Genomic DNA, 288,358 nt, shown 5'->3' on the forward strand with positions numbered 1-288,358 from the left:
GAGGTCCAAAAAGTCAGTGAGGAGAAGAATGCTTTAAAAAGCAGAAAAAGCCAAATGGAAGAAAAAGGCCCAAAAGCTCTCTGAAGAAAATAATTCTTTAAAAATTAGAATGGAGCAAATGGAAACTAATGACTTTATGAGAAATCAAGAAATTATAAAACAAAACCAAAAGAATGAAAAAATAGAAGGCAATATGAAGTATCTCACTGGGAAAACAACTGACCTGGAAAATGGATCCAGGAGAGATAATTTAAAAATTATTGGACTACCTGAAAGCCATGATAAAAAAGAGCCTGGACATCATCTTTCAAGAAATAATCAAGGAAAATTGTCCTGATATTGTAGAATCCGAGGATGAAATAGAAATTGAAAGAATCCACCAATCACCTCCTAAAAGAGATCCTAAAAGGAAAACTCCCAGGAATATTGTAGCCAAATTCTAGAGTTTCCAGGTCAAGGAGAAAATATTGCAAGCAGCCAGAAAGAAACAATTCAACTATTGTGGAAACACAATCAGGATAACACAGAATTTAGTAGCTTCTACGCTAAGGGATCAGAGGGCTTGGAATATGATGTTCCAGAGGTCAACAGACATAGGATTAAAACCAAGAATCACCTACCCATCAAAACTGAGTATAATACTTCAGGGGAAAAAATGGAACTTTAATGAAATAGAAGACTTCCAAGCATTCTTGTTGAAAAGACCAGAGCTGAATAGAAAATTTGACTTTCAAACACAAGAAGCAGGAGAAGCATGAAAAGGTAAACAGGAAAGAGAAATTGTAAGGGACTTCTTAAAGTTGAACTGTTTACATTCCTACATGGAAAGGTGATATTTGTAATGCATGAGCCCTTTCTCAGTATAGAATAGTTGGAGGGAATATATACATATATACATATATGTATAGAGAGAGAGAGGATGGGAGGGGGCTCACAGGGTGAGCTGAATATGAAGGGATGATAGCTAAAAAAGAAAATTAAGGGTTGAGAGGAATGTACTAGGAGAAAGAGAAAGGGAGAGGTAGAATGTAGTAAATCATCTCACATAAAAGAGGTAAGACAAAGCTTTTACAATGAAGGGGAAGAAGGGGAAGATGAGAGAAAATAAGTGAGCCTTCCTTTCATTGGATTTGACCTCAGGAGGGAATAACATACACACTCAATTGGATATGGAAGTTTATCTTACCCTATAAGAAAGCAGGGGGGAAGGAGATAAGAAAGGAGGGATAATAGAAAGGACAGCATATTAGGTGAAGGGGTAATCAGAAGCAAACATTTTGGTAGAGGGACAGGTCAAAGGAGAGAATAGAATAAATGGAGGGCAGGTCAGGATAGAGGGAAATATAGTTAGTCTTTCACAACACGACAGTTATGGAAGTGCTTTGCATGACCATACATATATAACCTTTATCAAAAGGCTTGCCTTCTCAATGAGGGTAAGTGGGGAGAGGAGAAGGGAGAGAATGTGGAACTCAAAGCTTAAAACTGATTTTAAAGATTTTTACATGCAACTAGGAAATAAGATATATAAGCAATGGAGTATAGAAATCTATCTTACCCTATAGGAAAATAGAAGGGAAGGAGATAAAGGTGGGGAAGGGAGGGTGATAGAGGAGGGTACAGATTGGAGGAAAGGGCAATCTGAATACATGCTATCCCAGGGTGGGGGTAGAGTGGAGATGGGGAGAAAATTTGAAATTCAAAATTTTGTGCAAGTGAATGTTGAAAACTGAAAATAAATAAATTTATATAAATAAATTAAAAAGTTCTTTGTCTCTCAGATAAATACAAACATCTTTGTTGTTTTAAGCCCATCAAGATTTGCCTTTAGTGTTATTACGTATTACTCCCCTTCATGCACTCTATGGTACAGCCAAAGTAGCCTTCTAGCTGTTCCTCATTCAAAACATCCCATTTCTCATCTCTATGCCTTACACAGGCTGCCTTTGTGCCTCAGACATAGCTTGTTTTTTTAAACCTCTGGCTTTTGGGGTAGTATCTGATGGCATAAACACCCTAACACGTAAGGTCAGTCCTCCCAGAGAATGGCTACTCAAGGTCCTTTAACGTAAAAACTGTAGCTTATGAGCTCCCACCAAATGTTTTTACTTTTATCAATCAAACCCAGTTTGACTCAAAGAAAAGACATAGTAATAAAATGGCACAGTAAGAAAAATAATGACCAAACTTTCTCTTGTAAACCGTGGGTACACTTTTCCACAAAAGCACTTATAACATCAGTGGTAGGAGTGAACAAATTTAAGAAATATGTGTGGAGGGGCTCACATGTAAGGAACACGTGTCAAGACATATGTGTGGACACACATAGAGACAGAGTGAATTGAAGAGGATGGGATCATATCTTAAAAAAAAAATGAAATCAAGCAGTGAGAGAGAAATATATTGGGAGGAGAAAGGGAGAAATGGAATGGGGCAAATTATCTCTCATAAAAGAGGCAAGCAAAAGACTTATTAGTGGAGGGATAAAGAGGGGAGGTGAGAAAAAAACATGAAGTTTACTTTCATCACATTCCACTAAAGGAAGAAATAAAATGCACACTCATTTTGGTATGAAAACCTATCTTACAATACAGGAAAGTGGGGGATAAGGGGATAAGCAGGGTGGGGGGGATGATGGAAGGGAGGGCATGGGGAGGAGGGTGCAATCTGAGGTTGACACTCATGGGGAGGGACAGGATCAAAAGACAGAATAGAAGTAATGGGGGACAGGATAGGATGGAGGGAAATATAGTTAGTCTTATACAACACAACTATTATGGAAGTCATTTGCAAAACTACACAGATATGGCCTATATTGAATTGCTTGCCCTCCAAAGGGAGGGGTTGGGGAGGGAGGGAGGAAAAGAAGTTGGAACTCAAAGTTTTAGGAACAACTGTCGAGTACTGTTCTTGCCACTAGGAAATAAGAAATACAGGTAAAGGGGTACAGAAAGTTATCTGGCCCTACAGGACAAAAGAGAAGATGGAGACAAGGGCAGAGTGGGATGATAGAAGAGAGGGCAGATTGGTGATAGGGGCAATTAGAATGCTTGGTGTTTTGGGGTGGGGGAGGGGACAAAAGGGGAGAAAACGTGGAACCCAAAATTTTGTGAAAATGAATGTTAAAAGTTAAATAAATAAATAATTTTTAAAAAAAAGACATACATGTGGAAGAGCAACTTGTAGTTCTATATTAGAGGCCCACGGTGTCTTCTAGTGACATCATTGCATTAATACCACATTTCCTGCTTCCTTTTGGTCAGGTAATTTCTACTAGACACAGCTCAACTGACTGATACTCATTTGGATACTCTTCAGCCACATGAGAAGATATGAAGTTTTTCTTTCCCTCAGGTTTCTGGTTCAGCTGAATTCTTTGTTTATCTCTTTTCTCAACTGAAGATCAGGCACTACCATGCTCTTTTAGCCTATCAGGGGTTTTTTTTGTTGCCACTCTTTAAAAAAGCATAAACTCTTGCCTTGGATCAGCAAGAAGCTCTTGTTTAATTGTTTTTAAACAAGCTTTTGTTTAATCTTTCTCTTATTTAAATTTTTAGTTTTTATTGTTGTTTTATCATCAGAGTCCTGGTTAAATATCTCAAGCTCTAAAAGACACTCTCACTAAGGCACCAAGCTCTTTAGAACAAAAAGCAGGGTCTTTCCCTTCCCTCCCCAGCTCATGTCTTCAGACATTTTTTCTTTGCTCTTTTTCTCCTAGTCTATAGACTTGGTTCTTGTCAGAGATCTTATCTTAGGCTTATGCAGAACACTTCCTATTTCTCCTAATGTTAATTTCTGGAGTCCTGATTATAAAACAGGCTATGATTATTTGCCCAATAACCACAAAGTCTTTTAGATTTTAACGTTAAGTTTCTTTAGCACATGAGCTGGATGGAGAAAAACAGAGACCAGGCACAGTGGCACAAGATTCTTGTCTTTTTTACCTGCTTAGTGTTCCTGGTCTTTTCACATGCAGATACAATCAGCCAAAGCCCAACAAAGAATTTGAAGCACACTGTTGCATCAGAATCCCCCCTTTCCTTCAAAATGCATCCCAAAGGCTTTTTCTACATGTACATGGCCTGTCCTGTTTCCCCTATTTGTCAGTTAGGGTACCGAACTGGTGCAGTGGATAGAGCACCAGTGCAGGAGTCAAGAGGACCTGAGTTCAAATCTCACCTCAGACACTTGACACTCACTAGCTGTGTGACCTTGGGCAAGTCACTTAACCCCAATTGCCTCATCCTGGGTCATCTCCAGTGATTCTAATGAATATCTGGTCATTGGATTCAGATGGCTCTGGAGGAGAAATGAGGCTGATGACCTGCACAGCCCTCCCTCACTCAAAATAAAGTCAAGTGCAAGTCATGTCATTATTTCTCTGATGGCATGGTCTTCTTTGGCAATGAAGGATGAACACATACATTTGTCAGTTATCCCACACTCTATATCTTTGCATTGGCTTTGTATATGGTTTTTACTCACATTTCTATGCTGTTTTCCTCAAGACAACATAAGATCCTTAAGAACAGGGACTGTTGCTTCTGGAGGTAGAGGGGGGCTATCAAAGCAAGCCATGATGGTGGTGACCAGACCCTGAAGAAGTAACGGATTTACTTGCTGCCTCCCAGACCTGCCAGCAGATTCTGAGGACAGACTCCCTGCTGGCCAGCACCTTGGGCAGAAGACGATTGTTGCTGGGAGCAGTGGTGACCCAGGCCCTGCTCAGGGGGAATGTGACCAACCCCACCAGCCACACGTGTCCAGGAGTGGAGGTGACACCATGCAGATCACTCTGAAGCCCCTCCAGCAATAGACCTTCAAGATGGACATCAACTCTGAGGAAACAGTTAAGGCACTGAAAGAGAAGATAGAATCTGAAAAGGGAAAGGATGGTTTTCCAGTAGCAGTTCAAAAATTAATTTATATAAGAAGGCAAACTCCTCAACAATGATACTGCTCTCGAAGAATACAAAATTGATGAGAAGAACTTTATGGTGGTTATGATGACCAAACCCAAAGCAGCAGCTACTTCAACACCATCCCCAGCTACAACTCAACAAATCAAATCCTGCTACCCCCACTACAGTCTGTTCATCTACAGCAGCATCTATGGCTCAAACCCCAACTCTTTCCCCTGCCTTGGCTCCCAACCCTACACCTACATCTGTCACTCCAACACTAGTTGCAGCAGCTTATGCACCCATACCTACAAGTGCTACTAAGGAAGAAAAACCAGCAGAGAAGCCAGTAGAAGCTCTTACTGGTATTAGCCCAACATCGTCTGACAGACTTTATAGGCACACAGAATCTTAGTTTAATGAACACATTAGGATGTCCACTTTTATGTAATGAGGATATTTCTACATCCTGGCCAACTGTCCGTACTAACATCACTTTGCTGATGTGGATACAGTAATAACTCATTTGGAGACCACCTATGTGGCAACCTCAACTATCTAGAACACCACCAAGAACCTGGCAATAAGAAAGAAAACAAAAGGAAAAAAAAGAAGGGAGAGGAAAGGAAAACAAAAGAAAAGAAAAGAAAGGAAAAGATCATCCAAAATAGGTGTCATAAGGTCCATGAGGCTCATGTATTTAACTCATTGGAAAACCCCTCACAATCTTATTCAAAAGCCATTTGCTTATTTGGGACAGTTTTAATTACCCCAGTTAAAAAGGGCTCCTTTTTGGTAGGAACATTTGATAGCAGCAAGAAGTGACAACAAAGTATAACACAGACAACATAAAAAGCACACAGAATAACTAGGGGGAAAGTTACCATTTAATTAGGGATAAATAGTCCTGCAAACTTCAGCGATTGTGCTGATATTCTTCCTCTAATCCTAGTACAGTACAGTACAGTAATAATTGACATGCATCATTATTACCTTAGGTCAAAGAAAGAGTTAAGTACTCTCTGTTTAAGAGGTTGGGGAAATACAAGCTACAGTTAGAGAAAGACTTCTATCTAAAATGGTTAAATTTTTTAAATTGATACTTTGTATGGTGAGCTTCAGTTATCCAGAAAATTAACATGTGAGAAACTTCATTTCTCTGAGAATGAATACATGAAGTGGATAGCCTAATTTTTAAAACTTTTAAGTCCTGTGCTTCATTTGTCCACTTAATAAGGATAGTCCTTTTGATGAGTTATTTCAGCATTTGTTTTTAAATAGCTATTAAATTGAATACCAATAAAATTTATTTGTTTCAAAAAAAAGAACAGGAATTGTTTCATTTTTGTCTCTATACCCCCAGTGCCTAATACAAAGCAGGTATTAAATAAATGTTTGTTGGATGAATGAATAAATGAATGAACTTCAAAGACATAGCAGACCTGAGAAGTCTTGGTTTGCCCTGCCTGAAAAGTTCAACTAGGAAATAAATCATAAACCAGGCCCTCTAATGTCCTATCTATCAGAAAGAGGGAGGACATGATGATTTCTGACCAGGCCATTGTAACTAGAAGAAAAGAAGGTTCGTTTCTTCTACCCCTCAACTGTATGAACTCGAATTAGTCAATTACCTTGAGTCTTACTTTATTGATCCATAAAATGAGACTAGATGATTTCTAAACTCCCTTCTAGCTCTAATACGCTACAATTCTTCCAAAGGAACAGAGAATACTCCTAGAAAGAGAGCTCAATGTGTCAGATTTCCAAATAAGAAAGGCTCCAATTCCACAGGAAACCATTCATCTTCTCTCTAGGAAACAGAACAAAAGGCCCATGCAGAAGCTGGGAAATCTTCAGGTAACTGACCCACCAGCATCTAGCCTGACAGAAAAGCCTCAGAAAAGCATTAACAGCTTCCTTCATGGTTCTCTACTTCTAACAGTTATGCGCACACCTCTCTTGCCAGAAAGAGAGCAATTTGGACAGCTCCTTGCTTCACAGGACCAGCTCATCCACATGTGGAGCTGCATCTCTTTGTGGACTAGGGTGTAGGACATGGATTTTTTTCTCCATTTGGCAGAAAGAAAAAAATTAAGGTGTTCATGATCAGTATTCAGTCAGTGTTCATTAATTCTGAAAGCCTTGAACTTTGAAGAAATACCAGTTGTCCATAAAATGGCTTTATAGATGATCAAGTTTCGTTCTAATCATAGCACCCCAGGATTTAGAGCAGAAAAGTCCCTTAGAGCTAATCTAGTTCATGCCCTTCATTTCATAAATGAAACAGAGGTCCAGAGAGAAACCCAAGGCCAAACAGCACATAAGAGGGAAAGGTAGGATTCATACCAATGTCTTCTGACTCCAAATCCAGCGATTTTTCCACTATGTCAAATCACTCAGATTCCTATTGAATTTCAGTGTTTACTGTTGTCCCATCAACCCTGAAAGATAGATCATGTAAGTATTAATATTTCCATTTTGTAGATTATATAACTGAGGCTTGGAAAGATTAAACAACTTGCCCATGGTCATACTAGACAGCAAATGTTGGAACCTGGATTTGAACCCAAATCCCTTGACTACAATTCAAGTTCTCATAGCCTAAGGCCTGTCAGGCAGATGTTGGAAGCCAGGATAAGAAATGATTCCTACACTGAGTCAATCTTGCCTGGGGAGTTCTTGATCTATTTTATCTCTTTTTATTTTGTTTCATTTTGAAAGAATCAGACCTTGTTAAGTACCCCCTACAATACTTTCCCCCAGATTTTCACCATCACAAACCCAAATGCTGCTAAAAATATGACCAATTAGGAGAGATCCTGCCAAGTTTAATCACTTTTTCTATAATAATGAACAGAGCCATGAGTGGTTGCCAGAGTAACCATTAGAAATCCATTTCTTCTGGGGTAATCAAGAGCCCTGCTTATACCCATTAATCTATATTAATAAAAGGCCAGCTTACACACAGGGTCTGATGGGCCCCCTTCTCAAAATAATACTTAGATTTGCTTGCTTACAATGCAGTTTTAAGCAGGATGTAATGTCAAAACCTCCTCCCTGCCTGGATCTTGAAAGCAAAGTCCAGAGAACTGTGAGGCATCTGGCCTTCATTTGTTTGGAGGGTTGTAAGATCTAACTCAGTAGAAATGCACACAGAGCAGAGAAATCACAAAACCCACCAATGGACAGGGTGGGGATAAACTGCAGACCAGGAGTGTGACTTCAAAAGATCTAAGGGCTATAGTAGCCTGCTAGCTAAAATTGAGTCACGATAAAAGTATTATTCAGAAGATAGCCTGGTGCAGTGTTAAAGCTCTGAGCTGGGAGTCAGGGGCTGTCCACCTCAACAGAAAGGTGATGACAGAAAAGAAAGAAGAGACTGTTATCAAAGAGCTAAGCCCTTGGGCTTAATAGTTCCCTAGCTGAGTAGGACAGACATGCTAAAGACTGCTGAGCCAGCTCCAGAGTCGATTGTTGCATTTTCAGTGGGAGTATTTATGCCTTAGAAGTGGGCAAACTGCAAATTGAAGCCTGATTTATTCTTTTGTTGATTATCTAGACTTAAGAAAGTGATGGAGAAAATATTAATAATATGGATTAAGCTTAGAAGTATGTCTGGGTTCAGGGTTCATTTGTTTTTGTTTTTGAGAATTCATTGCTAAAATTTAACAATACAAAAGGGTAAAAGTTGGTGAAATGAATTTCATCAATTCAGTGGTCTCTCCCCCTCCAGAATATACAAGGCTACAAGGCTCTCTTTTGGCATAGATTTAGTCACAATTCCTGTACTCAAAACTTTTAATGATTCCCCATTGCCTACCAAGTAGACTTACCTTGTAGAACAGTTATTTGTCTATGTATTACATCACCTAATAGATTATAAGTTCCCTGAAAGTAAAGAGTATTAGAAATTTTTGCATAATTCTAAGGTTTATCATGGTGTTCTACACCAAATATGCACCCCCATCAAATGTTTTGTTCAGTTAAATTGTTTTTTAAAAATTGGCCATCATGCCATAAGAGGCCTGTGAAATTGTTTTTGCGTACATCTCCCCTGTGGAAGAAGACTGGATACAATCATTGAATTTCAGAGCTAGAAGGGAACATCTAATTAAGTTCCTCATTTTGTTGTTGGGTTATGTCTGACACTTTGTGATCACATTTGGGGTTTTCTTGGCAAAGACACTTGGAGTGGTTTGCCATTTCCTTTTCCAGCTCATTTTATAGAGGAGGAAATGGTGGTCCAGGGACCTTCAGTGATGTTAAGATTAAAGACAAATTAGAACTATAAGAAATTTGATTGATCATTTAATCCAATCCTCTCATTTTACAGATTAAGAAATTGAAGGCCAGAGAGCTTGCCCAGAGCCACACTGGTAACAGGTAACTGAGCTAGGATTCAAACGCAGGGCTTCAGATTCCAAATCCAGGGGTCTTCCTACCTTTGCATGCTGCCTCTTATTTAAAGTCACACAGCTAATTAGTGATGGAAACAAATCTAATGGCCCACTGCTTGGGAAGCATGGTGAGGCTGTTATATAACTTTGGATAAGTCCAAATAAATCCAGTTTCTCCCTGCAAAGGCAACCACACTGGCATATCTAGGATGGATGATAGCACAGGTTCTTAGACCTGCCTTACTAGGAAAGATAGCTTTTTAGGAGATCAACAATCCTTTCTAATTACATCAAGAAAATATAAGCAGAGAAATAAAGATCAACAGACAGGACTTCTAACTGTCTGACCGATAACCAATACATACATCACAGATCAACCAACAGACAGATCCAACTGTCTGACCATTACATACATACATAGTTACCAGAGAGAGAAGCACCAACATCTGGGTTTTCAAAGCCAGGGGGCTTCTTAAACAGCTACCCAGAGTCTCATCTGGCACACAAACCTTCTTCCAAAGAGTGAACCCCAAAGCAAAACTTCACCTCAGTGTATGTGTAAAAAAGACTCAGCTCCTGATAGGCTCAGTCAGTAGGCATGAAACCTAAGTGACTCAGAATAGTTGTGAACTATCAGGGTTTGAAGGAGACTGAGCCTCCAGATGCTCACCATTTAGCCAGAGCCTGGGAAACTGAACTCCAAAAACCAAAAATATCCCATTTTGTTTGCTGTTACACTCCCCATCCAAAGGATCAGTTCTCAAGTATGAAAGCTGAAAGGAAGAGAATTCTCTGACACTGGCATTGAGGCCACCCATCAGGGACATTATGAGTCAAAGTAGAAAGAACATTCAATTGGGAGTCAAGCTACTTGGATTGTGATTTTAGCTCTGACACATTCCAGGAATATGAAGAACATGTCTGTTAACATTTGGTAGACTTTTTTAACAAGAATGTTTTTCATCTTTCATTTTCAAAGAGGACCAATGATATCATGGGCGACATCTTGACTTGTACATGAATTAGACTTAAGTGAGGCAGAGTTGTGCAAAATTATCCATCTCACTTTCTCTTCTAGAGTCATCAAAAGTTCAGTGGCAAGACAAAAGTCAAGATAACTGGTGATGGCTCAAGAAACAGGGGTGATCTTGGGGTCTTCAATGCCTGACAAAACTCTAAACATTCCGAAGGACCTGCTTCAGCCACCTTCATGGCCATTGGAACAAATTGTTCCAATCTGCATTCCACCAGGGAAAGTCTTCACATACCCCAAACTCACCAACAGGTCTGAGGCCTGTCAGTTACCCTCAATGTGTTTTAGTCCATCTGCTGAGACAGCTTTCCAGGTATGGCCCCAATGCATGCTACAGTTTCTTGGAACCACAGGTGAGAGGTGAGTGAATCAGGTGGACACCAAAGGTGGATGAGCATCTCTGAGAAGGGCTCAGCAAGTCCTCACACTAGAGGTGCTAGTCCTCCTGAACAGCCCACACACTGCTTTCACTAGATTACTAAACTAGCAGATGAGGGGGATGGTAGAAACATAGTTTATATATATTTTTAGCAAAACTTCTGATAATTTATTTCATACTATTCTGGTAGAAAACATGGTGAGATGTGAGTCAAGCAATAATACAGTCAGATAGATTCATAACTGCTTGGATAATTGAATACAAGGATTATTTTTAAATGGTTTTATGCCACCATGACAGGACATGACCAGTGGAGTGTTGCAGGAATCTGTGCTTAGTCCTGTACTATTAAACATTTTAATCAATGATGAGATAAGGGCATAGATGACACTCATCAAATCTGAAAAACTTCCCAACAAGCAAAGATGTCCTAATTGGAAATGGATTGACCCAAATGGTGGTGAATTGCCCCTTCCCTGGAGTTCTTGAAGCAGAGGCTGGATAATCACATCAGGGATGAAGCAATCAGAGTTCCTTTTGTACATGAGTTGGCCTCAATGGCCATTGAGATCCTTTCTAACTCTTAAATTCTGAGCTTCTGGAGAGAGCAAAGTGATACATTTAGGGTTGATGGAAAGAGAAACTTCCTGGATATCAGAGCTGGAATGGCCTGCCTTGAGAGTTTCCCCTGCTTCTCTGGGCCTCTCCTATGCTATCCCCCTTAATGATCTCAGCAGCTATGGGTTTAATGGTCATGTCTATGCAACTGATTCCAAATTCAGTCAGAGTCCCTTTTGATAAATTCAGGCCCACATTTCTACCTACCTAACTTCTCTTTCTCTGCTAATGGTACTACCATCCTTTCAGTCACTCAGGTTTATAACCTTGAAGTCATCAAAACTCTTCCCTATTATTCATGCTCCTTAATCAGTTACTAAACTCTACTGATTCATCCACCACATTTTAAAAAAATTTTTCATTGTACTATATTTTAAATTAGTCTTATTGATGATTTTTCATTTCATATCACATTCATTTCTAGAACCACACTTCCATATAAGAAAGAAAAATAATAAAACCAAAGCAAACAACACAGTGACCAGACGTGACAGTAGAGACAACATCCTCTGCCTGTAGTCCCCCATCTCTCTACACAAAGATGGTAGGGCTGTGTGCATTTCTTCTTCTCTAGGATCTGGACTAGTTATTGCAATTACTCATCATTTGTCTTTATTTTAGAGTTTGTCTGCCTATATTATTGTTGTCATTTCAGTACTTATTGCAGTACATGGCACGTAGTAGGTGCTTCATAAATGTTTATTGAATTGAATTAGGTATATTATTTTCCTAGTACTACTTACTGCATTTTTCCTCATATCAGTCTTCCTGTGTTTGTTCTGCTGTTTGTAACTTGTCATGGAATATTATTTCATCATAAGAAACAGTATATGTGAGGAACTCCACTATATTTCTTACATGCATCCCTTTCTTTCCACTCACATGATCCTTGTGCCCATGTTTAGGTTTTCTAGCCTAACCCAAAGTTCAAACATACTATTTTTCATTTTCTTTGCTTTTTCATGTTGGGTGTTCTTTTTTTTGGTCTGTGTTTTCTTTTACAATGTAAGTAATATGGAAACTATGGAAATATGTTTTGTATGATTGCACATGTATAACCTTTTTCAAATTGATTGCTGTCTCAGGAAGAAATTTTTAAATGAATGTCAAACATTTTTTCCATGTAATTGGACAAAGTAAAATATTATTCGAAGGAAAGGGATGAAAATTCCAAACAATCAGAGTTATCCAAAAGTGAAATGGGATGCTTTGGAAAGTAATGGGTTCCCTGTCACTTGACATCTCTAAACAAATGCTCGACCACCACTTGTTGCTATGGAGAGTGGGTTGGGCAGAATAAGGTCCCTCTCCTCTCTGCAATTCTGGGATGCTATGACTTTAGCCCACATCTCTCTACGACTGCTGCCCCATTTCCTGACAGTCAAACACAGGTTTCAATTCTTCGTGAGAACTGAGCATTAACAGCTACCCTGTGTGAGTCTCTCCCACCCCAACTTCTTCTACAGCACCTATCAATTGGTGTGAAGTAAAATCATGCTGTTGGAAAGTTAGTTTTATTTTTTGGAAAGTTATTTTTATTTTGTGGAAAATAGTTTGCAACTAAAAGATCACAATGATATTCCTTTCCTCCTTGCCTGACATTCTCAGAATACCTTTGGTTAGTCTTATAAATCCCTTTATACTTGTCAAAGGGCTCTTATATCATTTAACCCCTTTAATCTTTATAATAGCTCTTTGAGGTAGAGAAGATAGGAATTATTATCCCCATTTTACAGAATAACAAAATGTGAGACTTGGAAAGGAGTTCAGCAGCTGTTTAGTCCCACCGAAATCTGAGAAAGAGCCCTTCTACACATTCTCAATAAATGATTGTCTGCTCTTTGAAAACAGCCCATAAGACACTAATGCTCTGTTGGTAGAATTGTGAACTGATCCAACCATTCTGGAGAGCAATTTGGAACTATGCCCAAAGGGCTAGAAAACTGTACATACCCTTTTATCCAGCAATACCACTACTAGGTCTGTATCCCAAAGAGATTTTTTTTAGAAGAGGGAAAAAACCTCATTTGCACAAAAATATTTGTAGCATCTCTTTTAGAGGTGGCAAAGAATTGGAAAATGAAGGGATGCCAATCAGTTGGGGAATGGCTAAACAAGTTGTGATGTATGATTACAATGGAATATTATTGTGCTATAAGAAATGACAAACAGGATGACTTCAGAGAAGCCTGAAAGATTTACATGAACTGATGCAGAGTGAAGTAAGCAGAACAAGGAGAACATTGTACAAAGTAACAGCAATATGACAACAAGCAATTATGAATGATTTAGCTATTCTCAGCAATACAATGATCCAAGACAATCCCAAAGGATTCATGATGAAAAATGCTGCCCACCTCCAGAGAAAGAACTAATAGTGTCTGGATATTGACTGAAGCTTACTCTTTTTCACTTCCTTCCTTTCTTTGTTTGTCATCTTAATTTTCTTCCACAAAATGGCTCACATGGAAATGTTTTACATGATGTATAGCCTATGTTACCACCTCAGGGAGGGAAGGAAGAACAGAATTTAGAAGTCAAAACCAAAAAAAAAAAATCCTGAAAGTACAAAATTGTTTTTACACGTATTCGGGGAGAAAAATAAAATATTCTTTTAAATAAAGAAGAAAACTGACAGTAAAATGGAATTCCCCACTCCTTAAGGCAGTCCGTTCAACTTTTAGATAACTCTTACTCTTAGGAAGCCTTTACCTTATATAAAACCTAAATTTGCCCCCTTGCCACTTCCATTGATTGTTCCTGATTCTGCCTTGTGGGGAGAATTTGACTTTTTAGTTATCTCATCGTGGTATGAGGATGACTCTGAGTTCCTGAAGGCTATGACAGTGGAATATGACTTCCAGAGCATTCCATCATGCTTGGGGCTCTTAGTAGAGGCCATATTCCAAAGGGTTCATCAATAGGCAGGGTAGCATCCGATTAATTTTTGTCAGTCACAGGAACTCCTGAAGATAATCTACCAAGGCACTAAGAGTTTACAGTCTATATCAGTGGAAAGAGTAGCCACACGGACAAAATCATAAAGTATTGACAGTTCAGAAAAACGAGGCAAAGTGAGGTGAAGTAATTTCTCCAAGGTCATGAAGCTATGCAGAAAGAGCTTGGATTATAAATCAGATCTATAGAAATGTATAGGAACAAAACTGATTGAAAAGTTGAAAAAATATGTGTAATACACTGTACCCTTGGACCTCTCACCTCTGCAAAGGGGTGCAGTGGGAATGACTCCTCATATCTATTCTTTGGCATCAGGCTTATTCTTTGTAATTTTGCAACATTCACTTTTGGTTGTTTTGTGGTTGTTGTTCATGGCCTTTTATTATTATGATCATTGTGTATATTGCATTCCTAGCTCTACTTACTTTACTTTGTATTAGTTCATATGTCTCCCTTGCTTCCCATATTCATCATAGTCCTCATTTCTCATAGCAGAGTGACAGTCTATTATATTCATATACTACAATTTGTTTGGTGAACACATCTACTTTGTTTCCAAATCTTTGCCATCACAAAAAGTGCTGCTAAAAACATTTTAGTCCATATAAGGGCTTTCTTTTTATAAATGGCCTCCTTGGGGGATAAGTCTGATGGTATAATATCTGGGTTAAAGGATATGGCCAGCTTGAGAGGAGTAGGGAATGTATGAGGGAAGGTCACATGAATAAGGCTGGAGAAGTAGGTGAGGTTCTTTCTTAATTTTCGGATCAGTCCTGCCAGGGCTCAAGTGTGCCTGAGTTTATCTTATCTGTTGCATTTCAATACACACACATGCAGGAGTGTAAAAACCGAAAATTTTAACAATTGGTTCTCAAAAGCCAATTTAAGCTGGCTCCAGCAGACCCCTGTACATATGTTACAAAGGGTTCAGGTGTAGTCAGACTGATTTCCCTAGAGTAGGGAATAAGATACAAAACCTAACTATAAATTCTGGGAATTTTATTCCCAGAGAGACAATGATCTCTTGCCACTCTAGGAGAAAATGAATCTCTCTCAAGGATGGACTTTCCTGCCAAACCAGGAAATCTTTAATGAGACTGTGGGGAGAAGACAGCAAAGAGGGAAGCAAACAGCCACCAAGAAGTAAGAGACTGCAATGGCCACCAAAGTGGGAGTGCGGGGGGAAGAGAGAGAGAGAGAGAGAGAGAGAGAGAGAGAGAGAGAGAGAGAGAGAGAGAGAGAGAGAGAGAGAGAACTATATGAAGAGGGGGAAAAATGAAACATTATATGAAAGAGAGGCAAGTCATTGATGCTTTAAGGAAATCTTCCAGGGGATTAGATAGGTGTGTAGGAGCAAAGGAAGTTCATTCATACTGGGAGGACAAAATATGATCTGGAAAGAATCTGTCCCTCCCATTTTGCCTATAGGAGGGGAGAGTCAAAAGAACAGCTATCCTCCTCCCAAACTTTGCCTCAAAGTGCCATCTACTGGTAGAGCAGGGTTTCTTAATCCTTTTTTTGTGTCATAGACCCCTTTTGCAATCTAATGAAACCTATCAACCACTTCTCAGAATAATGCTTTTAAATGAATAAGATTAAAAAAAACAATCACAAAAGAAACCAATTGTACTGAAATATAGTTATCAAAATATTTTTAAAACAAGTTCGCAGACTCTCAGTTAAGATTCCTTGACTGAGAGGCAATACAATTTAAGAGGAACTTGCATTTGGATTGTGAAAAAACCAAACAGGATAAGCATTTGCCCTTCATCACCTCACTGAATCAGGGACAATGTCTAGCTGTCCTTTAAGAGAGTGAAGTCCTCATCCCAAATCTCTTACTGTCATTGTTAATTATGACAGATTAGGATTTGGCAGCTGCCTACGTTTCTTTATAATGAGACATAGGACATACAAGATAATGCAAAGAGAGACATCATCTGGAAGTAAATAATGTAAATGCCAGAATGAGCTCTGTCTCTCTGTCTCTTCAGCAAAACAAATGGGAAGTAGGGCAGTTAATGTCCCACTGATTCCAATGATCAACTACCACCCTTTAACAAAAACAGTCCAACGAGAATAGCCCATCAAACTCTCCGAGTCAAAGGGCAGGGGTGTAGCATTCAGAGATCAAACATGACATCTGACTCTGCCCAATGCACTTCCTCCTTCTTTCCCTGGAGAACAATTAAGGAGGATGACAATCCTCTTGTGTGATTTTTCTCTCCCAAAAGTCATATGACCATAGACAGAGAGCTAAAAGAAACCTTAGACTCCATCAAGTCCAGTTCCCTGTCCCCCACCCCCAGTTTTCCAGATGAGGAAACTGAGATTCAAATTCAGAGAAATTATCTGAGGAAGCATTTGAACTAGAATCTATGAACTTGTTTTAAAAACATTTTGATAACTGTATTTCAGTACAACTGGTTTCCTTTGTAATCTTACATCTTTTATCTTATGCATTTAAAAGCATTATTCTGAGAAGGGGTCAATAGATTTCATCAGACTGCCAAAAGGGTTCCATGACACAAGAAAGGATTTACCAAGACCCAGAGTTCATCACCTAGGACCAGCCCATTTCATCTCTTTGGGCCTCAGCTTGCTCATATATTAACTGAAGGGGTTTGGACCTTCCAGTTCAAAAGGCAATGAAGCAATGTACAGTATGGAAATTTCTCCACCATCTCAGATAAGCTATATCTCATTATAATGAACTTCACAATAGAAATAAGTGAACTTGTGGGAATCTTGGCATAGTATGAAAAGAACACAGGCTGGAGGTGCTAGTTCCAGTTAAGTGGACATGGTGAAGTCACTTCCCATATAGATTTATTCTGCTTGGCTCCACAGGGGAGAGCTACAACTGAATATCCTAATTCTAGGTATTGTAGGAGATAGAGTGCTAATATATAGGCCTGAGTTTAAATCTTGCCTTAGACACTAGCTATATGACTCAGGGCAAGTCACAACTTCTGTCTGCCTCAGTTTCCTCAATTGTCAAATGGGAATAATAATAGCACCCACCTCCCAGAGGTTTTGTGAGGATCAAATAAAATAATAATTGTAAAAAAAAAAAACTACAGCACAGAGCCTGGCACATAGTAAATACCTTAATAAATGCCTTATCCCCTTGTTCCCTTCCCCCAAATGTATGGAAAGTTATATGGAGCCAGATTTCAGCGTACTATAAAGAACAACAGGGCAGCATGACATAGGGAATAAAAAAAAAGCCTGCTTCAGAGGCTGTAAGACCTGGGTTCAAGTTCTGATGCTCATCATCTGACACTGAACAAGTCACTTAATTTCTCAGTGATCTAAGGCACTCTCCAAACCTTCTAAATGGGGCAGAGCAGGTGCTGACCTTCACTGGTTGGAGTTGACTTATTGGAGTTCCCTATTTCAGTGAAGTCACAAGTCCTATCAAAAGAAATAAAAAAACGCCTCTTGCTTCCTCCTTCTATTCTAGGTCCTCGTCACCTCTCACTTGTATTTTTGTAAGAGGTCCAATTTGGTCTCTTTGCTTCTGGTCTCCTTACTCTCTAATTCATCCTTCATCCTTCATGCAGCTACCAAATTAAAAATCTTAAATACAGATTTGCGCATTTTTACCAGCTCTTCATCAAACCATCAATGGCTCCCTATTGCCTCTAGAATAAAAGACAAAATCCTCAGTCCAGAATTTAAAGGCCTCCACAATCTAATTCTCACCTACTTTTCCAGTCTTGTTTCATATCGCTATCCCTCACACCTCCTTTTCCAGAGGAAAAAAAAAACAGAGCTTCAAGCTGTTCTGTCTCCTGCGATCTCTGTACAAATAGCTCCTCCTCCCTCCCCCTGACCTCACCCACTTTCTCCTCCCCTCTGCCTCTCAGAATTACTGGCTTCCTCTTGTTATAACCACTCTTTTTCTCTTGCAATTACATTACATTGTTTAGTAAATACTTTGTATCTACTTAATTGTGAACATGTCATCCCCTCCTCCAGTAAAATATAAGACCCCTGAGGGCAGAAATTGTTTCATTTTTGTCTTTGTATCAAGATTACCAAACACATGGTAGGCCCTTCATAAATTTCAGATTGCTTTGCCTTGAACTGAACTTCCTAAATATTAGAGCTACCCAGTTATGGCTGAGCTCTTCTTATTTATTGTGTCCTCAATCCCTTTGACAGGCAAATGAAGCCTATGGATCCCTTCTCAGAACAGGAAAGACAAAAAAAAAATTTTTTTATTGACATACAATTATCAAAATATTAACAAGTGCACAGACCTCAGTCTAAAAACACCTCAACTATGAAGAGGACTGACTCGTGAGATCATCCATTTCCCACCAGTGCAGGCTTTCATGATGAGCCTGGATAACTTCTTCGGGAGGGCTGCTAAAGAGGGGATTCAAGTTTCAGGCAGTCTAGACTAGTTGATCTCTGAGGTCCTTTACAATTCCAAGATTCTGTGATGTTATAATTCCCTGGGACTCAGTTTCCCCAAGTATAGAGTGAGGGGGATAGATGAAGTGATGGCCTCTGCCCCTTCCAGCTCTGACCTTTCATGATTCCACTACAAGTGTTCACTCACCGAAAGGGGGAATAAATTCAATCCCATCTTGTAAAATATTTTAAAAACCTACCCCCCAGAGGACAGGACCTGTGTTAGTCAAGGATGGAAGAAACTATCATCAGCCTGATCTGAAAGCCCTTGTGTGTGCTGTTGATTCTGGGAGTTATGTGGTGCGGTGGAATCTAGAATTACATTGCTGGCTGCAAGTCAGCCTGAACCTGGGCTCCCAATTTTCATCAGTCACAAGGGCAGCCTCACCTGCTGTCTCTCTCGACCTCCAGCTCTCAAGTGAGTTTTTATGAACTGATGGTGGGAGGGGGTACGATTGAGATGGAGATAGAAGGAGGGAATGGCTGGGAAGTCATTGTACCACTTAATGAATCTCAGAACAGGGAATCAGGATTGCCACCCTCCAATAGCCCTGCAGAAGTAACACACCTGGTCCTTAAGTGAACAATTGGCCAGGGTTAGGCATCACCACCCTACCTACCAGACCAGAGGAAGAGTTTGTCATCGACACTGATCCTTACACCAGAAAGGCATTCTCCAAGTGTAGACATCGTACCTTTCCATCAGCGCCCCCTTCTCCATGCAGCATTTTTTGTTTCCACCAGCTGGAAGTATTCTTCCTCTCATCTGATCTCACAGCTCTTCACATTCTGATGAGCTTACCACATTTGGGGTTGTAGAGTCATTATGTTTCATTGTCAGATTCCATATCATAAACTGGATGCTTCTTGGATGTTTGCCCTTGTGTCTTTTATATTTAACTATTTTGTATTTTTTCCTTATATTTATTCTGAATGTACAAAAATACAAAATAGCTCATCTTTCCAGCTAGGTGGATAAGATCAAATCTGTCTGCCTCAGTTTCTTTAACTGTAAGCTATTCATAATAATAGCACCTACCACAGAGGGTTGATATGAGGATTAAATAAGATAACACTTGTAAAGCACTTAAGGGATAGTGCTTGGCACATAGTAGGCACCAAATAAATGTTTATTACCTTCCTTCCTTCCTTGTTTCCAATCCATAATCAATCAAAAATCAACAAGCATTTATTTGATCGTTTCTGGGTGCTAGTCACTGGGGGTACAAATATCAAAGTGAGCCAGTCCTTTCTCTCAAGCAGCTTACATTCTACGAATCACCTCTACTGTCCACCCCACTCCCCTTGGACCTTACAGAGCCCACTCCTCTTTTATGCATTTATGTATTTGTGCTGTGCTTATCAGTAGATGTGCCTGAAACAAGGCTCATGATAACCATCTTTTCTCTTCAATGGGCTGTTGTGAAGATCAAATGATATATATATAGTATATGAAAAAACTTTTGGAAACAAAATAAAAGTAGAAAAATGTAAGTTGTCATCATTAATATAGGGTGTCCCAAAAGTCTTAGTGCAATTAAAACTATTTTCGGCTATTAAAGCTTTAAAGTGTACTGACTTTTTTCTTTAAATTTAAAAAAACATTCTTATTTAAAGTTTTGAGTTCCAAATTCTATCCCTTCCTCCCCTCCCTGAGATGGTAAGTAATCAGATACAGGTTATACATGTGCAATTATGCAAAACATTTTCATGTTAGTCATTTTGTACAAGACTTGAATAAAAGAAAAAAAATGAAAGAAAGTGAAAAATAACATGCCGCAGTCTGTATTCAATCAATATCCATTCTTTTTCTGGAGGCAGATAGCATGCTTCATCATTAGTCCTTTGGGACTATCTTAGATCATTGTATCGCTGAGAAGAGCTAAGACATTCACGGTTCTTAATGGATCAATATTGCTTTTACTGTGTACAATGTTCTCCTAGCTCTGCTCACTTCACTTTGAATCAGGTCATGTAAATCTTTCCAGGTTTTTCTGAAAACATCTTGCTTGTCATTTCTTATAGCACAATAATCTTCCATTACAACCATATACCACAACTTGTTTAGTCATTCCCCAATTGATGGGCATCCCTTTGATTTCCAATTCTTAGGCACCACAAGAAGAGTTGCTATAAATACTTTTGTACAAATAGATGCTTTTGGATGTAGACCTAGAGATCGTATTGCTAGATCAAAGGGTATACAATTTTCTTGCCCTTTGGGCATAGTTCCAAATGACTCTCCAGAATGGTTGGATTAGTTCATAACTCCACCAACTGCTCTAAGACTTTTTAAAGCTTTAACAGCTTAAATCGCTTTAAGCTGCACTAAGACTTTCAGGACACCTATATTATTATCTTGATAGATCCAAGATTTCTTTAATATGGATACTCCCTCCACCAGTGAAGACTGGAACCCTTTCAAGATGTCCCAGGCAACATATTACAGATTTCAGACTTAAGAGAGGTTTCAGGAACAAAGTCTGGTGCTCCCCACCTCAAATTACTCTGCATTTACCTTGCCCACATTTTATATTCATGATCTAGGTTCATTATTCAGATATACATTATTTCTCATGAAGGCAGAGATCATTTCAGTCTCATCTTTGCATCCCCAATGGCTTGTACTATACCTGGCACATAGTAGGCACTTAAAAAATACCTGAAGAACGAATGAACCTACTTGGTCACTAAAAATATACTAGCAGAAACATAACACCCATTGATGGTCAGACTCTATTATAAAATTAGGCCTGGTCGTCTTGAGATCACCGTAACAGCTTCTCCTTAAAGGGAGGCTTGTAGCTGATAGAATCTATGGATGGAAACCATTGTTATAAGATTGGACTGATGATTTTGAAGCCATTGTGACAGTTTCCCCTTAAGGGAAGTTTTAAGCTTATAGAACATACTTCTGCAAAAATACCGGCAATAACATTGTGTCTCCCCAATAACATTTTGTCTGCCACTAGCTTGTTTTTATCCCTAATAACAAACCCCTCAAAATAACATTTGGCCCTGACTCTTGATAGGAAATCTGGCTGGCTCTAGGGAGGTCATCCCAAATTGTATCATAAAACTTCCCTCACAGTAGAGCACTCTGGAGCAGGAGTAGGGAACCTGCAGCCTCGAGGCCACATGTGGCCCTGTAGGTCCTCAAGCACGGACCTTTGACTGAATCCAGACTTGTGAAGCTTTGTTCCCCACCCCTGCTCTGGAGCATCCCCTCCTCTCCAGCAGGCCCACACCTCCCAGCTGAGTGGGCCAGAGTCTTTGTGCTCCCCAGGAGCACTGCCCTTACATGAGTTATCCTCGATGTCAGAGTGTATTCCTGAGTTGTAAGTCGGCTTCCCTCTTTCCTTTTCACCCCTCCCCCTTCTTTCTCAGTGCTTGTAATAAAGCTTTGCCTTGAACTGATTCCCACTATTGTATGTGTTATTCTCAGCAGCAGATCCCAATAAGGGGCTGTTTTCCCTGATGTCTCTGGCTAGTCCAAAGGCCTTTCCTTAGACATAAACTGGGTCCCAGGGCAAGGATTTAACCTATTGATAGCCACACCTACCCTCGGGGAGGATGACACTGCAATCCTAGATGTAGAAAGCCAGGGTCAATGGCGGAACCCTTGGGACTCCCAGAAGGGACTCCTTTATGCCAATGGACTGTGTCAAAATGATTGGTACAGTGAGTAGAATCTCAAAACAGACGCCCAACAACGTTAACCAGAGAAACCTGGAAATCTGTGGGGAAAGGGTTCTGAGCAGTACAGAAAATAACTGTTCGTGAAGTCCATTCAACTGAATTCAGCCAATGCCTGTGATGGGCAAGGAAAGGGGCTGGGGGCAAGGGATGGAGGACTGATCTTGGAGTATGGAAGAGAGTTCCAGGGGGATTGAAGCAGTGTGGAGTAGGAGGAGTACTGGATTTGGAGCGAGAAGGTCTGAGTTTGAATCCCACATCTGCTGCTTACTACCTGTGGGACCTTGGGCAAGTTTTTTAACTTCCTTGGGGCTCAGTTTTCACGTATGAAAATGACGGCATTGAATGAGATGATCTGTCTTCTGCTACTCCTGCACACCAAGGTGGTACCAGAGCCAGTGTCAGCAGAGCTGATAGATAAATTTTCCAGCATTTACACTTTGGAAATCAGCAAATGACAAATCAGCTCTTGAATTATTGTTTTGTTGATTATCCAGACTTCAGAAACTGGTGAAGAAAATCTTAATAAAGCAGAATACAATTAAAAATGCATTGTGGATTTTTTTTCAGAGAACTAGTTGTTAAACATTCATTAGGACACTATATGACCATGGACAAATCACTTAAATCCACAGGGTCCCCAGCATTTCTCTAAGGCTCTAAATGACAAAAAAGTTGATCTGCATCTATGGAGCAAGTTTCCCAGTTCCTTCTACTGATAAAATCATAGCTGCCAGCCCTCAACCCTTCCAAAAAAATAATGTCCAAAATGGCACATGTACTATGGCATAAAAATCTCACAATCCAGTGCAGAAAGGCAGAGATAGTCAATGCATCCTTCTCAGATCATAATGCAATAAAAATGATATGTAATAAAAGGCCACGGAAAGATAGACCAAAAATTAATTGGAAATTACATAATCTAATCCTAAAGAATGAGTGGGTTAAACAAAAAATAACGTACAAAGAATATTGTGGAACACAGGAGATTCAAAGACAGAAATGAAAGAATCTCTTCCCTCAAGGAGCTTATACTCTGCTGTGGTAGTAGTTCCTCTTAATGGTTCATGGATGATCCAAGGGGCTGTAGTTAAAAATTATTGAATGGTGCTTTTAAGCAGTAAGTAGATGCTAAATATTTTTATTATTATAATAAATTATCCTGGGGCTTAACAACTTTGCTGCTGTTGGAAAAGTTTCAAAGAACAAAAAATGTTGGGAGATTCTATATCCATTCCAGCTCTATGGTCTGATTCTTTGAACACAGAAATGTGAAAGGTAGGGGCATCCTGCAGGCAATGGAAAGATCAGAGTGCTTTAGCATCCACAGCTTGGAATCCTGAGAGAGTCAAGCGGCAAGGAGCTTTACAGCCTCAGAGGGAAGTGCCATCTTCACTCACTAGGAAAGCCAACTTACTTAGTTGTGAGAGAAATCTTTTACTTGATTTGGTTTCCCCAGGGTGCCATCAGTTCTTCCATTATATCAGATAGCAGATTAGAAACAGTGTAAGAGACTAGAAGCCAGCTGGAAATGAGAAGCAAACAGTGAGAAATGAAAAAGAAGAGTGCTGAAGGAAAAGAATCAACGATTATGGTGTCTGCAGCCTCCAAGGATTGATTCCTAGGAGCTCCTGGGGTCATCTCCAGAAATCAGCTAGCAGATGTTCTGAGTCATCAAGGAAAGGGTCAATTACACTGGGTATAGGTGACTTAAGAAGACAGGGAAATGCATAACACATTTTAGAAAGGTTTCCTCCAAAAAGGTAAAAATAATAATGATAATGTTTTAAAGTACTGGTGCTAAGGGAGATAAATTTTCATGAATCTAAAAAAGTTCCTGATGTGGAACAGTTGAGCCATCAAGGTGTGGTTATTCTTTGGTTTACTCATATCATCAAATAAATGGAGACATTTAAAGAGAAAAACAAATTAGATTTCTGCTTCAAACCCATCAATGGCTCCCAATTGTTCATCAAGCAGAATAAAAACTTCTTGGCGTCCTCTTCAGTATGATTTACATTCTTTCTGGCCATAATCAGGGGTATGTTAGAGTCAGCTCAGAGTGGTTCCTGCGAACGATCGCTGAATTTTCAGTGAGCATTTACACCTCAGAAATCTACAAATCAGGGCTTGATTTATTGTTTGAGTGTCTAGACTTAAGAAAGTGATGGAGAAAATGGGAATGATGCAGATTAAACATAAAAGTATGTCATACTTTTTTTTTCAAAGACAGTTGTTAAAAATTTACCAGCCCACCTGGAGTTAGGAGGACTTGAGTTTAACCTCAGATATTTACTAGGTGGGTGACCCTGGGCAAGTCACTTAACCCTGATTGCCTCCAAAAATTGTGTGCATGTATATGTGTATGTATGTATATATGTATGTGTATATATGTGTGTATATGTATGTGTATATGTATATATACACCTATATTTACTTACAGATTATATAATATGTCATGACATATAATATATAGTTATATAATTTGCTTATATAGAATTTAATTAAATAGATGTATAGAATTTATATATAAATTTATAAAATTTACCAGCCCATTCTTGACCCCAACTTATCTTTTCAGACATCTCAGGGCACCCTTTCATGGAATGTTACATCTGAAGTTTGATTACCTGCATTTAAATCCTGATTCAGATACCTACTGCCTCTGGATGGCCTTGGGCAAGTCTCTTCCTTGGCCTTGGATGTCACATTTATAAAAAGAGGTAATTACCTAGATGGCCTGGGTCACTTGTTCTTACAAACATGCCATGTTCATGCCCATATCTAAGTCTCTGGTCTCCTTACCATATCCTTTTTTTCATCTTCTGATGTACTTGCCTACCCATTTATGGATCATCTAGTCCCATCCCTTCATTTTATAGATGAGGAAACTGAGTCCCCAAGAAATTAAGTGGCTTACCTAAGGTTCCCTAACTATGCAGTAAACTGCAGACCTCCTCTTGTAACAATCCCATCCCTACTGTCCTTTAAGATAAAATTCAAGACAACTTGCAAAAAGAGGCTGAAGGAGGTGGGGAAGGGGAGGCAGGGAGAGGAATATCAGGGAGTGCCTGGCATGGGGGCATGATATTCCAAAGAATCAACACTAAACAGAGGTACTGGTGGAAAACGGAGAATTACCTATTTTTTTTCAACCTTTACCCACTGTTCCTAGCTCCATCCTCTAGAACCCAAAAGGATACATGGAATCTTTTTCACATGACAGCCCTTCAGATAATTATAGATAGCTATCATGCTTCTCCTAAGTCTTCCCTTCTTCAAACTGAAGATTCCCAGTTCTTTCAATGGAATGTAAGCTAGCAGGAATTCACAGCCTTCCACTATTCTGGTTGCCTCCCTCTGGCCACTTTTCCAAGTTACCAATGATTTTCTAACCTGTGATCTAGATACGGTTTTACCAATGTAGGGTATAGCTGAGACTATTGTGTCATTACTCTTGGAAGTTTGGCCTCCTTTTGCACAGACCCAGTTACTCTAACAGAGATGGGGAACCTTTGGACCTCAAGGCCACTTGTGGCCTTCTAGGTCCTTGGGTGCAGCCTTTTCATTGAGTCCAAGTTTTACAGTTTTACAAATCCTTTTATTAAGGGGATTTGTTCTGTAAAATTTGAATTCAAAGGGCTGAACTTGAGGAACTAGGGGGTCACATGTGATCTTGAGGCCACAGATTTCCCCACTCCTGTCTAGTTGCTTTGGGGAAGGGGGGTTTTGGAGAAAGGGGGTGCCTTATCATACTATTACCTCTATGGAGCTTGTAGTCCACTAAAACTTCCTGCCTTTTTAAGACAAATTGCTATCTCACCACGTTTCCTTCATTTGGTACCTGTAAAATTGATTTTTGAACCCAAGTAAGATTTTACATTTAACCCTCTGTCATTTCATCTTATTTAATTTGGCCTGAGAGAAACAATTAGTAATAACCAATGATTTAGAGAAATCCAGAGTTCCTCCTTTTTCTGTACTCCTCATTTCAAAGTTCAGTCTTCCGAAGAACTTTCCTGATAGTGAGAGTGACTTAACTCTCCTCAGGCTCAGTCAGACCCCACCCCACCTCCCAACCTTACAAGTAATTGACAGTGAAACTCCAAGCCTGTTGTCTTCTGCTTGGGTAGGGGACATAGATTCTAGGTCTAGATATCCCCTAGGCTGGGGGTAATTTAGAAGTAAATGACATAACCCAAGTTAATAAGTCCACCCCTCATTGTACACCCCTCTTGTCTCTCATTACTCGCTAACCAATCAGAGCTGATTTCTACCCACTGGAATATTCACTTTTCCAAGGCCATATCAGTCCTGCACCTATTGCCAAGAGGGTCTTTAGCATTAGAGAGTTCCACTGACCTCTCTTGTTAAAATGCTAGCATTATTAATAAAATGCCTAATCACCCAGAAATTATGCCTCTTGAACTTTTTAAACATCATAGGCCCAAAGGCCTAGCCTCCGAAGATACTTTTACATCCTCTCATTTGAAGCATTAACTACCTCATGTAGATTGGTGTATCATCTGTAAATTCCATAAAGTTGCCATATAGTTGACCTATAACTTGACCTCTTGGACAGATAGATGGTGTCTTACTATGTGGTCTTCCTTATCTTGGATACCAATTTCTGCTTAACCATTTTTGTCTTATCCTTTCCAGTCCAAAGTCACTGATAAAGCTGTAAATGCACAGGGCCAAACCCAGAGGCTTGGAGTATTCTGTGTACAACTTGAGCCAGTATCCATCTAACTATCATCCAGCCACATCTTTCCATCTTTTTCCTCAAGAATAGCATGAATTTTGCTAAAATCTGAGTAAACTATGCCTACAATATTCTTCTGACCTACCAGTATTTTAACTGTCAAAAAAAAAAGAGAATAAGAGAAAGAAAAAACATATGAAGAAACAAAGAAAGGTCAGTCTGGCATGATACTTTTTAAAAATAGATTTGTATTTTATATCCTTTTTATTTCAGTTGGTCATTCATTTCACTTGTGTTCAACTCTTCATGAGCCCATTGGAGTTTTCTTGGCAAAGATCCTAGAGTGGTTTGCCATCTCCTTCTCCAGCTCACTTTACAGAAGAGGAAACTGAAGCAAAATAGGTTAAATGACTTGCCCAGGGTCATAAGACCAGTGAGCATCTGAGGACAGTTTTGAACTCAGGAAGACAAGGCTTCCTAACTTCACACCCAGCACTCTACCCACTGATCCATCTAGCTGCCCCTTATATTTTTAAATTGTCTTTTCCCCATATCCTTCCTTCTTTATCTCCCAAAGAGTAATCTTCTTATGACAAAGAATTTTCATTTAAGAAAACAGGACAAGAGAACAAAAAAAAAACAGACACAAAAATAATTCAACAGAACCAATCAATACAATTGAAAAAAAATCTGACATTATATGCAATGTTTCACACCATTGACTTCATCCCTCTTCATTTCCCTTCTTTGGGGCTGTTTGGACTTTGTAATTTGGCAAGCTTCATTTTCAATTATTTTATGGTAATTGTTCTTTCCATTTAATTGTAGTCATTGTAGATATTCTTTTCACTTTGTAACAGTTCATAAAATTTTCCTATGCTTCTTGAGATTTATCATTATCTGTTGTTTCTTACAGCACAGTAATTAATATTCTATTACCTTCGTGGACCAGAATTTATTTAGCCATTCCCCAGTTAATGATGACCTACTTTTAATGAGGTCAAGAAATCTCCCTGTGATCACCATTTCATTTTCTAGATGTTAACTAAGAATCTCTTTAATAATCCACTCTAGAATTTTGCTAGGAATCTGAGCCAAGCTTGCCAGCCTGTAGTTTGCAGATCCTATTCTCTTCCCTCTCTTGAAAACCTCCACATTAGCCTTTGTGATGGGCCTCGCTTGCTCTCCACAGAAGCATGTGCAGGATCTCAGTAATCACATGTGGTAATTCTCTCAGATTTAAGAATGTTGTTCATCTTGGGACATGGGACTTGAGTTCTTAGGAAGGTAAGTGGTCCCTTAATACGTAGCCTTACTTATCTTGGATATCAATTTCTAATTAGCCCTTTTTGTTTTATTCTTTCCAGTCCAAAGAACATTTTCCTTGGCAAAGAAGGCAGAAGGCAAACAAGACTTAAATAGCTCTACTTTCTCTCTGGTACCAGTTATCATCTTCGTCCCACCCTTCCTGAATAGTGGTCCTTTTCCTTCTCCTTCAAAGAGATTCTTTGATATTTCTTTCTCACAAAATAGCTTTAGGGGAAAAAAGGATTCACTATCCTTTGCTTTCCCAGACATAACCTGCTCATGAAAAGCTTCTGCACTCCTTGAACAATTATCAGTACTAGGCCATAACATGTCTTGCACCCATCCCCTTCTTTCCATTAGAATGCCCACTGTTCAGTTGTTTCAGTTGTGTCTGACTCTTTGTGACCCCTGGACCTCTGTCCATGGGATTTTCTTGACAAAGATACTGGAATGGTTTGCCATTTCCTTCTCCAGTGTCAAAGAGAGGTTAAATGGAACTTGCCCAACGTCACATAGTTAAGGAGTTTCTGAGGCTGGATTTGATTCAGGTCTTCCTGAACTCAGGTTTTCCTGATTAAATGAGAAGCTGCCTCAAATTCAAATCTGGCCTCAGACACCAACTGTGTGACAAAGGGCTAGTTACTTCACCTGTTTGCCTCAGTTTCCTCATCTGTAAAATTAGCTGGAGAAGGAAACAGCAAATCATTCCAGTGTCTTTGCCAAGAAGACTATCCAAATGGGATCACAAAAAAAGTCAGACATGTCTGAAACGACTGAACAGCTTCCTGACTCCAAGCCCAGCATTCTAACCACTGTGCCACCCAGCTGCCTAGCTAGCATGTTCATTACCCCAATTCAACAATAATAATAGCTAACATCATATAGTACCTCTTATGTGCCAGGGGGCATGCTAAGCTCTTTCCAAATGTTATCTCATGAGCTTCACAGCAGCCCTGAGACAGAGGTGCTATTGTTATCCCCATTTTACAGCTGAGGAAACTGGGGTCACACACCTAGTCAGTGTCTAGGCCAAATTTGAACTCAGGTCTTCCTAACTGCCCTTGCAGCTAGGTGGTGCAGTGGATAGAGCACCAGTACAGGAGTCAGGCGGACCTGAGTTCAAATCTCACCTCAGACATTTGACACTCACTAGCTATGTGACCTTGGGCAATATACTTAACCCCAATTGCCTCATCCTGGGTTATCTCCAGTCATCCTGACGACTATTTGGTCACTGGATCCAGATGGCTCTGGAGGAGAAATGAGGCTGGTGACCTGCACAGCCCTCCCTCACTCAAAACAGAGTCAAGTGCAAGTCATGTCATTTTTTCTCTGATAGCATGGTCACATAATTTACTAGAAGAGTCTCAGAAATAGTCTCCCCTCTCTGAGAAATGATCATTAATAACTAATATCTTGGGGAGATTCAGAGTTTTCCCCTTATTTCAAAGTCCTGATTTAACTTCTCTTGAAGGACATTACTGATAACGAGATTACGTGAACTCCGTGATCTTGGTCAGATCCCACCCAACCTTGCAAGGAATTTAATCTAAGGTGGAACCCCATTGTGTCCTCTCAAACTTGGGTGGAGACAGATATTTTTGTCTAGGTAGCCCAAGGTTGCAGTGGTCTGAGTAGTGATAACTTCTCTGTCCAAGAGTGACATGATGTCATTAGAAACCCCTCATGGCTTCGAAGGGTATATAAACCTATGATCGTCTTTAATCTAAGAGAGATGGCCAAATGACCAGCCTTTTAAACAACCTACTGGCTTCATTAATAAAATGATTAAATTGCCCAGAAACTATGTCTCTTAAACCTTTTTAAAAGTCACTCCACTTCTAGTCTGTCCACACTCTAATTTCCCCATCACATAGCTGCCAAATAGACATTCCTAAAGCCAGGCTCTGGGCACATCTCTCTCCTGCTCACAAAGCTCCAAAAAGAGCTACAACTTTTGCCCTTAGGATCAAATAGAAATTCCCCTGGTTGGGCATTTAAATGCCTTCACAATCTGGCTTCAGCCTACCCTGTCAGACTTTGTTATCTTTTCTGTGTTTTGTCTTCTACAGATTTCTCTAGTGTTAAGGGAGAAATGCTTCCTCTCTGAGTTCACCTGGTAGGTAACTGCTGCCAAAAGAGTTACCACAACAGAGAAATTCTAGAGGCCAAAATCTATTTTATTATTATGCCCAAATGTTAAAAACACACTTGACACTGAAAAGTATCAAGGAAAATTTATTCCAGCAGAGTTCAGAGGACTGAACACTTTGGCCAAAGCTAACTCCACCCCTCTTCAGGAGGAGGCAGTGCCTTCTACATTCATTCCCCCTGAATGAATGAGTAGTTCCCAAGGAAGGATACAGGAAAACTACAATTTGTTCAGACTAATGGAAGCTTCTTATATTGTTCCAAATTTTGGACCTCCCGCCACACCATCTATTGATCACGTGACATCATGTTCTCCTCTCTGATATGCTTTCCCTCAAACAGGTCATCAAGCCTGCACAAGTTTCTGACCTTTCATCTGACCATGCTGGGTCACAACTTTGATCACTGAAAACTGGGAATTTTAACCTGTGGAAAAAGAATTTCTTCTTTGTTTCTCACATCGCATAGGTCTTAGAGAAGACCTGAACCCCCGCTAGGATTCCAACCAAACTCCTTATAGACTAAATTACTGCAGAGTGACAGAGAAATAATTCTTTTCATATTGTAATCTTGTACCTTCCTCCTAATGTACAAGACAAAAGACAGGTCCATAATCCCATACTTCTTTCAATGACATAAAAGCTGAACAAATTGAAACAGTCATAATCTCATACATTTCTTAAGGAAATAAACTACACCAAACACACTGTAGGTAAATTGAGTCAGATTACATTTAAAGGATTCACAAATATGCTAACTGAGGGGAAAGATTCACATATCACCAAGATAATCAAGAACACGGCATCACAATCCTTCAACAGTTTACTGGAGGGACCACAAAATAACTAAATCATTTTAGCTTCCATCAGAGAAATATCAGTCTTTCCCTATTTCATGAGTCAGATTCTGATCAGTTTAGGTTAATACTAAGAGAAGACAGACTTTTAGTTAAGCAAAATATACAGGAAGAAAGACCTTGAGTCTTTAATAATAAAAGAAAACAAAAAAATAAAAAATTCCCACTGTACTAGGCATCCCCAGCTCAACTCTAGTATTTCTTCTTCCCATTTCTTTGTCTCTGCTAAGATTGTCCCCCTTGACTACAATATAACCCCCTCCCCAACCCTGCCTCTTAAAGTTCCTTACTTTAAGGCTCAGCTCAAGGGCCACCTTCCACAGGAGGCCTTTCCTGACCCCTACAGTTGGTTGTGCCCTCTGTCTTTAAATACTTTATGTATGTTTATATTTTCTTCTCTGTGTAATATTCCTGGAAGGCAGAGACTATTTCATTTTTGTCTTTGCATGCCTTTATATACCTGCCTGAAACCTAGCAGAGGCTTAATAAATGTTTAATGGATCAATGAATGGTAACTGGTACTGCCACCTGTGGGGGCAATGGTACTGCTTTGATATTGCCCCTACCCTCTGCAATCAGGGGCACAGCACAGGTATCACTGATACTTTGCCCCTTAGTTGTCTGGGGCTGGTCCCTAGGAAGGATACAGGTATCTCTCTGTCTCTGTCTCTCTGTCTCTCTGCCTCTTTGTTTCTTTGTGTCTCTATCTGTCTCTCTCTTTCTGTCTTTTTCCCTCTCTCCCCTCTAAGCCCTTTAGATGTCCTGTTCTCTGGTGCTTTCCTGTTCTCTGATGACCAACATAATTGTGGTCTGCATCTCCCAAGTCCCCCAACAGACCTGGTAATTTTTGACTAGTCTGACATAATCACAAGGAATCAAACTAATTCAGCTTTGCAGGGAGGCTGAAAATTACTTGAGAAGTATGACTGCAGCAAAAGGGAAAAGATTAAAGGCACCAAACACAGAGGTTGATGTAGGAAAGGACATCAAAGAAGGAAACGCCAAGATGAAAGTGTTGTTTTCTTCTCCCCACCCCCTACCCCAATAGCTATCTGATTAGGGGCTGGGGAGGCCAATCATACAGCACCCCCTGGAATGTAAAATGTAGAAATTCAGAATGAAATTCAGATGTTCAATACAAGATTGATGGAAAATCCATTTCTAAGGAAGAAAGCTGAAAATTTACAGGGGTGGCTTGGTTACATGTCTCATAGGTCTTATGGGAAAGCTGGTCCGAGAAGTTGGGACAACCACTGCACCACAGAGAAGAGCAACGGAGTCCCCAGATCTGATTGGGGTGAGGGGAGATAGTGAGATGGAGTCTGGGATGGAAGAGTTAGGCTGTGCTACAGGTGGCGGAAATCAGGAAAACCACAGATGGAGCCCCTTGGTTTAACAGTTTGCAGGGTTATTCTAGAAAAGATTTCCTACAAGTTTCACAGGAAACTTTGGACTGCTGTGGATTGTGAACACTAATAAGAGACGTTTACTAAAGGAAATGAAATGAGTTTGTATCCTACAAGAGTACTGGACTTGGGCCACAGCTCAGAAAATAGAAAAGCTCTCAGGGATCAGCATCTTACTTACCTTTATATTGTCATCTAGAATTACTTACTTAAACTGAGGGCCCCTTCTTCGACCATTTCCTCCTGGCCTCAGAGTAAGAGGTAAAGTGCTAGAATTTCATAAGCATGTGTGAATTGCAAGAGAAAATGGAGCTTGGTTTTCAGAGCAGGAGTTCTCAGGAAGATGCAGTCTCACATGAGTAAAGGAATTATTATCCTATTTAAACAAGGTCCCCTCTAAGACTTTTAGTGGCCACATTTTCGGATATAAGTTCAGGAACCGGGCTGAGCTCTTGGCAGAAAACAATGGCTTTGCCCCCTCAGTATTGACTGCTTACCAGCTTTCCCCCCTTCCAATCAGTTCGAAAAACAGGAGAGTTTAAAAATACAGTTGGGAGAAAATTGACCCTTGCGAAATAATCTGTGAAAGAAGTGAGGGAGGGAGGCCTTGGGACCTGGAGCTGAGATCCCTACTGCTTAGGAGATAGTAAGCCTCAGACCTGAAGGACCAAGGGAGCAAAACTGGGGAGATTCTCTGCTGGTCCCAGAGGAAGGTTCTGGTTCTTCCTGAAAGAGTCTGGCAGTGCAAACATTCAACTGAGGCAGAAGCTAGGGTCCATGGAGAATAAAGCCTGCCTTCCAGCAGAGGAAAGCTGGTGCTGAGTTGACATGCCCAGCATAAAACAGGTCCTGAAAGTCCAGACTGGACAGAATTCAGAAGAGATTCTCACCCAGCTTAGGTGAGACATCAAGGCACAGGAAGACACCAAAGGACATATCACAGCTGTGTTTGGCCACATGTGTCCACTCTCCTTGCTAATGTGTACGGGAGGGTGAAAGTACCTCCAGTTTAGGGAAGAGATGTTATTGTAGTCAGATGAGATAGAAAAGAATGTTTGAGGCAGCTGGAACAAGCAGGATGTAAGATAGGAGATAAGACCAAGATGTAACTAGCCAGAAAAGTGATCAAAGAAGAATGTTGATGTGGCTACAGACAGTGCCCTAAGGTTTAAGAGTAGCTTTTCCAGTACTTTGTGGAGCCCCAAGTTTATTCAGACTTAGTTTATTATAACCTGAAGGCATCCTAAAGTTCTTTCCCCTTATCTTGAACCTGTATCAAAAGAATCGCTTTTGTCTCCCTTATCCTCTGTTCCCCTGGTTCTTTAATTTTTCAACTTTATCCTTCTGCCCTATCCTTAAATCCCTAAACCATAAAGAATTCCTTTTTTCTTTGTCTGATCTTTTCTTGTCCTGTCTTTAATCTTTAACCTCCATAAAAACCTCTAAAACTCCATTACTATACTGAAACCTCAAATATGGGGGTCTCACTTAGCTTTCTTCCTAAGGATGCTTTTTCACGTAAAATAAAAAGTTCCCATTGGCTTTAGAGAAGGTCTAAGTGAATTCTTTCACATCTAAAACTCCATCTCCCAAAACTCTGCCCTCAACATAGCCTAGCTTCTTACCATGCCATTTCAGGAAAATGCCTTTGCTTTGAACTGACTGCAATCTCTAGAACTCTTTCCCTCCTCATTTCCACCTTCTGGCTTCCTTCAAAGTCTGGGCTAAAATCCCACTTTCTGCAAGAAGTCCTTTCCTTAATCTTACTGCCTTCCTGTGGGGATTGTCTCCAGTTTATCCTGTATATGACTAGTTTGTTCATTATCATTTTATAAGCTTCCTAAGAGCAGGGATTGGTTTTTGTTTGTCTGGTTTTGGTTTAGATTGCTTTTCTTTGTATCCCCAGTGCTTAGTACAGTATCTGGCACATAGTAGGCATTTAACAAATGTTTGGGAGTTCACGAGTTCTCACTGTTGGAATGTAGCCCCCCATTAAATCCAGAGCCATCATCTAAGGGATCCAGCCTACTGCTGTGAGTTGGGAGGGTGGGCCAAAGGAACACTCCATCTATGTAACAGACTTAGAAACAGAAACTTAATCCATGGATTTGCTAATAAAGACCTTGTGGTGTCTCAAAACAGAAGAAGCCATAGACCTGAGTTTGAATCCTGGCTTTGCAAATACTAGCTTTACTATTTTTGGACAATAATTTCTCCAATTTCTGCCTCGGTTTTTTCATGCTGTAAAAGAAGGGAGTTGAAATACATGAGGTTCCTCCTAGCTCTGAAATCCTAGCATCTTCTGGTTAGTTCAAAGAAAACATGAAGCAAAACAATGTTACAAGGGCCAGAAAATTGGTTTCCCAGAAAAAATGTTATAAATAGCCAAACAACATTAATACAGTATCAATAAAGTTATTAGAAAATGACTTGAAAGAGCTACACTAATGGGAGACTCAAAGAGGGAGAAGGAAGGTCACAGGCTGGCTTTTTTCTTTTCTAGAATGTTTCTCCTTTTCTATAATGGATGCTACTCAAAATTCCAAAGGACCACTAAGGATGGTCCAGCAGGAAGGTAGAAGAGGGAACCAATGGCTTGGGCTGTTTAGTAGCTCTGGCATTAACTCGCTGAGGGACCCTGAGAAGGGACCCTCCGTCTCCTTGAGCCACACTATAAAATAAAGGTATTGGGCCAGACTAGCTCCAAGTTCCCTTCAGATCCTGTCTGGCAAACACACAATAACAGGTCTTTTCTTTAATTCCACCAATATTTAGAAGTACTACAAGAAGATATTTTGCAAGATTATAAGAATAGAAAAGCAAAACCAGGACCCCCATTTGAAGATGTGAACATGGGGTTAAACTGCAAACAGTTATCTCTAAATAGGGGTTCCCAAAGAGGATATGTCCTCAGGTCACCTCCAGGAATAAGGGAACAGCTAAGAACTGAGGTCAGATTGATCTGAAAAATCAATCTGTCTATCAGGAAAGAACAGAACCTTTTGAATACATTGGGTCTTTTGCTGGTTCTTTGGACCCTCTGCTTAAGTCTCTTCTGGTACAACTTTAGAAAGTCACCCAACTTCTTTCCTAAGGACTGACACTCCATTAGAGCCTACACTTGGCTCTAGACATTCGTAAATTGCTTTCTCACCAAAGTCTGGCAGGAAGAAAACGCATTTTCAAACTCAAGGTTAGGCTGGTTCTATTTTCAAAACTGTGGGAGATCTCGCTATGAAAGGCAGCTCGGTGACCTTCTAATCCCATCCCTTATATGTTATCCAGTCTGCCCTTAGAGGCTCCGTAAATGAGAGGGGAAAGGGAGAAGAGAAGAGTCAGGATCCTCCCAGACAGATGCCTAAAATGTGGAGGCCATGTAACTGCTTCAGGGAGGGTAACCCTGGTAGAAGCTGCCTGTGGGGCTCTTCCCAAGCTTCTCCTTCGTTAGCATAATCAAGGTTCCTTCTTTTAGAGCTGTGGAGGATTCTCAGGTGCTGTGAACAAGGCAGAGGTAGGAGGGAAGAGCTAGGAACTGAGGGACCCTGGGATCCTTTGCCTTAAAAAGAAAAAGTAGTCTTCAAGAGAGGGAGCCTGACATAGTAGGGAGAGAGGGCTGGCTTTGGAGTCAGGAAGACCTGGGCTCAAATTCTGCCTCTTGCATAAATACTTATGTGACAATGATGAAGATACTTAACCTCTTCTGCCAAGAACTTTTCCTGATTTATAAGCCAATATTTTTTTCCCCTTTCAGTCAGTAACAGCTGGAAGAATTGTCTGCACTTGGACAGATTAAGGATTAATGGGCTTTTCCCTCCAGATTTTACAAATCAATCTTTATTGAGAAAATATAAAAAGAGTGGAAGTACAAACATCCCCTCCCCTGACAATACCTAGGGACACACTCTCCCCTACACCATCTTCATCCTAGGGGGAAAGTGAGATCAAACTTAAGGCAGTTTCTACACAGCATTTGCCCCACCCAAATGTGGCAGAGCCAATGATTCCCTGTCACTGCTTCTTGGCTTTCTTTATCACTAATTCACTAGAGTCACATAGGTCACTTCTTGGAGCTAGTCTAAAGCCAACTATGGCATAGACCCTACATTCCAGCCCCCTGACATTTGACTCTCTCCTTAACTTTCAAAGTTCACAAAGTAACAGTCTCGTTAATACTCTGCCTAAGAGCAGGAAAAAACGGACACAAAGAGGCAAAGAAGAAGTGCCCATGTTCATGGATAACAAGGTAGCACACTGAGCACTGGAGGTGTAATTAGCAAGATGTGAGTTCATATCCAGCCTTGGATACTTCCTGTGTGATCCTGGGCAAGTCCCTTAACGTTTATCTGCCTCAGTTTCCTCAGTTGTAAAATGAGGATAATGATAGCACCTACCTCCCAGTGTTGTTGTGAGGATCAGAGATAATATTTGTAAATCAACTAGCACAGGACCTGGTATACAGTAGGTACTTAATAAGTGCTTATTCCCTTCCCCTTCTTGAACCACATGCTGCATGGAGCAGAGAGGCAGCTGGCAGAAGGAGGCTACTGCCTCCATTGCTGCTACACTGCTACCTCTCTCAGCAACAGTAGGTCCATGTACTGTGTTTTATAGCAGCTTCTCTCTCACCTGTAAATGACCCACAATAGTGTGTCCCCTTGCTCACCACCAGAGAAGGAAAAAGGCCTTAACTAACTTCAGGAGCAATGTGTTCCAGGCAATTCTATAAGAATTCAAGTTATCAACAAGGTGCCAATCTGCATTGGTAGAGGGGATTTCCATACCAGAAATTCCATACACTTCTGAAATAAGAGGGACACAGAGAGAGAAAAAGACCTCTTATTAGTGACCTTACAGTATGAGTTAGTGACCAAAGAATTAGTCTAGTCTCAAGAACTTTGACCTATATTCCAGGTTCTGCCACTAACTTGAAATGTAACATTAGGCAATGCTCATAACTTGTTTGGGACTCAGTTTACTCAGCTGTGAAATAGGGATTAAAATAATCTGCTCTCCCTATTACATGGTACTGTCTTGAGTCACTGAAAAATATGGAATCTTGTAAACATGCAAGACAGACATGTCAAACTTGCTACTAGCCAACCAGATTAAAAATGTAACCAGGAAATGTTTAATGAACTATGAATAAAAATACAAGATAGATCGTGCTAATTTGTGGCTATGTCAACACGCTTACTGGGATCCCTTTCTGAGATTCTATTTGAATCTGACACCACTGATGCTAGGTGTTGAGTAGAAGCTATAAGTCAAATTTATCATGAAGATCACTTTTTTCCTCCCTTTTAGGACCAAGGAAGAGCTAGAAAAGCTTCACTCCATGCTTATCCAAGTGTTTTAAGTGTTAATAAAAGACAGTATATTACTATAGCTCATAGAACATTATATTTAAAGGGGGCCCTAAATATTCAAGAGCATTTATGCAATAAGCAGTTAAGCGTCTACTATGTATAATGCTCTGTGCTAGTTACAGAGTATGGGGGGAGGGGACAAGCATTTAGTAAGCACCTACTATGTGCTGGGAACTGTGCTACCTGCTTTATACATATTTGGTTATTTGATCCTCCCAACAACAACTCTGTGAGGTAAGTGAGGTAATTATCCCTATCTTACCAGATGAAGGTTAAATGATTCGCCCAGGGTCACAAAACTATGATGAATCTGAAACTAGATTTGAATTTAGGCCTTCTTGATTCCAGGCCCTATGATCTAGCCACAGTGCCACCTATCTGCCCTAGATACAAAAACATATAAGAAAGAGTCCCTTCCCTAAAGTTTACCATCTATTGTAACCCCTCCCTCATTTTACAAGGGGCAAAAATGGGCCTCAAGAAGAGAAGGTGCTGCGTCCAGTGCCACACATCTAGTTAGCACCAGAGTTGGGACTGTAACATGGGCCTCATGATTCCCAGACCTTTGCTCCTTTTCCATTCCCAGGCAAGGATGGATCATTTCCCTTTCCTAAGGCTAGAGCTAGAAGGCAAAAGTTGATTAGTCAAGATGAAATCTCTTCTTGGGGAATGAAAATCCCTCAACTTTATTTTCAAGTGTCTTTGCCCTCTGCTTCCTGGAAGCTGCTCAAGGCATAATTCATTCTGAAATCTCCAAATGGGAATTAGGAATAAGTTAATTCCTTTCCCCGGCCCCCATTTTCCCTTACATCTGAAGTTGTGTAGCACAGTTGTCCAGCTGAGGCCTAAATAGAGGATCATACAATATGGAGTGATTAGACATCTTGGAGATGGGCTAGTCCAGTCCACGCACTTTACAGATCAAAAGACTGAGGTCCAGATTGGTTCGCCCAAAGACAGGAAATCCCAAAACTAAGGTTCCAGCTTAGCGCTTCTGAATCAATTATATCTGGTTAATGAAATTTCTAAAACCAGACCCAATGAATGATTCTCTTCCTATTGGCACTACTTATACAATATTATAAACCATTTCATTTTTTTTTTTTTGGTCTTTCCAAGAACAGATACTTTTTCCAACAATAAATGGCTTTTAAAAAGATTATTTGGTTAGCAAATCTGAGGAGCATTTGGCAGAAAAAAGAACTTGTATTTGTATGCAGATCTTTCTGGGAACTCACTGTATGTACTCTACAAGGGCAGAAAGGCAGGTAATTTTAGTGTGATAGTGAACAATACTACCTCACAATTCGATGATACTTACTATGTGCCAGGCTCTGTGCTAAACACTTTATAATTATCTCATTTCAATCAATAAACATTTATTAAACACTTACTATATGCCAGACCAAGTGCTTCACAAATATCTCATTTGAGTCTCATGACCAACCTAGGAAGTAGGTTCTATTACTATTCCCATTTTACTGATGAGGAAACAGAGGAAAAAAAGTTAAATGACTGGCACAAGGTCACACAGTAAGTGGCTGAGGCTGGATCTGAACTCAGGTCTTCCCAGCTCTAGGTTTAGTACTCCATTCACTGCACTACCTAGTTGCCCACTGTGACAATTCCATCACAAGGTTTTTGCCAACCCTTCCAAGGTAGATCTCAGGCTAATATTGTAGAAACCGCAAAACTACAATCCATTTGAAATGTGTGTCCATCAGTAAATAACTGTCTTCTTTTTTTAATAGATACTCAAGTTTGCAAAAGCAATTTACCCATGATCACACAGGTCATGGATCAGAAGTGGGATTTCAATCCAGCTCGACTTCACTCTGCAAGGATACCTCAGGGTTTGTGCCATACACACCGCACTCACTCTTCCTTTACTTCTTGTTCACGACCTTGGACTCACTACATAGAACAAAGTGTTAAAGCTAGAAGAGGGGTCACAGATGCTCAATTTACAGAGGTAAGTAGGCCGAGCAGAGTTAGACCTGGAGCCAGGAAGACCTGAGTTCCAGTTCTGCCTCAAACATTTCCCAGCTGCGTGACTGGGCAAGTCACTTAGCCTCTCTGAGACTGTTTCCTCATCTGCAAAATGGGGACAATAAAAGTATCTACCTCATAGGGTTGTTGTGAGAATCAAATGAGAAGGTATGTGTAAAGTGTTTCTGCAGACTTCAAAATGCTATAAAATGCTACCTATTATTATACCATAAAGAGCACTGGATTAGGGAGTTAGATGTGGCTTCGTATCCTGCATTTGTCACCTCCTTGTTCTTATTAAGAAGTCAGCTTCTTTGAACCTCAGTTTCATCTTTTAAGCAAGGATAAGACTGGCACCACTTTCTAGACACAAGGCAGTTGTAAGGATCAAATGAGATATTTTGTAATCACAAATATAAGTGAAAGCAATTGTTATTTTTGATGAAGGGCCCAGGGCAAAGAAAGCAAAGGACCTACGTGGGGTCACACATCTAGCTAGGGGAAGAAGTACTAGAATCCAGATCTCTGTATACCTACCTGTACTTAGTTGAACAAGATGCATCTTAAAGTTTGTACTTTGTGCCTGGTGATCTTAAACACTTTCTACGCACATGATTATTTGGCCTCCTCACGGAAAAGCCTTGAAAGGGAATGCCCACCAGGAAGTGTACTCATGGAGGAGATGATAAGCCAAAGAGCCAGCCAAAAACAAATCCTTGGGGTCCCTCCTCCACAGACCCCCTTTTCCCTTCTTTTTGCAAAGCCAAGTTAGGATTAATCATGAACAGACCTCATTTGCCTTAGTATATAGTTTGTTTATGGATCATACCTAGCAAGCTGTTCAGGAGATCTCACAGGAGAACCACAAAGTAGCAAGGCTACCAACAATGAGCCCACTGTGAAGGGTCAGGTGCAGAGAAAGGCATGGATGGCAGCCGAATTCACCGACTCCTGGAAGCCCCTGTAGGGGACATCTGTCATCCCTTTCTATTCTGAGCCATACAGGGTGAGACATCTTTTACCTCTAAGTGACCCAAGGAAATGACTGTTCTCAAGGGGTCCCAGAAACCCTTTGGGGCCTACAAGTAATTTACCTGTACCTTGTTTATCTGCCTCCTTCCCACAGGCAAGAACTTGGCTCCCAAAGAGCACTGAACTCCATAGATACTTGTTAATGAGTGCTTCTAGCACATTTGTAAAGGTGCTAATTAGTAATGCAATTTAGATGCTTAAAGAGTCCCAGGGATCATTCTATTAGCAATAGCTCAAACTACAGAAAATGGGGTAGGCTGAAACTGCATGTGCACAATCACCCTACTCTCTCCACTGAGCTTTTCTCCCAAGACGGGTCACATGCCACATCTATGTCTTATCCCTTCCAATTTTCAAATAGGTTCGGACAACTGTTCCTTCCATGGAGGTGGGGAGTGGGGTATGGGGGCAGAGCTTAGACTAGCCAGGAGAGATGACTTCTTCCTAATTAGTTCTCTCTAAATGTGAAACTGTAGCTATTCCATGCATCTTCCTAACTAACGGACTTACACCATTCTGCATATACAGATGGGGTAAATGGTTCATCTCCTTTGTTCAGTAATCATTCAATATTTATTATTCAGATCTCTCCAGCTATCCCTCATCAGGTACCATATGGCTTAGATCTTGGGTTACTCAAGCATGGGGGATTGTAACCATACCTAGCTCATATATCCTACGGATGAGAGTAAGGACAATCCCATCCCATCTCCATGAAATCCCTTACAAAAGAGTGAGCCATGAGAGAGGGTGTGGGTGAGAGCAGAAGAAAAAATAAGGATTGTCATCCCTACCTCTCTGACAGAATCAGGGAGCTGTTTTTTTTTTTTAATTCTCTAAGGCCAAGATTATAATTATGATTACACAGCATCTGGCTTTAGCATTTTATATTAGCATAGTGATTGTGTATATGATTTTTCTGGCTCTGCTTCAGTCTGCATTGGTTCATAAACTTCTCCTATGTCTCTGAATTCTTCATTTATAGTTTTGTGGCACAGTATTTCATTACACTTCATTATCACAATTTGTTCAGCTATTACCTAATTGAAGGGCAGTTTCCACTATAGCAAATAGTTTAGTGTTGGGGTTTTTTTCCTAGCATAAAAAGTATTGCTATGAAAACCCTGGTACGTTTTTTTTTTTGGTCTTTGATCTGCTGTAACAACAAGGATCCCAGCATACACAGAAGGGTTCTTTGATCTGCTTTTCTAAAAAGAAAGGCAACTTCTGAGGGGTCAACAATCTACTTTAATCAAGCACATCATCCACTTAGTTCAGACGGAAAAGTCAGCACTCTGAACTTCAGAAAAAATACAAACAAATAAAGACCAACAGACAGGGCTTCCAACTGTCTGACCATAAGCAATACATAGTTACCAGAGAGAGAAGCACCAACATCTGGGTTTTCAAAGTTGGGTGGCTCCTTAGTGGCTGCCCAGAGTCTCACCTGGCCAAACAAACACTTCCAATGAGTAAGCCCCAAAGTAAAACCTCATCTTAGAGTACTTATATATTTTTCAGAGCCAGAGGGCATCACAACCCTTGAGAACCAGTACCTCATTAGAAAATTAACAAAAGGTGAAGGCCTTCCTACAAAACAGATCTCCCCTAACCAAGCTTCCCTTAATGGGCAGGCCCATTATTGGATGGGGAAGATCTTTAACTCTCATTAACATTACATCTGCCTAGTATTTCTTTCTGTCTCCTTTGCTGGATTATGCCCTCTAATTAATCATGTCTCTCAGGGTTCTGTACTGGGCTCTCTTCTCTTCTCCTTCTATACTTTTATTTGTGATCTCATCAGCTCTCATGGATTTAACTACCAGCTCTATGCTGATGATTCTCAAACCTACCGCTCCTGCCCCAATCTCTCTGCTGCCTTCAGTCTCACACCTCCAACTGCCCTTTAGATATCTTAAACTGGATGTCTAGTAAATATCTTAAACTTCCATCCCAATTGGAACTAATTTTCTTTCTCCCTAACCCCACCCCCCCCATTTCTATAGAGAGAAATATAATCCTCAGGTTCACAACCTAGGAGTCATCCTGTACTTCTCACTATCTCTCACCACCCTGCAGCCCCCCATATCCAATCTGTTTCTAGGGCCAATTGATTTCACTTCTGCAACATCTCTCAAAAACATCCCCTTCTCTCCTCTGACACTGCTATCAGTCTAATGAAGGTCCTCATCACCTCACACCTGGATTATTGCAAGAACCTGCTGGGGTGGGGGTGGTGGGGAGCAGTCTGCCTGGCTAAAGTCTCTCTCCTCACTCCTAATCTAAGCTTCATTCAGCCACTAATCTTAACTAAAGTGCACACTGAATCATGTCAACACCTGCCCATTCCCCTAATCCCCCAATTAATAAACTCCAGCCTTCCCAGTCTTCAGAAGCAAAAACAACATACAAAAGGCATTCAAAGCTCTTTATATTCTAGCCCCCTCCTATCCATCCAAGATTCTTACACCTTATTCCCCCATAAACACTCTTCAATCCTGTGATGCTGGCCTCTCAGATGTCCACAAACAGCTTGCACCATCTTTCAACTCTGGGCATTCTCAATCAGTGGTGTGCTGTCCCTCATCTGCTCCAACTACTAACCCAGAAGGTTTCCTTTAAATGCCAATCGTCCCCAATCCCTCTTAATTCATATACTTTCCCTCTGTTAGTTATTTATCCTGTACATAGCTTGCTTTGTATTGGTTTGCATGTCGTCATTTCTATTAAATCGTGAGCTCCTTGAGGGCAAGGATTGTCTTTTGCCTTTCATTTATTCACTAATTCATTCGTTCATTTATTTTTGTGTTCCGCAGCATTTAGCACATGCTGGGCACGTAGTAGGTGATTAATTAACATTTACTGATTGACTATATTCTCTGGCTTAAACAGGATAAACAATTTGGAATTGTACAAGAAAATTACGAAATTTGTTTGCTAGTATGGTTGCACAATTCCAAGTTCCACTAAGAGTCTATTTGTTTTAGGGGGATATTTTTGGCCTTCTGAGCAAATTTTTGTCAGACTTGGATATAGGTATAGATGCTACGTTCACCAAATTTATGGATGACCCAAAGCTAGGAGGAACAATTAATATAGTGAAGAACAAAATCATATTATTCATTACAAAGATTCCTAAGAGGAAGGGGGTGGGGAGGGAGGTTGTACTAGGCAACTTGTAAGATCCCTTGTAATTTTTTCCCCATGATTTATAAACTGTGGTCTAAAAAGATCTCAGCAGAAGGAATCAGTAGATTTTATTTTTTATATTTGACCCAATAGGCATAAATGTGGTCCTATGCTAGGGTTTTTTAAAGGTGCACATGCAGAAGATGGAACATATGGCCGAAATTCTTGTTAAGACCTTGAGCAGTTAGCTGCAAGCCCAGCGTAACAGGGAAGCCTATCCCCAATTAAAAAATGACAGTCCTCTGACCATAATCTTTCATCTCCCCCTATGCTTCTTCCTCCAAAACTTATTATTCGCTTTCGTTGTGGTTTCTGGTAGCTCTACCCCTCGATACTTTCTCAGGTCATACTCTTAACTTCACTTTTGCTCCCTCTCTAAAATCAACTCAATCAGCTACTCCTATTTCAACTCTGCAACACCCTCTGCTCTTGAATCCCCTGTTCTATGATCACATTTCGCTTGCCAAGACCTAGCTCTGAATTACTCCCACCATCTGGCAGTTCAGTTTCTACTCATGAGGCACTGTATAAAGCTCACAATTGTGCTCTATACATTACAAATTCACAGTATCCAATCTCATCTGGGCCCTTTGCTGAAAGGCAGCTCTTTTATTCTTCCTTAATTCATTTCCTATCACCCTGCTGAATCTATTCCCAACCTTCCACCTTCAATATCCCTCCCTTGCTACCCTCTTAACTGAAACTTACCTATTTTACTGGGGGAAGAGGGGCCTTTGATGAGAACTCAGTCTTCTCCTATTCTCTTCATCTAAAAAGCTCTTGACATCATCTCCCACTTTCTCTTTCTTTATTTACCACAGTCTTTTGACAAAGAGGGAGGCCCTTCTCCTTGTCAAGGCCCATTCTACATGTACCCTTGTTCCCATCCTCCCTCTATCTTCTCCAGCAGACTGCATCCTCAATCATCCCCCTACTCTTGAACCTTCAATCTTTTCTGATCAACTGGCTCCTTCCCTACCTTCAGACATGCTCCAACTCTCCTAAAAAACCCACCATCCCCTCAAACTATCATCCTACATTTCTCTTCCCATTCTTCACCAAACCTGTTTTAAAAAGTCATCTACACTTCATTTCCTGTCCTCTTAACACTTTTCAATTTCATCATTCAACTGAAAACTGCTCTCTCCAGTTACCAATGATCCATTTGCCAAATTTGCCAAATTATTTGACAAATTAAATGCTTTTCCTAGTCCTAATCCTTCTGAATCTCTACTACATCTGACATTGTTGACCATCTATTCCTGCTGGATAATCTCTCCTGGTTGGCCTTCTATCTGACCAAAGTATCCTTTGCTGATTCATCATCCACATCGTGCTGTTTAACTACAGGTTTTTGTTCCCTAAGATTCTGTCCTAACTTCATCAGCTCCTATGGGTTTAACTATCATCTCTACGCAGATGATTTCTAGATCTATATATTCATCTTCAGTGTCTTCTGAGCTTCAGACTTACATTACCAAACACCTATGGGGTATTTCACAAGACATATCCCAGAGAGATCTTAAACTCAACATCTGAAACCGAACTGAATCCTCACCTGGTCTTCCTTCTTTCAAATTTCTTATTTTTGTCTGAGGCATCACTACCAATACAGTCTTTTGGATGTAAACATTATCCTAGACTCCTCACTCCTCCTCACCTCATACATATATCCAATCAGTAGCTAAATCTCATCTTATCTAACTTCACAATAGCTCTTGCCTCTGACTCCTCTTAACACAGCTACCTCTCTAAGACAAGCCCTAATCACCTCACCTAGATTACGATAGACTTCTGCTTCATTTCTCCCCCATCCAGCCCATCCTACACAGAAGAGTCAATAATTTTCCTTAAACACTCCTCTACACAACTAATTTGTGTTTTCTTATTACGTCTAGGATCAAATTCAGAGACTGATTAGTTTTAAAAGTCTTGTATAACCTCCTAATCTTTCGAGTACCACTGGACATTACTCTCTCCTGAACTTCACAATCCAGCCAAATTGGTCTCCTCTCCGATCTTCATATGACATGCGTCTCCCATTTCCATAGCTATGCGTTAGCCAAATCATAAGTCCCTCCCTTCAAGATGCAGCTCAAGCACCATCTTCTGCATGAAGCCTTTCCCAATTTCCACAACTGCTAGTGTCCTCCTATTCCCAAATTACTGTATTTAACTACTTTGTATGCATTTATACTAACTATACAGTCATGATATATATATATATATATAAATATATATATATATATATTTAAATGTATTGTCTCCTCCATTAAGATGCAGATTTCTGAGAAGCAGTGATTGTTTTAATCTTTGTAAGTATCTCCCCAGCACCTAGCACATTGCCTGGTGTATTACAGTTACTTGATCAAGAGCTGTCTTAAGAAATGGGGCAGTTTAGCCTAAAGAAGAGTTGGGGGTGGATGAAGGCATGCAAGACATCAGTCTTCACTGCTATGTAGAATCATGTCTGCCTTTCACTCCAGATAACTAGGACATAGGAGACATAGGTATTTGTTTTCTCACTTTACTGCTTCTCCTTGGGGGAGAAGTACGTTGACTGCAAATTGGTATCTCTTCTTCTCTCATCATCTCAGCATACTCCCAAGTATCCCTTCTCGGTATTCTTCTTTTATAACACAGTCTATGATTTAAAAAAACTCAGGTGCAAATTGCCAAAATTTGCCTATGGTCTTTTGTCAAATTCTAGCAAAGCCTGCTGCTTCTCATCTGAGTCATTTTTTTCCCCTCTTCCCTTTCCCAAATCATAGTCCTGGAGGGTTTTGTTTTTTTTTTCTTCTTTTTTTTTTTTGGTGGGGATGGGAGAAAAGGTACAGAAGAAAACAACATCAGCAATCATGTATCTCCTGTCGCACAAAGCTAAAGCAGGTTCCAGGAGTCCACTGAGGAGCCATCTATCACTCACCAACAGAGGGAGCCTCTATCATTTCCTACCCCCACCTCCAAAGACCATATTCCCACCACAAGGTCTGGAAGACAATCATTTAGAGCCTGGTAGAGTCCCTAAACCTAGAGGGTCAGGACAGGTTGGGGTGAATCCAAGTTGTCAAACACACATCCAGTCTCATGCACGCCATCAACACTCTGGAGTGCTGCTGAACCAAATTAAAATGCAATTGGAAAATATTAACAAAATAAAAATACAGTAAAAGATAGATAACATTACCTGCTGATTTCTAATGAGCAGGGATCTTTATATGTAACTTGACCACCATGCCCCTTCCCTGCCCTTGGCCAAAGTATGAGGAAAGGTGATGGTGTAAACGAAAGCATCTCACTGCCCATTTCAATCTGAAGAGAAACCATGTGGAAAGCCCAGGCCATGTTATTCTTCTTTGTAAGGCATGATGTCGATCTGACCTAATTGATACACTGACACTTCACATGCAGTCTCATCTCATTAGATCATGCTAACAGCTTTGAGATAAAGTATCATTCCTAATAAAAATCATAATGACTTCTTTTCAGCATCCCTAATGATGCTACAGAACCAGTTAAGCTAGAAGGAACTTTAAAAAGATGGAAGCTCAGACAGGTGAAATGACTTGCCTAAAAGTCACATGAATAACGGGTAAGAGTCAGAACTCTATAACCCAGATCTCCTCAGAAGGCTTATGCAAGTCCATAAAGAGGACTCTGAAACCCTTATGTTTCCTAAGCAGAAATTCTAGCACTATTTCCACTATAGATCCTTTTCTGGAAAATTCTTTGGAAGTTTGTCTTAAGTAGCATATCTTTAGTGTGGTACCTTAAGCATGACGTTACCTTTAATACAATAAAACTTCAAAAGTTATTGTTTACTCCTATGACTCATTTATTCACTTATTGATTCAAATACCATTTATTAAAAATGCTTGAGAAAGCTGGGATACAATCTTTACAACAGCCAGTGTTTCAGGTAAAAGCCTCATTTCTCAAATATAAAGAGAATTTACAAGACTACAAGTCATTCCAAAATGGGTAAATGGTCAAAGGATATGAACAGGCAGTTTTCAAAGAAATCAGTTACCTATCTATAATCCTATGAAAAAAATGCTCTAAGTCACTACTGATTAGAGAAATACAAATTAAAACAACTCTTGATGTACCACCTCATACCTATCAGAAGGATAATGACAAATGTTGGCAAGGATGTGAGAAAATCGGGACACTAATGTGCTGTTAGCGAAGTTGTGAATTGATCCCACCGTTCTGGAAAACAATTTTAGAATTATGCCCAGGGGGCAATCAAACAGTGCCTACCATTTGATCCAGCAACACCACCACTAGGTCTGTATCCCAAAGAGATTTTTTAAAAAGGTAGGGGAGGGTGGGTGGGAACCTATTTGGACAAAACTATTTATAGCTGCTCTTTTTATGGAAGCAAAGAATTGGTGATTGAGAGGATGCCCATTAATTGGGGAATGGCTGAACAACTTGTGATATATGATTGTAATGGAATACTACTGTGCTATAAGAAATAACAAGTAGACAGATTTCAAAAAAAACCTGGACTTCCATGAACTGATGCAAAGTGAGCAGAATCAAAACACAGAACACAGTTAATAGCAATACTGTACAATGATCCACTATAAATGACTTAGCTATTCACAGCAATAAACTCATCTAAGACAATTCCAGACTCATGATAAAAAATGCTATCCACATTGAGAAAAAGAACTCAAGGAGTCAATGCAAATCAAAATATTTTTCACTTTATGTTTGTCGTGTTTTCCCCCCTCTGGGTCTGTCTTCTTTCACAACATGACCAATAAAGAAATAATTCACATGACTGCATATATATCCTATATCAAATTATTTACTGTCTGAGGGAGGAGGGAAGTGAGGAGAAAATTTGGGATTCAACATTTTAGAAAACAATGTTAAAAATCATCTTTACATGTAATTGGGAAAAAACAAAATACCACATAAAAAAAGCAAAAGCAAAGCAGTAATGCCAACAGACTTCTGTGACTTTATAGCCACACTGCATTTCTTCATCCAGCCTTAATTTCCTTCTATAGACCCTAGTGTCAGCCACCCTTACTGCCTCTACTTCCTTTTTTGCGTTGTCTCTCACTCTTTGATTTGGCACAGAAAGAACTTTTTACTGTCATCTTCAGACAAGAGTGCTCCTTTCTTCTGGGCAGGGAATTGAGCAATTACAGCTCCCAAAAGAATCTTTGTTTGTGACAACTCTTCAGAACTCCCCTCCTTTAATTCAAAGGTCCCAGATACCCTGGGCAGTTGAATGCTAGGTCTCAGAATAGTGATAAGCTAGTGACAAAATACTTGCACTTCTCTGAATATTCTTGGATTCTAAAACACAAAACCAGTCAAGTACTGAGGACCACTATGCACACCGAGAGGATGACTGTAGTCTGGTACCAAAATAGAGGTTCATCTTTGTCTAGAATACACTTGTAGTTTTTAATTTTAAGCAGTTTCAAAATGCTCTAAACTCAAATTATAGGACCACTTCCTACCCCTGGTCAAATGGACAGCATTGTTGTCTGGTTTCAAAAAGCCTTTAATTCCTCACCTAAAGCAAAGAGTATAGATAAGGCATTTTAGCTGCTATTGGCCAATTCCATCATAAAGCTGCATACAGGTAAAGTGTGTGACACATGAGGTAACAGTCACATATACGGCACAACTAGGTCTCTCTCAAAGGACTGATATATTAGATCGGTATTTCCTCCCAAGCAGTACTTGAAGGACTTTAAAAGACCATCAGTGTGCAGAATGGTTTCCTAAGCTATTGATAGTTCCATTTCCCAGAGAGCATTGAAAGGGGGTTGTTAAAAAAGGATGATAATGCTGGCTGATGGAAGGCTACATTCCTAGCTAAGGTAATGAGGGAGAAAGGGGATAAAGTTGTCCTTTGTCGGTTATTAATGTTTCCTATACCTTTCAAATTAACCCCAGAAAAAAGTATGCATAAGTTTTGAAATAAAATTTTAATTGGAATTAACAAGCTAGAAGACCCTAGCAGACAATCCTGAAGGGGAAAAAAAGAGAGAGTATATGAGCTTTCTACATACGGCTGTTTTACATCCATCACCCAGAGGAAGTAAAAATGGATTAAAGTAAAATCAAACAACCTTTTTATTTAAGTGTAAAGGGCAAGATTGGCACAACTGTTTTAATTGTCTCAACTACCCTGCCTGGATGAAATAAATAACTACTTTAAGTTGGTGTCAGCTTATTAGGCCAATCGAAGATATGAAGAAATAAGTTCTTCTTGACCCTTTGACAATCAAAGTGAATGGAGGCCTATAAAGAAGAGTGCTTAGTAACTGCAAATGTGGTAAGGACATGAAGGCTGAAAAACATCAAAATTTGAGTGCAACTGAGAAAAAGGCCAAATGTGCTCAATAATACACAGTTCAGATGAAAAAAAAAATGCCGAAACTCATCGGTTTAGAAATGAATATAAATGGAATGAAGATTTGTACAAAATTCAAAAAGCCTTTGGTATATCAAGAAATAGGCCAGCAGAGAGTAAAGAACACTTTCTGACCCAAAAAGAAACGCAAAACTGGACCTAACAGAAACATGGTGTGTGCTTAATAGAAATGCTAAGTGAGGAGGGCAACTTCTTAAAAACTCACATAAAAATACAGGAGAAAAGCCTAAGATTTGAAGAGGTGGGGAAGGGAGGCTAAACAAAGTTAGACCCGATAAAAAATAATCACACCTATTATGTGTACTACATATACACACAATGCATATGCAGTAACACAAGACTGGATATAATGAAACTAAAGAGGCAACAACCCAGGTGATTAAGAGCTTCTGGGAACTATCATATTGAGAACGTACTCTAGAATTTCAAAAATTCTAAAAAAGACAGTTACCCACAATAAAGTAAATAGTCATAGCAAGGGTTTCAAAAATAATAGCGGACATGATTTAATTTCAAACTAAACTAAAGAATAAGGTAACCAAAGTAAAAACATTTACAAACTGAAAAGCAGGGAACATAGAGTAGTAAAAGAAAGAAAAAGATGAAGTAGAAAAAAAGCAGAACTTATCATTTTGGTATTGGGGACAAGATTAACAATATCTTATCATTATAGGCTAACCAGTTTGTGTCAGGTGTTTATCAGTAACAGCTGTACTTCAGAAAATATTATCAGACCTAAAACCATGATATAATAACCATATCATATTTGTCATATCAACACTGCAAGACTCAAAACAGCTTTATAAGCTTTATTTCATCAATAATAATGCTCATGGGAGAAAGATATTATTCCCTGATACAGAAAGGACAATTAATGATCTACTGTGAAGTAAAATGCCACAGCCAAGGTTTCGGTATAAGTTTGAGGGCAAACTTGAGGAAATATAACAAGGTCTCTTTTGAATCCCAGGCAAAATGAAGTGTCAGATAAACACTTTAAGATTTCTTTTCCCCTCAACTCCACTCCCCAAAAGAACTATATATACAAGATCCTCCAATGCCATCATTATGATTTAGCAGGTAAGTAATGGAAGTCTCTTGCCTTAATCTGGCTGGTACAGGGGGTTATCATGCAAGTGAACTTCCTGTTTCTCAATCACAGTTGTTTGCAACTACATTTCTAATAATTTTCTCAGAATATCATGGTTGTAACATTAATGGGCCAAACAGCAAATACCACTAAATCACCACCTGTTTTGAACTTAGTACAGACTTCTGGAAGAATGTCCAGAAGCTCACTGCATTCGCTACATATTCATCATATTAAAATAACCCCCCCCAAAAAACACCTCACTTCTCACTTATTAACCTAAGATCTATATTGTTTTTCAGAATTGTAAGCCACTATAATTGCTTTGCATTTGTGTGTTTTTTAAAAACAAGTCTGATTAAAATCATTTCAAATGAGCATGTGGGCAACAAATACAGAGAAAACAAAGTGCTGCACAAAAATATGTACTCTTGATGTGTCATTTTCTTTAATAATCCTCTTAAACCCATCCAATAAAAATAGAGAGATTTGTTAAATATATTTTGTCTTCCAAGAACAGATACGAAGACTAACTGTGGATTAGGGACCGACAATATCATCCAACAAATATTTTCTTGGGTTAGGAAGGGAGGGCTCTTAGTCCTATGCCTTTTAAGTGAGAATCACTGAAATAGTTAAATTATCTCCAGAAAACTCAGTACACACCAGACAGAAGTTGGTAAGTCATTTTTCTATCAACACAGTATGTAAAAAAGGATTCAGGTGTGTTTTAAAACTTTCATATGGAGGAAAGGAAACAGAGAGGGTAGTCCTTTTATATATGTAGCAGCTAGAAGGTGAGGCTAAAGCAATCAAGATTTAAAGAAAGCTGCTTCTCCAGGAGCTCTTGTAACCTCTGTAATTCTTCCTGCATCTTACTAAAAAATGCTAATTTAACACTATAAAGTCTTGTGTTTTCTTACAGGCATTAGTCATATATAGTATACTTATGTTCAAGCTTACTACTGAAAGGTTAGGTCTCATTATCCTTTTAAAAACCAAGCTAAGAAGCTCAAAGAGAGGGACTAAATGTTCCATGTGAATTTTGTGTTTTCCATTTTAATGGTAAGGCTTTTAATAGCTTGGATTAGTTTGTACTCATAACCCAACATTTAGAATTATTAATAATATTAATTAATATTAACTGCACTTAGACAAAATATTTTAATTTTAGCCCTGAGGGCAATACCTCTCCCACAATAATCACTAAAATAATTAATTCCTCTGCAATAGAGGAAACAGGAGGAGGAAATACTGCCAATATTAATAACAGTGTTTTGTTTTGGTTTTTTTGTGGAGCATATGATAATGGAGAGACAAAGTGAAACAGAAGAGTAAGAGATCGAGAGGCAAAGTTACTATTCAATTTACAGCATCAGAAGCAGAGTGGGTTTCTTAAGTCCTGGCTGCTCCCCTCAAAAGGAAGCCAGTGGATTTATGTGAAAAAGCAGGGAAAGGTTTGTTCCTCGTTCAATTAGTACAAGAGCCTGCTACTTCATGCAAGGGCAAAGTATTCTTGAGAACTAACAAATACATACTGAACTACAACAGAAGAGACTCATATATGGAACAAAATAGGAACATTTACGTATTTGTACCACTAAGGCCATATGTTTACAAAGTATTGTTAGAGAAGAACCTGTATCACATATGTATTTTTTTAAAATAAATCTCCTTAGATCTTAGCACCACGATTCAATCAAATTCTAGGACTAAATGGATAAACTCTCTACTGATTTTAACACACCTTCTCTAAACCTATTATGGCACAAAGAATAGCAATTGTGTAAAACATTGACAGAAAAATAAGTATGCACCAGATAAATATTTTAAAATATCTTTTGGTTGAAGCTGATGGTAAGGTCAGGTTTCCTGACAGAACTTTTATTTTTCACTCGTGCTACAAGAAAAAAGAAACATTTCCTTCTGGGTAAGGGTAAAGTGCTAAGATAGCAAGATAAACCAGTACTAAAAGTAAATTTTTAAACTTAAGGCAAATCTTTAAAACTAATAATCTTTATGAAAAAATCCATTAATTTGATAAACTTTTATGTCACTGTTTGAAGGTTTTTTAAGGCCTTCTGCCTTCAATTATTTTTCATCCAGGGCACCAAGTTTAATTAGAAAGGGTTATCAGACATGTGCAAGAACATGGCATTGAGATTTCAAGGTATTTCAAGATAACATTTTCATGGTAAATATCATCTATAAAGTCAGCATGCTGTAAGTAAGCTTGGAATCATGAAGACCTGAGTTGGAGTAACACCTCTGAAATAGATTAGCTATGGCAAATGTAAGGACCACTGTGCAGCCCAAACCAGATTAAAATGTAATTGGGAAATACTTAGCAAAATAAATAGAACATACTGTTAACATGAGGTTTTCGAAGTGAATATGAGGCCCACAAGGATCAGGAGACAGGATCTAGTGGCTCGTTTTCATTTGCGTCTGACACCACTGCTCTAGGCAACCAGGCAGAGGAGCCAATATGCGTTGGCAGAGGCATTTCCCCACTTAAGAGTTCTAGAGCATCAAAGAAATCCTAACTGTTTACCTCCCAAATCCCGGAACCTTCTCCCTCTCTCATCCCAATTATTTACCTAAGTCTCATGGCAAATTCTGCCATTACTTAGCAGATCTCACGTCAGTAAATTACAAATAAAAATTCAGCGCATGTGATCTTAAAATTTAAATATCACATTGTCCAACTCAACAAATTAAACAAAGACATTTCACATGAATACAGAATACGTTCCAAAGTATAGTTCGTATTTCCGTTACTGATGGGTTCACTTCAGGGGTGGAGTGGAGCTGGGAACAATAAACAAATCAAAGCCAGTTATATCGTTAGAAGTGACCAGTTCTGTCCTAACTTCTCCTCACGGCTTTACAGTACCAGCTCCCAGAAAGGAGCTAGCTTTAATCACAGTGTAAAATTTAGAAAACTAAATGTAGACTATCATATATTATGTTAAAACACACACAATAATAAAACCATAGAAGACAGTATAAAAATACCTCTGCATTAAGTTAATAATGCAAAAACATACAGAAATTTTAATGCCAATTCACAACATAATACAGTATTTTTTTTCTTACAAAGGAAGTTCATACATACTGTTGGACAAGCAAGAATGCTACATTGTGGAAAAGGGCTTTCACTACTGCTAGGATGCTTACGCATTCATCTACATTAAAGGAATGTTCAATTTTTCCTTCTTACAGGACAATGACGTTTACTTCCTAATGAAAATTTGTTATAACCACTTTCTCAGACATGAGACTTCAGTTCTGTGTACTATTTACAAGTTCAATATCAAACTTTTTATTAAACAAAGTAAAATTCTAACTGCATGATGAAAGAATTCTTCAACATTCTAAATCAGAATGTTACTGGTGTAGAAATCAATTTTTCAGGTCACATTTTGTTCCTGTACATGTACATATACATACATATTATATTTTACAATAATTCCATATCTATTACCACAACCTATAGATCCTTGGATGGTTAAATGGACCCTGCTCAAAGTGCTCCATAAGACTGAAAGGTTCTTCTTAACCACTGATCCTAACTGGAAAACTCAGTAACACCTTCAATTCTCGTTTTCCTAGTGAAACAAGTTTTCCCAAAGTGGAGGCTTCCTTTGAAGAATGAATTGCTCCCCTGGATCTTTCTTTTCAACCCTATGTCTTATTGCCTAACTCCCTTCCAAAAAGAAACAGTTGGAATTTATGGAGGCTACATGAGATAAGGCTTCAAAACAGGAGTGAGCGGACCAATCTAAAGGGTCCCTCTAAAGGCCTCTTTGCCACCTCTGCAGTTTTTGAGGAGGTAAAAGTTATTCTGACATAGCCACATAAAACTGAAGTCTGTAACACAAAGCAATATAGTCTGTTTGGACTTAAGGAAAGAGACGGTTTTCCCTGCCACATATTGCAATTTTCTCCCCCTTTCAAACTAGAATAACAAAAAGAATTTGGCCAGGAGAGAGTACTGTAGGTGTAGAAGAGAAAATGCTCCTTTGCCTCTGTTGGGAAAGGTCCTGGTGACAGCAGAGGTCTAACCCCACCTCCGCCATGTCAAGAAGCTGTCAGGATGATATGACTATCAAAAGCTAAAGTCAAACTGCTTTGTTTTATCAAGTACATCTCTCACTCATTTAAAAAGAAATGGATCAGGAACCCTACACCACTGATTTTTATTTGGATTCAAAAATCTATCTCAGAACTTCAAAAGGTGCTAGTTGTTATGATGACCCTAGAAACACAGGAGTGGTGTATGTTCTGAGGTTCAAAAATTAACTCACTGCCATCACTTGCAGCAGCTGACATATTCATGGTTAGGTGATAAAGGGAATGGAAATTTCTCCAAGAGTTGGTCCCCAACACTAATATGAACATACACATATTAAAGCAGATACAATATCTGACCAATCTGCTACAAATTAACAATATTCTCCCCTCAAATAACACCCTGCCAGCTAAGCAGCAGTTAGTGCCTTCCTGGGTTTGTACATGATACCAAGAGCATCGTCAGGAAGCATCTTTGAATTTGAAATCAATTGTTGCAAAGTGCACAAAGCTCAAGGCACAGAGTGGAAAAAAGTGAACCAATGAGAATTCGGAATATTTATGACAAAGCAGAGCTAATAATCTCTATTAACACACTTTCTAATGTTAAACAAAGGACCAACTCTTTAAAAGGGGCTTTTGTTTTGGTTATGGACAAAAAATACTGTATTGTAATGATTTTTTTTTAAGTAAAAGATATCTTGACATATGAAACTGATATATACCAACACACTTAACAGTCCACAAATGAACAAAAAATGAGTGCAAAAAAGGATTCTTCTGGTCTTCTGCAGGAAGCTGCTGATTTGGGCTGCCAATTTTCACTGAGTAAAGCTTCTCAAGATACCTGTTCCTCACAGAAGAGGTATGAATACAATTTGTTGAAAGATTGTCACCTCTCAAAATTATCCCCAGGTCGAGCAGCAACTGACTTCTGAAGAAAAAATTAGAAAACTAAGCATGAAGTCCAGCCTCCTCTTCCAAGTCTAGCTTGGCAACAGAGCTCCTGAGTCTTAGCAGGGCCCAAGCTGGTGCTCTGGACACAATCCCAGCTCTTCCAGGGTCTCCTTTTAGGAATGAAAGCACATCCAGGTCACATTCACTATCTGTACCCTCTGGAACTGGCACATGCTGATGAGCCATCTGAAAAAAGAAACTGGAAAGTAAGCAATTGTGTACACAAAACACCATTCAATAGTACTTAAGGGGGCTGCTGCTATTCCCCTAGCCCACATGACCTCTTCCCCACATGCCCTTGTAGGAAAGGAAGGGTTTTACAAAAATATTCTGAGTAGGATTAAATGGTACTGAATGGGTCATTAAAGGTGCTAGATCACTAGCATGTGAAACTGCGTCACCAGTTTCTGAACTGAACAGTGCCAGCTTCTTCACAACCACCCCACCAATGCCCACCACCACCACCATGATTTTCCTACTGAGACTACCTGCAGGACAGTCAGTTTGAACTTCATGAAAAGTTGGTCCTTATGTGGACACCTGTTTCATCAAGAAATACACCAATGTTAAAACACTTCATCATATAGTTATCAATACTATTTGCATTGGGTCAAAAACTTTTGACTTTTAGAAATAGTGACAAAAATGTTATTACTTACTATAAGCTAATTCTTCTCCAGCTCTCTTACGTGACTGATCACCTCTAGGAAAACAAAAGCAGGAAGGGTAAACAGGACTGACTTACTTACTGGCAGAGATATAAGGGAAAACCTATTCTTCATTAGGATACAGATATGCGCATGTGCATACACAAATGACAGGCACAGTCCGTCCCCCATGCCCAGGATGCACTGCCATCCATTAGAATGTCATTTTCTTTAAAACACAACTCAAGTGCCATCAACAACATGAGGCCACTGCTGATCCTCCCACCTTCTGGTGACTCTGCTCCCCAATAACCTTGCATATGTTAATATGTGTACATATTTCCCAGTAGAAGGAAAACTTCTTGAGGACAGGGACCACTTCTCTTTTGTCTCTGTATTTCCACTGCTTAGCACATAGTGGGCATTACGTGTTGACTGACTAGTTCTAATCCAAGCAACAGATTTAAATCATGACAATAATAAGGCAACATTGTTGCAAACCTGAAACTTGAATCATATACATTTTAGAATACACCCAACTCTCAATTATTTACCTTTAATGGAAGGACAGTGACTATGACAATTTATATTTTGTTTTGGAATGTGTTTTTGTAGGATATTTGAAAGATTTGCATGGGATAAAAAATTTATGAGTCTAAAAATGTAGTGTTTCCATGTTCCCAATTTGATTAAGCATCAGTTCTGAAAGACATGAAGTCTTTTTTTTTTTTACCATGAATTTATGGAATAGCCCAATTGATAAATGGTCAAAGGATAAGACATTAAAGATATCTATAATCATATGAAAAAATGCTCTAAATCACTTTTGACTAGAGAGATGCAAATCAAAACAAATCTGAGATACGATATCACACCTATCAGACTAGCAAACATGACAGAACAGGAAAATGATAAATGTTGGAGAGGATGTGGGAGAGTTGGAACACTAATTCATTGCTGGTGGAGCTGTGAGCTCATCCAAACATTCTGGAGAGCAATTTGGAACTAAGCCCAAAGGGTACAAAAAGGTGCATATCCTTTGACCCAGCAATATCACTTCTAGGACTGTATCCCCAAGAGATCATCAAAATGGGAAAGGGTCCCACATGTACAAAAATATTTATAGCAGCACTCTTTGTGGTGGCCAAAAACTGGAAATCAGGGGATGCCCATCAATTGGGGAATGGCTGAATAAATTATGGTATATGAATGTAATGGAATACTATTGCGTTACAAGGAATGATGAACAAGAAGACTTCAGAGAGGCCTGGAAAGACTTATATGAACTGATACTGAGCAAAAGGAGCAGAACCAGAACTTTGTGCACAGCAACAAGCACGGTGTGTGAGAGTTTTTTCTGGTAGACTTGGATCTTCATAGCAATGCAAGGACTTAAAAAAAAAAAAATTCCCAATGGTCTTCTAAGGCAAAATGCCCTCCACATCCAGAGAAAGAACTATGGAAGTCAATCGCAGAATGCAGCAGATCATTTTTTTGTATGTGTTTTATGTTTTGGTTTGTTATATGATTTCTCCCATTCATTTCGGTTCTTCTACAGCATGACTATAATGAAAATGTATTTAATGGGAATGTATGTGTAGATCCTATGGGGGGAGGTGTGGGGTAGGTATAAGGGAAAAAAAATCTAAGTTACATGGTAGTGATTGTAGAACACTAAAACTAAATAAAATTAATATAAAAAAAATTTATGAAACAGGTAAAGATAGATATGTCTTCTCCTCATGACCTCTGCTTATCCCCCACCAAAACGCTGTCATACCATGAAGATAATTAGAGGTGACTGGGTTGCAAGCACTGCTACTGATTTGTACAAATACATGTAGGCAAATCCTCAGACTCTCCAAACATCAAATGAACACCTGAAGGGCCTTAATACACAATGAAGCTAAATAGCTGAAGTATCCTGAAAAGTTCATAAACATCACCCTAATGTGCCATAATGTCTTTCTTCCAAGAAAAGGAAGGACATTTTAGATATTATCTAATTTACCTCAAAACATGTGCAGGAGAGATGGGGACACAGATTTCTCTACCCCTCACTTTATAGATGAGAAAATATGGAAGCTAAAGTTAGAAAATTCAGAACACGTTAGTGGCAAAACCTTGGACTAGTCCATGCATCACCTATAACCCACATTCTTCTCTGCTTTCATCCAGGCATTTTAGTAAATATTTGAGATCTCTTTTATACTCAAGATGACGTAAGTAATATTTTCATTTCATTTCATTCATTATTTATGAATTATTAAAGCACAGGTATAAATTTCGTAGTTTTGAATTATCCCCTCTAAATGTATATATTTTTCTGATCTGAAACATACTAAGTTAACTAAAGTAGACATCTAGTTCTCTGTTCTAGGCTTAAAATTTTAGGAAAAATACATTCTTTTTGAAACTCAACTCGATGGATAGTTTGGATCCAAGTGTTATCAATTCAGGAAAAAAGATTCCATTAGCAAATAAAATTTATAAATAAGCTTGTAAAACTCTTAAATTGTTTTCAGCAAGGCTTAATGCTCAAATGAAATTCGGTTTATCATGACATTCTTTACCAGGAATAATTGTGAACAAAGGAGGTTCAAGGATCCTCCATCCATGATATAAACTTTCACGGAAAATTTTTATTACTTTACCTCAATAGACTCAATTAAAAACATAAAACAGATACCATGGCAGACTACAAATGCACACAACGTAGAAAGACTATAAACACAGGAGAACTCTTAAAGCCATCATCCCTTGAACCTATCTACCCATCAAATCAATATACAGTCAATGATATGTCTCCTTACCCATACTAAAGACAAACTGTGAGGTGCTCTAGAGCTATAATCTCTATTACCACATGGATATAGTAAGAGTTTTCAGATTCAACAACAGAGGAAAATGGAGCAGCACATTTAAGGAACTCAATTTTCTTTTATAAATAAACTGTTCATTACACTATTAGGAAGTTTTCATTTACTATTAAAAGTAGTTGGTAGTCATCTCCAAGGACCCCAAATGCAGGTGTAAATTAGGGCTGGTTCAACACATTTTCAAAGCTGAGCACACACTTTAAAAGCTCAGTTAAGCATACTTTCCATTATTTGATTTCAAATTACAAACCAGTCAAAGTCAATTCAGTTTAAGAATAGGAAAAAGCTGACTCCAGGAAAGAATTAAAAAGTTAAAGAATAGGAAAAGTTGACTGCAGCTCACAATACTAATTGTTTTAAAACAAGGCCACTCTGTAGAGTTCTTTACACTCACAAATGTCTTTCCCAATTCACCAAAAAACCCAGCTCACATGTGAATGTGCTCACTAGCAACTAATATAGTATGAATGCATTAACATTTATATATCAGGACAAAACACTGCGAAGACTTCTGTGGCACACTCTATTAAATCTTCAGCATAGTACTAGACCCTAACGTAATATGATGGGAATATAATCTTAAATGAAAAAAGTGGTTTGCAAAGCTTGTGGTTGGCTGAGCATAAACCATAAAATGACTGCTCATATCAGAATAGCCAGTAACAGAATTATTATTAGATAACTGTACTATATTCTTGATTCTTCTCGCATCAGTGGATACAATTTCTTCAAAAACTGCTCTGGCCAAATAATGATCAAAGGAGGAACTGAGTTTTACAGAGCATAAATTATAAGACCCATCGACAAGCTCTTAGGAGCAAAAGGGTGGTTTTTGCATTAGCCTAAGTATGGTTTCTGCAAATCCTGCCTGAATGGTAGTGGGAGGATAAAAAGTTGGACTGGAATAGTTGTATATGATGACATGAGCTTATGTTGTCTGTTCTACCCAAAGCACTGTCAGTATAATTTAAGAGGAGAGTTTAATCCTCACAATAAACGTATAACCATAAATTTAATTATATAAAAAGCACAATTAACTTGACTATAATAAAATCTACTTCAATCTCATTACACCCTGGAATACTGCCTGGTACTTAAATTTCAGTCAGAGGCTGAGCAAAGAAAATGAAGTTTTTCCACGTAAAATAAAATTTTTAATCATTTTTATGGACATAAAGGATTTGGTCTTAATTGCACGATTCAGCTGCACGTTTAAGTTGGTATTGTATGTACTCAGAATTGATACACGAAAAACTTCAATGAGGCATTCTTACCATGCCAAAGGACTCCAAACTGTCTTGTCCTAAGGATTAGAGCAATGGTTCAGCATACTCACTCATCCTAATAAAATGTTCTGGCACACAGCATATTCATTCTTCAGAAAAGCAATAAAATGAAAGTGCCTTGAGGACCAAGACTGTCATTATGGCCTTCGTTTCCCCATCAGAGAGCACAGTACCCAAAGGTATTTAATGAGTATTTGCTGAATGGTATAGCTACAATTTTATCCTACCTTCCTCATGGTTCAAATAAAAAAAAAAAAACAAAACACGTTTAAAGTAATAAAAGTGATTCTCAGTCCTATGTCGGCCACCTTTTAGTGGCAGAAACAAAGGTTTAATGGGTTAGAAGAAATAGTTTTTAGCCTAAGGGTTAGGTTCTTATCCTTTCTGTGGGTATTGGACTTCTTTAGCAATAACCTACATATTTCCTTCTATGAAAAGTGTTTCTAAAAAGATGAATACCTAAGATTACAAAAGAAACCAATTATATTAAATTGTGGTTATCAAATGGTTTAAAAAATTGATGGTGCCTAGGTTAAAAAGCGAACAAAACTTGTTTTAGGTCATTTATAAATACTGACAGGCATGGTGGTATAAACCATACTCCCTGTTGCTAGGGAAGAGAGGCTGGTGGACCCCTCAAGCTTGGGAGTTCTGAACTGCAGAAGGGCTAAAGCTGATCTGGTATCTACACTGAACCTGGCACCAATACAGTAAGCCTCTAAGAGTGGAAAGCCATCAGTCTGCCAAAGGAGGAATGAACTACGACAGGTCAGAAAATGAACAGGTCAAAGTTTCTGTGTCAATTAAAAATGGAACAGGGTCTGTGAGTGGCTAATGCACTTCCAGAAGGAGAAGAAAGATGAGGGGAGAGGATCAGGGGGCCAGGGAAGAATAAAAAATATATATGCTTATGTAAACTGCCTTAACAGATGGTTTAGTTAGGTCTAGGGAATCAATAGTCTCTTCACCAAAGAATAATATTAAATTATTTGAATCAGAAAAAGTTCTGCTAAATTTAAACATATATGGTTTTAGAAAGCAATACAAACAGATCATATATTCTGACCCTGCTAAAATGTAATCCTAAATATATTGCAAAAAGGAAAAAAAAAGGACTCCTACACAAAAAGCTACTTAGTTGTTTTATGTGGAATAGCAAACAACTGGAAACAACCTATACATTCAATGGATGGAAAATGGCTGAATAAATTATAGTATATTCATGTAATGGGATATTACAGTGCTATAAAAACAATAATTATGAAGGATGTAAGGAATACGGCAAAAGTTATCTGAAATTATGTGAGATCAGCAGAATCAGAATGGTATCAATATTGACTACAACTATTTCTGTGTGTATACACACACGTGTGTACACACACACATACACACATGAAAAAGGAAAACCAAAGGTATCTATCTGGATCTTCGGATAGATGTGCAAAGAGATGGGGAACACATTTTAACTAGTCTCTGATTATTAATCTGTTTGGTTCCATTGCTAAAATCGTAAGGGCTTGTTAAAATTTTATACTTTATTTTATAAACCTATTTGATTATGTGTCTTTTTATACTAGTTACCAGTTTATGATAAAAATTTTTAAATGCATGTTTCTTTCCAAGAATCCATGAACCCTTAGTTTTGTAATTCCAGAGTTTTCTAAGGATTTTAAACACTAAATTATCAAACACATAAATTTGGGGGTTAGCAATGATAACTTTTACTACTCAGCTTACTTGTTTAACAATACATTGACAACCATGAAGCAACAAGCACTAACCATTCACTTAAGGAAAGAGTGGAGACATAGGCCAGTTAGAGCTCACTCACTGCATTCTATCGAATTCTTTCTTTTGGTGTACAAGGCCTAGGAAATTCCTTCATAAAAAATGCGAAGCTTCCAAACACTTTCTATTAGTCTTTACTGTTTACTTGTTGCAAATACTATGCTTATTTTCACGGGTGGCTCAGAATTTTTTTTTTTAAACCCATGATGAACTGGCAAAGATACCCACTAATTATGCCCACAAAAATGTTATCTATGTGTCAGTTATAAGCCAACTAAACTCAGTTCATCATGGGCATAAATAAAATCCAAATTTCAGATCTAGTTAATATACCAATGAGCAAAAAAAAAAAAAAAAAAAAGTTAAAAAAGGAGAGAGGGTTTGCTTAGTTCCTATATGCTGAAAGTACTAATTAGGGCGATTAATTTTACTAATATACAAATTCCATTTGTTCTTCTAATGCAAACCTAAGCCACACCTCTGGATAAAGGAGACAGCCATATTTTAGACACATTCACTAGTAAAAATATTATGCGTGTGACACAGATACCTGGGTACATGCAACCGATAGAAATGCCAAATGTATGTAGTTCAAGACTGGGATGATTCCGTGATATGATGGAACTTTAGACAAAGTGTCTACTTATTTGAGTGCTTCTATTTTATTTTTCTAGGGAATGCTGTCTTAATAGCTTTCCCTTATGTGTACATCCACTATTCAAAGGATACATATAAATATACATATATTTATGGACACAAAGAAATTCAGGTCTCTAAAAAACAAGAATTAGTCAATGCTAATGACCAGATATGTCTGTCACACAATGCTGACCAAGGGTATGTGTATTTCCTCATTCTGTTAAAGTAATCTAAAAAAACAAAGAAAAGGAAAATACGTGGCAATATTTATGTGGGTGACAACTACACTTTAAACCATTGATACGTAAGTCACTAATCCAATGACCAAAGTGTAGACATAAAAACATAAACTGAATCATATAAATCTTAACATTCCCATTATAAAACGAGACAAAAGCAAACTTCAGCTAAATGAATTAGGATTCATGGGCTCTCCCTTAAGAGGCAAACAAAGGAGTTGGTTTTACAGTTTAACTCATGTTTCCAAAAGCAACAAAGAAACGGTTCATGAGATACTAGGTAATCTTAGATGGGAAAGATGTACAAAAAAGAACTACCATGAAAATAACTGCTATGTATGTATGATCACCTGCTGCAGAGACCAAGGAGGTAAAAAAAGTTTCTATGAAAAAGCTTTTAAGCCTCTCCCTATTAAATCAACATATACTGTGTAATTTTATTTCATGACTGGATATTAGGGATGGGAACAAAAAAATCGAGAAAGCACAGTTTAAAATTAAAAAATGAGAAAGGCCAAAGGCATATAGAACATAATCAACAGCTGCCTCTACTAGCAGATACTATTTTTAACAAATGCTTATCACTAAAAACAATCGCGTTCTAACCTTATTTGCCCTAGTTCCTGCCCAGACGTACTAGCCTCTAGACCATCTAGTCAGTAGAAACATTTCTCCACATTTCCCCATAGGACTTTGTTTGGTACACCTCTCTAGTGGTTAATCTTACATAATAACATACAGGATAGTTATCGAAGTGTGTATCTCATCCCTCTAAAAAACTTTCTCTCTTCTCCGCTTTCTCCCCTAACACACACACACATACACACACACGACACACCTGTATGACAAGAGTACTTCTTTGGATAAGAAAGTCATAAGGTGCTAAACATGGCAATCATCCAAATAACATCAGAAAATAAAATGAAATTACATTTTAACTGAAAAGAGACTGTATAGAGAAACCACTGAAAACATCAAAATCAATATAAAATTAAGAGGAAAACATATTAGGCATGGCAAGTGAGATCATTCTGAAATGACCTAAATAAGCTGTTTATGTACAAAAATGAAAAAGGGGATAAAAGGTGATTTTAATTCCCTGAAGAAATTAAAACACTAAATCAGTAGTTACAATAAGGAAGCCAAAACAACCTAGAAACCATCTTCAACTGGTAAACACTTGATTTCCTTGTCAAAGTGATAGAGCAGGTAAAGGTCTGAGTTTTTATAAACTCAAAATATTCCATGCAGTAGGACAGCACAAAATTATCATCAGTGAGCTAATGAATGAGAAACAGTGAGAAATGGTAAAGAGATATTATGGATGGAAAATTATAAAGGCTCAGAATTAAATAGAAATAGAAGACTTGTACTGCATCTTTACAACCAGGTGGTGCAATAGATACGGTGATGAGCCTACAGTCAGAAAGTTCTGAGTTCAAATTCAGCTTCAGACACTTACCAGATATGTAATCCTGGGCAAGTTACTTCCTCAACTGTATAATGGGGGAAATAATAATACCCACCACCTTCCAGGGTTGTCGTGAGGATCAAATGAGGCAGTATTTGTAAAACTCTTAGCACAGTGCCTGGAACATAGTAGGTATTTAATCAATGTTTATTCCCTCCCTCCTCCCACCCACACTGCAAAGCTGCCTCACTTTTCAACCCCAAGTGTCTATCTGAAAAAAAGGGCTATATTTTTAATATCCACAGTGATACCATATAGGTAAGGGATATAAAATACCATGGTCTCCAAAGAATTCAAGTTAAGGGTCACCCAAAAGTCAGTGACATTGTACATGACTGGCATACCAGACTATAACAAACTATCCAGAGGGAACAATGCAGGAAGAAAAATGTAGTAAAACAAGCCAGAAAAAATGTAACAAAAGAAGTCAGACATAATTGACCAGAAAAGAAGTAAAGGTTGGTCACACAGCACAAGAGAAGGCTAACTGACAGACTGCTTCCTGCTCCACTGGTATCCATGCAATTCCAAGAGATCCAGGGGAAGGCCCCCTAAGCACAATGAATGGACTCCCCACTGTGGGGATTTAAGGTAGGAATCAGCAGACAGTGTTCTGTACAAGTAAAACGAACATCGACATTGATGAGAACCTAGAACCGTCTAAGTAATAGTTTTTAAGAGAATATTTAACTTAGAAGGCACACAATTTTAAAAAGATCTCTAAAAAAAAATCAAATGCTTCTGGGTCAAGCAAGATAGTGGTCTTCCTCCAGACCACTTTTTAATTCTTTGAAACCTCCAAAAAATGATTTCAGTTAAAAGATTTCAGGTAAAGCAATTACAGCAAAATCTATAGTCAAAGAGAGAATCCCTAAAGGGTAACATCTTTATGAATTAAACCTCTCTCTCACCTGCCACCATGCTGTTGGCAGGAAAGCACAAACTAACTGTGCACGAGGCCCACATACGTTGGGATTCAGACTGCTGCCAAGGCTCTGCTTTATACCTCATCTTTTATGCCTGCCACTCACAATAGCAAGCAAACACTGATTCTACCTAGGGACATGAGGGGGAATGCTAGTAACAGGGTTAAAGAAGTCTCCCCTCTGACTCCAGTCCCAACCCTGCAAGACTTCAAAGTAGTGGACAGAGATAACTTAGGAATCACAGGTATTCCAAAAGACCATGACAAATCAGAAAGCCTGAATGCCATAATGCAGGAAACGCAACACAGCTTAGGTGTGGTTTTGCTGAAATCCTTTATTCCCCTTCCTTTTCCTTTGATGGGAAGGGGAGAGACAAAAATGAATATGATGTTAAAACAATAACCATAAAAACATTTTTGAATGCTGAAATCCAGACTTCCTCCCCACCTCACCCCCAATCTTAAAAGACTCATTTCAGATTAAGGCATTTGTGATTTCATGTGGGCACTCTTTCTGCCGGTACAAATGGCAATGCTTTTCTTCTCATCCTATCATTCCCGCCCATGTCTTCCCAGAAATTCTCCATAAGACGATCTGTTCAATGCACGTCAGTCTCTGCTTCAGGGCTTCATATTTCATAGGTGCCTAAATCACTCAGCTGTTTTTCCTCAAATCGTTAGCTCAACTCCTCTCCAACCAAGTCCTTTAGTGTATCTTTTACGCTACCTAAGTGCATATTATAGGGAATATGTTTCACCCTATTTACACCATAGCTTGTTGCTTCTTTTCACTACCCTAGATCACTTCAATTTACATTCTTTGGAGATGAGTTATAATTTGTATCAATAAACACTAAATCTGTATCATCACCAGGAGAATACTGATATTAAAAACATTAGTTTGTGTTTCAGGAAGCAGCCTAGGACTTCCCCAAAGTAATCCAGCTCACTCTTCTTCTTTTCAGTTTTAGGTCCTGCTCACTGTCCACAGGTAGTATCACTCCAGATATGTCCTGACGAGCCAGACTAAAAATAAGTTGCCCATATAAGTGGCAGGTCATAATCTGGATAGTATGCATTCCCCCATCATCCACTTTATTCTTCCTGTTCATGTTAGCAAGCTGATTATCTTTTCAGGGACTGTGGACCCAGTGAGGTAGCCTTGGGGACCTGACTCAATCTTAACAATGTTATCCACAAACAAGAGTATCTGGAGAAACTCATCACTATATTTTGCAAGTACATGTTTGCTGAATTAAACAATCTTGTATTGAAAAGTATTAAAATTGAAAAACAATCACATCATTGGCTGCTCCACATCTACAACGACCAGGAGACTAAGAATTTACCAATTTAGGTGATCTGGGGGCTCTTCAGACTGCAGGTTGTAACAACTTATTTACTTAAGTTAAACTTCACTAAGAAATAGTAGGGATGGTAAAGCTATATAATAAAAGCTAATGATGCTCATTTAGTTGCCATTTTTTAGAATCAACAACTTGTTTAAACAGGATAACATGTAGTACTTTCTCCTTATCCTTTTTTTATAATTTGATGTTTATTTTGGCCTTTGCTTTTAATCAGTTAGTCTGAGGGAAGAGGCAGATGATTAAGAAATGTCTTCCACATCAGTAACCTATAATTTGTTATCTAATGAGACAGAGTCAGCTTTACCTCATAATGAACCAAAGTAAGAGTAACTCCTCTTTGAATCCTGGCCACTAGAAGGAACCAAAGACGGGGCAACATTGCTGTTCTGCTACTCACTTGCAGCTAAGCAGTAAGGCTTACCTGGCCAATTTACAAAGACTGATAATGTGAAGAAGCAGCAAGAAACATGGTGTACTAACAAACAATGTGGGGATGTAGTCTTTCCTCCTATCTCCTTCACACCACTGCCACCCTCCCCCCCTCCAGGCACCTACAAATGGAGGTAGTCATCAATAATATCTTCATTTACAAAGGAAAGCAGGAGTCTGAAGAGCTCCACATCAAATGTTGTAATAATAAAGAGAATATGATCATATTTACTATTCATCACTAAAGATAAAACATATGTAACTGTAGATTTGAAAAAGCAGTGATCTCAGCCAAGATTACCCCACCAGAATCCCTGAGAAGTCCTTGTCCATCTGCAGCTCTGAAGGAGGGAGCCTGAGGAGGGCCTGCTCCGTCCCAGAGTTTAATGCCCCATCAGCAGTTGGTATACAATAATTCTTTTAAAAAGAAGTCCTCAAGCATCTTCATTCCCACTAAAGGATTGCCAAGCCTGGTTCTGTAACATGCTAGGGAATCTCCAGTTTTTTCAATGGATGTCAAAATTCTGATAATTTTCATTTACTTCAACTGAATATAGCACAGTATGGCACTTTAGCAAAAGAGATGTATATACTCACTTATGTTTAAGAAATAATAAGATATAGTAAACTAGAAGTAAAAAAGTTTCTGAAAATTATAAAAGAAAATTTTCAGGGAAAAATAGAAACGTTATGTAAATACCATTTTTTTAAAGCACTCCTTATACAAGCCTTGCTAGCTTAGGACTAATAAAATTATATTCTATATAACTCAATTTGATTAAAATGTTGTCTACTTAGGAATGCGAAAGTCCAAAAGTAATCAACTCCCCCATCCAATTTTTACAATTTGGGAGTGGGGGCAGTGTGAACGCTGTATAGGTAGAAAGTATCTTCCCTGCTAGGAATTCCTGCTTTAGGAAACATCTAAAACAAGAGTTCTTGATCTCTTTTGTCACAAAAACCCCTTTACAAGTCTGGTTAAGCCTATGGATCCCTTCTCAGAATTTTTTATATGCAGGAAATAAAATACAAAGGATTACAAAGGAAACCAATTACACTGAAATATAGTCATCACACTATTTAAAAAGTATATTCATAGACTCCAGATAAAAGAACCTCTGCTACAGAACTTCACATAATGCAAAAGAATCTCAAAAACTCTGTCACAGGACCCATTCCCTATTTTAACACCATAAATGTTCTGCTATCTTGTGGCAACCCATGTTAACACCAATCAAACTACTAAAAAGTCTTTCTTATAGTATAAGGAAGTTGTATAAGTTGTAGCTGCAGCCCTCGCTTAGGGAGAGTTGGTACTGAAGCACAATCCAATATACCTTGCAAATCCATTCTGTAAAAGGTCTCTCTGGAGTTTCTGATCCTGAGCTGCATACTGCTGAAGCTCTGATTCCACTGCAGGTGGGAGTATGTTTGGGATGAACTTAGAAAATAAAGCTGGTGCCATCTGAACCCACTCTGTGAAAGGAGTAAAAAAAAATTTAAAGGAAATGGGGAGTTTGGGAGTTTGTTTAAAAAGCAAACTCTATACCAACATAAACATCAAAAGGAAAAAAAATTATCATTAAAAGATCTCTATTACTAAATTTAAAAACCAGACTATCTTACTTCATGTGTAAGCCATGTTGTAGGCTGCCAAAGTTGAATAATACTGTCATGTCACTACCCTGCAGGGGCAGGTAAATATACAACACACAAATAAGTACAATTTGTTGGAGGAGTGGTGTATGCACAATTGCTGCTGCTCAGTTGCATCCAACTCTTCATGGCCCCATTTGGGGTTTTCTTGGCAGTGATACTGATTTGCCATTTTCTTCTCTAAGCTCATTTTACAGATGAGGAAACTGAGGAAAAGAGAATTAAGAGACTTGCCCAGGGTCACACAGCCAGTAAGTGTCTGAGGCTGAATTTGAACTCCTATCTTCCTGACTCTAGGCCTGGTGCTCCATCCATTGTGCCCCCTACTGCCTATAAGCACAGCAGCAGGGAAAATAACAAGGCTCCTGATATCCTAGGAGATGGCTGGAAGAAACATGAATCTGGACTGGAGTTAAGGTGAGTTTTTGTTCATCTACCTAGTAGGAGAATTCATATCCCTTCTGTTCCTATCTCAATCATCATGAAAATTATTTTATACATATATATTAAAAAATACACACACACACACACACACAGCCCTATATTTACAATTCTACAACTTTTTCATAAAAGGTAAAAGATCTCCCTCATCTCAGAAAATAATAATGCTATTTTAAGCCATTGTTAGTTAAAATTTATCTCCGTTTCTATTAAAGAAGAACTTTTAGGTGCTCCAGGGAGTTTAAGATGAAAGAAAGAAGCAGTGTACTGCAGTGTCTAGAAAAAACAAGGCTTGAAGTCAGAAAACCTTGAATTCAAAGTCTACCCTCTGACTGGGTGACCCTTAACTTCTCCCCTGCCCCCAGGCAATTCTAAGGCAATATACATCTAAGAGGAGTTGCTAATCAGCTTAGGTAGAGGAACCTGGCTCGTCAGAAGTTCCTTTCACTAATTAAATCATAATTTCAGACCCTTCCCTCCCACCCCAAAGAGCTAAAAGAAAATAGGTACAACGTGGAACGTAATGGTAACAGTCAAGTACTGGGTAAGGAAGGATTTGGGGTCCTTAAAACCATAAAGTATGTCTTTTATTAGGAACTGAATCTTTGTGAGATGAGTATACAAAACTCCTCAATAAAACAGAAATACAGGGTTCCTAAAAGTCTTGGTGCAATTTTAAGTGATCAAAGTTTAAAACTGTATTAACCTTTAAACTTCTTAAACATTTTCAGGACACCCTCCGTAATGGCTATCGCTAGTAACATGAAGGAGCTATAAAAAAAAATTAAAATTAAAAAAAAAAAAAGTACCTCAGAAAATTATCAAGAATAGAACAGCAAAGGTTGTCTAAATGAAAAAAATTGTTTAACAGGTCAATTCTTGAATATCAAATTTTTCTCACACCACTATGAATTTTATTACAAGAGCTCCAGCTTAGATAAAATAGCTTTTAAAGAAACATATCAACATTTATTCTAAGATTCTCTTCATTACTTGTGATAAAAGTCATGCAAAAAAGCTGTCTATTCAGGATATAGAACTCTGAAATGCCATAAAGTACCTGATTGCCATTGAACAAGAAAATATTATTCATTGGTTAACCCTCAGAAATCACATGGGCTCCGTTCAGCACTACTGTTTAATTAAAACAAAAAAAGCTCCAATTCAGTTCAATAAGATGTGTAATAGATTACTCAGGAGCTTCTGGTCAAAAATCTTCAGGTATATAACCTAGTAAAAACCTGACACAAATTTGTAAAACTATCACATTTGTAAACAACTAGGGAGCCTGTTATTCATAATGTATATGGGTATTAGGAATTTTTAGGAAATTAGGAATGGGGAAGGGGCAATCATTATATTTTACATCAACCTGGACAGGCTTTGTTGGCCAACTAGAACAGAAACTTTCCTTCGAGTCCTCAACAGAAATACAGTAATTAAAACTAGATTAGATGGTTCTACATTTCACCAATTCAGGAACACTTCATTTATAGAGTTATTAAATGTTCTGCAGACTCACGCAAAGAGACATTATCTAAGTTCTGAAGGTTGGTTAAGATAACGTTCCATGTTGGGAATTTAAGAAACTGTTCCTAGACAGTATTTTTTAGTTTCTTTTTGTTATTTAAACCTGCTTTTTTAAAACTGCTTGAGATGTTTTCCATTCAGACGGAACAAAGATTCAAATCTTCTTAGTCTGATATTCAAGACTGTCCATAATCTGTCAGATTATCACCTTTTTTTCCCAATCTCATCCCATGCTAATATCTTGTTACTAATTTTAGAATTAATAATTTATAATTTAGTTTAACTACTCACTGACTCCAGGTATCTCCTATACTACTCTACATTTGTACTTTTGCTCCAAAATTATTGCTGATCAAGTACTACCAAATTTCCAGACCTTACTCAAATGCTACTGCTTCTACAAAGCCTTCCCTGCTCCTCTTCTCCCAAGGCAGAATTCACAGAATTGAAGCTGAACAACATATCTGTGAATATCTAGTTCATATCATAACAAAAAACAATCTCCTATGTTTTACCCAATAAGTAGTCATTTAGCCTTTGCCTGAAAATGTCTCAATGAAGGGAAACCCACAACCTCCAAAGAGTTCAAGGAAGCATTAATTGAAAGAAGCAAGGCTGTTGTGATACATGTACTAAGTTCTTGAAGTCTCTTCTATGAAAATTCTAGGCCTCTAAATAAACTCTTCAAAACAGACTGAACTTCAAGAAATACACTACACACAGTCTTTTTGGAGGGCATACTCACGTCAATATATCATATACTAAAATTCAATAAACACTGAATTAAGTGTGCATGAATAAGATAATAATGATGACTAACATTTAGGTAGCCCTCACTATGTGCCAGGCACTGTGCCAAGCACTTTGCAGTCATCTCATTTGATCTTCACAATAACCCTAAGTACTATTATTTTCCCTATTTTACAGGTGAGGAAACTGAGGCAAACACGGATTAAGTGACTTGGTCAGGATCACAAGGCTAATCAGTGTCTAAGACTGGATTTGACTCCAGGCCCAGCGATAGGTTTGCAAAGACAAAAACTAAATAGTCCCTGCCCTCAAGGAGTTTACATTCTATTGGGAGTTCACAAGACATAGTTAGAAAAGTACCCTACAAAGTAATTTGGAGAAGAAGCTAACCACTGGGCTGATTTGGAAAAGGTTGCCCCTGAAATGGGTCTTGAAGGAGCCAAGGATTGTGAGAGGCCAATCTCATAAAATAACACATTTTAGTCATGGTGATGGGTGAGATGAATGCAGTGACAAGAGACAATGCCAAGCTCAGAAAGAGCAAGGAGTCCAGTTTGGCTGGAATGCAGCACACATGAAAAGGAACAATATGAAATAACATAGAAAGGCATAATGGAAACATCATAATAGGACCTGAATGCCATGCTATGCAATTTGTGTTTTGTTGTAGAGATAATAAAGATTACCCTACGGGAGAGTGGAGAGAGAACTGAATTTTAAACTCCTTTGGTAACTCACTACCTTGTGTGACCCCAGGCAAGTCAAAACCACCTAGGTCTCAGTTCCTTTATGTATAAAAAAAGGGAATGAACGATTCTATACTTCACATCCTTACAACAGTCCTGTGAATAACCTCATTTTACAGAGATGAAACTGAGGTTAAGACTGATTCTGGGTTACTGGGTTGGATAACTAATAAATCTCAAACATTCAGATCTGCCTGAACAGTGACAGCACTCTACCTATTAATCTATCCTGCCACTAGGTTTTATGATGCCATGAGTCATGTTTTATCATTTCTGCATTTACCCTTACAACTGGTACAGTACTCTGGGCATGGTAAGCTTCTCTGAAATATCTGCTAAATTCTATCTGGACAAGAAGTCCCTTCACATTGTGCTGCTCTTATTTTAAAACAGGTATACCAGAAGAATATGCAAAACTACACCTATGAACATGTGGGTTTTAGTTGTATTAATGCATACAGCCTTTGGAAATATTTGTTCAAAACCATAAGTACTGTTGTGACACTTCCAAACCAACAGTTTACATTTGTGTCTGGTAAGATAAAGCTCTACGTGTAAATGTAAGGGAAGAAGTAAAGATTCTTTAAAACAAGTACACATCAACATACAAAAGTTAAAACCTGAAACATGAGATTTGGTTTCTGTAAAGCATTTTTTTTTTGTTACCATTTGACTCCTTTTTCTAAATCCTATTTTAGAATACACTTTTGCCTAGCTCACTTTTCTCATGTCACATGACCAATGCCTTCATGTTATACGGCAGCACAGTACACAACTGAGAGACGGCCAGTCTTGGGAGTCAACAAGACCTAGGTTCAACTGCTGCCTCTGATAACCACTAGTGAGGGGAACCTGGTCAAGTCACTGAACATATCTCAGTGCTCCAAGCAATTCTCTAATTCCATAGGAGACAAAAAAGTTGTATGCTGACATTGGTCAAGGAATTTCCTCACCCAGCATTCCATAACCCAATGAAATCAAAGGTATGGGGCTACTCCACTTCAACCCCAAAAGATGCAACGAAAACCTGAAATCTTTTCAAAACATTTACTTCAGAACTTTGGCACCTATTTGGCACTTAAAGTTTTATTCTTTTTTTGGCAGGGGAGGCAATTAGGGTTAAGTGACTTGCCCAGAGTCACACAACTAGTAAATGTCTGAGGTCACGTTTGAACTTGGGTCCTTCTGACTGCAGGGCCAGTGCTCTATCCACTGCGCAGCCCAGCTGCCTGCATTTAACTTTTTTAAAAGTTTTAATTTTCTCATCTGTAAAATGATGATAATAGCAGCAACTACCTCCCAACTTTGTTGTGAGGATCAAGAGACAGCATATGCAAACCTTAAAAGTGCCACAGAAACACTGGCTAATATCTACTAGATATTAGAACAAACTATAAAGTGGTCAACTCAATTGACACAATTAAATGTCATATTATTAACTTTCATAGAAGAGAAGATTTAAAATACACATTTAAATTTTTTAAAAATTAAACCATTTCACTCTTGGTTGAGGCTGACCCTCAATCTTTTCAATCCTTTTCAAAGGAAAAAGTTATTATTTACCTGGTCTAAGCGTATACAGGCCTTTCACAATATTTGCCATAGTTGAAGGTGTTATCTGAAATGGTGTTGACTGGGCTTCTAAAAGTAAAGCTGAAATTAAAAGGAAAAAATGGTTACAAAGGCTAAACCCTTACTGATCCCCAAGGGTGCTGTTTATGACCTTCCTGCTTATCAAAATCTCTACAAAAGATCTACATATAACTAGAGACAGTAATTTCTGGCTTACTAGTAAACACAAGAGTCTATGGGAATGTCTAATGGAAATGACCCAATACCCAAACATTCTAGCATATGTCACATTTGAATACTGATACTGTGTTCATGTTACTACAATGAATGAACTTGTAAGTTTGCATTAAGCTGCGAAATCAAAGAATTTTCACTGAGGTGGTAGGGTGTTCTCTAGATTTGAATTTTAGACAATAAACTCAATAAGGTCACTACTCCCTACCTTTCCATAAGAGATATACTTCCTGTTACATGAGGTTAATAAATTCTGTCAAGGAAACGCTCAGAAAAATAAAATTTCTGGACTGCAAATGTTGAGTATATCCTGAACATGGCAATAAGGCTGACAACTGAGCTGCTTTAATAATTCCAAATGAAAATGAATTTTCTTTTTGTTACTAAGGATTCACTGAAATTCATTAAGACTAATGTATTCATTATGAAAATTATTAGATTACTCTAAAGAACCAATCACTAACAGATACAAATTTTTACTATTTTTCCATTAAGGTTTAGGAAGCTCTAAATAATTTTTTTGTCAGATGAATGTGTGAACCAAATGTGTTAATTTTTTTTTTGTTTATGGCCACTGCTATGTATTTATAGCTGAAGTCTTTTAAATAAGGCAATAGCAGAGTTTTACTTCTGTCTGATAAAAAGTTACAGAAAGTACTTCTTCATTTATACACACTCAAATGGATCTGTGATCCCACTGATTAGAGAATTCATTCCAAGATAGATTACAATCCATCCATATCTGTCTATTTCATCTTACTCAAGTCCATGGCCTCAACAAAGACTTGCCAAAAAGAGTTCATCCAATCTTCTGGGGACCTTACTCTTTTCTTTACAGGGCAGCAGTGGAACATTGTAACTGCTTATCTGACCCCCACACCCATTTGTGACCAGACTTCACTTCTGGCCATGGAATTCTTTGAAGACATCTTTTACTCCTATTTGTCAGTTTCTACTTGGTTATGTGCTGCAGGCACCATGTGCCCCTATATTGACCTCTACATGATACTCATTTTTAGTTTTCCATGCCATGGGGCAACACCAGTAAAATATTAGTATTGAAAATATGAACCTTTGCCTTCATGAGAAGTTTTGTGAACAAAAAAAGAGCTTGGCAATTTCCCTAAAATAATCCAGTCTGCTCTCCTCTTCCTGCTGTTGAACAAACTCTGAAAGGCATCTATTCAAATACATGTTGATACGGAGACAATAGATCAGGTCCGCACAAGATGTTCCTATGTGAATGAACAAGCCAATCTTCTTTGAAAGGATATGGGTCTCTTCTAGGAAACCACATATTTGGTGAAACAAGCACAGTACTATCCAAAGACAGGAATATATGGAGGACTTCACCATTCAGAGATTGATTATCCCTCCTTAACCTGGACTGTGAAGGCTGGATTCTCTTCCATCACAATGGTAAATACCTTTGGTGAGAATAAATCTCCCTGTTTTATGCCTCAATTATCAGAAGGTCACCGAACAGGAGTATTTCTATTGTTACATCTTCTAAGAAATCTAAATTGTTTTGATGCATAGATGGAAGACATCTTGTAGAGGATCCTCTAAGGTTGTGTTTTGTTTTTTACCAAGCCAAATTTTTTCCAGTAAGCATGATGGGATCACTGTTTATATAATTTCTAAATGAGGAGTATTTCCATGTGAGATGCGAGACACTTCTTTTGACAAACTTAACCTTTCATTATTTAAAAAGTGCTCAGCGGGTTATACTTCAAGTTAACCCAATGAAGCATGTCATCATCAATATGCATTACTCATTTAATTCTAATTTCATCTGGAAAAAATCTTATCTACACTTAATGCTGTAACAACTTTTACATTTATATTCAAATTTATTAATAACAAATTGTCAAGAAGATGAATTCTATATATACTAGAGATGTATCATTGCACATTCTTTTTTAGTTTAGGATATTTAAATTAAACATCAGATTTTAAACCATATCTAAAGGCTTCTGAAAAGTTCCAAGATATCAGCTCTACCCTAATCCTAAAGCATCATCATGGGCATTCAAAGAAGCACTGCTGTCACTAAATTCTCACTATTCAACTAAAGTTTTCAGTAAAGGCAAAGGAAAATGCCTCAGTTGTGCTGCCAAGTAACATAAACATCTAGATACAAGACAAGGTGCCATTCAGTTGACATGATAATCCACTCTCTACTGGAGAAAAGAAGGCATCTGGATGGGTGTGAAGGGACTGAGAAGTGTTTTATATTTCCATTTCTAAAGGAAGATCTATAGATGAGTTGGTAGGAGGAAACTGATAATCTGGATTTTAGGTCTTATCATAAACCATGGGGCTAGGTTTTTGTTTTGAGAAAAGTTAACAAATATAACTGCATCACTTTTGTTTATATTCTTTATAAGGCTTCGATTTTTGTGGGTCTAGTCTCATTTTCCTTGCTGGGCACTTTGGCAAAGTCAAAAATGTAATGTAATTCTGCAGACCAAATGAATCATCACTCGTAAAGAACAGACCACTTCTATAAAGCTTGTATGTGCCCTATATTAGGTGACACGAATTTTCTCAGAAAACTCACATATTTATGAAGAAACTCATGTATTCACTGAAAACATCATAATAAGAAATCTGACCAACCCTCCTCCCCAACCTAAAAACGGCAATTACACAAAACTTCCTAAGTATTCAAGTAACAAAACTACACAAAATAGGTGGTCAATAGAAGAGTAACATTTTCCTTAACACTGGGAATAGAATATTTAAAATGTATAGGCAATAGTGGAAAATAAACCTTCTGGCATTTCCTACACTCACTAGATGAAGCCCAATAAGCAAATAGATGTTTTAGAGTAAAGTGGGCTGATACCACAAAACATCCCATCCCACAGCTGAACAGTAGTTGCTATAAATTCATGGGATTTAAAAACATTCATGGAGTTACTTGCTATATTCTCACTTGAATAAGTGGAAACATTCATTTATGCCCATCTTTTTTTTTTGGAAGACCAGAAGCCTTTTCTTCTTCATCTCTTTAGCATCATGTAAATGAAAATAAGCGAAGAAACCTTTTATTCATCTGACCTAAACTTCTAAAATCTCTGCAACTTCCTAGAGCTGTGATAAAGGAGCAATAGGAAACTGTTTTCCTAGTTATTGCCAAATACAAACAGGTAATTATAAAGTAAGTTTTACGTCAGATGGCATAATTTCTCCATAGGATTTTTGTAGTGTCGATTTTCAACATGCTATATACACATAATGGAAGAAACATGAAACGATCAATAGTCCAGAGAATACTTACTAATAGCTAGAATACTAAAACATGAAATGTTTTAAAGTATCTGCTCAGGCTGCTAAAAAATGCATTGGTATTCTTTTAAAATCCTAGGCATCTAAAATGATTCTACAATTGCTCAGGAATGAAACACAAGATACAGGTAACTTCCACCTTTTACCTTCACAGATTATTTTTTGGATGTTAGTTACATACAACCTTCAAAGACGTCAGTGCCTCCCAACACTCTCTCACCACTCAGCTTTACACAAAGGATTCATTCAAACATTTATTCATCTGAATACCTACTGTGTAAAAGGAGTTGGGGGGGCCAGGTTATTTACCAGATGTAAAATTCCTTCTCCTAACTTTTTTTTAGAATAATAACTAGCTGTGTGATTTTTACTAAGTCACTTAACCTCTGTGCTTAAGTTTTCCCATCTGCAAAAATGGAGATAATATCTGTACTACCTCACAGGGCTTGTGTAATTGATAAAAGATTTAAAGTGCTATATAAGTCAGCTATTGCCCAAATGCCACGAAAAACGAAAGCACTGCTTCCTAAAAATTATCCCCTTTCATCTCCATTCACAGCACATTTATATCATCATTTAATATTAAAGAATCTTTTTTAATGAGTGATGAGGCTTAGTGAGTAACGAAATAAAATGGAATACAAAATGAAAAGCATACTAGAACGATGTTTATGAGCTAATTAAAATCAAGTAATCTGGGTATTATATCATATAGGCAAAAAATGAAAAATATGTCCAGATATTTTAAAATAAAATCCATCATGCATTTTCATGTTGTGTGTTAACTTAGATGACCTAGTTTTATGCAGTTTTAAGACAATACTAGACTATTCTTTTTGCGCCTTTAATGCCAAATTATTTTCAGTTTTTATAAATAAAGCAAATGATATAATCATGAAAGCATGATTCTTCCAAATGACCTCATTTTAACCAGAAACTTTTGCCAGAATAATTTTAAATTAAGTCTCAACTTTCAAAAGTTAAACATTATTTACTTACGCATTAGGCTGTAAATGTGCTTTTCTGCAACATGTTCCGTAAACAGCTTTATAAGATCATCTTTTAAGTCTCTGTTAAGCTTGGTTTCTATGTAAAATTTATTCTGGAAAATAAGATTAAAAACTAACATTTAGAAACAAATTATCATTCCAACAATTCACTAAAATACTAATAACATTTTTACTTTTCAGTAAGTAGTAAGGGGTGCTAAATCTCTAAAAATAGTTTCCACCCCAAATAACAAACTCATCTTTAGTTTTATAGGTATAACTTTGTCCAGCATTATAAAATAATGCTAAAAACCCACAACATTTAAGTGAAATAATGATGGTGATTCTGTTCCACAGTCAATTTCACAGGACCAAGGAAAGCAGAAATGAAGACTTCTCAGTAGAGGAGAAAACAGGGGAAGAAGTTGAACTTTCCAACCATTCTCAGGTTAAAAACTGCATAACAAGAGGAAAGGGAGCCACGGATACAAGAGGTTAGAGCAATATCTGAGTTGGGCATGTCAGCTAACTCAACTTTATTGTTACAACAAAGTTTAGAAAAATAACTAAGGATACAGAGTGGGTTCTTAGCTCTCTCTTCCCATTCTGTTCTCTACCCCCCTCCCACCTCTTCAAGCTACTCATTACAAAATAATAATATTAGTCTAAAATCTTTGGTCCCAACCTGAACTAAGAAACCTCTACTTAAATCAAACTTCTAGGAAAAGCTGTGCTCATCTTTTTCAAAGGTGACTCCACAAAAGCAAGAAGTCCTTGACTGATCCATATTAAGAACAGCACCCTTTATCTTCATGCATTGACCAAATTAGAGTAATGATCAGATTAAGGAGGAAATCTTTGATTCTTCAGTTCATGCAAATATTTCTAAATCATCTTTGGTGAGATGTAAAGGAAAACTCTTAAAGGGAGTAATCAAAAAGAGGGACTGAATTGTTTTAGGAAATCAAAATTTTTTAAATTTAATATTGTTCTTGAGATCTATCTTACTTAATCTTGACTGTGAAATTTGTCTATTGTTTGAGAATATTTAAAACTGTAAAATCCAAAATGGTTAAACTGTCTGTCGCCTGTTGGTCAACAGAAAAAGGCTTTTGTGTACAGAATTTTCTTCCACAGAACAAAGAGTAACACATTCTTCTCTAAAGAATACTGGCAATATACTGCATTAGTGTATGCCATGGTTTGCTACTAAGTACTAACAAAAGGCATGGAACATTAAGCATTATCACAGCTTCAAAGGATTTATAGCTCAAAAGAATCTCAGAAAACATCTAGTCCAATATCTTCATTTCACAGATGAGGAAACTGAGGTCTAGGTGAAATCAAGTAACTGATCTAAACCACCAAGACACTAAATAAAAATGTTGGGCTTTACATACCTGTATCCAGTCCTTCTCTTATTCTATTCTCTCTATCTACTATTCTTACATAGGACCATTCCGATAACTCCTTGGTCCAACGCCACTACAATTTAATCATGTGGCACACGTTGCTCATTTCCTGTTCTCACCCACAGCTACACGAAGAGCAGGTCACGCTCTTGATTTCTGGCATCACACAAAATTGCAGTGTTTCTGAACTCTGAAATTCCCTTATCTGCTTCACTCTCTGTTGTCACTCCACGTCTTCTGCCTTGTCACCTCAAACCCTGTTCCTTGTCCTCACTAGGACTTCCAAATCCCTCCATTCTTCACTTCTTTCTTTACCAGGCCAACACCCCTGCACTGGCTACATTTTTTCCCTGCGTCCATTTTGACATCTTGGAGAACCAAATCCATTGTACATGGTCCTCTTCTCTCAAGTCCCTTGCCAGCTTACAATATCATCAATCTGGTCTCACCTACCCTTAGACTTGCATTATTCCCACCATCCACTGCCTCTGCTCCTACTCATATGCTATGGAACAAAAGTGGAGAAAATTATAAAATCATGCTATACTGGTCCACTACAGATGTTACATAATCTTTGACCCAACTTTGACCAAGTGGCCCTTTTGCACCATCCTGACTCACTGTCCCACACACCACAGCAGCTCTTTCAAAACTTTTCTTCTCTCCTCAAACCTCATGGCTCCTTCTCCCCTACCCTCTCAGCTGAGAGACTTCTCTCATATTTCACTAAAAAAATTTAGGCCATTTGCTCTCCCCTCCTCAAACAAGTGCCTTCACCCTCATCTCACATGAAGTTGTCTCTTCTCCTTGCCTCCAAGGTAAAACTGTCTTATTCACAAGTGACCCCATTCTATCCCATCTTCTCTTAAGATGGACCTATCATTACCATCTCATTTATCTTCAAACTTTCTGTTTTCTGACTCCCTTCCTACTACCTACCAACATGTCTATTTCTCTTCACTTGATCTACCCTTCTCAATGAGCTACTGTCCCTTCCATCTCCTCCTCTCTGTGGTCAAATTCACTGAGAAGGCTGTTTACAACAGGTGTTCCCACTTGTTCTGCTCTCACAGTCTGACTTCTGATCTCATCATTTAACTGAAACCACTTTCTCCAAACTTATTAATGACCTCTCTACTGCCAAATCTGAGGGCTTTTTCTGGACCTTTTGGCAGTCTTTAACACTGTCAAACACCCTCCTCTCCTGAATACTCTCGCTTCTCTGGGTTTGTGACACTGTTCTTACTGTGACTTCCTTGAGATCAGGGACAGCTTTTTGCCTTTCTTTTATTCCCAACAACTAGCACAGCGCCTGGAACATAGTAAGTGCTTAATAAATGTTTACTGATTGACTTCAAAAAGAATACTGAATTATACTTAACTAGGTGACATATACCAGAGAGCATGTCAGAATGCATACTTGTTAATGAGTTTCATTAATACAAGGATAAACCATTATGCAGTATCCATGTTTATTCTATGTTTTTATTCATAATTTAGGGATTCAGCTACCTTAAACTATACAAACATCACTAAAAAGTATCTTATTACTGAGTATATAAGAGGACTCTGGCTTTGAATTTAGAAGACATGGGTTCAAATTCTAGACTGCCACCAATTTGGTTAAGTGTTCCTTTCTCTAAGCCTCTACCGTCTCACATACAAAATGATGAAGCTGAAACAGATGAGTTATAATGTCCTTTCCACTCTAAACTGTATGATTCTCTAAAACAAGTCAAATCAACCTCACATACACACCTCTCTTGATTTAAATTGCAGTAATACGAATGAACAATGATAAAAGACTAAATGAGAATAAACTGCTTACATTCAAATATGGGGACATGATAACACATGTCCCCTCTGAACTCTATCAATCGGACAAGGCCTCAGAGTGGTTGTTTTTTCTTGATGACATAAAGAACAGAAAGAAAGGTGAAGAGGAATACACTGGGGAGAAGGAGAAAGGAAAGTTGGAAAAGTAGACAAGCAAGTAGACAACTATACAAATAAGGAGAAGGGAGTAGGGAAACAGTTAACACTTAAACCTCACTCTTATGTGAATTGGTCAAAAGAAGAATCCTATATCCTTACATATAAACGTACACTCACATACAGATGGCACAGAAATACATTTTATTCAACAGGTAAACAGGAGAGAAAAGAGAAAATGTGGGTGGGAGGTTTAGACGGAGGGCAGATGAAGGAAACAATTAGTACTAACCAAAACAAATTCTAAAGGATTTACAAAAATATTGACAGTTCTTTCTGAAGCAGCAAAGAATCTATGGGGATGCCCATAAATTGCAGAATGGTTGAACAAGTTATGGTATATATAAATGTGATGGAATAGTAGCACTGAACTTTTATCAGCATAATAATCAATCATGACTCCAGAGGTTTAATGATGAAACATATTACCCATTTCCAGATAACAGAGGTAAAGGATTCAAATACAGAATGAGACAATTTTGGGGGGGGTGATATGGCCAATGTGCAAATTTGTTTTGATTGACTGTGCTGGTAATGAGTTTTGGTTTTTGTGTGTTCTCAATTTAGGCACAGGGGTGAAGATGGTGTAGGCAAGTAAAGGATGCACATCTTGGTTAATTAAAACAAAAATAAAATTTTAAACAAAAAAACTTACAATGGCTTTGTTTCAGATGAAAATTTCATATCCAGAAATCTAAGGTTAGTGAAACATAGTTTAGGGATGACTTTTAAACTTAAATTAGTGCAAATCTTTTTTTCTAATTTTTAAATATATTTATTTAAACTTTTGAGTTCCATTTTCTATCCATCTCTCCCCTCCCTGCTCCCTGAGATAGGAAACAATCAGATACAGGTTATACATGTGCAATTATGTCAAAAATTTTCATATTAGTCAAATTAATAAACATCTTAAATAAAACTTTTCCATTGTTGCTCAAATAAAAATGTAAAGAAAGCATAACACTGTATGGGCATTTTCATCCTTCTAAAACAAAGTACCTGTGACACTGAGGTGTATAACACTAAGAAATCAAATCATTCTGCTCACAGATGTCCCAAAGAAAGTATTTTTCAATATACATGATTTATTTTCACTTCTGACGTTATTACACAATTAAAATTTAAGTTTCAAGGCACTGAATTCTGATGTTACTACTCATTAGCAGGAATACGTTGTATTGACTGTAACAGAAAACTTAAAAACTAGTGAGGATACGTGGCACTATTACCCTAAACAAAAATATTATATTCCATAGAATAACTTAAATGTTCACAGTATTTGCTCTTCTAAAACATTAAATAGATTCCCCCTGCACAAACCCTATGAAAAATATCAAAGAGCTATGAATGGAAAAGGGAACAGTTCAGTCATTATCAAGAGCAAGAGCAACAACCAGTAGTCAGACCACGAGTTGCACTGGAACATTCACAAAATGTTGGCCCCCAACACTGCAGATGGACACCCCCGTGCCACTGTATTAAAATGTACATGAAGATATGATAAGAACCATACAGTTCCAGAAGGATAGATGGGTTGAGATTTGCAACACTGGAAGGATTACCCACATCAATGAAATGATAGGGGCAAAGACGTATTATATAACATACCCTGTTATATACAAAGATACTAAGTCTTCCTTCATCAAAATGAAACAATAAGCTTAATACTTCAATTCGTAGTTTTAAAAAGCAAGATATTAATTTATGATCTTCAATCACAGATAGAGCTTAGGGATGTAAGTTACCATATTTTGTTCTTTAACAGCAAGCCATTTTCAATTTATGTAAACAACAGACTTTGAAATTAAACTTTAACATCTATTCACTCTATATTCACTCTAACGTCTATTCTCTCACTGGAAAATATCCTTGATGTACCCTCTTAAAGTCAAGACACAGAGAGTTTAATTTATGGAAATAAAAGTCTGTCCATATCAATAGTTATTACTTTAATTGCTAACATTACCACATCCCAAAATATCTAAATTCATCTAAATGAGGTGTCTACAAGGTCCTTATACAATAAAAAATAGGTGATAAGCCTTCCTTTTCCCGCCCCCCAAAGCTAACTTTTCACTAAGGAATAAATACTATCCAATCATTCACACAGAAACAGTTAATGTCATCTCATTAACAGGAATGAATAAATGCATCTTTATGGACTGCAAAAAGAAAACTTTTTTTTTAAGGTTATACCTGACTCATCTTCTTACAAAGGAAATACAACACTAGCTCGTCTAGCATTCTACTAAAAAACCCCTATTAGCCATCATTTTTGCTTACAGTACAATAATTCATGTTTGTGTATTTTATTTAGCCTGAACACAAATTCATAATGTAAACAACCAGCAACAACAGCTGTGATCTAAACTGGTGGAATGAGTACTTGTGCTAAAAAAAAGTCATATATCTTCCGAAGCAGTTTTTATAATTTATATTATACATATCATGTATATATTTTTTATTTGCCTGACTGAGCAGTTGGTTAATTAAAATGTCTCACTGCCTAAATCATGCTGCAATTGTTACTTAAATGAGCAAGGTCTGACATCCCAATAAACTATAAAATATGACCAAGAAAAAGATGCATTTATGGCCTATGAACCAATAGGGCAGGAACTATACATAAATTCTCCTTACCTCATAGCACTTGGACTATAACCCTTCATTTAATACTTGGCATGTGATGTCTGGTACTGTTAGTTATTCTACAAGTCTTACCTCTTTAAGTAGACTATAAGCTCCTTGAGAAATCAAAATTTTTAAATATATTCAAGTGTTGTTACCTGATTACTAAGTGGCTTGTTCTAAATTCTAGAATTGTTACCTTATGGCAATTTCAAAAAAGGGGGAAAAGGACAGAAAAATGCCATAAATATCGCAAAGGGTATTGTGTCTCATTGATCACATTATAGTTCTAGTTAACAAATTTTTCTCAGGGTCTTTTTTTTTTTTAAATGGCCTAAACTTACCATATATATGAAAAGAGGCACAATGCTCTGCAATGCTCCCATATATTGTCCAAGTGCTAAGTTAAATCTTTCAATATACAGTTCTGGAGGGCTGGCCTGTAGGAAGCAATAAAAAAAAAAAATGATCTTTTCTGAGCCAGATTGTAAGTAAAAACCTAAGGAAAAAAGCAATATGGTCAACAGCTACAAAATGACCCCTTACCATGATTTGAAAAGAAATCCAAACTGGCACCATAACTAATACCTGAATGAAGTGAAACTTAAGTTTTGAAGATTAAATAAAGATTAGAACTCTCTCTACTAATTAGCTGCAAGACCTGAAACACACACACACACACACACACACACACACACACACACACACACACACACACACACACACAACATTAAAAGGCCCATTAAAAAGCTTGATCTCTTCCTAGTTGAAAACATACATTAATATTTAGGTGAAATAATACTTAAAAGTTCAAAATTATTATTGAATTGTATAGTTATCTTCAACAGTTCATTTTGCCAACGCAGGGCAGAAAGTAAAAATGTGAACAAGTTTGGAAGACTTCACACAATGTGAAATCCCAAGTCATAAACTTACCCTGTGAAAAGCACCCACACCACCTCGCCTTTTACATTTTCCTTAAATATGCTCTAAGTGTTTTTATATATACTATTTCATGTAGTTCTCTAAGAAGCTAGGCCATTCTTGCCATCTTTGACACCAACAGTGTAGCTCTATTTCACCTGAATCTCAATGTCCCTATCTCTATATGAATGGGAATGATCTTCTGACCTCCCTGTCTACCTCAGTGAGTTACTCTGAAGAAATGACTTGCTTTTCAGATAAAGAAACAAACAGAAAGTTAAGTGACTTCTCCAACAACAACACCAAGCCCAGAAGCATCAGGCTGATATCACCTGACTTGGGGGCTCACTGAGGGTCCTTTCCTCATTACACCATTTAACCACAAAAAAGTCACACAAAGTAAGATCAATTGTAAAAAGTAGAAAATATAACATATTTCTTCCTTGGATTAAAGATTGGATTAAACAAGTCTTGTTTTTGTCATCATTATCTCATACAGAAAGAAGCCTTCCACTCTTTACAGTAATAAGAAAAATATACAAATCAGCTCATATTTATGCAACACCTTAGGATTATGCAAAGTACTTTTCAAAATTATCTCATTTAATTCTCCTAACAATGCTAAGAAATAGGTGCTTTTATGCCTCTTTTACAAAATGAGACTCAAAGAAACTAAGTGGCTTAGACACAGTCACACAGCTATATAAAATGGTATTCAAACTCAAGTCTCTCTTCCTCCAAATCAAACACTACCACACTTTCTAGGAATTAACTAGTTGGAATCCTATCTCCTTAACTTATTAACTGTATGATATGGGTTCAAGGCACATCTATGTACTACCTGACTCACAAAATAGCTGTAAAAATCAAGTGAAAATATATATAACAGCACTTTGAGAGGCGTAAAGTACTAAACAAATAAGACAAAGTTTACTTTTAAGTAAATTTTCCTTTTGCATTAACAAAAAAATTAAAGCAACCAGAATAAAAAAGTAAATTTTGAGGAAAAAATTTTTGCATAAAAATTCCATAAGCATCTGATGGAAAAACATGAACGTATAAAATAAAAAAGCCATTCCCCTGTGGATAAATGATCAAAACATATGAAGAAATCATTCTCAAAAGAAGAATATAAGATTGTAACATAAGACTGTAACAAAACACTAAAAGGAGGAATAAAAATCAAAATAACTCTAAGGTTTTACTTTATTCCCAGCAAATTAGCAAAAATGCTAAGAAACAGAGTCTAAGTTGGAAGGGTTACCAGAAAAACAGAAACATGGATACTCTGTTAGTGGAGCTATGAATTTATCCAACTATCCTAGAAAGCATTTGGTAATTACCCCAAGGAAGTGATTACAATGCCTCAAAAATCCTATGCTTAGTCATATATACTCTGAACAAACTTAAGTCTAATGGATCAAAAATACTCACAGAATCACTTCTTGTAGTAGCAAACAACTAAAAACAAGATGGATGCCATCAACTGAGACTGAACAAATTGTGGGGAATTGTAAATGTGAAGGAATATTCCTACGTCATGAGAAACAATGAATGTGACGACTTATATGAACTGAAATAAAGTGAAGTAAACAAAACCAGGAAAACTAAATATACTACTATAGTTTAAATGGAAAGAACAATTAAAACAGAAATCAAATACCCTAGTAATGTAAATAAGCTTGAACCCTCTACTTTTGCTTTGTTAGTTCTGCTGAACTGCTTTTTTGTTTCCTCTTTTTTATTCCTTATTATAATACACAATACTTTGGGTGGGGGAAAGATCTAGAAAACAAAAAAAATAAAGATGACATAAAAACAAAAGATAATCAAAGGAAATAAAATTGCTTGTCATACTTTAAAAAAATAAGTATTCAAACAGAACAGTATATATTGAGTTTATATACTAAAATTGTAAAAAAAAAAAAAAAAGTTAACAACTTCTGGTAAAACCAAATGGGAATCTCCAAAAAACTGTATGAATATAATAGTCTTCCAGCACTAAGTGATGGAGCTTAAGAAGGGATCATGATTAAAGGCAACAAAAATGCTTTTATTCAGCATCTATAAAATATATAAAGACTAGGTGAAATGACCTTTGAAATTCTTTCCCATGTTAACATTCTGTATTTCTGAAAAGGACCTAAAAACAGACCCAGCTCAATGATATATACATACATACATATCTACACACATATAGATGTATACACACACTCACATACAAACACTCCGTCATATTAAATAATGATCAAGATTCCCAGAGAGAAACAATAGTAAAGCTCTTCCATTCAACATAGGTCTGAACAAAATGAAAGCAACAATAGTAACTATTAATAATACAATTAATAAAATTATTAATACTACTACATTTATATAGCACTCACCATATGCCAAGCACCGTACTAAGCGCTTTACAAATATTTCATCTGATTCTTAGGTTTTTTTCCTTCATTTTACAGACGAGGAAACTTGAGTTAAAGAGAGGTGACTTTCCTAGGGTCACAGAACTGGTTAAGTGTCTGACATCACATCTGAACTCAGCCTTTCTGATTCCAAGCCCCAGGCTCTATCCACTGAGCCACTTCAGCTAGCTCAGGACACCTGAGAAGGGCCCAGTGAGAGGCATTAGCTTTAGTTATGGGGAGGGGAACAAACAAGGCCTGATTACCACAACCAAAAGTGTATTAGGGAAGCAGTGGGAGCAGATAAGTGGGGTCTGACCTTGGGCAACACCACCAAGCAATCACAAGGGGTTCAAAGTTGATCAACTAAGGGGAGAGTATTCCTGGGTAAAAGAGGTACTTAATAAAGACAAACACAAGGCCTAGGGGCAGTTTTGATTTGTTTTAATGGTTTTAAGAGGAAAGAAAAGGAAGGAAAAAACAAAAGCACAAGGGAAGAAATAAAGACAAGAGAGAAAGCTGCTTAGTCCATACAAATGGAGTGCATGAGAAGAGGAGTATACAAACAGGGAGGGTAGGGGCAAAGGAAGCAGCCATCTCATGAACCTTACTCTTACCTGGACCAGACAAAGAAGGGCTGAACATATACAAAGTCTGTGCAGAAATACAATAAACTCAACAGAGAAATAGGCAGGAATAGGGAGGAAGAAAAGAGGCATTCAAGAGAGAGGACAATGAGGAAGTGAACAGCTCCAAGAAAAATAAATGTTCAACTTTGAAGCACGGATCATAAAGGGGAACTTTTTTAAAGAAAGAAAATATAAGCATCAATAGGCAACATTCAACTGGAGAATGGCTACACAAATCATGGAACGTGAATGTAATGGAGTATTACTGGACTGTATGAGAATCCTGCAAAGATCTATATGAACTGATGCAGAGTCAAGGTAATAATACACTATACATAGTAGCTACAAAACTGTAAATAGAACAATATACCAAAAAATCAAAAGTAAATGTAACTTAATTATACACAAACCTACCCCTTCTTTAAGGGGGAATGTTACACATTGCACATATTTTCAGACTTTTTTTAATGTATTAATCAGTTGTGTTGGACTTTTTTCCCTCTCTCCAAAAAAAAAATACTACATGTCATATGGGACTGGGGGGAATACATGGAATACTATGGGAATGTAAAAAACAGAAAATAACGAAACATCTTAAAAATAGGCTCTGAATTAAATGAATAGAGGAGGAATAGTGGTGAGTAGGAGCACATCAGTTTAGAGATTATCCGTGCTGCTCACATTTGTCTTTGTTTATGACCTTCACAAAGGGGACAAGAGGACAACAAGGAAAATGTATAAGGGGAAATTCACAATTAATCATAGCCATGAATATGAATGAGATAAACTCAACCACAAAATATAAGACACAATGGATTAAAAAGGAGAATCCAACAGTATGTTATTTATAATAAATACATTGGAAACAAAGATTGAATTAAAATGACAAGCTAGAATATAGTTTATTGTGCTTCAGATGAAATCAAAATAATAATCATGAACAAGTATATATACAAACAAACTATATACAGGATAAATAGAAAATAATTAACAGAGGAAAGCTCTAGAATTAAGAGGGGTTGAGAAAATCTTCCTGTAAGAGACAAGATTTTCGTTGGAACTTAAAAGCCAGGAAGGCAGTAAGAAGTATTGAGAAGGAAAAGCCTTCCAGGAATGGAGATCAGCCAGGGAAAATGCCCAGAGTGAAGAGGCAGAGTGTCTTGTTTGTAGAACAGCCAGGAGACAGTGTCACTGGATCAAGGTGCATGTGGAGACGAGAAAGACAGAAGGGAGCTAGAAAGAAAAGAATATGAAGGAGAAGGGAATGATCCATAGAATCAAAGGCTGAAGAGAGGTCAAAGGGAATGAGGACTGAGAAGAGGATATCGAATCTGACAACTAAGAGGACATCAGTAATTCTGAAGTGAAGTTCTGGTGGAATGATAAAGTTGAAAGCTAGAATGTAGGAGGACCTACTGCAGAACTTTTTGAAAAGTTTAGCTATAAAGGATGGTAGTGAAGATGGAAGGAACAATTGAGGGATTTTTCAGGATGGGGGGACATGTACATATTTTTAGACAATAAGAAATGAGCCAGTTAACGAAAAGAAATGGAAAATAAGTAGTAATGGTGGGGATGGCAGAGGAGACCTCAGAGGGAATGAGATCATTTGAGCAGGAAGAGAGGTTAACCTTGGTAAGGTATAAACCCAACTCAACATAGGAGACATGGGTGAAAGTATCTGATAGAAAGTGAGGCAGAAGGGAGGAGGCTCACAGCAACTGGCCTTAATTATTTTATAGAATAGGAGGCAAGATTATCAGCTGAGAGGGGTGGGGGAAAGGGAGCTATGGAAGGTCTGAGAAGGGATTAAAATTAAAAGGTTTGGAAGAGTTATGGAGAGTGGGAGAGTGAGTTCACAGAAGGACTCACTGGTAGCAGTGAGAGTCCAGTTGAGATTATGTAGCAAAAATTTCTAGTGGACCCAGATAGAAGGTTTTTGCATGACTTTTCCCACCTTCACTCATAATTCATGTATAATTTCATCAAACAAATAAAGGAAACAAAAAAGAATTGTGATTTGAGCTTTAAGGGTCACATTTATATCAACATTTTCATAACAAAAGAGAAAAGACTGATCAATGAACTAAGCACAGAAAATTTTTTTAAATGGAAAAAGCAACAAATTAAAAAATTTCACAGTAACACAAAAAAATCCAAACAATAAACAAAATTACCAACAAAAATCATTAAAAAATAAAACTGAGGTGGAATTTTTTTAGTGAAATAAAAGCTGTTACCTAATCTGATGATAAAAGAAAACCAATTTTCAATGTGAACAAGAGAATTCATAACAAATGCAGAGAAAAGGAAATTATAAACTATTTTTCTGAATTATATGCTAACAAAACAGATACCTATGTGAAATGGAAGAACATTTACAAAAACACAAAATACTCAGACTATCAGAAATAAAAATACACAATTTATTAGTCTACTGTCAGAAAAAGAAAACAAACAAGCCATGAATGAACTCTCAAAAAAAAAACCTGGGACCAGATAGATTCATCAATGAATTATATCAAAGAACAATTCTAACACTACACAAATTGTTTGCCAAAACAGAGCAAAACGAGGATCATAAATTGCTTCTATGAAACAAATATGATCTTGACAAATTAATGAGACAAAGCAGAAAAATAGAGAATAATCAAAAGAACATCAATACAAAAATACTGAAATATTAGCAAAGAGGCTAAAACAGTGTATTTTAAAGATTACATGCTATAACCAAGTTGCATTTATATCCAAGAATCCAGGGTTAGTTCAAGGTTAGGAAAGTGTGCATGAACGCATGTGTGCATGTGTGCACGTGTATGTATGCATATGTATTATACATATATAGCATACCTATAATATACTACATATTCATTTTTTTCAAATAGATAGTATTCATACACCACTTTAAACTTTGCAAAGTACTTTGATGTTAACTCATTTGAGTCTCATAATAACCCTGGGAAGTAAGTGCTATTATTATCCCCATTTTACAGATGAGGAAACTGAGGCAGACAGCAATTAAGTGACTTGCCCAGGGTCACACAGCTAGTAAGTGTCTGAGGCTGGATTTGAACTCACGTCTTCCTGACTCCAGGTCCAGCACTCTATCCACTGCGCCACCTAGCTGTCTAAAAAACAATAAAAACCATATGATTATATAATTAAAAGCAGAAAATGCTTTTGATAAAACACCCACTTCTGTTAAAAAACACTTAAAATTATAGGAATAAATGGACCTTTAACAAGGTAAATGATATCTAGGTAAAAGCTTTTCTAATAAGATGATCAGCAATAAAATAAAGTTCAGCCCACTACTATAATTTGATGCAGTTTAGAAATACAAACTATAGTAACAAAACAAGAAAAAGAATTTGAGGAAACAAACAATGGCAGAGTAAAAAAAATATCAATTTTTACAGATGATAATGGCTTAACTTTGGAACACTAGAGATTCAAACAAAAATTAACAGCAACAATTCCTAACTTCAGAAAAGCAAGATATAAAATAAATCCACCAAATCACCAATCTTTCTTTATATTACCAACAAAACCCAGAAGCAAGAGACAGAAAGAAAAGTTCCATTCTAAACAAATGAAGAACATGCAAAATATTTGAGATTCCACCTACCAAGACACACTCAGGATTTATATTAATATAAAACACTCTACAAAAGTAAACAATCAGAGCAATATTAACTGTTCATGCCTGGTTGGGCTTTACCAATATAATAAAAATGACACTACCTAAATTAATTTACAAATCCGCTGTCATGCCATTCAAACTATTATTATAAAACTAGAAAAAAATAACAATTTGGAGTCAAGAACACTGATTAAGCACTGACTATGTCTGGCACTGTTAGACACCGGTGATACACACAAAGATAAAAACAGTTCCTGTCCTCAATGAGCTCATAATCTAATGGGGCAGACAATATGCAAACGCCTAGGTACATACAAGATACATACAGGACCTGGTGGGAGTATCACAAGAAAGGTACTAGCATTAATAAGGATCAATAAAGGTCTTTTGCAGCCAGTGAAAATGGATGGAATAGGAGGGCCAGTGTCCTGAGGACATCAACTATATAGAAGGGAGTAAGCTCTATCTTGAGAGTGAGGCTGGTGACTTCGCGTAGCCCTCCCTTGTCATGGTTTGGTCTGGTCTACTTTTCTTTCTTCTATCTCTCTCTCTATTCACATAGGATAACATACCTACCTATATCTTAAGGTTAGTGTTCTTTCTTAAGAACCATGCCTTAAACCCAAATCACTCTTGCTCTCATTGATCAGCCAATAGGAAGTCCCAACCCAAGCCCTACTTGGTCACTGCTTAGGCTCAGAGTGAGTATAAATAGCAGTGGTTTCTGTTTTGGCCAGAAACTTTGAGGGTCTTCCCCTCCCAGATTGATTTTTTTTTTTAAACAGGTAAAAGAGGCCATTCTTTGCCTCATTTTTTACCTAGCCTGGTCTTATCTGACACTGAGATCCTTTCTCAAACTAAACTGCCAAGCATTCAAATTCTACTACAGGGAACAAAAATGTATGCTTGCCAAAGACAAGTCTTTACAGTTCTCCAATAGTGGAGAACTCACATGGTACAAGCATTCACAAGGTGGCAGGAAGAAGTGATACAAGGACACTCTCAAGGTCTCTCTTAAGTGGAATTTGGGGTGGAGCCAAGATGGTGGAGTAGAAACAAGGACCTCAAGCTCTCCCCCCAAAGCCCTTAAAATACCTATTAAAAAAAAATGACTCTAAACATGTTCTAGAACAGAAGCCACAAAATGACAGAGTGAAATAGATTTCCAGCCCAAGACAGCCTGGAAGGCTGACAGGAAGGATCTATAGCAGCGGGCTCCAAGTGGAGCAGAGTCCAGCGTGAGCCACATCAGCACAGAGCCCTGCTATGGCGGAGCTGATGGTGGCTGTGGAAAGGAAATCCTACTCACAGTTCCAGAGCAAAAAAGAGTGTTTGTGGTTACTCACAGACCAGGACACAAGCCAGAAAAGGAGTAAACACCTCTCCCTTGACTATGCCACTTTGGAAAAACTGAGAACTTACAGGTCCCCAGAGACATCTCAGAGAACAGCTGCACAAAACCTCTGAAACCTGGGGTAGTATACCTTCCACCTGACAAAGGACTCAAAAGTCAAGTAATTGGCTGGGAAAATGCCCAAACTAGGAGTAAGAGAAAGGGAGAGGTAGAATGTAGCAAATCATTTCACATAAAAGGGAGAAGAAAGAACTTTTAAAATGGAGGGGAAGAGTGGGGAGATGAAAGGGAATAATTGAGCCTTACTCTCACAGAATTTAGTTTAAGGAGGGAATTACACACACTCAATTGGATATGGAAATCTATTTTATCCTGCAGGAAGGGGGAAGGAGATAGGAGAGGGAAGATACTATAATAGCAAACACTACTGTGGGAGGACAGGTCAAGGGAGAGAATGGAATAAATGGAGGGGAGGAAGGGACAGAAGGAAATGTGGTTAGTCTTTCACAAAATAACTATTATGGAAGTGTTTTGCATGGCTACATATGTATGACCTGTATTGAATTGCTTTCTTTCTCAATGAGGACAGATGGGAAAGGAGGAAGGGAGAGAGAATGGAACTCAAAGCTTTAACAATGAACATTAAAAATTGTTTTTGCATGCAACTGGGAAATAATATATGTATGGACCATGGGGTATAGCAATCTATCTTGCCCTACATGAAAATTGAAGGGAAGGAGATGGGAGAGGAGGGGGGGTGACAGAAAGGAGGACAGACTGGAGGAAGGGGTGGATGGGGTGCATGTTGTCCTGGGGTGGGGGTTGGGGAGAGATAGGGAGAAAATTTGAAATTCAAATTCTTGTGGAAGTGAATGTTAAAAAGTGAAAAATAAATAAATTACTTTTTTTTTTATAAAGGGCTGTGGAATTGACTGTATGACATGGGAGACACTAGCACAGAACCACTGAGTATGGCATGCCCTCATCAAGAATGTGCTGTGCTCTATGAGCAAAGCAAAACTGAAGTAGCACAAAAGAAACAGTAGATACAAAAATTTAGAGAATCTATCCCAAACGATTACATGGACTATTTGTGCTTGACCTGTAGTAGAACTTTCCAAGCTCGTATTAGTCTGATCAGTCACAGTTAGACACGCTGTAACTTGACTCTCATTTTGGTTCTCTTTGAGAACAAAGGACAATAACCAGGCCTTAATCACCAAATGGGTGTTGCCTCAGTCAAACTGAGACGTGGGAAAGACATTAACTTAAAAAGACCAAGGTCTCCCACTGCATCTGGGGTCATCTCCAGTTGTCCTGATTTATATCTTGACACTGGGCCCAGATGACTTCAGAAAAGAGAGGCTGGTGACTTTGCACAGCCCTCCCTCCCTTAAATCCAATTCTACAAGTCATGGCATCACCTTCCTGATGTCATGGTCCTTTTCAAGGACAAAGAACAGACAACAGAAGGGAGTAAGGAGTCAGAAGACTAAAAAGGTAGGAATGGGCCAGGTTATAAAAGGTTTTTATAGGCAAATGGGATTTTACATTTGATACTAATTTAACAGCGAGCCAATGGAATTTATAAAAAGGGGAAAGGAGGTGGCACACAGGTGGTCAGACCTGTGCTTTAGGAAGACAACTTGGATAGCTTAGGTACTTTTTTTCTGGGGGGGAGGTGAAAGGAGGGCACTATAGTAATACTATTTTTTAATAAAAGAAAACATGAAAATCAATGAAACTTTTTAAAATGTTTAAAAGAAAGCTGAAAAAAGTTCAGAGGGAGATAAAGACAAGCTTGAAATTCCAAAATTATCACACAGAATTTTTCAATTATTTTGTTGATTTTACTTCTAGTTTCCGTAGGAGACAGGCTGAAGAAAAGAGAAAAAACTTTATCTTAATGAAAAGAAGAAAACTGTGTAGGTGACTTGGAGGAGAATAATCAAACAGTATAGTAGGCTGAATTTAGGAAACAGAAATTTGGAAAAATTTAAAGAACAATTTCCAGAACCAGATGCTGGTTCAGATTATGTTTGTATTTTGCTAGAGAAATAAAATCAAAGACAATTAAGGAGGCAGTTAAAAGACTGAAGAAAATTAAGGAGTTAATGGGGGAATAAGGAAAAGAACCTGAAGAGGTAGGATAAAAAAGGATAGGAAAGGAGTTGACAACAATAATAATAGCTAACTTTATATATATATATATATATATATATATATATATAAAATCACTATAAGGTTTACAAAGAGCTTTACAAATTTTATCTCATTTCATCCTCACAACAAACCTGGGAGATATTCTATTATTATCCCCATTTTATAGATAGGAAAACTGAGGCTGATGAAGAAATCAAGGAACTTGCCCAGGGTCACATAGTTATTCAAGTGTCTGAAGCCAGATTTAAATTTAGCTTCCTAACTCTATGTCCAGCACTATATATACTGCACCACCTAGCATTGCTAATAAGGATAAAGGCAAGTAAAAATAGAATGACTGAAGGGTTACAGAAGTTGAAAGCAAGATGGGTGAGTCAAACTGTTAAAAATCAATAGACTGCAGAAAGACTGAAGGGGAAGCAGTAGCTTTACTATGGAGTTCAGACAAAGAAACTGGAGTGAGGTCCTTAAGTTGTAACCAGGTGCTTAGGACTGAACTATAATAAAGGGTTGAAAAAAATCTCAAGCCAAGAGAGAATGGGGGAAAGTGTGCAATGACTTCCACCACATAGTTGATATTTCTATTCTGTGTTCTAAATGTAGGCTTATCTCCCTCCTGGACTAGTTAAACGGTCTGAAAAAAGCTCTCTATGTTCTAGGTTGTTAGGGAGAATGAAAGTTTCCCTAAGAGAAGAGGGATTCAATGAGGTAAAAAGTATGTGAAAGGAAGGAAGGGAGATCTGACCCTTCTCTCAATGATGGAGAATGGAAGAATATTACAAAGAGGAGAAAAGGAAGGAAAAAGACAGCTGTAAAACTGAAGCTTAAAAAGAGATTTTAGATTCTTCCTGAAGAGGAGAGATCTGGAAGCTCTGAAGAATAAAAGCTGCTTGTCCTAAAAATGACAGAGTCATCAATGCTTTCCGATGAGAGATCGTTCACTAAAAGGAAGAGCAAGAAGAGATGAGTGGTGGCTGGTAATTTTCCTCCTCATAGACACTGAGACAGCTATTTGTTTGTTTCAGTAAATTACAATAAAAGATATTTCTCTTCATGAAGCAGGTATCTAAGACATAACAGAACCTCCCAAGGCTTATCAAAACAGACACCCACTTCTGATGATTCCGGGGGCACAAATGACACTACCACAGCCGTATTAATTAAAGTATTACCAATGATTATGATATCTCAGCCAAGAAATTGAAGCTCATGGGGCACAGACTGTTATCTTCCTCAGTGTCATCCGCTGAAAGTAAGAGATACAAACTTGATTGCTTGCTATCTTGGGGAGGGAGAGAGGAGGGAGAAAAATTTGGAACTCTAACTCCTGTAAAAAATAAATGTTGAAAACTATCATTAGGTGTAATTAGAAATATAAAATACCATTTACATAAAAAAGGGAAAAAGATAAAGCAAGAGATACAGAAAAAAATTGTATTTGGGAAGTCAATGGTTGACAGATGGTTATATCTGAGAATGGAATCTGAATTTCTAGATCTAGCTTACAGATTAACACTGACAGATTTCTGGTCAGAGACAGCCTAACAAAGGTGGATTAAAAAAAATTGCCAGTTTGTTTTGCAAACCTAATCAAAAGACCTTTAAAGCCAAAAAGGGTAGTTGAAACTGCTTATACATATTCTCTAAATTAGATACTGTATAGTTTGTGTGTTCGTCTATCGTTGCTGAAGAAGACCATGCCATAAGAGAAATAATGACATGACTTGTGCTTCACTTTGTTTTTTGAGTGAGGGAGGGCTGTGCAGGTCACCAGCCTCACTTCTCCTCCAGAGCCATCTAAATTCAGTGACCACGATATTCATCAGGATGACTGGAGATGACCCAGGATGAGGCAACTGGGGTTAAGTGACCTGCCCAAGGTCACACAGCTAGTGAGTGTCAAGTGTCTCAGGTGAGATTTGAACTCAGGTCCTCCTGACTCCTGATGCATTTATTCATGATTTATGCTACATAATCTCAACTGGGCCTTAACTGATGTTAAATAATTTTTTTCCATCTCCCTAATTAATTATCCCACTCACTACAGTGACTCTTTCCAACTTTTTCATCCCTCTTCAAACCTCCCATGACTCCCTCTCTGCTCACCCTCTCAGATGAGAACCTTGCCTACTATTTTAGAGAAAAAATTGAAACCATTTGCCTAACACTCATTCACTTCTCCTCCACATATCACATTACTAAGATGCCTTCTGAAACTACTTCCTCCTTTACCCTCTCTCTGAAGTGACCCTTCTCACCCCAGCAAAAACCTCTATATGCACTTAGTGATCTCATTCCATCTGTCTCCTCCAATAGACTGCACCTATATTGTCCCCACACTCACTTCTCTTCAATTTCTCCCTGCCTACTTCCTTACTGTTCACAAATATGTCCACATATCTCTATGCCCAAAAAACTAATCTGATTCATCCATCCTTCTTTCCTGCATTTTGTTGCTAAACTTGAGAAGGCCATCCACGACAGATGCCTCCACTTCCCCTGCTCTCATTCTCAACTCTCTACACTCTAGCTTCTGTCCTCTTTCATTCAAATGAAACTGCTCTCTCCTAAGTTACTAATCATCTCAACTGCTAGATCTAATGGCCTTTTCTCAATCCTCATCCTTGACCTCTCTGAAGGCTCTGACACTGTTGATCACCCCCTTCTCCTTGATAACCTCCTCTCTAGGTTTTCGTAACACTACTCTCTCCTGGTCCTCCTCCGACCTACATGAACACTATCTATATCTATATATCTCCATTGCCCACTTATCTGAAGTGTTCCACAGGGCTCTGTGAAAGACCCTCTTCTTTTCTCCCTCCATACTATCTCACTTAGTGATCTCATCTGTTCCCACAGATTCAATGGTTATCTCTATGCTGATGACACATCTACTTTTCTAGCTCTATTTCTTAGCTGGTCTCTAGTCTCACATCTCCAACTCCCTATCACACATCTCAAACTGGTTATCCTATAGATATCTTAAACTCAGCAGGTCTGAACTCATAATCTTTCCTCCTAAATCCTTCCCTCTTCAGAATTTTCCTAATTACTGTCAAGGGTGCCACTATGTTTCTAGTCCCCCCAGGCCTACAATTAGGTATCATCTTTGACTCTTCACTATCCCACTCCCTTCCTCTACATCCAATCTGTTGTCAAAGACTGTTGATTTTTATCTCTCAAATAAATCTCCTCTATTCTTAATACTGCTACCACCCTGTTATATAGGTCTTACTTTTCACACACCTGGACTAGTGAAATCTCCTAGTTGGTTTTCATGTTACAAGTATCTCTCCACTTTGGCCCATCCTCTGCCAAAATGATTTCCCTAATGATCCAACGATGCCATCTCCCTATTCAACAATAAACTCCAGTGGTTTCCTATCACCTCAAAGATTAAACATCCTTCACTTAATGCTCAGGGCCCTTCAAAATCTAGCACCAGTCTCTTTATCCCCTCCTTCAATGTAGTTATACTGGTCTCCTTGTTGTTCCTTTAACAAAATATTCCATTTCTTAGACTTGGGTATTTTTACTGGCTATTATTCCCTGTGGCCTGAATGCTCTCCCCTTCCTCATGTCCATCTCCTGCTTTCCTTCAAGTTCCAGCAAAAATCCCACTTTCTACAGGAAATCTTTCCAGATCCTTCTCTATTTCAGTAGCTTCCCTCTGTTGATTACATCCTATATATAACTTGATAGTACATCATTGTTTGCACATTGTGTCCCCAATTAGATCATGAGTTTCTCAAAGGGAGGGACTGTCTTTTGCCTTTTTTGTATCTCCAATGTTTAGCACAGTGCCTAGCACACAGTAAATGCTTAATAAATGTATAATAGCTGACAAAAGCTCTGGGTAGATAGACCTTATTCAACAGAAAAAGGATTACATAAAACCTGGGATTGGGCATTGCATACTAACGTGAGGAAATCTAGGAGCCAGGATGCAGATTACTTAGGGAAAGGTCAAAGGAGGGAGAAACTAGTGATTATGTTACTGAAATATAATGATATGATTATCGAGTACCCAGCACAATGGTATGATATATTTAAGAAATAGGAGACTTCAATCATTCAAACATCTGCTAGAGCTCTATCTGTGCCAAAAGCTTATCAGCTAATATCTTCTCAATTTGTCTTAGTTATCTTTCTATCCTAGAGTGTGATAGAGAAGAAAAAATATAGGTATGGTCTGAAATGCACCTCACATTCTGGGAAAATAAATTATAAGGTTGACAAAAAACAAAAACAAACAAAAAACCTAATAGAATTTTCAGCTACTTTAAGAGCTGCATAGCTTCCAGGAATAGGAAAGTAGAAATTCCACTATCTCTGCCCTTGTCAGATACCATCTAGGGGATTACTTTTCAGTTATAGGAATCACAGCTTAACAAGGACTTTGATAAAAGGGAGTGTCCAGAGAAAGACAATCAGGATGGTAAAAATCCTTGAGTCCATGATAGGAATTGGTTGAAATAACTAGGCATATTTAGTTTACAGAAAAAATGACTCAGGGAGGATAAGATAGCTGTATTTACACTGAAGCGCTACCATTTTGTAGAAGGAATTAACTTGACCCTTAGGCCCAAACAAGGAATATCAGGGAGGCAACTTCAGGCTTCATGTCAGGGAAAACTTTATAACAATACAAAAGGAGAATGGCTTGCCTTGAAAGGTGCTGGGTTTCCCCTCCTTGGCGGTGATCAAACAGAAGTCAGACCATCACTTGTACAAATTATAGTGGGGATTCCTTTTATGTATAGATTGGCAACAATTTTATTATAGAAAGATTTTAGGAACTTATTTTTATATCTTCACATTCTGATTTGGTTTAAAATTTTGCTACTTGTTTTTGGCCATTGGGTGCAATTATGAAAACCAATATTGCTTAAAATTAATCTTGTACCATTTTCTGAAATATTTAATTTCAGAACAAAAGGCAGTGCTTTTATTTTTGTTCTAGGAAACTTTTTTTAAGTAATGATGTGAGACAAAATATAATGTGTTGATCTAGGATTACAGTATTCGTAATTATGTATAAAAAGATTCACCATGAAAATAAGTGCAGCTTATGGATTATCACCAGTACAATATAGAGCTGCTGTTTTATAAAATACCTGAGAATATTTTTTGCTTTGTATAATTCATTACTTACAAAACATAGCAAGGGACTGATTTTTAAGAAATCACACTGTATTAATCTAGTATTTCAATTTACTTAATTCATGATTTTCTTAATGTTAATCAAAATCTTATTAGTAGAAAATAAACTACATATACATAGCTAAATCTGAACATTCTTAAAAAGAGATCATTTGTAAAAACAGTAAATCACAGGATACAGAAATTCTTTATGTTGCAGAATTACAGAGCAACATCAAAATTCAAAGAATCCATTAGTTACCTCCTAAAAGAAAATCTTCCTAGCAGGGAGGGGGGAAAAAAACAACAGGGATATTGTTGAAAAAACCAGAGCTCACAAGCCAAAGAAAAAATACCGCAAGCAGCCAGAAAGAAAAATTCAAGTCGCTCAAAGAGTAACGGTCAAGATCATTTGATCACAAATCACCAAAAAGAGCAGAGAGCTTGGAAAATGAGGTCTAAGGCCTAAGCAAAAATAACTTACTCTGCAAAACCAAGTAGAATCACTGAAGAAAGGAAAAAAAATGCATCTTAAAAAAAAAAAAAGAGGGCTTCCAAGCATTCCTAATGAAAACACCAGAGCTGAGTAAAAAAAAATCTGACAGAGGAGTCAAGAAAAGTATAAAAAGTTATACATAAGCATACAATCATAAAGGACTTAAAGTTAAACTGTTCTTTATGTTCCTTTATTATGAGATGGTATACATAACCCCTCAGAACTCTATCAGCATCAGTGACCATAGAGATCATCTAATTAGACAGAGGACCTGGGAATGATTCTGTTATTTTTTGATGATATTTAAAGAAAACTAGAAAGGGTAAGAAAGACGAGGAGAGGAAGAATGGGGGAAATTATCACACAAGAATGGATACACAAGTAGAAAGCAACACAACAAGAAGGGAGTGGGGAGAAGAGAAATATTTGAAACACACACACACACACACACACACACACACCAAAAAATATTTTACCCAATAAGGAAACAAGGCAAAAAGGTTAGGGAAAGGGAAAATGGGAGTAAGTGGGAAAGTAATGAACTCCCAAAGAAAAAAAATCACAGGACCAAATGGATTTACAAACGAATTCTACTAGACATTTGAAAAACAACTAATTCCAATACTACATAAATTGTTTGGGGAAAAAGAGGAAGGGTTCCTTTGATCTTCTATTACACAAATATGGTCTTGACACCTAAATCAAGGAGTCAAAACAGAGAAAGAAAACTATACAGAACAAAAACAACAAAAATTATGTGATGATGTTAACAGATGCAGAAAAAAGCTTTAGCGAAGGCACAATATAGATTGCTATTAAAAACACTAGAAAGCACAGGAATAAATGGAGCTTTCCTTAAAATGAGAAGCAACATCTATCTACAACCAAATGCTAGCACATGTAATAGGGACAAGCTAGAGGCCTTTATGAAACAGTGGTAAAATAAGAATGTCCATTATAACCAATACTATTCAATGCAGCTGAAATGAGAAGATAAGCAGGAAACAGGAAAAAATTTTTGCACCAAATTTCTGACAGAAGTTTCATTTTTAAGATATGTGGAAAACTGATATAAAGAAGTAGTTTTCACAAGAAGAAATTCAAGCTATTGATCACCATGACCTAAAATCACTAATAACTAGAAAAATGCTAAAACAGTTCTAAAGTACCCCTTCACACCCATAGATTGGCAAAACTGACTAAATGGTAAATGACATGCTGGAGGAGTGAGAAAAAAGGTACACAAGTTCACTATTGGTGAACTTGTGAGCTGCTCCAGGCACTCTGGAAAGCAATTTAGAACTATGCTCCAAAAACTACTCAACTGTGGCACAAGTAGGTCTATACCTTCTAAAAGATCCATTTCCTTTTTCTTGTTTTATAGAAATAGGTAGCATGTCTACTACTAGATTGAACAGTAATGGTCATAAGAGACTTTCCTTCTTCCTTCACCCTTGATTATTTTGGAAAGGTTTCTAATATACAAAAATTTTCACTGCAGCTCTTTTCATGGTGGCAAAGAACTAAAAACTGAGAATGTGCCCATCAAATGGGGAATGGCTCAATAAGTTAATGACATATGAATGTGATGGAACACTACTCTGCTGTAAGAAATGATGAAGGGGATGGTTTAAAAGAAACCTGGAAAATTTGTATAAACTAATATAGTAATATGAGCAGGAAAATAATTTAAGCAATAAGGACATACTGTAAAGACAAGTAACTCTACAAGGTTTAGGAACTCTGATCAACACAAGGAACCAAAACTCTAAAAAACTCATGATGAAACATGCTATCTACTTCGAGGATTCAGTACAGATTGAGGCATCATTTTGGGGCATAGTTAAAGCAGGAATTTGTTTTTTCTTGACTACACATATTTTAAGAGGTCTTGTTTTCTTGGTTTTTCAATGGGGGAGGGGCAGGGGCAGGGAATGGTGGCAGGGAGATAAAACTGAACTAGAGTTCTATTTTTTGACACATACTGGCTGTGTGACCCTGGCCAAGTCATTAAACCTCTCAGTGCTCTAGGCCACTCTCTTAGAAAAAAGGATGAAGAGCAGTTGCTAACCCACTCTGATAGAGAGTTTTCCATACTAATAAAAATCACAGATCCAATTCATATATTTACTTCCTAATATATTATTTTGAAATCAATTATAATGTCACTATCATCCCTAAGACCACATCTGAAAACTAAAAATTGAATTACACCATCCATATTCTTATTTAAAAAGAGCTGGACCAGATCTTGTCTCCAGGTCTTTCACTGGTCTACGATCCTGTATAACAAATAAGGAGTCATTCAAACACACACCTGTCTTCATGTGAAAAGGAGTTTCAGGACCCTTCTATAAACTTACAAAACTAATACAGTATTTTGACTGCGCATTTTACATTACAAGCAAAAACCTACAAAATTTTCAGAGAACTACTGTAGCAAATCTGAACAAAACACTAATAAACATAACTGTCTCTTCTAGGCTTGATGAGACAATGGCAGAGAAGCTAAAAATGATTAACAAAAGCCAACCAACAAGACTTTCTTATTATTGGCTACTTCTTGCAGAACAGATACTCTTTTATTAATAGATTTAAATTGAAGTTGCTATATTTTTAAAACTCTGGAATTCAACCTGAATATCTAAACCATTTTTAAAAGTAGAGGGCTATCTAATTTGTTTGCATTCAATAGTTCAAAATTTTCAACTTGGTTAATATTTCAAGAATAACCTAGCTAATTAAAACTATGAGGTCTCCTTTAACATAAAACTCACATACATTTAAGTACTTACTTATATCTACATATAATTTGTTACATGAGAAACCTAAGGATAAAACATAGTCCTTGCCCTCAGGGAGTTTATAAATTAGTAGGGAGTCATATATTCAAATAAATGTGGTTAAAAAGTACATTATCTAATATGTTATTTAATTATCTAATTGAAGTCTGGCAAATGCATTAAAGGTAGCATAACCTAAGTGTTCTCAGTAAATATTAGAGATATTGAGGGAAAATTTCATGGAGTAAGTGACACATGAAACAAGTCTTGAAGGGTAAATAAGATGTTCACAGGCAGTTTAGAGAGATAGGGTCCTAACAACAGGAAATGGTGTGAAGAAAAACACAGAAGCAGGAAGGTAAAGAGATAGGAAGACTAGTAGGGATGTACTCAGAAGACAACAAATAGAACAATGTGGTTGGAATTTCAAGTGTGAAAGGAAAACTAGCAGTAATAGAGATGGAGGTAGAAGCCAGGCCTTCTAACTCCAACGTACTAAGTACAAGACTGAAAAAGACATAGGAGAAATTTGTATGCAAATGATTAATCTATCAGAAAGTCTTCAACCTTCAACAGAAGAATTAGGAGGTCCTCACCAGAAGTCACCTCTAATACAAAATAAAAATCAGTAACACAGGGCAAACAAAAAAGATATAAATAGTATATTAAGGAGATCGGTTGGTTAGTCGATTGGTTGTTGTCCTTTGTCTTCGAAGAGGACCAAAATGACAACACTGTGATAAAGTGAAATTTCCGTGTGTCTGACTGTGACCGATCAGACCAATACCAGCTTGGAATGCTCTACCACAGGTTGGGCACAGACAGTCCGTGTGAATATTTGTGTTGGATACTCCAAATTTGTGCATCCTACTGTCTCAATTCTGCTGTGCTCATAGAGCACAGCACCCTTTCTGATGTGGGCACACCACGCTGAGGGGGTCCTGTGCCAGTGTCTCCCATGTGGCACAGTCAAATTCAAAGTTCCTGAAAGAGAGACTTTGAGAGTGTCTTTGTACCTTTCCTTTTGGCCACCATGTGATCACCTGCCCCATGCAAGTTCTCCATAAAATAATCATTTTGCATTCAAACAACATGGCCAGCCCATGAGAGTTGCTCTCTCCGAAGCATAGTTTGAATACCTGGCAGCTCAGCTCGAGCAAGGACTTCAGTGTCTGGTACCTTATCCTGCCAGGTGATCCTCAGAATCTTCCTAAGACAGTTCAAATGGAAGCAATTCAGTTTCCTGGCATGGCACTGGTAGACTGTCCATGTTTCACAGGCATACAACAATGAGGTCAGCACAATGGCTCTGTAGACCTTCAGTTTGGTAGTCAGTCTAATGCCTCTTCTCTCCCAAAATTTTCTTTGGAGCCTCCCAAACACTGAACTAGCTCTGGCAACGTGTATGTCAACCTCATTGTCAAAGCGTATGTCCCTCAAAAGTACACTACCAATAAGTGAATTTATCCACAGCATTCAAAACTTCTCCACTGTTGTAATCTATGGGTGGTGGTTGATGGAGCACCTGTGCTTTCTTGGTGTTAATTATCAGGCCAAAATCAGCACAGGCAGCAGAGAACTGATCCACACTTTGTTGCATCTCAGCTTCAAAGGCTACACAGAGTGTACAATCATCTGCAAACAGAAAATCATGCACCAACACTCCATCCCCTTTGATCTTGGCTTGCAGCCTTTCCAAATTGAAGAATTTATCATCAGTGCCATAGCTGATCTTCATGCCGTGTTCATCCTCACTGAAAGCATTTGACAACATGGCTGAAAATATCATGTAAAAAGCATTGGGAGTAAGCACACAGCCCTATTTCACTCCACTGGTGACTGGGAAGCCACAAGAGCATTGTCCATTATTCAGAACATGGGCAAACATGGCATCATGAAATTGACATACAATATTAATGAACTTCTCTGGGCAACCAAATTTTGACATAATTTTCCATAAGCCCTCATTGATTAATAGTAAGACTTTGGTCAAATCTACAAATGTTGTATACAGACCTCTGTTCTGCTCCTGGCATTTCTCCTGGAGTTGTCAGGCAGCATACATCATATCAACTGTTCCTCGGCCCTTTCTGAAACCACACTAACCCTCAGGTAGATGACCATCTTCCAGGTGAAGGATCAGCCTATTTGTGTTCAGGGAGGACCAGTACCTTTTGTGTGATGGGTGCTGAGCCCTTTTCAGGGTTCATTCCAACTTTGGTGTCCATCTGTTCCACCTAACTCTCACCTGTGGCTTCAAAAGCTGCAGCATGCACAGTGGCCACACCTCGGTAACCATTTTAGCAGATGGGCCAAACCAGGTTGAGAATAACCAAGGGGCCTCAAACCCATTTTTGAGTTAGGGAGGTGTCTACCCCAAGCATGTGAAGACTTCCTCTGGTGGAATGGGCAGATGAGAACAATTTGTTCCAGCAGCCAGGAAGGCAGATGAAGCAGGCAATTAAGGAGGTACCATTCAAAAGAAATCACATTATAATAAAGGCAGTTCATGAAATGGCTATCTCTGACTAAAACAACATAAGCAAGTCAGCATTACAGACCTGGGGTTAGAAAGGATCTTAAGTCACTGAATACAACTTCCTCAAAAGAGGAAATTGAAGTGACTTGCCTAGCGTCACACAGGCAGTGAACAGCAAAGCTGGGATTCAAAGAACACCAAAGTTCCCAAAGGATCATCAACTGTCACATAAGTAGATACTTTCATAACTGTCCATACTAAAAGCACTGATGCAAATCTGAATATAAACAACAATTATTAAATATAAAAGGCAGCCAGGTGGATAAAGCATTAGACTTGGAGGCAGGAAGATTTGAGTTCAAAGAAGTCCTCAGAAAATGACGAGCTGTATGACTGTGCAAGTCAGTTATTAACCTTTCTATCAGTTTCTTTAACCGTAAAATGGGGATAATAAAAGCACCTACCAGCTAAGGTTGCTGTAAGGATCATGGGATAATATTTGTTTAACCCTATACCTAGCATATAATAGGTGCTACTTAAATGCTGTTAATTATAATTATAAATGGATCAAATTCCATATTCTGGTTAACTAAATGATTTCAAAGGATTATATAATACAAAAGGTCACATGTCAGAGACTTATCAGTAGGTACGGCATCCACGCCACCTTCTCCGATGGATGGAGACCTCACAACTCCTTTATGCCTTTACATATGCTATAATTTTTTCTGTTATTTTCCTTTAACTTCTCCAAGGAGAATCTGTCCAATTCACTGGAAGCATTTTTCCTTTAATGTCATGAGGGTTCCACTATACCATTCTATCTAGTTGTATACCAGTTGTTATCTCATTCTCACGAAATTACTGACAACCACTCCTCTTCCAGTCAGATACAGCTACCATAATTTTTATGACACTTCTTGATGGTAGGCAGGCAGCAGCAGGTTACAAAAACTTGTTTGCAACAAGGGACACATTCTATAACAACACTTGAGACATGTAATATTAGGAGAAATAAAACAATGATCTACTATACAAGAGCTAATACTGTGTAATAAAGTGTAAGCCAAACAACAATCTGAATTATTACAGTATAGCAAAATACTAGAATGATATGGGAAAAAGTGTTGCTCTTTTCACCAAAGTCTAATTTAAAATGTCACTAATGCAGCCATTAATTTGTTTACTATAATTTCTCCAACGTGGAGGGAAAAAAACTGTTCAGCTGCCAAACTTTTCAACCATATACCACAAAAGAAGTCAAGATTTTTAGGTTGTTTTACTTCAATTTTAAAAGGCTATCTCAAGAGGAAAATGCCCTCAAGCCCACTACATTAAGAACTCTACGGAGTCTGAAGCCACCACAGTTGCTTTTATAGAAGAAAATATATCCATGTCCTCAAACAGCAAAGACTTAATGATACATCAGCCTCAGAAAGGAGGTCAACTGTTAGCCCACACATCTTATATTATGCGTACATATACAACCAAAGAGGGGAAGAAATTTCTACAGAGCATATGTACATAACTGTATTTTCTAGCTAACTAAAGTTTTATCTTTTATCACAAAAATTTGTTTAATGTAAACTGATTTTAAGGAAAAATCTAAGATATATGCTTTACTGCCTTCTTAAACAGTACAATTAACATAATTCCACCTTTTCTCCATGACTCCAGATTCACCATTATGAATATTAATAAAACATTAATATACATTGAAAAATATGAAAGCATACTTTTTAATTATCACTTGTATGTTAATATGGTATTACTGTACATTTTCAAGACTAGAAAATGGATCACAATAAATGTGGAAAATATTCTAAAAATATATATATATTAACAAAAAAATAAAAGCCCTTGTTTCATTTTCCTAAACAGTAGTTTTATAGCTTAGTTATTCTAACTTTAATTTAGATTGCAAATACCAGCCATATCACCATCAGCTTGCTATGTTTGGGGTGAATTTAAAATAAATTTTCTACATGGAAACACTGACTAGGGAATAGATCTTTGACAGCAAAGCAACAAAGATGATGTAAATAGGCACACTCATAAATAATACATCATATTTTTCATTTTTACTCATTACTCCCAATCTGAATATGAAATTCTTACAAACCTCCATCATGGATATTCCTACTCTAATGTCTCCTATAGCCACAATAAAATAGATTTCTCAAGCAAATTGAGTATTTTCTTAAGACAGCTGCTTTAAGTTTTGGCAAAAGGAAGATTTTGAAAAGTTCTATTCAACAATTATTTATTTTACTTGATACTTATGAAGAAATGTTATAAACAAGAAACATAATTATGCTATCTTAAAAATTCTAGCAAGGAGCCTGTGAGTCAATATACCTTGAAAATTAACTTCAACTGCTTATTTATTTAGGCTTTGCAGTAGCTTCAATAGTTAAACAGATAACAGATTTTAAAATCTTTTACAAAGTTTCAGTGTGTTATGACCCTCCCCAGGACAAGAATGGCAAAGTTTTCCTTATTCACTCCAATTTCTCAGTTTACAAAAAGAAAGGTTCTTGTTTATTATAACGTTATGGAATACATAAGTGGTAGTTTAGCAGAAGTCTATAAAATGAAAATGTGAAACGTATTCTTGGGAAAACTGGTAATATCTTAAGAGTGCTATTTCAAGACTATGTCACTTAATGTTTCAATGTTCAGTTTTCTCCAACAAAATATTTTTAGGGAGCAAGAATGAGAAAGTTCATGTAGCCTATATGCCAAAATGCCCAAGTGCTGCTCTAGATGACACAGATAGGGGGTGATACACTGTAGATCCAATGGCAATTCTTATCTCACCCTCTTACTCATATTGGAATAAGAAGGTTGAAAGCAAAGAAACAGAGCTACAAATAATTCACTACAAAAATAAGGTTTCTTTCTTTTTCCTCCCCCCCACAAAAAGCTCCTGATATGCTCTCATAAACATGGAAAGGAGGAAGAGAGTGGAGACAGGAAAGAACATCCACAGAGACATAAACTGAGAGGAACAGAGACAGGGAAGAGATAGAGAGAAGGGGAAGACGAACACATAGACACTAGAATGAAGACAAAGACTGCCTTAAGGTCTTTCATATAATATTGATTAACAAACTGTCTAAGTTTTTAAAGAACTGAAAGGTTAGTAAATATACAAAACTAATCACTCAAAGGTCAACTTATAGTACAGCAAAAAAGTGCTCAATGTGAGATCATGATATCTGGGTTTGAACTCTTATTGTTTGATGCTTCAAAAACAGATGAACCTCTCTGAGTCAGTTTTCTCGTTTGCGACTTGGTCTACCTACCTCACAAATTTATTGTGAGCAAAGTGTTTTGTAAAACTGAAAGCACTATATAAATGTGAATCTATTAAGATCATTCCTTAACTAAATACTCAAGCGTAGAATTTTTAAGAGCCAAAATGCACCTTAAAGGTTAGTTAACTCCACCTCATTTTACTGAGGCAAAAACTGAGATCCATAAAATAAATATCTTGCATTAAGGGTCACACAGTCAAGTAGTGGAAAGGCCAGGATTAGAACCCAAGTCTCCTTACTTCTGGTCAAATACTCCATATATGACTATACTAGCCAAAATAACATTAGCTATAGAATTTTCAACTTTATGGAAAATAATCTAAAATTGAATTTTCAAAGTGAATAATTTGGAAAATGTAAAAATGAACATGATAATTCTAAAAATAATCAGTGTCTTAACAAATGTTTACTGAATAAGTAACCATCAAGTCCTTACATTGATTTAAAGAACAGAGCACAAATAAGTTATTCTGAGATATTTATAATCTAAAATCTTTGCAAGAAAAGAAAGCCTTTTGAACATGTATCCTTCCAAAAGGGTACCACTCAGAGGAGTTTGACTATATGGTACTATAGTGCCATCTAACTGTAAGAACTTTTTAAAATAAGCCTTTATAAAATAGATAAACACACACACATATTAAAACCTATTCACAGAGACACACTGTAGTCTGAAAGTGAATTTAGCAAATTTCAAATTCAACAGCTGGCATAACAAAATATGTGTGCATTCACCTACTGTGACAAACAACCATAAAGCAGGAAATTTTACTTTTCTACAAATAAACTTTGTAAGAAAGCAAGTCCAACTACTTTTCTGTCTAGCAGTTTTCAACTACAACTTTTTACACAAAGAAGCATAGAAGCATATTATCGTTCTTTAAAAATTTCATTGACACTGAGAAGGTTAGTAATTTTGACCATTATATTAAGAAATTTCTCCTAGGAACCAAATTTATTGAGTTTATAGAAGGGTAAAAAATAGGTACTATAATAAAAGAAAAAGGTAAGTATCTAGACATAAAAGCCAACATTCTTATTAAAATTAAGTTTAGAGCTGTTATAAACAGAATTTCCATCAATCAAGTAAGAAATAGTACAAAACAACTAAGAGAAAAATATATTAAATAAGCTGTAGAAAAAAATACACTTCTATAGTTAATATAAAAGTAACTAAAGACCACAATGGCTATTTGGGTGAGTAAATATAAAGAATAACAGAACTGTAAGGCTATCTCCTCCCTAAAAAATAAAGTCCCTAGAGATATCAGGAGAATGGAAATGGTCCAATCAGAGCCATAACAAGAATGGGTGGATCATGTTTTGCTAGGAAGGGAAATTTAGAGGGTGTTAATAATATCGTCACAGGATACTCAACACCACATACAAACATCCCCCTCCCCCCACATACACACCACGAGCTCCCCAGAAGGTGAGCTCTCCCAGATCCCTAGAAAATGAACAGTCCTTCAACAATGCAGAAACCCTGTAGAATCCTGGGGTAAGCTACCTCCTCCTACTGGCCATGTCCTACCTTGGTACACAACCACACACACCTGTGTGTGATTTTTTGATGTAAAAAAATGCAACATAACACTTCTGCTCCAGTATACTGACTCCTCTTCAAGTGCTGAACTGCTTCCTCACCAGCCTTCAAAGTTTAAATATTGTTATGCAGCAGTAAACTACTGGACAACTGACTTTTCTGAAAGCTAAATTACTATACTACAGTGCAACTAGCACTGGAAAAAAATAGTACCTGATTCTTTAACACTCAAAACTTCACTGTGGTAGCAGTAAAATAATGTCAGAGTTTGGATGGACTCCTCACAGTAAAGTACCTTCTCCAGCTTACTCTCTGAGATGTTGTATATACATGCTTATCAATAAAAAGCCTATTTCATTTGAGTAAAGTTTTTCACTGTTTCCAAATACAGGAAATATTGAAAGCTAGAAGGCAAGTCAGAACTTCTTAAATTTTTTCAAAATGCCATGAAGGATGGGGTGGGAGACATAGGAAGGGAAGATGAATTTATTAAGCATCTACTAGGTGTAAAGCTCTGTGTTGATCCTCATAACAACCCTGGGAGGTAGGTGATACTATTATTCCCATTTTACAAATAAAGAAACTGAGGCAGAAAGAGGCTAAAAGACTTGCCCAGAGTCACTAACCACCTATTAAGTGTCTGAGGACAGACATGATCTTCCCGATTCCAAGCCCAGGATTCTATCTACTGCACTACCATGTCACCTCTAATCACACTGCACCACCAAGCTGCCATATATCACAATAAACTCCAAATGGAGACATGACCTAAAAGTCCATATTACAAAAAATTGGAGAAGGGAATTAGAGGTGATCACAAAAGATAAAATGGCCAATTTTACTTCGCCGTATTCATAAAATTAAAAGGCTTTCATAAAAAATTAATGCAATTGGAATTAGAAGGAAAGTAAACTAGAAAATATCTTTGCAACAAATATCTGATAAAGGTATGATAATGCAAGATACAAAGGGAATTGAGAGAAATATATAAATATAACAAATGCCCAATTGGATAAGTGGAAAATGGATGTAATAGCCAGATTTTCAAATGTGAAAATGTAAACTATTAATAACCACATAAAAATGCTCCAAATCACTAGGGTAATTCAAATTTTAAAACAAAGGTTTTGCCACATAAACATCAGACTGGCAAAGAGAACAAAAAAAGAGAACTCCAAATGTTGGAAGAGCTTTGGAAGTCAGGCCTAACTCATACTGTTGGTGAAACTTCCAACTGGTAACAATTCTGGAAAGCAATTTGGAACCATACCCAAGAAATCACTGAAATGTAGTCAGTCTTCTGACCCCATACTATCACTACTAAGCATATACCCCAAGGAAATAAAGGACCATGTGTACAAAAAAGAGTTGTAACAATACTGTGATTGTAGCAAAGAAGTGGAAACAAATGGTAGCATCATAGATTTTAGAGCTGGAAAGGACCTTAGAAGAACCGTAGGACAAATTCCTCATTTTTCAGATGAGGAAACCAATATAAACAGAAAGTTGCTTGAATTGCCCAGGATCACATAGCTACTGTCTGAGGCCAGATTTGAACACAAGATGATGAGTCTTCCTGACTTCCAGCCTGACACTACCCACTGTGCCACCTAGCTGCCCTAGAGGTGTAGAATACATTTTCCAAACTAGGACTCTGTTGATTTGTTTTCCTTGAAAGGAGGAAACAACTTAAATATAAAGTATGGAATTTTAGCTAAAAATAATAGCTAACTATTTATACAGAACTTTAAGATTTGTAAATACCTCATTTGATCCTCCCAAAACTCTGGGAGATAAGTGTTACTGGAAACAGAAGCAGAGATGAAGTGTTTTGTCCTGGGGCACACGGTTAAGTAAGTATCTGAGGTTAGATTTAAACTTAGGTATTCCTACATCTAGGTCAAGCCCTCTATCAATTTTATCACCTAGCTGCCTAGATTTGGTTTTGTTTTAAATAAAAAAAGACAGTAATAAATGCTATCATTTAAGGTCTTATTACACACTTGGACTATGGGGAGGAGGGGCACAAAAGGAAAAGGAAAAGACTCAATACAAAAACCATCACAATTTATAGTTCACAGCACATACTCACACTAAGAATTAATATGGTTTAATAAACTTTGAAAGCCTTGATAATTACACTGAATTACAAGTACAAGTGAACTGTTACATGAATACTTCCCTAAAGCTATACAATGCATGCTATACCATTTCCAACAGGTTAGGGAAGAAAAAAAGATGAGGCAATTCCTTACCTGCAGCTCCTTTGAGACTCTCTCTAAGTGGTTAGTTATCTTTTTAATCAGATCACTATACATCTGTTCGGAGTGCTGCTGGCATACACATTTATACACACAGCTGCAAAAAAACCAAAACAACTACTTTAACAGTGAGGCACTTGCAGCAACTTAAAGCAACTATGCAAATTAACTGTAGCCAAAAGAAAATTAATTGAAACCTTAAAAAATTGACCCCTAATAGGTTTTTGCCTTTTGCCCTCAAGCAACCTTTATACCCAAAATGTTTCTAAATCTAAGGTTATATTAACACTTGTAAAAATGTTGGCTATTGCGCACAACCAAATTGGGGGGTGGAAGAAGAGGCACTCCAAGGGAATCTAAATCTCTGACTATCACTAAGAGATTACTTTCTCCTTTCAAGAGTACCAGAACAGCATCTGTGATCAGTAGAGGATTTTAACCATTATAATAGCAATCCTCTAAGTTACAAACTCTTGGAACACAGCATGATCTTAAAATGTTTGTTTCCAAAGAAAAAATACACTTTAGTTCAAACAAGTAATTACAAATGCTAGGAATCACTGCTCCAAAATTAATTATCCATTCCCCCCCAAAGACCACTTTAACCAACATGCAGCTTATAAAGTTAGACTTTACAAATTAAACGTATAGCTGTTCATGAGAAGGCAATGTTCGGCACAGAAGAGGCTTTCAGTCACGTCCCACTCTTGGTGACCCCATTTGGGGTTTTCCTGGCAAAGACACTGGAATGGTTTGCTATTTCTTTGTCCAGTTCACTTTACAAACGAAGAAATGAGGTAAAACGGGGGTTAAGTGACTTGCCCAGGGTCACACAGCTAGTAAGCTTCTAAGGCAGGATTTGAATTCATGACTATTATACATTAATAATTGTGTCTTTTTGTAGTTTTTCTGTCAGTTTATCACAGTTGCTAGCCATACCTATTGTCCATGACCCTCATTACCCCATCATTCTAATTTACTGCTTCTCAACTGTAAAAAGTCAGGAAACCAGGCCATATGCAGCTTTAACAAGTATGGTTGAGAAGGGTCAACAGAACTAGAGCAAACTTTTCATAGGCATAAAAATACATAATCATAATTTCTAGTACTGCATTATTCCAAAACTGAATGCCTGGCCACCCCAATTTCTATAGTTTCCTAATAATGACAGTATTATTCTAAGCAAGGTTAAAAACTCAGAATCATCTGCCCCTTCTCTTCTTAATACCCTACATAAAATCAGTTGGCAAATACTTTCAATTCAACCTCACCAAGCGTTATCCCAGTTATTTCTTTCCTTTTACTTTAGCTGCCTTCAACCTAATATAGGGTCTTATTTATTATCTTAGGAAAATGGAGTAAATTTTTCATTCCCTTTCCTCTCACCACTCACTTCTCTAATCCATCCTCCACTGCCTGACAAAGTAATCTGATCACCTCAGTCCTCAGCTCAAAAGCCTTTAGGGAGTTCCCCATTGCCAATCAAAACAAAACTTCTCAGCCTGAAATTTAAAGCCCTCCATAACTTGAACCCAATCTATTTATGGTCTTATTTCACACTCTATCCCTTTATACAGTCTAGGCATCAAATTGGATTATGCACCATTCCCCAGTTCATCTGTACGTGTGCTTCACCCTATGCCTAAAATGCCTCATTTTCAGTTGCTGAAATCCTTCCATCCCTGTAAAGACCGGCTCAGACACACACTCCACCATGAAGTTTTCCCTGATCCCTCAACTATAAATGAGCCCCTCCACTTGCATTTCTTATGCTGTTCTGCATATGCCTGTCCTGCACTTGTATGTTTATTAATGTGTTCGTGTCATATACTTCTTAATATAAGTTCCTCGTTGGAAGGGGCTATGTTGGATTTTCATCTTTGTACTGCTTTAAAAATAGCAAACTGTTACTTAGTAAATATCTGTTTAACTGAATGAGCTTGTGGAAGCTATGTTTGTGAGTTCTTTTTTTACTCATACCTATGTTCTTAGCAACGTTCTAGATGGTTGAATGGGGTGGGAGGGGTGGCCGAAGGGGACTGATTTCCAGACAAACTAGATACTACTTTTCTTTAATATCTGTAAAGCAGTTGCTAAGTGAAAAGTACCTATCAAATTTATCACCCATCTTGTTTTTAAATTAAATTTATCATACAACATGAGCTACGGCTATAAGGCAACCTTTCTGTCTCAAGTCATCCAGAATCTTAGAAGCTACTAGGAGCTGACTGCATAATGTGCTAGGAAAGTGCCTTGATATCAACTATGCTAGGTACTCCTATGAGGAATTACAATCTTCCCTACTTTCACATGAGAATTGAACATAAAAGACATTAAAAGGGACCTAGCCTGGGTCTCATGAACTGAAGAAGATAAATAATATTTGTAAAAGACAACAAATCTTTGGGAAATGAATATAATCAGAAAGTAATTAGTAGGAACATAGACCAAAAGAGAAAAGTTTCAGACCACTATCCTTGTCAGCTACATAAGAAGGTGATTCTAAAGTTGAACTGACAGAGGAGTTTGGAAGCAAAGTTATGTTGGAGAGTAGCTAGTGTTGGACTAGCACAATTGAACTGAGATTCTTGGCAGGTGATTAAATTCAAATTATAATACTTGGCTTCATGGGGAGCTCCCTGAGGGCAGAGACTGTCTTTTCCCCTTTTTTGTATCTGCAAAATTCAGCACATGCACACAGTAGGTGCTCAATTAATGTTTACTGCCTAATCGACTTTCACCCAGAGTCACCCTGGACTCCTACTCTTTGTCCTTGTCCAACACACCGCCACCCAGAGGAACTTCACTTCTGGAGTCCTTTCCCCTCCTCATCAGTGTCTCCCTATCAGTACCACCATTTGAGGAAGGATGCTAGCCTGCTTCACTTCATTCTTGCCCAAACTCTCTCCACGTCTTGTGTGTAGCATTATTACACTCGGACAAACTTCCCTTTTCTCAGCTCAACCTGTGTGTCATCTTTCCTATCAGAATATAAGATCCTTGAGGGCTACAAAGCTCCTGTTGTTTGTCTCTGTTTCACCAGCTCTTAGCACAGAGCCTGGCACATAGCAGCATGTTTTTTTAATATGTACCTGCACTAAGACTGTGCAAGGCTAATTAGATGTACATGTCACACATTTCAAATAGAACAATATTCACAATGGCTATTCCTATAAACCTGGGAATAAAGAACCTGGCTCTTATACCCTTAAAGGCTGGAAAAAAACCAACTTCCTCATAACAGAAAAATTATAGTCAGCCACTAGCAGCACTAAGATTTTAAAGAGCTTCAAATCTAGAGAGAGGAACTATGATATCTGCGAAGAAAGTAGGGTTAGGAAAAAAGGGAAGGATGAAACCTCAGCTGAAGTAGAATTCAAGACCTTCAAGAAAGCCTTTGGGTGAGTACTGAAAATAAATTTGTGGTTTGTGGAATTGACCTAATACCCTACATATATGCATTAAAAATTAAGTCACATTTAAATTACAATTGAACCAAGAAATAGATGGTCTTACCTGTATATCTGTTCATATGATATAGGGATATAGTCACCAGGACTCTGAGTTAAAAGCTGATCTATGGCACCATCCAATTTTGGCCAGTATGTGCTCTTATAATCTTCAATAGTTATAACATTCATTACTAAAAATACAAAAAAATATATATCATTTTCATCTACTGCGTTTAAAATTGTTAAACATTTCATTATAATACTTTTAAATATATCTGATCTTCTCCCCACTTGTTACACTTTGTACTCTATGAATTAATCTTGGCTCCACTCCTAACTGGTACCCCATTTCAAAAGACAACCTCAGTGATTTGAAACTACTGTTATGCCTTGAAAGGAATTAAGATCTTGGAAATTAAACAGTTCATCTTTCACAATGAAAGTATTGGGCAAATTCAGCTGACACCATCAGTTTCTCTTGCTCCTTTTCCCAAAGCTTCAGATGCCACTAAAACATTCTCAAACTTGTTCATAATCCATTCACTGCCACTCTAAAGGCAAAGGGTCTGGGATAATTTGAAGACACAGTCTTGATAACTAACAGTCTTTCAGGATCCTGTGATAATTTGTGACACTATCTAAAGCAACTAACTCAGAACCCCTACAGGGGCTAACATTAATAGAACAGGGAAAAAGGTAATAAGGAAAGAATAACATTACTCTAACATTAGTATTAAGTTGACACATAATCTTTCTTTAACAGTTTCACTTCAAGCTCTTACTTTTTTAGAAAATTGTTTCATACTTTCATATAGTTCTAAAAAATAAGTCATTATTAGGCTCCACTCCAAAGATGAGATGGCTAAGAGGCTAATGCTCAGGATGAAACTCTAAGGGGCTGAGTTAAGTATGTACAAAACCTCCCATTTTATCATCTACATGATAAGCAACCAGACAATATCTGGTCACGTTAAAGGACACTGCTTCTTCTCAAACATAATAAAACCTACAACTTAAATATGAAAGCATCTTATTGAAGAGGAATGTAAGGCATTTACTAAGAAACAATATAGTCAAGTCCCATTACAGTAATATTGGTAAGTTTTTCATTCTAGACTTGACAAATATGCCACAATTTCAAAACCGCTATGTTTCAGGGATACTTCCAAAGTTACTTTTAAAAATGAAAACAGGAAGCACAAGTGAAAGTGAAAAACTTTAACAACTAACAAAAGCTATTAACTGCTGATAATAACTACTTTTAAAATGTTTTTATTTCCTAAGAGGCAGGAAACCAATTTGGTTGGGTCACAGTTTTCCTCACCAGCAGAACGAGGAGGTTAGACTATGTCTTTTCTGGCTCTGTTAGTGATCCTTTGTGAATGAACTATACATGCCAACTAAACTCCATGGTAACCCCTGCCCTGCTTACAGCTGTCTTGTTAGCACAACCATCAACATTCATCATTGAAAAAAAATGCTATCAGAGCAGCAGAATTTTAAAATGGTAAGTATCAAGAGCACAGCAACCTGGTTTATTTCCTACAAGAAATGGATTAGTTGATGGGAACGGTATTACTATCCAAAGTAGACATATCCATTTGGGAACAGATCTATATACCAAAGTCTCCAAACTGCACTTAAAATTAAAGTAACAATAAACTTTAAGAGTTTATTTCATTTGCTCATTCTCTAATTTTAACTTGACCACTGATTTTCTAAAACCTGTTGGCCCAGCTCATGCAACTCTGTATACTTGATATATTCACCCATAAAATAAGTCTTGAATTTTATACTTTTCTAGTAAGATTTTAATCTCACAACATTTTAATAATCTTTGACTTACTACAAAGGTCAAGTTTTTTTAGTTTACTATTTCTCTAAAAGAAAAAAAGGAGGTTATAATTTACATAATGGAAGAATTATTTTAAAAATTAAAGGTGAAGAGACTCAGCAAAAACACAGAGTTGCAGATGTGATTTCTGAGATAATTTTCTGAAGCCTCTTAAGATTTTTTTGACTTCTGAATCTCGATTGATTATCCAAACCACTAACAAAAATGTTAAACAGCACAGGTCTAAGCACAAATTTGTAGGGCAATCCACCGGAGACTTCCTTCCAACCATCACAACTGAGTCTAAATATTAACCCAATTCCAAATAGCCCTAACTATATTATAGGTGCTCAAGAAAACATTCTTAAATTCTTTATCAAAATCTAAGACCTATACCTACAACCATTTCCTTGATCCCAAATATATACATACATACACGTTCAGTCTGGCATGACCTGTTTTTGATGAAACTGTGCTAGTTCTAATAACTACTCCTTTACCAAATATTTACAAACACTCTCTTTAACAGGACTATGAAGTTATGAGAGGAACTGGAAGTTTTACCAGCCTATAGATTGTCATTCTTTTCTTTCATGAAAATGAGGATATTTGCACTTCTCTAATCTCTCAATATTTCTCTAATTCTCCATTATCTTTCAAAGATGAATAACTGAAGATGAGATTGGTTCAACAATCCCATCTGCCAGCTCTTTTAGTACTTAAGGATATAGTTCTTCTGGATCTGAGTTCAAAGAAAGTTATTTAGTCCTACTCTTTCATTTTATGGATGTAAACACTAACACCTAGAGATATTAGGGTCTTACTCAAAATCATAGGTAGTGTCTGAGTTGAGATTTCAACATAGGTCCTGACTCCAGAGCCAATGCTTTTTCCAATTGTACCATCAGTCCTACCTGTATGCTGAATTAAATCAAATCAAAGATTAGATACTAACTCCTAAATGGTAGCACCCCAAAGCAAATACTATACTCCCAAAGCAGTCTGACCAAGACAGAATATAGTGAAGCCATCACCTCCTTACTCCACTATGTATGGAGTGTACTCCACTTCTTTGAATGTAAGCTGAGATCACATTTGCCTTCCAGAATACTGTATCACACTAGTGACTCACAGTGAATTTGCAAGTTTACTAAACCACCCCTTAGTCTCAATTGCTCTCTATCCCTAACTCCCTTATCTTATATTCATGAAAGTAATTTTCCTGAACCCAAGAAAAATTCTTTGTATTAACCCCTATTAAATTTCTTCTTAATGAATTTGGCTTAATATTCTAGCCCAGTAGGATCAAAAAAACATAGAAGGGAGGAGGGCAGCAATAATTCATACATAAGGCTCCCTGTAGGGCACATAGTAACTTAGTTTTCAAATGCAATGTCGTCTATGTTTTATTGCATTTTTATTTATTTTGTTAAATATTTCCCAATTACATCTTACTCTAGTTTGGGCTGCAGTGGTGAGGATTTGAAGTGAGCATGTTTGACACCTCTGTTCTAACTCGTCAATATCTTGTCTCATGATATTAGTTATAACTAAGGTAAATAAAAAAAAATTAGCTGTTCTACTTCAAGCAGGGAGAGCTACAAGAGAGGTCTAGATAGCTCAAGTCCCTCATCCCTACTATAGCACACTACCATAGGCTTGTGAGTTATTTCTCAAGCTCCTCAAGAATTTCTTCTCGATTTCCAGATGAGCTATAAAATACTCCAATAATATTCTGCTTCTGCTTTCACTTCTTCGCCCAAATGATCTGTTCCATGCTTTCCCTCCTACATTTCCTTAAATTTGCATGTCTCTTTAATGCTACTAGCACATTACAATCATGAGTTCTCATTCTAATGATCAATAATGATAGTCAAATTTGTCTTCCTGCATTAGTATCTCTAATTTGATAAAATGTCAATAACTAATTTATCAAGAGGTAAAAACATCAATGTCTAGCTTTTTGTGTTTAGTCATTTTTTCAGTTGTGTCCAACTCTTCTTCATGACCCCTTTTTGGGGTTTTCTTGGCAAAGACACTGGAATGGTTTGACACTTCCTTTTCCAGTTCATTTTATAGATGAAGAACTGAGGCAAACAGGGTTAAGTGACTTGCCAAGGGTCACACAGCTAGTATCTGAGGCTATATCTAAAACTCAGGTCTTCCTGACTCCAGACTAAGCACTATATCCACTGTGCCAAAGGAATCAGTTTAATACCTTGTCTGTTTGTTGCATATCACCATGTGATAAGAACCTTAATAAAAAATGTTTACTAAATTACTCAGCAAAAAATATTATGTCCACAAGAGACTGTGCTAGACATGGAGGATACAAACAATGAAATAATCCCTACTCTCAAGGAGCTTATATTAAATAAATATTTATACAGTGTGAAAAGTATGGTTTGTTTCAAACATAACATCAGGTGATATTACACTTATCACCCAAGTGATTCAGATCAAAACAGTAAGCATTTATAAGAATAAATTTGGGAGTGTGTAGAGCTGGTTAAAACACATTTGCTATTTTATGAGGTTTTGGAAATGCCAGATTGCTAGTAATTAGGTAACGATTAAAATATAATTTATTCCAACATAAATAAAAGTATTCTTGACTCCCACACAACTTCAACAACCATTGCCAAATTAAATGTTTATATATCAAACAGTCTGAGGCACACACACATAAGTGGATGCCACTCATCTAGTAGCTAACTAGTTCAGGCCTGCCTGATAAACCAAGTTATTTGGGAAAACAGTGAAGGTCTATATAGTATCTTTCAGAATTGCCTAGATTTTCACAATTTATCACCTTTAAATTTTAAAAGATTCAAAATGGCTAAGCAACTTTAGCACAGGGAGCAAATCAATATTAAACTCAGAAATCATAGAAAGCTTTAATAACTCAGACTTAGTCTTAACTATAGTAGTTGACTCATTGCCATTAATTTATTTATACCAATCTAATCAATCTAGATAATCTCAACTGAAAACCAGCCAGTGGTCATTGTTAAATATTTCATGAAAAACTAATGTCATAATCTCTGAAATCTTTTGACTGTCATCAACATGTCTCATCAGGCAATGGCCATACAAGTGTAAACAATCTGAAATGGAACTGCAAGTAAGAGTTGCAAAAGCATGTCTTCTTCCTAAATGGCAAACGCAAAGGGAAAAAAAGAAATGGAGCAGCTAGAAATTATGACCCAAACAACATAATTTCATCCTCTACTAACGTTTTAGATCTACACAATCTGACAACAGTAAAGTGTTCATAATTTACAAGTGTCACCTTAAGTGTACAAAAGGCCTATTAGTAATTTTAACTACATTAGCCTCAAAACAAATTAATACTGGCCCCAAATTTAAGTAGGCTCATCCTACAGTCTTTGTCACAAATGTGATGACTTATCCACATCAAATCTATTCACCTGTCACATACCAAGGCAGCTGGAGTTGGACTCAAAAGCTTCTATGATCCCTTCCAGCTCTAAATCTGATCCTACAATAATGAACTAGAAAAAGTGTTTGGTTTCTGAGTTGGCTTTTATGATCTCAAGCAAAAAACCTCAACTTCTCTATATCTCAGCTTTCTCAATTGTAAATAAAATCCCAACAGGTTGAGCATTTCAGATATCTCATACAAGGGAGAAGAACCACCTAGGCTAAATAAAAATGTATGTGTTAAAGACTAGAAGAAAATAAGATTGGCTAGGTAACTCAGTACCAAATTATAGTTATTAAAGCAAAAAAAAGGGTAGTATAGATTCATACACAAACTCATAGGTTATTAAAAACTACCTAATCCAAACACCTCATTTAACAGATAAAGAAACCATGGTCACACAGTAAGCAAGTTCCTGATTCCAATACCCTTCCCACTACTCCACTATGCTTCTTTAGCCAGGTAGAATATTAAGAAAAACGTTTCTGGACGATTAACCAGAAAGTAATGTATAGGATAGACATAATGGAGGCTGGGTAAGAGAGCCATAAGATTATTGCAATAACATGCACAGAAGGTAAAACGAATGTTGGAATAGATGTCTTCTAAGGCCCCTTCCTGCTTTTTAAAGTCTAGGAATTTGGTCTGGAATGGGAGCACTGAGAATAAAGATTAAATTGGACACTTTCCAAAAGGAAGAAATAGTGAAGTACTAATGACAAGTTGGATACAAAGGATGAAAGAGAAGTGGTGTAAAGCAAAGTAGGAAGAAGCGTAAAGGAAAGTGTTGGATCTGAAATAAACTGAAATGGGTTTATATTCCAGTTCTACTAATTATTGTGTGACTTTCAGCAATTCACCTTACTTCTCTGGGATTAAGTTTTTCTCACTTGTAACACAAAAGAGTTAAGACTAGCTGACAACTCAAAGTCTGTTCTAGCTCTAAAACCATGATCCTGTACCTCCAACGTTTCTAACCTGGGAGACTAAACAAATGATAACTGACCACTGGGACAGTTAAGAACTGATTTCTAAGGAGAGAAGTAATTTGAAAAGAAAAATTCTATTTTGTTCCTAGGGGTCCCCAAATCATGTTAAACTCTTCAAGTATACTGTCTTCCTGACTGTTGAAAATACTGGATGAAAGTGCAGATGAGAAGGTAGAAGACAGAAATTTAGAGATCTAGAAAGAAAAAAAAATACTAGCAAAGGAGAAACAAGAATATGCTCTAGATCTGTAATTAGACAACTCTCTCCATCAACTTTAATATAATTAGATGAGGTCTTAGTAGATAAAGAAAAAGGCTATGGAGTTTCACACAAGTAATAAACTTCTAAAGTAGAACTACAGCACAAATCTCAAGGATCTAAGCCCACCTCTTACCTGCTATCTGACTGCTTCTCTGCAGTATCTCTCAAGAGGCTTTTCTCGGTCCTCAGTTTTCTTGACCTCTCTAACAAAACAGCTAGCTAACCTACGCCTCTTTGAAACTCTCTTCTCACCTGACTTCTGGGGTTTTGTGTTTGCTTGGTTCTCCTATTTTCTTTTTTTCAAACACGATAGAATTTCAAGGAGTGGATCAGTCAACAGTATCTGTTGCCACAGAGAAGTCAAGGAGAATGAAAAATAAGTAAAGTCCACTGGATTTATGAAGAAGGAAATAAGTCACTAATAATTTTCTAGAGAAAATAAAAATCAGAGAAGTAAATCTATCTTAATATATTATGTGGGCGAATGATAATTATACCTGTAGTTTATAGAGGGTTCTTTGTACAGAACTTGAAATAAGTTTCTTCACTTACACAGTCAGAATATTCTCCAGCTCTGATATATTCAAGGCACAAAGGTTAAAAGTTTTAGCTTAGTCCTTGCCAAATTTGTCACAGTCAGAATTTTAAAAGTAGAAAGTAATATTTTAAATGTCTTTAAAAATCTACATTATTTGTTTCCTTCTGATAATGAAAAAATAAGTTCTTTGACATTTATAGTACCAGATGGGATTCACAGTTGCATCTAAGAGTTAGGCCAGTAAAAGAAGAAACAAAAATCATTTATATCTTCTTTCCGCATATTAAAAATAACCATGCCCCATTTACTGGTCTTGCTTTTTTGCCAAGCTGCAAACCAAATCACAGCAGATATGTTGATAAGTCCCAAGAAAACAACAACAGTGACAAAAGCAGGCTAAGAAAGACTATTCTAAGAGGTTTCTTTATTTTTGCTTTTTTTTCGTAGCAGTATTGGATATAGAAATTCTAGACAAGGCAAAATCCTTGAGTTTATTGTAAAGTCATGGTTCAAACAAAATGTTTCTTAAGAGCATTGGTATCTGACAAGATTAAATGAAATTTAAAACTCTGGTATGTTACACACACACACACACACACACACACTCTCTCTCTCTCTCTCTCTCTCTCTCTCTCCCACTTCAGTCAGATCCTTTTATCCCCTCCATCTCCCTCTCCCACCAATGATGATAACAGCATTACATTTACATGAACTCTGGGTCCAAATTCTAACTCTGCTAATCAGTGACTTTGGGAAGGTCACACTCTCTTCGGGACTTAACTTCATCTGTAATAAGCTGGAGCTAGACAACTTTCTAAGGCCTTTTCCATATCTAAATCACATGATAAACATTTCAGAAATAGTCTGTAACATTCTATCTACTTGAAAGGCCTCAATAGACTTTCCTTACTCCAATTAATTCTTCAGGAGATAACACATTTGAAATTGCATTGAAAATATGCTCTAGTTCAGGCTTTTCTTTTATGATGTCAGACCTAACTTCAATATAGGTGTTTTCTGCTGAAGAGAAGCCTTGGAATTTGAGAAAGCTTCACCAAGTATTTTTAAGAACACAAAGCTGCTCAGGATAGCCTGCCACTTTCTACCACTGGCAAGATTATCATCTGAGTTCCCCTGGAATAGCTACTGTCCGACAGGACTTTGCACTTCTAAAATTACAACATGGTTCTTTAGGCAGCAATGCAGTAATGTAAAGTGAACACAATCTCTATGTGGTAGTCAGAGGAAAAGCACAAAGACCTTCACTAGAGACAAAGGTTCAACTTAAGTATATATTAAATTTGGCAAAAATAAACCAAAATTTACACATCATCTGAATTGCTCTAATAACTGCTTATCTCCATGGTACTAATTTAGAGGTGGCAGCATAGTAAGTTGGTGGAAAAATAGCATGACAGTACGTAGTAAGGCTGAGTCAGGCAAACATGGGTTCAAGTCCTGCCTCTGCCACATACTGGATAGGTTTAGGCCAATTCACAAGCCCTCAGTGCCCCAGGCAACTCTCTAAGACTAGAAGATGATGAGAAACTGCTTATTTGCATTGGAGGAGGGAGTTTCCTACAATGAAATCATAGGTCTTGTGCAAAAATTAAACAGTAGAAAGCAAATTGGATTTAGAGCTAAGTCCTGGCTCTGCCACTTAAGAGTTAGTTGTACAGTCTTAGAAAAGTTACTTCAAGTCTGTTTCATCTGTAAAATGGGAAAAATAAAAATAATGGTACTGACTACTTCTTGAGATTATGTACTTTCAAGTGCTTTGCAGCTATAAAGAGCTACACAAACAATTAGTGATAAATCTTTGCAGAGTAAATTTGGAAAATTAACAAACAAGTTCTCTGAGCTATAAGATAAACTGTATTATCTGCTAGAGTATGAAACATCTTTATATCAAAAATTCACTGCTAAATAGATAATATTTAATATTATCTATAAAATTAAGTCTCGAAAGTTAGAATATTAATAAATTCTTCTCTAGCTAAATCAATCTTTCCATTTCATAACACAGTCAATGAGGGAAAGTCAATCCATTTTTAGTCTATTTTACAATCATGCCTGAAGATACAATGAAGTAGAAACTCTCTTTGCTGACAATTGCACTAAAGACTAGACACACAAAAAGTGAATGAATTTACACTGTAGGCTGACAAACCTCAAGAAAGTCATAGATTAGCCTAAACCAGAGAAAACCAGAGAAGCAACACATGAAGGTCTCTGACGTTAGTTATGCAAGGCTGAAAGGAGTCATGCAAGCAATTTATTACCTAAATATTTAGGTTGCAATAATTTGCCAAATGTTGAGGTGAAAAAAGGATTAGGAAAGCTTGCATTTTGGGACTGGCAGATAGAGACCAACATGATAAGCTCCAGGTCGAGGTAGGCCCACAGAGCCTCCATACATGGAATTGGATACTCTGCAAACAGTACATGGAGCTTTTTCAGGTATCACCAGTTTCATCAGTGTCACCTTAGAGCAGGGCTTTTTAACCTCATGTCATGGACCCCTAAGAAAGTCTGGTGAAAACCTATAGAAAGCTGGTGAAAACTCATGGATGTTTCTCAGAATAAACTTTTAAATGCATAAAATAAAATAGGATTACCAAGGAAACCAATTACGCTGAAATAGGTTCTCAAATGAGAAAAAATAAGTTTATGGGCCCCATGTTTATAAATTCCTTAAAAATGATACTCAGTTGGCATAGGATCACCAACAATGATTTAAAATGCAGCCTTTTTCAAACTTAACTTTTTCAAATCCACCTGTTTCAAAAAGGTATTAATTATAACACAGCTCCACCGGACTAAACATGCAGAAAATAATTTAAAAGCAAAATATGTTATCTGGAGCAATGAAAAGGGCAACTATAAGGATAGAATAGGACCAAGAACTAACACTGAAACTACGTCAGTAGTGCGATACAGCTATAAAACACCTATACATAATATCAGCCAGTACACAAACCTGCCATCTATCAATCAGAAATGGAATTCAATCCTAGCCAGGGTTTTAAGCCACCTGGGAGACGAGGAAAGACATATTTGTTCATTAAGGTCTGCATGCATTAACTGACCTCTTTGCAAATAGATCGACTTCCCTACAACATGACGCAGAGAAATCTTAGTCAGGATTTTAACAAGTAAACCCAAACATTTTTTTCCTGAATTTCAGATCAAATTATTTTCAAGCATCTTTAACTAGAACAAAACCTAACAGAACCAAAACCACTTTCACGGCCCTTGGTTTTCACCCTTTAACTTTCCCTCCAACTTGAGGGCTTTTCATATTGCCATCAGTAAATATTAAGCATCCAACCAAGCTCTTCTTAGCTCTTGCACATGGCACAGTGTGAGAAGCACCAACCTGGACCCTAGTAGCAATTCAAGGATAAACCACTTTGTGAACAATCCTTTCCCACCACACCCACACAATGGAAAGCCACTTAGGCATCAGCATCATCTCAAGTGAAAATGAGGACTGAAAAATCTGCATAAACACTATAATTCAATATTTTAATTCAATCAAACACTTCATCTGCACAGCAAATTGGGCAATGACTAGCACTGCTGGACAAAACTGATTAGAAACTGAAAACCCAGCCTCCAAGCTGCTGTGCCAGGTGCCCTAAAGACAAGCCCCCTATGATAACGCCCCCGCCCCGCCGGACTATGAATAACTTGGTTATGACTGGCATCTTGGATTTAGAGAGGAGATCCCTCGGACCCCACGTCCGGATTTCACAAACAAGGAGTACACTACGCCTAACACGCTCCCCGGGGGGACCCCGGTCACTCACGGGACACAAAGTTTTACCCTCAATCACCAACTTCCCCCTGGCGCAGGTGCCAGACAAAGTTCTCTTCAGTCACTCTGCCTATAGTTAGTCCTCTCTCTCCCTCCGATGAATACAAACATGGTGTTCACGCCGCCAGCCACGTCTCCTTACGTGGGAGGTGCGGGCAGGGATCACCGGGGTTCGCGGCTGCACCGAGACGTCCAGGCCGGGCGGCCGAGGAAGTGGGGGTGCCTCCTTCCCCCACCCCCACCCCACGGGACTGGACTAGGGCCGCTCGGCACCTCCCCCCACCTCCCCGGAGGGGGACAAGGGGCAGCAAGAAGAGAGAGGGGCTCCCCACCGTGGGAGGGTGGCTGCCAGGGGGGAGATAACGATCTCGCGAACTTGGGGCTCTCCGGACGACGGACGGCGGCCGCTCGAGGCTGCGGGAGCGGGGAGTCCTCGGGACAAAGGGAGGAGGGAGGCCGAGGGTCGGGAGAGGACTCACAGAACTTGGAGGTGGAGGTATTGATGTTGATGGTGGCGCTAGGGGCGGGGGCGGTGGCCGCCTTGGCCGCGTCGCAGCTCTTCCTCATCATCATCGCCACCCCGTTGGCCTCGGGCGGCGGCCCCAGCCCTTCCTTGGGGCCCTTCCTCTCGGTGGCCGCCGCCGCCACGGCCAGCAGCGGCACGCCCGGCGGCTCCCGGGAGGAGGAGGAGGAGGAGGAGGGGGGCGGCGGCGGTTGGGGCGGGGGTTGCTGCCGGTAACCGTCCATGGCGGCCTCCCAGTTGTTGTGGTTCTGGTCGTCCATCATGGCCTCGTAGCCGCCGCCGCCGCCGCCCTCCTCCTCCTCCATGCTCTCCTCCATGCCTGCGGCCCCGGGGTGCCTCGCAGGGACCGCCCCTCCTCCCGATACACACACACACACGCACGCACACCGCCCTCCGCACCCACCCCGCGGCCCCCTATCCCCGCCTCCCGCGACACCTGCCGCCTCAACCCAGGGGCAGGGGGCACCACGGCCTCATGGCAGCTCGCACATTCCCGGAGACTGGGAAAGGACCGGGGGAGAGGGGACAGGGAGCGGGGGCGGGGGGAGAGGAGGAGGGGAAGCGCGTCCGGGGGGAGAACGCCGGAGGACACTCGGGGAGACCGGCCCTGGCTGCCGGCGGGCGCTCCCGGGCTCGCCTCAGGCACGGCCAAGCCGTAAAGCTGCCGGCGGCCGCTCACGACATTTTCCAGCAGCTCCCGCTGGGCAGCGAGAAGAGGCAGAAAGGGAAGTAAAAGGAGGAAGGGAGGAGGGGACCGGGCCGGCGAAACACGTGGTGCGGGCGGAAGCGAAAAGAGGAAGAGATGGTGAGAGGGGCGGAGCCTCTATCGTCAGCCCCCCGGGACCCTATCGGCAGGAGGATGGCCGGGGACGCGGCTCAGAAGTCACGTGGGGGGGGGGGGGAAGGTGTAGTGTTGATTCAGCAGAGTTCTGACTCCCAATGGCGCGGCCAATGAGGAGCTCTGTAGCACGTGACGGGGGAAGCGAACTGCGCTTGCGCAATTCCCGGGCCGGGAAGAAGGCGGGTTCCGTAGCGTCTGGTCTCCCTCGCGCCGCCCCACCCACAATGGTTGCCAGGACAACGCAGCACCTGGACAGCTGGCGCCGTGGAGAGGCCCGGTGGCTGCGGGTGCGGCCGCGGTCATCTCCGGGGTGGCTTCCCCCCCGCGTCGTGCCGTTCGCGTCTGTACTCCCCATTAAACCTTCCTAGAAAACCTTTTAATAGTGTGCCGACCTGTGATCCCCTCCCCCATGACAGCAGGTGTGGTGCCCTGGCCCTCCGGGGGATCTGCTAGGAGCTCATGGGGCAGTTCAGAAATCCAGGCTTTTTATTTATTCTCTTTTTATGTAGATAGAGGTCTAGCGATCTCTGGTTCCCGCTCCTGCATTTTAAAAAGGAGGACCTGGAGACCCCATTTCCGTGGGAGCTGCAGCTGGAGGTCAAAGGGCGAGCATGAACTCTTAAGTGATCTGCATGAAAACTAAAAGCTCTAACACGTGACACGTAAATTAAGACAGTTAGAAGGTTCCACCTCACACCTTGAACACTGGCAAGGATGGCCAAAGAAGGAGCCCAAGTCAGCCTTGGAGGGGCTGTAAAAGACAGGCACAACCAGCTACACTCTCACTGCGAGTGGCCGTGTGAACTTACCCAGCTCTTCTGGATATCAGTCTGGAATTAGGCAAGAAAAGTTACTAAAGACCCAGCCCTCGCATCACTGGCACAGTCCACAAGCCCCTACTGCACGCTGGGCTAGAGGTACCATGGTAAGTATTGGAGACATAAAGAAAAAGAATGTTGATACAAAGAGGAAATAGTGCGTGCCCTCAGAAAACTAGTATTCTCTCTGTAGAAACAACACACGGATATATGTTGATAAAAATATATACAGCACGTACCAAATGATGTTGTGTTAGTCCTTCATGTTTGAAGAAGACCATGACATCAGAGAAGTGATGACATGACTTGCACTCGACTTTGTTTTGAGTGAGGGAGGGCTGTGCAAGGTCAGCAGCCTCACTTTCTTCTCCTGAGCCATTTGGCTCCAGTGATCAGATATTCATCAGGGTGACTGGAGATGGCCCAGGATGCAAGGGGAGACCCTGGTCTTTTTAGGCTGGCCTTTTCAGGTGCTCACTTAGAGGGAGGTAACCCTCGTTGAGTGGATAGGCCTCATACATATGGTAATGGAAGGACTCAGACACTGACATCTGAGGGGAACAGGCAGAGCCTCATGTAAGAAACAGTGTTTGACGTGTTAAAAACACTTGACACTGAAAAGTATCAAGGAAAATTTATTGTCGAGTTTGGAGGAATGAAATACCGTAGCCAAGATGAATTCCACCCTTCTTCAAAAAAAGGGGGGAGAGAGAGAGTGAGATACGGAATGGAAGGCATTTTTATAATGTTAGTTCAGGACAGATGCTCCCATCAGAGGACAGATTGGTCCACTCTCAGGTCACAGTCTTTTGACACACCCGTAGTATGTCATTAAGCAAGCACACTTAGATTTTTAGGTGGTCCTGCTAGTGACCTCAGCTGGTTTAAGCTAGATCAGTTCTGTCTTCTTGGGTTTTAATGAAAGCTCTTAAGCATTTTCTGATTGGTCAGGGCCACCTGCAGTTTTTATTCAGTAACCTTAGGGGCTAACGATCTTTGTGAGCACTTAACCCCTGCTCTCTCTTACAAGTTTCTGACCTTCTTTACCTGACTCTGCTAGGTCACAACTCTGATTAACTATCACCATTGAGTTTTGACTCCATGGAAACAGAACTCCTTCCTCTATTTCCCGCAGAGCTAAGAAGCTAAGAATTCTGTAAGGCAGAGATAAAGAGGCTGGAGATAGAATGTGCTGTGTGAGAAACAGTAAGTTGGTCAGTTTGGCTGGAATGTAAGGGAATAATAGGTCTTGTATGATAGTATGGAACCAGGTTGTGAAGAACTTTAAATGCCAAAGAGCTGGATTTGTATTTCATCCCATAACCAATGGAAAGCCACTAGAGCTTTTCTAGCCCGGGAGTGACATGGCTAGACCAGTGCTTTGAGAATATCAATTTAGTTACACTGTGGAAGTTATATTAGGGGAAACATTTGAGGCAAGGACACCATTAGAAGGCATGTGTTTAGGAAGACCTACTCTAAGGTAGTAACACTGTGAGTAGAAGGAAGAGGACAAGTAAGGTGTGTTGTGGAGGAAAAAGAATCAAAACTTGAACAATGACTGGATGTGGAAAATGATTATGAAAAGTACAGGATAATTCTGAATTAGTAAACTTGGATGAGTAGGTTTTTGGTGCTCTTGATGGGAAAAGGGAAAGGAGAGAATAGGGGTAGATTTGGGGGGAATAATGGATTTTTTGTATATATCGAGTTTAAGGTAGAGATGTGGAACTGGAGCTTAGCACAAAGGAAGTCAGACAGAAAGAAATGTCTGACATATATATCAAAATATTCATGGCAACACTCTTTGTGCTAGATAAGAATCAGAAACAAAATGGGTATGGGGAAATGGCTGGAAAAAAAAATTGGGATATGGATATAATGGGATATTACTATACAGTAAAAAAAAATTACTATAAGAGATTGAGATTTATATGAACTGATGCAGAGTGAAGTGAACAACTACAAATAATACGCATGCTGACTTCAACAATGTCAATTAAAAGATCACTTACAGGAAACAAACTAAGCGTTTAAAAACCAGTAAGGTCCAGGACGTAGATAACAAAATATTCCTCTCTCCTTACAGCAGAAAAGCTATGAGGAATTAAGTACTGTATATATACATTGTCAGATAAGGCCACTATAGTGGATATGTGTGCTCAATTGTTTTTCTTTTTCACTAGGGAGAGTTTAGTCTGCAACAGGAAAAAAACTTGTTTGTTAGGTGCTTGAGATAAAAAATGTAATTAGTGTATTAAAATCAATCCAATGAACATTTATTAACATCTTCTATATGCAAAGCATTGAGCCAGGGAATGAGAGATACAAAGACATTAAATAAGAGCAAAACAATGACTTCCTTCAAGGAGCTTACATTGTGCTAGGGGAGAACAGCATGACCACATATCAGTAAATACAAAATATATACAAATTACATATGTAAGGGTGGAATACCCGCACCACAATGAGTATAAAGTAGAGTAAATTAGAGACTTCTCTAGTCTCTCAGTAGATCGAAGGTGTAAACTAATTGTGAGCAAGTCCTTAATTTATCTGGGGAGAATAAAATACTTGGATCATTGCAAAAAGATGATGAAGGAATCGGGCACACCTCTGAGCCTAAGTATAACATAGCAAGCTAGTGGTAGAATACCTGGAGCCATTTTGAGCAAGAGTCAAGGAAGTTGGAATCAGCTCTAACACCAGTTCTGATCATTTAGGTTAAATGTTGGGATGAAACAAGGCATTCAAAAGTCATTAAACATTTAACAAAGGAGATTTACTTTGTCTTAACACATCAAGAATATGCAACAAGAATACAGTGACCCTTAGCTTCTCTGCACATGACCCCTTCTTGTTTCCATGTAAATGTATCTAGTCAATAGGTCATCTTAGTACTGCATCTCACATGGTCTTAGGCACCCACCAACACAAAGGCCCAGATTCCCTATGTCTGGGACTTTTCTGCTCCTAGATGACAAGAAAACCGCATCAGAGAAGCTGGGACCAATTAGGTTCCAGGGACAGCTTTGTCCTGCTACAAGGACGTATGCCAAATACAAAGTAATTTGAAGAAAGAGTACATTCACAACTTGGGGAATTAGGAAAGAACTCTAATGAAGGAAGTAGCCCTTCACTGAGCCATGGAGGGAGGTAAGAGTTCTAAGAGGACAGGTAAAGAGGGAGAATGTTAACCCATGTAAGTTCCCACTCCCATTGATGAATTGTGTTGCCAGAGTTTGCCTATATTTCCCTGTCAGGGTTTTAGAGGAACCCTGAAAAGTTAAGGATGATTCTCTCACTCCACTGGCTTGAGCCACCACCAATGTGCTTCTCACCAAGATTATCAACTGAAAATAAATTGTCGGTCAACTCTAATTACCTTTAGAAAATAGTATTAACTGAAATGGTATAGTAAAAAACAGTTGATACAGAATTCTCATTCTCCTAAAATTCCATGATACATTCTATTCCAAGTACATACAGAGTCCAGGCCAAAGTAGGAGAAAGCTTGGAGGACATATGTGACAAACACACATTTCCTGATTCCTTGACAAAGTCAGATATGGTGCAGTTTCTTTGCTGGACTTTTTATGAAAGTGTGAAGCTAAAGTCCTGTCTGTCCTTTGTTCCTAATGTAGGCACTGCTGTCAGCTGATCCCAGGACATCAGTGGGGGAAGATGGGAAGTCCAACATCCCCTGGACTCTTCAAACCTCATAAGAGCCTCCTCTGGTCAAGGTGGGAAGGCAGGAAGGACTTAGGCTAAAGCCAAAGAGGAGTCCTCTCCTCCTTGCCCCCAACAACTTCCTTCTCAAGGGCATTGGGTAAATGCCACACTTGTCCTAAACTTTCAAATGAATCTGGTTCTAACTAGCTTAATAATTTATAGATGGTTACAGAAACCTGGCCAGTTTTCCTCATCTTATCAGAACCCTATTCTTGTGCAATGTCAGTTTAAGGGACTTTTTGAAATTAATAATAATGATAATAGTTAGAATGTATATAGCTCTTTAAGGTTTGCAAAGTGCTTTATGAATAAAATCTCATTTTATCTTCACATAACCGTGGCAGGTAGGGGCTGTTACTATCTGAAGTTAGAGATGAGAAAAGTGAGGCAGACTGAAATTAAGTGACTTGCATAAGATCACACAGCTGGTGAATGTCTGAAATTGAATTTGAGTTCAGGACTCCTTTCTGACTCCAGGTCCAGCACTCTATCCATCGTTGACCCCTCCCTTCCACTAGCATGGGAGAGAGTGGGAGAGACAATGTTGTAGAGGGAGCAGCAGTTAGAACAGTTTGACTGGACTGTAGCATGTGTGAAGGTCAGTAATGTAAAAATCAAATCTAGAAAGAGGTATTGGAACCACGTTGTGAGCAGCCTGGAATTTCCAATAAAATAATGTGTACTTTATCCTAGAGTCAATAGAGAGTTTCTGGAGTATTTTTGATCAGGGGCTGAAGCAGTCATATATGTTTTGAGAGTATCATCTTAGTAGCTATGTGGAGAATAGATTGTGGAGAGGAGAAACTTGAGACAAAGAGGCTAAAAAGAAGACTGCTTCTACGTACCAGGCACAGGTGACAAGGATTTAAATTACAGTCAGGGCTGTAGGAGTGAAAAGATGGGGATGGATGCTAAAGTAAAAGTAGAAGACAAATCAAGACCTGGCAGCTCAGTGGGTTTACATATTTATGGAACTATTTGAAAGGAGGGATGATTCCACAGTTGTAAACCTAGGTGACTGAAAGGGTGATGGTGCTCTTATTAGAAATAGGGAAATTAGGAAGTGGGAAAGATAATGAGTTCTATGTTAGACATGCAACATTTGAGCTACCTATGGGGCGTCCCTGTGGAGATGTCCAGCAGGCAGTTGGTGTATGGCCCTGGAAAGATATGAGAGATGAAAGTGGGCTATATAGATTTGGGAGTCAACTTCATAGAGATGATAATTAAATCTTAAAAAAAAAAAAAAAAAGGTCCCAGCTACATTCCTGGGATGCACCAAGAAAGGGGTACAGAGATACTACAGAGGAAACTGATATGGATGGATATTCAACAGATAGGAAGAAAACCAGATTAGGTCAGTGCCATTAAATGCCAGAGAGGAGAGACCATATCAGAGAAAGGGGTGTCTAGTAGTGTCAAAACAAAAAGATCAAGCATGATAAGAACTGAGAAAAGATTGCTGAATTTATATAGAGAGAGATGTAGAAAACTGTGGTAATCTTGGTGAGAGAGGCCTGAGCTCAGTGGTGGGATCAGAAGCCAGCCTTCAACAGGTGACAAAAAGAGTGGAAGATGAGGAAGTTCCAGCAATGAGTAATGGTCACTCCATTACCAAGATTAGCTTCTTCTAAGAGTTTTACTGTGAAGAAGAGGAGAGACATGGGACTGTAATATGAGAGGGTAGCAGAGTCAAGGGAAGGTATTTTAAGGATGGAAATTGGGCATTTTTGTAGACAGCAAGAAAAGAGCTAGTGAATAAAAGGAAATTGAAAGTTAGAAAGGAAATGATTAAAAAACCAAGCTGCTGGAGAACGTGAGAGGGAATAGGATTGAGGGCACAAGAACAGGGGTTAGCCTTGGCAAGAAGGACTACCTTTTCCTCTGAGATAGAAGCAAAGGAGGAGAGAATGGATGATAATATTGAGGGGACTTGAGTATAGAATTGGAGAGAAGTGGGAGTTCATGATAAATGGCCTTCATTTTCTCAGTACAATGTGATTGATATAAGGTCCTCTGCAGAAAGGGAGGGATGAGAATGTGGTCTAAGTGGCTTTAGTAGAAGAGAAGGCCTGAAATAGCAGCCACAGTAAATGGATTACTGTGCCTCACTGAGGACTAAGTTGAAATAAGATAAAATAAATTAGTAACACTATTGTGTGAATTCTTATAGTAGCATTCAGTAGCTTGCAAGTCCTAATGGAAAAGGTAAATGGATAGGCTCATTCAGCACTGAGGCTTAGAAAGAATGTGTTGTAACAAAACAGTGGGGCAAGAGATTCAAGAGTTAAAATACAATGTTAAGTTGAACTGGTTAACCATAGGGTCAGGGGTGGAAAGTGAAGCCAAAGAAGGGATGATGGACAGAGAAAGCAGGCCGAGGAGTGACTAAAGCCTACAATGAGGTTCAAGGATAGTTTTGGAGGAGTGAAGCAGGTGGAAAGCTAGAAGGAAGAGTCATGGTCTGAGAGAGCAATCTGAGAGTTCTGGAGGGCAAGTTATGAGCAATCCCCCAGTCACCAAACTGTCACATCGTCGTCTTTGTATCCGTGGGTCACCATGTGTTCCAGCTCCCCCACCTGCTTATTTTACTTCCTTCATATGTTCCCAAGTTCCTAATTAATATCAATAAACTACAAATACTTTCAGACAGTGCTGCTTCACATTAATTAATGGCATACAATTTTTTTGAGGCAGTTGGGGTTAAGTGACTTGCTGAGGGTAGTAAGTGTCTGAGGCCATATTTGAACTCAAGTCCTCCTGACTCCAGGGTCAGTGCTGTATCCACTGTACCACCCAACTGTCCCATGACATACAATTTTCCAATTAACAAGTATTTATTGAAAGCTTGTGGGTCCAATGATGATAGATACATCTTCATTTTAAAATCAAAGAAAGAGTCAATTTGTTACGCTCAGTAAGATTGGCATATGTTATTGGTTAGTGAGTAGTGGAAAGGGGAAAGCCCTGAAGTAAAATCTGTGATTGACTGACCCTCTGTTCCATTCCTATCTAGTCACCAAATCCTGTCAATTCTTTGTCCACAAGTACTTCATTTGGTTATTTGTCTGGATTCACTGTCAGCCTAATTCCGGTTCTAAAACCCTTGCTCCTTAATGACTGTGGTTAACATCATCACTGCCTCCTGTCTCACCATATTAATCTATCCTATGTACTGTTACCAGATTACTCTTTCTAAAATTTTGTTTCCTGGTTCTAAAACCTAAAATCACTCCCTGTTTGTGTACAGGACCACATTCTAGAAATCTGGATAGTTTAGAGAGAAAGGAACCTCAATCTGACCTCAGTTTTCACATGAGAAAACAGGACCCAAAGAGATGAAGCAACTTCACACGTGTAGTCTGTGATGGTACCAGGACTAAAATTCTTCAGCCTGACATTTAAAACCCAGGGCCTCACTTTACTAATACAACCCATTGTCTTGGTAATCCCTAATAGTTAGGCTTATCTACTTACTGTCCCTAGGAAGTAATCTTGCTTAAACAACAATTTCAAGGCACACTGCTGCCTTTGCTCCTTTGTTCATTAATACCTATGCTATCTATCTAGAATGCCAAAATCTTTTAAATCATGGCTTAAAACTGACCTTGGTCATAAAAGTTTTTCCAATACTGTACCACACTGATCTTCCCTTACCCTGAATATCTTTTAGTACTCAGATATGCAATCTTTGCTCCACCGTCCAATTATTCCTCTAACTACATAAACTATGCATAGATATGGTGTCAACCCCTCACCAACTCTTACCTGTGGCTCCACAGATTGGTAGCATGCACCCCAGGAAACCATCTCAGTAGACAGGATAAACCCAAATGAGGGTAACTGACCCTCAAACCCATTAGTATGTTAGGGAAATGTCTATCCAAGCATGTGAAGACTTCCCCAGGCAGAATGGGCAGATAAGAACAATCTGTTCCAATAGCCACGAAGGTGTTTCGAGATTGGTCACGCCTGGAAGATGTCAAGATCATCCACTGCATCCCTGGCCGTTGACAGTCATCTTGACTTTTGTCTTGCCACTGGTCTTTGATGACTCAGGTAGAGAAAGTAAGGCTGTGGCTTTATGCAACTTTCCCTTACTAAATGTAATTCACTGGCAAGTCACCCCCTGGATGTCAGTGATCCTCTTCAAAAAGGACAGGTGATAAGTAAAATGTGTATACACACTTACCTTGCAATGGTTCTCTAGTTGTTTTTAATGAGTTTATTTATGTCATGTCTCTTTAGTTATGTTATTATCATATAGTATAATGATAATGAACTTTATAGCATTTTATTCTTTAAAAAATAATGGAAAAGTAATGTTTGGTCTGTGAATCAGAACACTTTGATTCCAACTCTGTCACTAATTGGCAAAATGACCTTAGGCAAGTCATTTAACTTTTCTAAATCTCAGTTTCTTCATCTTTAAAATAAAAGGTTTAGCCTATGATACCTAAGATTCCCTCTTCTGCTAACATTCTTATAAACTTTTACTTTAGTCTCATAACATCTCAAAGAGTTAATTAGGCAAAGTATTACTATTCTAATTCTACAAATTAAGAAATTTAGACTTAAAAATAGTTGCCTAAAATGACTCAGTTAGTTGGATGGGACCAGAACCTATTTATGATCGAAAGACTATTTTTTATTCTAGCAAATCACAAATTACCTTGGGTAGGTACTGCACCTTAATATCAGGGACTCTGTTTCCTCCTTTGATATCCCCCAACATACTAGATATGAAGAAAGCATTCAACAAAAGCACAGTAAATTGAATAGAAACTTGTGGATGTTTTTACATACTTGAATTGGTACTAGGTTAGGAATTGTTTCACCACTTGTATTTCTGTTTTGTGCTCAACACAGTGTATATTATATAGCAAGAACTTAATGAATGTTCATTTATTGCTTTAATCACACTACAGTTTATTATATTAGTGTAAACCATAGAAGCTCTCAGGATCCTTATCCCAATTCCTGTTCTCATAGATGAGTCTCAGGCAAGACTACATCTCGCCATCAAGGTCCTAGGGTCCTTGAGACCAAGGTCCTGAGAAGACAGGGATGATTCTCTAACACCATAAGCTTGAGCCCCCACCAGAGTGTTCTCACCAGTATTATCTTTGAGAATGAATTTAGTCAGTCAGTCTTAAGTAGCTACAAAACATCCCCCTAACAACCTATGATTCGTTTTCCTACAAATACATGACAGAGTTCAGGGGAAAACCTCAAATTTGGCAAAGGTTGCTGGAAGTCCTTTATTTCCCATTCATGAATACATAAGATGTTCACTTTAGGTATGATGTAGCTTCTTTCCTGGGTACCTTGTGAAGCTGTGAATCTACATCCAGTCTGTCCCTTAACTGCAAAAGTAGACACAGCTGTCAGCCAAACTAGGGGATGGATGCTATTAGGACACAGATGGGAAGAAGGAAACTCTAACACACTCTGGACTCTTTGAAGTTTGAAATGTCCTCCTCTGGCCAGGGATGGGGGTGGGGATGAGGGGGAATCAAGGGAGTTAGAAGAATGAATAAGACCTAAACCAAGGCTTAAGCTGAAGAAACCTCCCCCCACCAAGGCAGTTCCTTCTCAGTGGGTCTAGTGGAAACTCATGCTTGTTCTAATGTCTCAAATGACTGGTTCTAAACTAGCTTGATAATTTATAGAAGACCCCATGGCAAAACCAAGTTTCCTTAGCCCATCTGAAAATGATTCCCATGTAGTCAATCCAGTTCCAAGGACTTTTCTCACTAATTTTAAAGCCTATGGTTGAGATTTATTGATTGACTGATTGGGCATTTTGCCATTCACTTTAACTGGGATGGGGTAACTTATTAGAGTAAATAACTCAACTCCACTGAGCTCCTTCTGAAAAGCAACCAGGCTGAGTGGAAATAGCCATCATGCCTGGAGTCAGAAAACCTGGATGCAGTTCCCTGCATTATACTGTAACTGCCACGGGCAAGTCACTTAAATTCTCTGGGTCTCCGTTTGCTCATCTATAAAATAGGGGTAATAATACTTACCATGCCTTATAAAGTTGTATGTATGAATACATGTGTATACATACAAATACATATATGTAATATAGGTGTACTACATGCGAGTTATTATGATTACTTAGATTTCTCCACTAACATTAAAGAAAATAAATCCACTCACAATCGTTCATTATCATAGAATTATTGGATTTTTTTGCTTTGCTTCTATTTCAATCTGTTTATTCATTTTTGATGGAGAAAAAGAGTGTGAATTCAATTTTCTATGTAAAGAAATCAGAAAAGCAAAAAGAATAAAACAAGTTAAAACAAGTAACTCTTTCACATTTCTAGGATTTCCTCTATGCTCTTTTCCATTGAATTTTTTTTATTATTATATTAACCCTGTACATACTCCTCCTCCATTGGGAACTACAGTATTTCTTATGTTTAAAGTATGCTGTCATTGTTTTTTATAATTGCTTGTCATAATAGTCAGAAGGTAAACATGGAGGAGTAGTATTTGTATGCATATAAAGGAAATAGATGATTAATATTCCCCCATGTTGGAATGCCCTCTTCCTCACCTCTCTCTCTTGGAATGCCCAGCTTCATTCAAAGCACAGCTCAGGTGCCACCTCCTACATAAGATATTTCCTGATCCCTGTAGTCAGGAATGCTCATTCCTTCTTGAATTTACTTCAAATGACTTTTAAATACTTTGTACTTGTCTCTAAGCATGCTTTATCTTCCCAATAGAATATAAGCTTAGAAACAATGACTTTTTCATTTTTTCTTTGTATTTCTAGTGCCTAGCACAGTGCTTTAATGAAAATGTATAGAATTGAGTTATAAATTTAGCCTTTTGTTGGTGCTGCTACCAATATACCTATGACTAAAAAGACAACTAACATTCAGAACCATTCAAACTGGACCCACTCCAGATTCATTTTGTGCAATCTGAACCAGACTATGGTTATTACTCTACCGTTTTTGTATTTATCTCATAGATTCAGTAGCTAACCGCTCATGTAGTTGTTCTAAATTTTATCCTTTTTTTGGTCAGGACCTAAATTCATCTCCTTACTCTGGCAGTAAGATAGCCAGACCTACCCATCTCACCTTTTTTTCTTTGTTTTTAAATGATACTATTTTTGATTTTCTTCAACCACTCTTATTTTTACTTCAACATTTTTCTTCTCTCTGCCTCTATTTACTTCTCCTTCCTGCCAGTCTCAAAGGAAATGGTAACACTTCTCTCAGAAGTTAAACCTTCCCACTATGCCATGAATTCCATCCTTCTCTTTCTCCCATGATTATCTTCAAACTGAATTCATCTTTCTCTACCAAACCCTCCCCTCTTCCCAACTTCCTTATTACTGTTGAGGGCACTGCCATCCTCCCAACAGCCCAGACTCACAGCATTAGGTATCATCTTCTACTCCTCACTCTGACCTCACATATCCAATCTGTTGCCAACTCCTCTCAATTTTACCTTCATCACATATCTCATATATCCCCTTCTCTCCTCTAACACTGCAATCACCCTGGTGCAAGCCTCCCCTATCATCACCCCTGGATTCTTATAATAGCCTTCTGGTTGGTCTCCTTGTCTCAAGGATTACCCCACTCCAGCACATCCTTCATTCAGTTTCTCAAATTAATCTTAAAGTACAGGTCTGACTGTGTCCATACCACCTCCTCCTCCACTTTCAGTTGACTCCAGGGGTTCCCTATCACCTCCAGGATCAAATATAAAATTCTCCATTTGGCATTAAAAGCTTTCATAACTTGACCTCCTCCAAGTTTTCCAGTCTTTTTATGCCTCACACACCTACCCTCCATGTACTCTTCAATTCAGCGACACTAGCTTCCTTGCTAGTCCTTACACAAGATTCTCCATCTCCCAACTGAGAGCTCTCACTGCCTATGCCCCAGGCTTTAGATGCTCTCCCCCTTTATCTCTGCTTCCTGGCTTCTTTCAAGTCCCAGCTAAAATCCCACCTTCTACAAGAAATCTTTACTGATTCCCTCTTAATTCTACTGTCTCTCTCTGATGATTATAATTTGTGGTATATGTAGTTTGTTTGAACACTGTTGTTTGCATGTTGTCTCTCCCACTAGATTGTGACCCTTCTGGAAGGCAGGGAATGTCTTTTGCCTTTCTTTGTATCCCTATACTTTGCACAGTGCCTGGCACATAGTAAGTTCTAAATCAATGCTTGTTGATGGACTGATTCTTCTACTCCAGCACTTTAGACCTCTTTCTTTCCATAGTTCACTTTCTCTGTTTTCCACTATAGTCAGGTCTCATCTCACCTTAATTTGACCCTATTGTGTGTCTATAGCTTTGGGTTTAACAGCATATAGTCAAGACTCCACATGACAAAATCCCCAGAAGCCATCTCAGTCCACAATCCTAACCCTGGGCTCAACTCCTGTCTTCTTTCAAGTTCCCTCAATGATAAATTTGGACAAAAACTGAGTTAATTTATAAAGAAATAGGAAATAACTGGTAGAGGTGAAAAGGACTATAGAGATCATCTGTCCCAATTCACTTAGGAAACCCAAGACCTAGATAAACCAAGTGACTTGACCAAAGTCACATGGATAATTCATGGCAGAGCCAAGATTAGACTCCAATGTTCCATGCATCTCCCGATTTAACATCAAAATTCTGTTGTTCAGTCGTGTCCAACTCTTTGTGACCTCTTTTGTGGCTTTCTTGGCAAAGATATTGCAGTGGTTTGCCATTTCCTTCTTAGCTCATTTTATAGATGAAGAAACTGAGGCAAACAGGGTTAAGTGACTTGCCCAGGGTCACACAGCTTGTAAGTGTCTGAAACTGGATTTGAACTCACAAAGAGGAACTAATGTAGAAAAGCTGAATAGATAATGGTTTATTTTAGAATTGGTATGAAGAAGTATAAGAAAATTGCATCAATAAGATATAGTATTCCTACTGCTTTAAATACCATAATATTAGATACTGTATACTCACCAAAGTCTACTTCAAGGCCTTATCATGGAATGGAGAGAGCACCGTATTCTCAAATGTCATAGAGCACAAGCACTAGCAGACCTTACCCAGCAGGAAAGACCTCAAGGATGGATCTGCTGGTGGTCTTAGGATCAGTCCAGCCAAAATTCAGAGAGACTCATCATTGTAGGAGGCTGGTAATGAGTCTACCTCATTAGAGGCAGTAACCATACTTAAAGAAAGCCTGGATATTTTTAAAAATTGTTGAAGCAATGATATTCTGCCATCTCAGAGTCAGTCTAATGAATAAGTCCGAATTTTCTGAGTTCTGTCTTTTTGATTCTTGACAGTGGTAAGCCATTTTTTTAAACAAATTATTTTTCATGCTAATGAAAAGCGAAAAGAGAAGTACATATGTAAAAAGAACACTTTAATGATTAGATACACCCATCTGCCCCCCCAGTCTGGCTTATGGCTTCTTTTTTCCATTTGCCATCTCTGTAATGATATTCTCAGATTTTAATATAAAGCAAAATTGATTATTCAAAATTGCAACTCTCCATTGCTCTCCTCTTCATCCGCTCCTTAGGATGTCAGCAACAAGTCACACAGACTAGAGTTTGACAGCCAAAAGGAGGAAGAGCTTTAAGACGAGGCGTTGTTATTATCTTTCCATCAAATCCTCCTCCTCCCTTTGATTTCCTTATTTTTGCTTTTGGCTCCACCACTCACCTATAATCACCCATGTTTGAAATGCTGCTGCTGCCTCTAACTCTTGTATCCTTCTCCTCCCACATCCAGTCAGTTGTCAAGTCTTATCAATTCTGCCTCCAAAATACCTCTCCCATCAGTCCCCTCCTTTCCATACTGACTGCCACCACCTTGTGCAGCCCTCCATCACCACCCACTTAGATGACTGCAAGAGCCTCCCAACCAGTCTTCCCACCTTCAACCTTTGCCCTTCCAATCCATCCATCACATGACTGCCAGCTTAATATTTTCTTATGAAGACGTCTAATCATGTTACTCCTCTAAACTTTTAAATGATTTCTATTCCCTACTAAATAAAACCCATATGTCTTGACTTCCCATTCAAGGCCAACCCCATTTTTAGGCCTTATCTCATGCTACTCCCTTCAAAGTATTCTATTCTAGCCCCTACACTACTCATACTTTCCCATTTCCCATCTCCATACCTTGCCATTTCCAATGCTTGGAATGCTCCCCCCCCCCCATACCTCTACTTACTGAATTCCTTCTTATCCTTTAAGGCTCAGGTGTGATTTCACTTGCTCTGTAAAGCAAACCATCCTCCCATCTTCCCAGCTAGAAAATATCTTTCCTTCCTTGGACCTGTATTGTACCTGGTTTGTAATTTTACATTGTTCAACCAGAAAGTAGCTGGGTGGTACAATGGATAGAGTGCTGGGCCTGCAGATACTTGAGTGACCCTGAGCAAGTCATTTAACCTCTATTTGCCTCACTTTCCTCATCTGTAAAATGGGGTTTTGCTGTTGCAAATGGGGATGAGAATCGAATAAGATCATCATTTTCAAGCACTTAGCGCAGTGCCTGGCATATAGTAAATGTCATATAAATGTTCGCTATTATTATTTATTACTTTTTCACATTTTGTTATCTACTTATTTATATATGAAAGAATAAAAAGCATTTATTTTAAGCTTACGTGTAAAACACTGTGTTCAACATGGGAGATACAAATAAAAGAGCAAGACAGACCCTGTTCTCAAAGGAAAGCAATATATCCAGGAGGAGGCCACTGCAGGGCAGAAAGAAAGGCCCAGGCACCTTGAGGGTCCAAGCGGCATGGCAGAGTAGGCCTGAGGGTTTGGGCCCAGTGTTCCTTTGGGTTCAGCAACAAGGCAGATGTGAGTAATCCAGTTCCATTGGAGTATAGCAGGGGATAAGGCGGATCTACTCACTCTTGCCCCCTCTTTTTTCTCCCTTGGGCTTCTTAACATGGTTAAATATACAGATAATATCAAGAAAATCCTCTGGAGTAGCTCAAATCCCCCTGCTAATGCATGATGTGTATATTTATATATGCATGCATATATGATACAATAATATGTTATTAATAAGCATATAGACATATATAACATGTATGTGCAAATCCCTACAATTTTGGTTTACATGTATGTGTATCTCTTTCCCACCACTTCTCTCTGTCTCTCTTTCTTTCTCCCTCCCTGTCCATATACATGTAGATAGAGTGCTGAAGCTAATGTCAGAAAGGAGTGGATTCAAATCTTGCCTCAGATACTCTTCAACTATATGACCTTGAGCAAATCACTTAACCTCAAGAGTCAGCCCTTGTTTCCTTATCTGTAAAATGGGGCTCATAATAGCCCCTATCTCCCAGAGTTATTATGAAGACTGAAGTATATATGGAGCATATATAAAGAGCTTTGCAAACCTTAAAACACCATGTAAATGTTAGCTATAATTATTGTTGCTATATGTTCATAATTATACATATATCTGTATGCATATACAGACATGTGTATATATATTATAAAATATATATTTATATGTATACATTATACATATATAATATATATGCATAGTACCCTACTAGACTATGATTTGTACAAAGTCTCATATGGTGTGTCTCATCTAAACTGTATCTCTTTCCTCTCATAATAAGCACTTAACATTTATGGAATTGAATTGAAGTAAAATAAAGATATGTTACATTCTCAGACTGTTGTTATCACCACTTAATCGTTCTTCCTGCCTGAAGTCTCTACCCTCTTCAATCCATCTTCCACACAGGTACCAAATTGAGACTCTTAAAGTAAGAGACTTGCTTATGAATCTCCATTGCCTGGCTCTTGTGTCTAGGATAAAATACAAACTCCTTTAACAATTAAGGTTTTTCTCAGCTTGATTCCTGACTGCCTTTTCAGGTGCCCTATTCTGCAAGTACTCTATATTCCAGCCAACCTGTAGTATTTGCAGTTGCCCATACGTAAAATTCATCTACCCCTGCCACACCTCTGCACATGTCTGGAATGTGCTCCTTAGACAACGCCTGGCTTCCTTCGTTGGTCAGCACTACCTCCTAAAGGAGGCCTGACTTGATTCTCTAAGTTGCTAGTGCCCTTGCTTTTGAAATGATTTCCTATTTGTTTTTATTTTGCATTTGCGTAGCATGTTTTTTCCCTCTGATATAAATTCTTGGAGGTCAGGACTTTTATTATTTTCTTTGTCTTCCTGACCCCCCCCCCCCCAACCACAATGTCTGGCACAAAGTAGAGACATAATTAAGGTTTGTTGACTGAACAACTTCATGAATGAATGGATACTCATATCCCAAATAAGCTAGAAAAAATTGATTTGAATTAGAGGTGACTGTTAGAGACAGCATTTATATTTAATTTCTTAATATCCGTTATTACCATTTTACATTGATATTTAATTCATTGAAAGAATTGGCAGGGACCACTTAAAATATGCTCTTTGGTGGTGATAAAGTTGAGAGACAATAGAAACTCTGTGTACGTATGTGTTTTTAAGTGCACCGAGATGATAAAAGTGCCTAATGAAATCACTGACAAAGAAATAATTTACAAATAATACAATTGGAAACCTGATTCTGGAGCTATTGGAATGATCTTGATTGGAAGGTAAAAGGATTAAAAGAGTATAAATAATTCAGATCTCAAAGGCTCCTTGTGGAGCTTATTGCTTACAATTTATACATGCAACCACTCGGGGGAGCATTTTCTATTTTGTCTATTTCTTTTTATGTCAGGTTTTGTTTGTGCACCCTTGATCATAGTGCAAGGCAGCTACCCAACAGAGAGAGAGAGAGATAAAGACTCAGCTCAGTAAATTCTGTGAAAAACAATAAGGAGAACACTCTTTAGAGTGAGGTCTTCCAGTGGATTAGCTGAAATAGAATTGCATATTAAAGAAAGAACAAATATAAGCATCAATCAGAAATTCACCCAAGTGGGAGGGCCTTACTTTGGCAGGATTTCTCAAAGGATTTATTTTTAAAGTGATTCTTGTAATACCTGGCATTGAAAGAGAGAAAGGGGAAGAGGGAGAAAAAAAGAGAGAGGGAGGGAGAGAGGGAGAGAAAAAGGAAAGGAGGGAGGAGGGGCATATGCACAGATGCACATACTCTTCTCCTTGGTAAAGATGTAGTACTAATATTCCATGGTCAATTGTAGTAAATAGGTGTTAATTACTTACTACATAAAGATATCTGTGCTAGGTAAGGGAGGAGATGGTGGGGTTAAGGTTGACCAAAGCCATTATGTAACTCAGCAATCAATGGCAGTTAAGAATAGTTTAATGGCCTGTGATACTGCTGGCACCTAAAAAATAATGCTTAGCCCTGCTGATGTTGCACAAGTCTGAGAGCTGACTGCTAATGGACAGTCGACACATAGTTGTTTTACAGCCTTTTGTCTTTATTTGTCATATTCATTGCCCATATCCCTTTAGTATACATCCCAGATCGGGAGTCATAGGATCCAGATCTGGAAAGGACCTGAGAAATCATTCACTCTGACCTCATTTTACAGAGAGGAGACAATATCCAGAGGTTAAGTGATTTCCACAAGGTCACACACATCTCCCAGGAATGCTCCTTTTGTGTCATGTACATCGGTATTTCAATAGACCTGTAATTTCTCTACATTGGCACAGATACCTGTTTATTCTGGGCAATTCTTCTCTCTTGTCTTCTGGAGATGTTCTGGAACAAACCACCCAATGAACTATTGGCCTTCCTCTAGGTCTTTTTACACTTCACAAGTACCAGTGAAGGACACTAGCTGTCTTATCTGTTGGCCTTTGCTCTTGTCATATAAGCAACCCACCTTCTTTGCTTTAAAAATATTTTTTACATTGTATTACATTTTTGCATTGCATTACATTTTTTACATTGCATTTTACATTTTTTACATTCATTTCTGAATAGATTCTTCTCCCACTCCCACTGTAACAAAGATTTTAAAAGAAAAAGAAAACAGTTCAGCAGTAGCCACCAACACATCAACTATATCTGACAGTATATGCGATATTTCATACTCATAGACCTCTAGGTAACAACACTTTTTCCTGGGTCAAGTTTCGCCATTACAAAATACAGATTTGTTGGTTGTTGGGCTTTTTTAATGTTCTCTCTATCACATTATTGTAGTCATTGCATATATCTTTTCCTGGTTCTACTTACATTATTCTGCATAAATTCTTATGTCTTTGTGTGCTTTTCTGAAATTTTTTTACATTCATCTGTTCTTACAGCAAAGTAAAACTTCATCATACTCATGTACACAATTTATTTAGTTACTTCCCCAGTTAATGGATATCTATTTTGCTTTGCAGTCATTGCTAGCACACACAAAAAAAGTGCTTCTAGGAATATTTTGGTGTATATGGGACTTTTCTTTGTGTCTGCTATCTCCTTGGGGCTTATACTTAGCAGTGAGATCTCTGTTTCAAAGGTAATTTAGTCACCTGTTGGCATGATCTCCAATCACTTCCCAGAATGTTCAAACCAATTCACAGCTTTGCCAGCAGTGTAGAGGGTCTGTCTTTCCATAGCCCTTCAACACTGACTATCTGCCTCTTTTGTCAATTTTGCCCATTTGGTGGATCTGAGATTGGATCTCAGAATTGTTTCAATTTCTAATTCTTATTATTGATGATTAGAAGCAGTCTTTTATATATTTGTTAATAATTTGCGACTGTTCTTTTGAAATACATTCGTTTATATCCTCTGATCACTTATTCATTGGGGAATGGTTATTTGTCTTGTCTATTTCTGTTCATTCCCTATATATTAGGCCCTTATCAAAGACATTTAATGCAAAGATTTTTCCCAATCAATTATTTCCATTTAGAGTCCTACTATCTCTAAGAGTTAATGAGGGAAGAAAGGGAGGAAAGTTATGGGACTGGACTTTGCCTTCCCCCAAAGGAAAATACATCTCCCTATTATGTGGCAGAAATATGCCATAAGGGTTGACATTACTAAATAACTGCATGCAAAGTTAGGAATGGGGCACGTAGAAGTTGAAAAAACTAAGAAAGAGAAGGATATAAGGGAAGAAAATGACTATAATACAGAAATTTCCCTTATTCTCTACTTCAATCTATACTTAACCCTAACCCTAACCCCAACTCTAACCTTGACCCTAAAATGCTGGATTCCCACTGGAGACATGAAGACATTTTCCAGCTTTTGGCAATGCCAGATTGTTCACAATGTTGCAGACATGAAGGTTTTTCCAATGTCTACCAGACTTTGGATTTGATTAGGTGGCACCCTGTCAGCCTTTCTCTTCTGCATTGCAGCTATGCCACATAATCCTGAAAACTGATAGGTGAGATGTGACAGTAACCCAGACACTTAGATGAAGCACCTTTCATAGTCATCCAATGGACAAGTAGTTAGATTACCACGTCCTCTTTCCCTAGATCCGCCGCTAGGCTGATAACAAGGTTATGGGGGAAAGCGGGGCTATTCCTGGGGGTAAGAAAGTACAGTAGTTTGGGAAACAGGCCATGAGATTATTTATTATTTAATGTATTTTTCTTGCTGTTTGCCCTGTATTTCTATTTTAAACATTGTCTATTTCCCCACTGAGGTATGTTCAACAGAACTAATATTGGCTGATGTCAGAGAGAGAAAATGGGTGCTCCAAACAAGAATGTATCTAAATATGTTGAATGTATCTAAACCAAACTGGACATAAAATACTCAAAGATTACCAAAAGGAGTGCTGCAAAAATACTGACAGATTCCTCCCATTTCCTTTCTTCTTCCACTTTGTTCAGTGAATATTCTGGGGATAACATGGCTCTGTTGGGTGTCATATAAAGTTTTCTGAACAGCTATTTTCACTTCTGCTGCTTCTTACTGTTTTATAAGTTAATATGGGTTGTAGTCTTCCACCCTCCTCCTCTTTAGTATTTTAGAATTACATTTTTATTTTGAAGCCAGTGTTGCCCTTGGCTCCAATCCCTTTTCATCTAGAAAAGAGATCAGCTATTGGCTGGCTAACATAGCTATGGATTTTTTGGGGCCTCCCCCTTGTGATAACTGCTTTTCATAGATCTTCTAGTCTAACTCCCTCATTTTCTCAATAAGGAAACTGAAGCTCGGGGGTTAAACGAGCCAAGATCACACAGGTAGGAAGCATCAGAAGTGTTATGGACTGGGCCTGACTCAGGACAGTCCCCTGGTAAGTTTAGTTGCAATATTGGAAAAAGATGAGGCAATTGTAGATCATTCAACAGCTAAGAGATTTTTTAATCCATAGCCAGAGGACAGGCATTAGGATATCTAGAGTTGATTCAGTTCAACGAAACTCTCTTGCCCAAGTTACCTATCATCATCTACCAGCCAAACATCAGAGCACCCTTGGGTCTCCTCATGACTGTTTTGCATTCAGGTGGTCAGGAAGTCATGTCAATAACAAAGCCTTTAGTCTCCTGAGTCAAGCAAGACTCGAGGGTAGTCTCAATACCTTTTAGGAAGAAACTACACTAGTTTGCATAGGGACAGGAGTTAGGATATTGCTCCTGCCACAAGGCAAGATGTAAACCTAGGTCCTTTGACTTCTGTATCTGTTCTCTTTCCACCATACTGTCCTGTATCCACATTTGTTAAGTTTATTTCAGGATATTATGATAATCAAAGTTAATATCTTTGCCTTTTTCCATCTCTCACTTTTCAGCTTCAACAATTGTTTTAACAGGTTAGGTTGGAGTTTTTAACGTCTTCGATGTTGATTTGTACTTTGTTCTACCTAGCCAATGACCCAGCTATACACAGAACTGAATCTGATGTAATTCCTTCACTCAATTGGATGTCATAGTTCAGACATTTTCTTTCTTAAGAAATAACCAGCTTCATTTAAACAAATATATTATTCAGTGTTTCCCATGTTCCCAACTGTTGAAAAAAAAGTCATGATATATAGATAGGTGTGAGGCTCTTGACTAGTCTAAAAGACACTGGGCTCTTAATTTCTTAAACCTGAACCATGTTTTCCAAAACACCATTTGTCATCCTACCCTGTACCCACCCTATGTTGACTCATTTCAGATTCTTCATAGAATTTTTCTATATCTTTATCTTCCATAAAACATCATTAATCAATTCTAGAAGACACCAGACTTCAAGTTAGAAGACAGGCTCCTTGAAAGGAGGGATGGTTTCATTTTTTGTGTATGTTCCATCCCTATGTCTACACTAGCTATTCTTCTTATTATTCATTCCTTCACCTATGCATTCAGTGAGAATTTATTGAGCATTTGCCATGCACAATAATACCAGGGGCAGTGCATTGTACTAGACAGTCTGGCGACAGTACTTTAAATAGAAATGCCTTGCTTGAGGCTGAGGAAGCTGCTAGGGGCCTATAAACAGGGTACTCAAGAAAACAAAATGAAAATCCAGCTTCCTTCATAGGGCAGAGGAAACAAAAATAAACACTACCTAAAATGTCCATACCTTTTGACGTAGACATGCCACTTTTAGGCATATATAAAACCACCCCAAGATGTTTTTAGTAGCACTTTTTACAGTAGGAAAAACTAAAAGTAGATGCTCAATGGGCAGGAGATGACTAAATGGTTATGGGCTTTTATTCTTTTTTTCCAATTCACCATGACCCCATTTGGCAGAGATACTGGAGTGGTTCTCTATTTCCTTCTCCAGCTCATTTTACAGATGAAGAAACTGAGGCAAACAGGGTTAAGTGACTTGCCTAGGGTCACACAGGGTCTGAGGCCAGATTTGAACTTAGCTTTCCTGACTCCAAGCCAACAACTCTATCCACTGTGCCACCTAGCTGTCCCAAAATAGTTTGTAGTATGTGAATGGAATGGAATGTTACTCCCATAAGATCCAATGAATATGAAGAAAACAGAGAAGCTTAGGAAATTTTGAAGTCATCAGAGCCAGAAAAACTATACATAATGACAACAATGTGAACAGAATGAAAGAAGGAAACAAAATGCTACCTATTTATAATGACAGAGCTCAGCCCTGGAAAAAAAGTAAGATAATGGACCAAGTGGGTGTGGAGCATCACATATACTGCTGGATTTGGTGGATTTACGTGTAGTTTAGTTTTACTGATCTTTCTTCTCTCTTTATTCTTCTTTGTTATGTGGGATGAATGTCCTGACTGCTCTCCTAAACTGTAGTCTCTCCCAACTACTCACTGGACATTTCTGACTGGATATCCTATAGGTAGGTACCTTTTCTCTACCAAAACCGACTCCTCTTACTGATTCCATTTTTATGTTAAAAGCACAATTATTCTTCCAGTCATCTAGACTCAAAATTTCAGTCTGACTTCTCCATCTCCCTAACCATCCAGTAAGTTGATAAATTAACATACACGATCTCCTTTAATACTGGCAATATCCCAATGAAATAGATAAGCTGGATATTATTATACTCATTTTTACAGATATAGAAACTAAAGTCCAGAGAGGTTAAACGACCTCTCCAAAATCAGACAGCCAAGATTTGAAACCAGGTTTTAATGCCAAACCTGATTCTCTTTCCATAACATTATATCATCTCTCAAAAGACAGCACCTTTCATTCATTTATTCATTCCTTTAATAAATACTAAGTACAATGCACAGTGCTAGACATTGAGGGACATAAAAACACACAGTTTCCGCCTTCTAAAAACTTAAACGCTAGTAAAAGTGACAAGATGTATGCAAATAGGAATAAATGGGAGCGTGAATAAACAGAAAAGGTGAGGATGAGATGCTGTGAGATCTGATCAGGAAGAGATCATACTCATAGCACTGCGGATCAAGAAAGGTTTTATTCTGCAAATGTCATTTGAACTAAGCCTAAAAGATGAGTAGGGTATCAATAATGAAATGCAGTCAGAGATGAAAGGGAAGAAATTGCAAGCATAGGGAAGGGTATGGATAAAGGTGCAGAGGTGGGAAAGGAAGGATGGGTAGTCACGTGCTTTGAGCTAAAGCATAAAGTATTTGGAGGTGAGTACTGGGAGATGACTGGAAACGTAGTTTGGTGCCGGATTGCCGGTTGCCCTTAGCTGTCAAGCTGAGGAGTTTGGACTGTTGTTTGGTGGGCACTAGGGACAGCGAGAAGCACCGGAATTGTTTTTAACAGCAGAGGGGAATGATCAGATTCATGCAGAAGAAAGTCGAATCTAGCCAAGGGAATAGGATGGTTTGGAAGAGGAAAAAATGGAAGATGCGAGCCTGGTTGGGAAACGGGACGGTCCTGCACAAGTAACATTGAAGTCAATATCCACAGGGGTTCACAGAATCTGAGACAGTACCAGACCTAGCCAGATGTGGGCAAGTGCCCAGGGATTGCTATCCTAAAGCAAGAAAGCCAATGATCCTGAAGCACTCAGATCCACGCAGTTTGTGGGCTTGGCGGTTGTTCCCTCACAATCTGAGAAACATCCTAAGTTTCATGGGTTTTTGTTTTGCTTTGCTTTTGCACCAAACCACAAAGATGCTTGTAAGAGCATCGGGTCATTAAAAGGAGGCTGAGCAGCTTCTGAAAATCCTAGCACGCACAACACCAAGCCATTCTCTTATTGGCCATTACCAGCAGGGGGCCTTGGCGCTTCGCTTCTGAGAGGTGGGAGGCCTTTCTGCAAAAGCGAACTGGCTACATTATGCAACCTGCGTGCAATCTTCCTCGCGTTTATTTCAATCTGCGGCTTTTAAACCCCAGCCGCGGAAGGCGCCTCACACAGATTGCCGCGCTGAAAGGCTAGCTGCCTGTCAAGACTCTGGCGCAGGCAGCTCCTGCCCGAGCAAAATGAGTTGGCTTCATTTCCCGGCATAATGCGCACCACCTGTGTTCCAGAGGAGCAGAATTGGCAACAATTTGTTTTCATTGAGGCCAAGCTGTCTATTTCATCCCAGCTCCTATCGCAAGTTTCGATTCCTCGTGGAAGCAGGGCAGGTTTATGCGCTAATGCAAGGTTAGCAAAGATGATAGCTCTGTATTCCGAATGACCTGTTTTTCTAATGGTTTACCTCCTGCTTAGCAGGCAGTGCCAGCTCCGCCTCTGCCGCCTCATTATACAAGGTGCAGGAAGCTCGGATCTCAAGAGACCTGGGCAGGTGCTGTCCCTGATGTAGCAAGACTCAAGAACCTAACCGGTCGCCCAACCGGTCACCCAACCTCGTATGTTCTGGGCTTTCTTCCACAGCCTTTCTAATTTGGGTAAGAAGCACAGAAACTCAGATCTGAAAGAGACCCCAAGGGACCATCTCCTTCATTCTTCAGATGAGGAAAGTGAGGCTCGGCATGGGAATTGGCTTTCCCCAGGGTTGCACAGTAAATCATAGGCAGAGTTAGAACGCGACCCTAGGTTTCCCAATTCCTGCAACAGGGCTCTTTCCTCTCTTCCAGCTCTCTCCTTTACTCTATTATTCCCTAATGAAACCTTTCCCACCCACCTCCATTTCCCTCTCTCCTCCAAGGAGGACTTGTTTGAAAATTTCCTCCTTTATCATGCAAAGGTTCCCTGATTCCAGAAAGCTCCCTTCAGTGAATTTCATGATTACTTGTGCTTTCTGATTTAAAGAGCGTGCCTGGGGTTTAGAAAAGCAATTTAGGTTCTATGAAAATTCTGATTTTTTTTTTCTTTACCCTATGCCATATCTACTCATCATTTCTTTTCCTCCAAGCGTGCTCGAAGGATGACTCTAGGAAATCTTGCAGTGCCAGACTCCTGCTGAGGGGAAGGAGCCAGCCATTTTGTTTTTATCAACTTGTCAGCAAAATGGTAAGAAACCAGAGGAAAGGTATATTTTGCACTAAGTTGTTGCTGATGGTGAGCTTTCTTTTTGGCCTTGGGGGCAAGACTGCTCTCAAAGGCCACTGATGTCTTCCCCTTGACCTGTGGAGTAATCGAATTTTCTTTTCTTTTTTTAATGTGAGGTAAAGGGATGAAGTGATAGAAGTCTGTCCCTTGGAAACTCTGCCTAGTGCCCTGGCACCAGGGCATTTAGAACTCACGCTCCATAGGGGTTCTTTGTGTCTTATGTGTGTGTGTCCTTAATTTGCACAATTTTATCTCCATTTCTTAGGAAGATGAAATGGGGAACAAAACAGAAGTGGTTTGTTCATCTCTGAGCTGCTCAAATGTGGTCCTTTGGGAAATTCTATGTCCTGTTGAAGGGTCATCAGAGCTATCTCTATAAATCATCCTCAAGGAATAGAGGGTGCAAATTAGTGATCCCTTAACTCCCATCCTCATCAGTGCCTAGCAAGGATGAGTTGGGTGCCACTCTTAGACTTTTGGACAAGACATCACAAACATACTCTCTATCCCTGTCTATCTTCTGGGTATATGGATAGACCAGTTTCAAAAAGATTTGATAATGAGCACATAACCAAATGGCAGCCGGAGAGAAAATTCTAAAACCTACCACATTTACTGGATGATTACTGGAGACATGGGCAACTGGGTGGCACAATGGATAGAATGCCAGAATGGAGAGAAGAGGGCCTGAGTTCACATGAAGTCTCAGACACTTACTAGCTGTGTGACCCTAGGCAAGTTACTTAACCTGTTTGTCTCAGTTTCCTCATCTGTAAAGTGAGTTGGAGAAGAAATGTTAAACCACTCCAGTATCTCTGCCAAGGAAACCCTAAATAGAGTCATAGAGACTAACACAACTGAACAACACCAACAAAACTAGAATCGAAACAAGTACCTGGGTGAACCACTAACAAATGACCTACCAGGCATTACAAAATCAATGCAGTTAAGAGAATCTATGGACTAAGTATGGAGATGGCTGTGTGTACTAGTGGTTCCTAGTCTGGGCTGTGAGTCATTTCAAGGTCCTCAGAAAAAAGCTAGGAGACAGGTAAACTACTGTCAAGACCACAATTAGTGGTATATATTTCTTGCCCAGAGAAATGTGATCAATTGAACATAACCCGGGCCTTTCCTTGCCTAGAGCTGTTGGAAATTTGTGAAGGAAGCCCTTCTCTGCTCTAGTCTTCTGTATTCTTCATGAATAGAGTTCAGAGTTCTGCCTTTTGAGGTGTTTCATTTATTTTTTTATTTTTAATTAATTTATTTGTTTTCATTTTTCTACAATCATTTCTACAAGTCTTAAATTTTCTCCCTCAATTCCCTCTTCCTCCCTAAGACAGCATGCAATCTTATATGGGTTCTACATGTACATTCTTATTAACCACATTTTCACATTAGTCATGTTGCACAGAAGAATTAAATGAATGGAAGAAACCATGAGAAAAACCAAAACAAAACATTACACAAGAGAAAATATTCTGCTTCATTCTGCAATCCGATTCCATAGTTCTTTCTCTGGGTGTGGATGACATTTTGCCTCAAGAGTCCTTTGGGAAGGTCCTTGCATTGCTGTGAAGGACTAGGTCTACCAGAAACAGTCCTTGCACACTGTGGCTGTTACTGTGTACAGTGATCTCCTGGTTCTGCTCCTTTTGCTCAGCATCAGTTCATATGAGTCCTTCCAGGCCCCTCTGAAGTCCTCCTGTTCATCATTGCTTATGGCCCAATAGTATTCCATTACATTCATATACCACAATTTGTTCAGCCATTCCCCAATTGATGGGTATCCCCTTGATTTACAGTTCTTGGCCACCTCTTTCACTTATTTTTTAGCATGTTTTTTCCTCCCAAACTTTTTAATGTCTAAATATATTAAGGATGGTATTGTGAGCAAACCCAATTATACAGAAACCATTTTTATTTTTCTAAACACAAAGATATGTAGGCCATTAAGAAAAATAAGTATTGTAGATACTTCCATTCCTCTTCCCTCCACCTCTCCCATTTATTTATTTTTATATATCTGCTTCAATAACTTCAGAATTTCTGTAAATTTCACATCTATTTACGAGTAAATGAGAATGTTCACTGGGTAGCTAGGTGGCACAGTGATTACAGTGACAGGCTTGAAGTTAGGAAGACTCTGTGTTCTGAGTTCAAATCTGGCCTTAGATACTTACTAGCTGTGTGACTCTGGCCAAGTCCCTTAACTCAGTTTACCTCAGTTTCCTCATCTGTAAAATGAGCTGGAAAAGGAAATGGCAAACTACTCCAGGATCTTTGCCAAGAAAACCGCAAATAGCTTCACAAGGAGTTGGACATGACCAAAAAGCAGCTCAACCACAACGACAACAAGAATGTTCAAAGAAAGGGAAAGATTAAAAATGAGGTATCTGGGAGTTGGCAGATTGTACTTTTTGTGTCTCTTCTGGCTGAGTGATTGACCAGTCAGAGTATCCCAGACTTAATGCTAGAATGGACCTTTGCAGTCACCTAGTACAAACCCATCACCTCACAGGTAAGGAAACTGAGATTCAGAGAAATTAAGTGATTTGCTCAGAATCACACAGGAAGTTAAGTAGCAAAGAAGATTCAAACTCAAGTCCTGCAACTCCAACTTTAGAGCTTTACCCACCCTGGTACCAGACCACCAGGTTCTATCCCCCAGCTGTAGCTATAAAACTCTTTCTAATTGGCATTGAAGAAAGGGCATAAGAAATCACCCTCTGCTAAGGTGACAGAGAGGGGTAGTGTGTCTTCTGAATTTTATTTTGAGAGGATTTTCATCATACAAGCACTCTGTACAAGCAATGTTTGAAATGATTCCATGGTCTTCATTTGTGCAATGCTGTCTCTCTTTGACCCAGGCTTTGGATTATTAGCCTAGTCAGTAAATGAAGGGGAAAAAAATCAGTTAAAATATAGCCCTTTCACAATGGTTCCTTCCTCCAAAGGAAGACCTAAAGTCAATTAGCCTTTGACGTAATGGAAGTTGGCTAGATGGCATTTGCTTTTATTAAGTAAACAGTACATTATTAGTGGTTGGCAAGATGAAAAAAAAATATGCAAAGAAAAGCAAATTAAGGCCATGGCTGTGATTCTTCTGGTGGCAATTAACATGTTTTTTTTTTATAAAACAGCAGGTAAAAGCTTACTAACCCAGTATGATGTTTCACATTTCACTTCAGTGGAGAACACTTTAAGAAAAACACATTAAAAAAATTAGATTTAATTTAAATTACCTGATAATACAGTCACTCATCTATGGGTAGGGTTGTTGGTTTTTTGTTTGTTTGGTTGGTTTTTTTAATAATGCTTATAGTAAGCAGAAAAGGGTTTGGTCAAATGATCACGAATTGCTTGAAAAACCAGAGGATGATCTACATCAAAAGGGGAAATCGTTGTTTGGGCTGATCCAGAGTCCTCTTGTATATACTAAATAGGATTTGATCAATGAACAGGTTTCCTCCCTTTCACCAAGAGTTGTGTTCCACCTTCTCTTTGTTTAAGGAACTCTACTTTAGATTTCTTTAGGTTCATCCCTCTCCCTAACACCTAAGTAATTCCCTGGTGACAATATCTGAGGTTGGAGGGAAACAATAATTCTACCAGCCTATTATGGGAACATTTCCTGAAATGTTCATGGTATTAGCAATATGCATCAAACTAATAAGCATTGACTAAGTAGGGACTAGGTGTAAGCCACTGTACTAGGTGCTGCCTGGGATACCAAGATCAATGACATTGTACCACAGTGGGAAGAACACATTGAACTGGGAGGCAAGAGGACTCTAGAATTATATGACTTTGGACCCCAGGTTCCTCATCTGTACAATAAGAAATTTGGTCTACGTACAATCTTTAAAGTCTTTTCTGACACTAAGAATTTCATAGTCCTATGATTTGCTGGCAATAACACATGGTTCCTATCCTCAAGGAGTTGATACGTCTTTTCTTCATGACATACATCATGATGACATTACTGAACCACTACAAGTAGAGTTCAATCAAAGTCTTCTTCAAATATTTGAATTTTATTGAATTTGATTACATTTTCCCTCAGTGCTATCAAAGAGTTGTCATGATTTCCATATGCTTTATAATCTCACATGTGATCCTACATATTTTCAAGAAGACTGACCACATTTAGAGACACAGTCTAACAACAGGGGACACCCACCTGCACAAGATAAATATCTAACTGGACACAATGATAGGGTCCTTTCAGTTACCCTCAAGCCACAATCAACCTATATTGATGGACCCCAGTGACTTGAAGGCCAGAATGATCCGACAAGATAATGTGTCATTTCCAAGTGGAACTATAGCACAAGAGTGTGACAAATAGCCTGAGACTTATAAAAATTTAGATCTGACATAGCCAAGTACTGGGTGTGCAAGATCAGAGTGAATTAACCTAGGCTGTGGGCTTGGTTGTGCATGCAAGACCCTGCTCTCTATGCAAGGCAAGACACTGCTGATGCCAGACATGGATTCAGAGACACTTGGTAGAAGAAAAGTTGGCCAGGTAGTGCTAAAGAATTACTGATGATTTTTTATATACAATCATCCCATAAGTCTCCTTCCCCAGTGCCATTAGTAAAGGCAAAGCAAGATGAAACACCCTTCCCTTTTCCATATATACCCTTCAATACAATTTTAAAAAGCATGAAGTGTCCACTATAAATAGACCACAGTGCTAAGCTCTGGGGATAGATAACAAGGTTTTACCAAGGCTCAAGCTGTTGTCACCTTTTGTGAATTATTTTCTCCTTTAAGGCAGCCCTGAATCTTCATTTTAATCTGGTATCTACTTAAAAACTTATTAACTCTATATGAATATGAGCTATGAGTATTACAGAATCATAGGTTATAAGACCGAAAGGATCATGCTCATGTAAGAGGCAGATCTGGGTAGACACAGACTCTCTGGTCTACCCCATCCTTCACTGATTGAATCACAGAATCATAGAATTTGGGAGTTGGAAGGCACCTCAGCAGCCAACCAGTCCAACCCATTCACTAATGTAGGGGTTCAGACCTGGGGTCTGCTGATCCCAGAGTGTATCTATAAATAGATTTCAAAGGGGCCATAAAACTTAAGTTTTTTTAAAAATATTACATATGGATATTATATTAAATTATCTATTATAGATATATACATATATGTATCTATAGATAAATATAACACACAAATATATGTGTATATACATACATATATACACACACATATACATACATACATACACACACATAAGGAGAAAGAGAGAAACACAGATGGGCAGTCAGAGGGATCCATAGATTTAATCAGACAGTTCTCAGATGCACAAAAAAAGGCTAATTACCACTCTATAGGAGTCTCCAATATAACATATTCAACCAGTGGTTGTCCAGGCTTTGCCTGAGGACCTTCAAGGAATGGATACCCATCTCCTCTCTAGGGAGCCCATTCCCTTTTCGACATCTCCACTGTCCAGGAAGTTTTCCCTGATATGAGCCTGAGCTGCCTTCTGTACAACTTCAACCCACTGCTCCTGGTTCTACCTTCTGGGACCAAGCAGAACAAGTCTAATTAATGCCCCACATGGCACCCTTCAGATATTTGAAACTAATTATCATATCCCTACAGAGCTGCTCTTCTCTTGTCTAAAGTTGACCAGATCCTTCAAGCAATTGTATGACATGAACTCAAAGACTTTCTCCATCCTTAAACATCTGGACGCTGTCCTCTTTAAACTGTTGCCCAGAACTGAATGTAATACTCTGTGTATTGCCAGACAAAGGCAGAGTACAGTGAAGCTATCATCACCTTATTCCTGAAAGATTTTTTGGCTGCCACATCACACTGAGCTTGCAGGCCACTAAAACCCCCTGATCTTTTTCAGACAAACTGCCATGTCACTACGTCTCCCGCATCTCACACGTGTGACATTGATCTTTTGTAACCAAATGCAAGACTGTACATGTATCCCTATTGAATTTCATCTTATTAGGTTCAACCCACTCTGCCAGCCTCTCAAAAGAAATCTTTTGGATTGATTTTGTCAACCAATGTGTTAATTATTCCTCCCACATTTGTATGATGGACATACCACGTATGACTTTATCCAAATCCTGGATAAAACTATCAAACAGCACAGGAGTGAGCACAGATCCTATGGTACTATTCTGCGAACCTCCTGCCAACCTGACATTGAACCATTAACAAATACCATTTAAGTGCAGCCATCCAACTAGTCCTGAATTTATCTGATTGTGTTATTAGCTATGACACATTTCTCCATTTTCTTTATAAGAACAGTAGGATATGTGGCTTTGCTAAAAATCTAGCTAAGTGATGTCCACCACATTCCTTGCAACTGCTAATTTAGTAATCCTGACAAAAAAGGAAGTGAGATTAGTCTAGCAAGACCTGTTTTCAGTGAAGAAATTCTAGCTTATTATAACCGCTGCTTCCCTTTCTATGTGTTAATGAACCATCCCTTTAATGATCTATTCTGGAGCTTTCCCAGGAATCAAAGTCAAACTCACTGACCTATAGTCTGCAGTCTCTGTTCTCTTTTCCTTTTTTGAAAAGCAGAACATTTGTCCACCAACCTTGTGGTTTTGTAGGATCTTTCAAATATCACTGGCAGCAATCCTACCTGCCAGTACTTTAAGAGCCTGAGGGTATAAGTCATCTGGTCCAGGTTATTTGAAAGGGTTCTGAACATCACAGAGAAAGTCTTTGGATCACTTGGCATAGAGATTCTCCCTGAGTTTGGATTATTACTGTTGTGGTGGTGGTGGTGTGTGTTTTCTCCAGAGAGATGGAGAGATCACGACCACCATGCCTGATGCCTCCTGGAATTAGCATAGAGAGCACAAGCGGCCAAGAGCACTGTGGCTGTGAGTTATGTGATTTCTCTCTGCTGGGTCTCCATCCAGAGAAGCCAAGCTGCTGTCTTCAGTGCTCCCCCATCCTCATGCATGCCAGGATCTGCAACACATTCTCCTATTCCTCCTTGTGAGTGACTGAGTCCTCTCTCCTCTCACTCTGTTGGAGAGTCATTCAGAAGGAACCATTTGGAAACCATGGCAATGGCTTGATACCTCTCCCCAAACCTGGGTGGCCACAGAGACTAAAAAGAGTAGGCCTCACCAAAGCACTGTGCCAAAATTGATTAGCAAGACTTAATGAGTAAAATGCTTAGGTTCTTCTCCTGTGGTATAAAAAGGGAATGGAGGGGGACCAAGATTGGACTTAATATAAGGAGATAAAACACAATCCTCAGTGGTAGTCTGTGGGAGAATATATTTCTGTGTGTAGTGTGTGGCAGAGAAGGGGTTGGATTTTCCTTGTTATCTACTTTACTATGCTAATAAATTGTCTTCTGCTTTTACCTTGGTCAAATCTGATGGACATTGGTGATTTGTGAGCTTTGATTTTTGAGTCAATGCAGACCCCAAACATGCCAGGAATCCAGACTAGCTGTGAGGAGTTCTATGGGGTCCAGAAGAAAATACTCAAGCCCTGAGAGAAGAAAATACTCAAGCCCAAAGAGACATAGGTGTAACTGAACTGGTCCTAGAACCTAGGTCCTCTGACTCCAAATCCATTGTTGCTTCTTCGTAACTAAATACCAGTTTGAGGGGGTGGGGAAGGAATGGAGATGGGGTTTGACAGTGTGACAGTGTGATTTGCCCCATGGCCTTGACCTCCTCCTCCCTGTTCCGGTGGCTGCCAGAAGGATAATGATTATGGGATGTTCCCATCACCCCAGATTTCATGATAAAGCATACCAGATGAGTGTTCTCTTTATGAACTGGGAAGGCAGGATAAGGCTCTTAAATGAAAAGGCAGCTAATTCTGTTTCATTCTACTGTTTTTAGCCCTGGGTTCCTTGTCCTTCAGAGTGAAGAAATAATATTTGCAGCTGCTGTTTCTGTTACCCTAGAGTGTCACTCAAGTTGGCATTTAAATCAACAATAATAATTCAAGCTTCTATACTACTTTGAGGTTTGCAAAGTGCTGTCCTCACTGTTGTTCTTTGGCAGACAAAGGGATAAAGATTAGATGTGTGATTTCATTGGTATAGGGAGCTTCCAGGAGAGGAAACTCTTTCTATCATGCAGGTGAGAACTTTCTCCGCAACTCAGAGCCTTAGTTGTCATAGAGCAGAAGTGACAAACAGGAGGCCCAAGGCTACAAGCACCAGCAATACTCCCCAGTGCAGCCCCGACCAGATTAAATTGTAATTAGGAATTTTAAAAAATATTTGAAAATATTTTATAAATTTGATATTAACATTTTAATAATAAATATTTTAAACATTTAACAAAATAAATAAAAATCCAGTGGAACAGATACCATTGCACTTTAAAACCAAGTCCATAGGAGGCCCACAGGGATCTTTATGTACAGCTTACTGACCCCTGTTTCCACTAGAGTTTGGCACCACTACTTTAGAACCCTAGGTGGTTAAATGCCTTGTCAGTAAGTCAATATGTGACAGAGGCAACACTTGAACCTCCATCTTTCTGGCTTCAAGGCAGGCTCTAGTCACCTCACTCCTCTGTGTCTTTCTGGGATGTGTATCTACAGAGGCAAAGCACATTAAAACATGCATGTATATTCATATATATAATATATGTGTACATATAGGAATGCATGTATACATATGAACCTGTTTTTACATAGGCACATATAAACGTATGTATACATATATGAATACAATACAAATGTGAATAGATGTGTATATTAATACATGTATGCATATAAATATATATACATAATATTGATGAGTATATTATACATAAATGTATTTCAATAAATACCCATAAGAAGCCCTGAGTCCTGGGGAACAAGTAGAGTCAAATGATTGCCCAAAAAATCCACGAAGTCACAGAACTTTAGATCTAGAAAGGAACTTTGAGATCTTTCAGTCCAGGCTTCACTTTACAGATAAGGCAACTGAAATCTAGAGAAGTGCTTTTCCCATAGTCATGCAGTGAACGAGGCACCTAGGTGGCCCAGGTGATGGAGCACTGAACTGAGTTCAGACTGGGCCTCAGACCCTTATGTGACCCTGCTCAAGTCACCTGACCTCTGCTGCTTCAGATTCCTTATCTGCAGAATGGGGAAAATAGCAGCATCTCCTTCCCAGGGAGACTGTGAAGATAAAATAAGATAATATTTGTAAAGTGTTTTAAAGTCATATAGCTTATAGTAGTAGTAGTAGTTGGAATTAGAATCCAGATCTCTTGGCAACATTCAATTAAGGGGTCTTGCATTTCAAAGCAATCTTGGTTAGGAATAAATTAAAGGAAATTATGCATTTTCTTTCTCTCTGCCCCAGTTATTTTCCCCAAGGAGCCAACTCTCCCTTTTTGTGGTAAGCCAAATTTTCTGCCTGACAAAGTATGGAAACAAAATATTGTGGCCAGCTTCAGGGCAACAAAATGAGATTGATGAAAAGAAGTGAAATAGAACGGAGGCAGAAACTCCAAATGTGAATTTTTGTGATTCTGAAAGGAAGAGAAATAGGTTACTTCAAGGTCTACAGTATGAAATTTAATGTCGTGGATTGAGAGGTCACACGTTTTTCAGATATTTAGATCTGAAAGGGAACTTAGAAATCTTCTAGTCCAGTCTTTATTTTACAGATGAGGAAACTGAGGCCTAGAGGAATGATTTTCCCATAGTCACATAGGAAACACAGGGCTGAATATGTCCTCAAGCAATATGGGTTTCAGGTTATTCTTGAGAAAACACAGTCATTCCTTCCTTGTACGCATAATGATGACTAGACAGAGAGATGCTTTTATATCAGGGAAGCATACCTAGCTCATTCTTTTTTGAAGTAGTCCCATAGCCCAGGTGAGCTATTTCTTCTCTCTGAACCTTAGCTCTATCGTGGGCAAAACAAGGGGATTGAACAAGGTGATCTCTAGGATCCTTTCTAGCCCTACCATTCTATGATTCTGTGACTATATTATCCACTCCCGGAAAAAAGTTACCTGATTCTGTTTTGAGTATTGCCTAGTTAAACATAAATAAATAGGTTGTATTCTCCAAGACATGCCCCCCTGCTTTCAGCATTATGGAACTTCAAGGGGAGAAAACAGCAGTTTTTAAATCTAATTTAATTTTTTTTCATCCAGTCCTTCCTTCCAGTCATCTCATCCTGCTAATTAAACTCAGTGAATACTCCAGGGAACTGTTGAAAATGAAAATGAAGCCTTTTGAAGTCCCCACCATCACCACTACCCCCAAAAAATGGCAACAGGGACTTACTTCATTATTCCCCAGCAAGGTGGTTTCAAAGTGGCAAATGTGCCGAATAAATAAAATTCATCACCTGCTCCATTCAATAAGAGTACTAAAATTTCCCTACCTGGCAAGCTGGACCAAAAACCTTTCATGAGCTCTGGAGTCTCTTGGTCATTTTGCTCAACAGCTAGCCAGGGATGTGTATCCTGCTGGGATGATTTATTTCTATAATTTGTCTGACGAAAGGTTTTTTTCTACAAAAGAGGTATAAGATTACCTGTCCCTCCCCCGGTCCTCCCCAGGTAATCTCCTTCTGAAACAGAAACCCAGAGGTTATCTCTGCTGTCCATGATTTAGATAAGTTATAGCAGACAAAATCTGATCTTCTACCTGTTCATCATCATTTGCTCTGTACTGTATGGGAAGGACTTGGGACACAGAGGCAGGGAAAAAGGAGTTACAAATGGGCCAAGCTCACACCACATTGCCTCCAGGGGCCCAGCTCTCCAAGGGCTGCACTTAGATACTGTTGCTTTCTCTTGAACTGATACTTTCAAATATACAAACAAAGGTCCAAGCCCCCAGCCTCCACACTGACCAAAATCTCAGCTCATTGCAGAAACATCCAGTGCTCATTTTTACTTCTTCAAGGTCACACATGAAACATACAGCAGCAGACTCAGGCTCCCTAATCAGTCACTTTCACCTTGAATACACCCTCAGTGCCACCACTGCCTCTCCTTCTTGCCTTCCCTGAAACCCAGGCTGGTCTCTCAGCCACGTAAACTGGCACTCTGTCTACTCGCTGCCGTGGTACCTTGGAAAGATAACCAGTTCTGGAATCAAAGGGATCTGGTTTAAATCTTGCCTTTGCCACATACTTATTACCTGTGTGAGCTTGGGTAAATCATTCATCGTTCCTAGCTTCCTCATCTATAAAATGAGAAGATTGGACTATATGACCCTCTGAGCTCCCTTTCGGCTTCCAGGTCTACAATCGTATGATCTGATTATTTCTACAAAAGTGTAATCACTTGTTCCCTCTTGTAGCTGCCTCAGGAATAGTAGGAAATGGGGAGAAATCTGACTGCACAATATCTACTTCATCTTCCCTTCTCACCTACACAGTATCCCTGGGAGGAAAGAAAGTTCGATGAATCAGGTGTGGATTATTTTCTTTAAAAAAAAAAACACTATTTTCTCCCAATTACATGTAAAAACAATTTTTAGTATTTTTTTTCTAATCTTGAGTTCTGAATTTTCTCCCTCCCTTCTTCCACTCCCCCCTCCTTATGATGGTAAGCAATCTGATATAAATTATATATGCACATTCATGCAAATCCTATTTCCATATTAGTCATTTTGTGAAATCGTACAAGAAGAAAAGGAAAGGAAAGGAAAGAGGAAGGAAGGAAGGAAGAGAAAAATAATATGCTTCAGTCTGTATTCAGACTCCATCAGTTCTTTCTCTAGAGATGGATGGTATTTTTCATCATGAGTCCTTTGGGATTATCTTGGATAATTGTATTGCTGAGAATAGCTAAGTCATTCACAGTTGCTTATTGTACAATATTGCTGTTAGTATGTACAATGTTCTCCTGGTTCTGCTCACTTCACTTTGCATCAGTTCATGTAAGTCTTTCCAGGTTCTTTCTAAAACTAGCCTGTTCATCATTTTTTATAGCACAATAGTGTTCTATCACCATAGCTTGTTCAACCATTACCCAATTCATGGACATCTCCTCAATTTCCAATTCTAAGCCAGCACAAAGAGAGCAGCTGTGAACACCCTTCTATAAACAGGTCTTTTCTTTCATTTCTTTGTGGTGTAGACCTTGCAGTGGTATTACTGGATCAAAGGATGTGCACAGTTTTGTAGCTCTCTGAGCTAAAATTGCTCTCCAGAATGGTTGGATCAGTTCACACCTCCACCAACTATGTACCAATGGCCCAATTTTCCCACATTGCCTCCAACATTTATCATTTTCCTTTTCTGTCATATTAACTAATTTGATAGGTATGAGATGGTACCTCAGAGTTATTTTAAATTGCAGTTCTCTAGTTGGATTATTTCCAAGTACATCTAGGAACCTTATAAGTTCAGGCAATGGGAAAAGTTGTTCCCTCTGTACCTGGTTGATCACCAAAATTATTCTAGTAGTTCCCTCATTTCTTTATTTTGCACATGTGATGCTCATATCCACATGAAGCAAACATCTTTCCAATAAAACTTCCATGTCTGACCCAGCTTAGTTTCTTTACCTTGTTTATTTTTAAATTGTTTTTATTATTAAATGGTCTATAATGCTTGCAATTTTCCTAATCTTTCATTCCTGCTCTAAAGCTAACTCAGACAATATTTTTACATTCCTTCTTATATGAAGTCTTAGAGAGTGTTAAATGTTTGACTGACTTCTTACAATGCCGAATTGAGTTTGGGGAAATCATTGTACCTCTCTCAGCACCAGTTCATTATTTGTGAAACAGAGATAAAAACCTGCCTATTGTACAAATACGATAATTGCCTCTAAGGTCTGACATTTAAATTTCTCCAAAGCCTGGCCCCTTCCCACTTTTCCAATCTTCTCCTCCATTACTCAACTTCTTATCCTCTTCAATCCAATCACAATGGCCTACTCATTATTCTGCATACACCACACCCCAAATCTCCATGCCGTTGCACTTGTAGTCCTTTATGCCTAGAATACACTATCTCCTTAACTCAGTCCTGAGAAATCCTGGTTTCCTTCAGAACCCAGTTCAAGTGCCCCCTTCTCCATGAAGGTTTACCTCATCCTCCTAGCCACTATGACACTCCCTCCCACAACTGCCTTTTATTCATTTTGTATATGCATTATATCTGATAGATATGCTAATATGTGCAACATACAAATATAGAAATATAAATGTTTATTTATATTAATGGCCACTGTATCCTCCTTCACAATTTCTATATCCTTTCTCCTATTAGATGGGGAGCTCCTTGAAATCAGAAACTGCTTTTGTGTCCCCAGGGCTTAGCACAGTGCCATGGGGCAGCTGGGTGGTGCAGTGGATAGAGCACCAGTGCAGGAGTCAGGAGGATCTGAGTTCAAATCTCACCTCAGACACTAGATGCTCACTAGCTGTGTGACCTTGGGTAAGTCACTTAACCCCAATTGCCCCATCCTGGGTCATCTCCAGTCATCCTGATGAATATCTGGTCACTGGATTCAGATGACTCTGGAGGAGAAGCGAGACTGGTGCCCTGCACAGCCCTCCCTCACTCAAAACAAAGTCAAGTGCCAGTCATGTCATTACTTCTCTGATGACATGGTCGTCTTCGGGAATAAAGGACAAACACATACACAGTGCCTAGCACATAGTAGGTACTTAATAAATGTTTACTGACTGACTGACTCCTTCAGGGCAGGGACCATTTCACTTGTATCTTTGTACACCCAGTGCCTTAGCACAATTCCCATTATAATAAATACTTAATAAATGCTTATTGATTGAATGAAACAGTTTTACATACCATAAAACCCTATAAAATCATTTATTATAAATTCCATATAAATATAACTATTAGTATCTGTACATTTGGGCAGCTAGAGGGTGCAGTAGGTAGATGACTGAGCCTGGAGTCAGGAGGACCTGAGTTCAATTCCAGTCTCAGACTCTTATTAGCTGTGTGACCATGGTTAAGTCAATTCACCCTGTTTGTTTCAGTTTCCTCATCTGTAAAATGAGCTGGAGAAGGAAATAGCAAACCACTTCAGTCTCTTTTGCCACAAAAACCCCAGATGGGGTCACAAGAGTCAGAAACGAATGAGTAATAAAATCTATATAATCTACTTCAGAGGCAGCATGGGATGGTGACCAGACAGCTGGCCTCCAAATCAAGAAAATCTTTGCCACTTAATGGGCGAGACATGGAATACCTTAGTGTCTCAGGTAACTCTAAGTCTATAAATTGCAGAGCAGTTGAGAGTTTCCTCAGGGGTGTAAGAAATACCCAACACCAATTCAATACCAGTTCTGAACCAAAAAAAAAATCTGTTGATAGTCATAGGTTTAGAGTTGGGATAGAATCATCTAGTACAACACGCCCATTTTATAGATGAGGAAACTTTGACCCAGGGAGCTTGAGGAAGCCACAAGTTAGGATTTGAACCCAGGCCCTCTGATTCCAAATCCCATGCTCTTTCTTCCTTTGCTATTTCTGATTTCTCCCCAACATGTGGATGTGGCCCATATAATATAATATACCCTAAGAGAGTTCATTGATCCCTGAGACGGAGCAGCTCACTTCCTCAAAAACATCTCAGTAGTTATTGTTAGACATTTTTGTCAGAATAAACCCTGCTGTACAGGTGCCAAAACACCTGCTGCTCCTGAATAATCAGCCTTCCTGCCTTGTAATCATGATGAGACTCAACCAAAAGGCAAGCTCTCCCTTCAAAGAAATGTTTTTCATCAGTGGAATTCAGCGGCCTCAATACTTCATTATTTTCATGATGCTCTGGGGTGTCACCAGCCCAGAGAGGCTATCCCTCTCGCTGCCACCACTCCTGTGGATAAGCAGGAGGTACCAACTGCATGCCTCATAGGTTCCCAGGCCTGTCACTGAAATGGGATTTCTACTATATGTCATGGTAGAGCTTTGGTACAGTACACATATCTTATTGATGGCCCTGGACAGTGATAACTTATAGAGGTTCACAGTTCACAGGGAGCATGTTCCTAAGTAGAGTTAGTGTCTATACCATGGGATTAAATACTTCTTATATAAACCCACCACAGAGCAGAGGTGAAAAGCACAGATATGAGTTTCTAGGACATTAGATATGGGAAAATCAGTCCATCCACCAAGCATTTATTAAGTGCTTATTATGTACCAGGTACTTTGCTAGATACAGGGGATACAAAGAAAAAGCAAAAACAGTGCCTCCCCTCAAGGAGATTATATTCTAATGAGGAAGGGAAAGATAGTATATACATAAATTGGCACATGAAGGCCCATTCATTTATGGCCAGGGATGGTAGAGGGTATACTGACTTCCTCAGAAAAGAAAGTTTAATTCCAGGTTTCAAGACCCCTGGGGTTGATCAGATCTTAGAGCAAAAGAAAGGCCTAGCAACAGGATGAGCCATTTATTGCCATAAATAATGACTTTAGTCCTAGCTACTCAAGGTAGGGGCAGCTACATGGTGCAGTGGAGAGAGTGCTGGGCCTGGAGTCAGGAAGACCTGAGTTCAAATCCAGCCTCAGACACTTACTAGCTGTGTGACTGTGGACAAGTCACCTTGCCCTGTTTGTCTCACTTTCCATATGTGTAAAATGAGCTGGAGAAGGAAATGTCAGACCATTCCAGTAACTTTGCCAAGAAAACCCAAACAAGGTCACAAAGAGTTAGACATGACTAAAATGACTGAACAACAATAAAAGTTCAAGGTTGGGTAGACCTACCCCTCTTCACCAGGTTTTGTCCAAGAAAGACAACCCTAAATATCCAGAGTTTCCAACATAATGTTATTCGAGCTTCAGTCACTTTTCCAATAAGCAAGTCCTCCTCCCCTCCAGTCTCTTCCTTAAGGAAGCAATGTAAGGAAATGGAGTATTTCAGCTGAAGCACATCTCTTAACATACACATATACATATGTATGTATGTATGTGTATGTATATATTCACATATTTTTCCAATTACATGTAAGAATCATTTTAACATTCATTTATAAAAATTTTGAGTTTAAAATTTTCTGCCTCTTTTTTCTCCCCCCTCATTGACAAGGTAAGCAATTTGATATATGTTTTACATGTGCAGTCATGCAAAACATATTTCCATATTTTAAATCATGTTGTGAAAGAAAATACAGACTAAAAAATAAAGGTAAAAAAGTATGCTTTGATCTCCATTCAAACTTTATCAATTCTTTCTCTGGAAGTAGGTGGGATTTTTCATCATAAATCCTTCAGAATTGTCTTAGATCATCGTATTTCTGAGTTAGCCAAGTCGTTCACAATTGGTTATTATGTTGCTCCTACTGTATACAGTATTCTCCTGGGTCTATTCACTTCACCTTGGATCAGTTCATTGAAGTCATTTCAGGTTTTTCTGAAAGTATCCTGCTGATCATTTCTTATAGAACAATAGTATTCCATTGCAATCATACACCACATCCTGTTTAGCCATTCTCCAATAAATGGACATCCCCTCAATTTCTAATTCTTTGCTACCACAAAAATAGCATTTATCAATATTTTTGTATATATAGATCTTTTTTCTTTTTTAAATCTCTTTGGAATATAGACCTAATAGTAGTAGTTCTGGGTCAAGGGGTATATACAGTTTTATAGCCCTTCGGGCATAGTTCCAAACTGTTCTCCAGAATGGTTAGGTCAGTTCACAACTCTACCAACAGTGCATTAATGTCTCAATTTTCCCACATCCCCTCCAACTTTGGTCATTTTATTTTTCTGTCATATTAGCCAGTCTGATAGGTGTGAGGTAGTACCTCAGAGTTGTTTTCATTTGCATTTCTCTAATCAATAGTGATTTAAGAACATTTTTTTTTCATATGACTATAGCTTGTTTTGATTCCTTCACCTGAGAACTGCCTGTTCATATCCTTTGACCATTTATCAATTGGGGAATGACTTGTATTGTTATAAATTTGACTTATTTCTGTATATATTTGAGAAATAAGGCCTTTATCAGATAAACTTCCTGTAAAATTTTCCCCCCAAGTTTTCTGTTTTACTTCTAATCTTAGTTGTATTGGTTTTGTTTATGCGAAACCTTTTAAACTTACTGTAATTTGGATACTATACCATTTGGTACATATATGTTTAGTACTGATACTACTTCATTGTCTAGTGTCTTTTAGCAAAAAAAAAAAAAGCAGTTTCCCTGCTTATCTTTTTAAATTAGATCTATTTTTGCTTTTGCTTTGTCTGAGATCAGTATTGTCACTCCTGATTTTTTTTTTTTACTTCAGCTGAAGCATAATATATTTGGCTCCAGCCCCTTACCTTTGCTTTGTGTGTATATTTTTTATTCAAGTGTGTTTCTTGTAAACAATGTATTGTAGGATTCCAGTTTTTAATTCATTCTGCTATCCACTTCCGTTTTATGGGTGAATTCATCCCACTCACATTCATAGTTATGATTGCTAACTGTGTATTTCCCCCTATCCTATTTTTCCCGTTTATCCCTCTCTTTCTCTCTCTCCTTTCACCCTGTCCCTCCTCAAAAGTGTTTTGCTTCTGACTATTCCCTCTCCCAATCTGTCCTCTCTTCTGTAAACTTTGCCTCCCCTACACACCCCTTTTCTTAATCCCCTCCCCTCCTACTTCCCTGTAGGATGAGATATATTTCTGTACTCAACTGAGTATGTATATTATTCCTTCCCTGAGTCAATTCTGATGACATTAAGATTCAAGCATTGCCCACCATCCTCACATCTTGCTATCCTGCTGTAATATCTCCTTTGTGCCTCTCTTACGTTAGATAATCTATCCCATTCTGCCTCTCTATGCCCCCTTCTCCCAGTGCCTCCCTCTTTCTCACCCCTTAATTTTATTATTTTCGGATATTATCCCATCATAGCAAGCTCACACTCATGCCCTCTGACTGTGTATATTCCTAACTGCCCTAATAATGATAAAGTTCTTAGAAGTTACAAGTATTGTCTTCCCATGTAGAAATGTAAGCACTTTAACCTTATTGAATTTCTTATGATTTTTCTTTCCTATTTACATTTTTATGCTTCTCTTGAGTTTTGTATTTGAAAGTCAAATTTTCTATTCAGATCTGGTCTTTCCATCAGGAATACTTGAAAGTCTTCCATTTCATTAATTATCCATTTTCCCCTTTGAAGGCTTATACTGAGTTTTGCTGGGTAGATGATTCTTGGTTGTAAACCTAGATCCTTTGCCCTCTGGAATATCATATCCTAAGCTCTCTGATCCTTTAATGTAGAAGCTGTCAAATCTCGTGTGATCTCAGTTGGGGCTCCACAATATTTGAATTGTTGGTTTCTGGCTGCTTGCAATATTTTCGCCTGGACCTGGGAGCTCTGGAATTTGGCAATAATATTCCTGGGAGTTTTCATTTTGGAATCTCTTTCAGGAGGTGATCTGTAGTTTCTTTCCAGTTCTCTTTTACCCTTTGGGAAATTGAGTCAGTTTTCCTTGATAATTTCTTGAAAAAAAATAATGTCTAGGCACTTTTTTCATGGCATTCAGGTAGTCCAATAATTCTTAAATTATCTCTCCTCAATCTGTTTTTCAGGTCAGTTGTTTTTCCAAGGAGATATTTCAAATTTTTGTCTATTTATTCATTCTTTTGATTTTGTTTTATTGTTTCTTGATGTCTTGTAGAGTTATTAGCTTCCACTTGTCCAATTCTAATTTTTAAGGAATTATTTTTTTAATGAGCTTTTATACCTCATTTTCCTTTTGGCCAATTCTACTTAAAGAATTCTTTTCTTAAGTGGATTTTTATACCTTGTTTTCCATTTGGTCAATTCTGCTTTTTCAGAAGTTTTTCACTTCAGTTGATTTTTGTTTATCTTTTACCATTTGACCTATTCTGTTTTTTAAAGTATTATTTCCCTCAGTATTTTTGTGCAACCTTTACCATACTGTTGACTCTTTTTCATGATCTTTTTGCATCACTCTCACTTCTTTTCCCAATTTTTCCTCTGGCTTTTTATTTGATTTTAAAAATCTTTTTTGAGTTCTTCCAGGCATTTTTTGGTGGGGAGGGGCTGGGACCAATTCACATGTTTCTTCGAATGTTTTGACATTGTTGTCTTCTTCTGAGTTTGTATTTGGATCTTCCCTATCACCACAGTACCTTCTTATGGTCAGGGGCTTTTTTATTGTTTGCTCATGTTCCCAACCTATTTTGTGACTTTTAACTTTATGTTAAAGTTGGGTTCTGCTCCACGGTAGAGAGGGCACTATCCCAAGCTTCATATTTTTCATGCTGCTGTTTTCAGAGCTAGTTCTGGGAGTCTGTAAGTTTTCAGTTCTTCAAAGTTGGTATGATCTAAGAAGTGGGGTCACTATTCTCCTGGTCTGTGCTCTGTGAGTGATCACAAACATTCTTTTCTGCCCTGGAACTATGACCAGGGTCCCTGATCCTGCTAGTGCTCCTCCTTGCTTTGGGACTACAACCTAGAACTTCCATATCATCAATGCCACAAAGTCCTGCTGCCAGTGCCAGTAAAGGGTCCCTAGTAATCTCTTTCTGATCAATTGTCTGACCCTCTTACCATCCTTGGGCTGAGAGCTCCAGAAGGTACCACTGTTAATTTAGTCCCCCAAGGTGTGCTGTTAGCTTGCCAGGGCTCAGCCTATGCTAGACTGTGCTCCATTCTCATCCCATTCTCACCCCAGTGAGAGAGCCCTTTCTGACAATCATCTGTTTTCTTAGACTGGAAAATTGTTTCCATTATTTTAATATTTTTTAGAGGAGAATTGCAAAGAACTCAGGTGAGTCCTTGCCTTTATTCTACTATTTTGGCTTGACCCCATGTACATCTCTTTCTTAGAAGATATGCAGGAATCTTATCCAGGTGACCCATGGCTTGGACATTCCAGGATATGGAAGTGGATTGACACAAAGATCATTACTGACAGAGTTTTTCCAGAAAAGTTTTCTTCTAACGGAAGAGGAATTTTAGCAACTCTAATAGAATAAACCAAAGAAGTTCTGAGAATTCCTTTAAAAAAAAAGTATGACACTTTATACATCTGACCCTCCTCCTATCACAACCCCTTCCAACTCAAAAGACTTTGACTACATTTATTGCCCCATTGTCTTTCTTCCTACAACATATATTTACATTGTCTTCCTCAGTCAGAGATTAATTACCCTTTTTTGTGTTTCTGTTATGAACTAGGATGATGCCGGACACTGTCCAGGTCAGTTTGACCCTTTAACTCAGATTCTTAACCTTAAGGTCTCTTGTGAATAGGTGTGAAAGACGATTTTCTTGCCCTTATCACCCTAAATCAATTTGAGTGGCAAGGGTGGGGCAGAGATGAAGAGAGTTGTTTTAAGTCCCAGGAATTTCCTTTCTACATCTTTCCAATGAGGTCTGGTGACTGGTCAGTCCATGCTTGTTTAGGAGGCAGTGAGCCCAGTGAGTTGAACACCATCGGCATGTCTTTTTCTGTCTTATTCTCCATTCCTGATCTGGGCTAGTGCTTGGGGTGAGCCCTGGGATTCCTAGTGACATTATTCATTATTATTCATTATTCGTAATTGTTATCCACGCAGTCACAACAGAGCCCTGCATGCCCAGAAGAAGCTGCAGAATGTCAAGAACATCACATATGCCCCATCTGTGGGTCACACCCCATACTTGGAGCTATGGGGCAGAAAGGAGGCTCCTCCCATCTGGAAACAGTGATGAACTGCTCCCAGTGCTGGGTGTGGGTACAAAAACCTGACCCTTTTTGGTCTCATAGAAAGCATTACAGAGTAGTATCCTTTAGGGAGAATGTGCTTTATGGAGCTCCTCCCTATGACAGATCCTTCTTCCCTCATGTTATAAATTTTTAATATATCTTGTTGGGCCAGTCTGTTGGTGCTGTCATCTCCAGGAGATGTGTCTTATCTTTCATGTACCTGGGAGAAGAGCACTCTATTCAAGGGATTTTGCCCATCTCTTTGTGCTTGCATATTTGTATAAGACAGCAATCAACCAGAGGTTGACCACCACTGATGATAATTGACGTATTCTTTGTCTGTAGACTCGCATCTAGGAGTGGATGCTGAGCCTTCCCTTGTACCCAGTAACAGAGGAAGTGCCCCAGGAAGATACAGTGCTCCCACACAAGGTAAAGGCTGCTATGTGGGGTCAGCTAGTGGCATTGACTGTCATAGGAAGGAGCTATGGGAATAGTTAGATGTTTATTAAAACCACAGAGACATTGTGAATGCTGAAAATACCATTTACAGAGGGAGAGACAGAGGAAGAGAGGGAGAGAGGGAGAGGGAGAGACAGAGACAGAGAGACACAGAGAGACAGAGACAGAGAGAGAGAGAGAGAGAGAGACAGACAGACAGACAGACAGAGAGAGAGAGAGAGAGAGAGAGAGTTTGGCAGTTCCTTTTATCTTTCAAGCACAAATGCAGGCTTCCCTACCTTTCCTTAACTTTGGCATGTGTGAACAGTTTCATTTCCAACTGGAATCTTTCCTTTTACAGCAGTCTTCATGAATCAAACTGATTATTTCTAATAGTCCATTTCTGCCAATAATTATAATTTTCATTTCCTCAGTTTCCAATAATATCTTGGAGATTAATTAGGAAAACTCCACCTGCATAAAATCCAGTCATTTTCATACTTGTGTGGATAATTTTTTAAATTATAGATTTTTTTGCTTCTTAAGTGTGATGGGGCAAAGTATATTAGCTTGAAGAGGGTCTGAGGTTGCTTCTTAATTCTGGGAAACTTCTCCTCACCAAATTGCCACTCTCACCCCAAGTTAAATGATGTCCACCATTACTTAGAGATCACTGTTGCTATGGATAGTAATACAAGTGGTGGTGACAGTAAAAAAATCATATGGATCTAAGAGGTGGAGCCGCTGCTCTAAGTGTTGAGGTATACAAAGATGCATAAGACATAGTTCTTGCCCTAAAGGAGCTTATAGTCTAGGGCACCTAGGTGGACCAGTGGATAAAGCTCTGGGCCTGGATTCAAGAAGACCTGAGTTGAAATCCAACCTCAGATGCTTACTAGCTATGTGACCCCGGCAAATCACTTCACTTCCATTTGCTTCCGCTTCTTCTTCATCTATAAAATGAGGATGATAATATAATCCCAGGGCTGTTGTGAGAACCAAATGAGATAATAATTGTAAAATACTTAGCATATTACTGAACACATAGTGTCATATGATTGTTAGTTATTATTATCATACACACATGAAAAGATAAATGACAAATCAAGTCAGTAGGTACCAGTTATTTGAATGGTATAAAGAACAAATACTCTAGAAATTCAGAGGACAGAAGGAGCACCAGAAATTAGTTGGAAGAGTAGTTAGAGAAGGTTTCCTAGATGATACTGTAATTGAACTGGGTCTCCGTGGATGGGTAAAATAACTGGGATCGTAAACAGATGTCATTGAGTCCAACTTAATTTCACAGATAGAGCTCTGGGCTCTGGAGTTACTTTCCCAAAGTCACACAGAAGTGTAAAGGCAAATGCCTCAGATAAATAGAAGAGCTGGAATTCAAATCCAGATCATCTAACTCCAAATCCAGCTCTCCATATGGGTTTGGGATCATCTAAATGGAGGGGAAAATGTGAGCAGAGGTACAATAGCAGAATCCTCCAGGCACATTTTGGGGACATGGCTAATCTGGATAAGTGTAGGGTGTGAGTAACATGTAGGTTTGGGGCAAGATGGTAAAAGACCTTGGCTTTTATTGGGGAATCAATGCAAATTTTTTGGTAGGGGAGTGACATGACCAAAGTTATACATTTTAAAGATGAATGTGACCCTGGGGGAAGGATGACTCAGAGGAGAGAGAAACTAATTAAGACTGTATCGCTATCAACATAGAAGAACAAAGTGAAGTGACCATTATCTGGTGAATGGTGAAGATTGTGCAGAAAGCCCAGGAAAATGAGTAAGATCAAACAACCAAGCTACTGTTGTCCAAACACTCCACGCTCCTCAGACACTTGTCTACTCTCCAATTCATTTTGGGCTCTGTAGATTGGTGACTAAAAGATTTTTGTGGCTTTGGAAGGATATTGGGGAGAGTGGAAGATAATTAGCTTAACTTGCCTCTTGTGAGTGCTTGGCTACCAGGGACCTGACAAATGCAAGCAGCTGATACGGAGGCAAACTGTACAGCAGGCAGCCTCTACCAGGACAGAGGGCTCAGGAGAATTGGCAGGCCAGCTTTCCAATGGCCCCATCCTCCCCGGCATTCTGGGCTGGCTGCCCGAGCCATACTTTTCATGCTTCAAGAGCTTCATCAGAAACTTGGAAGTCAGGGGTGAGGGAGGAAGGAGAACTTTGAGACTTCAAAGCACTCTTGGTAAGGCTTGGAGGATAAGCAGTCCAAAGCAAACTCCAGAATCTTTGGAACTGAGCAAATCCAAGATGGCGTTCCTGTTGACCTGTCAGAGGCCAAACGTTGCCATTTCATTCATCCTGGCAGCTCTGCCAAGGCCTGGCATTGTGTAACCGCTTTATTAAAGAGCACTCATTACCAGAGCACAGCTGGAAGCCAACACTGGGGTTTTGTAAACAATTAGGAGCCACTGCCTTGCTGCCATCAGTAACAAAACAGTACTGGGAACACTGCCTGGAAGGCAAGGCCAGGACCAGAATCCCACTGGCTACCTCCTGCACCTGCCTCCACCTCCCTTCTCCCAGTGGACTCTGCCTGGTGGGGGAAAGAAACAAAACTCAAAGTGCCAAATCAAAGCTGAATCCAAAACGAGGCTTTAACAAAATATGTGACTCAAATTGTATATTTTCTTTAGATTGGCCAATACCGGATCCATATTCCAATCCTCTCCCTTGCCTTCCTACATATTCCAGAGTACTGCACTCCTTAGTCATGGAAGTCACATCTCTCACTATGCTTGTTTCTCAAGAAACAGAGATTGACAGGATGAGTTCACTCAATGAACACTTTTTAGGTGGTGTCTTCATAGGCCAAGATAACTAACTGCAGGTTTGAGATAATTCTCTGCATAATAAGGCCAGAAAATCCTGCTCCTTGGAAGCCCTTTGCTATCTTGGCCTAGACTGCTCCAGGGTGGACTGTCTCATTGACAGGACTCCCTATGCGGCTAAGCCACTGACCTCTCCTTTTTTTTTGGCCTCTGCGGCTGAGCCTCATTGGGCAAGGACTTCATTGTCTCTTGTATGATTGCCTTAGACAAGGGCAATTTCATTGCACCTGCTACTTAGTCAGGTTATAAAGGAATTTCAGGACAAAGAGCAAAGCTATCATCTTTTCCACACAGCACTCACCGAAATGCTTTCCTGGATTCTCCTTGTTCTCATTTTTCAGAAGAGCAGATTTTTTTTAAAAGGGAGGGGGAAGGAGGCACCTTTATTTCCTAGATTTCCTGGGAAATCTTTTCTCTACCATTTAGAAAGATTTGCTAGATCCAGGAGCTGAGTTAGCCCTAACGCAGGATGACGACAGCTTTTCCCCAGGGTGCATTATAGTATCCAGGAAAGAGGACACTCTCTCACCCAAATTGCCCATCATTCTAAGAGGTCCCTCCACTGACCCTGTGCCATGCAGATTGGCTCCATTCCCTTGTCTCACATGGGATGCCACCCTTCCCTCTCCCACCATCTCTTTCCTGGGACCCATCTTCCTCTACTGCTGCACCCTAGCTGGGCTCTCTGGGGAAGGGCCACTTCCTAACTTGGCGTGACTACAGCCCACCAGAGTGGACTGTCCTCTAAGCCACCTCATTCCTCTCTGCTCACCTGAATTTGTCTCACATTTCAGAGTTCTTAGCAATAGCTTTGCTCAGGAAATTATAATGTTGACATATAAATAAAGTTGCCATATACTGGAGACTGTAGGGCGCTGTGGGTCTTTCAAAATAAACAGACACTAATCCAATTAAGACTGGGTTCCACTTGTTACTTAGTCACTTCTTTTTTTCTCTCTCCCTCTTTCAGACACCTGACTGTACCAACATGGTATGGGAGGTGCGGGAGTACTGACCTGAGAAAGCCAAATTCAAAGCACACAGCAAGATCTCAGCTAACAGAAGAGCCGGTTCATTCATTTCTGTTCAATGTGATTTTCCAGAGTTGGACTTAGAGATCTTTTAATCCAGGCCTGGGAACCATAGGAACTTTTAAACAAGGACTTGAAGGAAATAATATTGGTTTGTTTCAAGTTCCTTTTGGAGACTATTTTTAAGGTTCTAAGTTTTATTCCATGGAAGCGTTTTTTAGGAAACATGGAGCATCATATTTGAGCTGGAAGGGACCTTAGAAATCATCTGGTAAAGCATCTTCATTTTAAAAATAAGGAAACTGAGGCTCAGGGAAGGGAAGTGAGTTTTCCCAAGGTCCCATAGCTAATTAACAGCAATAGGTTTCATTTAGCTTCGACTTTGCTCTCCTGTTTTTGTTTGCTTCTCTGATTACTTAAAAAATTAGCACTGGGGCTCAGGGCAGTTCAGGCTTTTTAGCAAGTTGGTGCAGTTTGTTTGGGCTTTTGGTTCAGAAGTTCCTTTTCATTTAAACGTCTGCTTTAAAAGCCTTAGTAATTACTTGGGTTGTTGTAGTTAGAATCAGCATGGTGTTCTATCCTTTGGGAGGTCCCCTTCAAGTGCAGTAATTAGAGTTTGCCCAAACATGGCAAATCACCCCAGTCTACAGAGTAGTTGAGTTTGTATTGACATATTTGTCAGATGCCAATTAAAAATGGAGCCCAGAAGTAACTGATAGTCACTTTTAGCAGAAAAGTCAGGTAAGAGCTAGAGCCTTAGAGAACACTAGAACAGGAGTTTCCAACCCTTTCCAGGCCACACATGACTTGTCAATGCCTAAATTTGACCAGATTTTGATTCCAGAGTAAGAAGGAGAATTGTTGCTCCTACTCCTATCCCCACTGTGTCCCACCCCTTACCAGACACACACACACACACACACACACACACTATGACAATTCAACATCAGCACGGGAGTGGGAAGGGAAGTGGGCAAAGAGGGGGGAGGACTTTTAAATGACTCTTATGGGATTATAATGACTTCCTCAAGGTCATGGAGTGTGGTGGCAGAGCTTGGACCACAACTCCTGCCTTTTGATAAATGGGGCCAGTGGTACCTGCAATACACTGGTGCTGGTTCTAGCATATGGATAACTTTGTAAATAAAAATTGAGGAGGGAAAACCTCTTGTAGAGAGCAAATTTGTTAAAAAGGGATGGAAAGGGGGGATCCCTAGGGTACCTGAGCCCACTATAACCCAAGCAGTAGTATTGACCATGTACAACCATGGCCCCATTACTCAGCTGGTACTGAGAGATCACCCTGTCCTCAGCAATTGTTGGTTCCACGCCCCAGGTGCAATGGATCCAACAGAGTGGTATGTTAACAATATGGTGGCAGATACTATAAGAACTAGCTGATGGGTTCTAACCTTGCTGGGTTTTGGTGCTATATTCGATTCAATTCTACAAACATTTATTAGGTGCTTACTCTCTGTTAAGTACTTTTTGAAGCTCTGGAATGCTTACATTTCCAGCTGTTCCTTGAATATTGGAACCTGTTCCTGTATTCAAAAAACCTGTCCGACTTTGCTTACCTAACCTTCCAAAATGTAAGGTCAGGTTCATATGAAGAATGATGAAATATCAGGGTAGGACATTAATAGAGGAGTGCAAATGCATTGTTTGGACAGCAATATGCCATGTTTATCAGCTAATTTGAACATATGTAGAGGTTTGTTTTCTATTAATACATCCAAATTGGATGACTTTTAATGATGTATATGTGTGATGAGAGGAGCTTGCTCCTATATCATGTTTTGAAAGGAGCTCCGAATGTCACTATACCTGCCCGCACCAGGATTCAGGATTAGGTCAACCTCTCCCCGTGATGGGTTGAAGTAAAATTATGCTGTTTGCTGTCCATATCATGGACAGACAGCGGTCCTCCATAAAGGCATGACTTACTCAAGAATATCATCATTTTAGTTTTTTAAGATACCTTTACAGCCCATACTTTAAAAAGAATCCTAACTATGACATTGCATCTTTAATTGAAGACTTCTAATGATGGGCAACTCACTACTTACCAAGGAACCCCATTCTCCTTTATGATCATTTCAAGTATTAGGAAGTTTTTCATGACATTAAGTCAAAATCTGCCTCTTTGCAACTTCTAACAAACAGAACAAATCTGACCCTCTCCGTATGGCAGCTCTCCAGGCACTTCAATATTGCTTTTACATCTCCATCCCCAACTCTTTTCTCCATATTAAATTTTACTATTTCTTTCAGCAGATCCAAATAGGGTAAGGACTCCCTTGACCATCTGGGTTGCCATCTTGTGGATGTTATCCAGTTCATCAAGTTCTTTCTCCTTAAGTTGTAGTGTCTAGAACTGAACATAAAACTCCAGATGGGATCTAATCAGAGACTTTTGGGTTATGGGGACAGTTGTAGGGCAGTGGTCTGGCCCTGTGATTTCACTGATATAAAGAGCTCCTCATTAGGAAATCCTCTCTACCAATGCAAATCAGCAAGTGTTCTACAACTTAGAATTCGAAAGAGCTGTTTGGGCACACTCAGAGGTTAAGTGACTTACTTGCTCAGAGTCTCATAGCTGATAATTTTTTTTTGAAGGCTAGTCTCTTCAAATTCCTTGTTGCAGTTCATTTGTATTTACATATTATGGAAGCACTCTTAAGAAGCAGAGGATACAGGACTAGCAAGAATTATAAGATGAAATAGGTTTGTGTGAGGTTCTCATGCATGCTACTGGGAACATGTTCCAGGAGGAAGGATGCTCAAAAAACAATGAGAGGAAAGCAGAAAGAAAATGTCAGAGGCTCAGCTTGCCTGGTCTTGAGTGTGTTTCCTATGGAATGTGCTTTGTGTCTCTGATGTAGCTGTTGCCATGGTAAACAGCCATTTACTCTGACTAGGAGAGACAATCACTGAAACCCGAGGAACCATTTATCTTGAAACACACATCGGCTTCCAGGCCAATCTTTTATGAAACCATTCCTCTTAACCTGAATATATGCACAATGCCCATCCTTGGCTTTTCATCAGAGTCTGTCCCTTTTCATCTGGGCCTGACTCCATATACCTTCAAATGCCTCTCCACTAGCAGCAAGGTGCTTCTGTATCTTAATAAGAAGAAATACTGCATTCTGATTCTTAAAACTACAATGGCCTTTAAAAGGGAATAATTGCTCTCTTCTCTTCATCCTGCTGAAAACTATGAGGAAAGAATACTAAGAAGGGCTAGAGCCTTGACATTGTACTTTCTTCCCCTATGAACACTCAGGAAGATTATCTGATACCATGAGTAATGGTTGGATTATTCTTATCATACAAATAATAAGAATTTCATCAACTTATTTTATTCCCTATGATGACAAAATCATGGTGCCCTAGATTTTGAGGTGGAAGGAACCCGAGTGGTACCCTCATTCTACAGATAAGGAAATTGAGGTACAGAGATTAAGTGACATAAAGCTAGTGTCTGAGATAGTAGATTTTCTGTTTGCTGTATCTGCTGCCTGTCTCTGAACCATGGCCCACTCACATGGAAATGTCCCCGATAGGCCCTACCCCTGTTCCAAAAGCACTGATACAAATCCTGGCAAATCAGGTCTCAACAACCACAAAAAGCAACATGAGAGATGCTTTTCCATGTTGTCGGTGCTGCTTGTCCACAGAGGGTTCCAGGGAAAGATTCCCAAGTAGGCAGCATACACCTCTGGTAACTTCTTGCCTCAAAGAATCTCAGTCGGAAGATACCTTAGAGATCATCAGGTCCGTCCCACACACAGGAAGAAATCTATTCTACCATCCCCAACAAATGGCCAACCAGTCTCTATTGTAACAGCGAACTTATTAACTTAAGAGGCAGCCCATTTCACTTTCAGAATAGTTCCAAGTGTTAAGAAGTTCTGCTCATCTTGTTAGCCTTGGGTTGTACAGTCTGTGTGGATTTTTCTAGTTGGTCACATTTTTAAATATTTCTTATTTTTTTCTTTATTTATTTTTAGTTTTCAACATTTATTTCCACAAGATTTTGAATTCCAAATTTTCTCATCTCTCCTTCCTCACCCCCAAACACCATGCGTTCTGATTACCCCTTCCCCCAGTCTGCTCTCCCTTCTATCACACCCCTCCCTTCCCTTATCTGCATCTTCTCTCTTTTCTTGTAGGGCAAGATAGATTTCTATACCCCAATACCTGTATTTCCTATTTTCCAGTTGCATGCAAAAACAATTCTCAACATTCATTCTTTAAACTTTGAGTTCCAGCTTCTCTCCTTTCCTCCCTCCCCACCCATCCCCACTGAAAAGGCAAGCAATTCAATATAGGCTATATGTGTGTAGTTTTGCTAAAGACTTCCATATTAGTCATGTCCTTAAAGACTAACTATATTTCCCTCCATTCTATCCTGCCCCCCATTGTTTCTATTCTCTTTTTTGATTCTATCCTTCCTCAAAAGTGCTCCCTCCTCCCACTGCCCTCCCTTCCATTGTCCCCCTACCCCACTTATCCCCTTCTCCCCTACTTTCCTGTAGTGTAAGATAGATTTTCATACCAAATTAAGTGTGCATGTTATTCCTTCCTTAAGCCAAATGTAATGAGAGTAAGCTTCACTTTTTCCCTCTCACCTCCCCCCTTTTCCCCTCCACTGAGAAAGCTTTTTCGTGCCTCTTTTATGAGACATAATTTGTCCCATTCTATTTCTCCCTTTCTCCTTCCAATATATTCCTCTCTCACCCGTTAATTTTATTTTTTTAGATATCATCCCTTCCTATTCAACTCACCCTGTGTTCTCCATCTATATATATATATATATATATATGTATAATCCCTCCAACTACCCAATTACTGAGAAAAGTTTCAAGAGTTACAAATATTATCTTTCCACGTAGGAATATAAACAGTTCAACTTTAGTAAGTCCCTTATGATTTCTCTTTCATTTTTACTTTTTCATGGTTCTCTTGATTCATGTGTTTGAAAGTCAGATTTTCTATTCGGCTCTGGTCTTTTCATCAAGAATTCTTGAAAGTCCTCTATTTCATTGAATGACCATTTTTTCCCCTGAAGTATCATACTCAGTTTTGCTGGGTAGGTGATTCTTGATTTTAATCCTAGTTCCTTTGACCTCTGGAATATCATATTCCAAGCCCTTTGATCCCTTACTATTGAAGCTGCTAGATCTTGTGTTATCCTGATTGTATTTTCACAATACTCAGATTGTTTCTTTCTAGCTGTTTGCAATATTTTCTCCTTGACCTGGGAACTCTGGAATTTGACTACAATATTCCTAGGAGTTTCTCTTTTCGGATCTCTTTCAGGAAGTGATTGGTAGATTCTTTCAATATTTATTTTGCCCTCTGGTTCTAGAATATCAGGGCAGTTTTCCTTGATAATTTCATGAAAGATGATGTCCAGGCTCTTTATTTGATCATGGCATTCAGGTAGTCCCATGATTTTTAAATTGTTTCTCTTGGATCTATTTTCCAGGTCAGTTGTTTTTCCAATGAGATATTTCACATTATCTTCCATTTTTTCATTCTTTTGGTTTTGTTTTGTAATTTCTTGGTTTCTCATAAAGTCATTAGCTTCCATCTGCTCCATTCTAATTTTTAAAGAACTGTTTTCTTCAGTGATCTTTTGAATCTCCTTTTCCATTTGGTTAATTCTGCTTTTTAAAATATTCTTCTCCTCATTGGCTTTTTGGACCTCTTTTGCCAGTTGAGTTAGCCTATTTTTCAAGGTGTTATTTACTTCAGCATTTTTTTGAGTCTCCTTTAGCAAGCTTTTGACTCACTTTTCATGAATTTCTTGCATCACTCTCATTTCTCTTTCCAATTTTTCCTCCACCTCTCTTACTTGATTTTCAAAATCCTTTTTGAGCTCTTCGATGGCCTGAGACCATTGAATATTTATTTTGGAGGTTTTGGATGCAGAAGCCTTGACTTTTGGGTCTTCTTCTGATAGTATGCATTATTCTTCTTCATCTGAAAGGATAAAAGAAAATACCTGTTCACCAAGAAAGTAGCCTTCTATAGTCTTATTTTTTTCCCCTTTTGGGGGCATTTTCCCAACCAGTTACTTGACTTTTAAGTCCTTTGTCAAGAGGAGGGTATACTCTGGGGACTTGTAAGTTCTCAGTTCATTCAAGGTGGCACAATCAACAGAGAGGAGTTTACTCCTCTCCTGGCCTGTGCTGTGATCTGGGAGCTACCAAAAATTTTCTGCCCTGGATCTCCAAGTAGAATTCCCTTTCGAGAGCCTCCATCAGCTCCACCATGCCAGCACTCTTCCTCACCCCGGGCCTCCACTCAGGGTTGAGACCCAGATCAGCAGTTCAGTTCCCCCAGGGTCTTTAGGCCAAGGGCTCCAAAACTTGATGCTGCTGCTGTTGCCACCACCACGTGGGGCCGGGGATAGAGAAGGACTCTGCTCTCTTCTCACCCAGGTGAAAAAGCTTTCTCACTGTCCTTTGAAGCTGTGTTTGGCATTTGTGGCTTGAGGGATCTGGGAACTGCAGTTGCTGCTGGAGATTACACTCCCGAAGCCTGTTTCTGTCCTGTTCCTGCCATGGCCAAGGCTGGGTTAGGCTCTGCGGGCTGTACTCCACACCATCCCCTGTGCGATAGACATTTCTTGTCAGCTTTCCAGGCTACCTTGGGCTGGAAATCTCTTTCACTCTGTTGTTTTGTGACTTCTGCTGCTCTAGAATTTGTTTAGAGTCATTTTTTACAGGTATTGTATGGGCTGTAGGGGAAGAGCTAAAGTAGGTGCATCTTTCTACTCTGCCATCTTGGCTCCACCCCCAAGTTAGTCACTTCTATTAGTCCACACACAAACTGGGAGGCTCTTGCCTCTTCCCTTTCAATGTTTCAGTGGGCCTATATGAACATGGCAAAGTAGGTTTAAACACACATATGCAACCTTTTATTCTTGAACAATGAGGCAAAAGGAATAAAGTTAAATATTTTCAAAACTATGGCTCAGCCTGAAGGCTCTCCTGAAACTCAGGTGGCCCAAAACCAATTTATGGTTATATCCAAACACAGGAATTTAAGAAGATACATAGTTTGGGGGCTTAGAGTCAAATCTTTCTCTCCCACTGTGGTGGGAGGAAGACGCACTGGCCATTCATGCAGTCAAAGCCTTCTATGTAGCTTAGGTCTCTGACAGTTCCCAACTGCTACTGTTCTACATACAGTTCCTTACACTTGTGGGTATAAATGTTGAGTGTCCCCACAGGGCAGCCTAAGCCTTTAAGTACTATCTAGGGATCAGGGGAAGCATCCACAGGTGTGCTGGTGCTATTTATTCCATGTCCTCCTTACTATGTCCTTGTTCCTTCTTGGGGTTCTTAAGTTGGCCATGTCCCACATTCTTATCCTTGACTCCTCAGGCTCCCTCCAACCAATATAATGTAGTCAGGTGCCAAATATTCCTGTTTCTACCTACACAATCTCTCTCACATATATCCCCTTTCTCTACTCATAAAGCTGTCACCTAAACTTAGGTCCTCATCCCCTCTTCTGGTTTATTGCAATGGATTCCTAATTGATCTCCTAGTCTCAAGTCGCCCTTTCCTCCAATCCATCCTCCTCAGAGAGGCCAAAATGATTATCTTTAAGTATATACAATAGATAGCCAATAGACAGATAAAATACACAGATGGATAGACAGAGACAGCCAGGCCGATAGATAGATAGATAGATAGATAGATAGATAGATAGATAGATAGATAGATGGATGGGTATTGTTTCTCCTTCATTTTCAAAGAGGATCAATGACATCATGGGTGATGTCTTGACTTGCACATGAATAGGATTTAAGTGAGGTAGAGTTGCGCCAAGTCATCAGCCCCACTCTTCCTGAATATTCAAAGTCCAGTGTGGCAGGACAAAAGTCAAGATGACTAGCAATGGCCCAGGATGCAGTGGATGACCTTGGCATCTCTGTTGCCTGATCAAGCTCTAAGAACTCCACAGCACCGCCTTCAGCTGCCTTCATAGCTATTGGAACAAATTATTCTTTTCTCCTCATTCCATGGGGGAAGCCTTCGCATGTTTAGGGTAGAAACCTTCTAACTCAATAATAGGTTTGAGACCTGTCAAAGATAAATGGAGCATTTATTAAGCAATTACTGCATATCAGGCATTGTGCTGTATTAGTGATATAGATAGATAGATAGATAGATAGATAGATAGATAGATACATGCATATATATATAAGCAGCAAGAAGGTCTTTGCATTCAAGGAACTTACAGTCTAATGGGATAAGACCATAAATAAAAAGGAGCTTAAAAAAGAGTGGGGTACATGCTTGGCAGCCTGATTGATCCAGGGTGGTATGGAAAACTGGGTCTCAGCAAGATAAGGCAAATGCTGACCTATTAGAACTGAAGGACTGAGAAGCAGAGTTCAGCTTTACTTCAGAGTTTTGAGGAGAGAAGGAGTGATTGAGTGTCAAATGCTATAACAAGGTCAAGAAGAATGAGGATCTGGGAAAGTCCATTGGATTTATCTCAATAAAGATCATTGATGACCTAATAGTCTTAAAGCCAAGAACTCCAATTTGTATGTGATAAATGCTCTACTGGCAAATGCAGTTAGTTTCTGGTGACTCTCACTGTGTTGGTACAAGAGACTGCTCCCAAGTCTACTGGTGATGATTTCCTACATACTTAGCTAGGCTCATCCTCCAGAAATAGGCTTTTTCTGTTCCTGAGACCATACCCAAAATCTTTTCAGCATAGTAGAAACTGCCAGGGCCTACTTTCTACTCTCAGGGCTTTAAAGTAATTTTAAAATGTTTTTAAAAGGCATTTAAACTTCTTGGGAGAGAAGAGAAAGGGAGAAGGTTAGTACAGCAACATCACATGGCCCAGCAGAAACATCTGCAGGGTTCTCTGCCTGGCCTACTTTATTTAAGTATCAAATATTCATGGAACCACTTTCCTCCTTCCAACTTGATGACAGTTGACTCTGGCCACTGAAAGGCTTTGTCAGAGATAATTGTGTTTGTTGATTTCTCTCTTTTTTCTACCCTCTGCATTTTAAAGCAATTATCAGCTTCCTTCTCTGCAATGTAGCTTCCAAATGCAAAGCTTTACCATTTTTGTAGCCTCTTTGGGAGGTGTTTTTGGAACTAGATTCTGCTGGTGAAGGCAGAATGGGACTTGTATCCCATCAAGTTGGGCATGTTCCGTATTACTATCTCATGACACATTTCATAAACCCAGTGAGTCTGGTCCATTTTCAGAAAAAAGAGGGGAGAACAAGGGAAGAAACACATGTAAAGCTTGCTAATAACCCTTTACTATCTCGTCCAGACTCTGCATTCTCATTATTCTGAATGAGATCCGTAGGACCGCGGCATTTGATAAACTATCATTTCACACACATCTGTGACTGGCTAACTTGGTTACCTTAGTTTAATTTCTGCCTGATATACATCGGCTTCTTGCACAGGAAGATTAATGATCTCCGTCATTTAGTCGGTTATGTAACTCAGAAGCACAAACACAGAACGACAAGTGCAAATGCCTTTGGTTTCAGACAAGGTGTGAGTCTATGTTTCTCCCTAGAGGTTACTGGAGTCGCAGCTCCTACAATGAGAATCTGCTCCTGGTTTGTAATTTCCTGCCTCCCTCCCTTTTTCTTATCCCATCCTGGGAAACAACTTGTTGGTGGAAGGGCTGTCTCCATTTTCCCCTCAGGGCAACTGAGAACAATGATGTTCATAGCTTGTCAGAGGAAGTTAACCATGTCTTTATTTCCATTTGTGGCCTTGTCCTTTAAGATGACTTGGAATAATCACACCCACATTTCCAGATCTAACATCTCTTTTACTTAAAGATAAATCTGTAAGACACAGCTGCCCAGTTCAGAGGGTTCTCTGTATCATTTTTGCCTGTTGGTAAGAGGACTTTTTATAAGGGTTGTGTTCATCCTCAGTGGCTTTTAATATTCATTAGAGATGGGTGAGACCTCAGAACCACACTGTCAAATGCAAGATTAGACAGACTTGGTTAAGGTCAGCTCTCATCAGCAGCTATCTCCATTAATATGATCAACTGAACCTTTTCCAATTCCCGTCTGCCTTCCATAGACATCCACAGACCAGTAGGACATAGATTATAGATCGACAGTTTTGCAAAGAAGGAGAAAATGAGATGTCTCCCTTTAATTGGCAGTGATGAACCAGAAGGAAGTGTGTATTTACACATGCAAGGCTGAAATAACTAATGAACACTGGCAGAGTTGGGGTTCCTTAGGATACCAAGTCCTTCAAAAGCACCTTCAGTTAATCAATCAACAAGCATTAATATGTACCAGGCATAGTGCTAAGTGCTAAAGATACTAAGAAAGACAAAAACACAGTCCCTGCCCTCAGCTCACATTCTAGTGGGGAAGACAATGTACAAAAAAATGTATGTATGTATAAGATATGATATATGCAGTATAAAGGGAAAGTAATGTCAGAGGAAAGGGAAAAACAGGACTTGGAAAAGACTCCTATAGAAAATGTGATTTGAGCTGAACCTTTAAGGAACCCAAGAGGTGGCGGTAAGGAGGGAGAACATTTTAGGTATGGGGAACAGCCAGTGCAAAGAGGAGATGGCCAGAGTATGAGGAAGAGGAAGGAGGCCGGTGTACAGTGTGTGAAGGGAAGTAAAGGGAAAGAAAACTGGGAAGGTCCCTAGGTGCCAGGCTGGCAAAGGGCTTTAAATGCTCAACAGAAGTTTTTACATTTGAACCTTGAGTTAATAGGGAGTCACTTCACTTGTTTGCAACATGTCTCCAAATGGACCTGGTCGGAATCACAAGCACTGGGAGATCCCCAGTGCTGGTTTCCTTATTTTCCGCTTTACTGCTTCTGAATGGGATGGATAGATGATCTTCCAGTAAACCTATAGCTATGCCACATGGGAAGCTGGGTATGACCTTCCACAGCTGCATCCAGGATACTCACTGCCTATATGTAACAGGACCTCTGAGAGCCAGTGCCCACGAAGGTTCTATGCCACTAAAAGCCTGTTTGAGGTCCTGCACTCCTCTGGGAACAGTCTTCATTTCTTTAATCAAATGGTTGGTGCTTGCCTTCCTTTTTTTCTCACCAAAAGTGAACATTTGAAATTATGTCAGTCACCCTTGAAATGATGCCAATCACTAGTGGGTATCATAGTGTTCTGAAACAATGATCACAATGAATAGATCTGTATATGCTTAGGTTCTCTTGAATCCTCCAAATAGTGTGCATTTCATAGTTCAAATATATAGAAACTTGAAATGGGTTGCTGCTGGGACATGAAGAATTCTATTCCTTTGTCTAGTTACTGATTGCAGTCAGGCCAACAGTCACTGTGCCACGGGGTAACTAGTATGGATAGGAAATGCCCAGTATGGGGAAGACCACCTAGGAGGCTCCGACATACTGTTCTGTCTCCTGTGTGCAGCTATTGTGAGGCCAGATTGTTTTTGTCATTGGTGCCTCTGGCAGCCACTACACTTAAGGATGGCAGACTCAAGAAACTTGAATCTGTATGTTCTGAGACATAGTCCATAATATTTTTTGGATTATAGAGAGTGTATCAAAACCATTAAATTAACCAACAAGCATTTATTAAATGCTAACTATGTGTCAGATATTCAAAATATTCTCAGAAAGGATATAGAAAAAATAAAAACGAAGTGATTGAGTGGACATCAGGAAGGTCCTTTTAAAAGATGTGACACTTGAAGGAAGTTAGGGGTTCTAAGAGGAGAGGAGGTAGAGCATTCCAGGCATGGGGAACAAAGTGAGGACCTTCTCAAGGAGGGAGGAGGACTGGGAGTGGGAGGAAGGGAGGGAATTTAGAACTCAAAAATTTTAAGAAATGTTGTTACATGTTTTTGCATGTAATTTGGAAATATTTAATGAAATAAACAATTTTTACATTTTTAAAAAATTTTTGAGTTCCAAATTCTCTCCCTGCTTCCTTCCCCTCCCCTCTCATTGAGAAGGCAAGCAATTTATATAGGTTAAACATGTGTAGTCACATAAAACATACTTCCATATCAGTCTTGTTGTGAAAGAAAAGAGAAAAGAACAAGAAAATTTTTTAAAGTTTTTAAAAAGTGTCTTTTGATCTGCATTCAGACTCTGAAGTTCTTTCTCTGGCAATGGATAGATAGCATTTTTCATCATAAGTCCTTTAGAGTTGTCTTAAATTATCGTATTGCTGATAGCTAAGCCATTCGCATTTGACCATCATACAGTATTGCTGCTTCTGTGTACAATGTTCTCCTGGTTCTGCTCACTTCACTTAGTATCAGTTCATGTAAGTCTTTTCAGGTATTTCTGAAATCATCCCTCCTGCTTGTAATTTCTTATAGCACAACAGTAGTGCATCACAATCATGTACCACATCTTGTTCAGCCATTCCCCAATTGATGGGCATCCCCTCGGTTTCCAATTCTTTGTCACTACAAAAAGGGCAGCTGTCAGTATTTTTGTACATATTGTTCCTTCTCCTTTAAAAAAAAAATCTCTTTTGGATACATGTAATAGTAATATTGCTGGATCAAAGGGTATGCACAGTTTGATTGATCTTTGAGCATAGTTCCAAATTGCTCTCCATAATGGCTGGGTCACTTCACAACTCCACCAACAGTGCATTAATGCCTCAAGTTTCCCACAACCCCTCCAATTTCTGTCATTTTCCTTTTCCATCATATTAGCTAATCTGATAGGTATGAGGTGGTACCTCAGAGCTGTTCTAATTTGTATTTCTCTAATCAATAGAGGTTTAAAGCATTTTTTCTTTTATTTCTTCATCTGAGAACTTCCTGTTCATATCGTTTGACCATCTATCAATTGGGGAATGACTTGTATTCTTATAAATTTGACTCAATTCTCCATATATTTGAGAAATAAAGTCTTTATCAGAGAAACTTGATATAAAAATTTTTCCTGGATTTCTGCTTTCCTACTAATCTTGTTTGCATTGGTTTTGTTTGCGCAAAACCTTTTTAATTTAATGTAATCAAAAACATCCACTTTATGTCCCTTAATGCTTTCTCTCTCTTGTTTGGTCATAAATTCTTCCTTTATCCATAGACCTGACAATGACTTGCCTAGGATCGCACAGTTAGTGACTTAGATTTTAGCAATGCATTTGACAAACTCTCATGCCACCCTTGCTCCCCTAATTAGTTTATAGGAGGATGAAGAGAGAGAAAGATTTGATGTAAGGGGAAAGCTTCCTAATAGTGCAATGAATTCCCTTGGAATGGAGAAGCAGCATAATGTAGCAAACCAATGAACTCTGGAATCAGGAAGACTTGAGTTTGAATGTTACCTCAGACACTTATTAGGTGTTTGACCCTTGGCACATCAACCTCACCTACAAAATGAGGAGGCTGGACTCCATGACCTCTAATTTCCCTTCTGGTTCTAAATCTGTGATCCTTGAGACGTGGGTATGTGTCTGTGATGTGTATGTGGGCCAGAAAAGAAGGGTGCAGGTGCTGTGCCCTCTCCTAAGTGAAGGTCTTCAAGCTGAGACCGGATGATCACTTTGGGGCTATAGAGGGGATTATTGTTCAGCCATGAGTACGTCTGGGTGACCTTTGAAATCTCTGCCAACTTGAATATCCTGTGATTCTGACAACATGCCAGACTAACCTCATTATCTTTTTTGATAGAAGACTATTAAATAGGGTTATGCCATAGAGGCGCTATGCTTGTTATTTGTTCAGTCATTTCAGCCGTGTCCATTTGGGTTTTCCTTGGCAAAGATACTGGAGTGGTTTGTCATTTCCTTCTCCAGCTCATTTTACAGATGAGGCAAGCAGGGTTAAATGACTTGCCCAAGGTCACACAACTAGTGAGTACCTTAGCTTTCAGCAATGCATTTGACAAACTGTCTCATGCCACCCTTGCAGAAAATATGGAAAGATATGAGCTGGATCAGAGGTTCCCAAACTTATTTGGTCTAGTACCCCCTTTTTAAAAAACTTACTCAGCACCCACTCCCCACCCCCCCTTTAATGACTTTTTTGAAATTTGCATCATTTTCAAAAAAATATACATATTTTTAAAATGATGCATTTTAAATTTGATGAATAACTTACTGTAAATTTGTGGGGGTTTTCCTGCATTGAGATTTTGATAATGCAATATTGTGTCATGTGACTATATAGTACCATATTGTAAACAAATCATTACACGCACATATTCCTGCCGATGCATGCTGGACTTCCTGACAATGTATGACACTCTCACCTGCCAACACTTCCTTGTTAAAATCTGTTGGTAGACTTGACCACTGATTGGTCACAACTTGCATTTTGTGTGTTTATTTTGGAAATAATGTAATCACTACTATTTTAACTGTTACACAACAGATGCAATGGTTTTTCAAAATTTTCTTTTCTTCTTTCCTTATGCTTCCACCACCCCCTTATTTTTATTCAATGCCCCCCCAATTGCACCTGAGGCTACTACCAACCCTCTAGATCATTCCAGTGCCCAGCAGGAAGCAGTGTTGCCTACTATGGGAACCTCTGGATGATAGCACAGGGACATTTTTGTCTTTCTGTCCTCAGTAATTGACTGCCCAATGTCTTAGGAAAGACAGAGAGAAGTTGGAATATATCCAGAAGAGGGAGATTAGGATAGTAGGAGGCTTGGAGGACATGCCAAACACAGATATATTGAAGAAACTGAGGATGTTTAGAGTAGAGAAGACGTAGGAGGAAAATAATTGTCTTAAATTATTCGAAAAGGTATATAGGAAAGGGATGAGACTTGTTCAGTTTCCCCCAAAGGGAAGAATCAGAAGCAATGCATGCAAGTTAAAGGCAGATTTAGGCTTAGAATAAGGAAAAACTTCCCAGTCATCAGAAGGGATCAACAGTGTAACTGACTGTGTTGGGGGTCAGTGAAGACACTTTGAGCATGGTCTAGATAAACATTCATTGCAGATATGGAAGGGATACTTGTTCAAGTATAGATAGCAGATCCCTTCTGACTGAGATTCTCTAATCCTCTATCCCAGAATCCAGAGCCCTGTCTACTTACTATGATGCTACTGACTATTGGTAGAAACAAATCTGTTTTCTTCTGAGTGCTTGATTTCATTTGAATCTGATTCTGTCTTGTGCATGAGAAGGGATGGGCTGTCATGGGGCACACAACATGGACAATAGACATGCACAAATAGAAGAACGGTTCCAATCCAGGGGCATACCCATGCTACATGCCATGGTGGTCTCCATGAATAGACCAGATTCATTCTTGGACCATGGACCAGAGTGACACAAGGGAAAGCCAAATTATACAGCTTTCCTCCTACCTAGTGAATCTTCTTCCAGAAGAAACTATTTCCTTAAAGCAGAACTGCCAGGGCCTCCTCTTTGGTGATCTTCAAGCAGAGAATGGACAAACACTTATGTATATTGGAGTGGGGATACAGCTTTGATTTGGACTAGAGATCTGCTAAGGAAGCTTCCAACTCTAAAATTCTGTGATTCTGTGACATAGGGCTTGAGTTCTTACTGCTAACTATCTAGATGCTCCTCTCTTACTTTGTATTAAATCGGCCCAGTCAATGGGTCTGACTCTGAATCATTTGTCAAGAGTGATGCTCATCATCTCTCCCCTAAAGTCTGCTCCATCCCCCTAAAATAGAAATGGATTTGGGGGAGTTTGCCATGGCCAACATCTCATATTTGTTCAGGTTTTAGTTCTTATTGTCAAGTCTTCAAAGAATGCACTTTCTACACTGCATCAGCCCATACTGCTGGCAACACCTCACAGATGTGAGTGGTGGCCACTGAGCCACCACTGGTTTTGAGTCCCAGCTTAGTCACTTACTAGCCATGTGCCCAGGATCAAATCACATAATTTCTGTGTCCTTTTTGGTAAAGGAGGGATAATACTTAACTCTGAGTAGTTGTGGGAAAAGTCCTCTATGAATGTTAGCGAGGTGCTACAGTGGATAGAGTGTTGGAAATGGAGTCAGGAAGACCTGAGTTCAAATCCTGCCTCAGATACTTACTGGCTATATGATCCTGGGCAAACTGCCTAACTTCTATTGGCCTCAGTTTCCTCATCTGTAAAATGGAGATGATAATAGCACCTACCTCCTAGAGTTGATGTAATGATCAAATGAGAACCTATGTAAAGCACTTAGCAAACCACAGAGTATTAAATGCTAGCCATTATTATTGTCATGCAAATGTGAGTTAGGATCATTCTATACTGGAGTCGCATGTTTCATATCAAGGGCAAATTTTCTTGATCTTGCAGCTTTTAAGGGGGCATTTTGGTGCCTCCAAGAGCCATAATGGAATTAAATTGAATATCACTGCTGTTGTTTGTGCTTTGTTCTCAATGAGGACCAAGACTGAATATTTTTACCACAGAATGACTCCACAATATAGGGAAACATATAAAAGGAAACACTGCCTCATACACTTACTAGGGGGGTGATACTGGGGTGAGTCTCTCATTCTCTTTCTGCCTCACTTTCTCTGTCTCTAAAATAAGGGTAATAGCACCTGCCTCCAAGAGCTGTTGTAAGGATAAAATGGGAATATTTGTAAAATGCTTGGCAAGCCTTCAAGTACTGTATCAATGTTAGCTGATATGATTATTAATGATGATATTGATATTATTATTGATAATACTAACATTAATTACTAAGTGATAAAGTAATATGATATGGTGGGTAGAGTTCTCTATTCTTGAAGTCAAGAAACCTGGATTCAAATTTCACTTCTGACATTTAATAGCAGTATGACCCTGGGAAGATCCTTTAACCTCTACATCTCTTGGGCAGTGCCCTGGGATTTTCCTACTAAGTTGTAGCCCTACTTTCGTGAGGCTCAGAAGAAGCAGAGTAGGTGAAATCCTGTGTAAAATCCTAAAAGTGTTCTGTACCTGCTGTTATGATTAAATGATCATGAAAGCACTTTATAAAATGGTGAAGTACTGTGTAAATGAAGGGACTGTTAGACTCACTATTTCACTTGCTTTGGTCTGCTTGACTTTCCAAGTCCAATGAGGATGGAGGGAGAGAAGTGGATAAGAGGAGAAGGCTGCTGTGGAAACAGGTAACACAAGCATGAGGAGAGGGAGTTGGCAGGGAAGGAGAGATTCATACTCCTCTATTCCCAGTGTCCTGCTCCTGGATAACTGTGCTCTCTCCCACAGCCTCTAAGCGCATTATGAAGATTGAAGCAAAATAGAGGGATGCAGATGTGCATTTGGAAGCCAGCATGCTTCTAGTGAGGTAGACATCTTAGATATTCAGCCTATCAACAGGCCCTACCAGGAGTCTCTTCTGGGAAGAACTACCCCAAGCTCATAGTCTTCTGGTACTGCCTTTGAGAATGCAAGGTCACCCCCATGCCTAGATGAGACATGAGAGCAGGAGCCTCAAGAGAAGCATGTAAGAAATCTTTGTAAACTAAATTATCAAGTTCATAGATGGGGAAATGATGGTGGAGAGAAAACCAAAAGATTTCTCAAACTGCAAGGGTATCTCTTTTCCAATTACTGAGAAGGGACTCAGAAAAGGCCATCTGGGGGACCTAACGGAAACCAGTAGGAAACTAAGAATTAAATAGCATGCCTAGAAATGAAAAGGCAGGAGCAAGGGAAAGAAGGGGTCCTGTTGGTGTCTGGGTGTCGTGCATATACAAATAGACTCCTCTAGGGCAGGAAGCACTAATTTACTTTCCCAGCATCCAAGAAAGGGCTTACTTAGGGAGAGATAGGCACAGGGAATTCATGCTTTAGGGGAAGTCAGACTAGATAGAGACCCTATCAAGTGTCTTCCACCTCTGGCACTATAGGATTCTATGCCTCTCTGTTGTTCAGTTGTGTCCAATTCTTTGTGACTCTGTAGACCACACACTCCATAGGATATTTTTGGCAAAGATACTGGAATGGTTATGTTCTGAAGATTCTTCTATCCTGGTCACACATACACACACATACACACACACACACACACACACACACACCACTCTTCTGAATGTATTCTGTCTCATCAATATCCTTATTAAAATGAGTACCCAGAACTGAGCACAATTCTCCAGACAAAGTCTAACCAGGACACAGTACAAAGATCCTCTGTCTTCTCTAGCCATCCATGGACACCATACTTCTTGATACAGCATAGGATTAATTGCATTTGCTTTTTTGTCTGTCTCAGTCCACTGCAACAGCTTTGGGACTTAGAGACTTTCATAAAGGAGACCTAATAGCCAGTGATGTTCACAGCAATAGACCTTCATTACATGCATGTTTTTGTTCACACAAGGGGAAACCATAAGCTTAGCTTGAGATACCCAAAGGCTGGAGGAGGGCAAGATTCATGGCAAATGACACAGCAGAGTTGCAAGACTGCTAAGAATACAATAGGATCCTATCTCTGGAAGGAAGTTGCTAGGCCTTGGATATGATGATTTTTAAACAGCATTAAGAGGAGGAAGAGGTAGCCTTTGGGAAATGGCACCTCCAGGGTTATTAATTCTAGGCTCTCCTGATTGGTGAGCCTGTGGTCAGGAATGCCATTTTGTGAAGGTGCCCAGGCCATGCTGCTCATTTTACTCTCAGTTCAACTAACCATTGGGACTGCTCCTCCCTCACCAACTGCCTGCCACCCCCTTCCCAGCTCCCCTTTATGTTTGATCTTTCCCTATTATCACATCAGCTCCTTGAGAATAGAGGTTGTCTTATTTTCTTATATTTATCTCCAGTACTTAGCACATAGTAAGCACTTAATAATTGCTCTATCAAAAACCTGGAAAGACTTACATGAACTGACACCAAGTGAAATGAGCAGAACCAGGAGAACATTGTACACAGTAACAGCAATACTGTTTGATGATCATCCATGAATGACTTAGATATTCCTAGCAATACAATGATCCAAGACAATTCCAAAGGACTTATGATGAAAAATGCTCTCCACTTCTAGAGAAAAAAATGATTGAGTCTGAATGAAGATCAAAGCATGTTTTTATTTTATTTTTTCATGGGTTTTTTTTCTTGGTCTGTTTTCTTTCACAACACGACTAATATGGAAAAATGTTTTGTATGATTGCACATGTACCACCTAAATCAAATTACTCACCTTCTCAATGAGGGAAGAAGGCAAAGAGGGAGACAACTTGCAACACAAAAATTTAAAAAACAAATGTTTAAAATTGCTTTTACATGTAATTGGGAATAAAAAATAATTGTTCTGTCTACCATCACTCATAGTTTGATATAAAGATGCTTGGATTCCCTCTTCTCTCTACTAGAACAGCTCTGTAACATGAGGAAAGGTCATAGGTTTTATACAAAAGTATAAGTTCTCACTCAGATGTGTCTAATTGGTTTTCCTCCAATCATAAGTAGGAAGACACTGGAGATTTGCTGGTGAAGTCCAGTATAGACTGGTGAGTACAGCACAGAATATGTAAGGAAGGGGGAGTCATGTGGGAGAATATCTTCTCTACTTACTCTTATCAGCTGCTGCTAAGAGTAAATAGAGAAGATCTGAGACAGAGAACTTCCTTCTGAGAATATGGTAGAGAATAACTGCTGTGGGAGGAGCCAAGATGGCAGAGTAGAAAGACACACATATGCAGACTCTCCCTACACAGCCCATAAAATACCTGTAGAGAGGGACTCTCAATAAATTTTGGAGCAGCAGAAGTGGAGGATATTTCCAGCCCAGGGTGACCTGAAAGGCCCATGGGAAATGTCAGTTGCACCAGACGTGGAGCAGAGCCCAGCCTAGCCTTGGCTGCGTGACTCTGGAGTGACTCTGGGAGGAGGACACCTCAGGGGTGGAATTTCCAGTCCCAGTAGCAGCAAATCCCCAATCCCAGCAACAGTGGCCCACTGATCCCTCAACCCACAGGCACCAAAGTCAGTGATGGGATTTTTTCAGCTGACTGGGAAGGGAGAAGGTCTTTCCCATAGCTCAGGCCTCAGGCAGCGGCCACAGAGGCCACATCGGCAGGTGGCAGCAGTTCCCACAGCAGCCCGCATCCATTATTGGAGCGTAAAAACCCTAGGGGCACTGAGGAGCTGATTATTACCTCAGCCCTGTGTAAAGGCCCTGAGGGAATTGATTTTTATCTCACACTGAATGGTGGCCCTGCCCATCCAGCTTATCTGAAAATCAGCCCCCAGTGCTGACTTGGTGGAACTGGAGACCAGGTCGCTGCGGAGAGGTAACTGCTAAGATTCTGGGCACAAAAATCTCGCCTGCTCCCAGATTAGTGTACATGCTTGAATGTGCCACCTTGGAGGAACTGAGATCTTACAGATTCCCAGATTATACCCTGCTCTTGACAAAGGACCCAAAAGTCAAGTAACTGGTTGGGAAAATGTCCAAAAAAGGGGGAAAAAATAAGACTATAGAAGGTTACTTTCTTGGTGAACAGATATCTTCTCCCATCCTTTCAGATGAGGAAGAACAATGCTTCCCATCAGGGAAAGACATAAAAGTCAAGGCTTCTGTATCCCAAATGTCCAAAATAAATATTCAATGGTCTCATGCCATGGAAGAGCTCAAAAAGGATTTTGAAAATCAAGTAAGAGAGGTGGAAGAAAAACTGGGAAGAAAAATGAGAGAGATGCAAGAAAAGCATGAAAAGTGGGAGAATAGCTGCTGCTTCTAGTGGAGACCTAAATGATCAATGACTGAATCTTCCCGAGCCACTTAAGCAACATAGCTTCCCTGCAAATGCTCCATATTCCAACCAAATCAGGCAACTCTCTGTTTCCCAAACTCAGCCTTCTCTCTCCTGACTTTATCTCTTCTCATAGATTTTCCAATATAAAATGAATGGTGGAAGTGAGCACTCCAGCTTCGCTGCTGCCTCTTAAAAACTACACATTCCTTCAGAGTTTACTACCTCTGATGGAAGTCTTTCTTGATCTTTCATTTAGCAGTTTCTCTCTCCTTTATTTGCCTTGCATTTATTCATCTGTATTCATGTTATATTTCACACATTTGCAAAGCTGACCAAGGTCTTTAACACTGTTAGTTGTGAGGGCTTATGGAAAATTATGTCAAAATTGGGTTGCCCAGAGAAGTTCATCAGTCTTGTATATCAGTTTCATGAGGGCATGCTTGCCTGGGTTCTGGACAGTGGACAATGCTCTTGTGGCTTCCCAGTCATCAATGGAGTGAAACGGGGCTGTGTGCTTACTCCCAATGCTTTTTAGCATGATGTTTTCAGACATGTTGTCAAATGCTTTCAATGAAGATGAACACAGCATGAAGATCAGCTATGGCACTGATGATAAATTCTTCAGTTTGAAAAGGCTGCAAGCCAAGATCAAAGTGGAGGGAGTGTTGGTGCATGATTTTCTGTTTGCAGATGATTGTACACTCAGTGTAGCCTTTGAAGCTGAGATGCAACAAAGCATGGATCAATTCTCTGCTGCCTGTGCTGATTTTGGCCTAATAATTAACACCAAGAAAGCACAGGTGCTCCATCAACCACCACCCATCAGTTAAGCAAATGGAGAAGTTTTGAATGCTGTGGATAAGTTCACTTACCTTGGTAGTGTACTTTCAAGGGATGTACACATTGACAATGAAATTGACACACACATTGCCAGAGCTAACTCAGTGTTTGGGAGGCTCCAAAGAAAATTTTGGGAGAGAAGAGGTATTTGACTGACGACCAAACTGAAGGTCTATAGAGCCATTGGGCTGACCTTATTGTTGTATGCCTGTGAAACATGGATAGTCTACCAGTGCCATGCCAGGAAACTGAATTGCTTCCATTTGAACTGTCTTAGGAAGATTCTGAAGAGCCCCTAGCAGGATAAGGTACCAGACACTGAGGTCCTTCCTCGAACTAAACTTTCAAGCATTCAAACTATGCTTCAGAGAGTACAACTCTCATGGGCTGGCCACATTATTCGAATGTAAAATGTATGCTTGCCAAAAAGACTATTTTATGGAGAACTCATATGGGGCAGACGATCACATGGTGGTCAGAAGAAGTGATACAAGGACACTCTCAAGGTCTCTCTCAAGAACTTTGGATTTGATTGTGGGACATGGGAGACACTGGCACAGGACTGCTCAGCATGGCATGCCCACATCAGAAAGGGTGCTGTTCTCTATGAGCAATGCAGAATTGAGACAGCAAAAAGGAAACATAGGATGCACAGATTTGGAGTATCCACCCCAAATGTTCACACAGACTATCTGTGCTCAATCTGTGGTAGAGCATTCCAAGCTTGTACTGGTCTGATCAGCCATAGTCAGACACACTGAAACTTAACTTTATCAATGGTGATGTCATTTTGGTCCTCTTTGAGATCAAAGGACAACAACCAACCCATATCTCCCAATAGAATGCAACTGTTGATTCATTTTTCTCTGTATATTTTCATCACCAAACAATGCCTTCTATATTTGTGCTTAATGAATGTTGAATTGAAAGTAAGGGAGTATGTTTTTAATGTATATGGAGCAAGCATTCTCTGGGCTCCCTGTCTTATGATCAGGCTGCCTGTATTTTCCTCTCAGAGTTCAAGGGGACAATCTAAGGGGATGGAGCAATTCTATTAACTTGAACACACATTCTGGTGAGTTAGCCACCAGTGACTAGCACCCCATTTAACTTATTCACATCAATTAGCTTTTACAAAGGGATATTTACTTCAAGGAGAGAATAATAATCATCCCCTACAAAAAAACCCAAGTTTGGGTGGGGGTTTGGAGGAGAGTATCCTCTCTATGTTATACCACCTCAGTCTTTGGAGAGCGTAGCCACAGTCCTAGTGCATTGGTCCCACCAGGTTCATATCCAAATGTAGCACCGATGCTGTTTAGGTTTGGATCCTTGTCTCAGCTATCCTTGGGCTGATTCTCAAAGGTTGATCCTTGGGGCATTGATTTTGGGCTGGTCAGAAAACCCAGTATGGACTTGACCACTGGGCTTCTAGATTTCCACACCTTGAGTGGTGTGCTCTTCTGATTTTCCATATGAATTGTCTCCCTATGAGGATTTGTGTTCCTTGAAAGCACCTTGTATTTCTCTTTGGATCTCCAGTTCTTAGTTAACAGTATTTTGCATACAACAAGCTCTTAATGAATGCTTTATTCAGTCAGTCATTCATTTATTTCAAAACTCCATTACACATAGCATGACTCTCCTAAAAGCAGGCTCTCCAGCCTCTTCCTCATGAAGAGGAATTATATCTGGGGTACTTACTCGTGTTCTTAGGGACTGGGATCATTTGCCAACACCCTGTCACATATTTCAAATGAAACTGTAATGTGTGTTTTTTTTAAAATTTAAACGTGACCCTTATTCTTGGTCTACCATATGCAACTTTGCTGCAACACCATGTACTGTGGATCTGCATGTAAGCTCGGTCGTGATTTACTGTATGTAATTCTAACATGCAATGCTTTATGCTATGCAATTGTATGTGAGCTCAATATTTGGTCTACACTAAGCCTTGTACATACATGCCCGATATAATTTACAAATATTACATACAATACTTTTTCATGAGAAAAGGAGGTAACAATTTGGATTGGGGAAACCTACCCTTTTCTGTGTGCCAGGTAATGGGCACAAGCTTGTACATTGAGGAACTACTATGAAATAGATTTGATTGTTGGTGTAATAAGACTTCATTTCCTGTGAGATATTTTTCCTGTAACCCAGGGGACTTTTCTTGTAATAAGGAGATAGAGGAGGGGAAAGCAAAAACCCATTGAATTAATAAATAAAACCAGGAGCTTGTTAGATTTTTTTCAAACCAATAAAATAGATAAACCCTTAGCTAATTTGATTAAAATAAGAAAGAGGAAAACCAAATTACCAGGAACAAAAATGAGAAATGAGAATTCACAACAAATGAAGAAGATTTAGAGGATATTATTTTGCCTAACAATGTGCCAACAAAATCGGTAACTTAAATGAAATAAATTAATATTTCCAAAAATATGAAATACTCAAGTTAACAATAAAAAAATAGAGAATTATATAAAAAATAGAAACAACCTTTTTTCAGAGGAGGAAACAGAACTAAATTGGATTTATACGAAGGATACAGTTCGTATAGTACTAGGAAAACTATCAATTAAATTAGCCATATTAGTAACAAAATAAAAATCATATGATTTTATGTCAATAGACATGGAAAAAGCTTTAATAAAATACAACCACCATTTTTGGCTTTTTTAATAGACAACATAGGAATAAGTGGAATTTTTCTTAAAATAATAAGCAGTATACAGGTAGATATATACCAAAGACAACCATTATTTATAACAGAAATAAACTGAAATCCAAACATAAATGTTCATTATCACCACTTTTATTTGACATAGTACTAGAAATGCTGGCTACAACAATAACTATAACACAGAACTAAGGGAAGGACCATAGGTAAAGAAGAAAGAACTGTATCATTTTTTACAGAGGCTATGATGGTATACTTAAAGAGCTCCAAAAAAAAAAAAAAAAAGAAACTGAAATTAATTGACTCAATATTTTTTAGCAAACTTGCAAAATATGAATCTATAGAATCTCTTTATTTCTATAGAATACCAATCAAATCCTACAAGAAAAGATTAAAAAAGAAACTCCTTTTAAAATTGTTACAGAATGTATAAAATACTTGGGAGTATATCTGCATGTACTAAAATATACACAAGAACTGTATAAATAGAATTACAAATAACTGTTTCCAGAAACAAAGACAGATCTGAATAATTAGAAAAATATTAATTGCTCATGGGTAGGTTGAGCCAATATGACAAAAACAATCTAACTACCTAAATTAACTTACTTAGTCAATGCCAAAGATTTCTTTATAGTACTAGAAAAAATAATGATGAAATTCATATGGAAGGGAAAAAGTTCAAGAATCTCAAGAGAAATAATGAAAAGAAATGGAAACAAAGAGGGACTAGCATTGGCAGATCTCAAACTATATTACACAAAGCAGTTATTATTAAAATAATTTGTTATTGGTTAAGAACTAGAAAGATCAATCAGTGGAACAGATGAGGTACCAACATACAGAGACAACTGTATCATTAATATCCTAGTGTTAGATAAACACAAAGTCTCCAGCTACTGGCATGAAGACTCACTATTTGACAAAAAACTACTAGGAAAATTGGATTAGCAATACTGAAGAAATTCGATTTAGACCAAAACCTCAATCTTATACAAAGATCCAAATGGATACATAAATGACTTACATATAAAATGTCACATGGTAAACATTAGAAAAACCTTTTTTAAAAAATTACTCATAAGTTCTATGGATAAGAAAAAGGTATATGACCAAAGAAGGAATAATGACGATTATAGAAGATAAAATGGATCATTTTGGTCACATAAAATTTTAAAGGTTTTGCACAGATAAATCTGATAAAGCTAAGATTAAAAGGAAGACAATAACCAGAGGGGAATATCTTTGCAGTAAATTTCTCTGATAAGGATCTCATTTCCATGATACGACAGAGTGGTGGTGGATATAGGGTGCAGAGATAGATGGATAGGTGTGTGTTTTTATACACACATATACATATATGTATATACATATTATATATACACATATAAATGCATATACACATATGTATGTATGCACATATAGCTTTAGGGGTATTTGTTTTGCTTGACTATATTTGCTACAAGAAATTTGTGAGGGAGTTACTTTCTTTTCTTTTTTCATGGAGGTAAGGATGAAGGGGAGAAAATAAATAAATTTCTGTGTGTGTTTTTTTTAAACAGGGGCGGGGAGTGATACAGATATGAAATACTGCATATACTTTTAGACAAGGTAGTCCTTAGTTTTACTTCACTGTTTTGAATATAAAAACAAAAAGTATCAAGAAGACTGACAGTAACCCCCAAAAAAGCCACATGGGAGAAGATGGTCATGGTGTCGCACTCAGTACAAGGGCTGGTCTGCAAGTTAACTGCTGAGAACAAAGTGCTAAGGAGAGCTGAGAGAGGATTTCCTATTGTGACTGAGATTGAGATCCAGTGGACACTTGGTAGGAGATTCCAATAGTATTTGAATATGTCTTTCAAACCTTTGGTTCAGGTTAGAGACTTGTTCTGTGCTCCCAATATCAAAGCAAGTATCTCAAAGGATATTGTTTTCTCAAATGCTAGTCACTCATGATTGAAACCTTGTTCTGAGTATATGTGTTGAGATCATTTCCCCTAATTTTTATTCATTTTTAAAATCCTTATTAGATGTTTTGCTTTTTAAATGCATATTCCCTTGTCTGGTTTGCTAAAATGGTACAAATGAAGTTTAAATGAAATTCCCAGACACATAGGAAAGGGGTTGGAAACGAATAAGGAACACATCCAAGTGGCCCCACTGAACCCAGTTATATGCATGGCTTTTAGATATCACACTTCTACAAACAGCCCTTACTGGGTGTATTTCATCCCTGACCAAGAGCCATGGCTCTGAAACCCAAATAACGTTCTAAGACACCATTTCCTAAACCAGCTGTTCATCTTAAAGGTCAGGTTATTTTGCTTTGATTGCTACCACTGGGATTAATGGGATGCCTCCATAAGGATTTTTTCTGGAATGTGGCAATCTGCCAAGTCTGGCAGGTAATTCTTTAATCCTTGACATTTTTCAAGGTGATGATTGCCAGAACTCCAACTGTACCTCTCCCCAAACCCAAAACAAGTCTACAGCTGGAACTTTTGGAACCTACTCTTTTCCTGGAAGATAGGGCCCACCCTTTGAGTATCTTTCTGAAGTGACAAAATTCCAGAAATCAACAGGAGTTCCTTCGTCAGTTAAGTCCAAACATTTCAATATTGTGGACCATGTCAACATGTTAAATCTGTGACTGTTCCCACTCTTGTTCATACGCAGACTGTTATATTAGGCTTTTTGTATTGGTGTAATTACAACTAACTAGCCGAAAAGTCACTGGCAGTCAATTACTCAAGCCTGTATTAGAAACTCTGCATTTAATTACTGTTCTTTCTAGGGCAGAATTCCCCCTAGGTGCTCATCACCAATTGTCAACATTCCTTCTGCCTGCAAGATGAGTCCTTCCAGTCTAAGCTCCAATCCCACCTTCTGCAAGACTCCTTTCCCAGTCCCTCCCATCTCTAGTGCTTTCCCTCTGATATCACTTCCCACTGACTCTGTATATACCTTGAATATATAAAGTTGTTTGTATGGTATCTCTCCTATCAGCTCCTTGAGGGCAGAGAATGTGCTTTCACCTTTCTTTGTATCCTACACACTGAGCATAGTGATTGACACATAAGTAAGTGCTTAATTAATACTTATTGACCGATGGCACTTACTGCATCTCTCTACTCTATTACACCAAAGTTTGATGCCTCCACATATTGTTGCTGACAATATGGTCAGCCCAATGCTGAATGGGTCTGGGACTTGAACTAAGGTCCCCTGAGTGAATGTTTTCTTCACTCAAATCTACTGCCTTCAACTTTAGGTTGTCTCTACTGACTGCTAGTTTTACATCCCTCCACACTGTCAGATAAAGGGGGAAGGGAGAGAGGAAGGAGGATTTGTTAAGTACTTACTATGTGCTAAGCACTTTATAAAAATTATTTGATTCTCACAACTTGTTATTATCCCCAGTTTGCTGCTGAGAAAATCGAGGCAGACAAAAGTTAAGTGATTTGCCCAGTCATACAGTCAGTATCTGAGGTCATATCTGCACTCAGGTCTTCATGATGTCAAATTCAGTGCGTACCTAAGCAAGAACGTTATGATGTGGACATCACACAAGCTAGGTCTTTGGAGAGGAGATTGAGGAAACTGTCTTTGGGTCCTTTTTCTTCTTATTAAACCTCACCCTTTACACTGTTTTGAAAGTCACCACATTTCATATAGATAATCTTCTTATAGTAGTATATGGTCCTTCCGGAATTGATTTCAAGGGATCTCATCCTTTCTCCTAGACACTGATACATCAGTTCCAAGACATTCCAAACCGTGGTTATTCAAATGACTCTTGTCACCCTAAACTCCTTTTGAATATCAACAAATCAGGTAGTTCTTTTAGCCTAAATTATTAACTGGATGATCCACTTCATGTTTCCATTTTACTTGAAAGAAGCTTGATACACTGCACAGAATGAGGATACAATTTGGACTAGTGGAAAGAACTCTGGATTTGGAGTCAGAAGACATGATTTTTAGTTATAGATTAGCTTCTTTTGAACCATGGGATGCTAGACAAATCACTGAGCTTTTCTGAAGTCTTGGTTTCCTCATCTGTAAAATGGGGATAACAATAGTACTTGCCCCTGCTAGCCACCTCACAGAATTATTGTGAGAAATGCGCTAGGTAAACTGTACAGCATATAGACAGATATATGATAGCTGGATGATTGAAAGATAGACTCTTTATACATGTATATATACATAGATGTGCATACATATACACATACACAGGTGGAACAGTGGATAGAATATTGTGCTTGGAGTCAGGAAGACCTAAATTCAAATCTGACCTCAGACACTTACTAGCTGTGTGATCCTGGGCAAGTCATTAAAATTTTGTCTTCCTCAGTTTACTCATGTATAAAATGGACATAATAATATCACCTACTTTCCAGGATTGTTGTGATGATTAAATAAGATAATATTTGTAAAGTATTTTGCAAATCTTAAAGTACTGTATGAATGTTATGACTATTACTTGTCTATGTATATGTTTTATGCATAATATGTATGTATACATACATATTATGAGATCTGCAAAAGGTCAAGAGTGCCAAGTAAGACAGATGCAATTCATCAGGAGAAGAAACACTGGACAGGTCCAGTAGCAAGGATCAGAAGACCACCCAGCTGACAGTCTGGATTCCACAAGGACCACAAATGGTGAACTGAAAGGCCAAAATTTGTGGGATGAATTTCAAAGGCTGAGTTGTTCAAACAGAAAAGTAATCAACAATCACAAGATCTCAGTTCTGGTTTTCAGTTATTCAGCACGAGTAATAAAGGATGCAAATGATTTCTTATTATGGTGGTAGCCTAATAAATGCTTGCTGAATTGATGCTTTGAACTCTGCACTAGGTTGAAGAAAGGAAGTCATTCCACATAGTTAAACTTGGCATTCAAGACTGTCCACTGAGAAGCTCTCCTTCCCGTAACAACAATCAGTTATTAAGCACCTGTTTATGCGCCAAACACAGAGCTAAATGCTGAAGGATACAGAGGCAAAAAATGTCCCCAGCTCTTAAGGAGTTCACAGTCAAAGGAGGACAAAACATGTAAATAACCAACCAATGATGAAGCGTGCTACCGACTTCCTGACAATGAAGTGATAAACTCCAAGTACAGAATGAGACAGACATTTTCAGATAGGGCCAGTGTGTAAATTTGTTTTGCCTAATTATAATGATTCATTACAGAGAAAATTAAAATTGTGCTGTATTATTTAATAACCACTATTACCTTGTAATACTTCCTTTTTCTTGCTCTGAAGGGCAGGCAGTTTCTGAAGGACAGGCAGAGTAACTGGATCACTCCTAGCCTCCTTAACCGAACTGGATTGGGCCCTTTTCAACAACCCCTTAAACAGAGAACCAGCTTGATCAAGTTTTCCTTAGGGGAAGTCCCCAGTCCTTGATTTCTAATAGAAGTTGGGAGAGACTTGGTCTTCAATGGCGAAGCCAAATCAGGGGAAAATTTGATTGAAATCGTCTTTGTTCTTCTAAAGGCAGCTAGGTCTCCTGAAGCAACTATCATTCCTTAAGTGTCAGAGAGGCATGTGATCATCCACACCTGAAGGTCAACCCACCTACCCAATCACGGTTGCCTTAGGTTTTCCAGGGAAGGTCCAAATGATGCACTGTCAGACCAATAAGAAGGAAGACATACCTATGTTTAAAAGGCCCTGTCAGTCCTCACTCTGTGTCTTCTGGCACAAATGGAGACTATCCATTGACCCTTTTGTTATCAGGCTGCATGCCCCTGTTAATAAATGATATCTCACTCAGAGAATTGCCTCAGCTTACCTATTTGTTAAATTAACTCAAAACATTACTAAGGTTTTGTTTTTCTCTTTTGCAATTGGTGAGGGGATTTAGGGGAAAGGAGGTCTAGGAAGATTATTGTCAAAAGAGAAAATAATTGAAAAAGAAAAAGAAGAGAAGGCCATAAATGTATTTTTTAAAATGAAAGAATAAAACACAGTGGTGAGAAGGAAAGACATCCAAGGAGGATAGCTTTGAAAGTAACAGTTTGAATTTATCTATGCTTTTATTTTTTAAAGATGTACTTAGAGACTTGTAGTTTCATAAGTAATCACCTTTTTTTCATGTTCTACTCTGTAAATAGGCTGATTTTTTTGGTGTTTGTTAAATACAGACCAAAATCTAATATTTAAAAAAATCTAGATGAACTGTATCACCCTAAGAATGCTTGCTAATAAACGCGGAAGGACATCAAATCCACATGAAATGCAATGAGCTGATCTGTTGGCACCTTGAGAATGACCTCTTCTCAGTAGCTGTGTTAGCTGGGTCACCCAGTCTGTTCTTTACCACCTTAACAGCTGATATGCCCTCTGATTTAGAAGGCAGCGTCACTTAAGATGAACTTGGAAAAGTTACTGGACCCAAAATAAAGCGTTCAGAAAGAATTCATGCTAGAGATGGCCCAGTTTGAAAGGCACTCTGGGGTCAGTTTTCAAAATCTTCGAAGGAGGAATGTCTTCAGAAGAAGAGAAAAGATCCTGAATGATGAAGAAGAAAGAAGGAGGAGAAGGAGAAAGAATACATCACTAGCTATGAAGCTTTAAGCTTAGGAGAATTATGAGACCTTTCATCAATGAATCATCAAACACCTACTATGTGCCAGGCCTTGTGCTAGGTAATGTATTTACAAAAAGAAGCAAAAGACAATCCCTGCCCTCAAGGAACTTACAGTCTAATGCATACTCACATATCAAGGATACTCAATGAAAGCATTGCAAGGGAAGGAACTGACTTTCTTATAACTGACTTTCTTATATGGTCTTCTACAGTAGACCTCATCTTTATGGATGCACAACTGACATGGGGTGGACAATGTAAGTTTTATATGTTTAGTGTTCATTAATGTGTTTTAAGGCTCATCTCAAACAAGAGAAGCCCTCAAACAAGGAGTACAAGACTATGACAGATACAGTTATGAAGATGGCTTTATACAATGGCTGATTGAACATCATGTCACTAACTCTCCTTGGGCCTCAGCTCTCTCATTCCTAAACTGAGAGGGCTGGTCTAGCTGGCCTCCAAAACCTCTTCTAGCTCTAATTGTATGATCCCATGATCTTATGTCCTGTGGCAAAGTCTAAACAAATGATTCCTTCTGATGATGAAGTTCAATCAATCAATAAGCATTTACTAAGCTCTTATAAGGTGAAAACTTTCCCCAGAATAATGGTTGGATGAGGATAACTTGTCCCAACACCCATGAAGGTGGCTGAAGCAGGAATTTGGGAGTGCTTAGAGCTTGATCAGGCATCAAAGATGTCAAGGTCATCCACGGCATCCAGGGCTATTGCCAGTCTTCCTGACTTTTGTCTTGTCACAGGACTTCAACAACTCAAGAAGAGAGAAAGAGGCCAGTGACTTTGCACAACTCTGCCTCACTTAAATGCAATTCATGCACAAGTCAAGACATCACCCATGATGTCCCTGGTCCTCTTTGAAAACTAAGGACAAATAACAACAATGTTTTAGGTACAGCGTTGGCATCAGGGATGCAAAAACAAAATAAACTGGTCCTCTTCAAAGAGCTTACTTTCTAATAGGGGAAAGGAGAGAGAAAATATATACATATGTCTAAGTATAAACAAAATTAATTCAGATAATTAGAAGGGTAATTAGGAGGGAGGGAGAGGAATCAGTAGCCTCCTCAGTAAAATCCACAGAAACATGAAAGATATTGAGTTATCTATCCACAATGAGAAAACAAAGTCAATGAAAAGATGCACACTTCTGTAATTATGAAGTACAGTAGAGCCCATTGAGTTGGTTCATTCCACATGTTTATCTTTAACAGCTCTCAAATTGGCAATGAAATGGGCCCTGAAATAAGCAGAAGGTGGTTGAACTGGATTGCTTTGGAGCAACTGTGCAGGGCTTTCAATCATCCCAAACTATTCCCAATCATGAAAAGTCTATCTTTCAGGCTAGTATTTACCTGGTGATGTGATAGGACTGGGAATCAGGAAACACAGTGGTCCAAGAAGAATCAGAATTATAAGTAATGCAGAGAGCATTGGAAAGATGTGTGAGGAGCAGACGCAGGTTATAGTTTACTGATAATGGCTTTCATTCATTTAAGAAACAGCAACAAAAAGCATTATTGAGGCTGTACTTGACCACAAAAGAAAATAGGCCAGTCATGGACTGAGAATGAAAAAAAACAAAGATGGATAGACTGAGTTGCACACTGGTGATCCTGATAAGAGACTAGAAGAAGAACGGAGGAAGGTCTGCAAATTCAATCTTCTAAGGAGAATTTCTGGGAAGAAATGGACAAAATGTACATGGAATTAGAACATGTGGAAGGTTTGTAATCTGCATCTGTGAAGGGAAAGACTGCGCCATTGATAAAAATCGATCCAGCAAAGTACAATACACATATATGCTACATACTTATAAATGTACATTTATTTTTTGCTTTGTGAACATATGATTAAACACAGATCATTGATTTGGAGCTGAAGAGACCTTAAGGATCATCTAGTCCAACCCTTTTATTTTTCAAGTGAAGAATATTAGTTCCAGAGACTTTGTGGCCAAGGAAAGTGGCCAAAGAGTCTTCAAACTCAAGTTCTCTGGCTCCAAATCCAGTGCTCTTTATATTGAGCTACATATATGCATATATATTGCATAGAGATTTTCCATATAAGTATACATATATTCTGTAGATAGAAATATACCACACACATATTCCTGCACTTGCAAACATCACAGAAAAAAACTCCTTAAATTGAAAGGAACAGCAGTAGCATCTGAATACATTCTTAAGCTTTCAAGCTTCACAGGGGCTCATAAACATTGAATGGTTTGGGTGATTTTAGCCAAAGTTAGCATATATTTCAGGACTTGGGGATTTTTATCATGTTGGTGGGTAAATGACCCTGTCTGTCGAAACCTGGACAAGTCATATAACTGCCTTCTGCCTCAGTTTCCTCATCTGTGAAATGAGGATAATAATAAAAAAATTGGTCCATTTAATCCATTCTGCTATCCATTTCCATTTTATGGGTGAGTTTGTTCCATTTACATTCAAAGTTATAATTACTAGTTGTGTATTTCCCTCCATCCTATTTTTCCTCATTGTTTGTCCTTCTATCCCTCTCTTTTTACTCTATCCCTTCTCAGATGTCTCACTTACTTCTGATTACTGACTCCCTAATCCACACTCCTTTTAAGAATCCCTCCCTTATCCTCTCACCTTACCCTCCTATTCCTTGATCTGCATACCCTTCTGAGTCCCTCCCTTATCCTTTCCCCCAGCCCTCCTATTCCTCTTTAAGTCAAGAAGACTTTTATTCCTTTCAAGATGTATATGTTACTCCCTCTTTAGCACAGTTCTGATAAGAATAAGGTTCCAGTACTACCAGCCCTGCACTCCTGCCCTCCCCTGTAACAGTTCTTCCATTTACACCTTTATTGTATGAGATAATTTGCTCCATTTTGCTTCAGTGCTCCAAATCTCCCTCTACCCAGTTTTATTTTTGTCTCATTCCATTATACTCAACTTAATCCCAAGCTTTCTATCTATGAATATTCTTTTAAACTAGTAATAATAACATCCTTAAGAGTTACAGATCTTTTCGCACATAAGAGGTAAACAGTTTGACCTTATTAAATCTCTTATAATTGGTCTTCTTGTTTATTTTCTTACATTCCTCCTGATTCTTACTGGACAAAATTTTCCATTCAGTTCTGATCTTTTCCTCACAGATACTTGAAAATCCTTTAATTCATTAAATACCCATTTTTTCCACGCAGAATTAAACTCAGTTTTGCTGAGTAAGCTATTCTTGGTTGCAAACCCAGTTCCTTTGCTCTTCAGAATATCATGTTCCATCCCCTTAGGTCTTTTGATGTAGAAGCTGCTAAGTCTTGTGTTTTCCTGACTGTAATTCCACAATATTTAAATTGTTTCTTTCTAGTTGCTTGGACAATTTTCTCCTTGACCTGGGAGTTTAGAAACTTAGCTCTAACGTTCCTGTGAGTTTTCATTGTGCGAACTCTTTTAAATGCTGATTGTTCAGTTTTTTTAAAATTCTATTTTACCTTCTAGTTCTAAAACTTTAGGGCAATTTTCCTTAATAATTTCTTGAACTATAGTATCTAGCCAGGGTGGGGAAGCTATGGCCGTAAGGCCATAAGTGACCTTCTAAATTCTTAAGTGCTACCTTTTGACTGAATTCAAATTTTACGGAACAAAAGGATTTACATTTTTCTTTGAAGCAGAAGTAGCTATTTTGACTTCATGTCTTCTTCTGAGATTGAATCCATATTTTTCCTATCACTCAAGTATCTATGGTCAGAATCTTTCTCTTTTGTTTACTCAGTTTTAGCAGCTTATTTCTGGGTTGTTAATTTTATTTTCCAGTCAGACTCTTATCCTGAAGTATGGGGGATAATGTCTCAAGCTTCTGGGTTTTTGTGCTATTTATTTCTGAGCTCTATCTGGGAGCCTGACCTCCAAGACCAGAGCTCCCAGAAACAATGTTACCAGACCACTCTTACTCCATGTAGAGCATGCAGGGCTGCAAGTTTCAGCTGACTCCTCTTCCCTGGAATCAAAACCTGGGACTCAGTTCTCTGACTGCCCACAGCCTACAAAGCCTTCTGCTCACTCTTTCTTACCCACAGCTGCAGCCCTGACCTGGTCAGGTTCCCAAATATGGCCTGACACTCCCTCACCCTCACTCCCATCCCACCCCCAAACTGTACGTGAATGCTGAGGCTGCCATCTACACAGCTGCTTCCGGGGCTTACTATTTGTTGATTCAGAGATATCTGCCCAGAGGTGTCTACACTTCAATCTGACTAGACCACCACTCCAGGAAGTCAAATCTTTCCCTAAGGTCCTCCCAAGTTACCTTATGCTAGATAATTGCTTTACCCCAACATTTAATTATTTCTGCCACTCTAAAGTTCACTTTGAGGCACTATTTTAAATTATTTGTAGGGGAATTTGAGAGAGTCGGGTAATTTATTACCTTATTACACCACCTTCCTCGAATCCTCTCTGCCTCCTGGGATTGTTATGAAGATAACATGAGATAATATTTGTAAAGCACTTTACCAACATATACAAATGCTAACTATTATTTTTGTTGCTGTTAATATTTGCTACATACAGCCTATGGGGTGGATTAAGAAATAACTGTGTTCTCTATTGGCTATTTGGCTAAAAGTTGGGAAGGTGGGGAGGGAGTGCAGAATAAATTTGGGGAGAAGGGAACAGGAAGCTGGGGAGGAAAATAATATAGGAGACAGGAAGTAAAGAAGAAAAGAAAATGAAGGGAAAAAGGAGGGAAGCAAAGGAGGGTATGGTAGGATGAACTCACGAGGGGTTGTAGGTTTTTTAATCAGCTAATCTGCGGATTGATTCTGAGTCCAAATTCCTCGTATTTGGTGCCTTTTTCTTTGATTAATAATAATGGCAAGCATAGTAATAGTTAGCATGTATAAGGAACTTTAAGATTGACAAAGCACTTACCTGTGTTAACCCACTGGTGTTCAAAACAACCTTGTGAAGTATGTGCTAATACTATTATTCCCATTTTACAGATGGGGAAACTGAGACACAAAGAGGATAAGTGATTTGCTCAAGGTCACCCAGGTATTAAATGTCTGAGGCAAGATTCAAACTCCAGTCTTCCTAAATCCAAGTCCAAAACTCTGTACACTGTGCCACCTAGCTGCCTCAGATGGAGTCATTCATTCAACCAACCAACAAATAAGTTTTGAGACATTTTATTGTATTAGACACTGTAGGGAATAGAAACCACTCTTTCCAGAGCAGGGTTGTCTGGTAGTAGTAAGAGATGAGGCTAGAAAGCCAGAATAGAACAAAATCACTGTAGACTGTATGCCATGCTGAGTTTCAGTTTTAGCCTAAAGACAATAGGAAGCCAAGACAGGGGAGAGTGTGCCCACAAAAAGCCTTCTTTGCTACATGATCCCTTTTCTGCCCATGAGACCTGCACCAAAGAGGTACCTTTGCTGGAAACAAAACCCATTTTCTTCTCTGATTCCCGGTTGGGAAGTCAGCCCCTCCGGGCTGCTTCTTGTCCCCCTCTGCAGTTGTTCAGGTGGCAGGTCCTTTGTTTTGGCCAGCTTCCCCCTCCTCTGAACTGTGCCAAACACTTCCCTGAGTCTGTTAGCTTCCATCTGGCAGGGGTGCTCAGAGGAGGGAGGCTGGTCAGGAGCTAGATGGTGAAGGCAATTTGCTGGCCTGTTTACCATACCTGACTCTGGGGTACGTGGCTTTATTTTGATTTGATAAAAGAGGAGATGAGTCCAGCTGCAACAGAGAGCTACCTCCCTCAGCTGACAGATGGGCATCTCTGTAAGAAAGCCACATGGCTGTGTGTGTGTGTGTGTGTGTGTGTGTGTGTGTGTGTGTTAAACTCAGCTCATTAGGTTTTATCTGCAATATGCTGATGTACTGGCAGGAAAAAAACCCTGCTGTGGGCATTAAAAAAAAAAAACCAAACCTGCTGTCAGCATAAACATCAGCCAAAGTTGGTCAACAGTACCTTGGAGTTGGGGGAAAGCGGAAGGAAGTGGAGAAAAAAGGTCTTTTAGCTTTGAAAGTCCAAAAATCTACTCCATCCTCTGTAACCAGAAAGGACCTCAGCCTCAGAATGAACCTTTTGATGATCTCATCTGACCCCTTCATTATACAGATGACAACACTGAGGCCCAAAGACAGGGAAATGACTTGCCCAAGATCACATAGCAAATTAGTGATAGAACAGGGGTTAGATTCCAAGTCTGACTCTGAACCCAGACTTGGTCTACTCTATCGCTCTCCCTTTATAAAGCTCCCTCTTGATACTGTGAGAAAGGCAATCCAGAGCTCTGAACACCTATTAATGAAATTGCTGATTTTTAGCTTCTGGCCGCTGTACCTTTCCTAGCATTAGACAGGAAAGGATAATTAGGTAGCATTTGGAGGGAATATACGCCATTTGATTAGGAAGACTTGAGCAAGTCACAGTGTTACCACAAATGTGTCACCACATTGTCAGTCTATATATTGTAGGACCACCAAGGCAGGGAACCCTCTGCTTTATTCTCAGAAATGTCTACCTAATTTCCCAACTGATTTTGCTTTTTTTAATTAAGGGATTGGATGCCTTTGGTCAACAAAGAGCCGATCTGAGCTCAGTAGCTCTTGCCCATGGAGTGACATCCAGCATTAGCTTCAAGCCAGTGTGAGATGGGTACCTGGGTCTCCCATTTGGGAACCTATATAATGGTATAATAGCTTTTTCCCCTATATCTGTGGTACATCAGAATGAGCCCTAGATTCTAGTCCTGGGTTCAAGACCTACTTCTGACACAGACCACATGACCATGGACAAAACAATGAACTTCTCAGATAGTTGCTCGAGGAAATTGAACCCTGAGTCAGGTTGCCAATGCATACCTTATCTGCATGCGGAGGAGGAATTTCCACATGGTAAGTTCCTTACCCATATAAAATCTATATTAAGGACCTGCTATGTGCCAGGCACTGTGCTAAGTACTCTCCTCCCCCCACAAAAACAAAAACAAAAAAATAACATTGGTTAAAAGAGTTCTTAGTGATTACCAAAATCCAACCTCTAATTTTACAGATCATGAAACTGACACCCCAAAAAGGAAAGGATCTTCCCAAAGTTACACAATTTCTCCTATCTTGTATCATTTTCTAAATGTTTCTTAGATACACATTGTCCTCCAAATGAGACTTTAACCTCCTTGAGGTTAGAGACCATTTCTAGTGTTTTTCTTATCTCCCTCACCAGTAGCCAACACAGGAATACACACAAACAAAAACCTTTATTCGCTATTGGTGGAGAATCACAGAGTCTCAGGATTTCAGAGATGGAAGTCATCTCTATTCCAACCTATGCTTGAACAAATGCTCTCTGACAAGTGACCCTCCAGCCTTGACTAGAAGATCTACAATCAAGATCTACAATCTACTGTTGAGGCAACCCGTTCCACTCTGGGATAGCCATGGGTACTTTCTTTATATCAAACCTATACCTGCCTCTCTGAAACTGCTAATTCCCTGCCCCTAGTTCTGGTTTCTAAAAGAAGAATTCTTATCCATCTTCCATGTGCTAGCCATTCACCTACTTGAAGACTATGTAACCCCCTCCCCCTCAACTCTTCAGGTGAAACAGCCCTATATATCTTTTAACCTAGCCTCATATGGAATAATCTTAAGACCCTTTCCTACCCTAGTCTCCCTCCTGTGGATGCTGTACTGCTTATCAATGTCCTTCATAAAATTCCATGGCCAGAATGGAATACAATGATCTAATTTAATGTTCTGCTCAGGGCTGAGTACACTGTCATCTCCCTATTCCTGGACTCTTACATCCCTCAATACAATCTTAGACTGGCCCCCATTGACTCATGAGTCAATTCGTGTTGAGATATCAGTTCTCTAAAAACCCAAGATCTTTTCCAGACAAAATTCTATCTGGTTATGCTTCCCCCTAGATACTTACAATCCTACCACCCTAGCCAGTTAAATGACAATCTACATGTGTGTTTCTGTTGGGAGAAGAAGGTCAGGGAGAATAAAAAAGGGAAGGAGGAAAAGCAAGAGGGAAGATGAGGAATTTCTCTCCTCCTTTAACCAATAACAAAGGCAACATGAAGACATGATGGGAAGGCTAGATTTGGAGTCAGGACACCTGGGTTTGCCTCTTAGTTCAGTTACTAGCTACAAGAGAGTCCCTTAAACATTCTGAGCCTCAGTCTCATTTTCTGCCATCCCTAGGGTTGATGATGATAATGATACTTGCATGTCCTTGTGGGGACAGTACTTTGTAAAATTTAAAGTATTCAAGAAATGTGAGTTGTTTCTGTAGGGAAGCATCAGTGGCGTAACAGAATGTATATTGGGAGGAAGGGTCACGATATTTGAGTTCTCATTTCAGTTCTGCTTCAGACTATTTGGGTAACCTGGGAAAGTAATTTGTTGCCTCCCTGAGCCTTAGTTTCCTCATCTGTAAAATGAGAGGGCCAGACTAGATTATCTCTGAGCTGCTCTCTAGTTTTAAAATTCTCTGGCCTGAGTGCCAGCAGCTATTCCCACTTTTCCCATCCAGTTGTGTATGTTAGGTTGGAGAAACACTAAAATTCAGTGGAGGAAGACATTGCTCTTACTGGTTTTTTCATCTAAGAAGGGATTCAAAAGCTTGGAGGTGGGATTCCTTTTGCTTTAAGCAAATGAGTAGTTCACTTTCCTCCTGTCACTCATGAGTGCTGGGGTGGGGACAGAAGAGAGGGAAGAACACAATTCTTGGGGCTCAGCTTTCTCTTTAGTTTCTACCATTACAGTTTGTTTCCCTGCATGGCCTCAAAGAAGGGAGGGAGAGGTGGGGGAAACTGCACAGAAAAGCAGTCCTTGGCAACTGCCTGGGTATTTTTAGCCTGGACAAGATCCTTTCTCTTTAATCTGATATCACTGCTGACCTATCACAGCCAGAGCTTGTCTAGCTAACTGCTTAGATATGGAAATGGTTCTCTGTGCCCTTGGGATATTGGTTTTATGGGAGGTGGGTTTAGATTTGGCAGACATACTGCCTAAGGGCCCCGTCTTCCAGCCCAAATGGAGGATAGACCAGAGGAAGAATGAGGTTAGTTTACCGCACCCTAGACCTAAATCAGTGTGTTAGAGTTAGAGTGATTTCCTTTCAGCTGCTTTATTTTACCAAGGAAGGGTCTGAGACTCCAAGAGGGGTAATTAGCTCAAAGTTTAATGGCTAGATTAGTGTAAGGACTGTGACTTGAGCCCAAGCGTACAAACTCCAGAATTATGATTCTCCTTAGTGCATCCCAGCACCTTAGTTAATGCTTTATCAGAGACAAGATTTTCTGATTTAATATACTTGCACCCACTGTCCTCTAGCACTGTCTACTTGCACCCACGCCCTCAAAGATTAGGGGTGGTATGGTGACAAAGTGTATTGGGAAGTTCTAATGGACAGGGCTGGAGGGGAAGGGGGTGGAGATTAATAATAGAGATGTACAGGGGACTTCCAGATTAGAAAACTCCCTCTACCAATGCAAGTTAGCACCTTCTCTAAAAGTGTTAACCAGAGCACTCAAAGGTTAAATGACTTATCCAGCATCTCACAGTAGTATGAGTCAGAGACCAGACTTGAACCCAGGTGTTCCAAGGTCCAAGGCCGGCTGTTTATCCACTACTCTCTGCTCACACATCACTTTAAGGTCTGCAAAGCACTTTATTTACTTCTGAATTTTATGACAACACAGTGAGTCAGGGGCTATGGTTTATGCCCATTTTATAGACAAAGAAACTGAGGCTCAGAGAGGATTTGTACAGTCAAACTAGTGCTTGAGGTAGTATCTGAACCTAGATCTCAATCTCTCTGACTCAGGGGCTCTAGAGAATCAGGGGCATGGAAAGAACAGGGAGTCCCTCAAGCGAGGCAGGGGAAGTGACAGTAACTTCACCATGCTGACTTGGGTTAGCTTTGTTCCCACCAGCACTTGGCCCAATGAAACCCCTATAAAGATCAAAAAAGGGAGCATCAAAGAGACAGGTGGTTAAAATGCATTTGTGCCTGCAGAGATCGCCAATGTCAATCGCCTCTCACTGCTTCCACTTGGGTATCTCAGAGCCTTCCCTCTGGCCTCTTCTCTATTTGTTTCTGAACTACTGACCTGGAATTCCCCCCATGGATTTGTCTCTCAGCTTCAGTGACTTCCTTTCCCTTTTCATGCTTTGATCTCCCTATTCCCAAGAATGCCACTGACTTATATATTTCATTCTGGCAGAAGCAGCCTCTGCCAGTTGGTTATACTACCTGCTGTCGAAAACAATAAAACTGCAAGGCTTGATGGAGTGGAAAGATGACTGGACAGAAAGAACTCAGAAGACCCATTCTCCACCCAATGACGCCACTCACAATCTGTGTAATTTTGGTCTCCCTTCCCACCCCAAACCCCAACAACATCCCCTGCAACTTGGTTTCAGTTTCTTCATCTTATAGATGAGGCTTAAAGAGGAGGCTATACTGGTTCATTCAAGTATTACAATGGATTGAGTTTGGGAATTGGGAGTCAAAAATATCCGGGTTCAAATCCCACCTTAATTTGGGATTATGAATCTAGAGCCAGATGACACCTCAAAGGCCCTCTAGTCCAAGTGCCTCACTTTACAGATGAGGAAACTGAGACCCAGGGAAGTTAAATGATTTGTCAAAGGTCACATCATCTAAGGTCTAAGGTCACATCACATCTAAGGAAGCATCAGAGGTGGGTCCTCTGACGCCAGAGGCACTGCTCTTTCTACTAGACCTCACTTCCTCCCTTCAACATTTGGTACCTGTGCAACCAATTTACCCTCTCTGAATTTCCTCATCTATAAAATAGGTGTAGTAATACCTGTAGTGCCTACTTTACAAAATTGTTATAAGGCTCCAATAAGATGATGTATGTAAAGATCTATACAAACTTTAGTGCCATACGGATCATTAGTTCTTATTCTGTCCATTCTAAGAGTCTACTGTATGACTTGAGTCATCAGTAACCTGACCTTTCATACTGCTGCAACATCCTGCCTTGAATCCCGGGCTCCCTTACAGCACACAGATTCTAACTCTCACTCTTAGTCCACTAGCTGCTCTTCCTCTTCCTGCTGTACTGGGGAACTTCAAGCAGGCACCCCTTTGATCATCCTCTGTCCATCACAGTTTCATTTCCCAAATCAATACTTCACTGTGATCTGTGATTTCATCGATGTGGGTACTCCCTTTAATGATGCAGTCAGTGGAAGGAAATTCAGAGAAACAGATCCCTGTGGGCCCATATTGACTTAGAAAACTACAGGTTAACATTATTTATGGTATATTGTATTTCTGTGTATTTTGTTAAATATTTTCCAAAAACATTTGAATCTTATTTTGGCTACACTCTGGAGCAATGCTAACCATGTGTGGCTACATGCAACCTGTGGACACAATAGTTTGACACTTCTGAGTAGGTCACAGCTGATCCACACACATACATACCTTCTCATCCCATGGGACTCTTGTTTTCCCAGAAATTCTCCATTGGGGTCAGAGGAAGGGCCTTTCACACACTGGAGGCATTCCTCTAAAGTAGACATTCTTCACTTGTGGGTCCATGAAATTTTAAAATATTTGGTAGCTTTTTTCAATATAATTGATTTCCTTTGTAATCTTATATATTCTATTTTATGCATTTAACATGTGACAATTAAAGCTGGATGACTTTAGGAAAATCATACAGCCCTTTTCAACATTTCAACCTGCTCCCCCAAACCAAAATCCTCTATGTTGGGCCCTAATACTTTTTTTGGTGATGCTATATGGTTGTAAGTCATAGAATACTACAATCTCTAAAGAACTAAAATTGGTGGTAACCCAAAAGACAATCGCGAAACATATGGGTGTAAGGAGGCTTCAATAGCTTACCAAAGATTACTTGCATTTAAGAAGCAATGTCAAAAGTAGCACCTAGGATGTGTGTGGTTGGTAAAGAGGTGGGGTAGATCCCATGGTCAAAATGGGGGGTTACAGATAAACACATCGGTTGCTGCACCAGTACCCAAGTATCTTCCAAAGATTTCCAGCTAGGGCTCTTAACCTTTTTTTGTGCCATGGACCTCTTGGGCAGGCAATCTAGTGAAGCCTTGATCATCAAAACTAATTCTACCATTTTACAGATGGGGAAACTGAGACCCAGAATGGAAGTGACTTTGTCTAAGCTCTGAGTTAATTAATTTTACAGATAGACTAGACCCTAGTCTCCCAATTCTCTTTCAATCTTTCAAATCATCTGAAGACATCATGGCAGACTAGAAAGAGCTATGGCTTTAGAATCAGAAGACCTAGATTTGGATCCTGGATTTGCGATATAGTACTTGAGAATTCTTGGCCAAGTAATCTGACTTATCTGGATCTTAGTCCTACTCTGTAAAAAGAAGTGGTTGGATTTAATAATCCTTAAAGTCCCTTCCAGAGGCAAAACCTATGATGCTACTAATTGCAGTCTCTGGAGTATATGGTTTCCTTTACTGAGAAAGTATCTCAGCATTGTTCTGAAGTTTGGTTTGGCATGTATGTTTTTTACCTCCTTACATTGTCCCCATCTCTTTCAAAGAGAATGAGTCACCATGCCCTTCTGATTGAAGCCTAGAAGATCATTAATGCAGCCATTCTGAACTTCAAGTGAGATGTAGATGTGGGGGTGGGATTAAATGTTAAGTTGTCCTCTAGAACAGATTGATGTCAAAACAAATGGCTAACTTAGGCATCCACTTCACAGTACTGATGTGCTGGCTCAAGACTTGTGGTTGTTCAATAATGAAGGGAGCTATGAGACATCAGGGGAGGAAAAGATATACCAGGAGGTATATCATGCCTTGCTCAGGTGGTCCAAGCAGTGACACCAACCTCATTGTAGTGGCTGTAAGTAACAACTTGCACTAGGATAACCTAATTATATATATGGTCCTCTCTCCTAGAGTTGTAACTAGTACCGGATGAATGAGGTTTTGCCTCAGGATAGTGACAAGAGGGAAGGCATTTCTCCTCTGTAACTAACATTCCCACATTTCACCTTCAAAAGCATTCCTTCACCTGGTCCTTGAAAGCAATAGTCTCCAAACTTTTGATTGGATACTCTCAACAATCTTTTAAGACACACTGAACCTCCAATGTATATTTATATATTTATAAATTATTATGTACTACTGCACTAATAATTATATAGATCATAAAACTTATTCAAAAATAGACACTTAAAAAGGATGCAGTAGGAATGATATATTAGACACTAAATCCAAAAGGGAATCAGTGGAATTTATTGAATAGAGAAATGACAAGTTCAGACCTGTGCTTTAGGAAAATCACTTTGATAGATGTGGAGGATAGATGGGGAGGGGAAAGATGATGTAGGGAGACAAGAAAGCTATTCCAATAGTCAGAAGTGAACTAAGATGGTAGTTGGGTAAGTACAGAAAAAGTGGAAGAGATGTTATAGAGGTTGAAATAACAAGATTTAGTAACTGTTTGCACAAGTTTTGTGGAAGAAAGTGATGAGTCAAGGATAATATCAAAGTTACAAACCTGAGTGACTCGTTGAAGGTAGGTGTCCCCAACAGAAATAGGGAAGTTCAAAAAAAGGGGTAGGTTTGGGGAGAAAAGAAACAAGAAAGTAGTCACAAAAATGATAAATGCTAGAGAAAATGTGGGGAAATTGGGACACTAATGCATTGTTGGTAAAGTTGTGAACTGATCCAATCATTCTGGAAACCAGTTTGGAACTATGCCCAAAGGGCCATAAAAATGTGCATACCCTTTGACCCAGCAATATCACTTCTAGGTCTGTATTCCAAAGAGATCATATAAATGGGAAAAGGACCTGCATGTACAAAAATATTTATGCAGCTTTTCTTGTGGTGGCAAACAATTGGATATTGAGGGGATGCTCATCAGTTGGGGAATGGCTGAACAAGTTGTGATATATGAATGTAATGGAATACTATTGTGCTATAAAAAATGATGAGCAGGCAAACTTCAGAAAAATCTGGAAAGACTTGAATGAACTGATGCTGAGTGAAGTGAGCAGAACCAAGAAAACATTGTACACAGTAACAGCCACAATGTGCAGTGACTAACTTTGATAGACTTATCTCTTCTTAGCAACGCAAGGATACAAGACAACTCCAAAGGACTCATGGTGGAAAATGCTCATCCACATACAGAAAAAAGAACTGTGGAGTCTGAATGCAGATTGAAGCATATTATTTGCTCTCTTTTATTGTTTGTTTCTTCTTTCTTGTGGTTTCTGTCATTGGTTCTAATTCTTCTTTACAATATGACTAATGTGAAAATAGGTTAAATGTGAATATATATGTACAGTCTATATAAAATTACATCTCGCCTTGGAGTGAGGAGAGGGGAGAGATGGGGAAAAAATTTGGAATTCAAAATCTTATGGAAGTGAGTGCTAAAAACTAAAAAGAAATAATTTTTTTTTTAAAAAGAAAGCATTTACTTATTAAGTATTTACTATGTGCCACTGTGTTAAGTGCTAAGGGATAGAAATATAGGCAACAACCATTGAAGAGCTGAAATAAGAGAAGACACACATAAGGAAGCTGAAAACCAGGAGTTAAGGAAGGAGTGAATGCATTAAGCATGGGGCCATGATTTGGAAGGTCAGGGAAGGTCAGTTGCAGGGCCATTTGGAAACTGAAGGGCCAGCCCAAGTAGGTCTGAGCCCTGTCACAAAATGGAGGCTGAATGATGAATTCACAGGATGAATTCACCAATGGAAGAAGAGGCAAGACGGAAAGGTACTCCATGGTGAGTGGTTAATGGGGGTGGTAGGCTGTTCCAGGAGGGCCGAGAGGGAGGGGAATTGCAGGATGAACTAATGGTAGAGGGGCATTGTTTTGAAGTCCAGAAGGAAATGAAAATGGAAAAGGTAATAAGAATTGTTTCAGACATATTGAGTTAGATATGCGTATTGGACATTTAGTTTGATACATCCAATAGAAAGTTAATGATACATGATTGGAGCTTAGGAGAGATTAGGGAATGAGATATTTAGAATTGGTAGTCATCTGCGCAGAGATGGTAATTAAATTCATGGTTGCTGATGAAGTCACCAAATAAAAAATAAATATAAAGAGACAGGAATCCAAGATAGAGCTTTGTTGTACCTCTCCCAATTCTGGGATTATAGTACGGATGATGATGATTCAGCAAAGAAACCTGAGTATCGGGTAACCCAAATGCTCTGTGCCTGGATAAGGAACTCTGTGAAAATAGAGATTATGTATTATTAATCTTAATATCTCCCACCACACTGAGCCGAGTACTGAGAAACTGATAGACTGCAATTTGACTTTATTTTATAGGAAGGCCAGGTGAATCAAAAGACTTAGTCTTGACCTGGGCTTCACCACTTACTACAGGTATGACCTTAGACAAGTCACTTAACCTTTACTGGTCTCGGTTACCTCAATTCTCAAATTAGGAGGCCAAACTAGATGACATCTAATTCCCTTCTCATCCTAGAGCTAGTATTCTAGGAGCCTATAAACTACACTGCCTCACATACTAGAACAACAGAGGACAGACCAGAAGGGGTCCCTAACCTGTTGTTTAGGTGTCCTTCAGAACCTCCTAAGGGAGGTTGAAGGTGGTATTTCCAGCTCTAGATTATGCCCCTGGGGCAAGGAATAGTCTGGTGACAAAAAGGACTGAAATAAGTCCTTCAACATGGAGACAGCCATGGTCGCACATAGATTATGCCCATAGGTCGACCTGTGTAGAGGTGTGAGTACGCCTAGCAAAGTGAAATGTGTACTTTTAAGGGATCTCATTTCTGACATTTTCAGTTCATGAAACCATTGGGATCCAAATTTCCTGGATTGCCATAGCCTTGGGCCAACCCTGCCTCAACATCCCTATCCTCTAGAAACTGTCACAGGATGTTGGAAGGATAGGTGAGCTTGAGCAGCCCTGATACAGAGAGAACACATTATTTGATTAGCTAAGAGGGGAACCTCTGGTCCTTTTGAGGAGTTCCCCACATACACAATTAGAAGAGAATAAAGGGTATGGAACTTTTTCTAATGGGCTCTTCTTATGAGGCAGCTAGATGGTATGTGGGGGTGCTGGACTTGGAGTCAGGAAAACCTCAATTTGAATTCTTTCTCAAACACTTAACTAGCTGTGTGACCCTGGATGCTTAGTCATTTTTTAGCTTCTGTCTGCCTCAGTTGCCTTATTTGGAAAATGTGTATAACAGTATTACCCTCCTCACAGTGTTGTTATAAGCACTAAAATTAGATAATACATATAAAGAGCTTTGTATACTTTAAAGTGGGGGTTCTTAACTTGGGATAATGAACTCTTCTTAAAAAAAACATTATAATTGGTTTCCTTTTTAATCCTATGTATTTTATGCATTTAAAAACATTCTGAAAAGGGGCGCATAGACTTCACCAAACTGCCAAAGGTCTATGACCCAAAGTTAAGAAGCCCTACTTTAAAGTATCATACAGATATTATTAGCTGTACTCCCCAGTCCCTTGCAGAGATGATACAAGCAATCCTTCCTATTGGTTGTCAGTAACTGGAGGACCATGGTTCTCTTATAGCTGACAAGGTACCAGTTTGGGGGAAGAGGGAGGGAAACAGAAATAATGCACTCTCTTTTACAATCTGGTTCCAAAAATAATAATAAATTGTCTTAAAGGAGTCTTTGCAACCGGTGGCCTGCAGACCCAACAAATCATTTGTCTCCTAGCCTTCATCAAAGCCGGACCCTGAGCCCCAGCCCAGCAGCTGCTCTGACTAGCTAAGCAGCCCCGAGATGGAAGATCGGAGCTGTCTCCAGACAGCTTGCTGAAGGCCCCGCGGATGTTCGCCCTTCCAAACACCCTCACTGGCTTCTCTCCCTCTCCCGTGGGAGCCAGCGGTGAAATCGTCCTGGAAGCCGATCCGTAAGATCGATGGGTTTCTGCCTCCCCAGGCTTTGGCAGGAGAGAGCGCCGGTGCTACAGACCTGCCCTGTGGCCAGCCGCCCAGCTCACCACTGAGTGTGCGCATTCGATTACAGCCCATGCCGGCTTTCCAAGATAATGCTTAAATGGGAAAGGACATTTCAAATGAACTCACATTAGATTGGAGGCTTAGGGGCAACATTGTTGCCGTGAGAAGTAGCAAAGGAGAAGGGAAGAAAAGGCATGTTACCCCTGTCTCCGGGCTTTATGCAGATTGGGAAGAAACAAAGGAATGAAACGAAAACAGCCGGGTTTTTCAGCCTCTGCTACCAGATGCGCCTGAAACTTGCTGGCAAAGGAGTGGGCCTCAGTTTCCTCCTCTGTCAAACTTGATAGTTTCTAAGTCCCTTCCATCTCTGCCAAGCCATGACATTGTATGGGATACACAGTTATTTTCTTCCCATCCCTGTGGAGAGCGGGTACAGCCAGCTGTAATGCCTCTTATCAGACAGCTGGGAAATATGACAGTTCTGTTTCTTGGTTATGGCAGTAGCTACAGTTCAATGTTACTTTCCCGTCTAACCTCCCACTCCCTAGCCCCTGCCAGATTTACAAGGTAATGAATGATTTTAGTGCTTGCAATCTCTTCTCCTTCAGGAGATCTAAATTGATTGCTGAAATCCCATTTTTAAAAAAATAAACTTTGCAATGAATACAGGAGGCTGTATTTGCCAGGCCATAGGTATCTCTCCCTCCTCCTTCGGGGCCAGAACTGCTGCAACGTCCTCCAGCCAATCACAGGGCCAGAGAGGTAGAAACAGTGGCACTAATGGGAAAGCTGGTCTGGGGACTGGGAAACAGGAGAGATGTGAAGTGCATATTATTCCACCTCAGCCTAATGAGATGGAAATCTGAGGCTGTGCTTGCTTCTTCCTGGGCCAGAGACAATCTTGCTCAGGTTGCTCTACAAATACCAAGTGAGGCATAGAATTATTTGTTACTGGGGAGTTTGGTTCTATCAGCTTAGAGCCTGAAGTGCATCGGGCATCAGAGGTAAAGGTGTACTTTGGTTGAATTATCTGGATGATCAACTCAGTTCTCCACTTTGCTCTCAGTGTCTCAAAACAGTCAGAGTGACACTGGGCCAGTGACGACGAGGCTTCCTGCAATCATATGTACTGTTTTACTTCCTGAAAAAGCTTGTTAGTGTTAGTGGGGAAGCAATAATCTTACTTACCTCAAACATAATGTACTCACATGCATTAAATGTATATACCATGCATACTCCAGGACCCCTGCTTATATCAGGTGCTAAATTCATGTATGAATGAAGGAAAATAAAACCACTAGATTTAGCCACAAATCACTGCACCACCCTGTTTCTAGGATAAAATGTTTTCACATGCACTAGGATTTTTAACTTCTCAAGCAAGGACATGTCTTCTCATTTATTTGCACATCCATCTATAGTACCAACATGGTCCCAGCCATACATTAGGTTCTCAATGAATACTTGCTATGTAGATTCTACCCAGTAGAATCTTGAAGCAGGAAAAGACTTAATAATCTCCCTACAGCCTACCAATAAATCCTTAGCAAGGAAACTCCCATGATCTCATTCATAATATGCAGATTAGGTGAATGTGAGAGTGGGAAGGGACCTTAGATATCAACTAGTCCAGCTGTTGTTTTACAGATTAGGGAACTGAGAGCTTGAGAAGTGACACGACTTCACTGATGATCAAACAACAAATCAGTGTTGCAGTTGGATCTAGAATCCAAAGTCCCAGTTCAGTGCTTTTCCCCTACAACAGTGAAAGCTTTCTAAATACTGACAACAGATGAATGACAATGAACCTGAGAGATAATGAAAAGTCAAGGCTGTAACCCTGAAGTTCAAGGTGACATTATTCACAAAGGATAGGATTGAATATACTGAGTTTAAGCTGTGGAAGATATCTCTGCTTATTGATGACTCTATAGAACCCAGGAATCAGACAGAAAAGGGGATAATTGTTCTTGATAGGGACACAGGAGAGACATGAGGAGCATGGTTTGCTACCATGCAAATATACATGCAGCTGTGTGTAACTGAGGTTCACTTATTTCTGGACTCATTTTGTCTTCTACAACATGGCAGGGAGGGGGTTGTTGGACTAGTTGATCTAAACGGCTCTCTCTGAAGTTACTACAGGTATCTTTGTTTGCACTTTACTGAACTTCACAGATACTGTGTTTCTTTTTACAAATGGAAGATTTGTGACAACCCTATTTCGAGCAAGTCTATCAGTGCCATTTTTCTAAGAGCATGTGCTCACATTGTTTCTCTGTGTCACATTTTGGTATTTCTTGTAATATCTTAAACTTTTTTGTTATTATTATCATACCTATTATGGTGATCAGTGATCTTTGATATTACTATTATAATTGTTTTGGGGTGTCATGAACCATGCCCATATAAGATGGTGAATTTAATCAATAAATGTTATACATATTCTGATGGCTCTCCTTACTGGCTGTTCCCCATCTCTTCAGGCCTCCCTATTCCCTGAGACATAACAATATTGAAGCTAGATCAGTTAATAACCCTGTGATGGCCTTTAAGTGTTGGAATGAAAGGAAGAGTGGATCTATACCACAAATTTCTTTGTTGTCTTATTTTAAGAAATTGCCACAGTCACCCCAACCTTCAGCAACCACCACCCTGATTAGTCAACAGCCATCAACATCAACACAAGACCCTCCCGCAGCAAAAAGATTACAACTTGTTGAAGGCTCAGATGGTGGTTAGCATTGTTTTTTATCAATAAGGTATTTTTTAATTAAGATAGGTACATTTTTTTATACATAATATTATATGCCTGTAATTATCTCTTAATTGCCAAATCTAAGGGTGTTTTCTCGATCCTCATCCTTCATAAGCCCTCTGCTACCTTTGGCACTGTCAATTATCCTCTTTTCCTAGGTTTTCATGGCATTAATCTCTCCTGGTTTTCCTCCTTCCTGCCTGACTGCCCCTTCTATGTCTCTTTCACTAGATTTCTTCATCCAGGTCAAGTGTTTTCACTGGCTGTCCCCAAGCTTGGAACACTTATCATCCACCTCCTCTCACCCCTGCCTTCTTTCAAGTCTCAACTAAAGCCCTATCTTCTATAAGAAGCCTTCCTAATTTCCCATGATCTTGGTGCCTTCCCTCAGAGATTATACCCAATTTATTCTATATATGTCTTGTTTGTACCTAGTAATTTACATATTGAGAGGAGGGATTGTTTTTTGTCCTTCTTTGTAGCTATCAACATTTATATAGCACTTACTGTGTGCCAGGCACTGTATTAAATACTTAAGTACTCATTTATTCCTTCCTACAACTCTGGGAGGTAGGTACTATTATGATCCCCATTTTACAGATGAGAAAACTGAGCAGAGTTTAGTTAAATGAGTTGCCTGGAGTCACACAATTAGTCATTGTCTGAGGCTGGATTTGAACTCAGACCCAGCACTCTCCACTGTGCCACCTAATTGCCCCCCCTCCCCTAGTGTTTAGCACCGTGACTGGCACATAGTAGGTAGTTAATAAATGCTACTTGACTACCTGAATTCTAACTCTAAGCCTATGATCTTAAAGTCCTATTATCCTAATCTCTGCCTATTGACTTTGGACTTAAAATCAGGAAATCTGGCTTTGAACCCAGACTCTGTCACTTATTAGCTGTGAGCAACCATTTAACCTTTGTTTGCCTCAGTTTTCTCATCTGTAAAATGGAAATGATACTACTGTGTACTTCATAAGCAAAAATATTTTAAGGAAAAGGCTTTGTAAATCATAAAATGCCTTCAACATATAAACTATTATTCCCATTCTTCAAGGTCTTACTCAAATACCAACTTCTTCCTAAGTCTTCTGATCCTTTAGTTGGAACTGATTACTCCCTCATCATATCTCATAGCAATTTTTATTACTCTTATTTATTATACACTAACATATTATATTTATCTGTGTTTGTCCCAGCATTCCTATGAAAGTATAAATTACTTGAAAGCAGGAAATATGTCTCATTTATGTTGTATTTTCCCCAGTATTTAGTGCGATATGTTGCATACAGAAGGCACTTAATGAATAGGTTGGTGCTGTTTGTCCTTTGCTCTCAAAGAGGACCATGACATCAGGGAGGTGACACCATGACTTGTAGGTGAATCAAATTTAAGTGAGGGAGGACTGTGCAAAGTCAGCAGCCTCATTTTCTCCTCTGGAGACATCTGGGTCCAATGGCAAGATATAGATCAGGACAATTGGAGATGGCCCCGGATGCAGTGGGAGACCATGGCTTTTTTAAGTTAAGGTCTAAGTTAATAAATGAATGAATGAACACCCTATGTTGTTTCAAGTAGATATTCCCAAGCAGACACCACTGGTAATTTAGCACCAGTCACACTGATACTCAGATCCCTTCCCATTCCAAAATCTTAGAATTCTGTGGTTCAGCTGCTAGGTCTATATCCCAAAGACATCCAAAAAGGAGGAGAAAGGACCTATTTGTACAAAACTATTTATAGCAGCTCTTTTTGTGGTGGCTAAGAACTGGAAGCTGAAGAGATGTCCATCAATTGGGGAATGAATAAACAAGCTGTGGTGGTATATGATTATAATGGAATATTATTGTGCTAAAAGAAATGACAAGCGGGATGATTTCAGAAAAACCTGGAAAGACTTACATGAACTGATGCATAGTGAAGTGAACAGAACTAGGAGAACATTGTATACAGTAACAGCAATATTGTTCAAGTAAGAACTGGGAATGGCTTGAATTCTCAGCAATGCAATGTTCCAAGACAATTTCAAGGGAGTATGGATGAAGCATACTCTCTGCCTTCAAAGAAAGAACCGATATTGTTTGAATATAGATTGAAGCATGCTATTCTTTACTTTCTTTCATTTTTTCCTTTTATTTGAGTCTTCTTATACAAAATGACTAGTTTGGAAATGTTTTACATAATTACATATGTATAACCTACATCTGATTGCTTACTATCCCAAGAGGAGGGGAGAGGAAGGAGGGATAGAATTTGGAACTCAATACTTTAAATAAAATTTTTTAAAAAGGATTCTATGGTTCAAATAACATATCTACTCTCAGAGCTGTCACTAGGAAATTTTTCACTTGGGGAAAGTATCACAAGTTGTCTAAAGCTTGCACCCAACTGGGGAGGGGGGAGAAGAGTAAGATGTGTAGAAACTGAAGCCCTGGGACACTGGTACAAAGTTAATGCTGGGGAGGCCACCTTGTAGAAGAGATTTGGCAAGGCTAGACAGGAAAGGAGACCAACATGGGATAGTTTTCTACCTTAAGTCATTACTCTTGATAACTAGGTGCTAACTATATAAAAAGCATGACTCCATATACTGCAAAGACACTGCAAAGGTATCAGCATCTTCTAAATTTGGTGTCCTCGACCCTGTCCTTCTGGGGCAGAATTCTGGTTGCCCCATCCCAGTTATGATTCTGTGGATTATTAATATTTTACAATCCTTTCCAATCAAGTGAGCTTATTTGAGCATATTCCTCCGCTCACTTCCTCTTTCAAGTCCCGATGCGCACCAGCCCAGGACAGAACTTTATCTAGTAGCTGAAAGTATCTACCCTTCCACTGTTGGTCCCCACAAAGACATCTCCTTCAAAGATCTCAGTTCTCAGTTTGGAAGAAAGGTAGCGTATAAAATGTGTTGATGACAAATTTTTGGGCAACATGACTCATTAATCCCATCTCCTGCTGAATTAAAAAAAAAAAATACAACCCTTACCACTTTCATTGGATTAAATTGTAAGGAAAATTAGCAAACATCTTAGTTTTTAATTAATGCTTCTCTTGACCATGAAGAAGGAGACTCCTTCCATGGCATCTCACTAATCAGAAGTGTTAATCATCTTGGTTACATGCTAGCAAATTAATTCTGAACTAATGAAGTTAAAGGAGGTCATTTGTTAGAGAAAACTGATTACATATTGTTAGCTCAGGGGAATTTCAATGGAAAACCATTGTCATGAAAAGGGATTAAAAAATGATGCCCATCATTCAAGTAGATTCATGAGATATAAGGGACTGAAAATATTAATAACATCTCTGTTTCCTCCACCCAATGGGAAATTGTTTACAATAAGTGAACAGAATGACATCTGGTGTTCTCTGTTCTTGCTGAAGGGGAAAAGATCCTTTTCATTAGATCATTAGAGTTGGAAGAGACCTTGGAAATCATGAAGTCTAATCCCCCAATGTGAGGCCTATCTAGTCACATTAGAACCTTCATCCAGAACTCCTTCCCCCATGTCTCACTTGAAGGAATAAGCTAAGGACATGGACATCCTAGCCATCATACAGAATCAAAGACTTAGTGCTGAAAGGGACCCAATTCAACTCCTTATTGTGCAGTCTCAAAGAGGTTAAGAAACTTTCTCAACATCACACAGGAAGTAAATGACAAATCCAGGATCTTTCTATCCATCTTTGGTTGACTCTATCACAGTCCAAGAAATGGAAGCAGTGTCAGATTTTTATATTCTTGGGCTTAAAGATCACTGCCAATGGTGTTTGCATTCATTTTGAAGTTAAAAGATGCTTACTCCTTGGAAGAAAAGTTATAGCAAATCAGGACAGCACACTAAAAAGCAGAGACATCACCTTGCTGACAAAAGTCTGTTTAGTTAAAACTATGGTTCTTAATAGCAGCATATACCTGTGAGAGTCGGACTCTAAGGAAAGTTGAGGTTCACAGAATCCATGCTTTCAAATTGTGGTGCTGGAGAAGACTTTTGAGAGTCCTTTGGATAGCAAAGAGGTTGAATCAGTCAATATTTAAAGAAATTAATTCAGACTATTCACTAGAAGGTCAAATGCTGAAGATGAAGCTTAAATACTGACTGCATAGTGAGAAGAAGGGACTCATTGGAAAAGACCCTGAAAATTAGGAAATATTAAACGTGAAAGAAAAAGGATGAGATAGAAGTCACAAACATGAATTTGAAAGGACTTGGAGGGGTGGTAGAGGATAGAAGAGTCTGTCATACTGTGGTCCATGAGATCACAAAGAGTCAGATAGGATTGAACAACTAATACAATTCCCACAGAAGCTATTCCAAATCTCCTTTCTCCTCAAACTTTCAACCATACACACCCTAAATCCCTCCCTCTCCCTTTAGTAAATGACCTCTCCTCCTATTCACCAAAACCTGTGGTATAAGCCCTCATCTCCTCTCTCGGAATTTCAATTAAACAGGAATTTAAAGCACCTATTATGGGTCAGCCATGATGCTAGGTGCTGGGGATGCACAGGTAAAAATTAAGTCAAAGAGTTTACATTCTTTTCAGGATAAACAATATGTATACAGATAAGTAAATACAAAGAAATTGCCCTAATAACTAGGGCAATATGGAAATGCCTGTTATAGAGGAAGGCTGTTGAGCTAAGCTTTGAAGAAAGTTAAAGATTTCAAGAGGCAGAAGTAAGGAGGGAGAATATTACTAGCAATTACTAGCAATGGGAACTGCCAATGGGAACTAGCAATGGGAGGAGTGTTAGGTATAGGCTATTTTGGCAGGAATGTAGAGTATGTGAGGGAGAGTAATGGGAATTAATCTGGAAAGATAGGTTGGAGCCAGATTGTGACAGGCTGTAAATGCTACACAAAGGATATGTGTATGTGTGTGTGTATAGATATATAGCTACAATCAAATTTATATCGGTAAAATCAAATTTAAATGTACATACAGAAGTACACATACCCGTGTGTGTGTGTGTGTATATATATATATATATATATATATATATATACATATATATATATATATATATATATATACATATATATCATATATGGCAAAAGCTATGGGGAATGTGGATTGGAGAGTGGAGAGAAACTGGCAATGAGAATGCAATTCCACAAACCATCATTAAATACCTTTTGTGTTCAGAGCGCTACCTTAGGCATCTGGAGAAGTAACAAGTTTTAGAGAAGCCACTGATTTTCTCTTCATGGAGTTTACAGTCTAATGAGGAATGTTTAGTTTAGGAGAAACTTATGAACTAGTAGACTACTCATGCTTTGATCATCTTCCACTAGGACTATTATAATTTATCCAATTACAACAGTTGTATTACATGGATTTCTGTGATTCTGTCAACTTCCTTCTCACCCCTTTCCCTAAGTGGTCTTTGCTACCAGAGTTGTCTCCTTAGTCCATTATTTTGACCACAGTATGCCCCTTTGAGGGTGCCTTAATGGCTCCCCTCTACCAAAGTAGGCATCAATTCCAGGTGAGGCCCTCACTCTGTGTTTCCAAGGCTGTTCAGTGTTAACTAGAACAAACTCATTTTCCATATTCCTACGCTATCCCATTCCACCCCTCTACATTCTTCTCCAGGCTGATGTTTTTAACCTGATTTTCTTTCTTCTTTCTCTGACCTTTCTCATAAATGGTATTGTAAACTTAATTATCTCAAATATCTCCTTTCCATCATTCCCATGGACCTTTAAATTCTTCTCCATAAAGAGCTCTTAGGTTGATCTAAAGATGACATCATCCATCCTCTCCTACTTTTTAGTTTCTTACCAAACCTAACCCCTCTACCTGTGCTTTTGCTTCCATCCTCAATATCAGTGGTCCTTTTTAATAATGAAGGACAAAAAAGAACACGATCCCTAGGTAGGGTTCTTGGGAGGTAAGCTGCCTTTTCATCCAACCAGGAATGCAAAAGTCATGGCTTCCACCACTAAACAAACACCACATTTATTAACTAGAAAGGAGGGAGAAGTGCCCCCTACCAACTTTCAGTGAGTCACACTGGCACCACTCCTTTATCATGATGGATTTCACTTTTACAAGAACTTCGGAACTTCAAACTTCGTAGTAACCCCAAGGAAGAACTTGGGCAGTGGGAAGGGAGGGAGGAGGAATGCAGTAGAAAGAAAAATGTACTTAAGGGTGATAAGATCTGAATTTGAGTCTTGGCTAAGCCATTTGTTAGCTTGTGATATTGACCTCCATAAACCTCAGTATCCCTGAATATAAAATTCCCAGAACTGTGACACTACCAACTTCACAAGGTTGTTATGGGAATCAAATGAAGGAATATATATAAAATGCCTTAAGGCAGTAATTCGTTATAGAAATCTAAGCTAGTATAATTATATTATGATTCAGTGGATCTTAAAAGAAATGAAGCTGTGGGCACATCAGATTTTTAATAAGAAGCTGATTGAGAATCTCAGCTGTGGTACTTTGTTTTCCATGGCCAACATGCCCGAAGGCTGACCTGGCTATTATGAGTATGCAGGGTGCCTGAGAATTTGGACCACAGGATACAGTCTTTAGCTACCCAGTCAGAACAGATTATGTTTTTGACTATATACATATATATATGTATGTATGTATGTATGTATGTATGTATGTATATGGATACATATATGTATATATACATACACATATATACACGTGTGTGTGAAGAGGCAGCTAGGTCGTACAGTGGGTAGAAAGAACACTGGAACTCTTAGAGTCAGGAAGACTCCTCTTCATGAGTTCAAATCCAGTTTTAGACACTTACTAGCTGTGTGACCCTGGGAAAGTCACTTAACACTCTTTGTCTCAGTTTCCTCATCTCTAAAGTGAGTTGGAGAAGGAAATGGTGAACCATTCCTGTTATCTTTGACATGACTGAAAAAATGAGTGGACAATGATGTGTGCGAAGGTATAGCCACACACTAGGTGCATATATTAGCCTACAGGTGGCAGTAGAGGAGCAATGGGCTTGTTTAAGGGAAGATACAATAGTAAGTTGCATTTTAGTTTGCAATAAAAGTAATTCTGCCTAATCCTACCACCCAAAAAGGTGTCTGTTGGAAAGATATGATGGGAGAAACTACCTATTATTGCCTACTCCCATCTTCATTCCCTCTGGGCTCAGATCCTCCCAAGGAGTGAGAATATTCATTGATTTATAGAATCATTGAGTCAAGGGACTTCTTCTCAGCTGTAGAACTAGAATTCAGATCTCTGGAGTTCTTTTTCAAAATAAAAAAAAAGGAACTAAAGTGAGATGGCTCCTATCAAGGTCTCACCTATTCAGAAAGAATTCCTTCTGGACTCTCACCTAATTAAAAAGAAGCGGGGACAGATAAGAGAGGTCAAAATGTCCACCTCTGACTCTGGCTTTGTGACCCTAGGCAGCTCTCTTAAACTTTCAGCCTCCAGGCAACTCTATAAGACTATAAATTTCGGAGAAGTCACCGATTGACTTGGAGAAAGGAGTTCCCTCACCTGGGACACAAGTCCAGACACTATCACTCTCACCTGATTATTGCCTGATTTATCACATGGTGAGAATATTTCTTCACAATGGTCTAGCTATTTCTTATTACATGTTTAACAAGTCATTATCTTGCTCAGGAACTAATTATCCATTTTTATGCCCAAGGCAAGCAATGCCACAATGTGCTTGGCCAAGTGGCACGAAACTCATGCTCAAATCAACTCTAGGACAAAATCTGTCCGTGAGAGAGACCTGGGTCACCATTCAGTGTTGAAAAGACAATGACCCCAGGGCATCATGGAGGATAGAATGATGTGGAAATAAGCCTGGATTCTTGAAGGTTATGCTAGTAGAATGCATATGTGGGCTTTGGTGGATCCTAACAAGCCTGAAACGTTGCTTGTGCAGACCCAGTGATAGACTGTCTATCAGCTTAGGTTGGTCCAGAGAATTTTTATCAGTAGAGTGGCTACTGGGAGATGAATGGTGGGCCATTGTAATACTTGAGGAGTTTTGAGGGAGCAAAAAACACTCAGAAGAAATTACAGATCTTTTCAAATATCAAAGTAAAATTACGCAGTAAGTGGAGAAAACAAAGCAAAATAGCTCATCTAGGTTTTGATGATCTAGGTGGCACAGTGGATAGAGTGCTGGGCCTGGAATCAGGAAGACCTGAGTTCCAACCTCAGAAAGTTATTAGTTGTGTTACCTTGGGCAAGTTGCTTAATCCTCATTGCCTCAGTTTCCTCATCTGTAAAAAGAGCTGGAGAAGGAAATGACAAAAAACTCCAGGATCTTTGCCAAGAAAATCCCAAAGAGGGTCACAAAGAGTCAGATATGACTAAAACAACTGAACAACACAAATTATAAAAAAAGAAATGAAGAATCATAGAATCATACACATGGTTTAAAACTGGAAGGTACCTCCTGTGCAGAGGAAGATGCTGACAAAGAGGGAACAGCTATCCCCTCATTTCTTCTAACCCATGAGGTCACGCAGCTATCCCCTGATTTCTCAGACTTATCTAATACTCAAGTAGACTTAGATCTGCCTTTAGTTTTTAGGAATTGGATTGGGTGTAGTGAAGGAAGGAGCTAATGTTTGTGTAAAGAGGGGCCAAGCCAATGCTTGGGCAATAGAACAGGAGGGTAAATGAAGGTCAGTCTCACATAAATGGGATTTGGTATACATAGCAGGGCTTGAAAAGAGTGGGTAAAATAGGGAACATGCAGTGAACCGTATGAAGGAAGTAGAAAGGGTGGGACTAGATCCTGTGGCTAAACATTGAATTAGAGAACCACGTGTGGGAGACCAGGCCCTAGCGTCACCTCTCCTTCATCCCATCCCCTAGTTAGTGACATATTTCAAGAGAAAAAGCAATAATGAGAAGATGACACTAGATTTGCCCTTGAATAACAGAATAACCGAATAATGGAAGCACAGGGCATGCATGGCTGTGAGTAATAGGATTGTGACCCTTTGGAATGATTTAATCCACCTCCTTCATTTTCCTGTGTTTACTCATATATTAATTTTTATCATGAATTTAATAAATACCAGTAAACATGCACATCTCAATATATAAATGTAACAGGGCATTGCCTAGGCCACCAAAGATGGAGGCACTCATGTGGAAGACACCTGAGAGAAGACATCTTGCCATGTGGGTAGGAATAGCCTTTTTTCATAGCTGGAACTTTCTACACCTTACATCTACCTGACAGAGGCACTGTTGTTCTCCCTTTCCAGTGGCATCCAGGGATGAAGTTTTCATTAACCCACAGCAAAGACACCATGCAGCAAGGTAGGTGGGAAAGGGTCACCTTCCCTTCCCTTCCTTTGGCCCTGAGAAACAGGCTTCAGGTTCGGGTCTTGTTTCATTTGTCTTTCATTTCCAGGGACAGGGAGTGAAGTCCCAGACCTGGTGATTGAGCGATGGGGACCATGATGCCCTCCATTGCAGGCTAGATGTTGCAACCAGCGCAGTAAGGAAGCCCTAAGAAACTAAGGTGCCAAGTTGTAAGCCCAATTCCTTTCCCCTCCCTAGAGACTGAAAATGTGTAGGTGGGAATTATCCTAAGGAAATGGGAGCCAGAGAATCGCTGTTATACAAGGAACAGAAAAAAAGAGTACATATGAAACTAGGAATTTGTGTTATACATCTTTAATATATATTAAATTTATTTAGCATGGTAGTAACAAAACTGGCCCATTTGTCCATATCCCCTCCTGAACTTCTTTCTGGTCTCTGTATTTTAAAAAAAATTTATTGATCCTCTTTTCTTTGGTTTTACTGTCATCTTGCCCTCCTCAAAACTTCCCCACCCCCATTCCACCCCACAAACAGAAACCTTCCCTCATAATAAACCAGTACAATGAAGGAAAGGAAATTATCACATTGGCTTAGTCTGAAAACACAGATCTTGTTCTGTGTCAGTTTCTCCCAAGAGGTGGGAGGCATCCTTCATCCCTGGTCTCCTGAAGTCCCATTTAGTCATCACATTGAGTGGAGATATTAAGGTTTCTTTCCTCTCCATCCTTTCTCACTCAGTGATCTTGTCAGCTCCCATGAGTTCAATTATCATCTCCGTGCAGTTAATTCTTCAGATCTATTTCTCCAGTCCTAGTCCCCTGAGCTCCAGTTCCACATCACCAACTGCCTATTGAATATTTCCAACACAATGTCCCATAGGTATCTCAAATTCAGCATGTTCAAAAAAGGCGCTCATTATCTTTCCCCTATAAATCCACACCTAGTTTCAAACCTTCCTGTTACTTTCAAGGGTACCTCCCTTGAAGTCACCCAGGTTGAGAAATTTGGTGTTATCCTCAATTTCTCGCTCATCCTACATAGCCAACCAGTCACCAAAGCTTGGTGTTACTTTTCCCACATCTCTCAAATATGTCTCCTCTTTATTTATACAATCACCACCCTATTGGAGGCTCTCATTGTCTCTTATCGGGATGTTTATGCAATAACTAATCTTAATTGTTCTTCCTGCCTCAAGTCTCTCCCCACTTACACTATCCTACATATGATGGCCAAAGTGATTTTCCTAATGCACCAGGTTTGTTCATGTTATCTACTTTCTCAATAAATTCCAGTGGTTCCTTATTAACCCTGTGATTACATGCAAACTCCTTTGTTTAGTACTTAAAGCTTTCCACTCTTCTTATTTTTCCAGTATTCTTACACATTACACACCTCTACAACATTCTGCGGCCATACTGACCTTCTTGCACGATGTTCAATCTCCCATCTCCATGTTTTTGCACTGGCTGTTGCCTGGGATACTCTCCTCCACCTTCACCTTGTAGAGTTTCTGATTTACTTCAAAATTCAGTTCAAAAGCCACCCTCTGTAAGTATTTTGGAATTATCTAATTTATCTACATGCTTTCTCCCTATTAGAGCGTAAGTTCTTTGAAGGAAGGGACTGTGTTTTGCTTCTCATTTGTATCCCTAGCATTGATTACAGTGTCAAGACCATAGTAGGTAAGTAATAAATGCTTACTGACACATTATTGTAGCCATCATACAAATTATTACCCTGATTTTGCTTATTTCACTCCACATCAGTTCAAAGAAATTGGCTCACGTTGCTCTAAATCCATCCTTTTAATCATTTTGACAAACCCTTTTTTGACAGATGAGGAAACTGAAACTCAGAGAATTTACTTAACTTGTCCACAGTTTTGCAAGTAGAACCATGAGGTAAATCAAGAACCTCTGCTTATAAAGCAGTGGGATATAGTGGATAGGGGACAGGAATTGGAATTAGAAAGACTTGAGTTCAAGTCTTCCCTCAAATGCTTATTAGTTTATAATCCTGTGCAAGTCACTTAATAATTCTGTGCCTCAGTTTCCACATCTGTCACATGAAGGTGTTGGAGTTGATTATCTCCAAAATAACTTCCACTCTTAAAGCTATGCTGTTATGACTTCAACACTAGTATTCTTTCCACTATACTACACTGTCCTTATAGTTCTCACTTAACAGGGCTTTGCCTCTTTTACTTCTCTGAAGTCAGAATCCATAAAGCTTAATGAAATGGCCTTTACTGGTTTTTTCACATCTAGACAAGGGCTTGTGAGCCTACTTAAGGACAGACATACCTATCTGCTTCCCCTCTCAGTCCTACAGGATCAAAAATTGTCATGGGGAGTAAAAACTACAGCATGTCTTAGCATACCAAAGACATCTTCCTAATACAGCAAAGGGAGGGATGGCATTGCACTTGGCTAGTTATGTGTCTTTGGATACCTCTCTGAGTGGATTCCTTCATCTGTAAAATGGGAATCATAACCATGTATCCAGACTAAATCACAGGGTTGTTATAGAAATCATATAAGGCAAGATTCATTGAATCACTTTGCAAACTGCATCATACTATCCAAACATAAGGAATTATGGTTATTGAGAATGAGCTAATCGGTCTCAGGCACCAGATGGCTTAGCTCAACCTTGTCCACCAATTGTGGAAAGAATGCAGGGAGGAGGACAGCACTTGCCTGGAATTCTCCAAGGTGTTCTGGCTGACCTTCCTGTGACCCTTCTCACAAATGCACCCCAAGTATACACTCAGTAGTGGGGAGGAGGAATCAGAAACAATGCTCCATGCAGGGGATAGCTGCTACTCTAGATTTTCAAATATTGTCATGTTGGAAGGAAGTAAACAGGAACAATGCCTAAGACAGAAGAAGGCTGAAGAGCAATCCTACTCCAATGAAAAAGAAAGGATCTGTAGAAACTGAAGAAAACATCTGTCTTTGCTGTCAATTTAAAATGACTCAAAGTACTCTGGACTAAGTGAGTCAAATATCTGGAATCATCAAAGCCCAACTTTCATCTCCAACCACCGTCCAATATTAAATACTTCTTCTCCAAACATGATTCACCTTCCCTTTCCCCTAAGTATAAAACTCACATGTCTGTGCAGGTAAATATAATACATGTGTTTCCAGTACATTTATGCTGAAATTGCCAATTTGATTGGGAGCTGCCTGGTATCCTTAGAGACCTCCAACCGACAGGGTTACAGTTTGCTTCCTAAATCCAAAACCTCAGGGCCCCAAAATGGATCTAGCTTTTTGCCAAAATTTTCTCCTAATCCTGCTTTGCAGACTGTCCTCTGAAGTCAATCGACATTTAAATGGCCTCCGTTAAGAGTGGAAAATTTGGCCGTCTTCCTCTTCTGGATAGGTAATTCAGAATGGGATTGAGGATTGTAGAATAACTTTTATGGTGCTTTAAGTTTTGGAAAATGCATCTGTTTTCTTACTTGAACCTTACAACAGCTCTATGTTGTCACTAACGGTATTTGGGTGGGGAGGGGGTGGTGTTTGTTTTGCTTCAGTCCTGTTCTTTCATTCGTATAGAGAAATTCAAATACAGAAATTCCATTCACTGATGCAAACCAGCAACTTGACTATAATATCATCCTGGAAGGTTGCCTGTGACCCAGAAAAAGTTGCACACTTTGTTCATGGTCACAAAGATAGTATATGTTGGAGGCAAAACTTCAGCCCTGATTTTCCTGACATGAAGGCCAGCCCTGTTCACTATGCTACAATATCCTATCACATTAAAGTCTTAAGGATAGTATATTCCCATTTTAGGGACAGTGTTATTCCCATTTTTAAATGAGAGAAGCTACAGATCAGAAAGTTTAAGTGATTTGCCCACAGTAACACAGTCAGTAGCTAACAGAGGAGACATTTAGAAAAATCTTCATTTTCCATAGTTTTAGAAATAATAGACAAGAAGACCCTTGAGGGTAAGATCTGTTTCATTTTTGGCTCTAGCACATAGTAGTCTAGCACATAGCCTAGTGAATAGTAAGCACTTAATAAACACTTATTGATTTATTAATCAGGAAACCATGGAAACCTAGAATGTCCAAAAAGAGCTTAGAAAAAACTTAGTCCAAACTGCTTCAGTTTATACACAAGGATACTAAGGTATGGGCAGGTTAAGTTTCTCAAGCCAATACGGTAAGTTAACAGCAAAGATGGAACTAGAACCCAGGTATCCTAACGCCAGAGCTCCCACTGTTATATATCACCATTTTGTTACTACAGGACAACTTCATTTAAAAAATTAGTGATAATTACCCTTGTGTTGAAGTTGACTCTGCACCATCTATGAAGAAATAATTTGTTAAGCAAACCTGTAAAGGCAAACAAGATTAGAAGTGTTAGCATCCTTCTCTGCAAAGCAGCAGAGGAAGAGTGGAAAGAACACAGGACTCAGAAATCAAGTCTTGACTTTCACTAACCAGCCATATGACCTTGAGCCAATGGCTTACCCTCTTTGAGTTTCAACTTCCTCATCTGTGAAATGGACAAGACAATATTTGCTCTACCCACTCAATGGTGTTATTATGAGGAGAAGGCTGCAATCAAGAATTACACAAGAGTTACATGATCTGAACTGGACACATTAAAAAGAAAAGTCATTTTAAAGACTTTAATAATGTCTACTTCTATAAAAATGGTACTAATTTATAAATGATTCTTACGTATTTTAAAGCAGGCCTATCAGGGCTTCCATTGGATCCCATTTGGTTAAACTTAAGTGCTATTATATGTTGTTTCAAAGTAATAAAATTGTATTTCTTTTCCAATATTCCTCAAATAGGACTTTTCTCTGATTCAGACTGGATTTCCACTGATTGGTCTGAATTGATGGGCTTTTACTGTAAATGAAATTCATGAGTAAGCCAAAGTCTTCATTTCAGTCAATAGTTACAGTCTCCTCTCCCAACAATCATTATTTCCTGGAGCAGTTAGTGAGAAGCAGGGATTCAATGCCCATCTGCCTTTATTTGCTGAGCTTCTGAACCCAAGTTAGACTAACTGAAGGTGAAACTGAGAGTTCTGGATAATCCATAGTTAGATGATCAAAGCCCTTGGTTAACCAAGAATTGACTCTGGAGCCACCAGCAGGTGAGATTGTCCAGCTTCTAATGTTGTGGAGTTTCTTTTCAATTTGGTACCTCAGTTAGGTTTCCAAATGAGCCATCACATTATCTCCCCTTCTGAGCCCTCCCTCTCTTTGCTAGGCACTTTCTTATATCTTAGTAGGCAGTGAAAGGTGGGAGCAGGAGGGCATGTATCATGGTATACAGTGCCTGACATGCCTGTGGGGCACTACTGCTCAGGCCTCAAAATGTGGGAACTGTAGTAGGCCATGCAGTTGTACCGTAGCTTCCTTCCAGCACTCTTTTCATAAGGGAAATATTTTCTTATACTTGTCAGCAGGCAGCTATTCAAATTTAATAGCCAAGATCCCATAAAGACTTCTTTACTCCCTGGGCCAAAGCTAGGAACTGTTTTAAATGAAGGAGCCTTCCTTGTCCTGTAGTTCCAAGATGGCAGTGGGATATAACAGTAGGAACAATGGAGTTAGGAGACTGAAGTTTAGGTTCTATCCTTGCCACTAACTTATTGTCTGCCAAGTTAGATACCAATTCTGAAATGAGGAGTTGCGAATAATGGGCAGGATTAATTGCATAATGGCTGAACAAGCTGTGGCTTATGATTAGGATGTGGCTATTATGCTATAAGAAATGAGAAACAGGAAGGTTTCAGAAAAACCTGGGAAGACTTATATGAACCAATGAAGAGTGAAATGAGCAGAACCAGGAAAACATTGTACATAGTAATAGCAGTATTGTAACAGTGATCAACTGTGAAAGTTTGATCAAGGCAACCACTCAAGACAATTACAAAGGACCCATGATAAAAAAAAAAAAAATGCTATCCACCTCCAGGGAGAGAAGTGATTAACTCTGAGTGCAGATTGAAACATACTTTTTTCATTTTATTTATTTTTCTTGCTTTTTTGAAGCATAGCTAATATGGAAATGCATTTTGCCTGACTTCATATATATAATCAGTATCATGCTAGTTGTCTTCTCAAGAGGTGGGTAAGGGAAGAAAGAGAGAATTTGAAACTCAAATTTTTTAAAAATGAATGCTAAAAATTTTTACATGTAATTGGGAAATATTTAATGAAATGAATGCAAATATATTTTTAAATACTAATAATAAAAATAAAAGAGAATGGTGGGCAGGTTTCTTATACGCAGAATATGTCTCCCAGTTCATGTGCATACAGCAATAGGTTATGTTCATCCTTCATTTTTGAAGAAGACCATAACATCAGAGAAATGATGACATGACTTGCACCTGACTTTGTTTTGAGTGAGGAAGGGCTGTTACAGCAATAAAATAGATTCTTGGAGCACTGTGGATATTTTTTTCCTTTAATTTTTTTTTTTTGGTCCTACCCATAATTCATCTGAGGGCAGAACTCCCACTACGGAAATTCTTTTCCCTGATACAGATTAGCACATCATCAAGATGGTGGAGTAGAAAGATATACATACGCTAGCTCCAAACCCACAGCCCATAAATTACCTGTAAAGAAGAACTCCCAACAAATTCTGGAGCAGCAGAAGCCACAAAACAATGGAGCAGAGGAGATTTCTGTTCCAGAGAGCCCTGAAAACCTGACTTGAAAGGTCCGTAGCACACTGGACCCAGAGTAGAGCCTAGCCCTGCCTTGGCCGCACAGCACTAAGAGGAACAGATCTGAGCGGGTTTCAGGAACAGAATCTCCAGCAGCTGCGCAGGTGTCTCCACCCACAGGTGACAAGGGTCGGTGAGAGAGTCTTTTTGGGTGGCTGAGAGGGGAGTGGGGTGTCCCCCATAACTCAGGCCCCCTCAGGAGGCAGCAGCAGGGGCTGCAGCGGACAGGGGCTCCCAAAGCAGGCAGGAGCCTGGATCCATTGTTGAAGGTCTCAGCATAAACCCCCTGAGACAATTGAGTCATTGTGGCAGCCCTGCCCCCACCTGAGCACCTGAACTTAATCTCACACTGAATAGCAGCCCTGCTGAAAGCCCTGAGGCTGGGGAGCTGCATTTGAATCTCAGACCCCAAGCTCTGGCTGGATGGATCTGGAGGCAAGGTGGGGGTGGAAAGAAAACTCAGAAGTCAAGTCACTGGCTGGGAAAATGCCCAGAAAAGGGGAAAAAAATAAGACTATAGAAGGTTACTTTCTTGGTGAACAGATATTTCCTCCCTTTCTGATGAGGAAGAACAATGCTTACCATCAGGGAAAGACATAGAAGTCAAGGCTTCTGTATCCCAAACATCCAAAATAAATATTCAGTGGGCTCAGGCCATGGAAGAGCTCAAAAAGGATTTCGAAAATCAAGTTAGAGAGGTGGAGGAAAAACTGGGAAGAGAAATGGGAGACATGCAGGTAAGGCATGAAAAGCAGGTCAACACCCTGCTAAAGGAGACCCAAAAAATGCTGAAGAAAATAACACCTTGAAAAATAGGCTAACTCAATTGGCAAAAGAGGGTCAAAAAGCCAATGAGGAGAAGTCAAGGCTTCTGTATCCCAAACATCCAAAAGAAATATTCCATGGGCTCAGGCCATGGAAGAGCTCAAAAAGGATTTCGAAAATCAAGTTAGAGAGGTGGAGGAAAAGCTGGGAAGAGAAATGAGAGACATGCAGGTAAAGCATGAAAAGCAGGTCAACACCCTGCTAAAGGAGACCCAAAAAAATGCTGAAGAAAATAACACCTTGAAAAATAGGCTAACTCAATTGGCAAAAGAGGGTCAAAAAGCCAGTGAGGAGAAGAATGCTTTTGAAAGCAGAATTAGCCAAATGGAAAAGGAGGTTCAAAAGCTCACTGAAGAAAATAGTTCTTTCAAAATTAGAATGGAACAGATGGAGGCTAATGACTTTATGAGAAACCAGGAAATCACAAAACAAAACCAAAAGAATGAAAAAATGGAAGATAATGTGAAATATCTCATCAGATTAGCACATCATCTATAATTTATAGTTTTAGAGGGTTGCTTGAAGGCACTGAAAGTTGCCTGGAGGCACCAAGAATTTAAGTGACTTGCCCAAAATCACATAACCAGTTTGTTTCAGAGACAGGACTGGAATCTGTCTTCCTGGCTGGTCCTCTCTCCACCGAGCATTCTGTCTCTGGTCTGACACTGTGTTCCTTGGTCATTGAAATGGACAATGTTCAACCAGAAAAGATCCTTGACACCTGCTGCCAAATACAAAGACTGCAGAAACTCCAGGTCCCCTTATCAACTCATAATCAACTCACATTTATTGAACTGCTGCTATGCCTAGGATCCTATATAAGACACTGTTGGAAGGATAAAGAAGTTTAGCCAAAGTTCCTGCTTTAAAGGAGGTTTGAATGTAGTTGGAGACAGACTCACAGAAATAAATAATTATTGGAGCTAGGATGAGGATTAGATAAATTAGGGAATTGTCTCCAGTGAAAAACTTTGGTGAAACCCAAGAACAATTTTTACTGTGACTTTCTTGAAACTATGACATTATTAGCTGTCACATTCCACTACTAAGTATCACAATGCCAAGTGGAACTCACCTGTGCCCGGTTGATCATCAGGGAATTTGGGAGTTAGAAAGAAAGCCAGGATACAGGGAACCAGGGACATGGTCATAAGCAGATACCAAAGCCAAAGAAATTACCAGGCATTGACACTATGGACACCAAAGCTGGGTCAAAGAGTCCAATGGGACAGTGAGGAATGTGGACAAGGTGAAACAAAGAACCAAAACAAGGCCAAATCAGATACCAGGAAAGTAGATTAGGTATGTATGAAGTTCAGGAGGACACAGGGAAGGAAAGAAGGTGAAAGCAAAATGAAGCTTCTTTTTAATGGCTCATTGGCATGTACTGGCCATACTCCTTTTTACCCTCTTAAAGGGAAATGCCAGACAAGGATTTAGGGAGCTAAAATGTGTTATGTCGAAACCTCATTGTCAAGACAGGATTTGCAAAAGCATGGGCAGGCAGGGTTGATATCAGCTCATACACATCCCACAGAATTCTAGGCACAAAAATTCATTTGATTGGCCATGATCAGATCATGCTATTTTGTGCTTATTACTGACTCCTTTATTTCTGACTCCTTGGCTCAAGTTTCCCCAGGCTCAATTTCTGAATGTATTTCCTCAGATGATACTACATTTGGTTTGCAATTCCCTTGGATAGATTTTTTTAGTATGACTTGATTTCCAACATGGCACCTATCCACTTGAACTGTTGGTGCCCTATAAGCCATGCTGCCAATGAACCTAGTCATGACCTTGTGCCCATACGTTCACTGTTAATATGTACTACTAAACTACTACATGAGCAGCCCAAATGGCAAGTGTTAAGTGTTGAGTAAAAAATGAAAAAATGTAACTTCTTTATAAGGAGTATATATTCAATTAAGGATAACAACATGTACCAGTAGGGCTACGGACAGAACCAATAAGACAAAAAGCTTGACTGTTAGATTTAAAGACAATCTGTCCCAAGACTGAACCCAACCTAACCAAGCTCAGAGCTGGGGTCCTCTAACAGAGGACCAGCAACCCTGGGCCGGTTTAATTTACTGAGGCACTTTGCCAAAGTGTGGAACATTGTGTATATTGTCAAATTCAGAGGATATATTCACTTTGCTGAAATTTCTTTTTTCTCTTTTTTAAAATGCTTTTTTTAAAAATCATTTTTATCTTACCAAGATAGCTCATAGGATTGGGTAGGAAGGAGAAATGTATTCAGAAATGAAGGTGATATAAGAATAAACATGTTAACAAACATTTTTCAAAGAAAATCAGTTCAGCCTTCCTAGTTTTGAAATATGCGTTCTGAAATTTTCAGTAGTTAAAAAAACCTCTGTTAACCTTGGAGAAAGTAGTTTCAGTAGTGATGAAGTCAAAGTCAAGACTTTTAGAGGTTGATAAGTGAGTAGGTGGTGTGGAAGTAGAGGCAATGAATTAGTGCCATCAATGCTTTCTAAGAACCTGGTCTATATTTGGAGTGTAGATGTAGTAGAGGCATGTCAGAGTCAGAGGGTATTCAGAGCAATATAGGTGGCTTGGGGAGGATGGCAGGATCAAGTGAAGGTTTTTAAGGATGAGGAAGATCTGGGTATGTTTGCAGGAAGGCTCTAGAGCTTAAAGGTCCTAACATGGGGTCCATGAAGTTGTTTTCTAAAATATTTTGATAACTATATTTCTTTTTTCTAATTAAAATTTATTTTGTTTTCAGATCTACATTCTCTCTTCTCCCCTCCACTCCCTTCCCCATTCAGTGAAAAAGTAAGCAAAACAAAACCCCTATTACAAACATGTATAGTCAAGAAAAGCCCCCTGAACATATCCAAAAAAAAAGGTATTTGTCTCAATCTGTCCTCTGAGTCCATCACCTCTCTATCAGGAGATAGATAGCATACTTCATTGAATCTTCTGGAATTGTGGTTAGTCATTGTGTTGGTGGTCAGAAGTCTTTTAAAGTTGTTTACCTTTACAATATCTTTTATTATATAAACTGTTCTCCTGGTTCTGCTTACTTCACCTTGAATCATTCCTACAAGTCTTCCCAAGTTTCTCTGAAATCATACCCTTCATCATTTCTTGTAGCACAATAGTATTACATCACATGCATATACCATAACTTGTTTAATCATTCCCCAATAGAGTAATGGGCAGCTAGGGGGTGCAGTGGATAGAATGTTGGGCCTGAAGTAAGGAAGACTCATCTTCCTATGTTCAAATCCTGCCTAAGACACTTCCAAGCTGTGTGACCCAGGGCAAGTCACTTAACCTTGTTTGTCTACTTGGCCTACTTGGCTAATTGAGTGTGTGAAGTGGAACTTCAGAGTTGTTTTAATTTTTACTCCTCTATTATGAATGATTTAGGTCATTTTTTTCCATAGGGCTATTGATAGCTTGGATTTCTTCCTCTGAAAACTTCCTATTCCTGTCTTTTGACTATCTACCAATTGGCATGGAGAGGAAGACTATGATTTCCTTGGGAAAGGAAGAACAAGAATCTGGATGCCAACATAGATTGCACTAACTAAGGATCTAGATGGAGTCATTTAGACAGAAGCAGATGTCAAAGGAGAACTTGTTGTGAGATGGTAGCAGAGTCTGGGAATGGCAGCGCTGTACCACTGGTGCCTCCTGGCCAATGCATCTGCTGGGCATAGAGGTAGGAATAAGAATCAGAGCAAAGGATATATTTTGTCTTCTGGAGAGGCAGATATCTACAAATGCCTGAATATGGAAGAAGAAGGAGCAAAGGGGATCAAAAATGAAGGGAGTTCTGCTAACAAGAGAATAAGGTTTTTTGAGGACATAATGGAGTGGAAAGGCATAGAAGGATATGAATTAGGGAAGGAGAGGGTTAACATAGATAAGGATAAAATTTCTGGGAGAGGTGGCAAAGAGAATCAATCACTCAACAAACATTTATTAAGTGTTTACTATGTGCCCCAAATTGTGCTATGTTATGGGAATCTAAAGAAAGGCCAAAAACATGATCCCTGCCTTCAAGAAGCTCACATTATAAAGGGGAGACAATGTGCACATCATATGTATGAGGTGATACATACAGGATAAATGGGTGTGAATCAGAGAGAAGGCACTAGGAAAGCCCTCTTGCTGAATGTGGGATTTGATCTAAGTCTTAAAAGAAGCCAGGGAAGCAAGGAGGCAGAGGTAAAAAGGGAGAGCATTCCAGGCATAGGGTTCAGCTGGGGAAAAGGAGGGGCAGTTAGATGGCTGGGCTGGGAGTCAGGAAGATCTGAATTCAAATCTGGCCTCATACAGGTACTAGCTATGTGACCAACGGTATGTCATTCTTTTAATCCAGAAGGAAATGGTAAACCACCCAGGTATCTCTGCAAGAAGCCCCAACACACGAGTCAAGACTGAAGATGGACATGACTGAACAACAAGCGAAATGTAATCAGGAGATAGGATCATGGGATGCATGTTGGTGAATAAAGTTTAGGAAGTAACAGAGTTGAAAGAACTTTAAAAGCCAGTCCCGGGATTTTATACTTGATCCTAGAGGTAATAAGGAGCCACTGGAGTTTATTAAGTAGAGGAGATGATCTAGTAGACCAGAGCTTTAGAAAGGTCACTTTGGCTATTGAATGGAGGATAAACCAGAGTAAGGAGAGACTCTCAAGTCTCTAAAGGTAGGGAGACCTACCAGCAGACCATTACCATAATCCAGCAAGCCATTACAAGAGAAAGGATGAGTGCCTGCATCAGGGTGATAGCTCTGTGAGTGGAGGAAAGAGGCCATCTATGAGAGATGTAAAGGTAGAAATGACAAGACTTGTGGGGTGAGTACAGTGAGGATGACACTGAGGTAAGAAGCCTGAATGACTGGAAGGATGGCGGTGCTTTTGACAGTAATTAATAGGAAAAAGTAATAGGGAAGAGGTGAGGGTTCAGGAGGGAAAAGAATGAGTTTGGGTTTTTACATGTTGAGTTTGAGATGCCCATAGGACATCCAGTTTGAGATGCCCAAGATTTTAGCCGCATTAGACAGCAGCTCTAAATCCCAGGAATAATAGGAAATGGAAGTAGCAATTTGCCAGTCATAGGATAGAGAAAGAACCACTTAATCCAAACACAGAGATCTGACTTGGGTCTGGGACATTTGTATCAACTTTTCCAAACTGTCCTGCCAAAACACCTGGTAGTAGGGGATGAAGACAGCAGGGAATACTGGCCAACCCTCTGGGTTAGTAAAAATCTGCTAATTGGTCCCCCAGGGGCTGGATTGAAGACATGCTCAGTGCCAAATCAATGGCCTCAATCCAAGATGGCAGGGGACAAGGAACACCAAGCAGGAGCCAATACTCACCTCCTAGTCTCTGAGTTCCCTGAAGCATCGACCCACTAGTAACACCAGTGCCCTGAGGTTCAGGAACACAGGTGGATCTGTCCTGGATCTCTGATGGATGTGAGTCCTCTCTGGCATGTGTCTTCCACTTTCTCTAAACCTGCGAAGGGCACTTGTAGTTTGCTCATATCTCTGTTTTTCTCCATGCCTTCTCTCTGCTCTCCACCTTTTTCATACCAAAACATACATCTCTACTCCCTGCACTCAAACATCTCCCTCTCCATGACTTTCAACTTTCTGGAAACTTCACACTTCACAAAGCTTATGATTAAGTCCCTTCATCCTTTTTATAATTAGACCCTCTCCCAGCATATCCCTGATTGTGTTGTTGGGGGCAACAAACCTCCCCAGGCCAATGGCAATGAACAAACTCCCTGAAGGTTGGTGGATCTACCATAACATTGGAATCATTTCTGTAACAAGGAGAAAAGAAAAGAAGGACCCAGACAGGCATCCAACACAGCACTTCTGGAGGTAAAATTGGAATCAAGAATCCTCCCCACCTGATGAGTTCCATTTATAAGAATTCAATGTCTTTTAACTGGATTATTATATTTCCTCTGCCTTGGGGTTTATTATTACCATCCCTGACGAGCCTGTGACAGCTTTTCACAGCAGAAATAGAGCAAGAATGAAAGATAGCATGCCTCTTTTTATAAAGCAAGCCCAGCGGGCATCCCCTAAACAGGACTCACTATGCTCCCTTTTTGCTGATACAAACATCTGAACTGATGTGTGTTTACCCATAAGATTAAAAATAATTTGCTAAATATCACGGTGGAGCTATTTCTAAACAGCTTCTGCTGCTTTTATAAGATGCAGCTCTTACAGTCCCCGCTTAAACATTTAAACTATGACTGCATGAGGCAAATTGGAGAATTGAGGTAATTATCCAGATAATTGAAGTTTAAAATAACAATAATGATAATTCATAGCTGCACAGTTCTTTGTGGATTACATGTTTTATATATACTCTGACTCATTTAATTTTTGTTGTGGGGTGGGGAAGGAAGAGGTTGATAGGAGACTAGATCTCCCAATCTCACCTAGGCTGAAAGTACAGCAGCCACTCATGGGCTTAATACCACTGCTGAATGGCAACTAGGTGGGCCAGTGGGTAGAGTGCCAGACCTAGAGTCAGGAAGACCTGAGTTCAAATCTGGCCTTAGACATTTACTAGTTGTGTGACCCAGGGCAAGTTACTTAACCGACAAAGAGTTAAACATGACTGAAACAACTCAACAACAGAGAGGGAATAATAATAGTCACAAGGTTGTTGTGAAGATCCAATGAGATAATATTTGTAATTTGCAAATCTTAAAGCACTATGTAAATGCTACCAGTATGACTGGCACCAAAGTTTTGAACTATTCTGTTTCCAACCCGGACTATTTCACCCCTCCTTAGGCAGCCTGGTAGTCTCCCACTCTAGCAGGCTCACCATATTGGTGCTAGAATTAGGGTGGACATCTCATCAGCTTTAGACATACCATGACTCAGAATTCTGGTGGTCAAACAATCTACCAGCCTCCTGGGAACTGAGATTACAGGCATATGCCACCATGGCCAGCTCATTTACTGTTCACAGTAATCCTGCAAGTAGATTTTGGTGAACAGGACCCACAATCTACGTAGTCCCCCTTCCAATGATCCAGAGGTCAATCATTGCATTCCTTCTCCTCTTGTGCAATTCATGCTCATGTTTTCCCATAAGTTTTCCATTAAAAAACTTACACAACATGCTCAAGATCTTTTCCATTAATAGCTGCCCACTAGGCATCCGTGTCTATTTTCTCTTATTCTTGGTACATGAACAATCCATTTTGGTTTTTTCCATCATCTCTATCCTCTACAATATCTTTTACATCTCTTGCATGTAAGTCTCTGTTAATCATGAGCTACAGCCAACTTATCCTACTATAAACCTCTTACTTGCCCTCTGGTTTATTTGTAATATGAATTCTTCCCAGATTGCATTTCTCCATAACATGTAGTATTGACAAAAGAATAGTGATTAATTGGATGGGCCTTTGCTGCCAAAAAAAAAAAAATCTTCCAAAAGTGCAAATCCAACTATATCAGGCTATTGCTCAAGAATTATTCATGGTTCTCCCTCTTCTTCTAAGACAAAACAAACTGCCTAACTTGCTATTTAAAGCACTGACCTACCATCATAGACTAATTTCACTTTATTTCCTTTCAAGCATGTTGTATTCTACCCACTTCTGTCTTCCTGATGTCCCCAGAATTTGGCATCACCTGCCTTTGCACAGTCTTTCCTTGAAGTCTAGAATGTTCTCACTCCTTCTCTGTGCCTTGTATGTAGCAGACCCTTAATAAATGTTATTGAACTGAACTAATTTAATGGCCACAAACTTGACATGCTGCCTGAGCATCCATCTGCGTTTAGCAGTCCGTACAGTAGGCATTTTCATCTCTCATGATTATCACTTATTTTTATGGATTTTACTGAGGATATTTTGTAGTGTTCCTGAACTCAATGGCATCCTTACATCATCCAAAAATGCAAATATGAGAAGATGCTTACTATCCAAAGGAAATCTTTCTCCCGTTTGAACTTTGGGGCATCTTCCATTACAGCGTTAAACACTTTCCGTGAGGTCGATATTCAGCAAATCTCTGAACAAAGTTAGTCTCATCTGTCAGAATCTTATAATAGCTTTAAAGTAGACGCATTATACAGATGATACCATTTCAAAGCTACATTTTTCTCTACTGAGTTAAATTTTTTTAAAAAATCAATAAAAAATAGATGGCAGTTTTTATATTCTCTATCACACTTCTCAACCAATTGTATGACCATAAATACAGGATCTGCTATAGAAAATCTTAAATGAACACCTATTTGTTCCTTTGTCATTAAGGATTCCCTTTCTGTGAGTGCATGGATCATCTCATGCAACATTTATAAGGCTGAATAAGCAGTTATTAGAGTGAGTAGTTGTAGATGTCTTCTCAGTTGCCTTTGGGAAAGAGGGTGAAAGATCTTTGATCTATGATCTTTTTCATTCTTTGAAATATAATACAATAGAAAGACTGTTGGATTCTAATATGGAATATACTATGTGACATCGAACAAGTCATTCAATTTCTCTAGATCTCATTTTTCTTATTTGTAAAGTAAGTGGACAGAACTAAATGACCTCTGAAGTGTCTTTCAACTTAAAATCTGTGGTACTGTTCTCCCATTATAATTCAATGTCATTAACCCTTTTTTCGATGAAAAAACTGAGATTTAAAACAGGCAAACGCATTGCCCAAGATCACACCAATGGTAAGAGGTAGAGCTGAAATGTGGACCCAGGTTTTCTAATCCCAAGTTCACCGCTCTTTTTCACCAAGCCCAATAACTCTCATTTTACTTTTTTTGTCTTTGTCTTTCAGGTAGAAGGGGGTGAGTAGCCTAAAGCATGTGGATAATAACCTCAGTTCTCCATGTTGCTTGGTGTGATGACACAGCCTCACAGTCTTTCCTTCCATTTCATTCCAATTATTTCAGAAGTCATATATTCAATCTTCAAAGCCAGTTCACAGAGAGGTCTAATACTTTTGGTCTGCCTGGAGCCCTATCAGGTGCCTTGCCCTCACTGGCAGGCATGGAATGTGGTTGAAGGTTTCCAAGCCAAGCTGCATAGTTTGGCATTGTAAGCTACCATGTGAAGCAGCTAATTGGAGGGTGGGGGGAAGCAGCCTTAAATTCCATTACAATTTTCCTTTTTCTAGATTTTTGTGGTGAGAGAACTCAGGTAGAAAAAGTCTGACTTAGACAGGCAAAGATGGCCTTTTCATCATTAAACTGTAAGCAGAAAGTTAAAGGTCTCTTCTGATAGTGAGATATGAAAGCCTAAACAGAAATTTATAACAGTTTTTGATTCCTGTCTTAAAGACAATAAACACCAAGTCCAAAGTCATGCTCGTGCCAGCAAGGTCTTTTGACCCTAATAAAAGGTTCAGGGTGAGTTCAAGAGCTGTATTGTAACCATGATAAATAGGGTTAAGCTAAGCAAAGACTGATATCAATTAAACATTGGTGATTAAAGAATCTTAACTGTACTACGATATTTTCTTTATATCTGCTGTATATTGTTTTATAAATATAATACTTAATACTTATTCCAGTGTTTTCATGGAAATTTCTACTTCCATAAAGAATTGGTAAGAAAAATTATATTAATGCTTTTACATTGTCAAATCAACAAGTATTTATTAAGCCCCTAGGAAATAAGTGCCAGGTACTGGGCTAAGCCATTGTTGGTAGGACTCAAAATTGATACAAACTTTTCAGAGAGTAATCTGGAAATATCTAGTAGAAGTTATAATCTCCCTGATCATACCCTTTCATCCAACTAATGATAATATCCCAAAGATGTTCTTAAAAGGGAAAAATTACCTACTTGTACAATAACAATAAAAATGCATTTACATAATATTTTTGGTTTGCAAAGAACTTTACAAATATTATCTCATTTAATCTCACAACAACCCCAGGAGGTAGGGGATATTATTATTCTCTTTAATAGATGAGGAAACTGCGACTGAGAGGGGTTAAGTACTTGTCCAAGGTCATAGTGCTCATAAGTGTCTGAGGTAGGATTTGAACCATGGCCTTCTTGCTTCAAGTCCAGGACTCTACCCACCATGTCATCTAGCTGCCTCTAATAAAGATATTCAAATCTACTTTATTTGTAAAACTAGAAAAAATAGGCTGACCAGACAATGATTGAATAATGGGTAACCAAGTCAGCCACTGTAGTGTAAAAAATGTAATAAAATATTATTTGCCATTTAAAATGAAAAAATATAAAGTATTCAAGGGAAGATGGGAAGATTTACAAAGTGATGCAAAGCAAAGCGGTCAAAATTAGAACAACATACACATTGACTATGGTTATTTAAAAATAACAGTCGCACAACTGAAGTAACAACAAAAAAAAGATTGCAAGCAAGGGTGGATGGAAAAAATGAATTCATACTGTTTGTTATTTGGTTAAATTATATATGTGTTTAAAATGTAAATGGTTCAGATTAAACAGTTTTATGATGAGGTTATTCTTTGCCTTTGTGAGACTACTGTTTATTTCAATGTATTCATTAAATTATTTATGAAAAAGAAAAGGCAAGCTAATATGATAGTCTTTGATTCAGACATTAAATTCATTTTGAAAAGGACCAAAGAGAGACTCGGATAACCATATCCATCAGAAACCTCACTGTTCAGACCAGAAAGCTTTAATCCAGGATAGTAAGCTGGACCTGGAGTTAGGAAGGCCCAAGTTCAAAGCCTACTACTGACATTAATTAGCTTTGTGACTATGGGCAAGCCCCTTAACCCCTTGGAGTCTGTTTCTTCATCTAAAAAGGAGGAAAAATAATGCCTGGAGTAACCACAACACAAGTTTGTGATGTAGCTTAAATAAGATAATGTATGTAAGGTGTGCCATAAAATTTACTACTTTAGTACTTCCACAGATGTGTGATCTCATCAATATGAGTGTTCCTTCCAATGATACAGATATAACCCATCCATGCAACTTTCATTCATGTTCTCCCACATAGGCAAACACAGAATGTGAAGCAGATGTGCTATCACCTCCTGGGGAAACATTCCTATTGGTCCTTACTTTGCAAGGAAAAGGGAAAGGTCAAAGAGAATGCTCCCCTGGGCTGTGCCTTCCTATTTGCACCGTATCCTATGTACATTTATTTACATCCTTCAGTTTGCCCCTCGGGGCCTTCACTACAGACTCAATACCTCCTTCATACTCTCTTTACAATGCTGGGATGTCCATCAGTTCTCTTCTCTTCTTGCTACTGACTGGCTCATCTTTTTCTTTTCCCAGTCCAATATTTCTTTGATTAGATTATTTATCCCCCTTCTCCACCATTATTCTTGTTTCCATGTCACAGAAAGCTCACACTCACCCAGTGCTTCTCCACTGCTCTCTGGGTGATCCTTAATCTCAGTTCTTCAGAGACTGTGACATTCTGTAACTTGCAAGGCATACAACAGTTTGATCAGTTTCCTCAACTGAAAATGGGCCACCATTGCCTTCCTCTGCACGTGTTTGATCCAGTCCAGCTGTTTCTTACATCTTTGTTTTCTCTGATGCCACTTCCATTTCCTCAAGAAGCCCATCTGGGACTATGATAGTAGAGTCCAAATGTGGTAGCTCCACTGTCTTAGATGGTGAAAAGAATCTGTCAGAAAAATCTTTTCCATTTTCTTTTTTGCTGTCCTTTACCCATTGAGTTCCTCACCAAGCTTTCCTTATACTTGCTCTTCTTGCTGTATCGTGAGGCCATCCTGCTCATATTCTTCCCTCACCTTTGTCCATCTGTAAAATTTTGCCAATGAGTTTACATTCTAAACTGGTGTTGCCCTTGCCTGTCATGTTTCTGTACTTCTCAAGGAGATGAAGCACTTGCTGAGCAAAGCACATAGTCTCTTTTTTATCTCCTCTTTACGGAAGTACAGAGACCAGTACTGATTATAACAATTTCATACAGAAGGCTAACCATTATAAATTAATTGCAAATGTTAATAATAACTAGCATTTTTAGAGAACCTTAAATTTGTGAAGAATTTGCATTTGTTAGCTCATTTGATCCTCACAACAACCCTATGAAGTAGGTGCTATCATTATCCCCATTTATAGATGAAGAAACTGAGGCAAGCAGAGGTTCTGACTTCCCCAGGGTCAAATAGCTGGTAACAAAGGCAGGATTTGAATTCAGAAGGCCTTGACTCCAAATTAAAGATGTGCCATCACATTCACTCCACTGTGCCATCTAGTTCCCTAAGAAGCACCATATGAATATCAGTTATTGTTATTCTTAGTGACAATTTACCAGCATATCAGTCATACAGCCTAAGAGGAAATCAACAGCCTCTGAAACATCTCTCTCATTCATTACCCCTTGTGTTGTTGATCTACCTAGAGCTAGAGCTATTAGGAGCACATGAGAAGGCGAGACCTCATATCAAAGGTTCTTAATCTATTAATGGGCAACCCAGCAGGCTTTGATCTAAAAACACTTCCCTCACAACTTAAAATCAGTATTCTGAAAGGCGTCCCTTGAGGGCCATTTCTCATGTTAAGACACTGCTGCCCACAATTATATACACAGATTTATTCCCTGACAAGATGACATCTTATAGAGTCAACTTTAGCCTGGGCAAGGACTTGATATGCTTCTCAGGAAAACCTCTCAGAGTGGAGGATTAGCAAATACTAGCCACCTCCTCCAGGTTTTTGAAGGAAACCTGCCTTCAAAGGCAGCAGATTGGTTCCTCTCCCCATAATTCTGGGCATCTCCTTATTCAGAGAAGCTTGTCATTGAAGTCCAGAGTAGTGAAGAGACTTGCCCAAGGTCACACAGAAAATTAGTGGCAGAGCTAGAGATGAGGTAGCCCTGACTGCCCTTCTCAAACACCAGATCCCAATTCAGGTCTTCCTGATTCCAGCCCTGACATTCTATCCACTGTGCTAACTAGCTGCTCCCTTTGTTTACAAAGGATTAATTAGACTCTTTTGCAATAGTTTGGGCATTGTTTCTAGTTTTCAACTGCATCTTTCTCTACACTTTGGTGTGACTGGTGTATTTTAGTGTGGACTTGAGTGATCTTGGAAATGCTTGACTTCTCTACACCAACAGTCCCTGCAATATCTCTAGCAGTCACTGAAATGTGCTCTTTATGGGTTAAAATTTTTGCATGTTTCCTTGGAGTAATATCTATTCTTAAAAATCACAGAATTAAAAATATTAGGGAAAAAAAGACATGAACTATGCATACGGCAGGAAATCCAACATTCAGCTGACAGAGAACGAACCAAAATTAAGGAAATCAGCTCATTCCACTTTCATCTGGTCAGGGTCATATGTTCAGAGTCAGTTAGTGTCAATAGATGCCCATATATGTGACCAATACTGTCACAAAATGAAACCATAACAACATTATTGCTTGCCCTGAGTAATTACCACATGACTGTAAGATCACAAAGACTAGAAACTTCCTAACTGGCCTGGAAGGGAGAATACCCAGGACAAAGGTATGAAAAACTTAAGAGTGATTTGACTTCAAAATCAAATTGTTGCCTTCTCAAAGTGGGGGAAAGGTGGGTGAGAAGGAAAGAATTTGGAACCCCCAATTTTTAAATGATTGTTTAAAAAATTTTATATGTAATTAGAAAATATGTAATAAAATTTTAAAAAATTTTACAAAGAAATGTTTTGACAGCACTTAGACTATGCCAATAATAATGTTGATGCAGATCTAGAGACTCATCGTGTGTGGGAACTGGGATTCCAATGGTTCACCTTTGCTGAGCTCTCATAAACCAGCTCCTTATAGGCAATATCAGCTTTGTGCTGCTGGGAATTAATGGGGGGCTTAGAAGAGTGAAACCTCCCATCTGGATTTTAATTGCACACACAGAGTGGTTGTTGTGGGACGTCTTGATGTTTAAGTATAGACACTGAGGGAAATTTATAGCAGAAATTGGCAATCTTTCAGAAATAGGAGCTAAATTGCTAATTCCTCTTCTTTTAGGATGCTGGATGGGATAAAGGAGAGATATACAGCTAAGAATGGGATGGAAGAAAGCTTTCTGTTCAATCATTTCTTCCCTCTGCCCCCATTCTATCATGAGAGGTCCCTTTGGGATACTCAATTCCTCTTTTAAAATGTAAATACTCCCTGAAGTGTTAAAGCTATCACTTGTTCATCCTTGAAGCAGGAAGTTTTTGTTGTTGATGATAAGTACTCACCTGTTATTTCATCCATATAAGGAACTGTGGTGAACTTCTGATGTGGAAACCCCCACCCCCACCACCACTTGGACAGATTAAGGCCTACTCTATAATGTATAGACGTCCAGAAGCAGCTTCTGCTGCTTCTTCCATGGTCTAGGCAAGAGTTCTAGGAGAGGAAGAATAACTCATTCAACTTCCCTCATCAGCCCAATGGACTCCAGGGTCAAAGTCAAGATCAAATCCAAAAATAAGTTTAAAATTAGATAATGGTAGTGACACTGAGAGGTTGACTTGCCCAAGGTCACATGACTTGTATGGGTCAGAGATAAAACTGAAACACAGGTTTTCCTGACTCCAAGACTGGAGTTCTACATTTGCTGCCTCTCAATTACATTAATCAAATTACTTTCCTCGTAAGAAGAGCTCAGATTGTTTACAATACGAGAATGGGTGGTTCAGATTTGGTTGGTGGGAGACTGCTGGGATCATGGAGTACTTTTTTGGGAAGATAAACTTGGGGGGATTGTGAGAGGTCATTTACCCCCAGGGTTGGTGCAAGGGAGAATGTGAAATCATATATTTAGATCTGAAAAGGGTCTTAGATATAACCTAAAGTAAATTTTATGCATGAGGAAGTTAGAAGTATCTTCTCCAAGGTCACAAAGGTAGTAAGTGGAAGAGTAAAATTAGAACCAGTCTTTCTGACACTGAATCCAGCACTCTTTCCACTATACCAAAAGAAATCCAGAAATAGAAGAGCACAAGCATGGAGGTCTAGAGTATCAAAGGCAAATCTCATCTGTCTCAGCTATAATTCTGCCATAGACTCTACTGTTGACAACTACTCTGTGTGTACCACTGAGAATCATATCACCCTCTGCCTCTAGCCTGGACTATATCCATGTCTAAATGACAGAATCTGGCTCTTGTAGGTCGGCCATACTCAAGGCAGACATTTTCACAGTCAGCTGAAATATGAACATGAACTTTGTCTATGTCTCTGCAGCCTCATTCATCATTGTAATTTTTCTTTCCATCAGTGAGGCAGAACTTGTGACAACTAGAGGAACAGAAGGCTAGAAGGACATAGCCCCAGGGGATACAGAGTGTGAAGATCCATCTATGGACTGAAATAAGCATCTACCAAATAATAGCTCCCATTTATGTAGCACAAGGGCTCTTAATCTGGAATTCACAAACTTATTTTTTAAAACATTCTTGTAACTTTATTTCAGTATGATTGGTTTCCTTTTTAAGCCTGTGTATTTTATTTTATACATTCAAAAATATGATTCTGAGATTCACCAGACTGCTAGAGAGATCTTTGATGCAAGAATGGCAAAGAACCCCGATCTAGCACCTTACATTTTTCCAAGTGCTTTCCTCATAATAACCCTGGGAGGCAGGAAGTGCAAGTGCTATCCTCATTTTACAGATGAGAAGACAGAGACTCAAAAAGGTTAAGTAAGTGACTTTGCCCATAGTCCCACATCTATGGAGTGACAGAGCCAGGATTAGAACAGAGCTCTCTTAGATTTCATTCTAGTGTCCTTTTTACACTACACCAGACTGACTCTGAAAGTCACACAGATCTGGTCTTAAGCCCTAGCTTTGACTGACTAACAGAAGCAACTGTCCCACAACCTTGCATATCTCCAGTAGGAGGTGAAATGATGAATGGCTGCCTTCTTCTGTTGGAATGGGCTATCCATAACAGCAAACTCAAACAAGGACATCATAAATTCTTTGACTTGATTTCACTCCTTCATCCCTCTTTATTCATTCAGCAAGCATTTATTAAGCATCTACTGTGTGCAAGACACTGGTAGGCACTGGGGATATAGGTGAATAAAAAATAAGATTAACATGCCTGCCTTTAAGGAGCTTACATTTTGTTGGTGGAATACATGAAATGCCAAATAGGTTCATATTTGGGTCTGAAAACCATTTACATATTCAAAGTAAATGCACAGCAATGTCAGAGAGAGGAGAGGGGTCTAGAAGGAAGTAGAGCCTGAGTTGAACCTTGAAGAATTTTAGAAAGCAGAGGTGAGGAGCAAGAACTTAGCACAGTGCCTGGAACATAGAAGGCACTAAAGACATGTTTGTTGAATTGAATTGAAATGAGTTGATTAGGCAGAGAGGACAAAGGCAGACAATAGTCCAGCTTACTGCTCCCAGTTTGACTAGAACATGTCATGTAAGAAGGGCAGTGATTCAAACTGATCCAGAAAGTAGTCTAGCACCAATCTTCAACCTTCAGTTCCAGAAAGGCATGCCAGGGGAAGGGATGGTGTCTGACCCCAGAACTGCAATATCTTCAGCTGAGTATGTGTATTAGCCATTGGGGAGAAGGGAAAGCTAATACGGCACCTAGCTTGAAACAACACTGCCACAGGCTAATCATATTTGAAATACTATGTTACTTCTATTTTATTTTCCTCATCCTACTCTATGTGAGAATACAAAGACTTGAGAGTGGAATGAAGGTGGGCCAGTCTGGGCCTCTCCACTAAATGGAGGCCCTAGGAGGGAATAGTGAGTCAGTCAATGGGCAAGGGCAAAGCACATTTATGGAAGCAGTGAGAGATGAAGTTAGCCTGTGGTAAGCCTTGAATGTCAGGGCAAGGTGTTTAGGTGTTGTTTAGTAGGCAACAGGGAACAGTGAAAGATTTTGAGTAGAAGAATGACAGGATCCAAATTGATGCTTTAAGAAGATACTTTAGGTAGGGTGGCTTGGAAGGACGTAAGATCAGAGTTGGGGAAACCAGTTAAAAGACATTTGTAATAATGCATTCAAGGTATAACAAAAGAAAGAACCAAGGAAGCATTGGGGCAGTTAGGTGGATTAGAGGATCCAGCGATGGGGAACCTGCAGCCTAAAGGCTACATGTGGCCCTTTAGATCCTAAAGTGCAGCCCTTTGACTGAATCCAAACTTCATAGAATAAATCCCCTTAATAATCCCCCTAATAAAATAATTTGTTCTGTGAAGTTTGGATTCAGTCAAAGGGCCACATCTGAAGACCTACAGGGCCACATGTGGCCTTGAGGCCTCAGGGTCCCCATCTCTGGATAGACCATTGGGCTTGGAAACAGGAAGATTTATCTTCATGAGTTCAAATCCAGCCTCAGACACTTACTAGCTGTGTGTCCCTGGGAAACTCACTTAACCCTGTTTGCCTCAGTTTCCTCAACTGTAAAATAAGCCAGAGAAAAAAAATGACCAACCACTCCAATATCTTTGCAAAAAAAAAAACAAAACCCAAAATGGGGTCACAAAGAGTCAGACATGACTGAACAACAAACAGAACCATTTGTGGTGGAGAGGAAAGGATGGTTATGTGAGAGGTTTTGTGGGGGGTCTGTAACCATCAGCATAATTAACAGAATGAATGTGAATACAGCCCAAATCAGGCTATATAAACAATTCAAAATCTTGTTCTTAGAGGATCATCCTAGAAGGAGAATTCTTTTCCCACCCCTCCCCCCAGATCTGGTATTCACGTCTGGAGCAAGTTAAAGTCCACCTGCCCTTCTTTGCATGCAGGCAAAGAGCTCCGAAGCTGTGGGGTCTAATTCCATTTTAAGCAAGGGCTTATTTGCTGCTTCACAATTTCAAAGTGCTCCATGAGTCACTTTCCAGAGAAGTCTGTAACAGGCTTATGCTATTGGCTCAAAGACTATAATTAAATTACTTATGGAGGTTCTGGAAAGATGACTCACACAGCTCCTCGGTAGGGCAGGAGGCTTCATCCTGCACTGGCTGTGTTTGGAGGAGCCCGTAACAGCAGCTTGTGGAAAAGCAAATAGATTTTCTAAGGATGAGTGGAAGAAATACCCAAGCAAGCCAAGTTTTGTTCCATTTCGTTTTCTAGACAGCTAGAGAATCGAGTGTTGAACTTAGAACCTGAGTTCAAATCCTGCCCCAGACACTAGCTGCATGACCCTGGACAAGACAATTAACCTCTCTCAGCCTCAGTTTCCGCACCTTGGACCAAAATTGGGGATAATGATAACATCTCCCTCCCAAAGCTGAGGCTCAAGTGAGAGAATATAGATAAGACTTGTAAAGACTAAAAAAGCCACATAAATGCTACTACTGCTGTTATTATCATCTGGTCTGGGGGGATGGGGAGAGGAAACAATGGAGTAGAACTTGGGTGATCTAGACTGTGTAGACACTGCTCTGTTATAATCTAATTGTGTGACGTCCCTGTTCCTCTCCAGATTCTTGGCTAACAGAGTCACACCTAGAATATTAGCATTGTCAGGGACCTTAGCAACCAGCTAGTCTAATCCATAGACAAAAAAGAAATCGCCACTCCAGGATAGCCTAATGTATTTTGCAGGCTCCTTTGAGGGAAACCCATGTAATCTGCCATTTCTAATTCCCCGACCTCAGATCTGTATTTATATCTCCCCTCATTCTCCCTGCATCAGCCACATTCTCTGCTTTCTAGGCCATGCTTCCCAGGTACCTATCTGAGAGGCCTTCCAACCAGCAAACATTAGAGTGGAAATCAGAACACTGCATCCCATATAAGTCCCATTTGTATAGTTTAAAACCATTTTGCTCCTACTGCTTTCCCTAGCAATGAATAGGGAGTCATTTAGTCATTCCCTAAAGAATTAGCCTTCCCAGACTAATTAAACATTTTATCTTACTCTAGGAGAGGGGGGGTGGGGAACCTGTGGCTTTCTAGGTCCTTGGGTGTGACCCTTTGACTGAGTCCAAGTTTACAGAACAAATCCTTTTATTGAGAAGATATGTTCTTTAAAGTTTGGATTCAGTCAAATGGTCGCACTTGAGGACCCAGAGAGCCACATGTGGCCTAGAGACTGTAGATTCCCTACCCCTGCTCTCTAACTGGGAGGATAGAAGCCTCTTGGACCAATCAATCCACAAGCATTTATTAGTTATCCACTGTGGGCCAGGCACTGCATTAGCAGAGACCATCTGATTTGGAAATCAAATAGTCCAAATCCTTCATTTTACAGGTTGGGGAAACTGAGTCCCATAATGGTGAGGCTACTTTTTCAAGGATAGTCAATCAGTCAATAAGCATTTTTTAAGCGGGGCACTATGCTAAGTCCTAGACATATAAACAAAAGCAAAATACAGTCGCTGGGGAAGAGTCAAAATCCAAACTCTGGTTTTCCGACTCCTAGGCCATTGCACTTTTCACTGTGTTACGTCACTTCCCAGGACAGAGGTAGATAGGACTGTAGCCTGGATATGCAGTTATTGGAGAGATCTTGGCTGCAGCCCTTGGCCCCATACTGCATAAGGAGTTTCCCATAAGTTTTCCTAGAATCATAGAATTTCTAATATTATTACTTCCTTCCTTGTACCTTGAAAAAGGTCGCCCCATAAATCTCACCACCTTTGGTTTGAGAACCTTTTCATAGGATCCTAAGAGCATGAGATTTAGAACTGAAAGAAACCTAAAATCATCTCATCTGATCCCCTTAAAGAAAGACACTGATTTTCAGAGCCAATAAGGGGCTTGTCTATGATCACAGTTAGCAAGTATTTGACATCCTCCTGCTCTGCTTCTATTCTCTGTGCTGCTAAAGAATACTGGAGGAAGTAATCAAACTGTGCTCGCTGGGTCTCCTAAAAATGTGTCATCTAATCTTTACTAGGGACTCACTGAAGCAAAGAAATCCTTTTACTCCACCCCAAGTGATTCTCTATAGTACTCTCAACAGTTGCTGCTCCCAACCTTCCCTTATCTCTTCCAGCCTCCTCCACTACCCTGTCTCCCCACCTTCTCTGAAGGAATTTAGCCTCATAATTAACTAAGAAAATAGAAGTTGTTTGCCTCCAATTACCCCATCTTCTCTTTTCTGTATCCTAAAACCTTTTAATATTATATCCCATTCTCTCTGCCTCCTTAAGGCTAGTCTCCAGTGAAGAGGTGACCCTTCTCTCAACAAGTCTCTTCAGTCTCAGTACCCTTGAAATCATCCCCACCAATATTCTCCAGCAGATCACCCTTACTATCATCTTTTGTTGCTATCTCATTTCTCTTCCATGTCCGACTCTCCATGACACCATTTGGGGTTTTCTTGGCAGAGATACTGGAATGGCTTGCCATTTCCTTCTTCAGCTCATTTTACAGATCAGGAAACTGAGGCAAACAGGGTGAAGTGACTTGCTCAGGGTTACATAGCTAGTAAGTGTCTCAGGTCACATTTGAACTCAGGAAGATGAATCTTTCTGGTTCCAAGCCTAGTGCTCTATCCACTGGGCTACCTAACTGCCCCCTCTACCTTCTACCTTCTTCCTGATCTTTAGTCTTTCCCTATCTACTGGTATCTACAAATCCACTGGGGTTCCCCTTCCTCATTGTTAAAAAAAATCCTCACTTGATCCAATTCAACCCTCACATTGTCATCCTTTTTCTTCCAAAAAAAAAAAAAGATACATCTTATTTATGAGAGTATTTGCATTACCCCCATTTCTGAATATATCCATTCTTATGGCCACCCAGTGAATCATTCCTTATAATGAAAAAGAAAGAGAAAAAAATAGTACAACAAAACTAACCAATAAATCAACTGAGCCTGACCCTCCACCCTTCTCACAGTCAAACTCCTGGGAAAAAAGCTGTCTACACTCATTACCTCCACTTCCTCTCCTCTAACTCACTTCTCAATCCCTTCCAATCTGGTTTTCAAAGTCATCACTCAATTAAAAGTGTTCTCTCTGAAGTTACCAATAATCCCTTAATTACTAAGTCTAATGGCCTTTTCTTAATTCTCATCCTTCTTGACCTCTGCAGCATCTGACACCACTGAAAATCTTTCTGGATTTTCACATTGTTCTTGGTTCTCTTACCTGTCTGATCACTCCTCATCTCCTTTGCTGGCTCATCATATACCCCAGGGCTCTGTGCTGGACCCTCTCTTCTTACTTCTTCATCCTCTCTCTCTCTCTCTCTGTCTCTGTTTCTGTCTCTGTCTCTGTCTCTGTCTCTCTGTCTCTCTCTCTCTCTCTCTCTCTCTCACTCTGTCCCTGTCTTTCTGTTTCTGTGTGATTCTCTCTGTTTCTGTGTCTCTCTGTGGGTGTCTCTCTTTGTCTCTGTCTCTTTTTGTCTCTCTATTTCTGTCTCTGCCTCTGTGTGTCTCTGTCTCTCTGTCTCTATATGGGTGTCTCTCTCTATCTCTCTCTGTGTGTTCTCTCTCTGTCTCTGTCTTTCTGTCTGTGTCTCTTTGTCTCTGTCTCTCTGTTTCTGTGTATGTCTCTCTTTGTCTCTCTATCTCCCTCTGTCTCTGTCTCTGTTTCGGTCTCTGTCTGTGTGTGTGTCTCTATCTCTGTGTGTCTCTCTGTCTGTGTCTCTCTCTCTCTCTGTCTCTCTGTCTCTCTCCTTTCAACACACTTTCACATTCTACAATTCAGTCAGCCAAACTGACCTTGCTGTTGCTTGTACATGACACTCCATCCTTCCTTCCCATTCCTTTGCACAGATTTTTCATCCATCCCTAGAATGTTCTCCTGGCCTCTTAGAATCCCCTTCAATGGTCAGCTCCAGTGCCACCTCCCACTTGAGGCTTCTCCTGATCCTTCCATCTTCTAGGAGTTAAATTACATTTAATTCCTATCTATTTATATATGTATGCATTTTCTCCCTTGACAAAACAAGTGCCTTCAGGGAAGGAACTGTTTCTTTTCTGTCTTTGTGTTCCCAACACAAAGCTGGTGTTTAACAAATATTTGTTGGTGGGCCCATTGATTGATAAAGCCAGGGTTCAAATCAAGGTCTTCAGACTCCAAATCCAATGTTTTTTTCTATGACAACACACTATAATACCACTACACCTCCACAGCTACTCAGATCTTGTCATTTACATACCCATTTTACTGGTACAATTCAGCTACCTTTGTCCATCCTCTTAGTCCTTATTCATCTCTTCCTCCTCATCCCTCCCCAGCCCCAGATATTCTTCACCCATCCCAGACCCAAAAAGTGGAAACAGTGAAAAATGTACTAAGTGAAACTCTGCCTCCTCCAATGTCATTTCTTATATCCCTTCCTAACCAGTCACTGATGGATCCCATTTCACTCTATCAGAGAGAACTTAGAATTCCCAGTTACACTCAAACCCTTGGACCTATTGCCCCTTCTTAATGATGATAGATAGAAGGACCCTTTCAACATCCCCCCTTCCAAGAGTGAATGTAGCTAAGCCTCTACTGATCAATTTACCTGCTGATGCACATTAAAGACCTTTAGGCCTTCCCCTCTGCCTCACTTTGTCATCCTTAAGACTTCTAGACTCTTCCTTTCTCCTTGTAGCTGGACTCTCTTTACATATGTTGTTTGCCCCAAGTAGAGTGTGAACTCAAGAGCCATGACTTTACACTTAGTATGGTGTTTGGCCAATAGTAAGCACTTAATAAATGCTTTTTCTTCTATTCATGCACTCATTCATCACTGTTGTTTGACCCCCAATCTGCATTGTTGAACTTGGCTAAGTGATTTGATGAGGTGGAAAGAACACCATGCTCATAATCAGTAGAGGTGGATTATTAGCTATGTAACCTTGGGTAAGTATTCCTCTTTCAGACCTTTACCATAATATGGAGATGACAACAGTACTTTTACTAACTCAGAAAGTTATTGTAAGGATCCAATAAGATGATAAAGTCAATCTAATGAAAGGGTGAGACTATACACATAATCTAGCATGACAAAATCCAAAAAAATCTGGCTAAAATGAAAATTAGATTTTTGTCACCTTTCATTTCCTTTTGTTTTTGTCAAGTTTTCAGTCCATCTTTCAACTGATTTGATATCATGAAGACATAGCTCTAAGCCTCCCATTGATTGATATTTTCCCTTTTTTCTGAGCCCAAGTATAAGAGGGGGAAAAAATGGCTTCTGTTGTGTGGGGGAGAAAGTTTCCTCATCCAATTCCATTTTGTAATCCTTCCAGACTCCAAAGCTTTTCTCAGCAGGCTCATTGATTTCCTGCCTTTCTAAGGAGATTTTAGAAGCTAACCTTTTCCACCCTGATTTCCAGTATGTAACAATTCATACAAGGAACAGGCAGTCAGGAGTTCCAGGGTAGAATCATGCCAGCAGCCTGAGCCTGTTCTGGGCAATGACCTTCAACTGTCCTAGGCCAAGATGCTGTGAGTGAAACCACCATAGCTAAAGATAGGTAATCAGGAAGCATTACAGGGGATGGATAGGGATGGTGAGTGCTGCTGCTAAGTTCATCATTTTCGTAGAATCTTAGAAACTAGGAATTGGAAAGGACCATGCACTGGACATTGGATAAGAGAAGACTACGGAAGGCAGGAGGCATGACAACTCTCTTCAAGTATTTGAAGAGCTATCACAGGGAAAAGGTGCCAGAAAACCAATGGATGGAAGTTACAAAGAGGTAAATTTAAGCTTGAAATCAGAAAAGTCTTCCTACCAATCAGGGCTGTTCCCAGAATAGAATGAGCTCTCTAGGGAGGTGGTGCATGTGTGCTGCTCATTGGAGGTCTTTGAGCAAAGGCTGGATGACCACTTGTGTTGGGTATATTGTTGGAAGGGTAAGGGTTGACCGAGTACAGGTTGAACTAGATGGTTTCCTAGGTTCCTTCCAACTCTAAAATTCCGGTTCTATTGTTCTGTCTAACTCCTAATGGAAGCATGACTCTTTTTACAACATTCCTGACCAATGGACATCCAGACTCCTCTTGAGAATGTCCAATGATAAGAAATTCTGTACTGGAGACAACTGGGAACTGATTATTCCACTCAAAATTACCTTCCATTCTACCTGTGGAAGGTAGACCATAAGTCTCCAACCTTTGCGACCATCAGGGAGGGAGAGAAGTTGAGGGATGTTACTCATACCCTTAATAAGGCATCAACTTTTCATTCCAGTCTGTGTTTGCCTGTAGGGAAATCCCAGATCTATAAACTAGTCCTCTTAAGCCAATCTTCCTATATTGCTTTAGAACTGGTCATGTTGATGGGCAGAGGGCGAGAATTCCAGTGAGACACCTTCACAACAGGACAAATGCCATTGGATAATACATGCATTTTCTGAAACTGGCAGAACAATCATACCTGGATGGCTCATTAGGCATATTCACATACAGTCCCTTGGGTTCAGTTGTTCTGACTGCAATTTAACTTCCTATTTTTTCCACCCAGTGCAATGATCTGAATGCTGAAACCCCAATGTTCCAGGGTCAAGTTGACAATAAATTATAATATGATTAATTGAATTCACTTCAATAAACATTATTTATTGAGGGTCTAGTACATTCAGGGAACTCGAGGGATATGAAGATAAAGAAGCCTGGTCCCTGACCTCGAGGAATTTATAATCTAGTAGAGGAGATAAGACATCTCACAAATGACTGAAAAGAGTAAGTACAATGCTGTCAGATTCAAAGAGGAAGTGAGCATTTCCAGCTGGGGGAGGGGAGAAAGTCAGAAAAGGGTCTTTATGGGGATGGTGAAAGCTGAGTTGGACTATGAAGGAAGGCAAAGATTTCAATAGGCAGAAATTGAAGGGAGACCATTCCAGGCATGGGAGATGGCATGCGCAAAGGTGAAGACTGAGGTGAGGGCAGGGTTAGGTTGGAATACCAGTCCAATTTAGCTGGAACATAGGTAAACATTTGTCCATTAGACATTCACATCTCTCTGTGGTGTTGAGATTTTTCCAGATTTGTAACAGCTCCTGGCTGCCTGTTTCATTTCACAGAATAGTAACTTATCATGCCGGGCTGCATTAGAAAGCACTTACTCCTTTTAGCAATTTGATATTCAAAGGGAAACACATTCATGGTTTTATTCATAAAAATAAAAAAATATGAACAAAGAAGGTGGGGAGAGGAGATCTTGTGAATCTTGGGTGTTTATTAATGCGTGTGATTAGTGAAGTGGAGAGGAAGCAGGTTTTATGTATTTCAGTCCATCATGACTGTGAAATTGAACTGTAAATGGTACCTAGGGTGGCCGGGTGGAATAGACACCATGCAGGGAGTTAATGGAAATGTAGAGAGCTTTTCTTTTTAACAAAGTACTCGAGCAATTATCCCAGCACACCCGTGGTGAAGTGAGATAAAGTTAGCCTCCCCTCCACAAAGGCTGTTAATAGCAAAATAAATTCACTGAATTTACTGACAGGCATTTGGAACTCTCTGGTCTCCCTTTGGCACCCATTAGTGGCAAAGGGCAGTATGTTTGGGGCCCCAACTCAGGCTGAGATGAAGAAGAAGGGATTGGTAGGAGGGCACCATGCCCTGTGCTAATGACTATTTCTGGGTTCCTATTGGATGTAGCTGCTAGAATGATGGCATTAAGCATTGTTTTGGGGAAGAAATAGAGGCAGGTACATATTGGTCAGGCCATTGAGTTAAGTTACAGGAGACACATTTTAAGAGAAGCACATCCAAACAAGGGTGATCAGGTTGCTAAGGGGGCTTGAAACTGTCATAAATGCATCTGTTGAAGGAACTAGGGGTACTTACTAGAGAAGATAAGACTCAGGGAAACATGATAGGTCTATTCCAAATAGATATTTCCCAGTGTTTAAGTAGGTACAGGAATGGAAATGATTTTGCTCAAACACAGAGGTAACCACATCACCTCCCTACTCAAAAAGCTCTCCTGGTATTCTGTTACTTCTAGGGCCAAACACAAACTCTTCTGCTTGGCATTTAAGACCTTTCACAAACTGGCTCCAATGGCGCCCTTTGAGATGCTCTACAGTCCAGCCTTCTTGTGATTCTTCACACACAACCTTCCATCTGCAACCTCTGTTTCTTTGCAAAGGCCATCCCTCTCCACTCCTAGTGTATGCTCCCTACTCACTTTCACCTCTTAGAATCTCTAATTTATTTCAAAGTTCAGTCAAGTTCCATCTCCTACATGAAGCCTTTTCTGATTTCCCTTCCTACCCTACCAGAACCCCACTCCCTGCCCCCATTGCCTTCTACTTACTTGTATAAATTTTGCAATGGAGATTCACTGATAGAGAGTCTGCCTAAAGTCAAGAGGGCCTAGGTTCGAGTCCTCCTTCTGCTACATACTTGCTATGTGATTCTGGGTGAGTCATTTAATTCTCTGTGCTTTAGATAACCCTCTACCACTATATGGTTACAGAAGAGGTGCTGATTTGTATTAGTAGAGAGGGTTTCCTCACCTGGGAGTTCTCTATATTGATGAAATCACAGTTCCATTTTCTATCCCTATATTTTACATATACTTATCTGTATATATGCTGTTTTTTCCCCAGTTCAGTGGAATATAAGCCCTTTGATGGCAAGGATCACTTCATTTTTGTCTTTGAGTCCCCAGCATTTACCATAATGTCTGACTCATAGCAAGTGCTTAATAAATAGATCCTGATTGGTTGATGTCATATGGATGAGGATGCAGGTCAGACATGGACCAATAGAAAGTATACTGGTTCTAGAGTTCAGAAGACTATGATGCTAACTACCTGGATGAACTTGGACAAGTCACTTAACCACCTTGGGTCTCAAGTTTCTTACCTGTAATGTAAAAGAATGAATCTAGATGGCTTTTGAAATTCCTTCCAGGTGTAGATCTATGACGTTTTGTTCCCATGACTTATCTCTCTGGCTCCATAGGACAATCTAGGACCAAGGAGAGAGGCAACAGGGAGAAAAAGAGATTAGAGGGAGGGAGATTTGAGTTCAACATAAGAAAGTACTTTCTAATAACTAAAGCTGTCCAACAATGGAATTAAATGCCTTCAAAAGTAGTGAGACCCACAACACTCCTCATTTGCAGGTGTGGAAACAGGTGGAATGCTATCGAGAACAGTCCTGAGATCTCTTCTAACTTTGGCATTCTCTGGTTTTATTTATTTACTTGTTCCTAAATGAACCAAGTACTTTCAGTAAGCACAGTCTTTTCATTCAAAGAAACCTTAGAGTTATCAGCTGTATCATTCAGTGGGTTCTCCTTGCCCCCTCCTCTTCACTGTTTCCGGGCTTCCTTAGCCAATGGCCCTTGATATACCAGTGTCACTTCAGTCTGTGGATCTTCTCCTAGAGCATCATCCCAGGACCAGCTAGCCAAATTCTTTTCTTCCCATCAAACAACCATTTCTCAGGATTCTGTCTCCTTCAGGAAGCTCTCTCTGATGAGGAGAATGGCCGAAACCTCTATCCTTATGATACGTAACTCCTGACTAGTCTTTTACAACCTTTCCCTGAAAGTTTCATGTATTTCATTCTTGAATGGGATTAATGTATGTTCCACCTATCTTTACCCATTTCATTATTAGAATCAAGAATATTAGAGGTGGGAGGAACCTTGAATCATCTTGAGGAAGCAATGTAGCAAGGTATAGGGAACAAGGGTTCTGAATTTGGAGTCCATCAGCCTGAATTCAGATCCCACCTGCTCAACCATGGGCAAGTCACCTAGCCTCCCCAGGCATCAGTCTTCTCATTCATAAAACGAGGAGTTTGGTCTAGATGATCCTGAAGATCCTTCCCAGTTCCAAATCTATGATCCTTCTCCTTCAGTTTGAGGAGGAAGCTGAAGTCTGGAGAACTAGAGAGTTTTGGCCAAAGTCACACAGACAGTTAGTGGTCAAGCTGGGACTGCAACCTTGGTTTCTAGACTCTTGGTTCATTTTCCCTGTGAATTCTGAAAGGGAAGAGATTGTGCTTAACTTTCTTGGTAGGGTTCCACATCCTACTTTGTAAGTGATTCGGGATATTGATGGCAACTTCTGTTCCCTTTTATTCTATATCTCCCTACCTCACTACCACCTTTGTTTCTAAGGGTGCCTTGCATATAACAACTGCTGTTTTGCAGTATGTCACTCATCAAATACATGCAGTCTTTGCTTTGAGACCAGGCTTGGGTTTGGGTGTAGGATGGATAGCCTTCCTACATAGAGGTGGAAAAACACTGAGTTCCAAGAAGGAAAATACAGATCCTTTGCACAGACTCAGGAGAACTTTTTAAGGCGGTAAGTAGGCTCCTTAATAGTTTCCCATGGGAAGGAAGAAACCTATGACCTCTCCATTTACATTCATTAAAAATGCAAGTATATTTCAGTTTGTGACTTTCTTGTGACCTTCAGAGACATTATGTGAAACAGATCACGTTCTCTTTTTTAGGAAGTTTACTTCCACTGGCCCTTTGGTCTTCAAGAAAAACTCTACAGGTCCTATTTGGGTCTTTCAGGAAATTCAAAGTGGAAAAAATGATTACATTCAAGATATGATTCCTCCCTTCAGCCTCAACTGACAATTTCCATCAAGTAGGAAATTTTGATTCACAAAACCTCCAGCCCAACCTCTATGAATCCTGGCTTCTGGCAGCTAAGCACCATTTAAGAGGTAGAGGTTGCAGGGGGGGGGAGGGAGGGAGGGCAGTGTAGGGAGTGACTAGTACTCCTGCCCAAAAAAAAGATAAGTTCTGAGTCCTGCAGAATGTCATTTCATCGATATCTGTGAGCTCTTTTCATCTGGCTTCAGTGACTTTTCTGATGCCTGCCTCAGCTCTATCTTCATCCTCATCCTAATCCCAGTTCTTGACTTTCTGCCTATTTCCGTGCCTTGACCTGCCCTGAACTCCCCAACCTCCATTGCAACTAGTCCCACTAGTGTGAATACAGCTTCTCTCTACTCTTTGGTTTGGACCAGGAGCTCATACTTTGACCATCTTTTCCAACTCCCCTCCCTTTTGAGATGAACAGTTCCTGGACTGTTTGGCTCATTCCTCTTGGCTTGGTAGGAAGCTGGAAGTCCTGAAGTCAAATCTAACCTCAGATCCTTACTAGCTGTGTGACCTGAGCAAGTCAGTTAATCTCTGTTTGCCTTAGTTTTCTCATCTGTAAAATGTATTTAATAATAGCATCTATCTCCCAGGATTGTGAAGATCAAACGACGTCATTATAAAGCACTGAGCCTGGTGACCGGCACATAGTAAGTGCTATATAAATGTTGTGTATCAGTGCTATTGTTAAAATGCTTTGTAAAACTTTAAGTGCTATATAAATGCTGCTGCTACTGCTACTGTTGTCATCCCTTGCCCTAGTGAGGTAAAATGAATGAGTGAAAAGCTCTTACTATATGGTAAGCACTGGACTAATTGCTAGAGATATAATTAAAAATAAAGACAGTTTCTTCCCTCAAGAAACCTACATTTTAACAGGGGGAGATGATCTATATAGGTGAGAGATTACCTGAGAAGGAAGTATTGTTCTGGGGAGGGGCTTCATCCATTCCAGACTACCAACTAGTTGTTCAACCAAACTACCCAAATCAAGTGGTCACTTTACCCCGGGAAGTGCACAGGAATAATGAAGGATTTTCAGAGACTAAGAACCTTTTCAGTGTGGATACAGGAGACTAGGGGAAGCAATGGAGCCTCTACTCTTGGGGAAATCTCCAAAACCAAAGTTTTTAACTACTTGGGAAAGTCCTATCTCTCCCCACCACATCTCGTGGGACCCACACCCCAGGATTCAGGATCATAGAACATCAGGGCTAGACAGGACCTTAGAGATCATCCAATCAAATTTCCTTTTATGGTTGAGGACCCTGAGGACTACTGAGGGAAAATGAATTGGCCAAAGCCACATAGTGCTGAGTGGCAGAGATGGGACTAGAAGCCAAATCCCATGATCATCACTCCATTGCTCTTTGCACTGTATTATGTTGGTGCCAGTCATAAATATCTCCCCAAACTGAGCATCCAGGAGCTATGAGAGAGAGGGGAGAGGGAGGGAGAGGAAGAAAGAGACACAGAGAGGAGATACATATATATATATATATATATATATATATATATATATAGAGAGAGAGAGAGAGAGAGAGAGAGAGAGAGAGAGAGAGAGAGAGAGAGAGAGAGAGAGAGAGAGAGAGAGAGAGAAACATGGTAAAGAGAATCTCATCAAGTCTTCAGAAATATACCTGTAGACATATTCTGACCATGGATCTGAAGAGTCTTGAAAATTGCCCATAAGGTAGAGGAAGAGATTTAATCATTAAGAAATCTGCTTTTAAAAAATATGAAGAAAAGGGGTGGAATTCAACTTCTAAGCCTTTTCTCATGTGGGAGGTATTTGCAAAAAATTGATAATTGGTCTGAGTTCCTTGCATTATTTTTATTTGACTTTTGATCTATCAGTCACAATTCAGCCCTTGGAATCTCCTTAAGTTAGCACAAAACCCAGGATAAAAATCAACAGGGTCCACCCATCAAAGAGTGAAGGGAGACCAATCAGAGATTGAAGCTCTTTTTGGAATGATTGTGAATGGATCCGTGTTCTTCAGGGTGAAGAGCAAATATTTTGCAATTTGCTTTTAATAAAAAGAGAAGGTTACTAAGAATATTTACCTTGACTGTACTGTGCTCATAGATCAGGGACACCTATGAGCTTGTCTTCTCTTCTTTAATTACAATGAGATGAAGTAAGATCAAACGGGCTGTAACAGGAAGCCAGAGCTCTGGCTATAAGAAATGTGGAGTAGACCAGACAGTCCAATCTCATTTTTCCCCCAGATCAAAGTGGTTCCAACCTTGAAGGTGGAAAAATTTATTCAAGTTCTTAATAAAGATTGAAGCTGAGGAATTTTATTAAAGCTAAGATGCCATCAAACCAGCATCTCATTTTGTAGGTTCTTCAAGTGATTGAGCAAATCTGGAAGGATCTTTGGGGGTTATCTAGTCTACCTACTCCTCTCATTTTCCAGATGAATAAACTGAATTCTACAAAAGTGAAATTATTTGCTCACATTTGCACAGATGGTAAGTAAGGTAGGATTAGAATTCAGGTCCTACCAGGATAGGTAGGTCCTCTGATTTCAAATCTAGTGTTCTTTCCATCTTACCACACTGCCTGATTCTGATTATTTTTTAACCTCACATGTACTTCACTTTAGACAGAATCAATGCAAAGCTAAGTGGATAACTGGCACTGGACTAGTCACTTCACCCACACTGACAAGACTCAATTTCCATTCGGGATCCCAGATGCATTCTAAAGGTCTTACTTGTGGATGAATGAATTGATTGGTTGGTTCATTCATTCAAAAAACATTTATCAAGAGCTTCCTTTTTATGAGAATTCCAGCTTCTCCTGGGGAGGTTTCTTTAAAACAGGGAAATGTGTGGCTATTGTGCCCCATCTTGTCCACAACTTCAAAATAACTTCATGTATTTGGTTTTGACCTTAGCTTCCCAGGTGCCATTTTTCACCTTTGTCTATACTGTTTGGTTCAGTCTGCTACCCTCACTATCTGACTCTAGTCAACTTGGTTCCTTCTTTTATTTCTGCTTCTGTCTGCAGACTTGGATTTGATTTTCTGGCTCCCTCCCAGTTTCTGCCTTTTATTTCTCCCATTGATATATTCAATTTTCACTAGCATCCTTCAAGAACTCCTTTGAAGCCCTAAGCTCAGGCATGGCTGCTGGTCGCTTGAGAGGAGCTCTGATACCATCTAAATAATATAATTCTAGGTATTTGGGGAGCATGAAAGAAGTGAAAACCAGAAACAAAGTCTCCCTCTTCTGTTGTTTGTACCTCTTCTATTATCATGTCCTCGTAGGCTTTTCACCCTGGAAAATCTCTCCATTCTGAAGCCTTTTCATGCTTCCACCACTACAATACATTCTTCGGATTGATCAGTTTCTCCCAGAACTTCCATTTTAATGAAGGGCCCAGACCAGACATGTTCACATCTTTGTTCCTCTCCTTCATCCCATTCTTTTTATTTTCTCCATCATGCCCTATCTCACCCATCAGGTGCTTTCTCCCCTTCCCCCTTTCCAGCTTCCTTTTATATGTTATCTTTCCTTATCAGAATATAAACTCCTTGAAAGCAGGGACTATCACGCTGTTTGTTTCTATTTTTATCCCCAGAGCTTAGTAAAATTTCTGGCACCTAGTAAGTGTTTAATAACTACTTGTTGACTATAACCCTTTTCACAATCTGCTTTGCTATTATAGAAACTGGAAACTTTAGGGACTCAGGTAAGCATTTTCTTCCCTGCTGCCAATTGAAGGCAAGAATTTCAGAAGAGAAAGATGAATTTGGGAATGAAACAGCTAGGATTTGCTTTACTGGACCACAATTTAAAGCACAGGAATATAATTGTTCCTGACCAGGGATAGATGCACCTAACAAAGGTTAGTGATTCTTATTTGTCTAGAATCATGCCAGTCTAATCCAAATTCCTTTAAACTTAAAAGTAAGGGGAAAAAGAAAAATGCCTCCATATATCTACCAAATTAGTCCCTGTAGAGATTAACTACAATATAAAAAGTAGGATATCAATAAAAATACCGAGAAATTCACATATAAGAAATGGAAAGGAAACACAGAACCTCAGGGTCTGTACACAAATATATAAGTATAGGTAACAAGAAAAGTGAACTAAATATACTAACATGAGGAATCAAATTTGACATGATAGGTATTGTTGAGCCTTAATATGATGGGACCTATGATTGGGAAGGACATGGTTCTGAAGGGCATACCATACCCCAGAGTAAGAGGATACATAAAAAGGAGGGAGGTAGAATAGTACTGTGTGTTATATTCATGTGGTGAAATCCAGGAACCAAAGAGAAGTCTGATAATAACAACGACTGACATTTATACAGCATGTTAAGGTTTGTAAAGCATTATATGTATGATATGCACATACAATAATACACATATATGATTACATAATCTCACTTGATCTTTGCAGCAACCTTGTGAAATAGATGCTGTTATTGCTATTTTACAGTTGGGGAAACTGAGACTCAGAAAGGTTAAAGCTTGCCCAAAGCCATATCGTTAGTATCAGTGAAAGGGTTACAACCCAAGTGTTGCTAACTCCAACACCAGCATTTAGTGTACTTTACCATAACTGGTATTATGATCGGAAGATGCTATAGACCACTTGGATAGAAAAACAAAGTGAGAAGTAATTGGGGAAACAGATTTACAAGCCTAATACAGATGATACAGGAGTGATAGGGGCTTCAAGTATCCAAACATCTTCTGGAGCTTTCTCTTAGCCAAAAACAGAGCAGTCAATAATTTCTTGGTTTTTCTTAAGGATAATGAGATTGTTCTGAGGCAAAAGGACAAAGGAATTCTGGATCTGCTTCTCACCACCAAGGAAGTCACTGGAGAGGAAATGTTGAGAACTTTTGTGCAATACGATCACTCTCTCTTAAATTTATGATAGAGATGGAAAGGAAAGTCAGGCATAGTCGGACATGCAGCCTACATTTAAGGAGAGCCAATTTTAAAGGGTTTGTATAAAGGGAAAGTAGGATCCACCAGACGAAAATCATACAGGGAAAGTCAGCCCAGGAAAATGGGAAATGCTTAAAAATGAAGTTCGAAAGAAACAGTTCCAATGGAGAAGACAATGGAGAGTTATCTAAAGGGTGATGGGCAGGGACAAATGACTCTTTGATCAGCTTAGATTTCATGTATTTAAAAACAAATGGATTGACACGTTTTACCTTAACACAACAGACACTTCTTAACAAAAACAAACAAATCTTGTTACAAACTACTTTCTCTGTAAAAATAAGAGTATTATTTCTTAACAGAAAACAGGTGTGCATCTTTTACCTTTGACACCATATTAGGGTTAGAACCATTGGCAGCTCATATTTGACCAGCATTTTATTATCTCTCCTTGTTGATTTAATTAACATTGTCATAAGTCATGGTGTTTCATTGTTCTTTCGGCTCTACTTTCCTTGCTTTGCATCATTTTATTTCCATGTTTCTCTGAATTCTTCATACTCTTCATTCCTTCCTCTTTTCCTCATTTTAGATATGTGAGTTCATGAGTGTAGAAAACTCCCAGTGCTGAAACTACCTCTACAAATGCAGGTGGCAAGTATTCTGTACCTTTTTGTCTTGGACAGTTGCCTGGGGCAGTGAGAGTCCGAATGACTTGCCATGGGTGTTACTCCAAGTATTGGTCAAAGGCAGGACTCGAAACCAGATTTTCCTGACTCCGAGAAAGGCTTTTTATTTATTATTCATTCTTCAAGACCTTTCCATTTCTTACTTGCAGTGCAGTAATATACTATTAAATTAATAGCCTATAAATTATTCAGTCATTCCTCAATTGTTGAGCACTTTTTTTGTTCTCTAGATTTTTGTTATCACAAATAATACTGTTAAGGACATTTCTGTAAATATATTTTTTTCTTTATCAATAACTTTCCTAGGATGTAACCCAGTAGTGGGATCTCTGGGTCAAAGAGTATGAACGATTAAGCAACTTTTCTTGCCTAATCCCAAATTGTTTTCCACAATAGTTGAACAACTCTGCCAACAGTGGATTATCATGGCTATTTTCCCACAGTTCCTTCAAGAATGAGTTTTCCTGGTTTTTGTTTGTTTGTTTGTTTTAGTGTCTGCTATTTTGATGAGTGAATGGCTCTGCATCCATGTGTTTTTAATTTGCATTTCTCTAATTGTTAGTCATTTGGGACACTTCAGGTGATTGTTGATAATTTATATTTCTTCTTTGGAGAACTATTTGTTCAAAGCATTCCCTAATGCATAATGTCAAATGATTCAGTCATATATTTGTGTCAGTTCCCCACAGATTTTGCATGTCAGACTTAGTCCAGAGTAATTACTGTAAAGATTTTCCCCAGATTGTACCCCTTTCCTGATTCTACTTACACTGATTTTATTTTTGTAGCTTACTGATTTTATATGAGATTGTCTATTTTGTCTTTTATAATTATCCATAACTTGCATGACTACACATTTTTCCCCTATTAATAATTATGAAAATTAAAACCTTTCATTCTGCTGTATACTCTTTTCATTTTGTGACTATATATTTAGATAATTTATCCATTTGGAATTTATTACACCATAAGCTGTAAAATACTGATCTAAGCACCACTTCCCTTTTGGCCAAATTGCTTTCCAGTTTTCTTAGAAGACAAATAAAGAGCCCCTTCCCTACTAGTTTGTGTTCTGGGATTTACTGGATATTAGATTTCTATGTGCATTCCTTTCTAGGTCTTGATTTTCTAGTATGTTCCACTGGTCTACCTTTCTATTTTTTTTGTCCAGTATCAGTTTAGATAACTGCTTTGTGTGTAGCTTGAGATGTGGCACAGCCAAACCTTGCTTAGAACTACTTTTTCTCATTACGTTCTTTGACATTCCTGACTTTTCATTCTTCCAAATGAATTTTGTTACTATTTTGGGTAACTATTAAATATCCCCAACTACTATAGTAAATCTGTGGCCCATCCATGAATATTGATTATCTCTCCAAGTCTTTAAGTATTCTTTTACATGGACCAAGAATACCTAAAATGAAAGGCAGGGTGATGTGATAGAAAAAAATACCAGATTTGGAATCAGAAAACCTAAGATTAAGTTACAGTACCACTATTTAATGGCTATGGGACTTTGGGCAATGCCCTTAATTTCTTGTACCTTAGATTCCTCATTTTACTAAATGGGAATAAGAATGCTATCACTACCTATCTCACAAGGTTTCTATGAGCAAAGAACATAGTAAACCATAAAGAGCTAAATGAACAAGTACCTGTAATACATCTTGTTTAGAACAATATTTTTGGACAGGAGTAGGTAACTCTCCATGAGGAAATTCACTCCATAGATGTAGTTCAGCCCCTGCTAATTTTAGAGACAACATGTATATAGCTCTTTAAAGTTTACAAAATTCTTTACATAAAATCTCATTCATTCCTCATTACAGTCCTGCAATATAGGTGCTATTATTATGTTCATTTTATTAATATGGAAACTGTAACTGGGAAGGATTAAGGGAACTTCCCCAAACAGGGTCACACAACTAAGTTAGGTTCTGAGGCAGAATGATGAATTCAAGTATTCCAGATTCCACTCCACATCCATTGTATCACTTAACTGCTCAAACTTATATTTTTAGAGAGCTGCCTCAGGGACTTAAAAATTGAGTTACTTGCCCTGGGTCCAAAGGCATTATGTTTCACTTGAGGTCAGGTCTTCCTGCCTCTGGGGCTAAGTTTTCATTCATTAGCTGCTACTAAGAATATTATCATTCAGAAGTATTATGGTGTCTTGGTTCAGAGGGTATGTGTTGAGTTTGAGGGAGACACTTGTATATATTCTAAAGAGTACAATCTAAATGGGTCCATCCTTCTGCAAATGAAGAAAATTCATCATACATGAAAGAGACACCAATCATATTTTTAAAGTATCTACTTCACCCTATTTAATTACTAAATTTATTTTCTAATATTTTCATAACCATGGCACTGATGACACAAGTCCTTTGAAGCTCATCTCAGGAGTCTGTCCGGGACATTGCACTTAATGAGGTTTATAATTCAATATAACTACATCTGCATCTTTAATTATGCCTAACATTTAATCTTCATTGCACCACTTGAATTGGAAGATCTAAAATTAAGGCTGCTGTAGTCTAATTGGATAGTAAACAGGCATGACATTTGGTGCAAACTGTATGCGTGTAATTAGAGTAGCCAACACATTTGCCATTTGACTGGATAGAACAAATATTGTCAATGGTCCTCTAGACTATAAGAGTTTATTGTGTTAAATTATTCTAATGCAGATGCTTGGTTCTGGAAAGGTACCCAGGGATCATCTCTGATTGATTTTCTCTTACACTCTCTGTAGCAGCTATTCCAAAACTTCTGTCACCTCAAGACCCTTATGATACCTTTCACCCTCCTCTGTCTCAGCATGTGATCTCACTTCCTATTTGACTTAACAGGTTGAGGCAATCAGCCTGAGGTCTCTTATTTTATCATCCTCTACATCTCAAAATCTCCATGTTTTTATCCTGTTCCTTCTATTTCAATCCAATATCTGAAAAAGAAGACGCATTTCTCCTTGGCAAGACTAAGCCTCGTAACAATTCCAGAACCATCATGCCTTTTCCGCACTCACCCTCAGTTTATCTGTTTCTACTGTTTCCATGCCCTTTGTCTACAAAAGTGTTCAGGTCTCCCCTATACTAAAACAAATAAATAAATGTTTGAAAACCACCTTCTCCTTGATCCAGTGATCACTTCATGTCTCTCCTTCCCCTTTGTCCTAAACTTCTAGAAAAAAATGATATTTTTACTCAGAAACTTTATTGTTAACCTTCCATGCTTTCACATAGCCATCACCATAGTTCAGGTCATTATCCCTTTTCACCAACTCTATGGTGATAGATTTCTATTTGGTCTCTCTCCTTCTAGTCTCTTTCCATTCTAAATCATCCTCCAATCAGCTTCCAAAATGATTTTTCTAAAGTGTAGGTCTGACCATGTTACCCCCTATTTCATAAATTCTGGTGGCTCCCTATTACCTGAGCATCAAATATAAAGTCTATTTTTTTGTATTAAAACTTTTTGTTCTTTAATAATTTGACCCCTACCTACCTTTTTTAGTTGTTTTTTGTTTTTTGGGTTTTGGGTTTTTTTTACATATTATTGCCCTTTGGATACTAGATGATCCAAGAATACTGACCAGCTTTCTGGTTTCTTATAGATTACATGCATCTCCCATTCTAGGTCTTTGTACTAGCTATACTCCAGTCCTGCTCTTCTCTTCTCACTCCTGCCTCTTAGAATCCCTAGCTTCCTTCAAGACTCAGGTGGAAATCCACCCTCCTCAAGAGTACGTTCCTGGTTCCCACTCCCCTACCCCTACCCCATACACATACACATACACACAACCCCAGCTGCTAGATCCTTCCTCTCTCAGGTTACCTTCCATCTACTTCCATATACCTATTTAAACACACATTGTCTCCCCCATTAGAATGTGAGTTCCTTGATGTTTTTACATTTGTCTCTATCCTCAGAGCTCGATATAGTGCCTGGTACATAGAAAGCCCTTGACAGATGCTCTGATTGATTTTTTTAAAAAATTCTTTGTCATAAGCAACATCCCTCTGGGATGAGGAGAGGAGAATACATGCAAAATGTAGGCAATATAAAAACAAGAGAAATTGATAAAAATGTATTTTTTAAAAGTTCATTTGAAGGTACCATCCCTGCTCCTTGTTCTGTCTGAGTGCATTTTGTGACATTTTGTACCAAAACGGACAGCTTCAGCTCTGACTCTCCCCAGCCTTGCCACACTCTTCTAGGTGCAATTATACCTCCAACCCCCTCTAAAAATGAGGTCAGTAGAACGAAACACAAAACTCAACTGTGGTCTGACCAGGAAGGAAACCGGTGATTCATTTTGTAATTGGGCCAAATTCTGGACGGCAGAATCTCCAAGAAAGTCACTTTCTTTGGCAGCCCCACCTGCAAAGATGAATCCCAGATCGTAATTTTTTTAAGCAGAGAGATGTGTCAGACTTGTACCTGGGTGGTTTGGGGGTTTAATTCTGAGACATTTTCTAACCACCTCTGGGAGTACCAATAAAAACCATCTCTTAGAAAGGTCAGAGGTTCTTTACACAGAACATTTTGTAGTCTAAGCAATGATTTACCTCTCTCACACTCCTAAGCAAATGACATTCAGATACAAATGGGATTTCCCAAATATATGAACCTGTCTCTGCTTGTCACTTCCCTGGCTGTGATTCACAGTGTTAGGCCTCTGGTGTTTACATGCCTGGGAGTCAAGTTTCCTCTGTAAGCTAATAAAGTTTCCCCCCAATTACTAAGTACCAGTGGTAAAAGTTTTTCCACAATAACCTAGTCAGTCAGCCTGTCAGGAAATATTTACTAGGTCTCTCCTGGAGGCAAAGCCATGTATGTCCCAGGAAGAATTCTCAGCCAGAGAAATTAGCATGCTGCTCAATACTGATGTTAGAGCTTGAGAGCCTAAAAATCAACTCTTTCAACTTCCTTTTCTTTTTTTTTTTTTGACAGAAAAGGAAAGAGAAAGCCAGAGGAGCAAAGTTAGTGACAGGATAGGACTAGACTTCCGGTCCTCTTGCTTAGTATGCTCTGCCTTCTGGATGTATACTGATACTGGGTCTTGCTTTCCTTGAAAATTATCTGTTCATTGGATCTCTGGTCGTGATGCTGTATTAGGTGCTGTAAACACTTATTTAAGTGAGACTAGTTCTTAATCTCTGCTAGGGGTGAGCTGTGAAGGTAGAGATAGATCATTAAAGACAATCTGTATGACCTTGGATAAGTCACTTTGCTTCTTGGGACATTTTACCTACAAGTATAACCAATGACAGCAGTAATAATAAAGGAATACTTTTTATTCTAATACTACCAATGATATAATGTAATTTATATGGGCTAAATTGGGCTCTGGATAGCTACCAAAGTTGTTTCTTTTGAAAATGAGCTCTTGGCTTCATTATACCCCTAAGTATTTCCATGGCTCAGTTACCATTGATAGCCTTACATTTAAGCATAAATGGGATGGTATTTCACATTGTAGTTAAAAAAAAAATCAAGAGATCTGAATATGAATATTCAGATCTACTACAAGGGAGCCATGAAGACGCTATCCACCTTCAGAAAAAGAACTGATATATGAACCTATGTATTATATAATGTCATATATATATCTGGGTCAAATCTTGACTTTCTGTAGTGTGGGGTTAGGAGGGAGGGAAGTGACTTGGAACTCAAATATAACAAAAATTTAAAAAGTAAATATTTATTTTAAAAAAGAAAAAAATCATAAGACCTGGATTCCGGTTTCTCTACCAGCTAGCTGTGCAGCCTTGTTTAGTCAAGGAATTTCCCT

At 39.1% G+C, this 288,358-nt stretch overlaps 2 protein-coding genes and 2 long non-coding RNA genes across 8 annotated transcripts; 3 read left to right on the forward strand and 1 right to left on the reverse strand.

Annotated features, from left to right (window-relative positions):
• Positions 1-54,917: 54,917 nt before the first annotated feature.
• On the reverse strand, positions 54,918-130,178 carry CACUL1 (CDK2 associated cullin domain 1). 3 transcript variants are annotated; one of them, XM_072623880.1, is made up of 10 exons: positions 129,818-130,178; positions 118,515-118,641; positions 114,993-115,095; positions 86,201-86,296; positions 79,835-79,937; positions 75,299-75,388; positions 69,950-70,088; positions 57,599-57,642; positions 57,428-57,479; positions 54,918-57,125 (listed from the first exon to the last, which is right to left on the reverse strand). In XM_072623880.1, the coding sequence occupies exons 1-9, from the start codon at positions 130,176-130,178 to the stop codon at positions 57,451-57,453; spliced, it is 1,092 nt and encodes a 363-aa protein (XP_072479981.1). In that variant the 3' UTR covers positions 54,918-57,125; positions 57,428-57,450. The 3 variants fall into 3 exon arrangements, with proteins under 3 accessions (XP_072479981.1, XP_072479973.1, XP_072479977.1); XM_072623872.1 differs by having other exon boundaries at positions 129,671-130,178; XM_072623876.1 differs by lacking the exon at positions 86,201-86,296 and having other exon boundaries at positions 129,671-130,178.
• LOC140513928 (uncharacterized) lies at positions 95,965-98,029 on the forward strand. Its single transcript, XR_011970416.1, has 2 exons — positions 95,965-96,308; positions 97,631-98,029. It is a non-coding gene; the product is annotated as an uncharacterized lncRNA (long non-coding RNA).
• LOC140513914 (uncharacterized) lies at positions 130,165-146,939 on the forward strand. Of its 2 annotated transcripts, none has more exons than XM_072623884.1 (3): positions 130,165-130,666; positions 131,212-131,627; positions 135,165-146,939. In XM_072623884.1, exons 1-2 carry the CDS (start codon positions 130,165-130,167, stop codon positions 131,343-131,345), a joined length of 636 nt encoding a protein of 211 aa, XP_072479985.1. In that variant the 3' UTR covers positions 131,346-131,627; positions 135,165-146,939. The 2 variants fall into 2 exon arrangements, 1 of the variants encoding a protein (XP_072479985.1); XR_011970415.1 differs by lacking the exon at positions 130,165-130,666 and adding an exon at positions 130,689-131,121.
• Positions 146,940-155,177: 8,238 nt separating this feature from the next.
• LOC140513935 (uncharacterized) lies at positions 155,178-230,312 on the forward strand. 2 transcript variants are annotated; one of them, XR_011970417.1, is made up of 4 exons: positions 155,178-155,448; positions 155,916-156,013; positions 177,058-177,144; positions 180,982-181,357. It is a non-coding gene; the product is annotated as an uncharacterized lncRNA (long non-coding RNA). The 2 variants fall into 2 exon arrangements; XR_011970418.1 differs by lacking the exons at positions 177,058-177,144; positions 180,982-181,357 and adding an exon at positions 228,574-230,312 and having other exon boundaries at positions 155,207-155,448.
• Positions 230,313-288,358: the final 58,046 nt, after the last annotated feature.

The sequence above is a fragment of the Notamacropus eugenii genome, chromosome 1 (genome assembly GCF_028372415.1).
Source record: "Notamacropus eugenii isolate mMacEug1 chromosome 1, mMacEug1.pri_v2, whole genome shotgun sequence".
Taxonomy (NCBI): domain Eukaryota; kingdom Metazoa; phylum Chordata; class Mammalia; order Diprotodontia; family Macropodidae; genus Notamacropus; species Notamacropus eugenii.

Coding starts and splice junctions, on each gene's coding strand:
- CACUL1 (XM_072623872.1), bottom strand. CDS start 130,178: ATGGAGGAGAGCATGGAGGAGGAGGAGGGCGGCGGCGGCGGCGGCTAC. Junction 115,096..118,514: donor TCATATGAACAGATATACAG/GTAAGACCATCT, acceptor GTTTTTTTGCAG/CTGTGTGTATAAATGTGTAT. Junction 70,089..75,298: donor CCTGTATACGCTTAGACCAG/GTAAATAATAAC, acceptor CTCCTTTCACAG/AGTGGGTTCAGATGGCACCA.
- LOC140513914 (XM_072623884.1), top strand. CDS start 130,165: ATGCTCTCCTCCATGCCTGCGGCCCCGGGGTGCCTCGCAGGGACCGCC. Junction 130,667..131,211: donor AGCGAAAAGAGGAAGAGATG/GTGAGAGGGGCG, acceptor CTTTTTATGTAG/ATAGAGGTCTAGCGATCTCT.